General features: G+C 37.5%; 9 protein-coding genes and 1 non-coding gene across 16 annotated transcripts; 4 read left to right on the top strand and 6 right to left on the bottom strand.

Annotated features, from left to right (window-relative positions):
* Window positions 1-421: 421 nt before the first annotated feature.
* LOC128241035 (uncharacterized) lies at window positions 422-2,688 on the bottom strand. The gene is made up of 3 exons (XM_052958020.1): window positions 2,490-2,688; window positions 1,142-1,271; window positions 422-587 (listed from the first exon to the last, which is right to left on the bottom strand). The coding sequence occupies exons 1-3, from the start codon at window positions 2,686-2,688 to the stop codon at window positions 422-424; spliced, it is 495 nt and encodes a 164-aa protein (XP_052813980.1).
* Window positions 2,689-11,609: 8,921 nt separating this feature from the next.
* Window positions 11,610-12,989, top strand: LOC128241034 (uncharacterized transmembrane protein DDB_G0289901-like). The gene has a single exon (XM_052958019.1). It carries the CDS (start codon window positions 11,610-11,612, stop codon window positions 12,987-12,989), a length of 1,380 nt encoding a protein of 459 aa, XP_052813979.1.
* A 19,127-nt stretch (window positions 12,990-32,116) lies between these two features.
* Window positions 32,117-52,366, bottom strand: LOC128240032 (tudor and KH domain-containing protein-like). Of its 2 annotated transcripts, none has more exons than XM_052956520.1 (11): window positions 52,333-52,366; window positions 51,362-51,489; window positions 50,900-51,033; window positions 50,003-50,210; window positions 48,802-48,941; window positions 46,217-46,322; window positions 44,319-44,827; window positions 42,130-42,305; window positions 41,779-41,846; window positions 36,163-36,299; window positions 32,117-33,035 (listed from the first exon to the last, which is right to left on the bottom strand). In XM_052956520.1, exons 2-11 carry the CDS (start codon window positions 51,456-51,458, stop codon window positions 32,967-32,969), a joined length of 1,644 nt encoding a protein of 547 aa, XP_052812480.1. In that variant the 5' UTR covers window positions 51,459-51,489; window positions 52,333-52,366; the 3' UTR covers window positions 32,117-32,966. The 2 variants fall into 2 exon arrangements, with proteins under 2 accessions (XP_052812480.1, XP_052812481.1); XM_052956521.1 differs by lacking the exon at window positions 52,333-52,366 and adding an exon at window positions 52,256-52,309.
* A 6,104-nt stretch (window positions 52,367-58,470) lies between these two features.
* LOC128240888 (bax inhibitor 1-like) lies at window positions 58,471-73,156 on the bottom strand. Of its 2 annotated transcripts, XM_052957873.1 has the most exons (9): window positions 73,058-73,156; window positions 69,612-69,720; window positions 68,502-68,622; window positions 68,175-68,223; window positions 66,413-66,510; window positions 65,140-65,219; window positions 64,812-64,912; window positions 62,446-62,515; window positions 58,471-59,710 (listed from the first exon to the last, which is right to left on the bottom strand). In XM_052957873.1, the coding sequence occupies exons 1-9, from the start codon at window positions 73,108-73,110 to the stop codon at window positions 59,681-59,683; spliced, it is 711 nt and encodes a 236-aa protein (XP_052813833.1). In that variant the 5' UTR covers window positions 73,111-73,156; the 3' UTR covers window positions 58,471-59,680. The 2 variants fall into 2 exon arrangements, with proteins under 2 accessions (XP_052813833.1, XP_052813834.1); XM_052957874.1 differs by lacking the exons at window positions 58,471-59,710; window positions 62,446-62,515; window positions 64,812-64,912; window positions 65,140-65,219 and adding an exon at window positions 65,358-65,554.
* Window positions 73,157-79,618: 6,462 nt separating this feature from the next.
* LOC128240127 (uncharacterized) lies at window positions 79,619-125,227 on the bottom strand. Of its 2 annotated transcripts, none has more exons than XM_052956642.1 (25): window positions 124,994-125,227; window positions 119,902-120,191; window positions 118,187-118,285; window positions 117,947-118,040; window positions 117,339-117,428; window positions 111,699-111,850; window positions 109,899-110,089; window positions 109,362-109,461; window positions 104,905-105,066; window positions 104,509-104,659; window positions 104,276-104,317; window positions 101,002-101,115; window positions 100,566-100,771; window positions 100,142-100,289; window positions 94,724-94,918; window positions 94,443-94,555; window positions 94,228-94,338; window positions 93,763-93,880; window positions 92,942-93,057; window positions 92,435-92,587; window positions 92,096-92,192; window positions 84,958-85,154; window positions 84,563-84,725; window positions 83,481-83,590; window positions 79,619-81,278 (listed from the first exon to the last, which is right to left on the bottom strand). In XM_052956642.1, the coding sequence occupies exons 1-25, from the start codon at window positions 125,094-125,096 to the stop codon at window positions 80,673-80,675; spliced, it is 3,921 nt and encodes a 1,306-aa protein (XP_052812602.1). In that variant the 5' UTR covers window positions 125,097-125,227; the 3' UTR covers window positions 79,619-80,672. The 2 variants fall into 2 exon arrangements, with proteins under 2 accessions (XP_052812602.1, XP_052812603.1); XM_052956643.1 differs by having other exon boundaries at window positions 119,902-120,164.
* A 424-nt stretch (window positions 125,228-125,651) lies between these two features.
* On the top strand, window positions 125,652-146,982 carry LOC128240236 (uncharacterized). Of its 2 annotated transcripts, XM_052956770.1 has the most exons (19): window positions 125,652-126,219; window positions 127,671-127,841; window positions 127,975-128,353; window positions 128,526-128,788; window positions 129,010-129,203; window positions 132,581-132,842; window positions 133,073-133,232; window positions 133,823-133,864; window positions 134,075-134,188; window positions 134,398-134,603; window positions 135,326-135,473; window positions 139,552-139,740; window positions 140,980-141,092; window positions 141,809-142,037; window positions 142,881-143,149; window positions 143,373-143,466; window positions 143,758-143,945; window positions 145,221-145,380; window positions 145,573-146,982. In XM_052956770.1, exons 1-19 carry the CDS (start codon window positions 125,893-125,895, stop codon window positions 146,304-146,306), a joined length of 4,242 nt encoding a protein of 1,413 aa, XP_052812730.1. In that variant the 5' UTR covers window positions 125,652-125,892; the 3' UTR covers window positions 146,307-146,982. The 2 variants fall into 2 exon arrangements, with proteins under 2 accessions (XP_052812730.1, XP_052812731.1); XM_052956771.1 differs by lacking the exon at window positions 145,573-146,982 and having other exon boundaries at window positions 143,758-144,001; window positions 145,221-145,321.
* Window positions 146,983-153,390: 6,408 nt separating this feature from the next.
* Window positions 153,391-161,260, top strand: LOC128240831 (peroxisomal membrane protein 11C-like). 2 transcript variants are annotated; one of them, XR_008262315.1, is made up of 5 exons: window positions 153,391-153,641; window positions 154,635-154,813; window positions 155,335-155,415; window positions 158,410-160,629; window positions 160,677-161,260. XR_008262315.1 is itself a non-coding variant. In XM_052957749.1 (4 exons), exons 1-4 carry the CDS (start codon window positions 153,420-153,422, stop codon window positions 158,645-158,647), a joined length of 720 nt encoding a protein of 239 aa, XP_052813709.1. In that variant the 5' UTR covers window positions 153,391-153,419; the 3' UTR covers window positions 158,648-161,260. The 2 variants fall into 2 exon arrangements, 1 of the variants encoding a protein (XP_052813709.1); XM_052957749.1 differs by having other exon boundaries at window positions 158,410-161,260.
* A 437-nt stretch (window positions 161,261-161,697) lies between these two features.
* Window positions 161,698-196,676, bottom strand: LOC128240830 (MPN domain-containing protein-like). The gene is made up of 16 exons (XM_052957747.1): window positions 196,548-196,676; window positions 183,686-183,808; window positions 182,676-182,755; window positions 182,329-182,475; window positions 181,956-182,045; window positions 177,888-178,174; window positions 177,359-177,402; window positions 176,806-176,965; window positions 176,470-176,566; window positions 176,001-176,073; window positions 175,102-175,178; window positions 173,294-173,462; window positions 172,921-172,991; window positions 171,585-171,674; window positions 167,472-167,564; window positions 161,698-164,455 (listed from the first exon to the last, which is right to left on the bottom strand). Coding segments are annotated over exons 1-16 (1,686 nt in total). The 5' UTR covers window positions 196,549-196,676; the 3' UTR covers window positions 161,698-164,371.
* Window positions 196,677-209,528: 12,852 nt separating this feature from the next.
* Window positions 209,529-280,629, bottom strand: LOC128241884 (la-related protein 4B-like). Of its 2 annotated transcripts, XM_052959007.1 has the most exons (19): window positions 280,474-280,629; window positions 278,410-278,508; window positions 253,150-253,318; window positions 247,448-247,577; window positions 245,708-245,859; window positions 244,109-244,190; window positions 239,961-240,097; window positions 238,061-238,164; window positions 236,103-236,267; window positions 234,243-234,443; window positions 231,894-231,968; window positions 228,165-228,304; window positions 225,399-225,823; window positions 224,874-225,039; window positions 224,048-224,096; window positions 222,168-222,290; window positions 221,284-221,609; window positions 219,812-219,893; window positions 209,529-219,393 (listed from the first exon to the last, which is right to left on the bottom strand). In XM_052959007.1, the coding sequence occupies exons 2-19, from the start codon at window positions 278,464-278,466 to the stop codon at window positions 218,935-218,937; spliced, it is 3,042 nt and encodes a 1,013-aa protein (XP_052814967.1). In that variant the 5' UTR covers window positions 278,467-278,508; window positions 280,474-280,629; the 3' UTR covers window positions 209,529-218,934. The 2 variants fall into 2 exon arrangements, with proteins under 2 accessions (XP_052814967.1, XP_052814965.1); XM_052959005.1 differs by lacking the exons at window positions 278,410-278,508; window positions 280,474-280,629 and adding an exon at window positions 262,166-264,283.
* Window positions 280,630-281,269: 640 nt separating this feature from the next.
* Window positions 281,270-281,410, top strand: LOC128241944 (U4 spliceosomal RNA). The gene has a single exon (XR_008262532.1). It is a non-coding gene; the product is annotated as a U4 spliceosomal RNA (small nuclear RNA).
* The last annotated feature ends 6,948 nt before the right edge of the window (window positions 281,411-288,358 follow it).

Here is a 288,358-nt window from a genome sequence, read left to right as displayed (position 1 = left end):
ATGTTTTTCTAACCCCGTAATTTGAAAGCCAATTGAGTAAAAAGATTAAAACTCAAATATTTAATACAAAAACATATCATATCTATTTTCCTTAATTATAAAGTTACATGTTTTCAACAAGTCATGTCATAATTGAAAAAAATGCGAGTATTGTCAATCAAGTTTTTTTTTGCTTTATACATGTAGTATTAATCGATGCGATTAGGTTGTCATGACATCTTTAACCGTTTTGAACGATTACATTTTAAACTTTTACATGTGACGTAAATAAAAGAACTTGTTTTAAAACAAGACGCAGAATATATTTCAATTTCTTTTACTATGATTTGAATTGCGGAATGACGCAAATCCGCTGCTTATCTGAAACTCTGAAAGCGGATTGACCGTTCCTTTCCATCGGTAGTGACGTATCTAAGTGACGTCACGAGAATATGCAGTAGACGAGGTTGGCGGGGTTGAGATATTCCCCTGTTGAAAGCTTGCATGCGACTACCTTGGGCCATAGCAATGAGCTGGTGAACTTTGTGCACGAGCTAGTGTCTTCCTGGACGCTGAACCGGGTCGTGTTGTCTCCTAGCAAACCGCACCTGTAAGAGAAGAGGAAACGTCTGCTGTGCGTTCAGTAAATGTTTTTACAGCCTACTATACGTTCGCGAGTTGGTTCCCCGCTTGCAGTGTAAGCACTGCGAAGCAACAGGGTTACAAAACAAATCATTTTGCAAATGTTAGTTAAAATGAATGACTGTTAGCCTTATTTATACCCTTAAAAATTTAACCCAGGGCGGTAGTGCATTGTTACACCTGTTCGTATAATTACAACCTAATGAATGTATATACTGGTAGTTGATACTGAGCTAGTTTTCTGACGTGGTTGAACAGATCTTTCTGCACGGGAGATTGACTAGCCCTCAAATCAACGATTCCATTTGAAAGCAATAGAACACCAATAAACGACACCCTTTCCGTTCTTAAAACATTGACATTATTTGAAATAAAAATACGAAAGCGACCGTTGACAAATCCTCATACCTTGGTTTGGTGTAGAAGATAAAAAGTATTTTGGAATTTTTATTGGAGGCCTAACTTAACGCTAGGTATTTAAGTAACAATGGGACAAAGGACGCTCAGACAAAATATCTACCGACACAAATGTAGACCGGATATTTTCGCGTCATGCAGGCTATTGATGTTAGCTGAACGTCCACCCACCGCCTTGCAAGCGCCGTCCACGTTTGCCACATACTGGCCGTCTGACCGCTCGACCGGAAATACTTAAATAAAAAACATCTGTTCAAAGTTATTTACATTACTACATAGTGTTACAATTACTATATATAGCATGTGATGCATATTTATTATATTATGTTTATTCAAATATATGTTTAAAATTCCAGGTGCATTATAATAATATAATAAAAAGACACACAAACACAAGTGGTCAGAAATAATGAACTTTCTCAACGCGTACTTTGACCGGCCCATCTGCGTTCATTTCCCCGAAAATCCAATCAGATACGCAATTATTACTTATATTTACACCAATAGTTCATTGTTTCATTCAAGAGTTGTTAAAGAAATACTTCAGTTCATTTAAGAAACCCTTATATAGCAATTCTTCCTCACCCATTCTGTAAAATAAAACAACCCGACCAAAACAGGAAACAGTTTATCAAATTACGTCACAATAACGCGGGAAAAAAATAATCCTTTCAAAAAAAAATTTAATGTAAAATTGAAACTTCTCATAAATTTACACTTTCTTACCTGTCACCGAATCCGATGACCCAGATTCTATTTTTAACCGATAGTATCTAGACGCGCGGCAGTGGCCAACATGTAATCACATATTCGTGAACTCGTCGAAGTTAGAATTATTGCGTTTCTATGATTTTAATGGCGTAATTACGAAAATAACGCAGCTTTTATGCACTATAACAACCGCACAACATATCATGAATATATGCAGATCGTAGCTCTCTGTAGCTATTCAAGCAGATTATTTATGTAAATAAGGTCGGTGACCGCCAACGTTCTAACAGCGCTGGGGTTAATTCCGCTATGTACGCATTAAAGATGCACTCTTAATCCCAAATAAGGTTTACCGCAATTAATGGTGTTTTAATATTCCAAAAAGGATGAATCAATACAGAAAACATTGTTTTTTATGAAGGATACCGAGTTTAATTTGAAAAAGAAATGAGCATAAAACACGGTATTTCTACCGACAGTAAATCTTTTAGCCATCACCAATCATTTAATATTTTTTCGCTTTCTGCTATTAAATGCACGGTTACAATTTTGTTATCAGTAATGCTACAGCCTAACAATGACAAAAAATACATAAAAAGGTACACCAACTAATAAAAGACAGTTTAAATTGGAACTGAGACCAAACGCTATTATGCAAGCATTACATAAATCAAAACGTTGTTAAACGAACTTGACAACATTTATTTATAAGCATATTCTCACATATATAAAGCGCTTACCCGTCATGACGCTGTTGTTTCTAACCCATACGGAAGTGGATGCCTGGTCGCCACCAGAAACGAGCGTCGTGTTCAAGTCCAAAAAATGACGACACGAGTGATTGACGTCATCGTAACTTATCACGTGAGACTGGTTGCGTCCTTGGAGGCATGTGACCTTGGACCGCGACTTTGATTCTACATACCGACCGTAATTCATGCTGACCGTAACGTTCTTGATTCGGTAATATGACTCCCAGATATAGGATGGCGAAACGTCCGATGGTTTCGTTATTAGCATATCACCTAACATTATCACTATCAACGTTTCAATTTTCATGATGAAATTATATTTTTATTCAATGAAAACCTTAACGCTTAATATAAATATAACATCAACGGTATGATCAGTATAAAACTCTTTAAAATTAAACGAAAACAACGCACTGCGGTATTAATTTTAAGGCAAATGATCTGAAAATGGAAGCAAAACACAAATAACATAAAAATTGTCTTAACATAGAACCATCAGGCATTGTATTTTAGATATCAAAAGAAGCTTTCGCTCCCATCAATACACGTTGCGACACGGACGCTGGATGTCAATGAGATATTAATTAGGAAATGTGATGGTCGGCTGATATCAGTCGCAGGTAAGACGGTTAAGATAAGGCGACGACATGCGTGACTAGTCGCCTGAGAGGATATGTTTTTGCACCGGAAGTGTGCTCAAAACGTTCACTTTTCCCTCATCTCGACAAATATGAAATGTTAAAACTCATATTTTTTATAAAAAACAACAACTTGTAACGGATAGATAACAGATATCGATATGATCAGTTTTGTTAAATGAAACGGTGTTGGTTTCTTTACCGATATGACAAAGGCGTGCAGTAAACATATTACTTAAACGTAAAACGAAATGCGTTCATTAAAACAATAACCCACATCTTGAATCACATGTCACAGACAGAAAGCTATTGACACCATGAAGCTTCTTTTTTTGCTACCTCAAAGCCTGTCGCGTGTCGTGTTGGAATCGATTAAAGCCTGTCGATCCACATTTCAGTACGACAGAATGCAGTTGCAGCACTTTGGTGACATAAAATCCCGTGTTATACACAAGTTCTAACACATCACACCGCCGTAAAGGCCACGAAACACATGTCCGACAGGGCCGAGCATGGACAAATACCGCCCCGTGTACAGGAACAATCGGCCAGCAATATATGAACAAGTCTATATTTGACAATGAGCCCCGATGCGCAATAGCGGAAATATCTCCTAAAGGTATCCCTCCATATTCGCATCGAACTTCGATAAAAAAAAACGAATATAGGGATTGTACTTCTATACTCAGTGTAACTAATATATGCGCTAGGGATACTATGAGAGACTGCCCCAATATACTCAGTGGAACTAATATATGCGCTAGGGATACTATGAGAGACTGCCCCAATATACTCAGTGTAACTAATATATGCGCTAGGGATACTATGAGAGACTGCCCCAATATACTCAGTGGAACTAATATATGCGCTAGGGATACTATGAGAGACTGCCCCAGTATACTCAGTGGAACTAATATATGCGCTAGGGATACTATGAGAGACTGCCCCAATATACTCAGTGGAACTAATATATGCGCTAGGGATACTATGAGAGACTGCCCCAATATACTCAGTGGAACTAATATATGCGCTAGGGATACTATGAGAGACTGCCCCAGTATACTCAGTGGAACTAATATATGCGCTAGGGATACTATGAGAGACTGCCCCAGTATACTCAGTGGAACTAATATATGCGCTAGGGATACTATGAGAGACTGCCCCAATATACTCAGTGGAACTAATATATGCGCTAGGGATACTATGAGAGACTGCCCCAGTATACTCAGTGGAACTAATATATGCGCTAGGGATACTATGAGTATACTCAGTGGAACTAATATATGCGCTAGGGATACTATGAGAGACTGCCCCAGTATACTCAGTGGAACTAATATATGCGCTAGGGATACTATGAGTATACTCAGTGGAACTAATATATGCGCTAGGGATACTATGAGAGACTGCCCCAGTATACTCAGTGGAACTAATATATGCGCTAGGGATACTATGAGAGACTGCCCCAGTATACTCAGTGGAACTAATATATGCGCTAGGGATACTATGAGAGACTGCCCCAGTATACTCAGTGGAACTAATATATGCGCTAGGGATACTATGAGAGACTGCCCCAATATACTCAGTGGAACTAGGGATACTATGAGAGACTGCCCCAATATACTCAGTGGAACTAATATATGCGCTAGGGATACTATGAGAGACTGCCCCAGTATACTCAGTGGAACTAATATATGCGCTAGGGATACTATGAGAGACTGCCCCAGTATACTCAGTGGAACTAATATATGCGCTAGGGATACTATGAGAGACTGCCCCAGTATACTCAGTGGAACTAATATATGCGCTAGGGATACTATGAGAGACTGCCCCAATATACTCAGTGGAACTAATATATGCGCTAGGGATACTATGAGAGACTGCCCCAATATACTCAGTGGAACTAATATATGCGCTAGGGATACTATGAGAGACTGCCCCAATATACTCAGTGGAACTAATATATGCGCTAGGGATACTATGAGAGACTGCCCCAATATACTCAGTGGAACTAATATATGCGCTAGGGATACTATGAGAGACTGCCCCAATTACAAATTCGGTTGATTCATAAAACATAAAAATAAACGAACAATGTAGTTATAAGTCAACATAGAAAACAATTCGAAGTTGTTTTGAATATTGCATCTTATACGACGAATGTGACTCCTTTCTCTCGACGAGTGTGCGGCGTATCGGTTAAATCATTGACGTTACGTTCAAGCAACGGCACGCTTGAATTCCCAAGTAGCGCATTTGACGGCGACGTGTATAAATGCGCGTGTAAAATCCGGCTTCCGGGCCCCGCTTCGTATATATAACACCCAGCGTCTGATACCTTCGCTTTCACGTGAGTTAGGAGTACCATCCCCTTCGAAGGTAAGAGCAAGTTTTGACCGTTCAAAAAATGCAATATGTGTTGATTAGGATAATTTACTATTATATTTTGTATGTGTACTTTGTGCTTGTTAGTCGTAGCAGTAGCAGCAGCAGCAGCAGCAGCAGCTGTAGTAGTAGTAGTAGAAGTAGTAGTAGTAGTAGTAGTAGTGGTGGTGGTGGTGGTGGTGGTGGCGGTGGCGGTGGCAGTGGCAGTAGCAGTAGCAGCAGCAGCAGCAGCAGCAGCAGTAGTAGTAGTAGTAGTAGTAGTAGTAGTAGTAGGCAATAGTTAGATGATAATGATAACACGGCAATACTATGATGATAATGCGACAGTACGATAATGAAAACGCGACAGTACGATGATGATAACGCGACAGTACGATAATGAAAACGCGACAGTACGATGATGATAAAGCGACAGTACGCTAATGAAAACGCGACAATACCATGATTTTAACGCGATAGTACGATGATGATAACGCGACAATACGATAATGAAACGCGACGATACGATAATGAAAACGCGACAGTACGATACTACGATAACGAAAACGCGATATTCAGTTTATTATTTACCTTACTAATTATTCCTATTTTCGGTTTCAATTGGATTTGAATTTACCGCTATCTGTCAAATGTCAAAATATGGAATGGCTTGCGCGTATATGTTACGTATTATTGTGTATTGAAGTCAATGGAGGCTTCTTCAGCGAAAAGTCAGAAGTTACAGAATTCACTTTATTGAGCAGAATAGGAAAAATTGTTTCACAGCAAAATAAACAAATTGCTCATACGAAAACAATTATTTAATGTCACAGCACAAAATAAAAAACAACATAAACGGTAGATTTTTTACGAGTATAAACAAATCGTATTGGAGAAGAACGTTTTAAGATATATTTATCTTTCGTTCTAATCCTTTTCTAGATTGTACATGTGTTTTCTGTTTGTCTTTATGTTATGTTTGTATACGCTAAAGAATAAAATATGTTTAAACTAAATCGTATTTTCGTTAAGAAGTAACGCAGCCATTTTAACAAAAAAAGTAAATGTTCGTTGGTTTTCTGAAACAATCATTAGATGCCGAACTGAGGGAAGTTTGTGAGTCACTCGTTTTTACTATTGATGACGCGAACTCGCCTTCTTTTTTGTAGCTGCTCATGTTCATGATAATGTAACAATTCATGATTTTCGAATTGGCAAACAACTTATTGTCTAGATAGATCGGAAGTGTTCTCTGCTTCGTGTTTATCCTCATGTTTCTTTGAACATCATGTTCCTGAATATTTACATACTACTGGTGGCGCGAGTAAAATTAGGTAATGCTATGTATCTAAAAGTTGACAGGTTGTACCAGTTATTTTTGTCACGCTATTTTTAGCGACGCGAAAGTAGTTCCTGGACGACATACCGTATTAGCATAATACGGAATCAGAAAACGACAGTATGGTGATACGGATTTTTCAATACGACCTGCTGTATCTCCCCACAACACAAGACCACACTCTTGTGTAACATCGTGCCAACGAGAGCGATTAATATAATGTTGCAATGGCGTGATTCACAATTCATAAACAAAACTGACTACTCATGCGGTTTGTTTTCTGTATTTTCAGTTCCCCGCCCGTCCTACCGCTGTACAGCCGCCATGTTGAATCACGTGATCTGCTTTCTATGTGTTGCCCTGCCGTTGTCATTCGCCATGCCACAACCATCTGGTTCGTACTCACTTCTGGCCAAATTTTCCGGAAGTTTGTGACACATAAATCATTCAGGTTTACCAAAACTTATAGTCTAGGACGTAAATATCAACTAATTATACTATTTTGTGTACGGTCTAGAACACAGGCGAGCGATGTCTGGCCTTTAACTATTAATCTTTGGCAAACCTAAAACCATATTTAACACCATGACACATACACCAGAAATGAACAAACAATTTAGGTCTCAACTTTGAAATCTCTCAATGTAATATGTGTAAAGTGATGAAGCTCTTTGTGAAATCGAGGTTGTAAACAAATGATCATTTCAAGAGCAAAACTTGTAATTTCTCACAGGTGCAATAGACATTGATCTCGATGCAAAAATATCATGATCAAAGAAAGTTGTTGGAAACATAAAAAAATGCAAAATATAAATGGTACAGTGTCCCTAGATTAAAGCGTTTTTAGAAATGAAAAGTCATTTGTATGTATAACATTGCGATAAGTTTACATTACCAAATGATACTGGGAATTAAACATAAAGGATATATATGTGGTTAAATTTAGAGAAATAAATGAAAATAAGTATACTTTCTATGCTTAAGCCGTAAGAACATCTTGAAGTTCTAGTATGGTTTTAAAAATATATCATTTATTTTATAATTAATTAAAAATACGATGTACTTAAAATGCTTCTGTAATACGGACCCTGTTGTAATTTTAACATCCGCTCAATGCATTTTACAGTCTGTTTATTCAAACAATTGTATTCTTGCTAATTGATGACAATGCAATCATGTGAATTTTATTTTAAATATCACACATGCTGATGTTTGATAACAAAAAGTACCATTGAACTTTTTATAATTACTTTGAATTTCCTTTTTGTTGATGCTTCTTGGTTTGTGCACTGTGCTGTTTGTAGAGTTGTGTGCTGTTCTATGTTTCTTGTTTGTGAATTTGTGTTCTATGTCTTTGGCGTTGCCCATTGCCACTAAACCGGGTTTATGTTTAAACTTTTTGCTACTGAGCATGTTTCTGTAGCTTTTTGCATATAAATTGTATTCATAATACATCTAAAGTCATTACCTAACCTCATTTTCTTAGGTTTAGTATCCCACTGGTCATTTTCATATATGATATGATAACTGAATACTATTTAAAATACTTAATTTTCATTCATTTTATGTAATACACAAAAAAATATGTCATAACACTATTTTTTAATATTTTGAACATGAACATATCAGGAAATTGACCTTAGTTAAGAAATGCCTATAAATGGTTTATGAATACCAGCTCAGTTTGTATTATCATACCCCATATAAATTGGAAGAGAACAGAATTTCCCAAATTTATTCAAACCTTGCGTCACACTTAACTCAGAATTAAATACTTTATAATTGTAAGTTTTACAGCAACTGCGATTTTTATGTACTATAGTTATCTTGTCGTCTGTCCGTCCATCCGTCCTTTCCCACTGTTTTCGATCAATATCTGAAGAACGCATAGGCCAAGGGTTTTCAAACTGGCAGGTTAGTCATGACCAGAGACCTTTTTAGGTCAATTGTATAAATGGCAATGTCGTCGTAATATTAATATTATCTACAGCTGAAAATCCGTTTCCGATCAATATATGAAGAACGCTTAGGCTTAGGGATCTTCAATCGAGGTAACATAAGTTGAAAGTCGGTTTACATTTAATACCTAAAGAACGCTTTGGCTCAGGGCCCCCGAACTTGGTAGTATACATGGTCATGCCAAAAAGATGAACAACATTAATTATGAGGTCGGTGGATCAAAGGTTAAATTGGTGGTAACCTTAAGCTGAAAATCGGTTTCTGATTAATATATGAAGAATGCTATGATCCGAGGACCTCACAATTTGTTGGCAGGTTAGTCATGAACAGCAGATGAACCCCATTGCTTTTGTGGTTTTAATGGAACCAAAAGACTGAAGGCGGGGCTCCGTAAGCGGCGTAGACTGCTTTATGTTTTAAAAAGTGAAGAAATAGTGACGCTATCTTTGTTTGAAGTCTTCATTGGGAGCAAATTGTTGCCTTCCGACGTAGCGTTTATGACGCAATTTGTCAAGTGGTATACACACACTGATGACGCAATTTGTCACGTGGTATACACACACTGGTATTAAAAACGCATTCCTCAGGTTCTTCAGGTTAATCGTTGTTAACAAAATGATTTCGTTTTAATATGGTTTACTCGTAATATTTAATTTAGCTTACAATAGATACATCGCAGCGGCGTAGCTAGGCCTGAATACAACTTGTAGGCCCGATGGTTCTATGTGAGTTCGGGGACTTTTAAATGTGCATTAAACTCACTTAATAATGTTTGCAATGATTACAATCAAGCAATACACCCTGCACGTTGTTTAAATAAACACCAAACTTTGGTTGAGTTGTTCAAAGTGTTCGAGTAGCTATTGGTTTTTATTGCATTTTTGGGTTATTTAAATTTTGTCATTTTTCAAAAAACTGGTAGGCCCAGGCCTACAAGGCCTATTTGTAGCTACGCCACTGTTGGGATTGTAAAGTACTGGTTAAAGATTACATTTAGTGACGATTTGAAGTATTATAAAATTATATACGAAATTAAAAAAAAGCCTGATGCTTCCACATTGCTTGTTGTGGGTAACATTACTTCAACATGTATTGTGGGTAACATTACTTCAACATGTATTGTGGGTAACATTACTTCAACATGTATTGTGGGTAACATTACTTCAACATGTATTGTGGGTAACATTACTTCAACATGTATTGTCATCATTAGGATTTTATGATGTATGGCTAGCTCTGGGTTTTAATAACGTAAATGTTTTTGTTATAGTTTTTTAAACAACGTTATAGTGATACAAAATACAAAACTGGAATGCCAGAATTGAAAAATCACCACGTAGCACTTTCTAAAATACATTGTTTCCTTTGGCTTTCAGAATGAAAAATGTAACCTATGTAATAATTTATCTGTACCGATGACTTGGATACTTCTTTCATCTCTTAATATGTCTATTGAAACCGGTAGATGCCATCGTCCAAACTGTATCCCTCGTGAAGACAGGAAGTATATAACATGCAATAAATTGGAAGACGAATACCACTTTTTGATGTAATTTAATTTATATACCGACCTCCGTAAAATAATTCCTAAACAATACTGGTCCAGTCCTAGTATGAATAAACTTAAGCAACTATTCGAAAGAACTTATATTAGTTTCTAAACTCAGAAAGTTAAGTACATATTACTAAAACCTTTTAAAATAGGATTTAGATTACAAAGATCACTTTTATTTGTCAGTATATTGTTATATCATGTGATGTTACATTTACAGTTTATGTATTGAAACAAATGCTGTAATTGTAGTGTTACAAAATTAACACATTCTTAAAGCTCGAATCTTAAAGTAATTCATTTGCCCTACTTGCTATGTCATGGTAAATGTTAATTTGTGTATCTTGTTTTCCATATATCCTTGTTCACTGAAAGCTGTAAGCATGTGACCAAGTTTTATTATTATCAAGGCATATAATACAGTGCGTGTGTGTACCACGTGATAAATTACGTCATATATGCTACGTCGGAAGGCAAGATTTTGCTTAGAATGAAAACATAAAACAATGATATCTTTTTTTTTTTTATTACTCCATTTTAAATAGAACGAAGGGCAGTCTATATGCCGCTTAAAGAACCCCGCCTTCGTTTAATTGCCGGAGTTTGATAAGGTGATTAGTTTCATCAAACACTTCCACAAACCTGTTTCCAAAATAATGTTTTGACAGTGCTCAGTCAGACGGCCGTTTTGTGAGAAGGTTTGTCGAAGTCTTTACAGAAACTCTCAATCAAATGCGACTGCGTTGTGTTTCATTTAAAATAGTGAAGAATTAGTGATGTTATCTTAGGTTAAGGTCTTCATTCGAAGCAAATTGTTGCCTTCCGACGTAGCATTTATGACGCAATTTATCACGTGGTATACACACACTGATGACGCAATTTATCACGTGGTATATACACACACACACACACACACACACACTGTAAATTACATGTGATACAACTGCTGATAAACAACAAAGAAACAGTTCAAACAACAAATGACAGTGCTATGTACTCAAACAAATGACATTATGGCAGACTAAAGAAAATATTAGAAATTTATTATGCAACGCGGCCGCATCAAATAAACGCGATGTACATTTGATTCAAATCAATTGCCATAACTCCAGATAACTTATTTGCTTTAACTAATAATCGATCGTTGCTACAATCCTTTGGCTCGGTAATGAGACATGGTGGGTGTTATATGTTCAACTGTGCATGGGTGTTGGCGATCAAAGTAAACGAGTCTTTTATTTCAAGGCGATGGCTCGAAGATGGGCGGTGGAATGTCGCCAGCTGATTGTCCGCCTGGTATGATGGCAGAGATGACCAACATGGGCAAAGGCAGTAATATGATGATGACTGATGTTGCCAATGGCGGAAACATGATGGCAAGTGGTGGCGACACGATGATGGCAGAGATGGCCAACGGTGGTAATATGATGACCAACGGTGGGAATATGATTATGGAAATGGTCAACGCTGGTAAAAGGATGATGGCAGAGATGACCAACGGTGGTAATATGATGGCCAACGCTGGCGGTATGATGGCCAACGGTGGTAACATGATGGCCAACGGTGGTAACATGAAAATGGCAGAGATGGCAAACGGTGGTAACATGATGGCCAACGCTGGTAACATGATGATGGCAGAGATGACCAACGGTGGTAATATGATGGCAAACGGTGGTAACATGATGGCCAACGCTGGTAGCATGATGGCCAAAGGCGGTAACATGATGACCACCGGTGGTAACATGATGGCCAACGGTGGTAATATGATGGGCAACGGTGGTAGCATGATGGGCAACGGTGGTAGCATGAAAATGGCAGAGATGGCCAACGGTGGTAATATGATGGCCAACGGTGGTAATATGATGGCCAACGCTGGTAATATGATAGCTAACGGTGGAAGTATGATGCCCAACGCTGGTAACATGATGCCCGACGCTGGTAATATGATGCCTAACGCTGGTAATATGATGGCCAACGCTGATAGTATGGCTATGATGGCCAACGGTGGTAAAAGGATGATGCCAATGGAAATGGGCAATGGTGGAAACAACAACATGATGATGCCAATGGACATGAACAATGGTGGTGGTGGTAACAACATGATGATGATGCCTATGGAAATGGGCAAAGGCGGTAACAACATGATGATGCCAATGGGAATGGGCAATGGCGGTAACAACATGATGATGCCAATGGACATGGGCAAAGGCGGTAACAACATGATGATGCCAATGGACATGGGCAAAGGCGGTAACAACATGATGATGCCAATGGACATGGGCAAAGGCGGTAACAACATGATGATGCCAATGGAAATGGGCAGTGGTGGTAACAACATGATGATGCCAATGGAAATGGGCAATGGTGGTAACAACATGATGATGTCAATGGACATGGGCAATGGCGGTAACAACATGATGATGATGCCTATGGAAATGGGCAAAGGCGGTAACAACATGATGATGCCAGATGCAAACGGAGGCAACATGATGACCAGTGGTAACATGATGATGATGCCCGATATGGCCAACGGCATCAACGGCGGAGGAAACATGATAGCAAATGGCGGTAGTATGATGGGACCAGATTGTCCACCAGGCCAGCAGATGACTCAAGGAAACAAAGGGAAAATGAATTAATTGAATCTTGTACTTTAATCTTGTGATTTATATTGTTATGCTACATTTTCAGGTTTGAATTTGTTATACGCGATTATCTATTCTTCAGGAGAAATACAATTATTATTATTATTATTATTATTGAGACTTGTTTCGTTTTTATTAAATATCGTATAAAGAAATCTAAAGATGTTCAATAATAGATTGTGTTACCAAATTGCTTCGAAAAATCTTAACTGGTGATTCTGTAATGAGTGGTCATTAACTGCAGCTAACCCCCAGTCAGACTAGTGGAGCTGGTGGATCAAACACCATTGACCCAGAATTAATAATTACCGCATGGTCATTTTTCTATACAGAATAGAATAAAAGCGCTTAAAGCGTTGAAAGGCGTTTGGTCTATTACGTTTTGTAAGTATAATCATGTAATGCCGGATAAAACGGAGTGTGTGAATAGTTCTGCTTGTCCTAGTAATTTCGACTCAGAGTATTGAGCTTGTTGCATATGCATTAACCACTGATATAAGTATGTTTTTTTTTTGTCCAGGAGCGGGATAGGTTGAGGGCAATATTTAGATACTAATCAGGTTATCTAAATACTACTAGATTTTGCTGATATTATCAGCAACAGTATAGCGTACAAACTACAAAGGCATTGTTGATACCGTGGTTGGGTCTATCCCTACACCTATAGCCTATAGGTAACCATCCAAATAAATATATATTTGCCAGTAAGTGATGTAAATGAACACGAAAAAGCGCTATGGATTTTGTTTAGATATCGAATGTTTTATATAATGTATGTGAACAGCATGATACACAATATGGTTATTAAAAGGAAAACGCATAAGCAATAAAAAAAAAACATTATGCACAGGTCATATCATCGGGGAAACATTTCGCTATGTCTTGGGAAACATTTGCTCCCAAGTGTTGTTCATGTCATATAAACGCAGCTTTTGATTTGCTCCCGTGGGTGTTTATTCATATAAACGCCACAACTGTTTTGCTCCGACCCCCTCCCCCGGCCACCCTATCCCCTGAGTATCTCATGCCAAATAAACGAGCTTGAGAGTTTAGTTTCTTAAAACACTTCGACAAACATTTTCACAAAACGGCTGTTTGACGGAGCACTGTCAAAACCAGGGGGTCCAACGTGTTTTGTGTTTGCCGAATTTTAAGTGAGGGAATTGTGTGAAGCTGAATAAAATGGCGGCGTTTGAAGGAATTTCGGTGTTTCAGGAAGGTATTTTTTACTTTATAAGTAAGTTACATCACCTTTCTCGCAATATAAATACACCTACCCGGAGACCACACGTGTAAGCGTCTCTCGGTTTTTTAACTTTTGTTTGTAGAGGCCTATACAAAAAAGTTATTGAATGTATAAGCTGAGCGATTGATTGTTTACAAAGTGAAAATAGAAAATTGCGTGACTTGAAACTGTGTTTTCAGTCCAAGTTTACCATTATTGTACCTATTTTAGCTATTTGTTATTGAATTTTTGCATTATTTATCTTTTCGACGGCTAGTGCACTTACATGGACACTATACGGCCGATTTTTTTTATGTTTAAACACTTTTTATGTTGGGCGACGAAGTTTTATGCAGATTTTGTGTGAAGCATAATCAGAATATGCATGCATTAATAAAAGTGTAATTAAGACACGAGCTGTAACACATGTTTATATTTATAACAAAATCAAATTTAAACGTACCGTGTATTTGTTATGCGAAGTTACTTGTATATAGTATTCTAGCAATTCATCTATATGTACTCGGAAATTCAATTATTACTCGGTATATCAATGTAAGAACTCTTGATGCAACATGAACGTCCCGCGATACGGCAAATACAATGAATGCAATATTTTTTTCAGTCTGATATTATCTTACCAACGGAAATACATTTTAAAACAGTTGAAGTCTACTAATCCCCCACCCCACCAACCCCGGCAGTTGTCTGGCAATGGATTTTGGGCACAACGCTGAATAACAAAATATATGTATGAAATAAAATATGATATAATAATAAAGCACAATGACTTATTTTCACTGAAATGTACTGATATTTATGTTGTCTAACCTTGTCCAAAATAAAGAGTATATAGTATTCTTATTTATGCAGGATAATAGAAAGTTTCTCTTCGTATAAGCCTGTGATTTGAATATGTATTTTTTCTAGATCGTGCTCCCTGCGGACGGATTTACTTTTATAGTTAAAGTCAACTTAAGGGATATGCAAATCAAACGAATTCATCACACAATAATATATTGAAATGTCCACACTTTCATTATTTTAACGCCACCCATATTATGCCTTGACAAATATTAATACGATGTCCGCCGAGAACCCTGCGTCGGCGTGGAATCATTTAAGGCAATCTGACTGTTCGTTAACAGTCAAATAACTATTTCACAAGATTCATATGACATTTTAGCAAGAAAACACATTTAAAAACGTTTGAGTTGACTAAAGAAATGTAATTTCGTCCGCAGAATACACGATCTAGAAAAATACTTATTCCAGTTTTAGGCATAAGCTTTTACGAAGAGTAACCTTCAGAAATCAAGCATCACCGTGTATACAATGAATACATAACTGTTCGTTGCGCTATTGCCTGTTATGGAGCTTTGTCGAAAATAGTGTAAACAATGAAAAATACTTTGTTTGTTGACGTTTTCATTAACCGCATGAAATCATGTCAGCAAGTGACGTGACGTACGTTTCTGCAATTGAATTAATGTCGTGTTAATTGAAGAGATTCATGAATACTGGCTTATGAACACTGCTACACTGCATTTACCTCATCCTGAGAATTTCGCTGTTAATTCACTTAAAACTTAGAAAAACAACAGTAATTGAACTATATTTACTCATTATAGTTTACCTCTTGTTCCACGTTTCGGTCTGTACAAGTCTGCTTCGTAAATGTATTTTACAGATATGGTAAAGTTATAACTAAGGGATATTACTGTTCATTTTTACACTAGATGCAACTAATTATTCCATCTTGACAGGTATAAGACATTTATATATCCGGGTATATTACGATATAATGATACTCAACATTTTATTCTAGACCCTGTAAGACTACCTAAACATTGGTACACGTATTTCAGTGAACATAAGTTATTGACCGCTGTGAAGTGCTTATTCCCTCAACATCGTCGATGAGTTCAAAGTGGCTTTGGGGTCCTCCCACACGAAAAATTTATCTTTGGTCAGTGTAAAATGGTGTATTTTAGAGTATTCAATGTTGCTAAAACAGTACACAAGTGTATCTGGTGAGTAATTTTGCATGATAAATTCGCGGTACGTTCTTAATGGGTAAAAAGTTTATTATAAATATTAATATGTGTTACAGCTCGTGACTTAATAACACTTATTAAAGCACGCTTAATCTGATTCTGCTTCACACAAAAACTGCATAAAACTTCGTCGCCCATCATAAAAGGTGTTTAAACATAAAAAATCGGCCGTATAGTGCCCATGTAATTGCACTAGCCGTCGAAAAGATAAATAATGCAAAAATTCAATAACAAATAGCTAAAATAGGTACAAGAATGGTATACTTGGACTGAAAACACAGTTTCAAGTCACGCATTTTTCCATTTTCACTTTGTAAACAATCAATCGCTCAGCTTATACATTCAATAACTTTTTTGTATAGGCCTTTAGAAACAAAAGTTAAAAAAGGTGAAAATACCTTCCTGAAACACCGAAATTCCTTCCAACGCCGCCATTTTATTCTGCTTCACACAATTCACTTAAAATTCGGCAAACACAAAACACGTTGGACCCCCTGCAAAACATTATTTTGGAAACAACACAGGGTGCATAACCGTTCACAAGCTGGTTACATTCCCGTTTAGTTTCATCACTGTCTCATATAATTTTTCGCGATATGTGCACGACGCAAGATTGCATGCTTTATAGGCTATTTAAACAGTCAGAACTATTTGTTTATCAAAACATATATATTTTTTTATTGTTACATTAAAATCATTCAATAGTTTTAGTATTTATATTTTATCTTTTAAAAATAATTGTTCAATAATTTGCATCATGTGAAAGCTGTGTTTTAGTAACGGAACATACATAATTTAATTGTCTATGTGGACAGCGTACTTTTAAATTATATGTGTTTCGATTCAAAATGATGCAATTATTGAACAATTTGTTTTTTGTCAATTTAATTACCTCTGTGAACATATGTACGGACTGTCCGATAGCTCAGTGGTAGAGCGTTGGCCTCGGTGCGGAATGTCGGGGGACCTTTTGCATCTCGCTCTGTTTCTTCAAGTCTTCAAATGTCTTAATTAGACTGCGAATTTTCACTTATATCCAATGTCACTTATGGTATGTTAACACAATTACGGGATAAGACATTAAGTTGTCAATGGGCACGGACAGACTTTGATAAAATATAATAAATGGTCGGAAAATCTCGGGCAAGTTTGATGGCCATCCGTAACGCGTAAGTCATTCAAGACTTATTGCGCTTGAATTAAAGAAAATACCAAACATTGTGCAAGTCCAATCAATTATTTATTATAAATTTTTTAGACGCATTCGACCAATCGTCACAAAAATGGTAAAAATGTGTGTTTGTTATGACAAGTTCGATAACAAGCCACATATGGGTGTTCTCCGGGTTCTCCGGTCTCCCCACACCACAAGACCACACTCTCGCGCAACATCGTGCCAACGAGAGTGACTTTATATAAGCTATCATAGCTTCCTTCACAATCGTTGTAAAATATACAGTGTTTAAGTAACAAGCCATATCGGTTAATTTACTAAAAAGTTACAGCCCTTTCATTATAGAAATTAGCTAACATTTTTTATATTGCAAACTTTGCCCAGGCCATTACCCATATACTAGCCAATTGAATTGATTTCAACTTTAAACATTTATAGAAGACAATGTCGCCATATTGTTATGAAGTCAACCAATCAAAACCTAACAAAACGCAATCTTCACATGATGCAACTTATTGAACAACTATCTTTAAAGCTGCACTCTCACTCTGCACTTGCTTTAAGCCATTGAACATCAATTTTCGAAGGTTAATATGATAAACAGCGATCTTTTGTCAGCAGTCTTGATCCACTGGTTTTCAGATGTTTACGCAAAAATTAGCCAAAGACAAAAATAAAATTAAAAAATGTTGTCAAAACGGTCAATCTGTTTACCTTGAAAGAATAGAATATATATTTTAAAAGCTATTGAATGATCATTATGTAACAATAAAGACAAATATTCAAATATAATGAGGTTAGTAGAACTGCGTTTTGATCCGAGAGGTTGTATTCGATTCGAGTGTTTTTTTCAGATTCGGATTTCACAAGGCGCAAACAACGCAATGATTCGTTAATGATGTGACGTGTGGAATTATAATGGTTTGATATGAATGGGCAAAATGTGTGGTCTCTAGTGTGTCAACAACGGCTTTTTGTTTGACCTAGATTTTCATTCCAGGCATCCAGCTATTAACCAAGTCAATACATTTATGATACATATTTTGATGAAGTTGCATCGACATCGAACACAATGCGTAAACAACAATTTGACCTATTGACCTCTTTTTAACTATCCAAGACGAGTATTATCCAGTATTTAATGTCATTTTGACAAAGGAAGTTAAATAAAGGTATTGGACAAATGAGGTCACAATTTTCTGTAATTCGACTTTATGACGTGTTTTTTTAACATTTAATACTTCAATACAAAGTAAAGTACTCGATTCAGATTTTTCAACAAATACTATGACCAAGCAAACATCGAGCAATATGCGATAGAGCCAGAATTGCTGCCCCGACAGCGTCAACAAAACATTTATTTCGGCGAAATATGAGCCAACATCAAACTATTCTAATAGCTCACTCGTATTTTCGCGCTTTGGTGAGCTAAACTGATAAATAATTACTAATGCTTTTTAAAAACGAATACAAATATGAGCGGTCAATATAAGCGTGACTCATTTGTTTACTGTGCTTGTATTCGCATGACTCGCGCGTTATCATAGAAAGGGGTGGGAGGAATAAATATGTATAATGGAATAAATATAACAAAGCATGTTTATATGTATATTTTGGGACCTTACATGTTGCGAAACAATTATAATAATAATTCATTAATAATAATAATAATAATAATAATAATAATAATAATAATAATGAATTAAGTTTTTTTCCATACAGCCTGTTAACTGCTATTCTCTACCCAATCAGTGTTCAATCAAAAACATGTATAAGTTCTATTTTTCATTTATTATTTCAGGTTTGTTCTAGAAGTTTCTCAGATGGACAACCAACCATCCAAGGAGAATCACCTCCCGAGTTGGACATGGGCTACACACAAATATCTACGCCAAAACACGCTTGCTGGGGAGGAAAATCCTAGACCCAATAATTGCCAGTCGACTCCAGAATTCAGCTTAAAAGTGCTTCCTCTGATTTGGATTCAAGATTTTACACTGGCTCGCATTTTACTGGCCCGTGTTAGTAGCTTTATTGACAATGCTTACTTTATTTGGTGAAGTGTTTTCCTACAACTTGGGAATATATGACCAAATACTGTCTATAGTGATAACAGTCAGTCATTTCGAAATACCATAAGACCTTTGTCAAATCTGATAAAATATCAAGAGGTCCGGTAAACTTTTAGAGAATATCGAATCCACGTGGCTATGCAAAGTCCTGTCAGAGTAACCGCTTACCGATGTTTTTGCAGGAATCATGTTGCAGGCTTCACCGTTGAATCATATTCCATCATGCGTTGCTCAATACAGTATTCATCGGGGTCATGCATTCAGTGCTCCAGCTTAGCCTAAATAGCAGGGGATGAGCCCTGCTGCTCTTTTCCGGTCCCTGCTGCCTTTTTAATACACCCCAAAGTGCCATTTTGTCTGACAGAGCTTTCTTTTAATAACTACTAAATCTACACCACAGTTTTAAACTATATTTGATATTCATTTGACAAGTCAATTTTCAGAAATAAGTATAAAATAATAAATATACATACTTTTAATACTTCAGTAAAGATAACAGCTAAGGTATTCATAACAAACTATTAGTATTGAAAGGAGTTATAAAACAAACACAATATCATTTGACTATAAGCCCTTTCCCTTTCTGACCAAGCACTCTGTCCTTTTCAAATTCTAAAACAAACACAATATGAAATGACCATAAGCCCTTTCCCCTTCTGTCCTAGCTCTCTGTCCTGTTCAATTTCTGGCTGGAGCACTGGGTATAAAAGCTTACATGGACACTTCTGACAAAAGACGATAACCGAAACTCGTTAATGAATTAGTCGCTGAATAACATCGGACAAATTATGTCGACTGACGTAATACGTAAAAAACTCAGTGCTCTAAGATTGATAACTTATTTTCAGATCGGTATATCCACACATTTACTATAGTGGCCATGTTGTTTGAACCAGGTTCAGCTGGAAACACTGACACTGACTATTAGATTGCGCTAGTTTTGGGTGTATTTATGTAAGTCGCGGAGGACTAATCGAAAGTGTATGAAACAAAACAAAACCAGTGACGGGTTTACATGACTATTCTCTAAAAAAACGCTCTTAGAGTATTGATATAATTTCAATTGAGGTTAACTTCATGGTGCAATCACCTCTTCAATTCTTTGCGTCAACAATATCAGTCTCGACACCTACTTTACGATTCACGCAGTCTCTCAGCACTTCCAGTGCTTTGATACGATCATGGGCCTAACATTTTCCTCAACTGTTAAGTTATTCGAAAATACACATGTAGTCAATAATTCTCGAGTCATTCAAGAAAAGCCTTCATTCGCAGACGAAAATGGGTCCCTTACCAGTAATGTAGGTTAAAGAAGATATCATTTCGGCGTTAACACAATTACGGGATAAGACATTAAGTTGTCAATGGGCACGGGCAGACTTTGATAAAATAAAATTAATGGTCGGAAAATCTCGGGCAAGTTTGATGGCCATCCGTAACGCGTAAGTCATTCAAGACTTATTGCGCTTGAATTAAAGAAAATACCAAACATTGGGCAAGTCCAATCAATTATTTATTATAAATTTTTTAGACGCATTCGACCAATCGTCACAATAATGGTAAAAATGTGTGTTTGTTATGACAAGTTCGATAACAAGCCACAAGTGGGTGTTCTCCGGGTCCTCCGGTCTCCCCACACCACAAGACCACACTCTCGCGCAACATCGTGCCAACGAGAGTGACTTTATATAAGCTATCATAGCTTCCTTCACAATCGTTGTAAAATATACAGTGTTTAAGTAACAAGCCATATATCGGTTAATTTACTAAAGAGTTATAGCCCTTTAATTATAGAAATTAGCTAACATTGTTTATATTGCAAACTTTGCCCAGGCCATTACCCATATACTAGCCAATTGAATTGATTTCAACTTTAAACATTTATAGAAGACAATGTCGCCATATTGTTATGAAATCAACCAATCAAAATCTAACAAAACGCAATCTTCACATGATGCAACTTATTGAACAACTATTTTTAAAGCTGCACTCTCACTCTGCACTCGCTTTAAGCCATTGAACATCAATTTTTGAAGGTTAATATGATAAACAGCGATCTTTTGTCAGCAGTCTTGATCCACTGGTTTTCAGACGTTGACGCAAAAATTAGCTCATCCAAAAACAAAAATAAAATAAAAAAATGTTGTCAAAACGGTCAATCTGTTTACCTTGAAAGAATAGAATATATATTTTAAAAGCTATTGAATGATTATTATGTAACAATAAAGACAAATATTCAAATATAATGAGGTTAGTAGAACTGCGTTTTGATCCGAGAGGTTGTATTCGATTCGAGTGTTTTTTTCAGAGTCGGATTTCACAAGGCGCAAGCAACGCAATGATTCGTTAATGATGTGACGTGTGGAATTATAATGGTTTGATATGAATGGGCAAAATGTGTGGTCTCTAGTGTGTCAACAACGGCTTTTTGTTTGACCTAGATTTTCATCCCAGGCATCCAGCTATTAACCAAGTCAATACATTTATGATACATATTTTGATGAAGTTGCATCGACATCGAACACAATGCGTAAACAACAATTTGACCTATTGACCTCTTTTTAACTATCCAAGACGAGTATTATCCAGTATTTAATGTCATTTTGACAAAGGAAGTTAAATAAAGGTATTGGACAAATGAGGAAACACAATTTTCTGTAATTCGACTTTATGACGTGTTTTTTTAACATTTAATACTTCAATACAAAGTAAAGTACTCGATTCAGATTTTTCAACAAATACTATGACCAAGCAAACATCGAGCAATATGCGATAGAGCCAGAATTGCTGCCCCGACAGCGTCAACAAAACATTTATTTCGGCGAAATATGAGCCAACATCAAACTATTCTAAAAGCTCACTCTTATTTTCGCGCTTTGGTGAGCTAAACTGATAAATAATTACTAATGCTTTTTAAAAACGAATACAAATATGAGCGGTCAATATAAGCGTGACTCATTTGTTTACTGTGCTTGTATTCGCATGACTCGCGCGTTAGCATAGAAAGGGGTGGGAGGAATAAATATGTATAATGGAATAAATATAACAAAGCATGTTTATATGTATATTTTGGGACCTTACATGTTGCGAAACAATTATATAACAATAATAATAATAATAATAATAATAATAATAATAATAATAATAATAATAATAATAATAATAATAATAATGAATTAAGTTTTTCTCCATACAGCCTGTCAACTGCTATTCTCTACCCAATCAGTTTTTAATCAAAAACATGTATAAGTTCTATTTTTCATTTATTATTTCAGGTTTGTTCTAGAAGTTTCTCAGATGGACAACCAACCATCCAAGGAGAATCACCTCCCGAGTTGGACATGGGCTACACACAAATATCTACGCCAAAACACGCTTGCTGGGGAGGAAAATCCTAGACCCAATATTTGCCAGTCGACTCCAGAATTCAGCTTAAAAGTGCTTCCTCTGATTTGGATTCAAGATTTTACACTGGCTCGCATTTTACTGGCCCGTGTTAGTAGCTTTATTGACAATGCTTACTTTATTTGGTGAAGTGTTTTTCTACAACTTGAGAATATATGACCAAATACTGTCTATAGTGATAACAGTCAGTCATTTCGAAATACCATAAGACCTTTGTCAAATCTGATAAAATATCAAGAGGTCCGGTAAACTTTTAGAGAATATCGAATCCACGTGGCTATGCAAAGTCCTGTCAGAGTAACCGCTTACCGATGTTTTTGCAGAATTCATGTTGCAGGCTTCACCGTTGAATCATATTCCATCATGCGTTGCTCAATACAGTATGCATCGGGGTCATGCATTCAGTGCTCCAGCTTAGCCTAAATAGCAGGGGAGGGCCCTGCTGCTCTTTTCCGGTCCCTGCTGCCTTTTTAATACACCCCAAAGTGCAATTTTGTCTGACAGTGCTTTCTTTTGATAACTACTAAATCTACACCACAGTTTTAAACTATATTTGATGTTCATTTGACAAGTCAATTTTCAGAAATAAGTATAAAATAATAAATATACATACTTTTAATACTTCAGTAAAGATAACAGCTAAGGTATTCATAACAAACTATTAGTATTGAAAGGAGTTATAAAACAAACACAATATCATTTGACTATAAGCCCTTTCCCTTTCTGACCAAGCACTCTGTCCTTTTCAAATTCTAAAACAAACACAATATGAAATGACCATAAGCCCTTTCCCCTTCTGTCCTAGCTCTCTGTCCTGTTCAATTTCTGGCTGGAGCACTGGGTATAAAAGCTTACATGGACACTTCTGACAAAAGACGATAACCGAAACTCGTTAATGAATTAGTCGCTGAATAACATCGGACAAATTATGTCGACTGACGTAATACGTAAAAAACTCAGTGCTCTAAGATTGATAACTTATTTTCAGATCGGTATATCCACACATTTACTATAGTGGCCATGTTGTTTGAACCAGGTTCAGCTGGAAACACTGACACTGACTATTAGATTGCGCTAGTTTTGGGTGTATTTATGTAAGTCGCGGAGGACTAATCGAAAGTGTATGAAACAAAACAAAACCAGTGACGGGTTTACATGACTATTCTCTAAAAAAAACGCTCTTAGAGTATTGATATAATTTCAATTGAGGTTAACTTCATGGTGCAATCACCTCTTCAATTCTTTGCGTCAACAATATCAGTCTCGACACCTACTTTACGATTCACGCAGTCTCTCAGCACTTCCAGTGCTTTGATACGATCATGGGCCTAACATTTTCCTCAACTGTTAAGTTATTCGAAAATACACATGTAGTCAATAATTCTCGAGTCATTCAAGAAAAGCCTTCATTCGCAGACGAAAATGGGTCCCTTACCAGTAATGTAGGTTAAAGAAGATATCATTTCGGCGTACTTTAGTATGAACTATTATAAGATATAATTCAGGTTTAATGCAAACAGTTATGACTATTCAAGTTGTGTAATAACCCCTTTTTACCACGTTTGAAAACATACAGCTTTAAATCTCATTTTATAATGGGTAATGGGAAGTATACGATAATCTAATGCTGTTGCCAGAGCTTCTGGTTCGGCAATGGTCAGTCAGGTGTGTCAAGTTTATACGATGAACAGCGCCTATCACAATCTGCTACATATTTGATGTAGTCTGTCAGGGAGATCCAAAGATGTCCGAGACAAATTGTAACAGCGTAGTCGTGTTATCACCTGCACTAGCTCCCCCAAGAAATTGAACGTCTCCTTCCGGCCAGCGACCCGCGGAAGTCTGCACGGGGTCGCCTGGCAACGGTTCGACGCGTAAAACAGGCACCCGCAGAGAATCGGCGATGACGTCACTAGACTGGTTCATTAGAGGCTGGAAGCGAACAAAGCCGACCCTTTCCAGCAATACTCGTTCCCTTGTAACCAACCGGAACTCACCCTCCCCGTGCATCGCTATCCGCTCCCCCGGAACCACGTTCGTGTGGCCAACGCGCTGCACAAGCACCTGTTGCTTACCGGAAGTTTCATTCCCGTCCATATGCATCAAAAATTGTCGACGCTCTCCAAGATCTAGCTCACCTACATTTCGAATCACCAGATCTGGCGCAGTCATGTTCGTTTGACCGACCAATTGATATGTGAAGTTTGTTGGCTGAAGGTTCAGTTCCCCTACTTCCTGTAAAATAAAACCAGAAGTGGCCGCCGCCTTTTGAACGACGTCCGTGAAAGGCAGCTCATGCTGGTCAACGAATAAGTCGAGTTGCGCTGTCCGGTTGCTATTGATAACAAAGGCGCTTCTATTTGTGACCGGGACTCCAGCCGAAAATTCAATAATCCTTCCTGTGACGTCATCGATGGCTCGTGACGTTTTTTGTGAGTCAGGTAGCGGATTATTTTCCATAAAAGGCGGGTTAGTTGGTCTAACATCAAATGGAGGGGGATCCATAAAGCTTGATGGCTGAATCCCATGGATAAAAGTGTCATTGAACACATCACGATTGTGTAATCCCAACACAATCGAAGACAGCGGTTTATTTAATTCATTCTGAATGAAATCATACTCCGCTACGATGTCGTGTCCTTTATGTTCAACTCGAGGTCTTCTTGTTTGTCCGCTTGGTCTGATATGGTGTCCACTTTGTAATCGAGGATCAACATTTTGACCACCTTGGAACTGGGGTCTTATATTTTGTTTACTTGGCGTAAGAGGTCGCAGTCGATTCCATGTAACTATACTAGGACGTGGACCGCGCGTGACTTCATTCTGCCGTTTATTTGTACTACTAGTTGACCTTACAGCTTCGTTGGATTCTATACGAGGTGTATCTACTTGAAACAATACTTGTGCTGTCGTGGTCGTGATAAACGGTACCGTGCTTTGAACTGGCGCACGTTGGATCATTGGTCGGATAAAAGGCGGCTGTGGCTGAAATATCGCCGGATTATGTCGGACAATGGGTTCCTCCGTCGGCGAGTCTCCTTCAATCCAGATAATATTATCACTCGATGGATCGATATTCGGTGGTGTGCCCGTTGGCATAACATTGAACGGGACTGCCAGTGTATCAAGTGTAGTAACATGCATGGGGGGCGTCGTGGTTGCAGGCGGAGGACTAGCTTCCGGTATGAACAGAACGGGAAACGCACGAGAGAGACTGGAGGTTGTTGTATCTTGGCGCGGAGAAAAAACGCTGGATGGATTGATAACGCTCGGTGCTACGTTTCCAAATTGCGAACGAGGCACGTCAAATGCGTGGGAATTAGGCACAAGGCCGCGGGCTACCGCAATGTTCTGGAGAAGACCGGCGATCCCTGCCCGCGAGACACCAAGTGGCTGTCGGAAGAGTGAAAAAAACTCGCGCATCAAAGTAAGCGGCGTGTCCACCGACTGACGAAGTTCTGAAAGTCTGCGAAAAGCGTCCACGTCACCTTGTTGAAGCCGCGTTAACAGGAAGCTCTCTCCAATACTTCGCGGCTCCCCTGCCCGCTGGCGGTCCGTGGTGCCGTGATGGCCACCGCTCATAGCCCGGTCAAGCACGCCGCCATGTAACCCCGGGCCGCCTCTCTGACCGCTGCTTGGAGAACACATGGCAAGTAAGATGAGTACGATGTGCAAAACACGTGCATGTTGGAAGTGATACCGAATCATTCTGAAAGTAGCAATTAAATGTTATAAATAATAATGTGATTGTATTAATTACCACACCAACATCCATTCAGCAGTATTTTAATGGATATTAGACAAGTAGATGCAAAAGACAGAAGAGAGTAACTAAATACTTTTTGACTGACTGTCTTTTTAACTGACTGACTTTTTGACTGACTGACTTTTTGACGGATTGAATGAATTGAATGAATGAATGAATGAATAAAATAACGAACGAACGAACGAACGAACTGGATGGATGGATGAATGGATGGATATGGATGGATGAATGGATGGATGAATATTAGAGATAGATCAAATAAACTATGAATAAAAAAAACTATGATTTACAATGAATCATCGCTTTATTCACTCAGATAATATAGAAAAGAGTCGATTGTGCAAAATCGAACAACGTTGAATACATGTTTTGCGTAAAAGGTAACAAGATCCCTACAAACATGGACATACCTTAAAATAGTAAAGATATCCTTCATTTTCCTTTAAACCACTATACATAACACACATAAATACAACGACAAAGGTGTAAGGCTTTGCGCAGACGAGACACGAAAACACTGTTTTACAAGCTGTTGACCATAAAAGCTCTGTGCATAAACACGTGTTTATCTCAGATGTGGGATGCGTACACCATTACAGTTAACTCATTAAGGAATTTCAACTCACGATGAAAGTCAGAACAATGTCCACATCAGCAAAAGAAACACCAGTGGTCTACATGCCTAGTCCGGCAAATATACAACAGTGGCGTACATGCATGGCCCAGCAAATATACAACAGTGGCGAACATGCATGGCTCAGCAAATATACAACAGTGGCGTACATGCATGGTCCGGCAAATACACAACAATGTCGTACATGCATGGCCCAGCAAATACACAACAGTGGCGTACATGCATGGTCCGGCAAATACACAACAGTGGCGTACATGCATGGTCCGGCAAATACACAACAGTGGCGTACATGCATGGCCCGGCAAATACACAACAGTGGCGTACATGCATGGTCCGGCAAATACACAACAGTGGCGTACATGCATGGTCCGGCAAATACTCAACAGTGGCGTACATGCATGGTCCGGCAAATACACAACAGTGGCGTACATGCATGGTCCGGCAAATACACAACAGTGGCGTACATTCATGGTCCGGCAAATACACAACAGTGGCGTACATTCATGGTCCGGCAAATACATAACAGTGGCGTACATTCATGGTCGGCAAATACACAACAGTGGCGTACATGCATGGTCCGGCAAATACACAACAGTGGCGTACATTCATGGTCCGGCAAATACACAACAATGGCGTACATGCATGGGCCGTCAACTTTACAACAGTGGCGTACATTCATGGTCCGTCAACTTTACAACAGTGGCGTACATTCATGGTCCGGCAAATATACAACAGTGGCGTACATGCATGGTCCGGCAAATATACAACAGTGGCGTACATGCATGGTCCGGCAAATACACAACAGTGGCGTACATGCATGGTCCGGCAAATACACAACAGTGGCGTACATGCATGGTCCGGCAAATATACAACAGTGGCGTACATGCATGGCCCAGCAAATATACAACAATGACGTACATGCATGGCCCAGCAAATATGCAACAATGGCGTACATGCATGGCCCGGCAAATATACAACAATGGCGTACATGCATGGTCCGGCAAATATACAACAGTGGCGTACATGCATGGCCCAGCAAATACACAACAGTGGCGTACATGCATGGTCCGGCAAATACACAACAGTGGCGTACATTCATGGTCCGGCAAATACACAACAGTGGGGTACATGCATGGTCCGGCAAATACACAACAGTGGCGTACATGCATGGTCCGGCAAATACACAACAGTGGCGTACATTCATGGTCCGGCAAATACACAACAGTGGCGTACATGCATGGTCCGGCAAATACACAACAGTGGCGTACATGCATGGTCCGGCAAATACACAACAATGGCGTACATGCATGGTCCGGCAAATACACAACAGTGGCGTACATTTACATGCATGGTCCGGCAAATACACAACAGTGGCGTACATTCATGGTCCGGCAAATACACAACAGTGGCGTACATGCATGGTCCGGCAAATATACAACAGTGGCGTACATGCATGGTCTGGCAAATACACAACAGTGGCGTACATGCATGGGCCGTCAACTTTACAACAGTGGCGTACATGCATGGTCCGGCAAATACACAACAGTGGCGTACATAATGGTTCGGGAGTTATACACCAGTGACGTACATGCAGGTTTCGGCAGTTATACACCTGTGATGTACATGCAGGTTTCGGCAGTTATACACCAGTGGCGTACATGCAGGTTTCGGCAGTTATACACCTGTGGCGTTCATGCAGGTTTCGGCAGTTATACACCAGTGGCGTACATGCAGGTTTCGGCAGTTATACACCAGTGGCGTACATGAAGGTTTCGGAAGTTATACACCAGTGGCGTACATGCAGGTTTCGGCAGTTATACACCAGTGGCGTACATGCAGGTTTCGGCAGTTATACACCAGTGGCGTATATGCAGGTTTCGGCAGTTATACACCTGTGACGTATATTCAGCGTCCGGGAAATATACACCAGTGGCGTAAATGCATGCTGTGGCACCTGTAAAATCTTAAAGCTACTTTTTAAGAATGTTCGTATTTTTCTACAACCGTTGATACACTTACACAATGTACATATACGGCAATAATATAAATGTATTGGTCATTCATCAGAACGTAACACTATTATTTTAACGCCTTTTAAACGAAAGACGCATTTCTTTCTACCAGCACATTTTACACACATACATATAACAAAGAGTCCTTCTCCTTGTTTTCAAATCTTTATTTTCGGGTTCATCCCGAGCAGATAGTAAGGTGGATTGCGAAAACGATCTTACACGAGCGGCTATGGTAGATGCTTTTTCTCTCACCTCAGTTAAACAAAATTAAGTAAAATGTATTTTTTGCTGGAACTCGTTTGTGCGTGGTGAAATTAAATGCGTATGGATATGTGATCATTCGTGGTTGTCATGGATATGCGCGCAGTGATTCGGAGTATGTTTATAATCAAATCGGACTTTAAATAGTTCTGAGGAGAGTGAAGCATTATTTCTTGAAAGGTGCGTGAAAACTTTTTAATGGTGACATTTGAAGTCAGAAATAATTAATTAGCATTCTAAATATTGCCACCTGCCAAGGTTTCTATGATGCTACAGACGACAGTCTTCAACAAGGGAGGTAATAACAATGTGATGACCATCAAACAGGAGTTCCATACGGGTACTTGTTTTATCTTTGCCCATGGGCAATATAAGAATTTCTAGCATGGTTAAATTTTTGGATGTACTTATCTGATGTGGGAGAAAAGAATTTCTAGCATGGTTAAATTTTTGGATCTTCTTATCTGAGGTGGGAGAAAGTCAATTCCTGTTGGATACTGGCTGAGGTGTTTTGATTGGTTCGCGACTGGTTCGCATCCGTTTAAAATCGGTCACTTCGCGGTCGGTTACGGATGCGGACAGGGGGGACGGACTTTTCTTTAGCGGTATTTTGTTTAAACGGATAGGGATGAGCATTTATGTACTTATGGAAAAACGGCGGTAAACACTGCCTAAGCCTAAAAAGGCAATCTTAGTTTAAGGCAACGGTCTCAAAAATGTGTTGTTGTTTGTTATAAGTTCAGTCAAAACTAGCATAACATGTCGAGAACAACAACTATATATATAAAAATCGGACGGATTTTTTTCCCATAAGGGTAGAACAAAGCTCCATGCCATGTAGAGTCGGGATGTCCTAAACGGGTCTTTTTAAGGGTCTGTACTATATCTCTCGGTATGATGTACAGAGCGAAACGATACTAATTACTCCATCGTCGTCCTGTACCTATCTTTATATTATCAGAGATAAGGGATATGTACTATTATTATACCCCCACAACACATGTTTAAAGGGGCAGGGGGTTATATAGGCTTTAGCTTGTCGGTCTGCCGTTCTGCTTTTTACACGGTTTCCGGACTAAAACTTATATATTTATATTTGTAAATCACCAAATACAGGAATGGTCAAGTTTGACTTCGGTTACAATCCTCAACTGCTTGGCGGTATTATGGCTCCTTTTCAAATTAGGTTTTAACGACGCCACCGGACTATCCTTGGGCGTCCGTCCCTATGAGAGCTTTAGTCGCGTTAGGTTGTGGAATATAGTGCACAAACATAATGTAAGCCTGGTTAGAGCAGCTACCAGTCATGCGTTCAGTCAACATGTTTGCGGCGAACAGCTGCTGTTTGGTCCTCTGCTTGCAGTGTATGCTCTGCGTTGCAAAAAAACAAAACAGTTGCATACATTAGGTTTAAACGCTCGCCCTACTGAATGCCCTGCAGGGAACTTTAACTTGAGGCAGCGTGAACTACTGACAGACGGACTCCCCGTTAAACTTCGCTCACGGGGACGGTGATTACATGCAATTTTAGTGTTGAGGCTGGAGAATAGATGGTTGAAAAGGTTGCAAAAACCTTTATACGTTGACTGTCCAAGTAAATAATAAAATCGCGTGTAATATTCTATTTGTAAAGTTCAAATATAACTTTAAAAATAACATGTATAATATATATATATATACACATGTGTGTATTGTAGTTGCTACAAACAAGTAACACAAAAGTAATGAAATAGTGACAATACGTTATAACTGAAACACAGGCACTCGTGTACGGCGCACGGTGAGCGATACTGTTTGAGAAGACATTAGTCATGTAAATGCGTGTATTATAACATTTCTGAATATCTTTTTTTTCGCCATACGTGATATTGCGTGAAATACTAACAATTATGACGTGAAGTTTGAAACGTCACTCATTTGAATTTTTATTGTGCGCGTTTTAACCATACCAGTGTAAGTTGCGTGTAGTGGAAAATGGTGTGCCGAACAGCAATAGAAGGGTGACTGGTGCACTTCAGTTTAAAAAAACGACCTCTCTTGGAAGCGTTTTTGTAACTTTCTGAATTGAGTGAAGCCGGGGACAACTCGTACACATCGTCATGCCAGTTAATATATTAGAATAATACTACCAGTAATGTTATAATCTTCATGTAAGGGAGGTATTGTCTGTTGACTGACATTACAAATGTAAAATGTTTCGGTTTAAGGTACTCGTAGAACGTGTAAAATATGTTTCGAATCGTGACAGTATTTAGGGTTGTAATTTTTATTCAAACAACGTGTCAAATACAGCGATTTAAACGAAAGAATTTTTTAAAACTAAATTTTTCTAACAAAAGAGTATTTACAAATGTACATATGAACATAAACATGTTTAGCATACATATAACAATAGCCTACAAGAGGGCTATTCCATCAAGCCAATTCGGTTGAAAATGATACCTCCCCCCCCCCCCCCCCCCCCGCCACCGGGCTACAGAGTGATACCTCCCCCCCCCCCCCGCCACCGGGCTACAGAGTGATGGTATCTTATGTACATTGAGATACAGTTTGTTTCCAACTGTTTAAAATAAAAGAATATAGCATACGGTATAGCATTTAGGTTAAGACTTGGCCGAGAAACCTAGTTTTGACCCTAAGTTACCCAGTTTCAAACTTATTAAAAATTTCATGAAGGAAAACATTCCGATTAAGTGTCACGATTGGACCAGAAATGTTCCAGAAAGATAAGATTTAAGCGGAATTATTGCCTGTGTTTGTTCCCAAGATGTCTCTAAGATTTGACCTTATGACCTAGTTTTTGACCCCATGTGAACCACTTAACAAGTCTACCAAGATTAAATCACGGGAAACAGTTCGAACCATTCTGACAAATCAATACCATTTTATGGTGCCGAACATGAAGTTAAATAAGTATTGGGACAGACATATAGTATCTAGTATGTTTTTTTTCTTCTAAGAATTGACCTTCAATGTAGTAACGTAGTTTTTGACCCATGTGACCCTCGTGCAGTAAGATTTGTTCAAGGGAAACATTCTGTCCCAATTTTGAACATAATCTGACCAATCACTACCACGATATGGTCCCAGACAAAAAAAACTAAAGATCTGACATAATGACCCAAATTTTTATCACATGATCACGGAGTTTTAGATTACATGTACACAATTTCAATTACCATCCCTATTCGACATCATAATGCAGAAAATACAGCAAATTTAAGCATTTTCTTCACTCTTCTTTGCCTTTCATATGATACTGAGTATGCCTTTATTATAATAAGGGCTATCAATTTAGTGTCACAACACAATGAGATAATCTTCACAGTCTGCTATACTCATTCCCCTACATGCCTAATCAATCATTCCACTGTGCTTGTGTCCCTTATAGCCAGGCCATTCTGTATCAGCTCTTCATTCACTATCACATCCTGAAACAACATAAATACACAAAAAATAAGTAAGCCTCACACCAAGACACCCTCAGCCCTACAGCTTATTATCAAATATAGTCGTCCAACAAGAAAATGAAGTGCAAGTTAAACTGTTCTCAACAATATCAGAGGAAATAACTACTTGCATTTGTAAAAAACAACAACCTTAGACAGTGGTATTATGACTAGCTACCAGGTGGGCAGACAGTGGTACACTTGCATAGCTACCAGGTGGGCAGACAGTGGTACACTTGCATAGCTACCAGGTGGGCAGACAGAGGTACAACTGCATAGCTACCAGGTGGGCAGACAGTGGTACACTTGCATAGCTACCAGGTGGGCAGACAGTGGTACACATGCATAGCTACCAGGTGGGCAGACAGTGGTACACTTGCATAGCTACCAGGTGGGCAGACAGTGGTACACATGCATAGCTATCAGGTGGGCAGACAGTGGTACACATGCATAGCTACCAGGTGGGCAGACAGTGGTACACATGCATAGCTACCAGGTGGGCAGACAGTGGTACACTTGCATAGCTACCAGGTGGGCAGACAGTGGTACACTTGCATAGCTACCAGGTGGGCAGACAGTGGTACACATGCATAGCTACCAGGTGGGCAGACAGTGGTACACATGCATAGCTACCAGGTGGGCAGACAGTGGTACACATGCATAGCTACCAGGTGGGCAGACAGTGGTACACATGCATAGCTACCAGGTGGGCAGACAGTGGTACACATGCATAGCTACCAGGTGGGCAGACAGTGGTACACATGCATAGCTATCAGGTGGGCAGACAGTGGTACACTTGCATAGCTATCAGGTGGGCAGACAGTGGTACAACTGCATAGCTACCAGGTGGGCAGACAGAGGTACAACTGCATAGCTACCAGGTGGGCAGACAGTGGTACACATGCATAGCTACCGGGTGGGCAGACAGTGGTACACATGCATAGCTACCGGGTGGGCAGACAGTGGTACACTTGCATAGCTACCGGGTGGGCAGACAGTGGTACACTTGCATAGCTACCAGGTGGGCAGACAGTGGTACAACTGCATAGCTACCAGGTGGGCAGACAGTGGTAGAACTGACTAGTTACCAGGTGGGCAGACAGTGGTACAACTGCATAGCTACCAGGTGGGCAGACAGTGGTACAACTGCATAGCTACTAGGTGGGCAGACAGTGGTAGAACTGACTAGTTACCAGGTGGAAAGACATAAGCACAACTGCATAGCTACCAGGTGGGCAGACAGTGGTACAACTGACTAGCTACCAGGTGGGCAGACAGTGGTACACTTGCATAGCTACCAGGTGGGCAGACAGTGGTACAACTGCATAGCTACTAGGTGGGCAGACAGTGGTAGAACTGACTAGTTACCAGGTGGAAAGACATAAGCACAACTGCATAGCTACCAGGTGGGCAGACAGTGGTACAACTGACTAGCTACCAGGTGGGCAGACAGAGGTACAACTGCATAGCTACCAGGTGGGCAGACAGAGGTACAACTGACTAGTTACCAGGTGGACAGACAGAGGTACAACTGCATAGCTACCAGGTGGGCAGACAGTGGTACAACTGACCAGTTACCAGGTGGGCAGACAGTGGTACAACTGCATAGCTACCAGGTGGGCAGACAGACGTACAACTGCATAGCTACCAGGTGGGCAGACAGTGGTACAACTGCATAGCTACCAGGTGGGCAGACAGAGGTACAACTGACTAGCTACTAGGTGGGCAGACAGTGGTACAACTGCATAGCTACCAGGTGGGCAGACAGTGGTACACTTGCATAGCTACCAGGTGGGCAGACAGTGGTACAACTGCATAGCTACCAGGTGGGCAGACAGTGGTACAACTGCATAGCTACCAGGTGGACAGACAGTGGTACAAATGCATAGCTACCAGGTGGGCAGACAGTGGTACAACTTCATAGCTACAAGGTGGGCAGACAGAGGTACAACTGACTCGCTACCAGGTGGGCAGACAGAGGTACAACTGCATAGCTACCAGATGGGCAGACAGTGGTACAACTGACTAGCTACCAGGTGGGCAAACAGTGGTACAACTGCATAGCTACCAGGTGGGCTGACAGAGGTACAACTGCATAGCTACCAGGTGGGAAGACAGTGGTACAACTGACTCGCTTCCAGGTGGGCAGACAGAGGTACAACTGCATAGCTACCAGGTGGGCAGACAGGGGTACAACTGCATAGCTACCAGGTGGGCAGACAGGGGTACAACTGCATAGCTACCAGGTGGGCAGACAGTGGTACAACTGCATAGCTACCAGGTGGGCAGACAGAGGTACAACTGCATAGCTACCAGGTGGGCAGACAGAGGTACAACTGCATAGCTACCAGGTGGGCAGACTGGTACAATTGACTCGCTACCAGGTGGGCAGACCGAGGTACAACTGCATAGCTACCACATGGGCAGACAGTGGTACTCCTGCCTAACTACCAGGTGGGTAGACAGTTGTAATATCAATATTGTATCTGATGCACACCCACAAGTTCATTCCTTTACGGGTTGCCAGCCATTGAGTATTCACATAACTGTGTATCATAAATATATTCTATGGCATGTTAATAAGTTATACAATTAACAAAGAAAGGGAAATTCAAATACTGTGAAATCATTATATTTGTGGGCTTAACATTTCGTGGATTTTCGAAAAAAAGGACAATTTAGTGGGTACTTAAATTCCTGGATTTTCTTCTTTTTACCACAAAAAATAGAAACTGGGATCCTAAATTGCCTGCAAAATTACCAAGCGCCGATCTCATGCTATGTGTCATCTACGTCACACAGTTAATTACACTTACTACAGTGGGAAAATATGCCAGTGATCGATTGATTGGTAATTTTAGGGTCATAAATAAAAACGCAACCACATCAATGATATAAAATATATATATATATATATGATTTTGGAATTAAAGGTAAAAAATTTGTAGGGATCTTGAATTTGATAAGGTAACTCACGAAATCCACGAAATTGTCTACAAATAATTATGATTTCACATTATATAAGAACAGATATTCAATTGTTATTATTACAAATAAAAATAAATAAAGACAATGAAACTCTATAGTGCCTAAAGATATACTCATGTACCATGTCCTGGTTGGTGTCAAACAGTGTGACAGAGGGAACATTTCCCACCCATCCATCCAGCCTAGCCAACATCCGCCACCACTGGGCACAGTGGGTCAACTCTTCCAAACGCTCAAATAATTGGTCACCCCAACCATCTGTGAATATACAGAATATAGAGATTACAAATAATGTTCACCCCAACCATCTGTGAATATACAGAATATGAGATTACAAATAATGTTCACCACAACCATCTGTGACTATACAGAATATAGAGATAAGAAATAATGTTTACCCTCTAAACTACAAACTTTGAGCACGGTCATGCAAGATATATTTTAGCAACTTGTAAAAGGTTAAGATATGTGTGTAAAACACATCCTGTTAAGATCATTCTCAACACTTACATTGAAAGATAGTTACATAAATATCTTCTCAAAACAAATTGAAAGATATGAGCAATACAGTTCAAATCATGACACATTAATCATGCTGTCTGTTGTTTTTGATAACATGTGCTTGTTTCAGAGGCCTGTTTCATAAAAAAAGGCTTAGATCTTCCTCTATTTTCAAATTGCAAAAAATATTTGAAGATGGTAAGTTAAGACTTGTTTTAAAAATAATACAAAAAAGAAAATTTAAAAATAACTAGACTAAATACTAAACTAAATACCCCAAATACATAACATGGACGCAGACATGACAAATACCCCAAAACACAGCATGGACACAGGCATGACAAATACCCCAAAACACAGCATGTACACAGGCATGACAAATACCCCAAAACACAGCATGTACACAGGCATGACAAATACCCCAAAACACAGCATGTACACAGGCATGACAAATACCCCAAAACACAGCATGGACACAGGCATGACAAATACCCCAAAACACAGCATGGACACAGGAATAACATGTTTTAATAATGAAATGATAGCCCCATGGCTATAATGATAATCTACAAAGTTAGGCATCATCTTTTTATTAAGACTGGTCATTGGTCAAATGAAGTGGTTATTTAGAAAGCACTGCACTTGAAAATTCATTACAAATTCATGTGAATACCTGTAGAAAATTTGAATGATAAGAAACACAGAGTACAAATTCTGTGGTTTACCGCAATATGCTGGTGGAATAACTGAAAAGGCATATTCATTCCAGGCCATTAGTCACATTAAATTATAGGGCAAGGGAAGACCTTTCTAAACTCAAAAATTATGTGCAAGGAATATTTTCACCATATCTCTTTTCCAACAAACATTTACTGTGAAATGACTCATTGGCTGTCATTTGAGTGATCAGTTTGTAAATGTTCCATTTAATCTTTAAAATGTTTCTGACAACATGGCGCTCATGACATCCCTGATTTTTCCAATCACTAAATAAAACGTTTAAACCTATATCTACCCTCATTTGAATTATGATAAAAATTTATATTCACTCTTAAACCTAATCTACGCGTCTTTGATATCTTGCATCAAAATTTAGCTTGTTAGACTGTGTAAGACAAAAGACCCTCATTGTTGACCCCTGTAGTTGTACCTTTGTTGAGCCCTGTAGTTGTACCTTTGTTGACCACTGTAGTTGTACCTTTGTTGACCCCTGTAGTTGTACCTTTGTTGACCCCTGTAGTTGTACCTTTGTTGACCCCTGTAGTTGTACCTTTGTTGACCCCTGTAGTTGTACCTTTGTTGAGCCCTGGGGTTGTACCTTTGTTGACCCCTGTAGTTGTACCTTTGTTGAGCCCTGGGGTTGTACCTTTGTTGAGCCCTGGGGTTGCACCTTTGTTGAGCCCTGGGGTTGTACCTTTGTTGACCCCTGTAGTTGCACCTTTGTTGAGCCCTGGGGTTGTACCTTTGTTGAGCCCTGGGGTTGTACCTTTGTTGAGCCCTGGGGTTGTACCTTTGTTGAGCCCTGGGGTTGTACCTTTGTTGAGCCCTGGGGTTGTTCCTTTGTTGAGCCCTGTAGTTGTACCTTTGTTGAGCCCTGTAGTTGTACCTTTGTTGAGCCCTGTAGTTGTACCTTTGTTGAGCCCTGTAGTTGTACCTTTGTTGACCCCTGTAGTTGTACCTTTGTTGAGCCCTGTAGTTGTACCTTTGTTGACCCCTGTAGTTGTACCTTTGTTGAGCCCTGTAGTTGTACCTTTGTTGACCCCTGTAGTTGTACCTTTGTTGACCCCTGTAGTTGTACCTTTGTTGACCCCTGTAGTTGTACCTTTGTTGACCCCTGTAGTTGTACCTTTGTTGACCCCTGTAGTTGTACCTTTGTTGACCCCTGTAGTTGTACCTTTGTTGAGCCCCGGGGTTGTACCTTTGTTGACCCCTGTAGTTGTACCTTTGTTGAGCCCCGGGGTTGTACCTTTGTTGAGCCCCGGGGTTGTACCTTTGTTGAGCCCCGGGGTTGTACCTTTGTTGAGCCCCGGGGTTGTACCTTTGTTGAGCCCCGGGGTTGTACCTTTGTTGAGCCCCGGGGTTGTACCTTTGTTGAGCCCTGTAGTTGTACCTTTGTTGAGCCCTGTAGTTGTACCTTTGTTGAGCCCTGTAGTTGTACCTTTGTTGAGCCCTGTAGTTGTACCTTTGTTGACCCCTGTAGTTGTACCTTTGTTGACCCCTGTAGTTGTACCTTTGTTGACCCCTGTAGTTGTACCTTTGTTGAGCCCTGTAGTTGTACCTTTGTTGAGCCCTGTAGTTGTACCTTTGTTGAGCCCTGTAGTTGTACCTTTGTTGAGCCCTGTAGTTGTACCTTTGTTGACCCCTGTAGTTGTACCTTTGTTGACCCCTGTAGTTGTACCTTTGTTGACCCCTGTAGTTGTACCTTTGTTGACCCCTGTAGTTGTACCTTTGTTGACCCCTGTAGTTGTACCTTTGTTGACCCCTGGGGTTGTACCTTTGTTGAGCCCTGGGGTTGTACCTTTGTTGAGCCCTGGGGTTGTACCTTTGTTGAGCCCTGGGGTTGTTGAATTGTTGACACTAGGGGTTGTTCCATTGTTGACACTAGGGGTTGTTCCATTTTTGATCTCACATTTTTGACCCTAGGAGTGGGTCCATTGTTGACCCTAGGAGTGGGTCCATTGTTGACCCTAGGAGTGGGTCCATTGTTGACCCTAGGAGTGGGTCCATTGTTGTTGATCCCAGAGTTGTCCCATTGTTGAACCCTGGGGTTGATTAATTGTTGACCCCAATGGTTGGTCTATTATTGAACCCAGTGGTTAGTTATATTGTTAACCAAGGGGTTGGTCCATTGTTGACCCCAGGGTTGGGTGCATTGTTGACCCCAGTGGTTAGTGCATTGTTGACCCCAGGGGAAGTTCCATTGTTTACTTCAAGGGTGGGTCCATTGTTGACCCCAAGGGGTTGGTCTATTGTTGACAGTAGTGGTGGGCCCATATTTGACAGAAGTGGTGGGCCCATTGTTGACAGAAGGGGTGGGTCCATTGTTGACAGAAGTGGTGGGCCCATTGTTGACAGAAGGGGTGGGCCCATGGTTGACAGAAGTCGTGGGCCCATGGTTGAGAGAAGCCGTGGGTCCATTGTTGACAGAAGTGGTGGGCCCATTGTTGACAGAAGTGGTGGGCCCATTGTTGACAGAAGGGGTGGGCCCATTGTTGACAGAAGGGGTGGGCCCATGGTTGACAGAAGTGATGGGCCCATTGTTGACAGAAGTGGTGGTCCCATGGTTGACAGAAGTGGTGGGCCCATGGTTGACAGAAGTGGTGGGCCCATTGTTGACAGAAGTGGTGGGCCCATTGTTGACAGAAGTGGTGGGCCCATATTTGACAGAAGTGGTGGGCCCATTGTTGACAGAAGTGGTGAGCCCATGGTTGACAGAAGGGGTGGGCCCATGGTTGACAGAAGTGGTGGGCCCATTTTTGACAGAAGTGGTGGGCCCATTGTTGACAGAAGTGGTGGGCCCATGGTTGACAGAAGTGGTGGGCCCATTGTTGACAGAAGTGGTGGGCCCATTGTTGACAGAAGGGGTGGGCCCATTGTTGACAGAAGTGGTGGGCCCATTGTTGACAGGAGGGGTGGGACCATAGTTGACAGAAGTGGTGGGCCCATTGTTGACAGAAGTGGTGGGCCCATGGTTGACAGAAGAGGTGGGCCCATGGTTGACAGAAGTGGTGGGCCCATTGTTGACAGAAGGGGTGGGCCCATATTTGACAGAAGTGGTGGGCCCATGGTTGACAGAAGTGGTGGGCCCATTGTTGACAGAAGTGGTGGGCCCATTGTTGACAGAAGGGGTGGGCCCATTGTTGACAGAAGTGGTGGACCCATGGTTGACAGAAGTGGTTGGCCTATTGTTGACAGAAGTTGTGGGTCCATTGTTGACAGAAGTGGTGGGCCCATTGTTGACAGAAGTGGTTGGCCTATTGTTGACAGAAGTTGTGGGTCCATTGTTGACAGAAGTGGTGGGCCCATTGTTGACAGAAGTCGTGGGTCCATTGTTGACCCAAGTTGTGGGTCCATTGTTGACCCAAGTTGTGGGTCCATTGTTGACCTAAGTGGTTGGTTCATTATTGACCAAAGTGGTGTGTCCTTTGTTGACCCAAGGGGTGGGTCCATTGTTGACCCAAGGGGTGGGTCCATTGTTGACCCAAGGGGTTGGTCCATTATTGACCAAAGTGGTGTGTCCTTTGTTGACCCAAGGGGTGGGTCCATTGTTGACCCAAGGGGTGGGTCCATTGTTGACCCAAGGGGTTGGTCCATTATTGACCAAAGTTGTGGTTCCATTGTTGACCCAAGTGGTGGGCCCATTGTTGACAGAAGTGGTGGGCCCATTGTTGACAGAAGTGGTGGACCCATTGTTGACAGAAGTGGTGGGCCCATTGTTGACAGAAGTGGTGGGCCCATTGTTGACAGAAGTGGTGGGTCCATTGTTGACAGAAGGGGTGGGTCCATTGTTGACAGAAGTGGTGGGCCCATTGTTGACAGAAGTTGTGGGTCCATTGTTGACAGAAGTGGTGGGCCCATTGTTGACAGAAGTCGTGGGTCCATTGTTGACCCAAGTTGTGGGTCCATTGTTGACAGAAGTTGTGGGTCCATTGTTGACAGAAGTGGTTGGCCTATTGTTGACAGAAGTCGTGGGTCCATTGTTGACAGAAGTGGTGGGCCCATTGTTGACAGAAGTCGTGGGTCCATTGTTGACCCAAGTTGTGGGTCCATTGTTGACCCAAGTTGTGGGTCCATTGTTGACCTAAGTGGTTGGTTCATTATTGACCAAAGTGGTGTGTCCTTTGTTGACCCAAGGGGTGGGTCCATTGTTGACCCAAGGGGTGGGTCCATTGTTGACCCAAGGGGTTGGTCCATTATTGACCAAAGTTGTGGGTCCATTGTTGACCCAAGTTGTGGGTCCATTGTTGACCTAAGTGGTTGGTCCATTATTGACCAAAGTGGTGTGTCCTTTGTTGATCCAAGGGGTGGGTCCATTGTTGACCCAAGTGGTGGGTCCATTGTTGACCCCAGAGGTATGAGGTAAGGACCACTAATAAATGCTACAAACCAAATATTTCCTCAACTTATAACTATAATATTTAATGAAACATGTACCAGGTAGTTATCTTAAACTGCTTTAAAATCTGATCAGTTATGACCACTATCTTATACAACCATCTAGCTAAAATACACTTACCACTGGGCGGTTGTACTCCATGGAGTCGACACTCAATAGCCTGTAGAGGGAGCTGGCAGAACTCACCACTGTAAACGGCACTCATAATGATCATACATGCAACCATATTTCACATGAACAATCTAAAGGTCAGCTTGCTTTATACTTTTTGGAATGAATTGTATAATATTTTATGTTTTAGTTTTGAGACTTTTAAAAAGGAAATCTCATTTAAGATAAATACAATAAAATATTTTTTTTATTTTTTAAATGTACTCCTTGAAATGATTTAATTTAATTGCTAACACAAAAATCCAAATTGGGGAGAAACTATATGGTGTTAAGAACTCCCAAGAGGATAGTACTTCTTACCAAAGTGGCTTGACAAGATTTTTATTAACATAGGCACTATCCCCATAGTCAGCGTAGAAAATATCAAGCTCGTTCGCCCCACGTATCTCCATGACACGTGCCCGGTACCACGTTTTGTCATTCTCAAACGGAGCAGCTACTAAGTCTCCAACTGACACATGATCCACTGCACTGTCCTGGACAAGAATAATGGCACATGTAAGAGTAAAACTTAAACACATTTTGTTTCATCATAATTACAACTAGGGGAACGCAGTCATTTCTGGAAAATAATTTAGGTCCTAAGGAGTAAGTCTCTTACTTTTGATATCTTTGATCCTGATTAGGGAAATTTTCTTGATTTTAAGTTAACTTATTCCAAAATATATTTTCAAGTGCCTGTGTAATTTGCTTTACATCCCCAAATACAGCCATTATTGTAAAAGTTTTATATAAAGATGTAATACCAGACCTATACCATGTTTACCATCATATACCAAGTTTACCATCATATACCATGTTTACCATCATATACCAAGTTTACCATCATATACCAAGTTTACCATCATATACCAAGTTTACCATCATATACCATGTTTACCATCATACACCATGTTTACCATCATATACCAAGTTTACCATCATATACCGTATTATATCATGCATAGGACGCACTTTTTTACCCCCAATTCTCGTCTTAAAAAGTGCCTGCGTCCTTTCTATGCTATTAGAATTGCATCTGTTTTTTCCAAGTCCATTTCGGGTCGAAAATATTGGACCGGGGAAGAACGCGGTAATAGTAAGTATCTGTACTGCGTCACCGAAGAGAACAACTGACATATGTAAAATCACGCAAGTTAACACACGCAGAAATATATTGAATGTTTACTTTAAAATGATTTATTGAGAAATAAATTGAAAAAAAAAATACGAGTGTTTACTTTTTTATAAAAGGGACGCTACTCACAAAAACTCGATGTGAGTCAGCATTTTAACTGGATTGAGTTATAACGGCAACGGAAAATCGGGAAAGGAGGTAAATATCAATTAATCGTTGTTCATGATTTTAATGTTTCGATATTTTACAAAACATTTTGTTGTATGTTACTGTTTTAAAAAATTAATGAAGGAATGTGCATAACGCAAAGTAGCATTATTGTCAATATCAAATCTTTTCAAATGTGCGAAGGTGTGAAAAACACCCGCTGTCTGTCATTATAAAAATGGTTGTTTGTTCGCACTTTACCTGACGTGCCTTCCGCTGGCAAGACTAATTACCGACACGCATTAATTATGCATACATGCTTTAATCCGCGCAGCGACAAGCCTTATCAAAACAATCCTCAGTTTTGACAATACAGTTTTGTTGCGATTGCAACGGTTGCAACGGTTGACTGTCATTCAGAAGGCATGTCGGGACTATTGCAACGGTTGCAACGGTTGACTCTCAGTCGGGACTATTACGGCATTTGTATAAGTCTTATAATATGCGTGAATGTTCTCAAAATGTCAAGACATATATCTTTGTTATGTACGCTAAATTACCAAAATACGACGATAATTATCGAAATACACAAGACAGTTATCGAAATATGCCTAATATACAATTTTTTGTTTGTTTTTTACTTCAATATATGTTATAAATACTTTACCAACCTCAATTTTTCGTCTCCGATTTTAACATTTTTCCGCTGCGTCCTATCTTATATATTAAGGGGTTTTACCCGTTTTCTCAACTATTTTTTTGCCTGCGTCCTATCTATGCTAGCGTCCTATACATGATATAATACGGTACCAAGTTTACCATCATATACCATGTTTACCATCATATACCATGTTTACCATCATATACCAAGTTTACCATCATATACCAAGTTTACCATCATATACCAAGTTTACCATCATATACCATGTTTACCATCATATACCAAGTTTACCATCATATACCAAGTTTACCATCATATACCAAGTTTACCATCATATACCAAGTTTACCATCATATACCAAGTTTACCATCATATACCATGTTTACCATCATATACCAAGTTTACCATCATATACCATGTTTACCATCATACCTATACCATGTTTACCATCATATACCATGTTTACCATCATATACCATCATATACCATGTTTACCATCATATACCATGTTTAGAAAGGCTATCATAATATCTCTTTTCTCTAGCTAAAAATAAAGTTCCTTGCCTTGCCAGTATGTTGGTAGAAGTTAGTCATCTGTTCGGACAGTGTGTTCAACTGTACAGCCATCTCACCAATCAGCTGAAGCCACAGGTGGTGGGGATCTGCGACGGCCGACACATAGACCTCAACATAGTCAAGGCCACGCGGGAATTCCACTGTCTCTGCACTTCTTCCTACTTCGAAATCCACTCCCTTTTCCTGTGGGAACCTAGGTCCCAACTGCTGTTGTAGGGGGACACCTGTAGACCTGTCCCCTCCCATTGGTTGACACTTGTCCCCATCCCCAGACTCGGGCTCTGATATGTCCCTATCGCCTCTCCATCTGTCTGGCTGGGAATTCAAAACATCCCCTCCCCCTGACTTTTGTCCCAACAAATCCCTTTGGTCGAGTCCATTATTATTTGATTCTTGATTGTCATTGTTATCACTGTTACGTGTTCCATTCACTTCTTCTCTGTAGTTTTTATGCGCTAATACTTTATCATTTCTCAGTGTGGGCATTTTGTTTTCCTCTGAAAAAATAAATTATACATCAACATTTATGTAAAAATCAAGAGCTGTCACAGTATGTGACGAATGCCCCCGAATGTGACATTGACCTACGAACAAGTCAGTACATGAAAAGTTGATCTTGCCTTTACGTGTCAAATACATATGGCAAGTTATTTTAAATTGCCTCTGAACATAAAAAAATACCACCCATACTTGACAACCTACACTGTTATGTCCTTATATTCAGAATTCCCTTGTGAATAAACACTTAGTGTATCTTTCACCTTAGAGGTAGGGACATGGGTCTTGCACACGACACGTCGTCTTCGTATGTGGAACACATGTAGCAAGTGATTTTAAAATCTGTCCATACAAGGGAAAGTAACAGCCCGGACACGACAACCTATACTCTATGTCCTTATATGCAGCACTCCATTGTGAATAAACACTAAGTGTGACCTTGACCTTTGAGGTAGGGACACGGGTTTTGCACGCGACATGTCGTCTTGGTATGTGGAACACATTTGGCAAGTTATTTTAAAATCTGTCCATACAAGGGAAAGTTACAGCCCGGACACGACAACCTATACTCTGTCCTTATATGCAGCACTCCATTGTGAATAAACACTAAGTGTGACCTTGACTTTAGAGGTAGGGACACGGGTCTTGCAGGCGACACGTCGTCTTGGTATGTGGAACACATGTGGCAAGTTATTTTAAAATCTGTCCATACAAGAGAAAGTTACAGCCCGGACACGAAAACCTATACTCTATGTCCTTATATGCAGCACTCCATTGTGAATAAACACTAAGTGTGACCTTGACCTTTTAGGTAGGGACACGGGTCTTGCACGCGACACGTCGTCTTGGTATGTGGAACACATGTGGCAACTTATTTTAAAAGCTGTCCATACAAGGGAAAGTTACAGCCCGGACACGACAACCTATACTCTATGTCCTTATATGCAGCACTCCATTGTGAATAAACACTAAGTGTGACCTTGACCTTTGAGGTAGGGTCACAAGTCTTGCACCCGACACGTCGTCTTGGTATGTGGAACACATGTGGCAAGTTATTTTAAAATCTGTCCATACAAGGGAAAGTAACAGAGCCGGACGGACGGACGGACGGACGGACGGACGGACGGAGGGACGGACGGACGGTGCGATTTTAATATGCCCACCTTCGGTGGCATAAAAAGTCTCAATGAAATACAGTGATTTTTTTTCATTAACATAATCTACATTAATCAAATTGGGGAAAAAATATGAAATTTTGGAAAAAATGGACATTTTTTTGCAAGGGGAAACAGCCTTTAGAAGGCAGTAAATTGTACACACAAAAAATCACTGAAAAAAATCGGTTTATAATCATGGGCTCTAACTGAATGAGATGCCAGGATATTTACCTGTTCTACCTCTGTGTGTAGGCTGGCGGGTTTCCCTGTTGGCAGCTGAGACCGCAGCCTGTGCCCGGCATTCTTCAACCTCCTGCAGCTTCTCCTGTATTAGTCCCTGCAATGAATACACATCAATTTAGATCATTCTCTTCATCTCTTACAAAGAAAGAGAAAATTAAATTGTAATCAGATCTACATTGTGTATATATATGCATTCATTATTGTCATGCACTGCTAACCTAAACTTTTTTGTAAACATACATTGAAGCTTAACCACACAGATTGCAGCTCCAATTCTTTAACCATGTTGATGTTTGGAGCTTACACAATAGTTGTGATAAACAACTATTTTAACATGATGTTGGTCACTTTACTAGTGTTTGCAAATGAACTAAGTGAACCCATATTTCAGCATATCCCTTCCCATAACCCAAATGTCAGCATATGTCAGCATATCCCCTCCTATAACCCATATGTCAGCATATCCCCTCCCATAACCCATATGTCAGCATATCCCCTCCCATAACCCATATGTCAGCATATCCCCTCCCATAACCCATATGTCAGCATATCCCCTCCCATAACCCATATGTCAGCATAACCCCTCCCATAACCCATATGTCAGCATATCCCCTCCGATAACCCATATGTCAGCATAACCCCTCCCATAACCCATATGTCAGCATAACCCCTCCCATAACCCATATGTCAGCATAACCCCTCCCATAACCCATATGTCAGCATAACCCCTCCCATAACCCATACGTCAGCATATCCCCTCCCAAAACCCATACGTCAGCATACCCCCTCCCATAACCCATACGTCAGCATATCCCCTCCCATAACCCATACGTCAGCATATCCCCTCCCATAACCCATACGTCAGCATATCCCCTCCCATAACCCATATGTCAGCATAACCCCTCCCATAACCCATACGTCAGCATAACCCCTCCGATAACCCATATGTCAGCATAACCCCTCCAATAACCCATATGTCAGCATATCCCCTCCCATAACCCATATGTCAGCATATCCCCTCCCATAACCCATATGTCAGCATATCCCCTCCCATAAGCCATATGTCAGCATATCCCCTCCCATAACCCATATGTCAGCATATCCCCTCCCATAACCCATATGTCAGCATATCCCCTCCCATAACCCATATGTCAGCATATCCCCTCCCATAACCCATATGTCAGCATATCCCCTCCAATAGCCCGTATGTCAGCATATCCCCTCCAATAACCCATATGTCAGCATATCCCCTCCGATAACCCGTATGTCAGCATATCCCCTCCCATAACCATATATCAGCATATCCCCTCCCATAACCCATATGTCAGCATATCCCCTCCCATAACCCATATGTCAGCATAACCCCTCCCATAACCCATATGTCAGCATATCCCCTCCCATAACCCACATGTCAGCATATCCCCTCCCATAACCCATATGTCAGCATATCCCCTCCCATAACCCATATGTCAGCATATCCCCTCCCATAACCCATATGTCAGCATATCCCCTCCCATAACCCATATGTCAGCATATCCCCTCCAATAACCCATATGTCAGCATATCCCCTCCCATAACCCATATGTCAGCATATCCCCTCCAATAGCCCGTATGTCAGCATATCCCCTCCGATAACCCATATGTCAGCATATCCCCTCCGATAACTCGTATGTCAGCATATCCCCTCCCATAACCATATATCAGCATATCCCCTCCCATAACCCATATGTCAGCATATCCCCTCCAATAGCCCGTATGTCAGCATATCCCCTCCAATAACCCATATGTCAGCATATCCCCTCCGATAACCCGTATGTCAGCATATCCCCTCCCATAACCATATATCAGCATATCCCCTCCCATAACCCATATGTCAGCATATCCCCTCCCATAACCCATATGTCAGCATAACCCCTCCCATAACCCATATGTCAGCATATCCCCTCCCATAACCCATATGTCAGCATATCCCCTCCCATAACCCATATGTCAGCATATCCCCTCCCATAACCCATATGTCAGCATATCCCCTCCCATAACCCATATGTCAGCATATCCCCTCCCATAACCCATATGTCAGCATATCCCCTCCCATAACCCATATGTCAGCATATCCCCTCCCATAACCCATATGTCAGCATATCCCCTCCAATAGCCCGTATGTCAGCATATCCCCTCCGATAACCCATATGTCAGCATATCCCCTCCGATAACTCGTATGTCAGCATATCCCCTCCCATAACCATATATCAGCATATCCCCTCCCATAACCCATATGTCAGCATATCCCCTCCCATAACCCATATGTCAGCATATCCCCTCCCATAACCCATATGTCAGCATATCGCCTCCGATAACCCGTATGTCAGTATATCCCCTCCGATAACCCATAATACGTTTGCAATGATGATGTAAGCCAAGTAAGTTGTGATGGATGATTTAAAGCCACTGCTTTCTTTATGTTGACTTTATCAAGTCAAGTGCCATAATATCTACTGATTAAAATTTTTGCACAACACTAAGAGCATACCTCGTTTTTTAGCATAAAAGATCAGCCCATAAGAATTTTATACCTTTGCAATGGTTATCTGTGCATCTGATGCTGTGATGGTTATTTTTCTCGGCTGGTTCCTGTCCTCATCACGAATCCGTTCCACATCAATACGGGCGTGAGAGGAGCGCTGAAGCTGCCGTATACCCTCACCACCACGACCTGTGATGATAAATACAAAATTCTTTCTTCAGTGACTTCATCCTGTATGAATGGACTTTGAACTTTTTCATGAGCTTATAAAGCATTATTACACAAAAAATAATCAATCCTAAAGTTATTTTCTCTGTTATGACAATAAATAGTGTCATACATTGATAATAAACAAAAGTTATGTTAAGATTAAACAGATCATAATCCTCCCTCTGTGTTTTTTATGTCCACTGTTAAGTGTGGGTAGAAATCATTGCAGTGTTTTCAAGAACCTTTGGGTAAACAAGCTTATCTAAAATACACACATTTATTGTAACACTGTGCAGATTATGATTTTGATTTCTGCAGCTACAGCAATTTATTATAAAAACCCCCAAACATTTTGGCAAATACCGCCAAAAGCTGTGCATTTTCATCAACAGCTTAGCTTTAAGGCCATTTATACTGTCAAAAGCTGTGCATTTTTGAGAAAAAAAGCACATGAGCTATGTGATTTATAAAAAAAAAAGCTAAGGTTTTATGAAAATACAACAATGCGCTGGCAGTTTTAATGTAAAGCACAGGAGCTGCATTTTTCAGAAAAAAAGGTAAGCTTTTTTTGCGAAAGAGATTATCTGTTAAAAAAAAGTACAGCTGATTACGGTTTTGGTCGAAAAGTTAAGATTTTTATAATATACTAATACCGCTATGCTTTAAGCTTAGTTTTGGCAAACCTTTTCTGGTGGTGAACATTTCGTTCTTTTAAAATCCCTTTTGTATGACGAAATAACAGCATGGACAAGCTTGAATTTGAGGCATTTTGACCAAAGATAAGTGTGCTCTTGACCTTTGATGTAGTACAGATCCGAGTGTTGTTCGCAACATGCTGTCTTGTCATGTAGAAGATTTGCATTCAGTTACTGCATTCAGTTACTTTAAAATTCCTCCATTCATGGAAAAAATACAGCCAAGACACAGATTGTTCAGACTGCCCACCTTCCCCCACACCAACATCACCCTATGTGATAACCATGGAAAATCTGTTTAAAAGCCAAAGAAATATAAATATTGTGTAAGAGCTGTGTAATTACCTATGATCCTGCCCAGTGTGTACTGTGGCACATAAATAATCTCCTGGGTTGGGACAGGTTGGTCAGCGAGCATCTTCCTCACGAGGCACTCTGCAGCCTGGGCACACATCGCCGTCCCTCGAATCACGAGGATACGGTCCCGGTCCCCCTCCCCACCTGGCCCCGTAAAGTCCTTGAAGTAAAGTTGTGCACCGCTCTCTTCCTGAAGCTATTAATAGAGCAAAAACATTTATTTAAAATTATCATTCAAGCATTAACATAGACAATGAGTTCATACATACAAGTTTAACATGTTTCCAATTTCTCATTCATTGAGCCCTTTAAAAGGCCTTCAGTTCTCATCTTTACCCAGGAAATGGACTTAAGAGCAATTTGTATCAGCTTATAGCTGCTTATTGTAATCACAATCAAGTTAAATAAATTATTTACTGAAGCAAAGGATCGTACATATACACACATGTACAAAATGTAAGAAGCATTTCTGTGAAATTATGTTGAATTGACCAGTGGTTTCTAAAAACAAAATTTTCAAAGTTTTTCCTTTTGGTTGCCATAAACCAGAGTTCTGCATGGAACCACTTTTATTGAAGAAATCTGGAAAGGATCACTCAAAGAACATACCTGGTTTAATTGAAATTGTCCATGTGGGTTAGGATTAAAAGCTTTTTGAAGGAAAATGTTCATGACAAACGACGAAGACAATTGAAGGACAATCACCTTATCACAATAGCTCACAGTGTGCACTTTGTGCTGACAGGTAGGTGAGCTAAAAAACCAGGAGTACACAAACAAACCAGCAAATATACTTGTTGAGACGGTTGTGTTGCTAAATACAACACAATTTGGTCAATGTATAACACTAATTCATTCAAACCTCAAACTCCAAAATGCACCCACCTGTTTAATGTTAGCCCCCCTACGACCAATGATGGAGCCTACAATCCCAGGAGGTATAGAAACCTCAATCACTGTTTGCCTCGATGTCTGGGTTTCTGCTGTCTGTCCACACCCAAGCTCAGCCTCGTCACCATCTACAGGAAAGGGGAGATAATCAGCTCCATTTCAATGTTTGTTCTTTATTTCTATTTTTTTATACAATGCAGTTAAGTGAGAACAAACATTAACCTCAGATTGAATTTATATTTATAAAGCATCAAATTGTTTATTTGAAATGCAACAGTATTTTATTTACTCCTTATATCAGTAAAATATCAAACCCTAGCATATAACGTTTTTCAACTTCTTTACATGTTTTAAATTACAATATCATTTTAATATTGTCACTACTTCTGCTAGTTGGAGGAAAATACAAATCAAATATAATGACAAATAAGTCAGCTAAACAGCTAAACAGTCTACCATTTGAAGTCCTGAGGAGCCAGTAGAGCAGGCAAGCTGATGTAGGCAGAGCAACACCAAGGATGATAAGTCTCCCTGTATGATTTAACTCGAACATCACTGGTGACTAGTCACATACATGCGCCCAGCTGAAATAATACTATAACTTCAGACAATTGTTTTTGGAAATAAATCAGATGTCTCCCTCATGTTTGACCTTGAGAGATATGGAATGATTGAGTTGATACGATGAACATTTTACTCAAGTTTCATGATAATCCTTCAAGTATAAAGGAGACATAAAATCTATGGCTTAAACCTTTGACCTTTAACTGTGATTGACCTCGAAAGACTCAATGCTGTTCAAACAGTTCATGCTGATATTGACCACACCAGACAAAGAAATCCCTGTATCTGACATGCACCGCAAAAGAAAACACCAAAATTATCTGCAAATATTTAAGGCAAAATAGCAAAACAAGCATTTCGGTATGTAATATGAATAAAAACTGAAGAGTGACAATGACAAAACCATCTCTGAAGAAGTCACCCTTATAATGTGTCTTGACCATGCATTGACAATTATATAACCCTAGTGGATTTTTTTATTTCATAGAAAGTTGAAATATCGTCGACAAATCATGTTTAATAGTTGAATTGTGTTTCATGACGTGTTAAGCAGCCCATAAAATGTTGTATTTTTTGTTTTCAGGGTCAAGACTGATTTTACCCAACTGGGACCACAGGCAACTATTAAAAGTAAGCCAGGAGCAGCTATTGCCTAGTATTGGGATCTACATAATACATTCAAGTCTCTGTGCCTTAATGTAGATCAGTATAGAAACAAGAGCTGAAACATAGCGTTTTCTTTGAACTTTGAAAAATTCTCAATATTGTGTGCGAAGCTGTGCTGACTTGTAACAACTGGATAATTATTTATCAGCGATCAATAAGCTTCAGAGTAACTTCCTTTTAAACTACATTCAAATTACATGCAATATGACGCATGAGGTGAGTGACAAATTTATATCTAGGGGAAGTAACTTTGAAAGTGAGGTGATTCTCGATCGCTAGAAGCTTGGATTGTGGCGTCACCATTGTCTGGTTCCCTACTTACTGATATTCCATACTGTCTGGGACCAGTAATCTTACTCCTAAATATAGTACACTACGTCAGACAAAGGCCAATGTCAGAAAAACTTAAATTGAATTGAAAACCCTATCACTTCATATCATTTTGTTTCGGATAGGTTTTCGTATGACTTTCTCTTATCTTAGAGTATATGTTTAACCATATTTATTGAAAAATTGAAATTGATTGCATATTTCACTAGAATGGTGAAGATTCGATATTGAATTATGCTCCAGTCAATTGTAACAACGCCCCCCCCCCCCCAGGTCCGAGATATAGCGGGGACTTTGACTTTCGGTCCAGCTGGTTAAGCCCGGGTAAGATCCACTGGTACGAACTGCTGGTTAAATCCCCGCTAAATGCCCCCGCCCCAGGGACCCTAGGTAAGGCCCATTCCCCGCTTTTTTTGGCGTGAAGACTAAACCACCGCATTCACCCGGCACTCGATCGGGACCACCTGGAAAGTAAAAACACGGCCCATTTTCCCGACTCTCTGTTCGGACCTGGGAGGGCAGTGGTTACAATTTACTGGTGCATTACTGGAAGACTTATTCATAAAGCATGCAATCATGTCCGATTAACTATTTGAATCGTATGTAACATACAAAAGGGGCGTAGCTTCATAAAGGCCATGTAGGCCTCGGCCTACACTTTTTTTTTAAATTCGAAAAAATAAAAATGCCAAATCTGCTGCGAATAGAAACTGAAGGCATTGGGGGTGAGGGGCTAAAATATGAAATGCCGACAAATGCGCCTTAATATATCGGTCTAAAATACATTTTCGCACGACATTAATGTTCCGTATATAATTTATCGAAAGTTGCATACCAGTAGTCTGTGCTTTGACGCCGTACATTAAACATTTCCAATCGGCTTGGTAAAAGTTTGCTGGTGCTCTATTATTTGAAACTGTGAGGAACCTAGTGCCAATTTGGCCGGACATAGTCATACGTAACAGCTGCTATACCGGTGTGTGTAAACCACGTGATAAATGCTGCGTCGGAAGGCAATATTTTGAGTTGAAACAACAACAACAACACTTTAAACAAAAATAACTTCACTATTTCTTCACAATTTTAAATGAAACAAAGCACAGTCTGCGCCGCTTTCGGAGCCCTGCTTTCGGTCTTTTACCAGAGTTTGATTGAAAGTTTAGTTTCTTTAAATACTTCGACAAACTTTTTCACAATACGGCCGTCTGACGGAGCACTATCATGATTTTGGAAACAGGTTTGTTGAAGTATTTGATGAAACTTATGACTTTATCAAATTTCGGTTATAAAAAAACGCGGAGCTCTTTAAGCGACATAGACTGCCCTTTGTGTCATTTAAAATGGTGTTGTAAAAGAAAAGTTATCTTCCATTTAAGTCTTCATTTTAAGCAAAATGCTGCCTTCCGACGTAGCATATATTACGTAATTTTTCACATGGTATACACACACTGTATAAGGAACTTGGCAATCATGCCTCCGTACCAGGTCCATCCCGATTAGATAATGTGTTTATAAATACATGTGGATGAATGATTATTTGATGTACTCGATCGTATGTCCTAGAAACACATTGAAGACTTTTATAACTATTCTAACACGTTAACTCCAAGAGTTGTTTTATCTAGATACAATTGACTTCATTTAAATTAAGACATATATTGTGTTAAATAATGTAAGATATAGCTACATTGTACAAGAAACAATCGAAGCTCAGTAAAATTTACAGGGCTAGGGTAGTACCGATAAAGAATAAGTATAAACTATTTCTACGACTCTGTGTCATAATGGTTGATGATCAGAGAATGGTTCAAGTCCCCATTTGTGCATTTTTTTAGTATTTTATAACAAATAGTTTGTTTTCTATTAAATGATACATGTAAAATTTAGTGTGTTTACTTTTTATCATGGGATTTTGAGCCCAAGGAAAACAACCAAGAGACGTGTTGTACTGTGTTAACTCCTGTTTGTTTAGCGGCACGGACGGGAGGAAAAAAAAACATTTACAGCCGAAATGTCGGATTGGGAGAACATTTCAATGCTCATAAAATAGCATGCCGATGAAACACCCCATCTCGACGCGTCTGCTCGTGCCGAGTGCTATGAGCATATCCAGAAAAAAATTATGTCGATCAACAAAACCGTTGACAACAAAACGTGGTCATCTAGAAGAAAAACAAAACAACTTTTTTCGCAATTTTTCAGGCTTTTGCATTGCAAGTCGCACTGCTTGAATCTAGCGTTGGTCCATAGTTCGAACATTCCCTGTGTCCGAACTGTGATAACAACACTTCATGACATTGGATTCTTGTTAAATTATTCAGCAAAACATCTAGCAGCGTTCCAGGCGAGCTTTCCAGAGACGTCGCAACGAAAGAACCGGCGCACTAAGCTTCGCTCGTTATGTGAGACACGATGGTCCAGTCATCCGGACGCACTCGCAACGTTCCAAAATGCGTTCTCCGAAGTTGTCCACGAACTTGAAACTCTTAATGAAGACGAGGACGAGAAGGTCGGCCAGTACTTGGCCGCTGTTCTGCGTTTTGAATTCATAATCTCACTTGTAGTGGCGCAACAATGATTTGAGGGCTGATCCTGATATGTGGAATGGACTGGACATTAAAGCAACGATTATAAGCTCAGGCTTCGACATTTAACCATCTAACTATTGAATAACAAACATGCTATATATGTATATATACAGAAGGGTATGACCTGACGACCATTGGACTCACGGATCTTAAAGTCGTCATAAGTTACTCTGAAGCTCGTCAGTGTATCATTAAGTCGTCATATCAATGTTTGACTTTTGGTATACATTAAAACATATATATCAATTGTTGTAAATTGGGAGTATAAGTGCATCTTTAATCACCTTGCTTCTAGTCTTTAGATAAACTATCAGATTTTAACAAAATGGATTATTTTCACCCTGCATAAAACGTGTTTTAACAAACATTGATACGTTATTATTGGCAATTGAATAAATACATGACTAGAATACTGAACAGATGGCCCAAGCTCTTTTATAAGTAATGTACTTTACAGGAACAAAGTTTATTGTTTTGAAGTTTCAATATTCTCAAGGCCCATAATTAGCATCGTTGACAGTTTTCCATGTTTACAATTTCACACCCATTTTACCGTAATGAACGACTATTTCTGATAATGTTTGAGTTGTATCGATGTGCTGAGTATGTGATCGACGAGTATTCAAACGCCTGTGACGCGTCATTTCTATTTTTAAAATGAAAATGGAAAGCCGAAATAAAATATCTTTCTTTCGGAACGACGATCGTCTCTTAGACCCTGGAGTAGGATTATTGTGCCAAGCTTGGTCAAACTGGTCACACTCCATGGGTTCCCTCAGACACCTCTTTGCCTGGCCCAGACCATTGATGTTTGGTTTATCGCCTCCTGTAGTAATTTGTAACTACCTAAATCCATAGCAACTAATGACTTCTTTGGAAAACCAGTGATTTCGTTAGCAACCAAGTTCTAATTTATCATCCACTTTCTTACTAGACATCTTATGATTTTCTTAGCTTCCAATGACTTCTTTAGCAACATTTTTCTTCTTTAGCAACATAAACCTCCTTAACAACCAATGACTTCCTTAGCAACCTATAACTTCGTTATCAACCACCTACTCAGTAGGCAATCAATGACCTCTTCAGCAGTCAGTGACTTCCTCCAGAACCATATTCTTACTTAGATACCAATGATCTTCTATGCAATTAATGTCTATTTTAGTAACCACTTACCTCTTTTGCAGCCAGTCTACTTCCTTGGCAACCAATAACTGCCTTAGCAACCAATGACTTCTTTACCAACCACGTACTTGCCCAGAAACTACTAACATACAATGCCTTAGATCTTAGCAACCAATGACCTCCAAGGTAACCACTTACTTCTTTAGCAACCAATTACATCATTAGCAACCACTAACTTTCTTAGAAACCACAAGCATCCATAGCAGCAACTTAAGCCATGGCAACCAATGACTACCTGAGCAACCATGACTTATCCATCAACCTATGACTTCATTAGTTACAAATACTAGCCTTAGTAACTACATTCATTCAAACTAACCGATCACATCCCTATCAACCCCTAACTTTCTAAGCAACCAAGCACTTACTTGTCAACAATGACTTCCTATCAACCATCTTCATTTATAGCAAACCAATGACTTCGTTTAGAAACTTCATTGCCAATAAAAAAAATCAACACAGCATCGAACGTCAGCATTATCAAAGCATTGCCACATTCAGCACTTACAGTGCTTTGATATAATCATGAATGTGTTCTGAGATCTTTACAACTAATGCACTAGCAATAACATACATACTTTATAATGCTCATTGTTTGGGCATATACTACATGTACTTATATATCCAACTTGTAAAACAATTGGTAGATGTCTGTATTACCGGCGTTAAGAAATTCCAAAGAACTATAAAGAGGGTACCCGCAACTCCCCCTTTTCACGAGGCTTTTACTTCAGCCCTTCGGCCATTTACCACTTTCATGTTTGAAGTAGCCCATTCAACGGTGCTCCATTGTGGTGTAAGCCATTGATGTTTTTTTCAATGCTTATCACGCCATTTGTAGTTCTCTTTCTGCACATAGTCCAGACGAATGTAGCGCACTGGTCAGCTGGTTATTTCAGTAGTCTTCCGGATATCATGTCAGGGAAAGTTCCTTTCTAAGGGTTGAGCTATTTCAAGGGTTGAGCTATTTCAAGGATTGAGCTATTTCAAGGATTGAGCTATTTCAAGGATTGAGCTATTTCAAGGGTTGAGCTATTTCAAGGATTGAGCTATTTCAAGGGTAGAGCTATTTCAAGGGTTGAGCTATTTCAAGGATTGAGCTATTTCAAGGGTTGAGCTATTTCAAGGATTGAGCTATTTCAAGGGTTGAGCTATTTCAAGGATTGAGCTATTTCAAGGATTGAGCTATTTCAAGGGTTGAGCTATTTCAAGGGTTGAGCTATTTCAAGGATTGAGCTATTTCAAGGGTTGAGCTATTTCAAGGATTGAGCTATTTCAAGAGCTTTAGTGTTCCAGTTGTATCGTCTTCAATCAAAAGACTAGAGTGGTAAGGTTGTTTATCAAATTTGGTTGATAGAGCATGCGCATACACTTTCAGATTATGATTGGATAAAGGCTTCTCAAGTTATTGATAGGACAAAACCAATTTTATTTAATTTCTATAAAATTTAAGAGCAATAACTTCTGACTTAAGTGATATGGCTGGTACAAGACCATTCAAAGTTACTTCTATAATTAAAGGGCGGTAACTCTGGAGCAATTTGGTTGGTTAAATATTTGTTCCGAGATAATATTCCCATACACATTCTAGCCAAATTTGATGATTATTGGACAAATCCTTCTAAAGTTATTGATAGGACAACATACTGGCCAACACCCACCCACCGGCCCCAGGTGAAACTATAATACATTCCGTTCTTGAACGAGCTTTTATTTAAAGGAATGAGGTATAATAATTAAATATTGTAAAAGGTTGAAGTAAATAGCACTGAAAATGGAACAAAGAGCATTGCAGGCTGATGCAAACTCGGGTTTTCAAGGGGATTTTCCACAAATAATAAAGCCTATAACTTGGTATGGTATGACAAGAATATCTCAGGAGAGTTCTTGAGTATTACTTCACAAAGGCCTTCACCTAAATGGTAGCACATGAATATCTCAGGAGAGTTCTTTAGTATTTACTTTTTTTGAGTAATTAAGATATGAATTGTTACACAAAAATGACAGCCATATCACAAAACTTGGACAATGTCACAGCCTTTTTTTCCTTCACAAAAAGAGGAGCTAAAAAATTCCATTTATCAACATTGAGCTTTCAGAGCATTTCACTGACCAGAAAATCTAATGCGCTTTAGCGATGAATCTAAGTTTGAATCTTCAAAAGAAAACATCCAGGTCTCTATGGAAAGTATATTCTGGTTTATTTATCTCCCCTTGGTAAAAAGAACACATCAGTTTGAAAATAACATAAAAGCTTTATTTAGGATGTAACAACAATAAAAGACAGGAAAACAATTCAACAGCAGGACCATGTGATGGTGTTAGTGCAGATTTTATAGAATAATAAACAATGCAAAAACATTAAATAAACATGCTGTTACTTAGAATTATTTTTTACCACAGATATACAATTAAACAAGACAACAAAATAATGAAGTAAAACATCTTTAAATTGGTACAAACCCTCGCGCATTAAGATGCTGGCCAAAGCATTTCATTTTGGTGATTGTTTTTTATCTGTTATTTGTTTATGAGGAGCGCACAAACAATCATGGTATATTAACCTTTCCAAAAACATCACAACAGTCCCTAAAACATGATATCTCAGTCAGGGTATCCAAGGTACACGCATGTTAATTGCCTGGTGAACCCAAACTATTGCAAACCTTTTTATTTGTACAGACAAATGTTTTATTTGCAAGGAAAACTATGAAAAAGAAAAACAGAATAAAATAGTAAATAAAAAATCTACATTGAATGATTGCAAAACAAGCCATTTCACCTCCATTTTCAGATGAAATAAAAGTACAAAAACACAAACTGTAATTCCTTTATATGAAGTTTATTTTCATTAACTACGCATTCAACTTTAGTATTCTTGCCATGGGCTTGATGTTATGAGAAGTTCAACTGTACATTGAATACCTTTAATCTAAATCTAATATGCTCTACATGGACAGACAAAGTCAGTCTTACCGGGTATTTTTATCTCATATGTTACTTACTTCACAAGAAATTATGCATTAAAGCAATGACTGTGGCATTTTACCTACATTTTGTAGCAAACAAATTTGATTATCTTTGGGATGGGGTAAATAAAGATGTTGATTACAGTTGTTATTAAATTATCAATGATTTACCCTATCCTTTTTTTTTTTAAATTATACAGCAATGAAACTGAGAGATTACACCAATATATATTTTTTCACATGAAAAAATCTTTAATGAGCTGACACCTTTAAAAAAAAATTTATCAAAATTAATTAAAATTTCTTAATTTAACCAACAGAAGGATTTTATTAATAATTCAAATTAAAACTTATAAAGTTCTTGAATAAATTCCCATTTCATTGACAAGGTTTACAGTGCCAGTATAGTTGGCAAAACACTCCAAAACAGTTCTGTACTCCCACCAATCCACACACACCCGGTCCTCCATCTCCTTCTAATCTCTCCTCTTCTTTTTTCCTTCCTCCTGAAGTGTTTTAAATAAAAAATATATAGTATCAAACATTGTACCCTTGAACTATAGTAAAATTTCACTATAGAGTAAGATTTCACTAGAGTAAGATTTCATTATAGAGTAAGATTTCATTATAGAGTAAGATTTCACTATAGAGTAAGATTTCATTATAGAGTAAGATTTCACTATAGAGTAAGCTTTCATTATAGAGTAAGATTTCATTATAGAGTAAGATTTCACATTAGAGTAAGATTTTACTATAGAGTAAGATTTCATTATAGAGTAAGATTTCACTATAGGGCAAGATTTCACTATAGGGCAAGAGTTCACTAGAGTAAGAGTTCACTAGAGTAAGATTTCACTAGAGAGTAAGATTTCATAATAGAGTAAGATTTCACTATAGACCAAGATAAGTGAGATATAAATACTGTAAATGTTAAACTAAACTAGAGCTGTCACAGGAGTGACGAATACCCCCAAATGCCGCCTGGACACAGGAATGGCAAACCATTCCTTTGAAAAGAGGCCATAACTCCAAGGTTACTGCACACTGCATCTTCTTTTATCATGCATGTTTTGTTTTATTTAAATCTGTTGAGTAATTTAGAAGTTACACTGCTGACAAGAAAAACTAGCTGATGCTCTAGCAGATCTCTTCTGGAATAAGACAAAACCGTTTTTCTATTTTTGTAACAGTGCACAAAAACCTTTACTCCACTGGCCCCATTTTCAATCACAAGCATTGTCTTCACAGAGGCTGCCTATACAGCAAGTTTCATCACAATATCTCATGCCCAATTAAAGTTATGAAGCAGAAACCATTTTTCTATTTTTAGTAACAGTGACCTTGACCTTGGCCCCACCAGCCCCAATATCGAACTTGACCTGTATCTTCTGATGTTACACCTGTGTACCAAAAAATGTTCAAATCTGTCAAGCCTTTCATGAGTTATCGTCCAGAAACCATTTTTCTATTTTTAGTAACAGTGACCTTGACCCCACCAGCCCCAATATCGAACTTGATCTGTATCTTCTGATGTTACACCTGTGTACCAAAAAATTGTTCAAATCCGTCTAGCCTTTCATGAGTTATCGTCCAGAAACCGTTTTTCTTTTTTCAGTAACAGTGACCTTGACCTTGGCCCCACCAGCCCCAATATTGAACTTGACCTGTATCTTCTGATGTTACACCTGTGTACCAAAAATTTTTCAAATCTGTCAAGCCTTTCATGAGTTATTGTCCGGAAACCGTTTTTCTATTTTTAGTAACAGTGACCTTGACCTTGGCCCCACCAGCCCCAATATCGAACTTGACCTGTATCTTCTGATGTTACACCTGTGTACCAAAAAATGTTCAAATCTGTCAAGCCTTTCATGAGTTATCGTCCAGAAACCATTTTTCTATTTTTAGTAACAGTGACCTTGACCCCACCAGCCCCAATATCGAACTTGATCTGTATCTTCTGATGTTACACCTGTGTACCAAAAAATTGTTCAAATCCGTCTAGCCTTTCATGAGTTATCGTCCAGAAACCGTTTTTCTTTTTTTAGTAACAGTGACCTTGACCTTGGCCCCACCAGCCCCAATATTGAACTTGACCTGTATCTTCTGATGTTACACCTGTGTACCAAAAAATTTTCAAATCTGTCAAGCCTTTCATGAGTTATTGTCCAGAAACCGTTTTTCTATTTTTAGTAACAGTGACCTTGACCTTGGCCCCACCAGCCCCAATATTGAACTTGACCTGTATCTTCTGATGTTACACCTGTGTACCAAAACTTTTTCAAATCTGTCTAGCCTTTCATGAGTTATCATCCGGAAACCATGAAAACGGACGGACCGACCGACCGACCGACAGACGTTCAAATCCGTTTAGCCTTTCATGAGTTATTGTCCGGAAACCGTTTTTCTTTTTTTAGTAACAGTGACCTTGACCTTGGCCCCACCAGCCCCAATATCGAATTTGACCTGTATCTTCTGATGTTACACCTGTGTACCAAAATTTTTTCAAATTTGTCAAACCTTTCATGAGTTATCGTCCGGAAACCATGAAAAACGACCGACCGACAAGCTCACTAACTTGATCTGTATCTACTGATGTTACACATGTGTACCAAAAATTGTTCAAATCCGTCTAGCCTTTCATGAGTTATCGTCCGGAAACCATTTTTCTTTTTTTAGTAACAGTGACCTTGACCTTGGCCCCACCAGCCCCAATATCGAACTTGACCAGTATCTTCTGATGTTACACCAGTGTACCAAAAATTTTTCAAATCTGTCAAGCCTTTCATGAGTTATCGTCCGGAAACCGTTTTTCTATTTTTAGTAACAGTGACCTTGACCCCACTAGCCCCTATATCGAACTTGACCTGTATCTTCTGATGTTACACCTGTGTACCAAAATTTTTTCCAAATATGTCTAGCCTTTCATGAGTTATCGTCCGGAAACCATGAAAACCGACAGACCGACCGACAGACAGACAGACAGACCGACCGACCGACAAGCTCACTCCTATGTACCCCCTCAAACTTCTTTTGTGGGGGTATAATTAACTTTTTATTTACAGTGCATTCAACTTTAGGTAACATTGAAGATAATGTCACAATAATTGCTCGAAAAGAAGGAAATTTAGAAGATTTATATAGTAGATAAGACATACAATCAGACTATGTCACTCTCTTAGTGTCTAAGAGACTAATAAAAAAGGAAGTGACCAGAGCCTACTAATTATACTAAGATAATCACCTTGCTGGCCAGGATGATCATGAGACGTCTGAAGATGTTGATGAAGTCCAGGAAGAGGTCCACACTCTGCCTGTAAAGGATATACCAATTTTACACATTTTAAAACCCTCTTGTACACCAACCAAACAAACTGCACTGAATGCCTGTGGAGCCTATGTTCTCAAGCAAGTTGCTATATTACTCACTAGCTTCCACATCCACTCTATGTCTTATAAAGTATCTAACGGCCTTTACGACCTTCACTTGTGACTTACTCAAGTTATAAACATTAAGTTGAACAGTCACTCCATTAATTGGAAAACAAGAGGGCCAAGATAGACTATTTAGACGCTTTGAACCAGATTTCTCAAATCAAATTATAAAGGGACATCATTTGCATTACATGCAAAATAATAATCAGACTAGAATTGCATTATATGCAAAATGAAGTAATCTTGCTCGATTAGAAATTGCTGTCAGAGATATTAACTTATGTGTGCTCACATGCAAAACTTATCCAGATTTTTTGATGCAAATTATATATTATAACCCCATAATTTATATTATATTCAAAACAGTGTTACCTAACTTCATTAGTTAAGTAGGCTTGATAGTTTGAAACACATATGTAAAGATTCAATGCAATACATGATGTATTTGCTGAGATATTGACTTGAAGGTGCTTACATGCAAAACATTAACCAAGGTGTGATGCCAATGCCAGGGTGAGTAGTATAGCTCTTCTTATTATTCAAATAGTTGTGCTTAAAATGCATATGTATACTCTTAAGTGCTTTAACATGAACATTGAAAAATAGCCAAATTCATACAGATAGTGTCAGAGGTCCTTTTGAAGGACCTTGGTAAAGTTCTATTTGAATTTAGCTATTGTTAATATGAAAACATGAACATATTTACATTTGAATATTGTGCACTGAAAAATAGGTGGATTTATATAGTAAGTGAGAGTCCAAGGTTCTGAATCTTATTTATTTTATTTCACAACAGGTATTAGCATCATTACTGTTGTGTTTAAGTTCAGACTTAGCCTCTTACAAAGGCAATTAAAAGCTTTACCAGATAAACAGTCATCCGAATTGTGTAAATTAATGTAAATGACTGGGTATAAGACAATAGGGGGTATAAGACGCAGGCAAAAAAATCCTTGAAAAATCTGAGAAAAAATCTTTTAATCTATGTTTTGGATTCGTAGAAAAAATGTCAAAATCGTCTGCCAATTTCGGCCACCATGTTAACAAAATTCTGACAGTAACGTCGAGATTGAAAAGTTAAGTTATGCAAAAACCTTATATTGTACGGGTTTGTTCTGAAAATGTCTACACCTACAGAAAAGAATAAAGAACGTGGAAAAGTGTGAAAAAACTAGAGATTGCTTTTTTGAAAAAGCGCATGTCTCCCCCATTGTGTGGTCGTAGGTGAGAAATAATCAATGATGGACATGAAATTTGTACATCCTCCCTACCAAGTTTGGTGAACCTAGGTCAAACCATTCTCAAGATATTGAGCGGAAATGTTTTTTACATTGGGGGTCGCCGCGACCTTGACCTTTGACCTAGTGACCCCAAAAACTTTAGGGATCTTCTACACCTCATGACCAACCTCCCTACCAAGTTTGGTGAACCTAGGTCAAACCGTTCTCAAGATTTTGAGCAGAAATGTTTTTTATATTGGGGGTCGCCGCGACCTTGACCTTTGACCTAGTGACCCCAAAAACAATAGGGATCCTCTACACCTCACGACCAACCTCCCTACCAAGTTTGGTGATCCTAGGTCATGCGGTTTTCCAGTTATCGATCGGAAACGAAGTGTGACGTACGGACTGACGGACTACCGGACTGACGGACAGGGCAAAAACAATATGTCTCCCCCAGAGAGGGGGAGACATAACAAGACCATTTTCGCATCAGTTTGTAGTATTGGTATGTTAAACAGGTTTAAAGGCAGTGCGAGTTTTTAACACCTTAGCGTACAACAGTTTACTGACAAAAAATATTTTGACAGTGCCCAACTTTGCTTTTTTATAAGCATGTTTAATTATTGTTACATTCATAATAATATTGAATAATTTTAATCATACAATATTTATTTTTTAATTATAAATGTCTTACGATATACCGTATCCTGATCTTCAACTGCCGTTTTAACCCGTATAAACTCGATCGATATGACGCGAGTAACATCCCTTTCTACATAAATCTAAAGAAACTCTCGGCTTGAAATCGACCTCAGAAAAAAAGTTCAAAAGCTTGTTACTGGTTATTAGATGCAGGCATTTTTTAACATGGAAATCTGAGGAAAAAAAGTGTGTCTAATACCGAGTCATTTACAGCAAGTATTAATATTATTCAAGGTTATAAAAACTGTACCAGATATAGTCGTCGTCACCACTGCGTTTTTTCTCAACAATGAGCTGTGTGTCGTAGAGTACGAAGCCACAGAATACCAAAAGGCCTCCATACAAGTTCAGCTGTAAGTGGAAAATGTCAACATAAAAGTTTGTTTGGTGTTAAAAATATACTACATTCTCTGGTGATTCCAAGGGAAAAATAAAATACGATATTGCACTGAAATCAACAAATGTTCTATTTATTTAATGTATTTCTTCAGTTACGGTTTTCATCATACATATTGTGAGTATTGAACCTCACTTAATGATTGAATTTTATATCGTCTTGAAGCAAAACCAGGACTTACATTCCAGATGAGCTGAGAGCGGAAGAAAATGTTCATGAATCCAGCAAGGCACATCCAGGACAAGGCCGATAGCAGGAAACCTGTAATGCCAGAAAATGTTCATGAATCCAGCAAGGCACATCCAGGACAAGGCCGATAGGAGGAAACCTGTAATGCCAGAAAATGTTCATGAATCACCCAAGGCACATCCAGGACAAGGCCGATAGCAGGAAACCTGTAATGCCAGAAAATGTTTATGAATCACCCAAGGCACATCCAGGACAAGGCCGATAGCAAGAAACCTGTAATGCCAGAAAATGTTTATGAATCACCCAAGGCACATCCAGGACAAGGCCGATAGCAGGAAACCTGTAATGCCAGAAAATGTTCATGAAAACAGCAAGGCACATCCAGGACAAGGCCGATAGCAGGAAACCTGTAATGGCAGAAAATGTTCATGAATCACCAAACGCACATCCAGGACAAGGCCGATAGCAGGAAACCTGTAATGCCAGAAAATGTTCATGAATCCAGCAAGGCACATCCAGGACCAGGCCGATAGCAGGAAACCTGTAATGGCAGAAAATGTTCATGAATCACCTAACGCACATCCAGGACAAGGCCGATAGCAGGAAACCTGTAATGCCAGAAAATGTTCATGAATCACCCAAGGCACATCCAGGACCAGGCCGATAGCAGGAAACCTGTAATGCCAGAAAATGTTCATGAATCACCCAAGGCACATCCAGGACCAGGCCCTAAATTCTTGAAACTTCTTAAGTCCCTTATAACAGGATAAAGCTAATCTCACTATTTTTGTTTCCTTATTAATTGTGTAATTTTTTATTTATTTTTTGAGATTTTAAACTTTGAATAGGAACTATGTTTATGTTAATCAAAATAAACGTTTCTTTTTAATTGAAATCAAATTTAAGTATATATTGTGGCTAAGTGGAATAAAGTCCTTTAGCCTGTTAAGCTAAAGATGTTTTGAGAAATTGGGGCCAGGTCAATGATACAATACCCCTGACTTTTTTCTTAAAAACCAAACTATCCTTTTAGCATCATTAGGCTAAGAACACTCTACTTGATTAGTTATAAACCATGTAGCATTCTCCCATAAGTTTTTTGGGATATAAGAGAATATATTTCAAATCTTATAACACTATAAAGTTTTGTTTTGAAAAAATCAAGCTTAAGCAATAAATTTGGCTAAATAAACTAAGATATTTAAACCGTTATGCTTCAAAAATAATTTGAGAATCCAGGATCAGGTCACTTGTGTGTGAGTTACCTCCCATGTAGAGGAAGGTCCTGTTTGTGTTGTAGAGAGCAGCCAGGGAGAAACTGACGAATATCAGACTTGTCCCCATCAGAGCAGTCATCACAATACTGAAATCAAAGATTTAGTTTGCACAGTAACAAACACTTAACCACAACAAGCTGAAATAGGTCTCATAGACTCAAATTGGCAATTTTGGATCCTGTAAAACGATTTCAAAGAATTTTGTATTAACCTAGTTTGAAAGTACCCATGACCCTAAAAACAAGTCATACCATGGTCCCGACCATTGTAGGACCTGTCACATGATGTTGCATCTGCTAATTACATCCCATTAACCCGGTACTATAAAGGTCAATTCTGCTTGTCATGGTTTACATTAAAATATAATCTAAATGTTCCCCCATTCCACCCACCAATATGGCCTCTTTCTGCATATGCAGAACATATCATAAAATCGGTTAAACCTATGTGTGATTCATTTTTGTATATTTTATTTTTTACACCAATTAGTTTTCTTCAGGTCTCGAAAAAAAATTATTTATCAACAAAGTCAGGTAAAACTGATAACACTTTTGCAGCCACTCAAATTTACTATCACATCAATATGATTGTAGGGGTCATCTACTGGAGTTTGGGTCCAAGTAAGAAATAAATGAGTCCAAGCATTCTGAATTTATTGAGCGGATGTTATTAACCTTGAGGTCACTTTGACCTTGATCTACTGACCTCAAAATCAAAAGGGGTCATCTACTTATCAAGACCAACTAGGAAACAAAGTATGAAGTTTCTGGGCAAAAGCTTTCTTTAGTCATTCAGCGGAAACCTTTCTTTATCTCTCAGTTTCTGCAACCTATATCACGACCTCGACCATTGACCTACTTATCCCAAATTCAATAGGGGTCATCAACTAGTTATGACCAACTGGCATACCAAGTATGAAGTGCAAGCATTCTTTAGTTATTCAGTGGAAACCTTTTTTTTTCACTTTAAGGTCACCATGACCTTAACTTTTGACCTACTGATCCCATAATCAAAGGGGGTCATCAACTAGTCATTTACGGCTGGCCTACCATGTATACAGTTTCTGGGTGCAAGCATTCTTTGGTTATCATTGGAAACTGTTTTCTCTCCCTCAAGGTCACTGCCACCTTAACCTTTGACCTACTGGTCCTGAAATCAATAGTTGTCATCAACTAGTCATGACCAACTGGCTTACTAAGTATGAATATAGAGTTCTTTAATTATTGAGTGGAAACCTTTTTTTTTGCAAACATATATTGTTTTTCCCCTGAAGGGTCACCTTGACCTTTGACTTTTTATCTCAAGTCATGACCAACTTGCATCCCAAGTATTAAGTTCCAGGACCCAAAGGATCTTCAGTTATTGAGTGGAAACGGTTTTTAAACTTCAAGGTCACCGCGACATTGACCTTGTGAACTTTCTGACTGACTGATGAACAGGGCAAAAACAGTATGTCGTCACCATTTATTAGAGGAGATATAATAATTTAATAATAAATAGATCACTGATTATCTACAACATATTATCCACTTAACAGTCATTGCATTCAACAATCTGCATGAAAATTAATTCTTGCCCATCATGAGGTCATATTCCCAGTTTCGATTTGACTGTTTACATCCAGTACTTTTATTGGCGGGCAGACAAGAGTAATTGAATTTTCTCGCCGGACTTTGATATTCATTTGTGAATTCGAAGGGGCAAGTGGATTTGATGGTTCTTAATGGTTTCCATGGCTACAATTACAAACCTTGGGTCAATCTTGATCACCATGTCCAGCAATGGGCCAAGGGAAACACCTGCAATATAGCATACAAAACCTCTCTATTAAACTAAAGGTGAAAAACACACTTTCGATTTTCTAAATTTGTTTAATATTAATATTGGATAATATATAAAACAGCCCAAACCAGTAATTTACACTTAAGAAGACTTTTTTTCAAGATAATATAAGGAGTTTTAACATTGAATCTGTTAAAAAAAATCTTACACAAAGTAATTGAATAATGTTTAATGAGAATCTATCAAAAGAAATGTCTAGAAAAGGACCGGGAAGCCCAAAATCATTTCAACATACCCATGAAAAAGGTGAAACCCACAAATATGCCGAGTCTCTTGGCCACATTGGCCTTGCTGTGGTGAGTGGCGGCCAGCCATATCATCATTCCAAGTGCTCCCAGAGTCGTTAACAAACCTCCCTAGGGAACAGAACATTTAAAGGTTACACAAGTAATACATGTACACTAGTATTGTTTCGATGATCGATTATAATCAATAATTTATCTGAAAGGCCTACGTCGTTGACAAATTGATAGTGAAATTTGAACAACTGATTATAGAAACAAGGGACGTAACAGCTACGGACAATTGATATCTCTCTTTGTGTTAATTTTACACATGTATACAATACTAAATGTAAGACAAAAATTAAAGCCTGTGGTCTCATGTTATGTAAAATTAACTTGTAAACACTTCAAGATACATGTAGTCACATTCTGAATAAATAATGTAATATATATACAAAGGAATGTACAAACAATATTGTAAGGGAACATTGGTGCTTCAAACTGGAACATGTACTGTATAGGTGTGCCTTTAATGACCACAAATAATTAAATAATGATTAAATTAATTAATAATCGATCATTGATAAACCGATTATCGATAGTAATTTTTCTGTCCGATTCTCAACACTAATGTACACATTGTTTGTGATTTGAATGCCTGTAAGTTAAGGAAATTGTACAATTTCTACATTGTTTGCTGATTATTTAGGGCCACAAGAAGTTTGTCATCTGACATCAAATCCTTACATTTGATACCGTTCAGTGTCAATGAAATCAGTAATAACAGCATTCAAAATAGGCAAGTTCTGGATTTATAGCAGTGCCCATCAGTAGTTTTGAGTATATGGGCATGAAAAGCACCAATTATGCAAAAATGGTTAAGGGGAGATAAATTAATAAATATGCATGCTAGGATTATTGTTTTTGTGCATTGCACTTCCACTCATTGCACATATCTATATACCAAGTTTTTCAATCCAATCAGTAGTTTTGAAGTTATTCTAAGGACAAGAGTGTGCAGACAGACAGACAAAGTGGGGACTGTATGGTTTCCTTTTAGGGAGCATAAAAAGGAATCAGTTCTGTTAATAGGATACATATTTTTTCAACCGATTACTCACCGATATGAGCCCCATGACCACATGCACGTAGGCACCTGCAGCTGCAGAGAGCATGGAGATGGCCAGTGTGCCATATACTCGCTTCAGGTGCTCCTGCACACCCCTTTCCCTGAATTGGAGTAAGAAAATTATTAAGATTATTAATGATGGTTTGATGAACTTTTATGAGCAGAATAGATTTAATCATTCACAGTGTAGTTGGCTTATCTGCTCTTCTCATACTTTATACTCAACAGGGCTCTCAATATACTGTACTTACATGTACATGTACATAAAGTATCAAAGAGATGTTACATGGTGGCAGCAAACACTGTCTCAAAAAATATTTGGAAAGTAGAATGTGTTGCTGGTTTAAACCATCAGGAGAGACCTGTGACCAAGTGCATAAATCAAAGAGTTGGTTTTTGATTAAGCATACATGTATGCTTTGTCCCACAAACAGTTTTGGGGTACTGTGATAGTGTATAAATGTTACACTCAGCCCTGTTGTTTTAATTTCCTGTGTATTTGTTTATTGGCTCAGGGCCATTTAGGGTCCATTTCTACTATAAAACCTCCAAAACTGCACAGCAGGATACTAAGATCGGAGATCTGATCAGAAGGCATAAGGCAATTAGATTAAGATGATACACAGAGGTCGACTGTTGTGTTCTGTACACTGTTCTAATAATTGGCTTTAATTGACCCAATTACATAACAGAGTCAGATTATGAAAATATATGTCATCTGCTCATTACACAAGAAGCTGTCAAAAACAAAAGCACATGGCAAGACGAAAGGGAAACACATGTCATCACATTTCCAGCAGTCAAAATGACACATTGCTTAAAGCCTTTTGGAAACACTAGAACATATATATTTAAGAATTTAAGAGCTGTCAATACACGTCAAATTGTCCACTTATTTTTTTAACAAGATGAGTATTTATGCCATTATGATTATTCAAATAATTTTAAGGCCATGGTTTTTTCTTCATTTTAGATGCATTTTGTGAGAAAAATGTGTCATTGCACAAAAAGAGACTCCAGTCAAGTACACTTTTCCCTTCACTGAGAAACATTTTAATTTTGAGATATAGACACCCTTTCAAATTTGGAATAAAAACAACACAACATTTTGTGAAAGCCTGGACATGAAGGAATATGCATTTATTTGGGTTATGAGAACCAAATATATCTAGGATAGACAAAGACCCGGTGTGGAAGGTATGGCCCATCACACACACACACATTCACCACTGCATGGCTCTAGAAGCCTGCCATTTTTAAAGCTCTACCCTGCCCTTTTCAAATCCTAGCAAATATTTATTGATGGCCCTGTAAAGCGTGTGTCATAAGTGTAGCCACAATAATGCATGTTTCGGAAACTTTTTTAACATTTTGATATTCATTTTGTTCCCTAACTCCCACAAGTCCACCAATACCAATGTATAAAATATTTTTTTCAATTGGAACCCCACAATATTTAACACTGCATATCAAAATAAAAACACAAAAGTTACAAATAAAATATTTTGAGCCAATACTATCCTCTTATTACACTTTGTTTCATGAAGCAAAAATTCAGATCGATCTGTCGATCTGTCAACAAAGCATTGCCATTTTTGAACTACCTAGCAAGTGCCCATTATCTTTGCACAATACACATGTACTTAAGCGCAGGGATCTGTCATTCTTGGCTAGGAAATCAACAAGTGGGACATGGATGCGCAGAGTCGCCAAAACAAAAATTGTCAAAGGCTCTAAAGCGGCTGTTTATATAGACTGTTATAATTCAGGCATATTATGCAATGCTCATTATTATAGTAGTGTTTAATCTGCTAGGTGTTTTGAGCACCTGCCTACAACAGGCCCCTTTGAATGCCACAAATGTGCCGTACTGGTTTTTATCTTCCCATGTGTCCTGTCTTTTGACAGCTTATTGTGTATTTGTTTAATTATTCAGGGTTCGAATTTAGACTCGCATACTCGCAAAATGCGAGCGACATTTGGAAATTGCGAGTGACTTTTATTCAAGCTCGCAAAATTCTGCGAGTTGCTTTTTCTAGACCACAAAATGTTAAAAGGAAAGTAGAATTAACATGAACTTAATTCCACTATGTAGTCGAGTGTAAACAGCCTATAAGTGGCATGTTTACACTACCGGTATAAAGAAGACAGTACGGAGTAACGCTCTAGTAGGTTTTCAAAAATAGAACAAATACGGAAAAGGCCGAGTTTTATCTCGAATCTTTCCAGGATGCTCCGAGGCGTGCATAATTACAAAGTAAATACGAATGACGTAATCACCTAGCTCAATCATTGGCTAAATTTAGCGCTTTTGCGCACTATATGTAAACCCCATCATCCTTTGAATATATTTCCGCCCAACTGTCAAAATGAATAGACTTCGTTGATCGATATATTTCATGGTCCAAAATATCCACGCTACATTTACTGTTGCTTTTTTTATTTTGAATTTATTATTTTATTGTTTTTAATACTTATAGACTAATGAAATCTGTAGCGTGCTTGTCGAATGGGTATTAAATTACCCGATGGCGTGGGTAAATATACGAAGTGAACAATGTCAAATTATTGGACAGCTTTGTTATCAAAAAGCTGCCAGCATCAGACGAGTCTTTCCATACCCCCCAAATAGAATAAGCCATCAACAAGTTCTAGTAGTCGAGTCACTCAAGATTGATACTTTTTAATATTCATAATATGTCTTAGGTGTTAATTTCTACTTTAATTAGACAATATTATAAGGGAATAAAGCAAATAATAAAATTGCAAGTTGATTTGTCATTTTGCGAGTTGCCTCAAAATGCACTCGCAAAATTTTGCGAGTGCTCCTCAAAGTTAAATTCGAACCCTGTTATTATCATAAGGGTGCTAAACATCTAGGGTCAGAAATGCCTAGGGAAGAAACGTCTTGGGTGTGAAACATCTGGATACCCACATGAACTGCTTACATTAGACTGGACAAGACATACATGTATATTATTCATCCTTGACTACTCCATACGGCCTAGGCAGTGCTACATAACTTACAATAAACCTGAATTAGGTTTATAAAACAGGACTTAAAAAAGAAATCTTTTTCAAAATAGATCACAATTAACTATTTTTGACAAGTAAAATCAAGATTAAATTGAGAAATTTACTGGATTTAGTTTAATGCGATAAGCTACTACATCTTGCTAGGGTACCGTCTTGCTATGCTGCCGAGAAATCGGTTCCTGGCCAACCGACCGTATGATATGTCCAATATAGCCCTAATCAAAATGTTTGCCCAAAGTTCTAGAACTTTTCACGCCTGACATCAACCGAAATCGAAAGTGGGCAAGCTGGAATATTATTGTAAGCCTTCTGATCTTGCAGAAACAATGATTTCCCTTACAAAATCAACATGGTAGTGAATTTTCATAAATAACACTTAATATACATAACCAAATGACTTACAAATGATCAAACTTAAAGATTGCCTCTGAGAAAAACCCGTTTCTTGTCGCCATGTTTGTTTTTAGTTTTTAGCTTAGTATGACGTGTCTTCCGGGTCAGGCTAAAGTCAACTTAAATAATAGGAGATCACGTAGCACTTTTATCACCTGCACAGTTACATCCCTTGGTGAGCTCTTCAAACACATATTTACTTAAAATAGTTTGTACCAAAGCATCTGTAGGGGCTGTAATGTCTGGTGCGTCAAGGTTTCCTGGGTTAATGTTTGGGGTATAAAACATCCTCGATTCGATGAATATAAGCATTGTTTTCAATATGTTAAAACGTTTAAATTTGAGACGACTTTGTGCACCGGATGAAGACTGCGGCAATGGCTAATTTATGATGACGCATGTTTTAGATAAATAGCATGTCCATATTTAAATATCTCGTGAAAACAATGCACGTTCTTACTCGTGGTATGGAGGTTAACGACAAGGGAGATAAAGGGGATATAGGAGAGGAGAAAGATTGGAGGGAAAGAAGATAGGGGTTAAGAGGGGAAGAAAAGGGGGGAGAGATGGAGAAAGAGATGAGAGAAAGGGGAGGAGAGAAAGAGAAGGGAGAAAGAAAGGGGAGAGAAAGGGGAAAAGGAGGGAAGAAAGATTAGAGGGAAATAAGATAGGGATTAAGAGGGGAAGGAAAGAGGGGGAGAAAGAGAGGCGAGAAAGGGGAGGGGAGAAAGACAGGGGAGAGAAAGGGGGATAGGAGGGAAGTAAGAACGATTGGAGGGAAAAAAGATGGGGCATAAAGAAGAGATGGAAAAGGGGGAGGAGGAGAAAAAGAGGAAAGAACGGGGTTGGGGAGATTGAAAGGGAGAATATGAGGGGAGAAAGATTAGAGAAAAGGTGGAGGGAAAGAAGATAAGGAAGATAAAGAGCGGAAAAGGAGGGGAGACAGGCAGGGAAGGGAGATATGAGTTGGGTGGGAAACGAGAGAGAAGAAAGAGAAGGGAGACGAATGTGGTAAAGAAATAGACATAGGTGTGGGAGAGATAGAGGCGAAAGTGTGAAATGACAGGGCAAGAAGAGGGAGGAAGAAGGCAAAGATTAGAAAGTAATAAAGATTTGATAGATCTCGAAACATGTGCGACCACATACACATGTACGATAGTGGCTCAAAGAGCCAGAAGGAAAGATAGAAGAGAGGAGACAGATTTCGTACCATGCACGACCACACGTACGAGCGGTGGCTCTGAGAGCTAGGCTCGAGAACCAGCACCACTAGTTCCCGTACAAATTCATCCAAGATTCGAAACCCTGGAATTTTGTGATAATACAAAACTTGAAGATTCATATTACATTTCCGTGGAAATGTTTTTTTGTATGAATATATGCCGTGGTACGAAAAAAAACTACATGTTATAATAGTATATTTTAAGAGCTCTATTCTGAAATGACAGTTCTTCAAAAATGAGTTAATTGCCTTATTAAAGCAATTTAGTATTATTTTTATGCCTTCCGTTTATTGCTTATTCAGTCTATTTATAGTATTTTTAAAGTGACACTCTTATTCAAAATCAATACATATACATGTATAACAAACAAAGTTTTAAACTACTTACTATATAATGCATATATGGAATTAATTACTGATATAATGTTTATAACCGTGTATTTAATAGCTGAACACGCAAACAAATTAAATGATTGGTGAATGCTAAAAGATTTACTGTGATCTTCTATCCTCTCACAAGGTGGAAATACCGTGTTTTCTACACCTTTTTTTCAAAGGAAGTACAGTATCCTTCATAAGAACCATTGTTTTCGACATTTATCAATCCTTTTTGGTAAATTATAACAATTGTATTAAATATGGTAAATCTTATTTGGGAGTAATAGTGCATCTTTAAATATTCTATAAATAAGTGTATTGTTATAATAACAATGGTATACAGTAACGCCTTTGGTCATCACAATAAAAGGTGCGAAAATATGACCATGAATGAAAATATGATTGTAAGTTGTGTACCGGCAGAAAATGATAAATAAATTGACTCTTGAACTATGAAGAGTTTTGAAACAGTGCCGTATACAAAGCGACATTGAGGCACCAAGCCGCCGCAAACACTATGCGGCCACCGCCGCACACACTATGCGGCAGATACATCACTTCATTTTGGTCGCCGTAACGGTGCTCCGCAAAAAGCACCATTTGAAATACTTAAACACCGTACAAAGATATTTGTTTATTTATTATTGACTGTTTTGGGCAAAGAATTGATACAAACATGAATGAATTGAAATAAAATATAGTGGCCGAGAAACTTAATAATAAATTTGCTAAGCCTAATGCAGAAAAATGCATCATTAAAGGAAAACGAAAAGGGTATTTGTAAAGAATTGTCCTTAGTTCATTTTGGTGCGTAATTGGAAGCTAAAATTGTGAATTTTATTTAACTTCATATCCAGCAGGCTTAATAATATAAACTAGTTGTGTAAAACTCCAGCCATTTGGTATACAATCCTACCATGCAAAAGGTTACCAGGCTCGCTGAGCCTGAATCGGAGGAGTTTTCTGATGATACTGCGGTGGCAACCCTGGAGATGCACGGCTTCCTTGTTACATAACGCAGGTGAATCATGGCTTCCTCGTTAGGCCAGCATTTTATATGAATTGATTTACAAACCCGCTGACTGTATTTTTCCAAAAAGTAGAAAACAATGTTTTTACCGAAATTATTTTTTAATTGTTTCCGCCGATTCTATTAAATTGTTGTGTCTAAAAAAAGCCCTCCGGTATATAGTCAATAACGGCTATGTATTCCCCCCGACTCGGTAAAAAAATTCGAAAGCACCGGGCACCTGTCTACGTCATATCGAACTAGGCCATGTTTGAAAGGGTGTGTTTTTGTGGTAATTTAAAAAATCATTGTCGAATGAGTTTTAAACGTCGTTTAAAAGAAAGATTTATTATTTTCTATATATTCAGAAAGTTCCAATTATTCGAAATTGTTGAATCGGTGTAAAATGTTTCGTACAATTAAAAATTAATGCTTCGCATCCCCACAAAGTTTTGTATTTCCCCATGGTCATTGTTGCAAAGATGGCGATGGCAAGATTATGCCAAGCTTCTTGGTTGTGTGAACTGACATCTACTTTCAGATTTCGTGTTGCTTGAAAACAGAGTTACAAAATTTAATAAGCTGCGTCTTTGCGTAAATACGCAATAAAAATCATAGAAAATGCAATTGTTGTAAACTGATTTCGTCTAATTCGGCGAACGCGTTTCGGTCAATTTATTTCACTCAGTTAAAAATAAATTATGGTTTCCGCAATTGGTCGATCATTTTCCGGACGCTAACCGGAAATAATCGAATACCTCGGGGTTGAATAAAGACGCTTTCTGATGATAAACGTGTAAATACGATGGTATACGAATATAGACAGATGCAGACGGAAACGAACGTGTTCATATGCAAGCTTCCCGCGAATATGCCAAGAAAAAGAAGTTGAAAAAGGTATTACCAACTCAGTCTAACGCATTTACACATTATTTAAGCCCACCATCATCGTCGGAGATAATTGGTGACATACTGGATACATTAAAACAGAATTTGTGTTGTCGTGCGGCATCGCAGGGTCAATCATTGATTTTTTTTACCACTTTAATCGTACATAGTTGTTCTAGTCATTTTCAGTTTAGAGGAAGAGTTAACTGTGTTTTCTTTTGAAATTCTTTTTTATTTTGTAGTGTGAGCTATACGCTATACAATAGCATAAAAAACTCGGTTTCATTCATTTTGTTATAACCAGTTATTGTTTCCAATCACACTAATAAAAGACAATTCCTCACTGTTGTTTATTACCCAAATAAAAACAAACGATGGCATAATACAAACTTGAAATACTAATTTATGATGTGAGATACCATTTTTTGTTCAAAAGTTTCGAGTAATAAATACTGATACATGGGACAACTTATCTGTAACTCTGCAAGTCACAGTTTTAGTGGTTAGAGACTTTATGAACAGTTGATATTATTTTCAACATACATTATTCAATGGGTTGAGCTACTGGCCCCAATTTCTCGAAACTTCTTAAGTCCCTTATAACAGGATTAAGCTAATCTCACTATTTTTGTTGTTCTATAAAATGTGTTATATATATATATATAAAATTCTTCAAGAATTTTTAGAAACTATGTAGGATAAATCTGTATGATTATCAGAATAAACCATTTTTCATTTATCAAAATCCAGTTTCAGTATGTATTTTGGCTAATTGAAATAAGCGACTTAAGGCTGTTAAGCTTAAGAAGTTTCGAGAAATTGGGGCCCGAAGAACTGTTAGAAGTGTTGCATTTGTGAACAAATCAATGACCTTGCACGTGGTTAAGGAACCCCCCTTTAATGATAAGGCAACCACCGTGCGTGTATCGTATGAGGCGAATAAATAGGCTTCAACAATCGGAATCGTTGAAACTCAAGATTCCAGCAGGAGAATGGTTTTGATCCCATACATTACGTTTTTAGGGGTTGTATTGATATGCTTTAGATAAGCCAAAACCATTCTTTTGAGAAAAAAAACGGACCCAAAATCTAGAAAATAATCATGTAAATCAATTAATAAAAATGCTGGCATTCTCGTAGGTGAATCACGGCTTCCTTTCTATCCGAGGTGAATCACGGCTTCTGCGTTATCGTAGATGAATAACGGCTTCCTCGTCTTCCTCGCTATCGTAGGTGAATCACGTCTTCTGCGCTATCTTAGGTGATTCATGGCTTGAAAAAAAATCGTTCGAGTATTCAGCACCAGTGCTGTGGAACTCGATGCCAGATCACTTCAGATCCTATTCAAATTTCAATCAATTTAAAAGTATTATCTCCACTTGGAGTGGAAGGGTCTGCAAGTGCATTGCTTGTAATCCTGGTTAGTTTTGTCAACACAGCACTGAAGGGGTATTGGGGTATACACGAATGTGTTTTTATGTGTTTTTTTTTTATATTAAATTTGTGTTTGCATTTATTTATTTTTTATCCGCTTCAGCTACATGCTTTTATATGTGGCATGTTACCTGGAAATACTGCGTAAGTGATTGAATCATAGTCCTGGTTAGTTTATTCTTCTGTTCCATTACCAATCTATTGTTAGCTTCATATTTGTTCAGTTGCCATGCTTGTTTGTAGTATTAAGCCTTCTGCTACTGTTATTATGCCCCCTTCGAAGAAGAGGGGTATATCGCTTTGCACATGTCGGTCGGTCGGTCCGTCGGTAGACCAAAGCTTATCCGAGTGGTAACTTAACAACTCCTGGTTGCATGGTCACCAAACTTGACATGAATGTTAGGCATGACCAGTAGATGACCCCTATTGATAATCGGGTGAAAGGTCAAGGTCATTGTGACCTTAAATTGTAAAAGGATTTTAAAGCTTGTCCGAGTGATAACTCAACAACGCCTAGACACTGAGGCTGGGCCTGACAAGTAGATGACCTCTATTGATTTTGTGGGTCAACGGGCCAAAGGTAAAGGTCACAATGCCATTGAATGATAAAAGGTTGTCCGATTGATAAATTGACAATGCCTGCACCCATGGCCCCCAAACTTGACATGGAGGCTGGACCTGACCAGTAGATGACCCCTATTGATTTTTTGGGTCATCGGGCCAAAGGTCAAAGTCACAGTGACCTTGAATGATAAAAGGTTGTCTTTGTGTTAATTCGACAATGCCTGTACCTATGGCCCAGGCCCTTAAACTTTACTTTGAGGTTGGGCCTGATCAGTAGATGACCCGTATTGATTTTAGTGGTCATCGGGTCAAAGTTCAAGGTCACAGTGACCTTTAACGCGAAAAAGTTAACAAATCTTCTCCCAGTGATATCTCAACAATGCCTGGACCTATGATCATCAAACTTGACATGGAGGCTGGGCCTGACCAATAGATGACTCTTTTTGATTTTAGGAGTAATCAGATTAAAGGCCAAGGTCACAGTGACCTTGAATGCGAAAATGTTCTTCGAGTGATAACTCGACAATGCCTGCACCTATGGACCCCAAACTCGACTTAGGGCAGATAGCTATGCATGGACCGACGTCGGATTCAGGGACAACCGATGGTTTCACTATCAGCCCGGCGTCTGATTCAGGGACAGGCGATGGCTTTAGTATCAGCCCGACGTCTGATTCAGGGACAGCCGGTGGCTTCAGTATCAGCCCGGCGTCTGATTCAGGTCAGGGACAGCCGAGGGCTTCAGTAACAGCCCGGCGTCTGATTCAGGGACAATCGATGGCTTCAGTATCAGCCCGACGTCTGATTCAGGGACAGCCGATGGCTTCAGTATCAGCCCGGCGTCTGATTCAGGCAGCATTACTTAATCATTAGCCTCCAGTTATTTTACGGGTAACAATTTCCTTAAAGTTTTACTTGTTTGTTTGACGAAAGAGCTGTTAAATGTTCACTCCCTTTCGGCACTGCACTGTATTTAGTGTGTTTAGGGAAATGAGTGATGCTTCTTAGTTTACCTCATCATGTTTGAAAAAAAGAGCATTTCAGCAAATGTCACAAGCAAAGTTGATATGTTCATCCTTTATTACAACTTTGCTTTATATTGTTTTCCTAAAAGCAGTCCTAGGCCACAACCATGATTAATACTATACACATAGTCATATTTAACACGTACATAGCGTTTTGAGTACAGAGCATGTAGGAAGTGGTGTGTTTTCTTTGCCCAGAGCGTTTCATGGTACATTTGTTTTGGGTAAAGTTCCTTTTTTTCGAGGGTGCCGGGACAGTTGGCATCATGTATGTTACTGTGTTAATTAAGACTAAAGCCAAGAAAGCCGCCATTTTCTGAGCCCATGACTAGTCAAACTATATTAAGTGTAATTATTTAGCACAACATGTATTGACTTTACTATTTGCAGCAATTTATGTATTTAGCACAACATGTATTGCCTTTACTATTTGCAGCAATTTATGTATTTAGCACAACATGTATTGCCTTTACTATTTGCAGCAATTTATGTACGGATGCCAATATTTCTGAAGATACACCAGCCAATATTGCAACACCACTTCATTCTGATGTAAAGTTTACTATTCCTTTTACATTTTTAAAACAACAACAAGAAAAAACAACAACAACAATTAATATAATTTGATGATTTAAATTATAATGGCCGTGAATGAATTATTTAAGTTGTCAACAATTTAGGTTTTCAACAGTTATATACCAGTTGTAATGCTTGGTAAAGTCTGGTAGTGTATGGAAATGGTGGCATAAATTTCTAACACATGGTGCGGACCGAGAACACCACGTAACTAACTACACGCAGTTAAGTCAATACATGGTTGTGCTAAATAATTAGAATAAATATATTAAGATCAGTCATACACAATAAATATGCTTAGATATTTATAATGGCAGCCATCTTGTTTGTTGTCTTGGTTACCATGGCAACTTGCCACCCTTATTAGAAATGAAACTCAGAAACTCAGAAACACTATTGACAACGATGCACACACATACCTGTAGGGACTAGAGTTTTAACGGAATCTTTGATGCTCTTTGGGCCTAATGTGGCGAAACGTATATTCGAACATTTGAAAGCATTTACCAGCCACTAACAAAATACAGACTAAGATTTAGCTAAGCACTGTCGTAGTTTGTTCTCGTACTTGAGGGCGAAGAGGCGCACCTCCTCGTACTCGTCTCTATTTCCAGCCTGAATGAACCATGTGCAGCGCGGCATTTGGAAGCATGTGCGGCCTACTCCTTCGCTCAGGAAGCGGTACTGGTAACGCTCGTCCGCGCTAAAGTCCTCTAGCTTCACGACGAAGAAGCGTGTGTGGACGAAGGTCCGTGATGATGTGCGCGCGTCGGCCTTCAGGCCCGTCTTCCGGAGAATGGTGGATATCAGGAGTCGCGTGACACCAAGATGGCCGCAGCGGAGCGCAAAGTCGAGAGGTGTCCATCCGTGGCGATTTCGTGCAATTAAAATAGACTCCATCTCCTTCGGATACTTATCAAACATCATCTTCATGACAGCTGTTCGACCGTTTGCGGCGGTGATGTGGAGGATTGTGTTCTCTTGGTCGTCCATGGCGAGCACGTTCGGGCGGCGCGCGACCAGAAGCTCAAGGGCGGTCTCGCGGCCCCAGCCCGCCGCAACCAGTAACGGCGTGAAGCCCAGCGCGTCCCGTGCGTTCACGTCCGCGTTCTTCTTTAACAACACCTTAATAACCTGCAATGGAGAAATGATATTCACGTCCACGCTTAAATTCACGTAAGAGACAAGAGTTGATACTGACTCTCGGCGAATTTGACGAATGCGTTGCTAATAAACTAGTTTATGCATTTATTATTTGGCATTCTCCTGTTATATCTCCCTTTTTTGATTTTCTTATTTTTTTCTGCGGTATTGTTTTTATATACTTTTTAATCTACCAGGTAATTTAAGTTTGGCGCCTGATGAAGTCATTTCACATGTTCACGCCACGAAAATGCGCCAATGCAAAAATCCATAAAATGATTAGGCGACATACGACAAATAAAAAATGCGCCAAGTGGCGGGGCTTTTATGAGATGCAAAAAATGCTTAATTAAAGACTAAATCAAATATACAATATGTTTTTTTTAATAATAAAGCATCGCCTTTAAAGACACTGTGGATACATTTGTTAACACTCACCAAAAAATATCAGTTATCAGATATGCTCGTTTTCTTGCAGTGAAACAATAATTAAATGATGACAAATGTCTGTATCCAAAACAAACACATTAACAGTGTATGAATACCACGTGATAACTAACGCCATAAATGCTATGTTGGAAAGCAACATTTTGCTTCAAAGGAAACTTAAAACATGGATAACTTTTCTTTACCATTTTAAAAGAAATAAAGGGCAGTCTATGCTGCTTAAAGAGTCCCGCCTTCGTTTTACTACCGGAGTTTGATTAAGTGATTGGTCTCCACAAAGACTTCAAATAAAGGTAACTGCTCATTCTCATTATTTCTAAAAACACATGTCATACTATTTTTATATGTGAACAAAAACATACACAAAACGCATTTATTTGTTCAGTTCTGCTGCAATTGACGTAAAAAGAATTTCTTTTAGCGGGCTTCGTAATTTTTATGTTGTTACTGTTTAATATTTACGTATATCCTGGTAAAAAGTTCAAAACATTTCCAGTGAAGTATGCAAACGAGTGTTTCTTGTATTGTGTCTTTTATCTAATATGAGCAATATCTTGTCTTGATCCTAATTGATCTGTAAGTTGTATGATATCGTAAATATATTTCGTATGCAACTCGGTGTAAGATTATGTAATGATGTTTATACCAAGACAGCTGTTTGATAATTGTAACATCATTTTCAAATTTAAGCCACTCTAGTTTTTCAAACAGGTCATGTGATCAAGTTCTGGTAGGGTGAAAAAGGAGATTTTTTTCAGCATAATTAAAAAATTTCATGCGATTGCTTATTTTTTTTATCCAGACGCTGCAACAATAGTCAAGCATTTGAAGTGTACATGTATATGAATAATAAAACGGTCTTCTCATTTGTTCAACTGAAGTTGAGGCCTTATAGTAGGGCTATGTTTGTATTTATGTTCTTGCAAACATTGCAAAACTTGAAAATTCTGTAACTAAGATAATCCATAACAGTTCCAAGCAATATCTTTACACTGTCGATAAGGGCGTCGTTAACATATATATTAAGAGCATTTATATTTCTTAGCTTTGGTTTTCAGTGGATGTATTACCATATTGTTTGTTTTACACCACTTCGTTACGCCCGTTGGTATGTCTCATGTGACCAATCAAGCGGCTGGATTTCACCTTATTATTTATTCATGAGTACAGATTTTTACAGCTGATTTGCCCAGGGTATCATATAGGTTATGATACGCTGGGGTGCTGAGGATGACTGTTAACATGAAAGTAGGTCAAGTAGATTCAACCTGTTCAGCAATATCTTGAGAAGTTATTTCTCTAATATGAAACGCATTTTTTTTTCTAAACTTAGGTTCTATATATTGGTTTTGTCTTTGAATACTAGAAAGCACTTTAGTTATTTTGCAATATAGAATATTTAGGAATTTTTATTATTGATCTAAAACCTTTATAATAAGCATTTTCTGCAAGAATAAAATATGCTTGTTCTTATTTCTCGATTATACTAGTATTGGTTTTGAAAAATACACACTCCTGACAGCAATAGTGAGTTAAATATTTGTTTTATGACAAGTTAAGTATAACTAGCATTTCATTCCTTTAAAGGATCTGGAAAATTCCAAAAAGTTGGAAGTAAAAGTTAAGTTGAAGTATGTATTTCTTATAAGGAATATCCCAGTCAAAACATCCGCTACAAAGCATCAATTACTGACCTTTTCCTATCAAAGATTGTATGAGGAAGTTTATTGATACACCAGCCCGTACCTCGATGTTGTTCCAGTCTGTAGCATGGTGTAGCGGCGTCTGCTGGGAGCCGTCACGGTCATCCACGCTCGAGCCGCTCGACAACAGAAGCTGAACGTTCTTTAATTTGCCTAAAATTACGAATTAAAATTACCATCGACAACACTGTTTTTAATATTGTTATTGGCAACACAGGGATATGGCCCAAATAATAAAACTTACTATTAAACAAAGTGCTACTGTAGTGTTAAAACTGCACTCTCACAGATAAACCGTTTTGAAAAATGCATAAAACATCAATTTTTGAACTTAGATGTAAAAATCTGCGTTCTATTTTTTTTGTCAGTAGTCTTACTGGTTTCCATGCACTTTCATCAAAATTGGTTTGTTCCAAGACAAAAAAATGTTTTTAGAACGTTCAATATGTGAGAGTGCAGCTTTAATTGCACAATTATTACCGGCCAAATCCCTTATTCAAGTTTGGATTGATAATGGAATCAGTGGTGTATATGCCGTTTTTTTATGACTGAATAGAAAAACGATTTTTCATTTTCCGTTTTAAATATATATAATATAACCATGGATCACAATGAAGATTCATTTAAACCTGTTTTTCGTTTTAGCCGGGTTTTTTTTTTTCATCCGGAATACGGATTATAGAATGGCGAAAAACGGGCGGGCGGGCGAAAACACGTCTAAAGCTAAAGTTCTTTTGCCATGTAATAGAAGTTTCTCAGAATTCTTGTCTACATCCTGTCTTGAACATTTGTGAATATGGGTCATTTCAGTTAAAAAAAATAGGTCACTAGGTAAAATCTTAGGAAATATTTAGTCAATAGATCTGTTTTATCCAACTGTTATAAAACTTAATCAGAATAGTTTTCTACATTGTTGTCTTGAACATTTGTGAATATGGGTACCTTAGGTAAACACTAGGTCCCTAGGTAAAATTTTAGGATATATTTCCCCATGGCTTAAACTGTTATTGGCATCAGTATGTAATACTGCACATTTGAAATTGATTTGTTCTTAAGTAAACCATATCTTTATAAGTGTTATAACGACGACGTCAACGACGATTCAATGCCGTCGGGGATGCGTACCTGACTTGACTGCTTCACAGAGAGCGGTGCTTCCGGCACGGATGGAGTTGGGGGAGGCAGAGTCCTGAAGCAGAAGCGTCACCACCTCATGACTCTCCGCGTGCCGGCCCCGGGATGCCTTAACAACCGCCACGTCCTTTTGCTCGTCACTCCAGTATCGTCTCTACAACAACAAGAACATTAAACAATATCAGTGACAACAATTTTTAGATCGTTACTGCAGACATCCAACGATCTCTGCAGACCGCATCTGCAGCCATATGGCGATAAATACGCTCTTAGTTTTAGGTATACAGTTGGGTCTGAATAAAAGCACACCATACATAATGAATGCTATCTATATTTAGCAATGTTTAACTGTGTTGAATATTTAGACACTTTAGAAGATCACTCACGGAGAGGATGTCCCTGACGATGTTCACAGACACGAGATATTGCTCCTCCTCCATCAGGGCGTCCGGAAGTTCGACTCCGGCGTCCGCCAGCAGCTTGTACACCTCGTAGCTGCCGCGCGTAACCGCAAGACACAAGGCAGCCTGCAGCTCCCCACGACACCACTGCTCCCGACCACTATCATTAGATGTATGCGCACCTTCAAAAGCAGTCAAACGATAATTATATTACGAGATAACAGACCCCAACATCACAAAAATACTTTGATTCTGCTTCAACTTAGAACATTATTTGAAACATACAAATAACAAAAAACGGAAAGAAAATTGATTTCTTGGCCCAATTTCACAAAAAAATCAGCTTAACAGGCTTATGTTGTTTCTTTAATTAGCAAAATTCCACTCAAAAATTTAATCTCGATGGATGGAAAAAGGCATATTGTGATTATCGTTTATATCTAGGCTGTTTCCAGACATTACGGCCAGATGTTTAAATTCTTAGTTATATTTAGCAATAGTCTATTGTGATGTTTAAACAAAAATTCAGGCATATCGAACCCTTACCAAATCGGCCTCATCATGAAGACATTTCTGACCCTGATTTCCGAGACCAATCGGCCATTTATATTTTTAATATTACATGTGAAAAAGTTCAAATATGTTTGTGTCAAAACTTTTATACACAGATATAGAGCAATAGAGACTTCAAAACAATTTGTCTTTGAGCAATGCATCCTTTGCCAGGTAAACTGTATGTGTGAACAACACGTGTGAATTAATAATAATCTTTAACTTCTTAATGTTTTTTTTTCACAAAGAGTTAATAAAGATTTCAGTAATATAAAGAGTGTGTTTTTGGTCATTACTTTTTGGACATATTTCCATTGGAAGATCAATGTTTCAATCGAGGTATATATCTATATGTTAAATCTGGTTTAATGTATTTTATGTATGGCGGATCCGTAAGATAGTAATCCGGTACGGACGTTAATGAAGGCCTATGTGACAGTGCTATACACTGGTGCACGTTAAACCAGGATATAATGCACCAGTCATTTGTACCTCCCCCCCCCCCCAAGGTCCGGGGAATAGCCGGGACTTTGACTTTCGGTCCAGCCAACCCCGGGTAAAATCCCCGGGGACGAACTGATGGTTAAACCCCGGCCAAATGCCCCCGCACCCCAGAGACTCTATATAAGGCCCAATCTCGGCTTAATTTGGCGCTATGACAAAACCACCGCGGTTAAAATATCTCGTGAAAACAATGCACGTTCTTACAAGGCTAATACCGACTCACTCAATAAACTTAATTACTCAAAACTACGATTTAATACCCTTCTCTTAGTGTAAATCTCATCCGATACCTTGTGTTGGTCAACGAAGGGTATTCATCATCGTTTTCCGAGTGCCGATCGCCAGTTTTGGAGATAGATAGGTACATTTAAGAAAATGCTTACTGGTTCATTATGTACACTGGAAACTATTTATTCCTAACAAAAAGATTATAACCGTGTATTTAATAGCAGAAATCGCAAAAATATTAAATGGTTGGTGAATGCTAAAAGATTTACTGTGGTCTACTATAGTCTCATAAGGTAGAAACACCGTGCTCAATGCTACTTTCCTTTAAATTAAACTCGGTATCCTTCATAAGACTCATGTATTTATCCTTTTTGGAATAACTTTCTTTTAAATTAAACTCGGTATCCTTCATAAGACCCATTGTATTTGAGATGTATTCATCCTTTTTGGAAAATCAAAACAAAATTATTAATTGCGGTAAATCAAGACGGTAAAGTTGGAAGGTAGTTGGTAGTTGGTAGTTGGGGATTCGAATAATCAACTACTTACCAGTTGCCAGTTGGGGATTCAAATATTCAACTACCTGCTTGTTGCCAGTTGGGGATTCGACAAACACTGTTTTAATTCACTTTTATTGGTATATTCACCAGTCGGATATTCGACCATTTCCAGTCAATTATTCGCGAATGTTCAACTGCAAACCAGTCAGTAGTTGGGGATTCAGTTTATGTCTTTATGTATGGGTTTAAAGGTCACGTATGGGAAAATTAATCGCCAAATGTTTCTTTATGCATGAACACATATGTTTCTTTGCGACAAACACTGTTTTTATTTACTTTTATTCGTATTTTCGCCAGTCGGATATTCGACCATTTCCAGTCAATTATTCGCGAATGTTCAACTGCAAACCAGTCAGTAGTTGGGGATTCAGTTTATGTCTTTATGTATGGTTTTAAAGGTCACGTATGGGAAAATTAATCGCCAAATGTTTCTTTATGCATGTACACATATGTATCTTTGCGACAAACACTGTTTTAATTTACTTTTATTCGTATATTCGCCAGTCGGATATTCATCCATTTCCAGTCGATTATTCGCGAATGTTCAACTGAAAACCAGTCAGTAGTTGGGGATTCAGATTATGTCTATATATATGGTTTTAAAGGTCACATATGGGAAAATTAATCGCCAAATGTTTCTTTATGCATCTACACATATGTATCTTTGCGACAAACACTGTATAAAATTACCTTTTCTCGTATATTTGCCAGTCGGATATTCGACCATTTCCAGTCGATTATTCGCGAAAGTTCAACTGCAAACCAGTCAGTAGTTGGGGATTCAGTTTTTGTCTTTATGTATGGTTTTAAAGGTCACATATTGGAAAATTAATCCCCAAATGTTTCTTTATGCATGAACACATATGTTTCTTTGCGACAAACACTGTTTTTATTTACTTTTATTCGTATATTCGCCAGTCGGATATTCGACCATTTCCAGTCAATTATTCGCGAATGTTCAACTGCAAACCAGTCAGTAGTTGGGGATTCAGTTTATGTCTTTATGTATGGTTTTAAAGGTCACATATGGGAAAATTAATAGCCAAATGTTTATGTTTGCATGTACACATATGTTTCTTTGCGACAAACACTGTTTTTATTTACTTTTATTCGTATATTCGCCAGTCGGATATTCGACCATTTCCAGTCGATTATTCGCGAATGTTCAACTGCAAACCAGTCAGTAGTTGTGGATTCAGATTATGTCTATATGTATGGTTTTAAAGGTCACATATGGGAAAATTAATCGCCAAATGTTTCTTTATGCATGTACACATATGTATCTTTGCGACAAACACTGTTTTAATTTACTTTTATTCGTATATTCGCCAGTCGGATATTCGTCCATTTCCAGTCGATTATTCGCGAATGTTCAACTGCAAACAAGTCAGTAGTTGGGGATTCAGATTATGTCTATATGTATGGTTTTAAAGGTCACATGTGGGAAAAATAATCGCCAAATGTTTCTTTATGCATCTACACATATGCATCTTTGCGACAAACACTGTATAAAATTACCTTTTCTCGTATATTTGCCAGTCGGATATTCGACCATTTCCAGTCGATTATTCGCGAATGTTCAACTGCAAACCAGTCAGTAGTTGGGGATTCAGATTATATCTATATGTATGGTTTTAAAGGTCACATATGGGAAAACTAATCGCCAAATGTTTCTTTATGCATGTTCACATATGTATCTTTGCAACAAACACTGTTTTAATTTACTTTTATTCGTATATTCGCCAGTCGGATATCCGACCATTTCCAGTCGATTATTCGCGAATGTTCAACTGCAAACCAGTCAGTAGTTGGGGATTCAGATTATGTCTATATGTATGGTTTTAAAGGTCACATTTGGAAAAATTAATCGCCAAATGTTTCTTTATGCATGTACACATATGTATCTTTGCGACAAAAACACTGTTTTAATTTACTTTAATTCGTATTTTCGCCAGTCGGATATTCGTTCATTTCCAGTCGATTATTCGCGAATATTCAACTGCTAACTTGTCAGTAGTTGGGAATTCAGATTATATATATATATATATATATATATATATATATATATATATATATATATATGGTTTTAAAGGTCACATATGAAAAAAATAATCGCCAATATTTCTTTATGCATGTACACATATGTATCTTTGCGAAAAACACTGTTTTAATTTACTTTTATTTGTATATTCGCCAGTCGGATATTCACCCATTTCCAGTCAATTAATCGCGAATGTTCAACTGCAAACCAGTCAGTAGTTGGGGATTCAGATTATGTCTATATATATGGTTTTAAAGGTCACATATGGGAAAATTAATCGCCAAATGTTTCTTTATGCATCTACCATATATATAGACATAATCTGAATCCCCAACTACTGACTGGTTTGCAGTTGAACATTCGCGAATAATCGACTGGAAATGGACGAATATCCGACTGGCAAATATACGAGTTAAAGTGATTTTATACAGTGTTTGTCGCAAAGATACATATGTGTACATGCATAAAGAAACATTTGGCGATTAATTTTCCCATATGTGACCTTTAAAACCATACATATAGACATAAACTGAATCCCCAACTACTGACTGGTTTGCAATTGAACATTCGCGAATAATCGACTGGAAATGGACGAATATCCGACTGGCGAATATACGAATAAAAGTAAATTAAAACAGTGTTTGTCGCAAAGATACATATGTGTACATGCATAAAGAAACATTTGGCGATTAATTTTCCCATATGTGACCTTTAAAACCATATATATAGACATAATCTGAATCCCCAACTACTGACTGGTTTGCAGTTGAACATTCGCGAATAATCGACTGGAAATGGACGAATATCCGACTGGCGAATATACGAATAAAATTGAATTAAAACAGTGCTTGTCGTAAAGAAACATATGTGTCCATGTATACAGAAACATTTGGCGATTAATTTTCCCATATGTGACCTTTAAAACCATACATAAAGACATAAACTGAATCCCCAACTACTGACTGGTTTGCAGTTGAACATTCGCGAATAATCGACTGGAAATGGTCGAATATCCGACTGGCGAATATACCAATAAAAGTGAATTAAACCAGTGTTTATCGAATCCCCAACGGGCAACTAGCAGGTAGTTGAATATTCGAATCCCCAACTGGCAACTGGTAAGTAGTTGATTATTCGAATCCCCAACTACCAACTACCAACTACCTTCCAACTTTACCGTCATCGGTAAATCTTATTTGTGAGTGCAGCTTTAAAGACGTCACAGCGGTAATCCGTTTCAATTCCAATGTGAACGGCCAATATATTGTCGTTGTGTGAGAGGAGGGTATAATTAGTGGAATGAACCCCTGTAAGGCCTTTTTTTCCCCAGATCATATTCTTCCCACCTGGGCAAAATAGAATCCTTTTCTTCTCAGCTGGGAAAAATAAGATCTCATTTGTCACACATTTCGAACATATATATATCACAGCTCCTGGAAATTTGTGATCGAAGCCGGTTTTTTATGTACCTTGAAATCACATCCCTTACAGGTCAAAAATTAGATCATTTTTTAAACAAAAAAAGTAAATTTTACAACTGAGTCTCATGTGTCACAGATTGCTTTTTCCAGTATTGTATATATATATTGTTTATATACATGTATGCGGATATATTCTAGTCAAAAATAATCGTTGATTATGTTGTTGTCGTTTCTGTTGTTGTTGTTGCTATTAGTGATATAAGTAGGAATAGTATTGGTTCTTGTTGGCACCGAAATAGTTGTAGTATGCCTGGTAAAGGTAGATGACATTGTGTTTGTTGTCGTGAGTTGTGTTGGCATAGACAGATTTATTGGAAAAAAGTATTTTCAACGCTTTTTCACGGCTAAATTTCGGGCAAGCAGTGAATACCGCAGTGCTAGAAGAGCTTTGGTTTAAAGATAGTTCTGTTCCGAGCTTGTCTGATATGGTCGAGCATGTACGATAGTGTAACAATCCACCCTCGGGGACACAATCCGACAAAGATAAATATAGAGAAAAATATAGTTTTAAGAATTGGTGGTGGTGATGTTGTTATTGTTGTTGTAAGAATATGTTTTATTGTTTTTCTATAAGGCGTAGTTTTAAGTTGTTGTTGTTGTTGTTGTTGTTGATGATTTTCTTCTTCTTCTTCTTCTTCTTCTTTTTCTTCTTCTTCTTCTTCTTCTTCTTCTTCTTCTTCTTCTTCTTCTTCTTTTATTTCATTATTTTTTTATTATTATTACATTTTTATATCAAATTTATCAAACAGCAATGTCATCGACAAAATCTGTGAAGAATATGATTCTCTTGCTTACCACCATTTTGGTCAATCATATATGTCACAGTTTGAAACAGTAAAGAATAGGGTCATATTTTTCCCAGACCTGTGAAGAAAATGATCTGGGAATATTAAGGTCCAACACACCCTTTTTAACTCTTATTTAATGTTTTTATACTGTTCTTCTAGTTGCGGCGTTTCGTGACCATTCTTGGCTTTTTCGGACGTTTGTTTTCTTGCGAATCGCATGGGCTGTTCGTGAGACGTTTTTGAAACAACTCAAACCAAAAAACAACAACACCTCATTACAATAATGTAAACAGGCTTACTTATCATTTCATCAGAATCATCTAGACTAGTGAACTAGTTTTTCTCTATCTTATACGCAGTACTCTCCCTTGAATGTTTTTTTTCTTCTTTCTGTTTTGGATAGTGTTTTTTAAATTTCAATTATTCAAGGGGCGTTGAGGTTGAAATACTATTTTTTATTCAAAGTAAATATAATTAACAGTCTTTACTGATTTGATATTTTAAGTATTTATGGTTTGCATGGTGGCAGAGATTTCTTTACCATACGGGAAGTAACACTGAGCGGAGTTTGAGGTTTTCGGGCTAAATTTGGTGACTTTTTTATTGAAGGGATGTTATACGAACTATTTATATTTTTTTCCAGAAATGAGTAGGTAATTTGTGTTTTTGTTTTTAAATTATAATGCATAATGATAAGAAAACTTTTATAGAAATATACAGTCGAACCCCGTTGGCTCGAACTCCCAGGGACCGGCGAAAATACCTCGAGCCTCGAAAAATTCCAGCCAAGCGGGAATTTTTATCTCCAGGTTAAAGAAATCGTTCCTTTTAATTCAGTTCGTGCCGACAAGGAATTCGAGCCAAGAGAGTTCGAGCCAAGGGGGTTCGACTATATGCGGTGTTTCTCTTGGCTACACGTTTGGTAACTGTCAGTGTTTGCTAAGTTACATTTTAGCCTATTTAGCTTACCGAGTTTGAGGATGGCGGAGACGAGGGAGAAGTCGGAAACGTCCTGGTCTATTGCGCCGTAGAGCAGACCTACTTTCCGCTTCTGGTCCATTGGGTCCTACAGGGACGGAGGGAGTTAGAGTAGATAGTATCAATTTTCGACCTTCCATAGTATAAAACGATACAAATTACTTTTGACCGGTTCCGAACATAAAGGTGTCCTTGTTTCACGGGAAAGTACTTAACTGATCACTTTCTAACAATGTGTGAATGAGGAGTTACATTGATTATTTTAACAATAGTCAAACCACCTTTTAGAAATTTTGTTAACTTGTGTCCAAAACTGCACCACAAACTTACCGTGGTGTGTTTATCCTGCGCAAGGATGATCTTCCGACTGTCTGGTTGATCCTTGAGATAGTCGAAGAAAAAATCGAGGAATCGAGGGTCCTTCATGGCGCGGTGCTGGGATATCCGCCTAGCCTCACCACCAATTATGTTGTGCACGAACACCTATAACGCGAGGTAACTAAGTGACAAAGAGCATCATGTAGCACGGATCATCAACTATGACTCGGATCATCAACTATGACACGGATCATCAACTGTGACACGGAGCTACAACTGTGACACAGAGCTACACCTGCGGCACGGAGCTACATCTGTTACACTGGGCAACACGTGTTAGGAGAAACACATTGTTACGCGTGGCAGGATAAGTAACACGGAGTAACACTAGTGAACTAACAACGTTTGTGTACTGTATATATGATTTTGCCAAACATAGAAACAGATGAAATGAAATAACGAACTATTGGTGTAAATATAAGTAAGCCCGCAAAACATTACTTAAAACAAAGCATGTACCTTAGCGAGGACGAGGAAGTTTTGTTTGTGTACCCGCATCATGAATATCTCTTCTGGTCGCTCTTCAAGCCCACCGTCCGTCCCAACAAAGTCCATCAGAAACGGCATCGCACAACCTGTAACATGATTGGTAGTCAGTTGCATGCTACTTAACTCCTGATTAATAGTTTGTTAAACCCCTGTAACATACACCTTATGACTATTTGTGGCAATATTTTAATGGGGATTGGCGTAGGTTTTGGGAAGGCAAATTTAAAAAGTGTATTATCTAGTCAACCAGTTACTTACTTAGTTAAATTCACAAACCATAACTAGTTAACCTGCTATACTGGTAGAAGCCAAAAATGCATTCATATAGATAAGTGGTAACACGAATCTTAACTAGTTAACCAGTCCTTGTGTTACTCGCTTAGTTAGATTCGCAAACCATAACTAGATAACTTGCTACTGAAAGAAGCCAAAAATGCATTCATAGATTATCTGTAAAACGGATCTTATCTAGTTTACCAGTTATTATGTTACTTATTCATTTGAATTCGCAAACCACAACTAGTTAATCTGTTAGTGTTGTACAGCTTGAAAAGGTAACAGGTGGAAGTTCTGGCTTTGAAGCCTGTTTTAGTAGTTTGACATTTATCTTACCGAAACATTTTCGCGAATATTACTTAGATAGCTACACAATTGTCGCCTAAATTAAGTGGTTACCACGAAACAATTCTCGAACGTTATCAGGTTATTTTACGACTAATATGCCACCATACGTCAGCAATATATCGAACGAACTTAATATGCGCACGGAAAACTCGCATAAGACTTCCTACCTTCCAGCACTTCCTGTGGATGCCGCTCACCGAAGGACGCGGTAATCGACTCCATGATGCTCTCGTGCGCGAACGTGTAGCAATTTCGGTCCGCGTAGTAGTCCACGAAACTGCTCAACTATTATATGTGGAAACTTCAAATTGAATTTAAGGTACAATATTGTATGTGAAAAACATTAGATACATTTCGCCAACAATAGTTGTTGAAATGAATGTGAGTAAATGCATCAATCGCATGAGGAGAAACTATCACAGCAAAGTAAAGATTGGTTATCAACGATTTCTTTTATTTTCGTTACCCTGAGTTATTCTGGCAGAATAAGACAAATACTATTGAACAGAGATATATAGCATTTGTTAATGTCAAAACAAAAACAGGGAAAATCGTGGCAACAAAGAGTGAAGCAATCCTACATAACTATAAATAGCACCAGTGAAGCAACGCGTCTTCTATGCCATGGTTACCTGGTTCTGCAGAGCCTGGATGATGAAGGTGTTGATTCGGTCGTTCAATGGAATTTTGCACAGGAACGCCAGATCCAGCACGCGCACCCGGAACTTCACATCCGTGAACTCCTGCATGACACACATACAGATACCGGTAATAAAATGTCGGAACAGCAATCCTATGTATATCTTACAAGTACAGCACATCGACCGAAAGCTGTTGTCAGTCTTACCTTTAGTTTATCCACAAATAATATGGCGTCTTTCTGGAACATGAGGAGAACAAGGGCAAGGTAGCCGTACTTATCCCCGTTATACATCTGGTCCAGGGCTTCGAACAGTATCTCTGGAACACAAAATATAGACGTTCGTTAAAATTCGTTAAAGTTCGTTAATCTATCTACTTGCCGCTGCTGGTGCATTACACGTAATACAAAGTAAAGGCAAGCAAGTTTCGAATTGTTACTTCTTAAATAATCTTTATTATTGTTTTTATGATGTGACTGCTACCAACCAATGGGTCGCTCAAAGAACTGCGATCCATTGAGCATAAATTGTTCCCGGCTGACAAAGAGCGCGCAGCATTGCGGGAATCCGAGCCGCGATGAGTGAACGCGCGCAGCCTTGTCAATCTCCGTCTTAGTGACGATAACGTCAGTGTCCACAATGTGGCGCCCCAACATAGACCGCTTTTCCATAAACGTCAGCTCTGAAGGATTTGAAATAAACAATATATAGGAAGTTAATTATAGGGAGACATCATGGTATTAAACGCATACACAATAATGTTACTTCATTTTCGGAGAAATATTTCTTTCATGGTTTTCGGTGAAGTATTAAGTTTTATCGGTAAAATAACAGCAGTGAAACCATCATTCTTGGGTTATTTTCAATTTCATTTTACATCGTTTTATACATACTCTTTGACGACTTTCTTTTAAAATATATGTCAATCGCATAGAATATAGATCTATTCTTACAATTTCACCATATAAGAAATCATTTTGTATCGAGGTTTTAACCTCTAATTAAATTCTTACAGATCGTTGTATGTATTCTTTCTATATTGCTAGCATCGGGAAAATCCCCAATCCTCACAACCATACAATACGATGAGCTTAACAAATTGATTAAATAGATCTTACCCATGTTCCGTTGATATGTTTACAAAACTTTGAAGATACTTTTTTTCAGTTTATAAATGGAGCCATATTTGCCTGATCTAATAGTGTCTTATAACATTCCATAAAAGAGCCCCCAGATGTGAAAACAATTCCTAAATATCACTATTTTGATGCAACGTCTATAACTGATTCACCATATTGAAATTGCAAAATTTGGAAATAACCCGCCTACAAGCGAATCAGACTGATATCTGACAATACCCATGTTTCATGAAACTGTAATAAAATTTGGAAAAATGTTTCTAATTCAATGTTATTCCACATTTGTTATTCTATACCTTGTACCTTCAGTATAATTTTGTTAATATAGTCATACCTTGTTTAATTTAAATACAGTTGCCATTATAAGAAACTTTGGAAAAATGGGTGCTCTCCTAACGCCCATTTTCTATGAAAAGGTAGAATTTGTAATACCGTGTTCTGGTAGAAGGTGAATGGCTTTAGCTTATTATTCAAACGTTGGAAGAAGTGATAAAATCCAAAGATATGGGAAGGTTTGAAAATTAAATTTTAAAGTAAATTTCAAGCAATGAATTAAAAAAAACAGCAATAATAATTCACAAGTATCAGTTGAACGTGGATGATAGGGTGAATATTTATCTTCTTCAACCATTGTATTATGTCATTGCCATCTATCTGTATCCCAAGTTTTATTTAAATCCCTTTAGAACATTCCAAGATATGGCAAACAATCAGCCATTACAGAACAATACCAGGTTAAGGGGAGATAACTACAGGGACAGACTATTATATTTTTGTCTGCTCGACTATTCGAAGAATAAGGAGGTTTAACTACTCGTCCCAGCGTCGGCGTCTGGTTAAAGTTTTAGGGCAGGTTGCACCCTTTATTAAATTTACGTTATACTTCACACATTTGTTTAGGACCTTCACACAATGAAGTAACATAACTCAATAGTATCCTTAATACAAATTATGGCCCATGATTTACTTAGGAACTTAGATTGCGATAATCATCCGATGAACGCAACATCTTCGGATATGCTCGGATCGCGAATCATCATTTTTTTAACAATTCTTTAATGAAATAATGAACTATTGGTGTAAATATAAGAAATGAATTGCGGGATGGATGTCATTATCGGGGATATGAACTCAATGGCGCTGGTCAAAGTACGCGTAGAGTCCTTCGGACTCCACACGCTTTAATCAGCCCAATTGCGTTCATACCCCGATAATGACACCAATCCCGCAATTCATTCCTTAGATGGCGCCTGTTTGACTCATAGTTTAAAACAATGACTGCATCGAATATTGGAAAAGTTTTTTGCATTAAGTACTCTGAATTGTAATCCTTCGGCTGCAGATAGAGTTTGGATCCCTAATCATAGAAGTACTTGGGGTTTACCTATTAGTTTATTACTATTTGTTTTATTATTAATTTTCTACAAGTTAATGCATACTTTGATAAGGTTTAAAACGTTTTTACTTTATTCAGGATTGTTGAGATAAGAGTGAGGTTTGTGCACGTAAACTGGTTTAATCCCCCAGTAAATTTACATTTTACTGACCGTTCCAAGCCGGTACCTACCAATCCCTGATAAACACACCTAGGTTTTTATATAGTATATATGTATTGAATTGTTTGTGAAGTTTTGTGCTGTTGTTCCATGTTTCTGGTTTGTGATTGCTTGTTTTTGTGTTCTATGTCTTTGGTGTGTACCCAGTGCAATTAAACGGAGTTTATGTTTCCTCAAGTTAATGCATACTTTGATAAGATTTCCCATTTACGTTTTTACTTTATTCAGGATTGTTTTGTTTTTTTATTATTAAATATTTTACATTACACAACACAATTAATCACATACATAAGTAATGTATAACATATGGTGTTTATTATGTAATGCTTATTTAAGAAGTGAGGGTGGTATCGATACAGAAAAGAACATACATTTTATATTGTTAAACAAACTGATAAAAAAGAAAAGACAAAAAAAACAGAGATCAATTTTTAACTAGAAAAAAATAAATATTAACAAGTAAATAAAGAATTTATAAACTACGAAAAAGTAGAAAGAAAAAAAAGACTGTACTAGAGGGTGTTGCTTAAATGTAATTTTTCTTTTAATACATGCCATTTTTGCTCGTGGACTGTTAGTTTGTCAGTCATGAATGCAATTTCATGTTCAATTTTGTATCGCAAACCTATGTAGTTTTTGAAAGCTGTAAAAGTTGGAGTAATATCTCTTAGCTCCATGAAGTATATAAAATACTTCAACAACACAATCAAGAAATTAATGAGACGACTAAAATTTGACTTTTGAAAAAATCCAAAACTTATGATTTTAATATTTAGACTAATTGGGATATTTATTGACAAGAATAGGTTATTAAGATTGTTCCACAAATTTTGTACAAGTCTACATTCCCAAAAAAGATGTCCCATTGTCTCTATATGTTCTGAACATAATTGGCATAAGCTGGAGTTTGTGAGCTTGCATTGATATAGGTATCTGTTTGTTGGTAAAAGCCTATAAATGTATTTGTACTGGAAGGTTCTTATTGTTGTATCAATGGTGCATGTTAAAGGCAATGTAAATATTTTATTCCACATATTTGTCTCGAAATCTGTTCCTAGAATTTGAGTCCATTTATCGTCTTTACCATGGTTTGCTTTAAGGGTTTTTATTTGTAATGTTTACATAATTTTATTCGGTTTTTGCTGAGCATTTCGACCTTTTGAACAAGTGAGACTATGCCATGATTTACGACTGATTCTTCTTTTAATTTATGTATCTTTCTCGGTATACTAGCCGTTAGCTGGTAATACTTGAGGAAATCAGAATGGTATAAAGATGTTTTATCTCGCCAAATGTATAGAATTCCTTTGATCTGTAATCAAAGATATGATGGATAAATTTGATACCTTTTTCACACCATTTGTGATAGTATACACTTTGTTCATTTACCTTTATGTCGGAGTTATTCCATAATATTGTTATTCAGGATTGTTGGGATAAGAGTGAGGTTTGTGCACGTAAACTGGTTTAATCCCCCAGTAAATTAACATTTTACTGACCGTTCCAAGGCGGTACCTACCAATCCTTGATAAACATACCTAGTTTAATTTAAATAGTATATGTACAAACAGCACAGTGCATATATGCACTGTGTTGTTTGTGAAGTTTTGTGCTGTTGTTCCATGTTTCTTGTTTGTGATAATTGTGTGTGTGTTCTATGTCTTTGGCGATTACCCTGTGCCATTAAACGGGGTTTATGTTTAAACTTTTGGCTACTGAGCTTGTTTATGTAGTTTTTCATATAAATATAAGGAACTTAGGTTAAAGTTTTAGGGCTAGATTAATATCATCTATACGCTTTAATCAATTGACTAAATACTTCGCACAATTATTGACAACCATCTTAAAATTAGTTTAATAACTCCACTTTAAGCCTAAATACAAAAAAAGATGGCCCTTGATTGACTTTTTAATCAGCTGGCCATTGGGCGAGCGATGTCGAACTAACCTGATTATCGAATACTTGTAGTAAGGTTTGACACATAGTAACCAAACTTTAAATATAGGGAGAGTTTATGGAGACCTTTCATGGGATTGGGGCCCCTAGGATCAAGGTCAAGGTCACTGTTACTATAAATAAAATAAAAAAGGTTTTAAAAAACTTAAGTTAGGGTCGACACATTGCGACCAAACTCGGTAAATATGAAGAGTGTATTGAGACCTTTTATGGGATTGTGATTGGGGCCCGAGAATCATGGCCAAAGTCATGGTCACTGTGGCTAAAAATAGAAAAAAGGTTAGTTCTGAATAACTTAAGCAAAGGTTGTCCTATTGTGACCAAACTTGGTATATAGGAAGAGTTTATAAAGAATTTTCATGAAATTGTGTTTGAGACCAAATGGTAAAGTTAACAGTTAATACAAATAGATAATGGATGACTTCAGTGTGATTGTGTTTGGGGTCAAAGTTAAGGTCACTGTTGCCAACAATAGAAAAATGCACGTACAACTTGTTTAATTTTGAATTTGACTTTTTTATTTCTTTTGACAGGCACGTATCGTTATTGTAATCATTTTTAAGACAAAGCGCTGTCCCTACCACAACTTTTATTATTATATTTTTATTATTTTTATTATTATTATTATTATTAATATTATTATTATTATTATTATTATTATTATTATTATTATTATTAGGGGAAGATTATTAAAAATATATGAAGTGCAAGGTTATGGTTTTACTGCACTACACTTCCTCTCATTGTCTATTTCAAGTTTCATTTTAATCCCTTTAATTCTTTCCAAGATAAGGTCTGGACAAACTCCCATTCTCAAAAAAAAATATCAAGTTGATGGGGACATGTGCAGGGCAGGTTTATGGTTCGTGTGTACCACAATTCCTCTTTTCACCATCTATTTATAATTTAAGGCTCATTTTAATATTTTGAATATATACCAAGATATTGCGCGGACAAGGACCCAGGTGTGTGTGTAAATATATTATATATTTATATCAATATTATGTTACATACTAAATGGAATTCGCAAATCATTACTAGATAACCAGTTGCTGTTAAATAAACCAGAAATGCATTTATTGATAAGTGGTTACACGAATCCTATCTTATTAATCAGTTGTTTTGTTATATTACTTATTTAGCTATGATCAATGGGATTTCTAGTTTTAATCGAACAATGTATCGTATGCAATTTGTTACTATTACATCGGTTTGTTACGAGTACAGGCAGAGTTTCAAAGCATCTTGATTACCTGCCGAGGAGCAGTCTACAATGTTGTCCCTGGCGAAGAGTCTGTACTTGCTGAGGGTGGGCCAGCACTTGTCCAGGATGTGATGGCGGGCGGTGATCACCAGCCGCACCCCTGCCCGCCCCTCACGCGCCTGGCACCGCTCGTACATCTGGGAAGAGGGTTTTGAGCATGTGTGCATTTGGACAACAAACTGCATATTCAATAAAAACTATTTAAATAATTCAGCAGAGTGGGTTTATTTGGTCAAAGGTGGCCTAGACTGTGATTCTTCATTCGGAGCAAAATCTTGTTTTCCAACGTAGCAAATTATTATGACATAATTTATCACGTGGTATATACACACTGAGTTAGTGCCTACAAATCTTAGTGGACTAGTTTACACTTTAACTTATCATATTAACAGTTAATACGACGTCCAATGTACCCAGTCGAATTTGGACTCCCAAGCATTGAGCCGGTCCTCGTCCAAGGAGCCGCTGCCTAACATGTCGTCCACAAGAACGGCTGAAACGGCGCGCGGCTCGACATGCAACCATTGGTCCGGGGCCGCCAGCAGTGCGCACTCGTCTTCGTCAAACTGTGAAACCAGCAGTGCCACCGCCGCAGTCGTCTTACCGTCGCCGATGTTACCTGCACAGAGCATCAGTCGGCTATGTGAGTAAGCATTTATGAAGGACGTTTGACATTTTAATTAGGAATGAGAGGCATCAATATATAAAAACTCAGGTTTAGTAAACTGTGCGTACCTAGCAACGAACTACTTTAGCTGTGTACGTGTGCCACTGTGTACGCGTGTTTCTACGCGAGGTAGCACTGTATTCACGTACCACTATGTGTGTGAATGTATGCTGGAATATTACCTTTAAGGATAACGAATCCGTTCTTCATGAGTTTCTGCTTGGCCAGGGTTACGGCCCGCGTTTTCACGAAAACGCGCAGATTCCGGTGATGCTCAAGGAACCGCCGCGTAATTTCTGTAATAATGATAAATGTCAGGGGAAAACAGAACGCTATTTGTATCGGATTGTTATGAAATTATATTCGTATGTACTTGTTTACATATTTGTTAAAACAATCTAAAGGTAAAAAAATATATTGGATAAACGACATTGAACGTCAGGCTGGCACGCCATTAGGCAGTCAAAAATAATAAAAAATGATCATATCGTGACATAGGAAAAAACATTTAAAACAGACATTGGGTGTTCGAAATTGAAAAAGTGATTGGCATGACATTGGAAATTAAAAAAGTAAAAATGTATGTCACAGTGAAAATTGTGGGAAACCGGTGGTAGGGATGTTCTTGCATTAAATCGTTTGCAATAAAGTTGTTTTTCTAAGAAAAAAATAATAATTTAATATTTTTCTTAAGCATTATCCTTGCATTTTTGATACTAAAGTGTACAAGACAATTTCGTATTCTATTATTTATTTTTTTGAAAAAAACAAGTCGTTCAAACTTTTTTCGTTGTTTATACCATCATCATTTTTCGTCAGTAGCTACAGTTATCTATCAAAAATTACATTAACACTGTTAAATCAAGCATTGTGCTATGGTTTCCTATTGTTTTTTTAGACTATCTGCGCATGCGCGCAGGTAGTCTTAAGACCGCAACTCCAAAGAACTACTTCTATTCATGTCGTTTTAACCCATTTTTTTTGTCTCAATGCGCTCTATGTTTAGTAGCAGAATGACGTCGAAACCATAAAAATAGATTATCCGAGTATGAGTTCTTGCTTGTTCGGCTATTTCCGCACTGTATTTCTGTATTCCGGCGTTTTATTTTTAGCAGAATATAACTATTTATAGATCGTTATATTCATCAGATTAGTGAGGGTCAAAATAATAGATGCTCTGGTAGGAAGGTAACATACTGATATTCACTCTGAGTTCAGACCAAGATGTTTTAGAAATTATTACCGACCGCAAGTGTACCATCGCCTGCAGGGTTTATTATTATCATCTTGTGTGATCATGAAGCACGCTTATTTGTAAGGGTGTATTTCTTATATAACTTTTATGAGATAAGAAACAAAAATGATTGTCTGAAAGTCAAAATAGTTGTATCCCATGTTTCGCGTTGCTAATGCTTCGAATACTATGATTTGCCTGCTATACAAAAACAAAATACTATTCATTCTATGATTTTTAGGCGTATATTTTTCTGAGATGTTCACATTTTTTTGCGTAAAAGCTTCGTTCCGGTGTATTCTTGGCATAGTTTTGGACATTAGCCTTTCAATTTATTCTAACATTCCCTGATACAACAGTGAGTTTATGCATACTTTTGATGAAGCAAAGTAGTTCGGATTTAACGTGTAAAATACCCAAAGAGTGCGAAGCATTCATAACAGCACTAGTATTATTTCTACACAGATACTTACATAAAACATAAATAACATTTATTTATCAATAATACTTGAAAAGACACAATCATATTCCCATTCTTAGAACAGACAATTTCCGATAATCTAGAAATAGTTTCAACTACATTAACTGACTGATTTTCTAAAAATAGTTTCTACATACATTAACTGACCACATGTTTGCCCTCACCGCGGGAAAACGACCATCTGATAAGCTCTGCATTTTCAATCGGATAGGAATTATTGCTAAAGTTATTCGTAAAAAATAAAATCATTTTCCTTAAACAGTTAAAACGTGTATGTTCATAAAACTTGCATAACGTATGATATATAATCAAAGCACTGAAAATCTTTAGAAGCGATTGAAAGGGGCATGCATTGTCAGGGGCGTAGCCAGCGTTACCCACTCACGCATGTGCGTGACATTAATTTGAATTGATATCAGAATAAAAGGAAGAGCAGCCAAAGAAAACGTTGCTTCCCTGTGATAGATAGCTTTCTGAGCCGAAATCAATCACTTGGTAACTACAAAGTCGGCGGCCTCGAACCTATTAATCCCTCAAAATACACCTCAGAGCTCAACATGTTCGTTCCATTTTCCATTGTTTTCCACTGGGTAGACCCCCCGCCGAACCCCCAACCGGCTACAGGGATATTCCCCATCCCACACCCTCTCCCTTTAGTGCGTAACATTCGGTAAAGTCTAGCTACGCCTCTGATTGTATCTTTAAATACATGGGGATACGTCGACTGAAGTGATAAGCTGTGCATCTTAAATGGAATTATTGCTGAAGTTGGTTGTAAAAAAATGATTTTCCTTAAACAAAATGTTCATTAAAGGAAATGATATGTGATGTATTGTATTTTCCTATCGTATGATATCTAATAAAATCAACGAAACATCTTTAGCATGCATTGTCACATTAAATACATGGGGAGGGGGGTTTACGACGATTGAAGTGACATTTACATAAACAAAATGACACAAGACGCCATAAAATAGGTAAAGATGTTGTTGCTTCCTAGCCCAGTGTGGGCAAAAGCGCTCTTGGCCCTCGGCACATTTTTCACTTTTATCAATGTGCCCTTCACCCATTCCCATAGTTCAAATAAAATTTGCAGCTCTAACATATTTGCCCGCAGATAGTCTTTCAGCGCCTCGCGCTTTGATTAATTACGCAAACTACCCGTAGACCAATACCAATCGTGCCAAATTGTTCACAGGGGGCGACAGTGGTCTAGTAGTCGCCGCCTCTCACCCAGAGAGTGTTGGTTATAGCACCACTAGGGGTACTTTCTCATGGCCGCTCGAAAAGGACACCAGTACTGGTCTAACCTTTCAGCTGTTTTACAATCGAGGATTTAGTTTAAACGTTTATGGGCTTCATATGACTTTAAACTCCAAACAAATATCCGACCTCGAGCCTTCTGCGTTGAAAAAAAGTTTTCCTTACGTTTTGGGTTTGGTTTAAACTTCACCTTTGATGCTATATTATGACATATCGGGTTAGTAAGCGTGTGTGCGTGTGCGTGCGTTTATTGATCAATGCTGTGTTGTTGTTGTTTTTTTCAATTTTATTTAATGTCCAAAGCCATGCATTCATTTTTCATTTTTTGTATGTCCAATGTCAAATAACGTGCGAGCAAGACATTCATTTTTTTATTACTTAAATGTCTAATGTCTGGCTTCATTTAATGTAAAATATGTACTGTTGTTTGTCTAACTAACTTATATAAGATATTATTGTCAAATGGTAGATAACTCACGTATTCTCTCACGAGTTGTCTCCCCAGCTTGTTGAGCGGGAGCTACAAATGCAAAACACTAAAATTATAACAATCTATTCCAGTCTGAAAATCTCTTTAGAATTAAAACAACCGTTTTTAACCGTTCTTCAGCGGTTGGTGAAATAACCGAAAAACGTTTTCAGGTTTAAGATTTTGGCACCTAACATAAATTTCATTATACGAAAAAAACCTCCAACCGCTACGGAAGTCACCTATATGTCGATCGCCAGTTTCGTCCGCCCACTGGTTGAGAGCGTCGAGGTACTGGTCGCGCTCCGGAAATCGGACCGCTTCCGTCCGCATCTCATCCAGCACGCGCAAAAGTTCGTCCGCCCGCCTTTCCCCGCATACACGCAACGTTACCTGGTCCCAAAACATTGCTCAAGTTTATGAAATTCCGCAAATTTTAAAATTTCATATTTTTTTATTTCATTCTTTACGAAATAATTGTCGGATACCGCAGACACTATGATTTACATTTACGCTTTGTTTCTTCAACAAAAATATGGAAACGATTTTTTTTAGTTTGTTTTTAATGTTTTGAAGTTCCATATTAAGTCGCAAATGTTTTGTTTCACTGTCTTTCAAAGGTTGTGCATGCATATCACCTGTTTGAGTTCGTGCACTTTCCGGTCAAACTCGTCCTCATACAGGGCAGGGCAGGAGAGGTTGACGAGGAAGTTCCGGATGTCTCGGAGACGCGCGATCTCCCCCGCCTCCGTTAAGTCGTCAGCAGCTGGCTTCCGCTTCCAGAGAAAGTCGTTATGACGCTGTAAGGTGTAACTTTCGAAGTTATATTAAATATTTGACCCAAGCAGTGTGAGTAAAGATACAATTATGTCATCGTCGTTTTTTATATTTATTACTATTGAAGGAACCACTCACATCCCTATTTTGCCTTATCTTGAGGTCACAACTCACATCCCTATTTTGCCTTATCTTGAGGTCACAACTCACATCCCTATTTTGCCTTATCTTGAGGTCACAACTCACATCCCTACGTTTGCCTTATCTTGAGGTCACAACTCACATCCCTATTTTGCCTTATCTTGAGGTCACAACTAACATCCCTAATTTTGACTTATCTTGAGGTCACAACTAACATCCCTACGTTTGCCTTATCTTGAGGTAACAACTAACATCCCTACTTTTGCCTTATCTTGGGGTAACAACTAACATCCCTACTTTTGACTTATCTTGAGGTCACAACTAACATCCCTACTTTTGCCTTATCTTGGGGTCACAACTAACATCCCTACTTTTGACTTATCTTGAGGTCACAACTAACATCCCTACTTTTGCCTTATCTTGGGGTCACAACTAACATCCCTACTTTTGACTTATCTTGAGGTCACAACTAACATCCCTACTTTTGCCTTATCTTGAGGTCACAACTAACATCCCTACTTTTGACTTATCTTGAGGTCACAACTAACATCCCTACTTTTGACTTATCTTGAGGTCACAACTAACATCCCTACTTTTGACTTATCTTGAGGTCACAACTAACATCCCTACTTTTGACTTATCTTGAGTTCACAACTAACATCCCTAATTTTGCCTTATCTTGAGGTCACAACTATCATCCCTACGTTTGCCTTATCTTGAGGTCACAACTAACATCCCTACTTTTGCCTTATCTTGGGGTCACAACTAACATCCCTACTTTTGACTTATCTTGAGGTCACAACTAACATCCCTACTTTTGCCTTATCTTGGGGTCACAACTAACATCCCTACTTTTGACTTATCTTGAGGTCACAACTAACATCCCTACTTTTGCCTTATCTTGGGGTCACAACTAACATCCCTACTTTTGACTTATCTTGGGGTCACAACTAACATCCCTACTTTTGACTTATCTTGGGGTCACAACTAACATCCCTACTTTTGACTTATCTTGGGGTCACAACTAACATCCCTACTTTTGCCTTATCTTGAGGTCACAACTAACATCCCTACTTTTGACTTATCTTGAGGTCACAACTAACATCCCTACTTTTGCCTTATCTTGGGGTCACAACTAACATCCCTACTTTTGACTTATCTTGAGGTCACAACTAACATCCCTACTTTTGACTTATCTTGAGTTAACAACTGACATCCCTACTTTTGACTTATCTTGGGGTCACAACTAACATCCCTACTTTTGACTTATCTTGAGGTCACAACTAACATCCCTACTTTTGACTTATCTTGGGGTCACAACTAACATCCCTACTTTTGACTTATCTTGGGGTCACAACTAACATCCCTACTTTTGACTTATCTTGGGGTCACAACTCACATCCCTACTTTACTTTTGCCTTATCATGAGGTCACAACTAACATCCCTACTTTTGACTTATCTTGAGGTCACAACTAACATCCCTACTTTTGACTTATCTTGAGGTCACAACTAACATCCCTACTTTTGCCTTATCTTGAGGTCACAACTCACATCCCTACTTTTGACTTATCTTGAGGTCACAACTAACATCCCTACTTTTGACTTATCTTGAGGTCACAACTAACATCCCTACTTTTGCCTTATCTTGAGGTTACCACTCACATCCCTATTCACGCCTTATCTTAAGGTAACAACTCACATCCCTATTCACGCCTTATCTTAATGTTACAACTCTCATCCCTATTCTCGCCTTTTCTTGATGTTACAACACACATCCCTATTCACGCCTTATCTTGATGTTACAACTCTCATCCCTATTCTCGCCTTTTCTTGATGTGACAACTCACATCCCTATTCACGCCTTATCTTGATGTTAAAAATTCTCATTCCTATTCACACCTTATCTTGATGTTACAACTCACATCCCTATTTACACCTAATCATGATGCTAAAAATTCTCATTCCTATTCAAGTCTAATCTTGATGTTACAACTCACGTCCCTATTCACGCCTTATCTTGATGTTACATCTCACATTCCAATTCACGCCTTATCTTGATGTTACAATTCACATTCCAATTCACGCCTTATCTTGATGTTACAACTCACATTCCAATTCACGCCTTATCTTGATGTTACAACTCACATTCCAATTCACGCCTTATCTTGATGTTACAACTCGCATCCCTATTCACGCCTTTTCTTGATGTTACAACTCACATCCCTATTCACGCCTTATCTTGATGTTACAACTCACATTCCAATTCACGCCTTATCTTGATGTTACAACTCACATTCCAATTCACGCCTTTTCTTGATGTTACAACTCACATCCTTATTCAAGCCTTATCATGATGTTAAAACCTCTCATTCCAATTCACACCTTATCATGATGATACAACTCACATCCCTATTCTCGCCTTATCTTGATGTTACAACTCACATCCCTATTCTCGCCTTTTCTTGATGTTACAACTCACATCCCTATTCACGCCTTATCTTGATGTTACAAGTCATATTCCTATTCACGCCTTATCTTGATGTTACAAGTCATATTCCTATTCACGCCTTATCTTGATGTTACTAGTCATATTCCTATTCACGCCTTATCTTGGTGTTACAACTCACATCCCTATTCACGCCTTTTCTTGATGTTACAACTCACATCACTATTCACGCCTTATCTTGATGTAACAACTCTCATCCCTATTCACGCCTTATCTTGATGTTACAACTCTCATCCCTATTCACGCCTTATCTTGATGTTACAACTCTCATCCCTATTCTCGCCTTTTCTTGATGTGACAACTCACATCCCTATTCATGCCTTATCTTGATGTTAAAAATTCTCATTCCTATTCACACCTTATCTTGATGTTACAACTCACATCCCTATTTACGCCTAATCATGATGCTAAAAATTCTCATTCCTATTCAAGTCTCATCTTGATGTTACAACTCACGTCCCTATTCACGCCTTATCTTGATGTTACATCTCACATTCCAATTCACGCCTTATCTTGATGTTACAACTCACATTCCAATTCACGCCTTATCTTGATGTTACAACTCACATTCCAATTCACGCCTTATCCTGATGTTACAACTCACATTCCAATTCACGCCTTATCCTGATGTTACAACTCGCATTCCAATTCACGCCTTTTCTTGATGTTACAACTCACATTCCAATTCACGCCTTATCTTGATGTTACAACTCACATTCCAATTCACGCTTTATCTTGATATTACAACTCACATTCCAATTCACGCCTTTTCTTGATGTTACAACTCACATCCTTATTCAAGCCTTATCATGATGTTAAAACCTCTCATTCCAATTCACGCCTTATCATGATGATACAACTCACATCCCTATTCTCGCCTTATCTTGACGTTACAACTCACATCCCTATTCACGCCTTATCTTGATGTTACAAGTCATATTCCTATTCACGCCTTATCTTGATGTTACAAGTCATATTCCTATTCACGCCTTATCTTGATGTTACAAGTCATATTCCTATTCACGCCTTATCTTGGTGTTACAACTCACATCCCTATTCACGCCTTTTCTTGATGTTACAACTCACATCACTATTCACGCCTTATCTTGATGTAAGAACTCTCATCCCTATTCACGCCTTATCTTGATGTTACAACTCTCATCCCTATTCACGCCTTATCTTGATGTTACAACTCACATCCCTATTCACGCCTTTTCTTGATGTAACAACTCGCATCCCTATTCACGCCTTATCTTGATGTAACAACTCGCATCCCTATTTACGCCTTACCTTGATGTAACAACTCGCATCCTTATTCACACCTTACCTTGATGTAACAACTCGCATCCCTATTCACGCCTTATCTTGATGTTACAACTCACATCCCTATTCTAGTCTATTCTCGCATTTCCTTGATGTAGAACACACATTCGTATTTACGCCTTAACTTGAGGTACTAACTCACATCCCTATTCATGCCCCACCTTGAATTAACAACTCACATCCCTATTCACGCCTTATCTTGAGGTAACACCTCACATCCCTATTCACGCCTTATCTTGAGATTACAACTCATTCCCTATTTACGTCTTATCTTGAGGTAACAACTAACATCAATCCCTAATCTCGCCTTGTTTCAGGAACAACACCCATTCCTATTGTCGCCTTACCCTGAGGTTACAGATGTATCTGAGGAGGAAGAAGAGAAGGGCGGAGTCGAATTGCTCAAGACTGGCTTTTGATTCGTCCTCCGGGAACAATACAGCCCACCTGTCAACCAATACAACTTTATTAACCATAGAATATGAGGTATTTAACATTCAGTCCATGTATCCGGTAATAAGTAGACCTTATATTCCCGTTGCAAGTCATTAAATTGCTCAATGTTAATGCACCAGTCTATTGTAACCAAGCCCCCCCCCCCCACCCCCAGGTCCGGGTGTTTACCGGGGATAGCCGGGAAATGGGCCGTGTTTTTACCTTCCAGGGCGGGGATTTTACTCGGGCTGGGCTGGTCCGGAAGTCAAAGTCCCCGCTATGCCCCGGACCTGCGAGCCGTGGTTACAATTGACTGGTATAAACTAAGTCTGTACCTGCGAAAATGATATATAGCATGATTCAATTCTCATTGTTGAAAAAATGTATGTTTTTCCTTTTCTATTGATCGCTAAACAGGCAAAATATTGCCAGAAAACCCTTGCTCTCACCTTTTCTGTAAAAGGCTATTCGTTGGCTGGAGGCCAAGGAGGCGGCGGCGGTTGGTGGCGAGGAACTGCGGTAGGCGGCGGGATGGCTGCTGTGATTCCAGGTAACGGTACAGCACGAGGCGTAAAAGGTCCGACCCCACCCGTGAAACCATCTTACACAGGCGGACGTAGTGGCACTCGCTTTTCGACAACTGAAACAACCACACCACGCGGTTAGAAGACATTAAAAGTTTCCATTGTTTAGATAAATAATGGTACAGTTGCACAAGCACGACTTGGAACTGGCAGATCAAGAATGTTTTTATACCGCTACCAGTGCGTGTATATATACCACGTTATAAATTACGTCATATATGCTACGTCAGAAGGTAACATTTTGCTTAAATGAAGACTAAAAACAAATATAGCTTTTCTTTTACTACACCATGAAACAAAGGACAGTCTACAATGTATGCCGCTTAAAGAGCCCTGCCTTCGTGTCATTGCCGGAGGCTAACAAGGTAATTAGTTTCTTCTAGGGAAGCAAACGAATGGCGAAATTGATATTCGAATATTCGATAATTCTTTCGATCGAATATTAGAATATTCGATTACCAAAATGAATGTTTCAAAAGTTGTAGTAAACTATAAACATTGGCTACACTTATAGCCGGCACAAGCGACGGACGCTGATTTTTCCAAAAAATATCGTCTGAAATCCTTCCTTTCCAGAAAAAAAATCCAACAAAATATTCTGAGCAAACAAAATCCCTAATTTATTTAAATTCAAAACCATTCATATCTGTAAACAATGCCATAATCGTAAATTCCCGGTTGAATGTCGTGATGCACCAACGGATGGTCGTTCTGTAGGACGCGAAGCCTCGCTTAGGGATTAATCTCTACTAAATATAACTATGGAAAATCCAAACCTACTCGGGAATTAGTTCCACAATAAAACTAAAATAACCCTGAATTTTGACTCATAAAGAATGTGGACGAGAATCCATTGTATAACAATGTCATATAACGCTATTCTATACAGTAACATTTCAAAGCACGAAAGTTATATTGAAATATGGAAAACAGTTTAGAGCACATAACTAGCACATGTCATTTATATCATTATAGCGATTTGAGCTTAATTGGCAGCCATGACACCACTTTGGTAGCTGATTATATATATCCTTTATTTGTATGGTCATTAAAATTTTGCCGAAACTCGTTTGATGTTACCTGTCTAATAGCCAGTTTTCGTAAAATTACGGGTACTGCTTCTAGTCCCTGACGATGTGTCCCTTATATGACGCGTGTATGGTGTCATCACGTTCACACCTCTGGCATTAGGGATCAATCGTTGTAAAAACAAGACAAGCGATTAAATGCAACAACACAGGTGAAGGCAAAAACGGTTTAATTTTTTTATCAAACAAAAACCATCGAATATTCGAATACCGATTTTGACATTCGAATATCAAAGGTTCGATCGAATATTCGTTTGCATCCCTAGTTTCTTCAAACACTTTGACAAACCTGTGTCAAAAATAATGATTTGACAGTGCTCCATCAGGCAGCGGTTTTGCGAAAAGGTTTGTCGAAGAGTTTTAAGAAACTAAACTCTAAATCAAACTCTGGTAAAAGACCGAAGGCCGGGCTCTGTAAGCGGCGTACACTGCGTTATTTTTCATTAAAAATGGTGAAAAGATAGTCAAGATATCCTTGTTGAAATTATTCATTTAAAGCAAAAAATTGCCATCCGACATAGCATTTTTGACGTTATTTATCACGTGGTATACACACACTGGCTATGACATCGCACACCTTTGGTTTCTGTGTCTTGCCCTTTTCTTTCCGGGTTCCAGGTGCATCACCGCGTAGTGTTGTCTGTAAAACCGATCGATAAGGCTTGGTTCCCTTGTTCGGGAGCGGTGACTCATGGTCGCCCCGACCAGTCTTCCCCTTATTCTGGGCGTCTGACAATATATTGAAACAGACAAAGTCTTCATACTTTAATTACGGAAAATTGCCGAATACTTGCATTCTACACCAAAATGTTTAAAACATCTTAAATATGAACGTTTGATTTAAAGCTGCACTCTCACAGTCAGATTGTACATTTTGACAACTTTTTTATATTTTGTCTTGGAACGAGCCAATTTTTGCGAAAATCCATGGAACTGGTCAGTTATATAAAACTGCTGACAAAAAATTAGATCGCAGATTTTTATATTTAAGTTAAAAAAACTGATGTTTTAGGCATTTTTCTTAAACCGTTAGTAACGTTAGTAACATTAATATTCGAGCATAAATAATGATAGTCTACGCAAAAAAATGCGCTTTCCAAAACAAAAATAAAAAAAGTTGTAAAAATGGTAAATCTGTGAGAGTGCAGCTTAATTAAGAAGTATACTTTCAGATAGTTTGCTGTTTATTGAACATCGTGACAGAAGTACTGTGCTTTATCATAATCAAGGTCATCAGTTTTAAAGAATTTTCAATTTTTACGTCATTAATCAAATAAAAAAGTTTTTAAAAATTCAAGTCTGTATCTTTTCAAAAGTAAGCAGTTCATTTAACTGTTTAATCGATTAGGTAAATTTCGATGTGTGATAAATTAATCTTACAATTTACGATGCATTACAGTTATGATTAAACATATATTATCAACCGCTCTTAAACAATCCAAATGTTAATGAGGCGTGTTACGGTTACGAACCACCATTGTCCTTTCATCTATAATTCAATGTAAAATAATCATTTTAGACAACATTTAAAGGCATTTCCGGCGAATGCAGACTGCAGCTTTAAAGTGACACTTTTATTCAAAATCAATACATACACATGTATAACAAACATCAATTTTGAACGATATACCTTTAACTACTTACTAAATAATGCATTTATAGAAAACATATATTACTGATAACAAGAATGACAGCGTGTATTTAATAGATGAGAGCGCAAAAATCTTAAATGATTGGTAAGTGCTAAAGGATTTACTGTGATCTACAAAAGTCTCATAAGGTAGAAATAAGGTATTTTTCTTCTGCACCTTTCTTTCAAATAAAACTCGGTAAGAACCTCAACATTTATCCATCCTTTTCAGTATATTAAAACAATACTATTAATTGCGGTAAATGTTAAATGGAAGTAGGAGTGCATCTTTAAGTAACCCTTTCAGCCACTAAAATACGGTTATTAGTACTGCGTTTTGATCCGGGAGGTTGTATTCGACTCGAGTGGAATTTTGCAGATTCGGATTGCAAGCCGAGTGAAATCAAAATCTGCAAAAATCCACGAGAGTCGAATACAACATTCCGGTTCAAAATGCAGTACTAATAACCCTTTTATTATATACATTACTGGTAAGCTCATGGGGTTTAAGCATTTTAAGAGCTTTAAATTGCATTTAATTAGCACATTGTCGTGCAAATCATAACATTTTGTTGTACATGAAGCACAAGATATTAATAGCAAATTGTTATTCTGTTGACAAAATTCATTGTATATGGACTAGTGTATAAATAAAAAAATATTGCAAAAAATGTGACATAAACATCAATATGTTGATTTCAGTCTAATGCCTGCATACAATAAAAGAATACATTTGTGAAATTATGAGATAAATTTAGAATAAATGGAAACTCAAAGAAATATACATTGTCAAACTAGGGCCATAACTTTCCTAATAGAAATTTGTCTACCTACTCTTTACTCCAGCCAACATATTAGAAGCCTTATCAAATGGGGTTTAATCCTATTTATTTGATTTCTGTTAATCTTTTTGACACTTTTTGAACTCTTAGAATGCTGCATTTATAGCAATTACAAATTGCGACAAAACCGAAAGCAAGTCTATTTTTAGCGCGTAAACGTCATTACGAAATTTGCATATCAAGTGACTTTCCGACAACATAAAATTCTACGATTTGCATATTTAAAACTAACACGATAATTACGCAACAACAAGGCTGTTGAGCTAAATATTAAAATTGTTTGCTAATAAGAGACATAACAGTTAAAGGATGTCATTATTTATCCGTGAAAGCAATAAAATTCTGCAATAATTAGCGAGGTGTTGACTGGGCCGTGACTGCTTGCTTTAATTATTGGATTAATTTTTGTTGTCGCAGATGCGCTTGATTTATGACAGTGACAGAATCGATTATCATGCAGGCCGCATGGTCACCACTTACGTCATTTTAAGAAAATATTTTAGAAAAAAATCGTTGTCGCCATAAATTCGCCAAATTTTAAAAGTTGTCGCCACTTTTGCGATTTTGTCGCAAATGGCGACAATGGCGATCGCCAGCGGGAACCCTGCTGGTTCGATCCCTTAAAAGCCACATCTTTTCATAATAAATGACATTATAACGACGCACTATTTTGTTTCATGACGTCATTTCAACATCGCGCAACTATACTTGTTATAACGTGACGTCATAAGAGTGGAATACGGCCGTATTGCACTCGAGTTGAATACGGACTACCGTATTTTGCGATAAGTTTTGCGTGTGGATTTATGATGGGTATATAATAAAAAGGGGGAATCAAGTTATTCGTAAAAAAATATCTCCACTTGAGAAGCAAACTCTACCAATCGGGCAATCCGCCATGACAGTTCTTTCAAAACGACCTTTCAACTTTAGGGCTGCTGTAAATGCTTTAAACTCTACTCTAAATGATGTTTCTGAAATAATGACAATTTTTATTTAAAGTGAATTGGGCATGTGAAATCATGTCTATCTCTCATAACAACATTTTTTATTGAGATTTTTCCACACAACGGAAATATATATGAAGTAATGGTGTCTGTGACGTCATACCGTAAGCGCCTTGTAATTTTGATGTCTCTTTAATGGCATCGTCGGATACCCCCGATACACAATACGCTATGTATGAATTGTAACGGAAGTTGCCGACGATGCTTTAATGGAAATTGAACATAATGTTAAAAAAAATGTTCATCATGGACGTAAGAAATAAAGCTTTTACGAGCGCCTACCAAAACACACAGTGGTAGTATGACTACTTAAAAAACAAAAAGCATCGTTAGAATGGCATTCAATGTTTGTACTTGCAACTTGAACCAACCAAACATACCTAATCCTCATTAATAGGTTAATATAAACCAACACCAACATAATCGCATGTCTTTTAATTTTAACAAATGTATATTTTCTTTTATCCCCAAAAAGTGTTTTGTACCTTATGGTAGTCGCAACGGTTACATGACACCTTATAGGTAGTCGTTAGATAGAAGTTGGCACTCGCAACGATAACGTGAGTCGTTAAAGCTAAGTAAGCACTTGAAACGATAAAATGAGTCGTAAGAGCAAAGATAGCACTCGCAACAATAACATGACTCGTAAGAGGTAAGATAGCACTCGCAACAATAACATGACTCGTAAGAGGTAAGATAGCACTCGCAACAATAACATGACTCGTAAGAGGTAAGATAGCACTCGCAACAATAACATGACTAGTAAGAGGTAAGTAAGCACTCGCAACAATAACATGACTCGCAAGAGGTAAGATAGCACTCGCAACAATAACATGACTCGTAAGAGGTAAGATAGCACTCGCAACAATAACATGAGTCGTAAGAGGTAAGATACCACTCGCAACAATAACATGACTCGTAAGAGGTAAGATAGCAATCGCAGCAATAACATGACTCATTAGAGGTTAGATAGCACTCGCAACAATTACATGACTCGTAAGAGGTAAGATAGCACTCGCGACAATCACATGACTCGTAAGAGGTAAGTAAGCACTCGCAATTATATGACTCGTAAGAGGTAAGATAGCACTCGCAACGATAACATGACTCGTAAGAGGTAAGTAAGCATTCGCAACAATTACATGACACGTTAGAGGTAAGATAGCACTCGCAACAATTACATGACTCGTAAGAGGCTAGATAGCACTCGCAACAATTACATGACTCGTTAGAGTTTTGATAGCACTCGCGACAATTACATGACTCGTAAGAGGTAAGATAGCACTCGCAACGATAACATGACTCGTAAGAGATAAGATAACACTCGCAACAATTACATGACACGTTTGAGGTAAGATAGCACTCGCAACAATTACATGACTCGTTAGAAGTAAGATAGCACTCGCAACGATAACATGACTCGTTAGAGGCTAGATAGCACTCGCAACAATTACATGACTCGTAAGAGGTAAGAGAGCACTCGCAACAATTACGTGAATCGTAAGAGAAAAGATAGCGCTCGCAACAAGTACATGACTCGTAAGAGGTAATATAGCACTCGCAACAATTACATGACACGTTAGAGGCTAGATAGCACTTGAAACGATAACATGAGTCGTTAGAGGTAAGTTAGCACTCGCAACGATAGCATGAGTAGTTAGAGGTAAGTAAGCACTTGAAACGATAAAATGAGTCGTAAGAGCAAAGAATGCACTCGCAACGATAACATGAGTCGTAAGAGCAAAGAATGCACTCGCAACGATAACATGAGTCGTAAGAGCAAAGATAGCACTCGCAACGATAACATGAGTCTTAAGAGCAAAGATAGCACTCGCAATGATAGCATCAGTCGTACGCGCAAAGATAGCACTCGCAACGATAACATCAGTCGTAAAAGGTAAGTAAGCACTCGCAACAATTACATGACACGTTAGAGGTAAGATAGCACTCGAAACGATAACAAGGTCATAAGAGCAAAGATAGCACTCGCAACGATAGCATCAGTCGTAAGAGGTAAGTAAGCACTCGCAACAATTACATGACACGTTAGAGGTAAGATAGCACTCGCAACGATAACATGAGTCGTAAGAGGTAAGATAGCACTCGCAACAATTACATTACACGTTAGAGGTAAGATAGCACTCGAAACGATAACATGACTCGTAAGAGGCTAGATAGCACTCGCAACAATTACATGACACGTTAGAGGTAAGATAGCACTCGCAATAATAACATGACGCGTTAGAGTTAAGATAGCACTCGCAACAATAATATGACACGTTAGAAGTAAGATAGCACTCGCAACAATAAAATGACTCGTTAGAGGCTAGAGAGCACTTGCAACAATTAAATGACTCGTTAGAGGTTAGATAGCACTCGCAACAATTACATGACTCGTAAGTGGTAAGATAGCACTCGCAACAATTACATGACTCGTTTGAGGTAAGATAAGACTCGCAACAAGTACATGACTCGCTAGAGGTAAGATAGCACTCGCAACAATTACATGACTCTTTAGAGGTAAGATAGCACTCGCAACAATAACATGACTTGTTATAGGTTAGATAGCACTCGCAACGATGTTACATGAGACGTAAAATGTAAGTAAGCACTCGCAGCAAAAACATGATTCGTAAAAGGTAAGTTTAAACTCGCAACGATAACATGATTTTTGATCGTCGGACCTGCTAGGATATTCCGACAGTAAATATGAGAATAAGGATGTGATATAACCTCACCCTGGACTCGTGGGGAGGCCTTCGGCTGCTTGTTGTCCCGGAAGAGCGTGGACTGCTGCTTGGCGGCCGGTATCCGCCCGTTCTGTAACACTGGAACATGAAGTTGAGATATGTGCATGTGCTATGCAGCAGATCTACTTAACATGTCCATATTTCTTTCAATTGGTAACGTCCATTTCAAGGTGAGGAAACAGTGCCCTCAATCATGTTCTGACTTTATTCTGTATATTTTCAGTTTGGATTATACAAAGTTTATATCATTTCATGTATAACAATTACAATTTCCTGGTATACTAACAGGCGTCAAAGCCGGGAACTATTCCACTGCGCTTACCGGACAGCCAATTGCGCTTACATGACAGCAAACTGCGCTTACCGGACAACCAACTGCGCTTACCGGACAGCCAACTGCGCTTACCGGACAGCCAACTGCCCTTACCGGACAGCCGACTGCGCTTACAGGATAGCCAACTGCGATTATGAACAACCAACTGCGCTTACCGGACAACCAACTACCCTTACCGGACAACCAACTGCGCTTACCGGACAGCCAACTGCGCTTACCGGAAAACTATCATACTATTTGTACTTGCGGACGATGGGGTTACCTAGACTGATGGAGAGTGGGTCTGGCACAACACGTGGCGTCGTGTTTCGACTCTCTTTGGGTTTTTGCAAGATCGCTCTCGGCACCCGGCCGCCCTGTTACAGACGAACATATAAGCTGTCTGCACATATTCTTTGTTCAGATAAAAAAGAGATAACTTCTTTTATGTATTTCAGTTCTGTCAAAGAAATTAGATTCATTACAACAAACGCACTAAATCATGGAGTTAAAACAAACATACTTTCTCACTCTGTTTCTGTTTCTCATTGCTTCCTCGTGTCCGGTGTGTCAGCCAGCCGCCGTCATCCGCGTTATGCGGGCTACCAGCACGTCCAGATCCCTGGTTGGAAAAAATGACGAGAGAAAAAGAAAACTTCAGTTGCTCAGCTGTTAGTTAGAGCGTAGTCAGTTCAATCTGAATTGTCTTGTTTTACGATTGTTTGGCCACCAGTAATCACATAACGCATTAATATTTTAATTAAGGCAACTTAGCAATACAGTCGAACCGCGTTGGCTCGAACTCCTAGGGAACGGCGAAAGTACCTCGAGTCTCGGAAAATTCGAGCCAAGCGAAAATTCTTACCTTAAGTATAAAAAATGGTTCCCTAACATTTATTTCGAGCGAACGAGAAAATCGAGTCAAACGAGCTCGAGCCAACGGGGATTCGACTGTACCTTATAAACCATAAACCTATCACTCGCGGCACACCATAGACAGGAACACAATGATCTTCTTTTCTAACAACAAACTATAACTACCACATTAATTTTTTTTAAACTATCACCACGCAGCACTTTCTTTAAATCCATTGTTTCCTTTGGCTTTCAGTATTATTTAAAATGTAACGTATGTAATAGTTTAACCATAGCAATGTCTAGGTTACTTCTTTCATCTCATAATCTGTCTATTGAAACAGGTCGATGGCATCGTCCAAACTGTATTCCACGTCAAGACAGAAAGTGTATTACATGCAATAAATTGGAAGACGAATATCACTTTGTGATAGAATGTAATTTATATACTGAACTCCGTAAAAGATACATTGCAAAATATTATTGGTCCAATCCAAGTATGTATAAACTTAAACAACTCTTCGAAAGTACTAATATTACTAAACTCAGAAAGTTATGCACATACGTAGATAAGGCTTTTAAATTTAGAAAAAGTTTACAAATATAAACAACCTTCTTTTTTCCATTTTTTTTCTTCTTGTTGTTTTTACTGTTGTAATATGTTGCCTTACATATCATTTTATGTATTGGTAAATTTGTCCTTTGATTTGTATGTATTAAAGATCGATAATGTTGATTTTGAAATGTGTAAATGTACAATGTGTAAAAAGTTTCACTTTTCTCAGATTTCTATGTTGCACTTTGTTGACACTGTATGTAGTAGTATAGGTATATGAACACCTTCTCCGTATATGATGTCGACTTGCACCTTTAAGTATTACGTTGTCTCTTACCATGTCCTTCGTTAGCTGTAAAATCTATAGTAAAATTTAAACAAGCCTTACGTGCTCCACTTGCTATGTCATTTGTAAATGTTAAATCGTGTATTTTGTTTTTCTCACGGGCCATGTGGCTTATTGAACATGTATTCAAAATAAACCATCTCTCTCTATTATAAGATATTTAATGAAAGGAACGTCTCATGTGTCGCCATTATCGAAAGAAACGGCTAACATTCATGAAATTGAAAAAAGGGTCAATAGATTATCTATATAAGGGGGGTGGGGTCGAAAAAAAAGCCTGTAGATTAGACATTTTTTCCAGTTATTGTTGTCATGCTATTTTAAGCGACGCGAAAGTAGTTCCTATATTACACACAGTTATATCAAAATACGGGATCAGAAAACGACAGTATGGTGATACGCATTTTTCAATACGGATAGCTGTATTTTTGCTATTGAACATTGAAAAGGAAATTAATTGGTACATAATAAAAGTCCGTACGCGTTTGGGTGTATCATTCCCTCGTATTTCGGACCGGACCGTTGTTTCCAGTTCGGCAGACTCTCCCCGATCAATGAGTTGCGCCACTGCGCTTTGGTTCGTCTCTCCTTGTCTCTCCTCTCCCTGGCCATCAATTGCCGGAGGCATCACATCCTCCTCTGACTTCCGGTCGCCTGTATCTATCGGTGACGTCATCCCCGGTGGTTCCCGGTCCATGTCAATCGGTGACTCGGGGCTTTCGTTCACGGAGTTCTGGTCGTTGGCTGTCAGTGGAGTTTCTTTAGGTAATACTGTGTACAACGACGAAATAATTAACTACAGCTTTTAATATCTACATTGACGTGATACATGACGAGTGTCAGCTTCTTTTTAACACTTGTTTTGTTTGCCTTTTAAAAATAACAATACACCTGCCTGTTTCAAATGCGCTGATGATGAGCCGAATATCACAAACTAACAAAGTAATGTTATTTCGCGAACAACATGCATCGCAAAAATGTAGTATCCGGAATTTAAAACAAAATATGTATATCCGGTCATTTTAATTCCGTTTTTAAGTAAAAACAAATATGTGATGATTTCCAGAAAGACTCGCAACATAAAAACATACTTTTGAAGGTGATCGTCATTTAGCTTAAACGCTAAACTATGGCCATTCAGCCCTTTGATATTGTTTAAAAAAGTATTAATATGACATTTTAATACACAAGGGCAGTAATGTCAGGTGCGACCAGGTTTCCTGGTTCATTGTTTGGGGTATAAAACATCCTCGATTCCATGAATATAAACATTGTTTTCAATATGGTGATGCGATTTAAAACGTTCCTGTGAATCTAATAAAGAGCAATTGCTACTTTACGACGACGCGTGTTTTAGATGATATAAAATGTTTTTACTATATACTATTGAATCTATATAATTATAGATAAATTGTAATATATATTTATAGAGGGAAAAGGAATAAGAAGAAGGGGTTGGGAGAGAGAGGTGAGAAAGAACAGGGAGAGAAAGGAAAGAATATAGGGGGAAAGAGGGGAGATAGAGAGGAGAGGGAAAGAAGCAAGGGGGAAAGAGGAGGGGAGATAGAGAGGAGAGGGAAAGAAGTAAGGGGGAAATAGGGGAGGGAAGAAGATGAGGGGGAAAGAGGAGGGAAAGAAGTTAGGGGGAAAGAAGGGAGAAAGGAGAAAGAGAGGAGAGTAAGTGGAGGGCATAAGAACGTTTTGTGGTTTAAGAGGGCGTGAAAGAGAGAGTGTTGGTAAGGAAAAGAAAATATTCGAAAGTAATCAAGATTTGATAGATCTCGAAACATGTGCGACCACATACACATGTACGATAGTAGCTCAAAGAGCCAGAAGGAAAGACAGAAGAGAGGAGACAGATCTCGTACCATGCACGACCACACGTACGAGCGGTGGCTCTTAGAGCCAGGCTCGAGAACCAGCACCGCTAGTTCCCGTACAAATTCACCCAATATTTGAAACCCTGGGATTTTGCAATAATACAAAACTTGAAGGTTTAAATGGCAGATTTATATTACATTTTGTTGAAATGCTATTTGTATAAATTCTTGGAGTGGTACGAAAGAAAACTACATGATATAACATTATATTTTAAGAGCTCTATTCATGAATGACAATTTTTCAAAAATGAGTTAATTGCCTTATTTTAGCAATTTAGTATTATTTTTATGCCTTCCGTTTAGTGCTTATTCAGTCTATTTATATCATTATCAATATTCTATAAATAAGTGTATTATTATGATAACAATGATATATAGTAACACCATTGGCCATCATCAATAAAAGGTGCGAACATCCGGACATGAATGAAAATTTGACTGTAAGTTGTATACCGGTAGAAAATGATTAGATTAACTCTTGAAATATGAAGAGTTCTGAAACAATGCCGTATACAGTGTGACATGGAGGCACCACGCCGCCGCAAACACTATGCGGCAGATATATCACTGCATTAAAGGTCGCGTAACGGTGCCCCCCATAGAGCACCATCTGAAACACTTATGAAGATGTTGACTGTTTTTTATTATTATTGACTGTTTTGGGCAAAAAAAATGATACAAACATGAAGGAAATAAAATCAAATATAGTGGCCGAGAAACTAAACAATAAATGCGCGTAGGCTAATGCAGAAAAAAGCAATATTAAAGGAAAAGGAAATGTTCTAAGTTCATTACGATTCGACATTGGATGCATAAATTGTGAGTTTTATTTCACTTCATACTTAGCAGACTTAATAATATAAACTAGTTGTGTAAAACTTTGGCCTTTCCTGTATACAATCCTACCATGCAAACGGTTACCAGGCTCGCTGAGCCTGAATCGGAGGCTTTCCGTGATGATCTAGCCGTGTAAGACTTCGGTAGCAACCCTGAAGAATCACAGCTTCCTTGTAAACGCATGTAAACCATGGCTTCCTCGTTATCGTAGGTGAATCACGTCCTCATTGTTATTTTATGTGAATCACGGCTACCTCGTTATAGTAGGTGACTCACGGTTTCTTCCTTATTATAGTAGGTGAATCACGGCTTCCGCGTTATCGTAGGTGAATCACGTCTTCCGCGTTATCTAAGGTGAATCACGGCTCCTGCGTTATCGTAGGTGAATCACGTCTTCCGCGTTATCTTAGGTGAATCACGTCTTCCGCGTTATCGTAGGTGAATCACGTCTTCCGCGTTATCTAAGGTGAATCACGGCTCCTGCGTTATCGTAGGTGAATCACGTCTTCCGCGTTATCTAAGGTGAATCACGTCTTCCGCGTTATCGTAGGTGAATCACGTCTTCCGCGTAAGCATAGGTGAATCACGTCTTCCGCGTAAACATAGGTGAATCACGTCTTCCGCGTTATCTAAGGTGAATCACGTCTTCCGCGTAAACATAGGTGAATCACGTCTTCCGCGTTAACATATGTGAATCACGTCTTCCGCGTTATCTTAGGTGAATCTTGGCTTACACGTTATCATAGGTGAATAACGTCTTTTTAAAAAAGAAAGACCCTTCTTCCACTTGTTATAATACACAAACATGGATAAGGAAAAACAATCGACACCTTTTCATCGTTATTAAAGTGTGCCATTGATTAACCAAATTCGGGATGAACCTGCGTTCTTAAAATTACCAGAATGAACTAGTAAGCATTTTTTAAATGTGTTGATCTATCTCCAAAACTGGCGATCGGCACTCGAAAAACAATAAACACGATATCGGATGGCAATTACACGAAAGAACAGTATTAAATCGTAGTTTTGAAGAATAAAGTGCATAGAGTGAGTCGGTAAGCCTAGTTAGAACGTGCATTGTTTACACGTGATATTTAAATACGGACATTCTTTTTATTTTAAGCGTCATCGTAGTTTAGCCATTGCTTTTCATTCGGTGCACAAGGTCGTTTCTAAAAATATCATTTTAACATAAACTGTCCGAATCGAGGGCGAATTTCACCCCATACATTCATGAACGAACCAGGAAAGCTGGACGCACCTGACTTTACTACCCTTGATACAATTCTAAGTATTTTAATTGAAAAGAATATCATATATACTTTTGGTGTTAACTAGGTTTAAACAAATAAAACTTCAGCGCGCAAAGGGCTGGGGCACAATCCAACGATGTCATATCCGAACGGACTTTACGTTCGGATACAATTTCGGGGCGTTTTTCTAAAAAAAAACACACTACAATTAAATGTCATTTTATAGCCTTTTCAATCATAAAAATAGAAAAAATCGCAAAATATTTCACCTCGTGAACATTAAAAGTATGTGTTTGGTGCACACTCGGTGAAATAGAGTGCGACCTTACACTGAAACAAACAATAATCCTCTATATGTCACACATCCGTTACACAGATAATAAGCGATGGCTATATTAAACCGGAGACAAGGTTCACCCATGTGCTGAAAAAATAATCTAAAGAGAAAATTCTTATTTAAGTGACCCATTAAAATTTATGTAATTGAAGATAGTAGCCTAGTGACGTGAAGTCAGCGGTCTAGTGACGTGAAGTCAGCGGCCTAGCGACGTGAAGTCAGCGGCCTAGTGACGTGAAGTTAGCGGTCTAGTGACGTGAAGTCAGTGGCCTAGTGATGTGAAGTCAGCGGTCTAGTGACGTGAAGTCAGCGGTCTAGTGACGTGAAGTCAGCGGCCTAGTGACGTGAAGTCAGCGGCCTAGCGACTTGAAGTCAGCGGCCTAGTGACGTGAAGTCAGCGACCTAGTGACGTGAAGTCAGCGGCCTAGTGACGTGAAGTCAGCGGCCTAGTGACGTGAAGTCAGCGGTCTAGTGACGTGAAGTCAGTGGCCTAGTGACGTGAAGTCAGCGGCCTAGTGACGTGAAGTCAGCGGCCTAGTGACGTGAAGTCAGCGGCTTAGTGACGTGTAGTCAGCGACCTGGCGGCGTGAAGTTAGCGACCTAGTGGCATGAAGATAGCGGCCTGGCGGCCTTTGTTATAATTTTGAAGCCTTTTTTCAAAAACAATTCCCGAACAAAACCACATCAAAATATGTTGATAATCGCTACAGGATGTTTATTTGTTAGTTCGTTATTATTTTCAAAGAAAACTCCTTAAAATGCATTGAAATGTCGCTTGGTTGGCAGGCCGCTTGGCAGCTCAGTCCACGCCACTGACCCTCTACGCTCACGCCGCCGAGCCGCTAAATTCAGGCTGTTTGGCAACTCGACTGCTAAGTTCACGCCTCTAAGCAGCTAAGTTGACGCCATTAGGCTGCTTAAGTTCACCTCTCCAGGCCGCTTAACCGCTAAGTTGAAACTGTGTGCTCCGCTTTAAAAAACGCAAACAAACGTTCATTTATTTTTGTTTTCGAAAAAAAACGCATCCAAAATGCTTTGAAATAGAAACAATTTAAGGCCGTAAGACCGCCAAGTCGAAAGTTTTACGCTGCTAGGCCGCTAACTTCACGCCGCTTAACCGCCAGGCCACTAGGCCGCTATATTCATGCCGCTAGGCAGCCAGGTTTCTAGGCCGCTAACCGCACACCACTAGACCGCTTACGTTACGTACATTTTTACATTAAAGGAAACTATTTTTATATCATTAAAAATCGCATGCCTTTTTACCTGAGCTTTCCGCGTTCTCGAGGAAAGGCGGCTCGGTTTTTGAGTCCCCGGACGCTAACTGCTGGCTCGGAGGCGGCCGGATGTTGTCATGGAAAGACGCCATCGGTAATGTGTATGATTCCAACAGTTTGTAAATAAGGAAGCTCCTTAAATAATGAGCCTTCTCAATTCGGAGCTTAACAACTCATCTAAGATATATTTGAAAAATCAAAAATCCACATACAATTTAATTCAAGTCATACTCCGTATTAAAGAAAACTGAAATGTTTAGAAAGGTTGAAACGCAGTGGTTATATATTAAATAGCGAGTTTAGAAAGTCGGGTTGTTTTGTTTGAAACATAAGCCCCTTGATTGATTGATGATAAGTCAGCTCAATATTAATGAGGACAGTACGATGAAAACATCGTCGTTTAAACAATCATTTTATTATGATTATGTGTCGTGCATTTTGTACAATTAAATTTATATAAATATGTCTTGAATGAATTAAGTGCATCGACATAAAAACAACTTTTTCGATCACGTTTAATAGTTTGTTTTGAATTGCTAGTGTTTCGTGTCGGATTTCATGAAGCTATTGGGCGGAACAATTAACAATCACACAAACAATAGGCTTTAGTATTCAGTCCAGTGTAAAAACACACTTGAAGATTTACACCCAAAAAAGGAACTTGTACTGATTTTTATCAAGAAGATAATGAACTATTTTATGCTCCAAGATAAAGAAACCTTTTGTATTTAAAATTAATTTGTTCTTACAAAATTGTGAAAAAATGTTGTTTATAAGTAAGAAACAAGTAGCAACTGCGAGTGTAGGCGTTTACTAGGTACACATTACTTTCATATACTAGACAATACATGTTGAAAAGGAAATAGTTATTATCTGCATACCAGAAACATGCGTGTTGATGAAACCGCCGGACGCGAGTGGACAACCAAATCGGACAAAACTGTACAAAATGGTATTTTGCCCTCAGCTAGCGGAAATGCTCGCCAGTCTGAAAATAAAACGGCAAATGATGAAGATGAAATTTCGGCACGATCTAAGAATATTGCCGGTGACCGACTGAATGACGCCACTAGCGACAAACACAATCCATCTTTCAATCAAGGAGCAGAAAATAGCAAAACTGTGAGCAATAAATCTACAACACTAGACATATTTTCTGAAGTGAATGACAAAAATGGCTCGGAAAACAGTATCATACTGCCAGATATTAACAAAGTAAGACTGTTTTTATTCTTTAAACAAACATGCTTGTATCATTAATTATGCAAACCATTTCAGAATCCATTTTGAGCTCGACATTTCGAAGAGTAAAGAGGGCTATTCCATCCGCCTCAGCGTCGGTGTGTCGGCGTCCGGTTAAAGTGTTAAGGAATTTTGGAATTTCCACTTATAACTCAAATACCCATAATTCAATTCACTTTATTTATTCAGTTATTCAAAACCATCACACACTTATGTAACATTGCTTCATATCATTCAAATTACAAGTCATGGCTCCTGATTGACTTGAAAACGAAAGTTAAAAAGTTAAATTTTAAGAGCACATTGTGTCCGGTTTAAATTTAAGGGCAAGTTGAGATTTTCACTAAAACAATGTAACTTCAATACCTTTTATTCAATTGACTTAAATCTGCACTCTCACAGATTTACCGTTTTTACAACTTTTTTCTATTTTTAATCTTGGCATGGGCATTTTTTTTGCGAAAATATCTGCAAAACCAGTGATAAAAGACTGATGACAAAAGATCAGATGTTCATTTTTCCGTTCCAAAATTAATGTTTTATGGCTAAAACTGTTACTTACGGTTTAAAACAAAATGCATGAAACATAAATTTATGAACTTAAAAAATAAAAATCTGCACGCTTACTTTTTGTCAGCCGTCTTATATGACTGGTTTACATTTATTTTCGCATAAATTGGCTCGTTCCAAGACAAAAAAAAAGAGAAAAAAAGGTTGTCAAAACGTTCAATCTGTAAGAGTGCAGCTTTAATACTTCACACAGTTGTTTACGGATATCATACAATTAGGTTGCCTAACCCTGTTTTGTCCTAAACACTGTCTACGGCCCTTGATGGACTATGAGAGTTTTGTTTTAGTGCAAGTTGGGGTTTTAATTTAGATATCAATTACTGTTCATTTAATGGACTTTATACTTCATACATTTGTTTACGGCACAGTTGAGTTACTTTTTTGTTTTTACTTATTTATTGTTTTTAAAAGCAAATATTACATCTTAAATGCATTCATTGATTGCCCTTTGTTTCATTTAAAATGGTGTAGGAAAAGAAAAGAAACACAAAATAACCCTGAATTTGCTTAAAAGACGTTCTACTGAAGGCACTTTATGACGTATGCAGTGAATAAAAAATACTTCGCGTCATGACGTCATCGCACGCGCTTTTTGGTGAAATGTACAAAGATGAGTTTCCCTGTGTCAAATTTTCACAAAAAAAAGTAGTTTAAGGCATGCTCGAATAAATATAAATCATGCGTGTCCGGTCCGGATATAAATATCCGACTCTCGGGCAAACTGGCAACTGGCAAACCCTCATGGTTGGATTTTTATAATCGGACCAGAAACAAATAATTGAATAAAAGTTCTTTTCACGCTCAGTCTGTCACTCACCAATCGGGAAATCTATGATTTCTTTTTTCGTGGTCAGTCTGCCAGTTTGGACGGAGCATCCACTGCTTGTCGCACCATGGACGCCGTTTACGAGGGAGCCTCCCCTTCCGGTCGCATCATAAGCACCGATCCGAACGGCGTCTCTACTTCCGGGCGCACCATGGACACTGTCCTCCTGCAGCAGAGGATCGACAGGTACGAACAAAAGGTGAGTGATTGTGGAAAGTAAACACTATTTTCAAGGAAGGAAAGAGGAAATTATGTTTCGTTCTAACATGACATGCAGAAGCGTAAAAAGTTATGTAGTTAGACATCAACATTGATCTAAGTACTGTTGGTAGGACCCAGCGACGTCCGAGGTTGACCCGGGCTCTCTGGCAGAGGAGATGACAATCGCATTGAGCCGGTTGAGCAGCCCTGTAGACGGTCCCTCCAAACCGGTAGCCCTCGATCTGCCACCCCAGAAACTACAACTGCCTGGCGACATAGGGGAACAGAAAACGTCCCCTCCTTCTCTTCCGGTGCAGGTAGGGAAAACTCATCCAAGTCGGCAGATCGTGGTTGCTGATACAGGTAAACAGGAAAAACAGCCTGGACAGGAACCAGCTGATAATCGAGTGAAAGAGGGACAGCGGACGGATAGACGAAAGGCGGTAACTACCCGGAAAGTGAAAATAACCTTGGACAAGAAGAAATCTGCATCTAAACAATACAAAACTGGTTGGTATTGAGGGCTTCTTTTCAACATCGACGGTCCTGTTAAGTACAAACATAAAAATATCTTCTTCTTATACAATATTCATTTTATATAGTGCATGTACATGTATAAACATTTCTGATATATTTTGTATCTGGTAAACACATTATATAATCCGTATATATAACCACGTAGATGACATGAGTTTTCTCGACCTGAGCCCTCGCTCTTACCATGGGGCCTGGAGGACTGTCGGTCGCGGTGGAGGCGGAGACCGCAAAGGTCGGCTGGTTGACAACCATGTGAAGAAGCATGCGCTGTACCACGCGCGGTTCGCGGCCGCCCCAGACCGCCGCCAGGCCTTTTACCACGCGCGGTACTATTACTACTCGTCCAACTTGATCTACTCGAGGTACCGCATCTCCCGGGTCTTCATGAGAAAGGAGAAAGCTGGTCTGGTGGGTAGAGGTCGTGGGTTGAGGTGTTATAGTTTTAACTCCGTAGTGTAAATCTCGCAAAGAGTAATGTGCTTTGCAATATTGCGCGGAAGTGCATAAACTTCAGGTATATTCAATAATAATTGGTCTGTGAGCATATATATATATATATACTAGTATCTATAGATGTGTTTCAAGAGATTTAGCATTACGACAATATAATATAGTATTTTTTAAAATAGCATTTGATGCGGCCGGAAACCAACTACATCCGATTGTGTCTGGCATGCGTGGAAGTCGGCACGGAGCTGCTGAGGGATGCTTTCCGGCGCTTCCTTGGCAGCATGCAGCCCTACCAGACGTTTGAATTCTTCTTGGCCGCAAACCGGAAGAAGATCACCGGCTACGCATCGACTGAGAGAATCATAAGCTCAAGGTTATCCTTACGGCATTACAGTATATCACGCCTCCAACATAAATGAAGCAACGCTATTGGTTCAGGACTGGTCACGCGGTGACCCAATATTTTTCCATATTGAGTCACCAAATTTATATCGTACCAAAATGGCGTCTGTTTTCCGATTCCAATGAATATTCTGATGAATAAATGAAACATTTAAACATCTAAACAGGTCTTCGACGTGATATATACGTTATATCTAACGCTCTCATCCGATATGGTTTCATTTGCCCCGTATATTCCATATCGGGCTCTACTAGCTCCGTAACATATAATATCAGGCCACACCAAATTAATGTTTAGTTCCTCGGATTTTTGCCAAAAAAAATGGAGCGAGCGAGCGAAAAAAAAATGGCAGTTTTCATAAAAACCGAAGCGAGCGAAGAGCGAAAAATATAGTTTTCCTTATATTCAATATAAAGAAAGATTGTTCAAAATAATTGCTCTTTAATGCCATCTTGAACTGAACCTCTAATGGACATTGGGAAAATGTCGGAATACATACTATTTATTCATCCATGTTTAGTACAAACATTATATGGATAAATCTAATTTCTTATATAATTAAAAAGTACTTTAATATGACGACCACTCATAATAATAAATAACCCTGCTTTTAGTAAAAAGTTTGAAACGACTGATATAAATCTACCTGAATCATTTTAACATCATATGCAACTGTATTTAGACATAACTTAGGATTGATTTTGGATTTGTAAAAAAATGATCACTTACACAGGCATCATCAAACATCAGACTCCATATAACATAGACTAAATTTTGTTTTTATTATCACAGGAAATGCAATGACATGTGCTTATTAAAATAAAAAGAACAAGGGTATTTTTCAGAGTACTTTTTTTGTTATTTAGATGTTTTTTTATGCACCAGCCAATTGTATATGCCCCCCCCCCCCAAGTCCGGTATAGCGGGGACTTTGACTTCCGGTCTCTCAAAACCCGGGTAAAATACCCGACCTTCAGGGACACACTGCAGATAAAATCCCTGCCAAATGGCCCCGCAACCCCGGATACCTATGTGAGGCCCATTCCTGACTATTTTCAATATGAAGACAAAACCACATTCACTAGGCACTGCGGGGCCACCTGAAAGGTAAAAACACTGCCTCCGCTGTCCCCGGTATACCACCGGAACGAGGGCGAGGGGTGGGCGGGGCAGTGGTTAGAATTGACTAGTTCTGGCTTCCATAACTTTAATGTTGATATATATATTTTTGATGTTTACAACACATTAAAGTTATGGCGTAACCCCCATAGTAAAGTCAACCAGAATCAATTGAGTGTGATGATGCAATGCAATCACATGACCATGATGACGTCGATGGATTCTATTTATAGCATCGGATTCACATTGTTCATTTAGTTGAATCCAATTGCAGTAAGGCTGTAAATACCTTTTGATAAGTAAAAACTATTTATTTTTTCCAAATTTGTTATTAGTTATTTATTAATTAATCGAAATAGAAAAAATAACAGAAAACTAAACATTAGGCCACATGGGTATTTTCTGAAAATCTTGGTGTCACGTGATTAAATTTGAACACAACTATGACCTAGATAAGGAATGCTTGTAATAGGATTTATTAAAATGCTAAATCAACTATCTTTAAAGCGTTTTTTGGTTTTGAAAATGAGTTTGTGAACTACATTTACTTCATTAACCTAAGGAAACAGCTATTTTGTCTGTACAATGCATACAAGTAAAATAACAGCGTGACATAAAAATGTCACGAATTCTGGTAGGGTTTGGATACGGCGTTCTCTTCAGCGAACACATCCAAAAAGGTAATATATAACGTGTTCGCTGAAGTTCTTTAGCTAACAATTGACAAGTGCATTACAATCCCGCATTATGCTGCAAATAAAAACAAAATATAAGGTGATAAACTTAGGCTTACTTATGTTGAGGTATATCCAGACCACTATTTATATCGCTGTTTGTGAAAAGATATTTGTTCAAAACTGTTGTTTTGTCAGAATTTGATCGAAAATGAGCTTGATACATCAATTTGGACCAAACAATGACTCATGTTCCAGTTAAGCTGACCTGTCATCTTCAGCATCGTCGTAACGAGGTAAAATTTTGGTCCCCTGTATTATGACTTGAATAAAATTGTACTAAGTTGATCATTCCGATTTCAAAACAATTTCAAAACGAGTCACTAATTACGCAGTATAATCGCTACCAGTCTCAGATACACATGCTGTATTGCTTTAATTAATGATCCTTTAGTGCATGAGACGATCAACAATGACTTCAAGCATGCTCAAAACATATTTATTGTAAAAAATAAGATTTAATTTCCAAACTTCGAGCCACATTGTTTATACCGGAAGCCGCCATTTTGATTGAATTTATTGAAACTCATGCTCATTCGGAACTCCTCGGCCATTTTATCGAAAACAACCTCGGATGTATTTGGACGGTTTACATACTCGTTTACATACTCAAAAAGTGGTACGTTTAAGTCCGCTGCAAGTAGATCGCGTAGTAATTTTATTTAGCAGTTAAACTTTGTGACATTACTCTTGGGATTCTTAAATATGTTTGCAATAATACAATTCAATGGCAATCAATTTAAACTTAGATCAATAAATACAACTCTAAAACACTATATTTAATTAATGATATAATTCAAAATTTTACGAACTACTTCAACTGATGTACCTGCATACATCCGAGGTTGTTTTTGAAAAAAAATGGCCGAGGAGTTCCGAATGACTTATGCTAAACCGATCGATATACAGTATGAAAACTCTACGCATCGGTAACTTCCCTTTACAAAACACGAAAACTAGCGTAGAAAAATTATACTTGATTATTTTTAACCTTTTAATAAATGATTACTTCAAAAAAATAGGAGCGGTAAATCCGCGGAACGAAATATCAATTTGGTGTGGCCTTAGTATAGAAAAAATACTATTTGTACCGATTAGCAATACACATGTTGGCTTGTTAACATCCGATATAAAAGCAAGACTCTCTGAAAAAATGTTTTCCTTTCCAACAACCAATGTCAGGGGCGTAGCTAGCTCTCTATTCATGTGATTCATAAGTGTGCTAAGAGTGTTCGGGGGCATGACACCCCGGAAAATTTCAAAACAATGGTGCAATCTGGTGCATTCTGGGCGTTCTGATGTGCTTTATTTAGCTAGAACTGGAAAATGGACAGTTTTGGGATCATGATGTCAAGCATGCATACTGCAACTTTGGCTGATTTTTTGGATTTATTTAGCCAGATTCATATGGATTCAGCCGCGAACTCGCGTGTAGGTAGCTACGCGCCTGATTCTTGTCTAAATCACATTTCACTTGAACTGATTTGATTACAGATGGAAGACCATTTATCCAGAAACAGGGGTGGAAGTTCAGCTGGAGCAGCTTGATCACGTGTTACTTTTCTGGTTATTACGTCACATGTGTAGGTACCGGCGAGTGAATGACGTCATCTGGCGATGGAAGGCAGCAAAGAGTGACACTAGCGAGGTTGCAGATGTCACCAGGATTCGCGACCTCCGCAACTTTCTTCTTGACATAAAAGAACGGACACTATTTGAAGACGAGTATAAAAGAAAAATTGATGATTTCAAGAAAGTAAGTGTTTTAATTAATGTTTGCCGAACTTGAAGCACCAGAATAATTATGATAATATACGTACTATTTATAGAATTATAGATCTACGGAAAATATTGTTTCAAGATTTTGAATTTGTATCTACTTATTACGGTCTAGATTATAAGCACTTAACTGTTTGTTAACCTATGAAATTGCGCGATCATGATGTTACTTGAATCATCGTCACTGATTGCGATATAAACCTTCAGGTAACCAAACGACTGGCCAGTGAGAGTTCAATCAAGGAACGCCTCGATCGCTTAGATGCTTTACAGAAGAAAGAACCGGAAGTCAGTGACACAGAAAAGCTTGTTCTGTTGTTGAAGGGTTGGGCATCGGAACTTGGCGATAGAAACATCGGCAAGATAGGCAAGAATAATTCATTATTTTAAATAATTTAAAATGCCTTTTACACAGAGCCTATTAAATGTGTTAAGCTCCAAAGCGTTTTATACGCCCGTTTTAAAACGGGACTAATTATAGCTTTACCCGCGGCGTACGGACGGATGGATGGGTTATCGCCCGTTAATTATAGAAAATTCCTCATTTTGGTCTTACCCGATCAATAACTTGTAAAGCCTGTGTCCGATCATCACTAAATTTGCCCATAACGTGTATTTGCATATTGTCTCGGACAATCTTGATAACCAGCCGTATCGCTTAAGTCACTCAAGAGTATTTACCCTTTAATCATCACTAGATTTGGCCCGAATGTGTATAATATCTTTTTCTTGCTACATGTACATAACCAGCCATGTTGCCTACGTCACTCAAGAGTCATGGCCTTGAATGTCAAACAACTGTCTTTACAGTGTCCGCTCTCTAAATCGACATAATGAATACAGTAAAGATATTTTAGTATGATTACCTTTGTCGCTTCCCGAATGTTGTTTGTAGACAGTTATAATTCATTTAAACGTATTTTTATGATGACCCTAGTTTACATCTATATTTGTCAGCACCTCTGAAGCAAGCTTGGGATGTCGTCAATGAGACAAAAGGTACATTGTTTCGACATCCTTTATTTTTCTTAAGTAGTTCATCACAACATTTCAAATTAAAACGCTATTAAAAAGGAAGCTCATATTTGTAAGGGCAATCTGGAAAACACAGATACATTGATATCTTATTTCGTCAAGTTTAAAACTTAAACAACATGAACAAATTGTGTAAAACTCCGGCAATTCCAATTTACCTTCATATCCCTGAAGAGTTCACCCGGCGGTTCATGTCGCGGCATCGGAAGCCAAAACTGTTCGTGAAGTTCCGGTCGTATGAGGCAGTGGCGGAAACAATTGAGAAGCACGGAGTCGTAGTTATTGTGGGTAAGTCACGGCGGTAGGGGATTACGGGCGGCTATGCATTCCGGGGAATGATTTCAACACTGGAAAAATAGACTATTTATTGACAGCGTTATGATGTTTTGAGACAGTTATTATTCATTCACATGTAATTTGACACTGAACATTGAACACAATTTAAAAAAATTAAAATCACCTATGTAAAACATATTTACTGGTTCTACTATTGACAGGCAACTCAGGGGAGGGTAAGACGACCGCGGCTGTAGCGCTGCTAGCAAGTCGATGGGACGCGGACGAGGCTGTGGTTTTGACGGACCCTTCGAAGTTGGGTTTCCTGGATACGCGCACTGCCGCCTCACTGTTCGTGGACGATATGTTTGGCAGCATGTACTTACTGGAGCAAGATCTGCGGTCCTGGGAACCTAAGTTTGAACAGGTGGCGACCATGTCAGGCTCTTGTCACAGGAAACATGTTGTTATCAATATATATGTCAATCTTAGCAGTCCTTTGACTAAGTTGCTAAAAAAATCATACATTGTATATTTTAAAAAATCATACATTGTATATGTATTTCTTAAAACACAAATTTTAGTATATGTAAAACGTGATAGGGTCAGTAACATTTAGTTTAAGTCAGTATTTAACTGTGTTCCAGTCTGTTTGCCAATACTGATTAAGCTGTACATGTTTACTTATAATGTTTTTAGATGGATTCAAAGCATTTGTAAGAACTTTTAAATGAATAATTACATCAAAGATTTATAATTGGCTTTATTATGTACCAACCCGTGGTTACGTAAAGGCGTCACAAAGTCTGCAGTGGTATTTGGGTGTTGTTGTGTGGGTCGGTCACATTCACGATATCAAAAAATATACTTTTCCCACCAAAATAAGCCTCAGAATTTCAATCCTAAGCCCACCTCTGTCCCCAACAAATTAAATGAAACAATTTAATACCGAAAGTAATAAAATAATTACAACTACTAGAACGGCAATTTAATTGCAGTTTTAGGATATGCTGGGTCAATTCACAAAGCCATTCTTAAGGCCCTGACCCATTTCACAAAACACAAATATGTGTGATAAAACACTAGTCAGCTAGTTTAGGTTAGGACGTTATACTATCACTATGTAAAAGAAAAGTTTCTTTCTTGCAGATGTGGAGCTGCGCCAGTCAAGCACGTGCAGGCAAGCGGGCGTATATCGTGATCACCATGCGAAAACACGTGTATGATCAATGCGTACAGACGCTTGCCAAATACAAACTGTTCCACAAGGACCACATCGTGGAATTCAACTCTAAAGGTGATGTAAAGAGACTTATTGACTTTTACTTTATTTTACTCCATGGTATCGATATTGCAGAAAACATCCAATTATAGAGTAAAAAAATATTTTGGCGAACCCAATCCGATAAAGTAAAGAAAAAAACGACGCCTTCACCACTAGATCACCTGCAGGACTTATACATCCCGTGAATCAATCAATCAATCAATCAATCAATCAGTCTTCAATCAATCAATCAGTCAATCAATCAGTCGCAACATCAAAGCCGAAATAAAGAGACCAAAAGAACTATAGCGCTAATGAAAATTGTGTTCTTCAAAGACGATAGTTGAGAAAATATGTCAACATTTGCTGAAGGGTTCCAGATTTTGGTATCTTAGTTTTAACACTCATAATAATTGGCCACACTTTAATTAGTTATATACAAAAAAGTTCATTTTATAAAAAAAAATCATAATCGAGTAGCTTTAGAGCTGCACTCTCACAAATATACCGTTTTTACAAACTTTTTTTTATTTTTTATCTTGGAACGACCCAATTTTTGCGAAAATCCATGAAAACCTGTGATATAAGACTGCTGACAAAAAATTAGATCACAGAGTTTTATATTTTAGTTCAAAAATTGATGTGTTATGTATTTTTCTTAAACCGTTAGTAACGGTTTAAGCCAGAAAACATTAATTTTCGAACGGAAATATGAAAATCTACGATCTGATCTTTTGTTGGCAATATTAAATCATTGGTTTGCAGATATTTACGCAAAAAATTGATCTTTCCAAGACAAAAAATAAAAAAGAAAGAAGTAAAAACGGTATATCTGTGAGAGTGCAGCTTTAAACACAATAACTGTTAATAGAAATAGCAATGCTACTAAATAAATCCCTTTTATAACAGACAGACAGACAGAAATGTTTATTGTCGTAAACATGTTATGTAACAGTTTCTTGACAAAATATAGAAAATATAAACACACATATAAATATTCAGTATGGTCAGAACGATTCATGGCCTAAATACAAAGAAAAGAGAATACGTGATATAAGTGAGTTAAATTAAAGAGCAAACAAAAATAATAAAAAATAAGGTATCAAAAAAGGGAAACAAGATACATATCAAAATCAAATTGTGGGGTATATATTAAATACAGTAATAAAGTATTATGGGAGGCTATTCACAAATGTCATAATACTTGAAAGATCTAAACGGTGTTATTAATTAAGGAATTTCTTAACATAAATGCTTGATATATAAATTTACTTAAGCTGCTTAGTATGCTTACGTTTTTCGATAACATTAGTTCGATAAACTTGTACATACTTGGGTTTCTAATATAATATCTTTTAATCATTTTTTTCTGAAGTCATTATATACCGGACATATTATGATGAAATGATATTCATCTTCTAAATCATTAGAGTTACACACAGTACAATAACGTTGGGCTCTATCTGTTCTATTTCGGCCATATCGGCCGGTTTCTATATACAGTTTATGAGATGACAATCTTAGCTTAGACAAAGACATTCTTCGTTTCTTTGGTAAATACTCTAGGTAAAGTTCAATTTCAAAATGTTCCTTAATTAGTTTATATGTGCATAAAGTACTACTATTGTTTATCCCTTCATACCATGATTGCTTAAACACATCGAACATTCTATTTTTAAACATAATATGAAAGTTTTTCAAATTAACTGAGTTTGGATTTAACCACACATATGAGAAACCATACATATCTAACAAAGATTTTACCTTATTGGCCCAATTGTTACGATAATCAAGGTTCCCTAACATGTCATTATATAATTCTTTTGTGATAATGTTGTCGGTAGAAATAGTTGTACACCAAAATTTTATAATCCTAGCATATCTATTGACGTATAGAGGGTATCTACCTATTTCACCGTAAACGGCCATGTTGCATGAACTCGTTTTAACACCTAGAATGTATTTACAAAATTTAAAATGAATTCGCTCGATCTCTTTCGATTTTGAAAATCCCCATATCTCAGAACCATGATTCAACGTGGCCCCAACAAAGGCGTCAAACAATTGACAAAGGACGCTAGGCTTAAAATTGTAATGCTTTGTATTATTCATAAGTACATAAAGAGCCTTAATACCTTTCCCTGCTATGGATTCTTGGTTTAAAACAAAGGACCCGGTGTAGTTAAAAACTGTTCCAAGGTAATTAAAATCATCAACTGTTTCAAGATAATTATTATCATATGTCCATTTTTCATTTTCACGTAGATTGCCCCTTTTCCGAAATACCATTATCTTTGTTTTTCCTATGTTAACTTCTAGTCCCCATTTCAAACAATAAACATGCAACAAATTTAAGCTATTTTGTAATTCATCAACAGTATTGCCAAAAATTACCATATCGTCGGCAAATAACATTAGTATAACAGTGATATCATCTAAGGTAAGTCCGCTTACAGGATTATCTTCTAAAAATAGCTCAAGATCATCGACGAAAAGTGCAAAAAAAATTAAACATGATTTCACATTCGCATACATATTCCTGACTATTCTAAGCATTTTCCCATCAACTCCTGCTCTTAAAAAGCTTTAGCCAAAGGCTATGTAAACTGACACTATCAAAAGCACGTTTCATGTCAATAAAAGAGCAGTACAACCTTTTCTTATCATGTAGCAGTTTTTGTACAATTGCATTTAATATAAAAATCGCATCTGTAGTAGACCGACCCCTACGAAATCCAAATTGAGAATCGCTCAGTATATTATTATTTTCTGCCCGGTCAGTTACTCTTTTATTTAATATTCCGGTAAAAACCTTTGCAAAACAGCTTACTAATGTAATCCCACGGTAATTACTTGGGTTGCTTGAGTCGTTCGTTTTGTATACAGGAACAATAATACCTTTAGACCACTCCAATGGAAAGTGACACGAATTAAGAATAGCATTAAATAAATCAACTAGGTGTGACGACAGAATATCGAATGCCTCGATAAAATACTCATTTAATAATTGGTCATTACCAAATGCTTTACCCCTCTGGAGTGATTTAACTACTTTTTTTTATTTCTTCAGAAGTAATAGGATTATCTAGTTCCTCGAACCTACAATGAATATTTTCAAAAAAAATGCTAAAAAAGCTTGCTTCATGGTTTTTAGCTGAAGGTATATCATTTTGCAATGATGAAAAGTAATTGTAGAAATCATCCATAGAAACATTGTTATTTGAATTAGGTTTTTTTCTTTTTAAATAGTTTCCAAAATTAACGTGGCTTAGAATGCCTCAACCTTTCAATTTCCTTAATTTTACTGTTTTCGTAGACTCTTCGTTTACGCTTAACTAAGCGCTTGTAGGCTATCTTATATTCAATCATAATTGATCTGTTATTATCATTCTTATCACAATTATAGACATATAAAGCATTTTTGAACAACAATTTGGCCTCTCGGCACGCTTGGTCGAACCACTCGGACTTTTTAAAATGACTATTTCGTGGACGATTTGAGTTATCAACACGGCTATTTTTACGAAATAACAAACGTAACCTGAGATCGCTTGTTAAAGGGACACGCTCATGTTTTTGTAAATACATGTATACATGTTTTTGAATGGCGAAATAAAGTGTGAAAAACTATTGGAAATATTTAAACTGAGATACTGACGGCTGGAAACCATCAACAAATGTTGATAAATGCTCAAATATTGTATTTGGAGTCCGCGATTTTGAATAGACTTATTAACGTGATTCAAGAAAAGGCTTTATGGTTAAATTATTTTGAAATTTTGTATGAGGCTTTGTGGGCTATCAGTTTTCAAATATTTCCCCTTGACTGTAGTGTAAGTTCGCACCCAACTAAGACCAAGATATATCTTTTTATACTGAATGTGTATTTTTTGGCATGTTCGGTATTAAAGAGTAAACTAGTTATTATTTAAGGTTTTAGATGCATAACCGGAAATAAAGTTGGGGGAAACATGAGCGAGTCCGTTAAAGCTACTCTTAACATGTTCGTAAATGTATTACCAATATTATCTATGACTTGCTTCCGTTTTTTCATCTAGCATGCACTATCTTATGGTTGTCGTATGTCGTTTTCAAAATACCATCCAAACAGATCTAACTTCCGCGGACATGCGGCAGATGCTTTCCTACCACATCCTGGTTGACAGCCAGGTCCGTGCCGAGATCTACCGGAACGCGCACCTCCACACGGGCTCCCTTGGATTCCCCCAGTGTTGCGCCCTCTACGTCTCGCAGCGCCGCCTACATGACATGTGGGCACACTTCTTTGAGCATCCAATAGGTACCCTTGACCTGAGCTAATTGATCGTGTATGAATAATAAAAAACAGCTTGCAACAACCATATCTACATACTAGTAAACGAACCACTTAAACAATTACAAACATGATAATGTACTTTTTGACAGTTTGAAAATTTAAATTTACACTCAACACATACACTATGCGAAGAGAAGTCTAAACACGCAATACAAATTACATTTGTAATGAAATTATATAATATATATGTATACATGTATATATAATGCAGCTAATAAAATAAGGTAAAACTTTCTAATTCAAAACATAGCACAGCTCGAAATTGAAATAATGTAATGTAATAATACATAGTTTAAACGATTTAGTGCATACCAGGTATTTCTGTAAATATGAGGTAATAATGATTTCCTTTCCTTAGTAAATGAGGTTATGGAAATTACGTTTCGATTGCAAATGTTCATTTACGATGATTTCTGATCAGTGTAAGCCAAACACGTTTTTCAATAGGTAAATGTTTGATACATAATACAGGAGGCGTTTCACTGACATTCTTTATATTCGTATACAGTGTATGTATACTACATGATGAATTCCGTCATAAATGCTACGCCGGAAGGCAATATTTTGCTTCGAATGAAGACTTTAAACAAAGATAACTTTCCTATTTATTCACGATTTTAAATGAAACATAGCGCAGTCTATGCCGCTTACTGAGCCCCACCTATGGTCTTTTACCAGAGTTTGATATAGAGTGTAGTTTCTTAAAACACTTCGACAAACTTTTTCACACTACGGCCGTCTGACGGAGCACTGTCAAAACATTATTTTGGAAACAGGTTTGTCTAAGTGTTTGATAAAACTAATCACCTGATTAAACTTCGGTAATAATACGAAGGCGGCGCTCTGTAAGCGGCATAGACTGCCCTTTGTTTTATTTGAAATGGTGTATTTAAAAAAGTTATCTTTGATTTAAGTCTTTATTTTAAGCAAAATGTTGCCGTCCGACGTAGCATATATGACGTAATTTATAACGTGATATACACCCACTGTGCTGTCTTACAGACGAGTACTGGTCCTATCGGCGCAGCTGGGGCTCTCTCTAAAACGTCCTCCCTGTCACAACGGAGCTAGTCTGTGAGCCCGTTCAAGTTTGATATCAATTAACTGCATTTTATCACTTAGAATTGTACATATGTCTCCCATGTCTTTTAACGTGCCGTGCTCTAGTTCACACGCCCACATACATATTGTTATTTATTCCAGACGTTCTAGAAGGCGACTTGGAAACGTTACACCGGTCAGACATCCACGCATACTTCGCCCTAGTCGTGATGATGTTTCAACCGGGAGCCAGGCTTTACGCCAAAAAACTCAGGGTTAGTACTAAGAGGAGCGTGTATCGAGCTATATCTTTGAGTGACTATGGAACGCCGCAACCGACTTATTTGACGTGGCAGTCAACGTGCAGTGGTAACAGCATTACAATAATTTTATTATGATGCTTTCACCTAGGTATGTCATGGGTGACTCTTTAATTCATACATATGACGACCCTTCTCATACATGTAAATTGAATGGTGTTATATGTGACATAATCGCCATTTCAAGTGTTGAAGGCAGCATTACGTGTTTTAGCTCCACCCTGTTTTGTGATACAACAAACAAACGTAAAACACTCGTATTATACAATGGCAACAGTACACTTAGTTTTTTTAGATAGTTGCATGATAGTTTGTGTTTTATATTCTCCAACATAGAAGTCTATCAGTGGAAATATAAAGAACTAGAGGATATCCGTCGAGTTCAATGTAATGTCTAATGTTATTTCAAGAATGGAAGTAGAAGTCATTTTGAAATAAAAAACGATGATGAATGAAATCGTTTTTTATGAAACAGAGGAAAAGCTATGAACCAGTCAGAATGATCCCTAGAACTTTATAATTTGAAGTACACTTCCTCGTGCAGAACACCTCCATGTACATGAATGGTATCGAATGAATAAAGAACACATGTAAAGCGTTCGGTTTATAAAATTTCAGGACATTTATGTTTAATTTATGGCTGACATGAAGCATAAAATTCTGTTTTTAAGGATCTCCAAGATGAGACGTTCCTTCAGCAGCTTCAGTCTCTGGCAGAAGTGTGTAAGGTGCCCATCACTGAGAAACTTCCGGAACAGCTACTGACGTCACTCTCAGGCCAGCTCACACCTTACGTCTACTGGGAGAAGAACATAGACTGCTATACGTTTTCGCACGAGAGCGTCATGGAACTTATGATGTCATCATTTGTGAAACGGCACCCACAGCATGTACTAGAAAGTATGACTTTATATTATGCAATATTAACCTGAGAAATATTTTATGATATGTATAAAGACAGACGTTATTGACCGAGGCGAAATGATATAAAAAGTACAGACGCAAGTCAAACTGATTTTGTCTTGACGCTGTCTTATGCACAAATTATGTTATATATTCATTTAAAAAACGTTATATCTTATTATTTTAACTTGCGCCCCTCCACCATAACCTAAATTGAATTTGCTTAAAGTGGTGACATTGTGTGCGTGTGTGTGTGTGTGGGGGGGGGGGGGCATTTTGGACGAATTTTATATACCATATACGAAACTGGTTTAAATTTATTTGATTCATTTGAATCCCCTTTTTTCTTAAAGGGGGCTGTCATTGTATAAAGTAGAATTATATACTAATAAAATCTAAACGTACCAGTTTCTTCGGCGTTTTGTATTTTATTTATTTTTTTGTTAAGATTGAGTGTTGAGGATCGACCTTTGCTTTGGTTTTTGAATGTCCAATGTCGTTCCAGCACGACCATTGTTTTTGAATGTTCAATGTCCGAGGTTGTGCCAGCACGATATTTATTTTCGATTATCCAAAGGTTACCTATCTTCACACAGAACATTTTATTACTGAAAGAATGCAAGTCAAATACGAAATATCAATATACAAAGTAAGGCTGGAATAAGGTAAATTTATTAAAGACTTTCTCATAGTAAATACAACATGACTTTTTGAAGAAGTTAAAAACGAAATTATTTCATATCCATTGAATTTGCATGAATAATATCTATTGAATTTTCATGAATATTTAAAAGATGGTTAAAAGATAAGAGCATCGAAGAATGACATCGAACATTTCAGCGTGTGAGCTCCAGTTTCTGTTGGACTACGTGTTTACTGAGGAGAACCTTCTGAAGTCTCGAAACCAGGTGTTTGCCATGCGTATATCACCTGACCACTTCTGGCTGCTCTCCCAATCTATCGACCACTATATCAACTACGGTCATGTGGTTGCCATGGCAACACACCGCGTGCTGCGTGACCCGGGCTTCCGGGAGTTCTTTTTCACGTATCTGGAGAAGCGCGGGGAGTCCGAGCACATCGTATTGGCGGAGGATAGCAGCGTCAAGGTTCGTGTGTGTCGAATTGTCTTGACCTCGTATATTATGCAGAGTAAAACTTGCTCTTAGAAAATTACAATAAAAAGATTGATGATACGCTACTTCGTTGGTTGATGATGTTTCACTGACTTGTGTTATCAACGTTATATAAACATTGTCACGGAACGCTACTTCCTCCCCACTTTGTACTACATTACTGTTCTGGGTTACTTCAATCTATTTGTGCTAACAGGAAGGTGTCAGTCGGCGGCCTGTGGGTCTGATGTTCTCATCTATAAATCAGGACAAGCCCAATGTCGGCCTGGTCCGGGCTCTCTGGAAAACAGGTATGTGGAATGTTCTGATGTTCAAGGTAGGGCGGTTTATTGAGGTGACGGTGTAAAAATTAAAAAAAGATATTGAAAGATGAAAAATAGTTCTATTTCCTTTCTTCATGTTCAAGTACCGAAAATGTGTCATGTGCAATTAACTTCATCTGACTAAACTGTAAGAAATGAACAATAAACATTTAGTTACATGATTATGTTATTATGTTTATAACAATAAAATGCATACATGTATACACGTGTGTGCTTTCATTTGTCCATGATTATTATACAGCAACTGTTTGTTCGAAGGTTTATACCAGAAGCACTCGAGTCCATGGGTTGCGGGTGAACTGCGGTCCTCGCTACTGATGGCGGTCCGGCGCGGTAGTCTAGAGGTGCTCCGACTGCTGGCAGATGGTGGAATCGAAATTCCGCCTTGCCTAATGGCAGAGAGCGATTACTTGGGACGCATAGACATTGTCAAAGAGCTGCTCAAAGTTTGTTGATCGCCATTATTTACATGAATATCTTGCACAGCGGATAGGCATTCCCGGTAAATTTAGCTCTGTTGGCACCCCATCCAGTCGATTCACGCAACAACGCCCCAGTTCTTATTCCTTTTATTTTATGGTTTATAAAAGGTGCATTATGACTTCAATAACGCGCAGTTAAATAAGATATTAGTATACAAGACATCTAATTAATCAAATCACTGAAAGTGCTGAGAGTGGGCGAATGGTAAAGTAGGTGTCGAGACTGATTTTGATGACGCAAAGAATTGAAGAGGTGATTGAATTGAAATTACATGTACGTTACGTCAATACTGAACATAACTGATGTGTTAGAAATGTTGACGTCTGCTTTGTGCAAGAAGATTAGGTTTACCGGTAATTTAAAAAATGTCTGATAGTGTATTATATCGTTACGAAAAATATTAAAATGACGATTTATCTGTGAATTCTGCAAACGTTAAGTGATATTCACATACAAACTGTCAATTGATGTTACAAGTAGTAAGCTGTAAATGATGCATGATACAAAGGCAATAATACAGTATGGAAGAAGTTGTTGCAACATGTATTGTCTTACAAATAAGCTATACACCATCCACTGCAACCTTCCTATCCATCATAATACACTCCTCCATCTGCTTAACGTAGATTGTCAGTGTCACACGCATCTCACAATCACATCTCTACTGATTTACCTCATTTAGTCAGTCTCGACTATACAGTTCCTCCAGTCACTAAGCGTTTTCAATGCACTGATTTCTGGATAACAATCGCAAATATGTAGAAAGCAAGGGGTCGGCACTGGCGACATCCATTACGGAACATGTTATTTTTGACAACATTTCAGGCGCGATTTATCGCCTACCTTAAATAATTCAGTCGGCCATACTTACAGAATCACAAGGTCCTGTTCATCAGCAATTTAATAATTTGAAGTTTGAAGTTGAACACAATGATATTGTTTTTGCATTTTAATTATGACTCATCTATTCAGTATGATATACTAGTTATGAAACTGCCACTGCAAAGTTACACACAGGTTTCAAAGTAGTAGGCGAAAGGAGTTTTTGAGTATAATTATGTAAACCGTCCAAATACATCTATGTAATAACATTTATAATGGTCGATGATAAATTATGTTACATATTGTTTTTTTATGGATACGTTTTTATCATTTGTTAGTGTAAAACATTTATAAATGTATAGGTATTAAAACAACAATAGAAGTGTGTAACTGTTGACGAACCGTAAACCTTTCAGCGTGAGAAATGGAGCCAGGAGCAGCTAGACGTGGCGCTTGTACGGGCGGCTCGTGTTCAGAGTGCAGGGGTGGATGTGGTTAAGCTGCTACTAGGTGCCGGGGCATCTCCCACGTCCATTCGGGCCTCCAGCACCGCCCTTTGTGAAGCCGCCAAGGCCGGTACGTGGATGAAAATTATGTTGACGACAACAACGACGATGTTAAATGTACAGTTGTTATGATTGAAAATGTTTTGGTTTTACTCGTCAACTGATTGTGACAGAGAGTATTTATATCAATCAGACAGTCTGATGTATTTAGACCACTAACCTAGAACTTCGTATAAAATGCACGTTTATTTATACTCTGCAGATAACGTAAAGACAGTGCAACACTTATTATCGTGCGGGGAGCCCGGGTGTGGCTCCAGTGTGACAGAGCGCGACCTTGCGGAGGGAACACCGCTTCATCACGCATGCGACGCCGGCCATATGGACGTCATCCAGATACTCCTGAAAAGGGACGCTAGCGTAAATGCTCCGGATGAACAGGGGATGACGCCCTTTCTCGTGGCCGTTGGCTGGGGGAGGGAGGAGGTATTACAGACATTGCTAACGAAAAAGGTGAATCCGTTACATGTGGACGACCACAAGAATAACATGCTACATATATGTGGCGCTACGGGTCACGATGTTGTTATGAAAATATTAGTGAAAAACTTTCCTGACGTGATACAGAAACTGGCGATAGCTCGGAACGTCTATGGCTGGACGCCCCTTGATTTCAGCTTCCGGTTGGGCCACCTTCAGGTCACGAAAATACTCGTGGCGCAAGTGCTAAAGGTGTCCACACCGCGAAGCCTTGCAAGCCTCTCAGACTCAAAGACGTTTGTGCACACGCGGTTCAGTATCGCTCGCCGTGAGGAATTCGATTTCCTGGAACCAAGTACTTGTCGTTTCGTGTGGGCGTCCGGGCAGAACGCGGTGTACCGGGTACCGCGGTGCAGGTGGCACATTGAGGCAGCGGTGCCAGAGGAGTACGAGGAGACCCGGAAATTTGTGGCAAAACACGAGGAGAAACTCAGATGGTGCCTTGCCAAAACATAAGGCACATACAGGGATACTTGTTTATTTGATTTAAAAAAAACAACAACATTCATTTCCATTTAGTGATTGTAACGTGATCTGAAAGAAATGCTTACTGTAAATTATAGCGGTATATTATTACTGCTGTCATCGAAATCTTCATTTACTATTCCCGGTTACATTTACAGATGACGTCAACAGGAATTAGTTTGTGTATGTTAACATCCGAAATCAAAATAAAATGTTAATAACATTAAGTGTTTTTTCTGCGTTGTTTAACTTAGTCTTTTTGCATGATCAGCATGCGCTAATGATTTTTGAGGTGGAATTTTTAATGAATATAAAATGAATAAGCGGTATCATGAACAACAAACTTGAAAAAGAATTAACTGATTTTCGATTTCAAATTCTAGTGATTTGCAATTTCAAATACTAGTACGTGGTATTCGATTGAAAAACATTATATATCCGAAAAAGGTCGATGATCAAACCTTTCGAATACTGCAGTCAAGCATTTAAACTGCTCAGTTTTAACCATAATCACTGAAATTGATGGACGCTAGATACCAGTCTTTATAAAAAATATTTATAGCTACGTGGTCACAAATTCCCGATAAAATATTTCTTAAATGTTGTTGTTGTTGTTGTTGTTGTTGTTGTTGTTTAAACTCACTGATTTATAAAGCATTAAAATATTGTTTGTTAGTCCGTCGTTGTTGGGTATCGTTGGTGATGGGTGGTCTCGAACCATCGTTTGTTGCGTTCACACCTCTCGTTCGACATAGATGCCGACTCATGATAAATCCCAATAAACTCGTAGACTGACTTGAAAAATGCTATATCATAATTACAAATACACATGTACATATAGTATAACTGTATTTGCTTCGTTGTTGCTTTATTCCGTATTCAACAATTAACTTAAAGGCTTTTAAAATAATCGAAATCTTCATTTACTATTCAGCCCCGGTTACATGTACATATGGCGCTAACAGGACTATACTTATACCAATCCATCATCATTGACGTCGCGTTTCCCAGTTTGGGATAAGTCTCAATATTGTACCATGGAGGGATTCTTGATCAAAATGGACCAGCAACAATATTATTGTAAAATAAAACTATAAAATATGTTTCATAAAAAACAACTTTTTTTAATTTATAAGCAAACAATTGTATAAACTGATAAAAGAAAAAGGAAACATCAAGATACCAAACAATATTTATTTTTTACCGTTATAACAAACCTATGGGCACATTTAATGGGAGTTAATAAAGTTGGCCTAAAACTCGAAGGTTACGGTTTTTTTTATCCCTTGGTTTACGAACCTTAGGACTCGATTCAAGCTCAGAAAAAACGTTTCGAAATATGTTTTTCTTATTTAAGATAATCTGATTTTTAATAAATGGGTAAACCAGATAGGTTAATGTCGATTCATCACATATAACACTATCAATAATATCATGTAGAAACTGTACGTAACCCAACAATTACATAGGCTTACACGATAACCCGTCAGCCAATCTAATTGCAGGAATTTCACTTTAGATACTTCCGGTTTGAGTTTACCCACAAGAACTTGTTGTGAAACAGGTCGGAGGAACTACCGTAAAACAGAAACACCGGGGGGAAAATAATATTAATAAGTAACTGTATAAACAATTGAGTATGTGAAGGGGGTTGGTGCGACTGGGGTTCATACTATATTGTGTTGGATGGGTATATAACATATACCAACATAGTAACATTCTTACACAGTGGTATGTGCTGATATTGTCAGAACAGTGGCCGGGTAGGGGTTTGGGGGTTATCTGTTGGTAGGAATTGACCTAACAATGGGAAAAAACATGCAAATCTGAGCATTTGAGGAAATGCCATTTATATTTAATAATGATTTGCTTAAATAATTACAAATATGTTTAGATTGTTAAAACATTAAACATTTACTAGGCTGAAAATTCGCGGCATAATGAATGCAGTGTGAAGTCTAAATTTGACAGAGTCAGGATTTCTTTATAAAATCGTTTAGAACAATCAGACTTATAGTTAAACAAATTGAAGAACAATGGTAGTTTTTCTACTCAACGTTTAGGCTACAGTAGTGAAAAAGTATTAAAATGATTTGCAATCGTACGTGGTTCAAAACAATTTTCATCATCAATGTTCAAAACGATATTTGGAGAAAATTTACTTTTATTACTATATCCAAGATTTTTTAAATCTGACCATAGCTTTTTTAGATCATTTTTATTTTCTTCCAGCTTGTTTGACATACATGTATATTCTGATTTCGACTTAATGACTTCTTTCTGAACAAGGTTTCTATAACAAGGATATTTTTCTTACTCCCTCTGTTTGCATTTTTTGAACTTAATAGACTGATAAACTAACAGAAATATTTCTTTAAAAGATAGCTATGAATCTTCTACATTTTTGGCAATAAACATGTTTGACCAATCGCAAAGTTTAGATTTGTGAATAAAATTATCTACATTGTAATGTTTCAAAGATCTTATAATAACATTCTTATGCATATATAAACGTTTTTTTCCGTGTTTTACGCGTACAAAATACAGGCAAATGATCACTGAGACCTATCGGAAGAGTACCAGACTGAATAATCTTGTCTTGATGGCTACATAAAATGTGATCTAACACAGAAGAGGAGGACTCCGAGATTTTGGTAGGGTCATTCAATATGATCTGTATTAAATTACAGATATTTAGAACTTGTTCAAACCTTTTACAAAGAGCTGATTTATTTTTAAACAAGACGCCAATGCGGCAACGCCGCATTAAAGCCGGGTTTTTATTTGACGATGCAATTTTGCAAACCGAGGATTTGAGCTAGTGACCTTGTATTTTTAACCAAAAAGACCCATTTTTATACTGTATATGTATGTAAAGTATCCAAATGTCATGAAAATTGAAAAAAAAAATCAATATCCTGCAGAAAAAACTGTAATTTATGCTTAAATTATATTATACTTTAATGTGACTATGATATCCTGGAAAATAAAAATGTAAAAGTTTCTTGAAAATATATTATGCTTAAATGTGACTAAGATATCCTGGAGAGAAAAAAAATGTAAAAGTTTCATAAAAAGTTTCATTATTTTTAAAAAAAAAATTATGACATCAGGAAAATATTTCCTGAGGTCTGATCTAGTGACCTAGTTTTTGATCTGAGGTGACCCGTATTCACAAATGTTTAAGACAACAAGTAGACAAATATTCTGAGCAAGTTTCATAAAGATTTGACAAAAAAATAATGATTTTTTAAGACCGTGGAATTCTTTCTCCTAAGGCAGTAACTCTTTAGCTGAAAATAGAATTACAATTCCTGTATACTGCACTCCCTCTCATTATGATCTATCACTGTATGAAGTTTTATTAAATTCCATCCAATAGTTTTCAAGTTATGCTCTGGACAAGAAAAAGTAACAAAGGGCACTAACTATGTAATTAGCTGTAATAGAATTGCGGTTCATGTACACTGCACTCCCTCTCATTATGATATATCACTGTATGAAGTTTTATTAAATCCCATCCAATAGTTTTAAAGTTATGCTCCGGACAAGAAATAAGTAACAAAGGGCAGTAACTCTGTAATAAGCTGAAATAGAGTTATGGTTCTTGTGCACTTCACTTCATCTTATTGTGCTTTACCATTGTATGTAGTTTTAATAAATTCCATCTAGTAGTTTGCAAGTTAATGTCTGGAGAAAAAAAATTGACAGCAAAAAAAACAAATAAAGGGCAATAGCTCAGTAATTAGTTTAGGTAGAGTTATGGTTCTTGAACAATGCACTTCTTCTCACTGTGCTTTACCATTGTATGAAGTTCCAATGAATTCCATCCAGTACTTTTCAAGTGATACTCCGGACAAAAAAATAATAACAAGGGGCATTAACTCAGTAATAAGCAAGATTAGAGTTATGGTTATTGTACACTGCACTTCCTCTCACTGTGCTTTACCATTGTATGAAGTTCCAATGAATGCCATCCAGTACTTTTCAAGTTATTCTCCGGTCAAAAAAGTATCAAGGGGCAACAACTCAGTAATAAGCAAGAATAGAGTTATGGTTATTGTACACTGCACTTCCTTTCATTATGCTCTACCATTGTATGAAGTTTGATTACCATTCGATAAAAACTCTTGATTTTATTACATAAAATGAAAACTTTAACGCAAAATTGTTAACGCCCGCCCACCCGCCCGGTTTTCGCCATTCTATAACCCGTAATTTTTCGATGAAAAATCCGGCTAAAAACAACAACAAATGTTAAACTCACCGAGGATGTACCATTTTGTGTCATATCAATAATATCAATAAAATCTGTTTGTTTAGGTGGTCTATAACATGACCCTATTAAAATAGGTATGATTTTTGGTAATAATTTTACTAATAAAATATCAGCCCAAACGGGTTCAACATTGTCCTTTTCTAGGTCCCGATTTTCGGTGAACGCCAGAATTTCATGAACGTATAAGCATACTCCACCACTTTGTCTGTTCCGGTCCTTTCTGATCACATTGTATCCTTAAATATGTATTTCCTAGTCCATAACTGAATTGTCCAGCAAGGTCTACGGCTGCAATCTATACTTTGACATTAAAAGTCTCACTTCTGGAAACTTTGGTAATAGAGATCGTATGTTGTATTGAATAAAATAAAGTCCTTTAAATTACGTTCAAATCAGTTAAAATTACGACACGATTCTGTAAAAATCTCTCGATTGTCATGTAAATCTGGTTGAATTCTATCATTAAGAACATTGTTTAAGTCATCACAAAGATCAGAAGGTAATAATATAAAAGTACATATCTGACAACGAAATAGAAAGATCCATTGAATTTGCATACGTTTTAGAAGTAAGAATCACCAATATAACCAGAGCATCTAATATGTGAAGCAAAAAAAAAAAAAAAAAAAAAAATACCGACAACATCAGAGATCTCTATCAGATAATCATCCCTTTAATAAGCAATAGATAGTATTGTCATCTGATAAAATATCACCTAATCCGGTATCGGAAAGTGATTTCTCACACCTCCCATAAGTAGATCCAATAATTTAACCATGCTATAAATTCTTATCTTGCCCACGGGCGAAGATAAAATGCCCGTTTGGAACTCTTTTTTAATGGTCGCCACATTGTTATTACCTCCCTGGTTGAAGACTGTCGTCTGTAGCATCATGGAAACCTAGTCTTGTTGCAATATTTAGAATGCTAATTAATTATTGCTCGCTTCAAATGTCACAATAAAACAGTTTTCACGCAGCTTTCCAGAAATAATGCTTCACTCAGATTAGAACTATTTAAAGACCGATTTGACTATTAACATAATCTGAATCACTGCGCGCATATCCATGACAACCACAAATAATCGCATATCCATACGCAATTATTTTCACTAAGCACAAAAGAGTTCCAGCAAAAAAAATACATTTTCACTTAATTTTGTTTAACTGAGGTGGGAGAAAAGGCATCTACCATAGCCGCTCGTGTAAGATAAGTTCATCCGACCCGAATGTTGGGTGGTTTGCGGAAACGAGGTTTACCGAGTTTCCGCAAAACACCTTGCGCGAGGGTCGGGACGAACCTATCTTACACTCTCGGCCATGGAAGATACTTATTAGCCTGGATTAAATGGCCTTACCATTTCATTATCGGGCCTGGCACAAGCTGGAAATGGCTGCCCCCTGTGTATTCTTTATCTTATAGGGAAAACATATTTTGTTGACCGTCTCTTTAAAACTCTGTAGGTATTTCACTCTTATAATGATGTATTGAAAACAATCATAAGGTAGTGTTGGTTAGCTTTGGTTTGTTTGGAAATCGGATGTTTACGTAGTTGTATAGTTTTCGGATACTGAAATCTTGTAATACAAAAAACACATCAATTATTCAAATATCGATATGTCAGTGTGTTCATAGTGTAATAGAATACATAGTTTAATTATTAATTGTTGGTATGCTGTGTTTGATAGTGTTATCTTTTAAAATGCATTCAACAAAAATGAATCAATTAATTTAATGCTTGGCACCTGTTAAGTTATACTGTCCATATAGTATCATTTATATATGCAAGTATTACCAGTCTTACTTTCGCAGCTAACCAAATACTTCTAGTGGGAATGTTAGAAAGGCACAGGTTCGTTTTAATCTTTATTGTACCGTTTCAGTTATAATAATCATGTAGTTCCAATAAACGTAATCCATATAATATAAGAGAGAAACGTTTTGAAAATAGAAGAGAGTAACAATACTTGTTAATAATTAAAAATACTTTGATCTGCAAAACAAATTATTTTAGAAATATAAGTATATATATTTGTAAATGACAGTTTATTGTTAACAGGACGTTCCTGCAAAAATGCATTCAAGAGACTGGACATCCCTTTTCCAGGAGGAATAATACAATCATTGGAACAAGGAACTCAGACTGGCATATTTGATATTTAAACAATGTCGATACCATATATGTAATGGACACCAGTGAATGGGCTACACAATAAGTGAACTGATGTATCAAGTAAATAAGCCCTATATATATTATGCTCAAAACTATGACGGTGGTCTATGTTAATCACTTAAACAAGGGACAGCATGAATGGAAAGGTCATTTATGTTATTAGGCGATACCGGTAAGACCAGCTAATGATAACCCTTACACTTAACCCAATGCAGAAGGTATTGGCGGTTTGGCGTTAAAGCTGCACTCTCAAAGATTTACTGTTTTTTACAACTTCTTTATTTTTTGTCTTGGAATGAGCAAATATTTGCGTAAACATCTGCAAACCAGTGATAAAAGACTGCTGACAAAAAAAGATCAGATCGCAGATTTTCATATTTCCGTTAAAAAAATAATGTTTTATGTCTAAAAACGTTACTGACGGTTTAAGAAAAATGCATAAAACATCATTTTTTAACTTAAATATAAAAATCTGCTCTTATTTGGAGAGTACGGTGGGAACCAGACAAGATACTTATTACATTGTACCGGACGATACCGGATACCGCGTTTTAGCACTACCCGACCTTTTTATGAAGTTATTTCCCTTATTAACTACTACAACTTCTTAATGTAAGGGATATTACTGAAATGAAAACGAAAGTAAGCAGAGATGGATACCGCTGTCAGACTGGTTGGCAGTTACACTTCTCGTGATAAATTTATCAGGCTTTGTCAGTACATCTTGAAATTTTTGGCTGGTCAACAGAAGACTAACGCTGGGATTAGGCTTGGTGTTATTTCATCGGAGCTAGGGGCTTGTCGTACCGTGTTGAGATTGTTTGACGATGTGCCTATGTTTGCGTACTCCCTTTCTTACGGGTTAGGTAGAAAGGTATGAAAGAAAATTACATTTTCTTCAAAGCTTATAATATTTTAGCTTATAATAAATAAATGGTTAACATACTTCATGTACTATAAAAGACTTCTTTTGGACAGGTAAAGATTATACATTAAAAGGTCAGTATTTAGCACGAGTCTTTTTACTAGCCTAAACACTTGAGTTCTGAAAGAGAAACACAGAGGCTCTAAAATGATCATTTAAGTGACGACCATAATGTATACTGTTATATTAAAATCAGGGAAACTGTACGTAACAAGCCCTTGCCAATGGATCAACAAACAAATTGTTGCTCGTCTACTTATTACTTAACTTACACGTACATCACTACATGTACAACTAACAGATGGAAAGTGATGGTAAAGATTATAAAATAGAAATTTGTAGATAAATTGACATTGTTTCACATATACATTAATTGATAAACATAAGTTGTTGAAGAACAGCTAGAAAACTCCTAACACAGGCGTAGCTCCATTTATAATAAGCCTCTGTAGGCCCAGGCCTGCCCATCAGTTATGGAAAAGGTGCTAATAGTAGACTTAGATATGGAAACACTTCTTAGGGCAATAAAATATTTAAAAAAAACGTGAGACCATACTTTCGACCCCTCGACAGGACCTGAAAACATAAAATAAGTCTAGCTATGCCCTGACAGGGTGACACAAATGTTCAGCAATACAGGACAAACAAGACAACGTGATGAATGGAATATGTAAAACAAATAGTTACAACTTAGATTAGCTTGCAGCTTGGTCAGTTCAGCTTTGAAAGCATATATATATATTTTTTTGTAAATTCATTAGGGGTGAAAGTGGTCTAGTGGTATGGGGTAATTCAGTGTCCATCTCTCACCAAAGAGGTTGTGCCGGGGTTCGATCAGCACAAGGAAGCTGACTTGAGAGTTCTTCATTTCACCTGTCTTTACAATCGAGGAGTAAAAATAAATTAGTATAAACCAAATACATTAATATCTTCTTCTTTCAGGAAAAAAACACATGGCTTCGTTGTTTACAGCTACTCGGCAACCTGGCAAACCAGGTGTACTACCCGTTGGAGCATATAGCTTGGTTAGCGGACAGAAAGATCCTGGAAAGGAACTCTGGACCATGGGGACTAGCCTGCCTTGTAGCATGGGCAGTGTCCCTTTTAACTGAGATTTTCAAGTGAGTGCATCAATGAGAGGAAATCTTGTACTTAATCAAAGAATAACTCAAAGTGTATTTCTTTTAAAAAACAAGTTATACATTAAAACATGCTACCTTTAAACACACGCGAAAGTTGAAATTCTTAATGATATAGCCTAGTAATTAATGAGTGCCTTTCTCCAATTTCATAAGCTGAAAATATAGGTTGTATTCAAATAAGTTTTATAACAGTCCTAGCGGGAAGGAGGGCTTTTAGTGCAAACAATTTAAAACATTTTCAAAGCTGGGAACATGCTAAAGATACTGATAACATTTTAATGGTTTAAATAAAAATATAAGTTTGAAGAACATGTAATGATACTCTTATGATGTAATATTCAAGCTTCAATCAATACTGCTTCCACAATTTATTTCATAGTCCAATTGAATATATTTAATTTTAGAATATGTTTATTCAAACAAAAACAAAGCACATACACAAATTCTTTTATATTTTGTTTAAAATCCTTGATGTTGAAAAGTATATACATGATTTGTAGGTCAATATTACAAATACGGCTGATCAGACGTGCACAGATCCAACTGCTTAAAGAGAGGGAGCTGGAAGCACAGGAAGAGAGGTTCGTCAGTAATCAATCCATTACCACCATTTTCTGGCTGTGTTCGTCAGTAATTAATCCATTACCACCATTGTCTGGCTGCGCTCGTCAGTAATTAATCCATTACCACCATTGTCTGGCTGCGCTCGTCAGTAATCAATCCATTACCACCATTGTCTGGCTGCGCTCGTCAGTAATCAATCCATTACCACCATTGTCTGGCTGCGCTCGTCAGTAATCAATCCATTACCACCATTGTCTGGCTGCGCTCGTCAGTAATCAGTCCATTACCACCATTGTCTGACTGCGCTCGTCAGTAATCAGTCCATTACCACCATTGTCTGGCTGCGCTCGTCAGTAATCAGTCCATTACCACCATTGTCTGGCTGCGCTCGTCAGTAATCAATCCATTACCACCATTGTCTGGCTGCGCTCGTCAGTAATCAGTCCATTACCACCATTGTCTGGCTGCGCTCGTCAGTAATCAATCCATTACCACCATTGTCTGGCTGTGTTGATCAGTAATCAATCCATTACCACCATTGTCTGGCTGCGCTCGTCAGTAATTAATCCATTACCACCATTGTCTGGCTGCGCTCGTCAGTAATCAATCCATTACCACCATTGTCTGGCTGCGCTCGTCAGTAATCAATCCATTACCACCATTGTCTGGCTGCGCTCGTCAGTAATCAATCCATTACCACCATTGTCTGGCTGTGCTCCAATCCATTACCACCATTGTCTGGCTGTGCTCCAATCCATTACTGCCATTGTCTGACTGTGCTCCAATCCATTACTGCCATTGTCTGGCTGTGCTCGTCAGTAATTAATCCATTACCACCATTGTCTGGCTGTGCTCGTCAGTAATTAATCCATTACCACCATTGCCTGGCTGTGCTCGTCAGTAATTAATCCATTACCACCATTGCCTGGCTGTGCTCGTCAGTAATTAATCCATTACCACCATTGTCTGGCTGTGCTCGTCAGTAATTAATCCATTACCACCATTGCCTGGCTGTGCTCGTCAGTAATTAATCCATTACCACCATTGTCTGGCTGTGCTCGTCATTAATTAATCCATTACCACCATTGCCTGGCTGTGCTCGTCAGTAATTAATCCATTACCACCATTGCCTGGCTGTGCTCGTCAGTAATTAATCCATTACCACCATTGTCTGGCTGTGCTCGTCAGTAATTAATCCATTACCACCATTGCCTGGCTGTGCTCGTCAGTAATTAATCCATTACCACCATTGCCTGGCTGTGCTCGTCAGTAATTAATCCATTACCACCATTGCCTGGCTGTGCTCGTCAGTAATTAATCCATTACCACCATTGTCTGGCTGTGCTCGTCAGTAATTAATCCATTACCACCATTGTCTGGCTGTGCTCGTCAGTAATTAATCCATTACCACCATTGTCTGGCTGTGCTCGTCAGTAATTAATCCATTACCACCATTGTCTGGCTGCGCTCGTCAGTAATTAATCCATTACCACCATTGTCTGGCTGTGCTCGTCAGTAATCAATCCATTACCACCATTGTCTGGCTGTGCTCCAATCCATTACCACCATTGTCTGGCTGTGCTCCAATCCATTACTGCCATTGTCTGACTGTGCTCCAATCCATTACTGCCATTGTCTGACTGTGCTCCAATCCATTACTGCCATTGTCTGGCTGTGCTCCAATCCATTACTGCCATTGTCTGACTGTGCTCCAATCCATTACTGCCATTGTCTGACTGTGCTCCAATCCATTACTGCCATTGTCTGGCTGTGCTCCAATCCATTACTGCCATTGTCTGGCTGTGCTCCAATCCATTACTGCCATTGTCTGGCTGTGCTCCAATCCATTACTGCCATTGTCTGACTGTGCTCCAATCCATTACTGCCATTGTCTGACTGTGTCTGTCAGTAATCAAAAAGATAGATAAATTTGCACATTTATGATTTGATACAGCACTTGACAAAAGACTTAACAGTAAAATGTTACCCAAATCATAAATTCAGATGCTGTTGTTGTCTTGCATAGCCTTACTGATAGCAAAACTCATGTCCTCCATATATATTACAGCTGATCTACTTACCACAGATTCTCAGCCCTTAACAACCAGAAAGTCATTGATTCATTTCAAATCCAGACTAGTCACAGTCACAACAGAAATATGATTTAAGAGATATTACAAAATATTTCGCCTCCAATCACTAATTCGTGTCAGACGGCTGTCAATCTCTTGCAATGTTTCTACTGGTTTCATAGTCCCTATCAATCCCTTATAGACTGATGCATGAACACAAAGATGTACAAAGTATTGGCTGACAACACCAGTAGATGACGTTCTATATGTCAATTGGGCTACTAGCTAACACATAAATAAGTAGTATTTTTCTTCAAATATCTCCGGTGAGCCAGTCAGGGCCATCATCTTTTTTTATCTGATCTAGGGGCGCACAACCATCATTAAAGACAGAGTTATGGACCTTTATTTACTTGTGTTGTGTCTCATGTACGGCACTTTTCCAGTATGTCGAATAACAAGCAAGATGAATAAATTATCACAAAGGCTATGAAAACAAATATGTCTATAACATGTATTGGAAAACAACTCTAGTTCTTTGATGTTACAGACACCATCCATGTTTAAAGTTCACAGCCCAAATTGTAGATAAGTAGTTGCAGAACATCTGTAACACAACACTGAACAACCACTCCTTAATATCCCCTTGTAATTGCATCCTTAGCGTGAATCACAATCCCCGTATCGTTGAGTGGCAAATGGTCTAAAAGACTGGATTTATTACACAGTGTACCATAAATAGCATCAATATGTTTGTTTTGCTTCAATGCAAAGTTAAATATGCATAAACGAGTCATTGCCCTCAGCTCATCTTAGGTTGGTGTTATATTATACTGATTATTATCTAAAAAAGTTAATTGCATGCATGCTTTTTCCACTCCAAACCAGTTATTTAACACCAAATTCAGTTGTATGTGATATTTATTTGATTTATTTCAGAGAAACAGCTGAGATGTCAACTAGTCTTAAAGGTCAAATCAAAGTACTGAAGTCACAGGAGCGGGAGTTGTATCTGGCAGTTATAGAACACTTAACAGACCTTGTCAATGCCATCAACTGGCTGCCACCAGGATTCTTGTGGTCTGGCAAGTTTTCTGCTAGATTCACAGGTGCCATGGGAACAATTTCGTCAGCTATAAAGTTGTACAGGTTTCATAAAAGGACTGATAGCTCCTGAATGTAGCATTATTCATAGTTTGAAACAAAAGCAGATCATGAGATGTATGTTTGTTATAAAATGTAAGAAGTTGTCTGGTACTCATAACCGAGCTTTTTAAATGTAATGTAAACTTTTAAATCATTGGTAGGCGTTTCATACTTCATTCACATTGAAACACCAAATTATGTTTTACTGTGAATGATAGAATTATCCTGAGCAATAGTTTGTGTTACATACATGTATTGTGATTATTTTGTGCCATTATAATTGTGGTCTGCCACTGGATCAGCCTTTGTTTTTGTTTTCTTTTAATTTACATTATCTGTCACAAGTACAATGTTAGTTCAATGTGTTTTAATTATCTCAATTATATCAAGTTATTTTCAGAGCACTACTAAATGAATGTGGAAAGAGCCATTTTTAACGAAAACCTGGTTATTATAATGATGTGTGTCATTGGGCTAATATCTTCAAATGGTGATGTACAGGCTCTCTGTTTGACTAATATTCCCCAATAATGATGTACGGGCTCTCTGTTAGGCTAATATTCCCCAATAATGATGTACGGGCGCTGTTAGGCTAATTTTCCCCAATAATGATGTACAGGCGCTCTGTTTGGCTAATATTACCCAATAATGATGTACGGGCTCTCTGTTAGGCTAATATTCCCCAATAATGTTGTACGGGCTCTCTGTTAGGCTAATTTTCCCCAATAATGATGTATGGGCTCTTTGTTAGGCTAATATTCCCCAATAATGATGTACGGGCGCTCTGTTAGGCTAATATTACCCAATAATGATGTACGGGCGCTCTGTTTGGCTAATTTTCCCCAATAATGATGTACGGGCTCTCTGTTAGGCTAATTTTCCCCAATAATGATGTATGGGCTCTCTGTTAGGCTAATATTCCCCAATAATGATGTACGGGCGCTCTGTTAGGCTAATATTACCCAATAATGATGTACGGGCGCTCTGTTTGGCTAATTTTCCCCAATAATGATGTACGGGCTCTCTGTTAGGCTAATTTTCCCCAATAATGATGTACGGGCGCTGTTAGGCTAATTTTCCCCAATAATGATGTACAGGCGCTCTGTTAGGCTAATATTCCCCAATAATGATGTACGGGCGCTGTTAGGCTAATTTTCCCCAATAATGATGTACGGGCTCTCTGTTAGGCTAATTTTCCCCAATAATGATGTACGGGCTCTCTGTTAGGCTAATATTCCCCAATAATGATGTACGGGCGCTGTTAGGCTAATTTTCCCCAATAATGATGTACAGGCGCTCTGTTTGGCTAATATTCCCCAATAATGATGTACGGGCTCTCTGTTAAGCTAATTTTCCCCAATAATGATGTACAGGCGCTCTGTTTGGCTAATATTACCCAATAATGATGTACAGGCGCTCTGTTTGGCTAATATTCCCCAATAATGATGAACGGGCTCTCTGTTAGGCTAATTTTCCCCAATAATGATGTACGGGCTCTCTGTTTGGCTACTATTCCCCAATAATGATGTACGGGCTCTCTGTTAAGCTAATTTTCCCCAATAATGATGTACGGGCGCTCTGTTTGGCTAATATTACCCAATAATGATGAACGGGCTCTCTGTTAGGCTAATATTCCCCAATAATGTTGTACGGGCTCTCTGTTAGGCTAATATTCCCCAATTGATGTACGGGCGCTGTTAGGCTAATATTCCCCAATAATGATGTACGGGCGCTGTTAGGCTAATTTTCCCCAATAATGTTGCACGGGCTCTCTGTTAAGCTAATTTTCCCCAATAATGATGTACGGGCGCTCTGTTTGGCTAATATTTCCCAATAATGATGAACCTCTGTTAGGCTAATTTTCCCCAATAATGATGTACGGGCTCTCTGTTTGGCTAATATTCCCCATAATGTTGTACGGGCTCTCTGTTAAGCTAATTTTCCCCAATAATGATGTACGGGCGCTCTGTTTGGCTAATATTACCCAATAATGATGTACTGGCTCTCTGTTTAGTGTTAGGCTAATATTCCCCAATAATGATGAACGGGCTCTCTGTTAGGCTAATTTTCCCCAATAATGATGTACGGGCTTCTGTTTGGCTAATATTCCCCAATAATGATGTACTGGCTCTCTGTTAGGCTAATACTCCCCAATAATGATGTACGGGCTCTCTTTTATGCTAATATTTCAAAGAAGTGATGCACGGGCTGTCTGTTAAGCTACCATTTTCCAGTGGTGATGTACAGGCTCTCTTTAAAGTTTCTGTTCAATTAGGTTTCTATTCCCCAATAGTGATGTATTGGCTCTCTTTAAAACATCTGTTCTGTTAGGTTTCTATTCCCCAATAATGATGTATTGGCCCTCTTTAAAGTTTATGTGCTGTTAGGCCTCAATTCCCTAATAGTGATGTACTGGACATCTGTCCTAATTTTCATATATCGTTTAAAACTGATTTAATTTGATTACGCACAATGAACTGACTAAAAATATATGTACATGTAGTGAAATGTTGATTTTCTTTGATACAATTACACTTTATTAAGTCAGGTCTCCAGAAAGTTTTGTTATTGAAATATATGCTTTATATGTTGTTGAAGTGGAATGAATTGTTATAAAATGTTTATTAAAAGAAATAAAAGATGATATACAGTGTTTATTGTTATGACAACATTTTAATCAAAGCATTACTATCTGAAACAGAAATGCTTGTTCAAGTGTTACAAAATAGTTTGAAATAAATTTTAGCCCCACTCATTATTAAAACTTTCGATAATTTACAAGCACACAAAGATAAAGACTAGAATTGCTTGTCACTGCGAAACTTGTAATGCCAAGTGGACTATAGAACTTAACAGATGAACAAGTCTGTGTTTTGCAGATTCAAAACCAATCTTACAAGTACTTGCATTGATATATGTCCTCATACATTTTGAGCAAACTATACCAAGCACTTGACAATGAATCTTTCCTGTTAAGTTTCAAAAACAGCTGAGTGGTTGAGAAAACATTTAAAAGCAAAAGTTAACAATGGTGATGGGAAACAGGACCGCCAAAATAGCTCACCTTTGGCAAATCTTAAAATGTATGAAACACATATTAGATTTATATTTTTATTATACAATAGGTTTTCATCATACAGATACAATTTTAAGAATTAGATAGTTACACATTCCATGTAATAATCATTATTAGTTAACATGTACCATGTTACACACATAACAATAATAAAAAGTAGCAATCAAAAATGTATTTATTATTGTACCACCTTTAAAACACAGCAAACACATGTTTATAAATATACATAATGACAGTGTGTATTATGATACAATGACAGCAAAGAGAACATACCAATACATTGTAGTGAATACTATAAGAAAAAATGTATTTGTGAACTGCTAAGAAAATATTTTACATAATTATCACAAATCTCCTTAATATAAAAATAGAGATTTCCAACAAATCATATTGTTGAAAATATTTCTGGGTAATGGAGCATTTCTCTTTTTAGTCGAACAATTCAAACGAATTGGACCTTACTGTCCAAGATCATATGATCAGCAGGGACCTGACACACTGTCCAAGATCATGTGATCAGCAGGGACCTGACACACTGTCCAAGATCATATGATCAGCAGGGACCTGACACACTGTCCAAGATCATGTGAACAGCAGGGACCTGACACACTGTCCAAGATCATGTGACCAGCAGGGACCTGACACACTGTCCCAAGATCATGTGATCAGCAGGGACCTGACACACTGTCCAAGATCATGTGATCAGCAGGGACCTGACACACTGTCCAAGATCATGTGATCAGCAGGGACCTTACACACTGTCCAAGATCATGTGATCAGCAGGGACCTTACACACTGTCCAAGTTCATGTGATCAGCAGGGACCTTACACACTGTCCAAGTCCATGTGACCAGCAGGGACCTTACACACTGTCCAAGTCCATGTGACCAGCAGGGACCTTACACACTGTCCAATTCCATGTGACCAGCAGGGACCTTACACACTGTCCAAGTCCATGTGACCAGCAGGGACCTGACACACTGTCCAAATCCATGTGACCAGCAGGGACCTTACACACTGTCCAAGTCATTGTGATCAGCAGGGACCTTACACACTGTCCAAGTCCGTGTGATCAGCAGGGACCTTACACACTGTCCAAGTCCATGTGACCAGCAGGGACCTTACACACTGTCCAAGATCATGTGACCAGCAGGGACCTTACACACTGTCCAAGATCACGTGACCAGCAGGGACCTTACACACTGTCCAAGATCACGTGACCAGCAGGGACCTTACAAACTGCCCAAGTCCATGTGACCAGCAGGGACCTTACACACTGTCCAAGTCCATGTGACCAGCAGGGACCTTACACACTGTCCAAGTCCATGTGATCAGCAGGGACCTTACACACTGTCCAAGATCATGTGACCAGCAGGGACATTACACACTGTCCAAGATCATGTGACCAGCAGGGACCTTACACACTGTCCAAGATCACGTGACCAGCAGGGACCTTACACACTGTCCCAAGTCCATGGTCCTTACACACTGTCCAAGTCCATTTGACCAGCATGGACCTTACACTACTGTCCAAGTTCATGGTCCTTACACACTGTCCAAGTCCATGTGACCAGCAGGGACCTTACACACTGTCCAAGTCCATGTGACCAGCAGGGACCTGACACACTGTCCAAGTTTATGTGATCAGCAGGGACCTTACACACTGTCCAAGTCCATGTGATCAGCAGGAACCTTACACTACTGTCCAAGATCATGTGATCAGCAGGGACCTTACACTACTGTCCAAGTCCATGTGATCAGCAGGGACCTGACACACTGTCCAAGTTTATGTGACCAGCAGGGACCTTACACACTGTCCAAGATCATGTGACCAGCAGGGACCTTACACACTGTCCAAGTCCATGTGACCAGCAGGGACCTTACACACTGTCCAAGTCCATGAGATCAGCAGGGACCTTACACACTGTCCAAGTCCATGTGATCAGCAGGGACCGTACACACTGTCCAAGTCCATATGACCAGCAGGGACCTTACACACTGTCCAAGTCCATGTGATCAGCAGGGACCTTACACTACTGTCCAAGTCCATGTGACCAGCAGGGACCTTACACATTGTCCAAGTCCATATGACCAGCAGGGACCTTACACACTGTCCAAGTCCATGTAATCAGCAGGGACCTTACACACTGTCCAAGTTAATATGATCAGCAGGGACCTTACACACTATCCAAGTCCATGTGATCAGCAGGGACCTTACACTACTGTCCAAGTCCATGTGACCAGCAGGGACCTTACACACTGTCCAAGTCCATATGACCAGCAGGGACCTTACACACTGTCCAAGTCCATATGACCTGCAGGGACCTTACACTACTGTCCAAGTCCATATGACCAGCAGGGACCTTACACACTGTCCAAGTTCATATGACCAGCAGGGACCTTACACACTGTCCAAGTCCATATGACCAGCAGGGACCTTACACTACTGTCCAAGTTAACATGATCAGTAGGGACCTTACACTACTGTCCAAGTCCATGTGATCAGCAGGGACCTTACACACTGTCCAAGTCCATGTGACCAGCAGGGACCTTACACACTGTCCAAGTCCATGTGACCAGCAGGGACCTTACACTACTGTCCAAGTTAACATGATCAGTAGGGACCTTACACACTGTCCAGGTTCATTCCACCAGGGAAAATCTTACACACTTTTAAGTTCACACGATCAGCAGGTGGTGGATGTAGTCAAGCAGTGAGTTGGTCTCCCCCTGATCCTCCGGAAGTTTGTTCAGAAGTGACGTCTGCAAACACAACAAACATTGGAAGCCCTAATACATCGTTTCATTTAGGATTGGTATCTAAATATGTTTGATTAATATTATGTTTTCCACTGACAATTTCTTTTACCATCAAAACAAAGTTTATATACTCTATAAAATTTAACCTAAACAAGAGTTTTCACAGAAATGTGACATTACCCCCAAAAGGACTAGTTGGGCAGATAGTAATAAGTGATTTGGCCGATTTGACAGATTATGAGCCTTTAGTATACAGTCGAAACTCGTTGGCTCGATATCTCATGGCTCGATATCCTCGTTGGCTCGAACCAAAATAAAAGGACCGATTTTTATTTACTTTTTGTTTATATAAATTTCGATCGGATGGCTCGATATCTTGAGGGTCGATATTTCTCCACGCTCGAAGTCGTTTTTGCGGTCCCAAACAAGAATTTCACACATTGATTTGTTTGCTTGGGTCGATGTCATTTTCGCGGGTTCAGTTAAGAATCTCACACCTTGATTTGTTTGATTGGCTTCATTTAGCGCAAGGCGCTAATCGATTAAAATTGCGAATTTAAATGGTTTAACAGTTTGAATAAACATGCCATCACTTTTAAGTTCTGTCTCTAATTGTTATCCATCCCTAAATTACTATGCATTTTGAAATAACTTTTAAGCTATGTTTGTGTAACCCACTGTTTACAATTGCTTGTTTTCACATAAAGGTATTTTTATTATAAATAAAAAATAAAATGATATTTTTTAATAATCGAATAAGTCATATTACAAAATTTAGGGTGCCTAACTACGCCCAATAAATACTCTTCCTTCTCTTGCGGAGATAGCGTAGCCAATAACAAACGAGGTAAATAAGACTTTATGTAACAAATGAAAAAAATAACATTCTGTAAGCAATCCCGCTTGGCTCGATATTCTCGAGGCTCAAAGTACTTTGGCCGGTCCCTAGAATATCAAGCCATCGAGTTTCGACTGTATAACATATTTTCATGACGACCTTCCCATGCAGTTTGAAAATTTTGATCGCTAACATTTTTAAAGAGCAAAGTATGAACCTGAAGATGATAAGTCACTGCAAAATGGAATGGATATTAACTCATGACTGTTGTACTTCTATATCAGATAACTGGCATAATGGAACATGTATGTGAACACTTTACATGTTTGAGAGGTTTTTGTCTGCCAGGATTCAATTTTTTAATGAAAAAGAAATTTTGGCATCCTTTTTCGGTATGAGTCAACCACTGGTAGTGTTCAAACTGCATACCAAGTATGAGGCTCCTAGGCTCAAATGTTCAACTGCATACCAAGTATGAGGCTCCTAGACGCAAGTGTTCAACAGTTATTGACTGTAACCTTAACCCACTGACCTTAAAATCAATAGTGTTCATTTGGTCATGACCAACAATCAAAGTTTGAGGTCACTTGGAGATTATAAGTATCTAGCATGTGTTTTTGGTACGGATAGAAAAATCTGACCCGAGGGCACGTGCGTAAGCCAGTAACGAGGCTTGCCGAGTTACCGCCCACGCAGTGTGCCCGAGGGTCGGATTTTCCGATCCGGTAGGGAAAAACATGATTGATTAATTTTCTTGCATATCTAAATTTGTCAACTTGTGGAAAAAATGACGTTGAAAACAAACTTTTGTACAATTACACCAAAAAGTGTGTGCGACGATGTTTACTGACGTCATAGAGCGGAGTAGTTTTGAATAACTAAAAATAGCGTTTTTTATGATCATTTGTTTTCACTTTTAATTAAAAGTCTTGCAAACAAATATATCTGATAGCGCTTTATTGAAATGGCATAATATATTTTTCATAAACCAAACAGGAATATGAAATAAGAAGTGGCGCAATGTTGCGCGTGACTTATCTTACATGGGGGGTGTAAGATGAGTTTTTCCAGCACCGGTCACATGACCGGAAACACACGTCCGGTATGCAAGTAAATGATTGGAACAGATTTTTAACTCAAGGTCATCACAACCTTGACCTCTGACCCACTGATCTCAAAATCATTAGGGGTCATTTGCTTGTCATAACCAACCTGTCTACCAAGTTTGTGGTTCCTGAAAAACAGCATTCTTCATTTATTGATCAGAAACAGATTTTACGCTCAATGTCACCATGACCTTCACCTTAAATCCACTGACCTCAAGATCAATAGTCTTCTGCTGGTTATGGCCAACCTGTCAACCAAGTTTGAAGTCCCTGGGCCCCAGCTTTCTTCAGTTATTGTTTGGAAAAGGATTATCAGCTGTATGTCACATCGACCATGACCTTTGACCAACTGAGCTCAAAATAAATAGGGTTCATCTGCTTGTCATTAGCAACCGGGCTATCAAGTTTGAGTTTCCTTGACTGAAGCTTGCAAGTTATTGATCGGAAACCGTGGGAACTGACAGATGATCCAATAACTAAATGTCACCCTTTTGGGAATGTCGCTATAAACATGGTTACAAATTTCATGTAATTCTCTGAAAGTTATGACTAAGTGAAAGTATTTGCATGACATTTTTAAACTTTCAAGGGGCACAAAATAACAATTATACAAATCAGAGCTATGGGAAACCTATAAATCTTATTTCAATATCCTGAATTTATAATGACCAATGTTTTTGCATGACATTTTCAAACTATCAAGGGGAATAAATTAAGTTAATAAAGTTTGGCGCTACACAAGTAAATATTATCACTAGTAACTATTTTTAAAGTGAAAGGTTTTTGCAGTTTTTTTCTCCTTATAAATTGCATTAACTTGACAAATAAAGTGAAAGGTTTTTGCAGTTTTTTTTCCATTATAAATTGCCATAACTTGACAAATATAAAGTCAGAATAATGTGCATTGCTTTAGATGTTGTGTATCATCTGGCAGCAAGTGTACAAGGTTTCATTTGAATATATTGAACAGTTTTGAGGTTATGGCAAATGCTAATGCGTGTACACAAGTAAGTTAACCCAAGGGTGCCTAGTAACTTTAGTAAATGGAGGAAGTTATCCCCAGAGTGCCAAATACCTTTAGTTTCTCGAGGAAGTTAACCCCAGGGTGCCATGTATGTTGAAAGGAGATCCAATCAGGTGCCCTGCGGTAAAACTCCACCACTCTGTGCTGCAATGACAACATGGTGTCAATAAGATGAAGGTTACATTTTTTAATGATTATGAAGCAAGTAGTATGCATGTTACACTACCATGAATACTAGAACATGGCATTATGTACCCATGGAATCTGCAGTATAGACAGTCAGTAGTTCATATTAAAACTTTTATTACACTTCCTAAGATGGATGCATATTCCACTACATTTATATTTCGATAAATGCAATATCTGCAGAAAACCTTGATCTTATTAAAACAAACATTAGTAATTGGTCAAATGACATTTTATTGCCGTAAAAAAGGTATAAAACAATGATAAAAACACGTGACATCCTTGATGATGATGCTGTTCAAACAGCTGAATTTGTATTACTTTCAATTTGAGGGGTGAAAGTGAAAAGGTTTTATCTTCTTCTTTATCTTATGTCACTTAGAACCTTTTCGCATTCACCCCTTGATTATTTTATTCATTAATTTTTTATTGTTTGGTAAGCATTATTTTCAGTGTCCATATACAGGCGCGTCGCCAGGCATACTCCCATACTCCCGGGAGTACTTCGATTTTGAAAAATGAAAATTCTAAATGGCCTAAATCCGGTGTAAAACTTGAACTCTAAGGGGGTACAGGCGAATTTGAAACCAATCTAGCTCGGCATTATAAAAGTTAAATGTTAAATGTCATACATATCGGTAGTACCTGTACATAGTATCCTTTACTACGATGTTCCAAGCACACTTTAAACATGAAATCTTAAACACGGTAAACATCTTAGCTTTACTTTTACGTATTATAACTATGATCAATCATAGTTACCTCCCGTCTTTATTATGTCAAGTCAAGTTTTAAACAGCGCGAATTTTAAACAAACAAAAATGGCGTCTCCGACAACCTTTTGCCCACAAAAAAAGCAGATCATTTCTTAGCAATAATGAAGGGCGAAAAAAGAAATACTATGTAGCATGTCATCCCAATACAATGTGGTCGTTGAAAAGAACAGAAAGATCCTTGTTAGTATAACAGAAGCGATAGTGTTCTGTGGGAAACAGAACATTGCCTTGAGGGGGCATGAAGGCGATAAGGGAAATTTTCAGGCCCTATTGAGCTTTCAGGCCAAGCAGGATCCCATATTAAAAGAGCATCTAGAACACGGAGATCCAAGATCTATGTACCTTAGCCCCGATATACAAAATGAGCTTATTTCCATTTGTGGAAAACAAATCGCAGACAGTATCGTGTCAAAGTGCAACAGCGCACCCTGCTTCGGGTTTATGGCTGACGAGGCAACTGATGCCAGTACTATGGAACAGATGGCCATGTGCCTTAGATACTTCGACGGAGCTGATTTACACAAAGATTTTTTGGGGTTCGCTGAGTGCGAATCAACTACAAGCGAGACGTTGGCCAATGCCTTCTTAGCAGATCTTGAACTGGCGGGTGTTGACGTAAACAAAATGCGTGGCCAGGGATATGATGGCGCTGCCAATATGTCCGGTATCCGAAGAGGCGTACAGGCAAGGATCCAACAGCGTATTCCTGGTGCTGTGTACACCCACTGCAAAGCCCACTGCCTATTATCCACGCATCAAAATAAATATATGCAAGGAACATGATGGCTACCGTACAACAAATAGCGTTTGCTTTTAACTACTCCGCTAAACGCCTCCTACGCTTCCAGGAAAACCTTGACAACGATGAAGTTGACCGTGTCGAGATGGGTAAGCGCACTGAACTGCGATCTCTGTGCGAGACCCGCTGGGTAGCTAGGGCGGATGCTTTGCACACTTTCCTATGCTCATTTGGGTAATCGTGAGTAAACATACTTAAATTATACAATGCCTAAATGCTCTAAATCAATATTCTTCAAAGTGTTTATTGTATTTTTTTCCTAATTATGTGATATTTCTTAGTCTGTTATCTTATCACTTTTTTATTAAAAATAATGTACGTCTGAATAGAAGGCTTTCGATGTTCATATTGTTCGCTCACAAACCATTCTCGAAACATTGATTTTATTGTGTCATGAATTTCCAGAGTTGTTGTAAGTTCCTTGGACAAACTCGCTAGCGACTATGGTGACAGCAAAGCCGCGGGATACAGTCGCTCTATCAGAACCTCGAGTTCATCACTACCCTAGTGGCTGTCGAACATGCGTTGTCAGGGTTCGTACCCCTGTCGAAACTCTTCCAGAAGAAGACGTGTGATTTACTGGAGGCAACAGAAGAAGCACGTGTTGTTGTCGCTATGTTAGAGGTTTGTTATTTAATTCATTTTCCTAACGGCTAGTTGTGGGAGGAATTCATTTCGTTATGACAGAAAAGTTATAGAATAGTGTTAATCACGCCTCGGTTAACCGACAAAATCATATGTAAGTCAATATGTACCAGTGTACTTGATCTTACTTTGGGTGGGACTATAGTTATACTTTTCATCGGCGTAAATGGCCATGTATATTTTTTTTCCTAGACCCGTCACTCATTAACAGTGCACTAATTTCATAGCGTGTATATATGTTTACAGAAACAATTCATACTTGTGTGTGTACATATGAATTGAACATATTTGCAGTCGTGTGTTATTAAATGTTTTTCCCATCTTTTGACTTACAAAAAGAAAGATGGACGTTGCCGTGCGCTTTACTAATGCGTTGTTTAATGTTACGTCACTATCAAATATCATTTCAGTCTGAACGCAACGATCCAACAGTATGGGTCAACCTGTACGAAAAGGCTATGTCACTAGCAAGAGACATTGGGGTGGAGCTGTCCATTCCTCGATGCCCGGGGTGACAGGCAAACAGGCCTAACGCACCAGCGGCAGCACCCACAGAATACTGGAAGGTCAACATGTTCCTTCCTTTCATTGACCACCTAGTTATTGAGTTAACAACCCGCCTGCTTAAACCGCATGGGAGATTTACTGCACAATATCTTATGCCGACGAAATCATCCTTTTTTGATAAAATAAAATATGTGATATTAATGAAAATACTTGGAATTGCGTAATGTTATACATGTATAGTTAAATAACACATCAATTATATATATTATTGTTCCGTAAAAAACAAAGTGTGTGTACCAAAACTTTTTTCTTTAAAGCAATTGCTTATTTTATTGTTTAATTATAAAAAAGTGGGTCATGTTTGTTTTGTTATAGGCTACTGAACTGACATCTGCCAGGGCCGCAGAGATTTTTGCAGAGTACAGTCCAGACTTAAGAGTGTGACGAGGAGACGTTTGTCCGGGAGTGTAAAAGATGGATTGCTAAATGGACCACAACATCCCCAGCTGAGTATCCAGACCTGGAAACATCTTTGCGAGTGGCCACTGAGGCATCATATCCAAACATAAGACTGCATGATGGTGTTGATGTGCATGCCCATTTCCACAGCTACGGCAGAGCGGTCCTTCGCCACGATGAGGAGAGTCAAGACGTACCTCCGCAACACGATGCCCACCAAGAGGCTTTCAGGGCTTGGGCTTCTTAACATTTATCAAGAGCGAGATATCAACGCTGAGCATGTAGTGGATGTTTTTGCACGTAGAAAAGACCGTCGGCTGGCGTTAGTGTTCAAAGTTTAAACGTGTGTTGTTGTGTAAAACTGTTTCAGAATGGGAAAAAAATCCATAAGTTAAACTATGTATACATTTGTGTATTATTTGCTTGTGATGTTTTCCATGTTTAAATCAAATTATATGTGATATTTGTCCTTAATGCAACTTGTTCATCTGTGTATCCTATATATTCAGAGGGAGGCATCTCCACCAAGTATAAATATGTTTTGAATATTTATTGCTCGATCTTGCAGTTTTCCTTTTTTGCTTCAGTTATTATTAACTTAAAACTTGCATTTCAAGTTACCAGATATGCGTCAAATGCCACCAAATCGCACGAGTAAACAAAACAAATCAGGGGGAGGACCCCCGAACCCCCCCGCTAAAAATGGGAGTACTTCAAATCGGGTTCCAGCTCCGCCCCTGATATATGCTTAATGATAACAATGATACATTTGATGAGATATTTGATAGGTACCATTTCCTTTAACGCTTCTTCACTGACTGAGTGATTCTGCTTCACTGTGTACTTCAACTTCATAGGAACACCAATATCAGATTTGCTATTCTGCAAGGTAAAACATTTAATGCAATAAAAACACGAACAAATACAATGAAATGCAACAGTTACTTTTTTAACAAGAATACAATAAAAACAGGCTTTCAAGCGACCAATAACAAAAAAAGTAGAGATAATAGTAGGAGGATTTTTTTGAAAGAGGGGTGAAATAGGGATATTAAGACCAAAAAGTTGGTATAGTAGGGCTCTCTACTTGACTTTTTGGATGCAAATAAATGACAACTAAACCTATTCATCAATTGTGATGTACCTGTAGTTATCTTTGCTTAGGAACCAGTGCCTCAAGAGGATTCAACCAATCAGTGTCTCTGACTTGTCAACATTCACCACTCATTCTCATCATAGAACCCCTCTTGCAGCACTGGAGACCTACTGCATCAAGCTAATCCTACGAAAATACTAGAAATAGCTTCTTATTGAATCAAGACTAAGATTATTTCAATTAATGCATTTAGTTAAAACTAAAAAGTAGGGATAGTAGGACTTTATCAAGAAACAAGAAAAGTACTATCCTAACAAAAAAGTAGGGAAAGAAGCGTCCGCTTGAAAGCCTGTAGAAATAATTTTAAGACATATGAGTGAAAAAATCAAAACAAAGAACAATCAACATCTTGTAGCAAACAAGTGAATACAAAAACTCACCTGGTTTTTCTTAGTCTTCAAGGGGCAATGATTCCATAGAAATAGAATAATTAAGCATATAATTGTCATTGTGAAAAATTGTATACCAGTCTTGTATATACATCTTTGCTATCTTTTTTCCTTAAATAAAAGCCAACATAACACATTTTGCACAATGCAAACGCTAACAACAAGTGCCAACCACAATGACAAGGCTATGACACTATTATGACAAGGCTATGACACTATCAAAGTTAGTTGACTTCTGTGATAAAACAAATGAGCTCAAAATTGTCACTGATAATTATCATCCTGCATAATACACAAGAGCACCACAGAGCAAAAGAAAATGCTTGTCTGTTTCTTTAAGGCAAAAGGGGGCATAACTCGACAAATATTACAGCCAGAGTTGAGGTTCATTTGCTTAATGTCGCTGGCAAATTGTGTACCAATTTTATTTTAATATCTTAAATGGTTTTTCAGTTATTACCAAATTTTTTACCAACAACAACGCAGCTGACAACAACACCAAGTCTATGACTTTGACTCTTTTTAGGTTGAGATTGTTTTATTCAATGAGATAACAAAGTAGAGATTGCATGAAAAGGCAAACCTCTGTAGGCGGCATGGTCATGTACATCTGTAATGACGAAGCCGTTGTTAGCGACTTATTATAATACGGGGCTGAAACAGATAATGGCATACCTACAATTAAATAAATAAAATGACAAATATATACATACTGCGTTTAATTAAAGATACTTTATGACATAGCCTTTAGAAGTGGGGGATTTTTTTGTAATTAAAGGGTAAACAATCTATGTTTGGAAATATAGAGCTTCTGAAACTGTTTGAAAAAATACCATGTTGAATACATGTATCTACTTTTCCCTACAATAAATCACAGAAAGCAGGTTAGTTTAAAATACAGGATCATTATAAGTATTGTACTTTCTGGTGATATAATGAAAAAGAGCAACACTTACAGTTAATAATGCCGACACAAGGGTAATAGTTTGACTTGTTGCCCCTCATTTTCAGCTGGTAGCCCATCTGACACTCCACGTCCCTTACAGATGGCTCAGGCTGGCAGTAAGGGTGGGAGTGGTACCAGCCAACCAATGACATACCTTGGTGCTTCATGGTTGACCGAATCTAAAATTCAAAAAGATGTGTAAAAATGATATTCAGGGGTAAAGGTGGGTTGAAAATGGTAAACCAAAGATATGCCAGTGATGTCTATTCACAGGCAGGTAACTCTTAAGACAAGATGGCTTTGGGGCAAGACAGGTGCTAGTACAACACATAGTGGTGGTAATGTTTTTCATGTTATAGAGTGATACATCTTTACTGTGGGAGAAGTTTGTTCCACTGTCTCCATCATATTAAAGGCGCACAATAAAGGTTGATGCAAAAAATTTATTTTTATCATTTGATAATTTCATTTGTTTTGATCAATAAAACCATAACGTAATAATGCATTAAAATTATTTATTTTTTCATTTTGCATTAAATTATATTGTGCGCCTTTAAACAGCACACAACTTTAAGATGAGATTGTCTTAACCCAGAACAAGCCATCTGCATCAAATTGGTAATGTGTACCAAGTAAATCAAGTAAATTGTGAGATAAGTTCTACAAACTTTCATCAACACATATTCCTGACACAAGGTTTACTGCATTAAGAGATATGACACATATTCCTGGCACGAGGTTTACTGCACTTAGAGTTCTGACACGTATTCCTGGCACGAGGTTTACTGCACTAAGAGTTCTGACACATATTCCTGGCACGAGGTTTACTGCACTAAGAGTTCTGACACATATTCCTGGCACGAGGTTTACTGCACTAAGAGTTCTGACACGTATTCCTGGCACGAGGTTTACTGCACTATGAGTTCTGACACGTATTCCTGGCACGAGGTTTACTGCACTAAGAGTTCTGACACGTATTCCTGGCACGAGGTTTACTGCACTAAGAGTTCTGACACGTATTCCTGGCACTAGGTTTACTGCACTAAGAGTTTTGACACGTATTCCTGGCACGAGGTTTACTGCACTAAGAGTTCTGACACATATTCCTGGCACGAGGTTTACTGCACTAAGAGTTCTGACACGTATTCCTGGCACGAGGTTTACTGCACTAAGAGTTCTGACACGTATTCCTGGCACGAGGTTTACTGCACTAAGAGTTCTGACACGTATTCCTGGCACGAGGTTTACTGCACTAAGAGTTCTGACACGTATTCCTGGCACGAGGTTTACTGCATTAAGAGTTCTGACACGTATTCCTGGCACGAGGTTTACTGCATTAAGAGTTCTGACACGTATTCCTGGCACGAGGTTTACTGCATTAAGAGTTCTGACACGTATTCCTAGCACGAGGTTTACTGCATTAAGAGTTCTGACACGTATTCCTGGCACGAGGTTTACTGCATTAAGAGTTCTGACACGTATTCCTGGCACAAGGTTTACTGCATTAAGAGATCTAACACGTATTCCTGGCACAAGGTTTACTACATTAAGAGTTCTAACACGTATTCCTGACACAAGGTTTACTACATTAAGAGTTCTTACACGTATTCCTGACACAAGGTTTACTACATTATGAGTTATGACATGTATTTCTCACACGAGGTTTCCTGCATTAAGAGTTCTGACACATATTCCTGACACAAGGTTTACTACATTTAGAGTTCTTAGACGTATTCATGAAGTTTACTACATTTTGAGTTATGACATGAATTCCAGGCAGTTTTTATTTTCTTAAGTGAATATGTGTGTGTGTCATACCTCTTCCTCGACTAATGGGGCATTCTGGGCATCACTGAGTCGACATCGGCATGGAAATGCCTGCTGGATACTTAAATCTGCCAAAACAATGCAAACATGCTAATCACGAGTTACAAATTAAAAACTGTAAGTTGGTAAATCACAGCTAGATATTGTAAGTTTGTAACAAATCTAGGAAAACTATGGAATAATTTGTTCAACACAAAGGTACAGTAAAACCTGTCTTTCCTACCACCTTTTACCAGCCCTACCGCCATGTACGACCATTCTAAATTCCTCCAGAGCATTTTAACTTAATTATGGGACCACCTGTCAAACGTGACTTACAGTTCCTATAATTTAGCCCTAATGCATAGTTGTTAAGTGACCCTTTATGACATTTATGGAGTACATCAGCCAACTGGAATGATGTACTCGGTATGTATCAGTAATTGAGTGAATGTTTATAGCACCTATTGTGATTATCCGTTGTGTACAGTGGATAATAAAGGGTCTGCTGACATAGAGTCTTAACTTTAGATGAGAGAATGATAGTACCAGATAAACTTGACAGAAGTGTTTCATGTCAATGTTTGGTTTCTATAGACAGGTGTTACTGTATTAAGGTCTCTAAAGACAGGTGTTACTGTATTAAGGTCTCTAAAGACAGGTGTTACTGTATAAAGGTCTCTAAAGACAGGTGTTACTGTATTAAGGTCTCTAAAGACAGGTGTTACTGTATCAATTATGCTCTCTCGTTTTTATCAACTTTGTCAATGTTTAATGTACTTACAGTCATTAACTTGATAGTAAATGAGTATCTTCAAATCAATAAACAATTTATGTGACTCTGTGGTTTCTTGTTGAATGTTCCTATCAAGCACTTGCCAACATAATGATATAAGAGTGGAGCAACTTACGTTGGGAAGTCTGGTCCCATTTTCCACCCAGGTAACCCACTACCTCACTAGTAGTTAAATGACAGTGAAAATCCTGCAAACATATATAAGCCATTAAATATGATTTGGATATTTTGCACTTCCGTAATGTACTAAATTACAGCTCGGTAGATTTTATCCCATGATAGATAAGTAAAGGCTGGATTCATTGAACAACAAGCAGAATGAGTTCTGTAAAGCTCTTAAATAGGTAAAAATAGGTAATCTTCACAAAAACAAACTTGGAATATTAAGAATAGGAATAAGCTGTGTCGTTGAAGTTGTTTCTCTCTCAAAATGAGAACATAAAATTTGCCATCCACAACATTGTTTCAATGTCATATTTTGCATTTCCGTCCGTCCAATTCTATGAGAGCTAATGGTAAAATTTGAGTGAAATGGACTTTTGTAAGCAGAGTTCTCAAAAACAGTAATATGATACATAACTTACAATAAGAAGCAGCGAATTGGTTGACATCGAGACGGTGTATGGCTGGACATTTCCAGATGAAGCAAAAAATTCACATGCAACCAGCTGGTTCATATCCCTACAACACAAAATATAGGTAAAAAAATATTAGTTATATATACACAGTGACCACAAAACGACCAAAAGTGGATGTTAAAGCTTGTCTTTTTCTCCACTGACCATTACTGGACCAACACTTCACCAAAAGGAAAGGTAAAAACATTACACATGTCATGTGAAGTTTTCATTGGGTACATGAGAACCAGATGAAAAGTCAATGTATTAAGATCACACCAGCAAAAAATGACTATAACCTACATATTAGCCTTTTTATGTGGCAGGGATGAGTGTCTGATGGGTGTTTTATCCCTGGATCCCATCTCTGCACTCCCACTGAGGCAAGGCAACGTCTCAGTTTTGACGACTGACGAGGTGGATTTATATCCCAGAGGGTCAGGTTTTAATGACAGATTCAGTGCTGAAAACAACAACATGAAACAAACTGCAGAATGGATAAGAAGTAAATGTATCTTTTAAATAGCAAAGTAGTGAGTGTATAGTAAAGAAAATTCTACAATTCTCAGGTGTGGCAGCTATGGAATTAACTATTCACTGTTCATTTCAGTTCTTCCATGTTTTAAATCAATGCATTGTCAAGAGTCATAACATGTAAGAATGGAGGCCAATATGATTTTTTTACTAACCAATAAACGCAATAGAACTATTATTGCATCATTGAAGTATATGATATTTATCATACAACTACAAACTTTACTTGTCTATTTTTCAAATATTAGATAATTAGCATACAACTTCAAAGCTTCGGTTCTAGTATTGTCAACTGAAGACCTTGAAAATCATCTACATGTACCTTCTTCTTGCTCGCCCATGAAGCAGAATGATGCAACGTCAGATCTAAAATTCAACATGTGGATTAGTTGACAAAGGGGGAAATGTTAAGACCCACTAGTTTATTAAGCAGAGGATTTGAACAAAGCTGTACCTTGCAACATTCAACATTATCCACAAAAACTGACATGCATTTTTTGCCCTAAGAACAGTATTTTTTTTAATTATGTGAGTCAGGTCAGATGATATATATGTATTATCTAGCAAATACTTTGAGTTCTGAAAATATAACTGAGACAATTTCACCATAATCCTATAAACCAGAGTGATCAACTTGTCTTGTTTGCATCACATGTGGGATAAAAGGCAGTCTTTTATCACCGGTTTGCATGCATTGTCGCATAAATTGGCTCGTTCCAAGACAAAAAATAAATCAAAGTTGTCAAAACTTTCAATCTGTGAGAGTGCAGGTTTAACAGCTTAACTAGTAAACAACTGGACTAGCCGAAAACATTTTACCCATTAGGATATTTTTTTTAGTCTAAACTTACATATTTCTTGTTGCACTTTCTACTGATGGAGTCTCTGACTTCCTTGGTTTCACTGTTAGGTCAAGCACACAACTGTTATCTGTAATCAAGTCTGCCTCCTGTTGAACTGGCTCCCTGTCTGACATGACCGAGATCTGTGCTAGGCTTGCATAGCTGCTGGGGTGAGAAATGTTCCCCATAACATCAGTCACATGACTCTTAATATCAGACACACGGTGACACTTTATATCATCCGGTGATTTCAGATGAGAATCAGAGGTGTCACTCAGAATACTGCTGGCTGGAGACTGAAAATGAAAAGTTTTTCAAATATTAGGGTTGTCTGTAAAGTTTGTGGACAATTAAAATATATTAAATGTTATCATAAAAAAAAACACTTAATTATTATCATAATATATTGGGACAAATAACGATGTTTATGTTTAATATCAGGGAGTTTTAAACAAGTTAAACAAGCAACTTTGTTGAATTGATAGTCCTGTCTGAAAAGGCAAAGTAGTTCTTCCAAGTGAACAATGCAATATGGCTGGAGATTGATGGACTGTAATAATGATTGGATGTGAGATATGAAATATGAGTTTGTTTGCAATTGTTGTTTAACCTAGTAATCTAGTTTTGACCCAAAGAAACCCAGTTTCAAATGAATTGTATCAGAAATATTGCTAAAATATAGCCTCTAGAGTGATACAAGGTTTTTCTAAAATTTGACCTAGTGGCCTAGTGTTTGCCGCCATGTGACCTAGTTTCAAACCTATCCAAGATTTCATTGAAGCAAATATTCTGAACAAGTTTCATGAAGACTGAAGTGGATATATTTTGGTTTCTGTTTTTATTGTCCAAATGAACATTCACTGTAGTGTTACCTGTGAAACCGGGTATGTTTTGTTTGCATGTACTGTAGTGTTACCTGTGAGCCGGGTATGTTTTGTTTGCATGTACTGTAGTGTTACCTGTGAGCCGGGCATGTTTTGTTTGCATGTACTGTAGTGTTACCTGTGAGCCGGGCATGTTTTGTTTGCATGTACTGTAGTGTTACCTGTGAGTTGGGTATGTTTTGTTTGCATCTACTGTAGTGTTACCTGTGAGCCGGGTATGTTTTGTTTGCATGTACTGTAGTGTTACCTGTGAGTTGGGTATGTTTTGTTTGCATCTACTGTAGTGTTACCTGTGAAGCCGGGTATGTTTTGTTTGCATGTACTGTAGTGTTACCTGTGAGCCGGGTATGTTTTGTTTGCATGTACTGTAGTGTTACCTGTGAAGCCGGGTATGTTTTGTTTGCATGTACTGTAGTGTTACCTGTGAAGCCGGGTATGTTTTGTTTGCATGTACTGTAGTGTTGCCTGTGAAGCCGGGTATGTTTTGTTTGCATGTACTGTAGTGTTACCTGTGAAGCCGGGTATGTTTTGTTTGCATGTACTGTAGTGTTACCTGTGAAGCCGGGTATGTTTTGTTTGCATGTACTGTAGTGTTACCTGTGAAACCGGGTATGTTTTGTTTGCATGTACTGTAGTGTTACCTGTGAGTTGGGTATGTTTTGTTTGCATCTACTGTAGTGTTACCTGTGAGCCGGGTATGTTTTGTTTGCATGTACTGTAGTGTTACCTGTGAGCCGGGTATGTTTTGTTTGCATGTACTGTAGTGTTACCTGTGAAGCCGGGTATGTTTTGTTTGCATGTACTGTAGTGTTACCTGTGAGCCGGGTATGTTTTGTTTGCATGTACTGTAGTGTTACCTGTGAGCCGGGTATGTCTTGTTTGCATGTACTGTAGTGTTACCTGTGAGCCGGGTATGTTTTGTTTGCATGTACTGTAGTGTTACCTGTGAGCCGGGTATGTTTTGTTTGCATGTACTGTAGTGTTACCTGTGAAACCGGGTATGTTTTGTTTGCATGTACTGTAGTGTTACCTGTGAGCCGGGTATGTTTTGTTTGCATGTACTGTAGTGTTACCTGTGAGCCGGGTATGTTTTGTTTGCATGTACTGTAGTGTTACCTGTGAGCCGGGTATGTTTTGTTTGCATGTACTGTAGTGTTACCTGTGAGCCGGGTATGTTTTGTTTGCATGTACTGTAGTGTTACCTGTGAGCCGGGTATGTTTTGTTTGCATGTACTGTAGTGTTACCTGTGAGCCGGGTATGTTTTGTTTGCATGTACTGTAGTGTTACCTGTGAGTTGGGTATGTTTTGTTTGCATCTACTGTAGTGTTACCTGTGAGCCGAATATGTTTTGTTTGCATGTACTGTAGTGTTACCTGTGAGTTGGGTATGTTTTGTTTGCATCTACTGTAGTGTTACCTGTGAGCCGGGTATGTTTTGTTTGCATGTACTGTAGTGTTACCTGTGAGCCGGGTATGTTTTGTTTGCATGTACTGTATTGTTACCTGTGAAACCGGGTATGTTTTGTTTGCATGTACTGTAGTGTTACCTGTGAGCCGGGCATGTTTTGTTTGCATGTACTGTAGTGTTACCTGTGAAGCCGGGTATGTTTTGTTTGCATGTACTGTAGTGTTACCTGTGAAGCCGGGTATGTTTTGTTTGCATGTACTATAGTGTTACCTGTGAGCCGGGTATGTTTTGTTTGCATGTACTGTAGTGTTACCTGTGAAACCGGGTATGTTTTGTTTGCATGTACTGTAGTGTTACCTGTGAAACCGGGTATGTTTTGTTTGCATGTACTGTAGTGTTACCTGTGAGCCGGGTATGTTTTGTTTGCATGTACTGTAGTGTTACCTGTGAGCCGGGTATGTTTTGTTTGCATGTACTGTAGTGTTACCTGTGAAACTGGGTATGTTTTGTTTGCATGTACTGTAGTGTTACCAGTGAGCCGGGTATGTTTTGTTTGCATGTACTGTAGTGTTACCTGTGAGCCGGGCATGTTTTGTTTGCATGTACTGTAGTGTTACCTGTGAAGCCGGGTATGTTTTGTTTGCATGTACTATAGTGTTACCTGTGAAACCGGGTATGTTTTGTTTGCATGTACTGTAGTGTTACCTGTGAAACCGGGTATGTTTTGTTTGCATGTACTGTAGTGTTACCTGTGAGCCGGGTATGTTTTGTTTGCATGTACTGTAGTGTTACCTGTGAGCCGGGTATGTTTTGTTTGCATGTAATGTAGTGTTAAATGTGAGCCGGGCATGTTTTGTTTGCATGTACTGTAGTGTTACCTGTGAGCCGGGTATGTTTTGTTTGCATGTACTGTAGTGTTACCTGTGAGCCGGGCATGTTTTGTTTGCATGTACTGTAGTGTTACCTGTGAGCCGGGTATGTTTTGTTTGCATGTACTGTATTGTTACCTGTGAAACCGGGTATGTTTTGTTTGCATGTACTGTAGTGTTACCTGTGAGCCGGGCATGTTTTGTTTGCATGTACTGTAGTGTTACCTGTGAGCCGGGTATGTTTTGTTTGCATGTACTGTAGTGTTACCTGTGAAGCCGGGTATGTTTTGTTTGCATGTACTGTAGTGTTACCTGTGAGCCGGGTATGTTTTGTTTGCATGTACTGTAGTGTTACCTGTGAGCCGGGTATGTTTTGTTTGCATGTACTGTAGTGTTACCTGTGAAGCCGGGTATGTTTTGTTTGCATGTACTGTAGTGTTACCTGTGAGCCGGGTATGTTTTGTTTGCATGAACTGTAGTGTTACCTGTGAGCCGGGCATGTTTTGTTTGCATGTACTGTAGTGTTACCTGTGAAACCGGGTATGTTTTGTTTGCATGTACTGTAGTGTTACCTGTGAGCCGGGTATGTTTTGTTTGCATGTACTGTAGTGTTACCTGTGAGCCGGGTATGTTTTGTTTGCATGTACTGTAGTGTTACCTGTGAGCCGGGCATGTTTTGTTTGCATGTACTGTAGTGTTACCTGTGAGCCGGGCATGTTTTGTTTGCATGTACTGTAGTGTTACCTGTGAGTTGGGTATGTTTTGTTTGCATGTACTGTAGTGTTACCTGTGAGCCGGGTATGTTTTGTTTGCATGTACTGTAGTGTTACCTGTGAGCCGGGTATGTTTTGTTTGCATGTACTGTAGTGTTACCTGTGAGCCGGGTATGTTTTGTTTGCATCTACTGTAGTGTTACCTGTGAGCCGGGTATGTTGGGTTTGCGAGGCTTTTGTTGTCGGAACCAGCTGGTTTTCCATGAGTCCAGTTTCCTGCCCTTGTACTTCACCTGAGCCAACAAGTAGACACATCATGGATAATTGGGTGAAATACTTTTTTTTAGAATGAACATCTATGGATTTATGTGCAATTGTAGTACAATCAATAATGTGACGATTTGCTTTTCTACCTGGTAAGTCTGATTGTCACTTAAATGTAGTTTTAAAGACTCAAGACACTCAATGCACTTTAACATTACATATAAAGTATTATGTGAGGATCAGGGCTTCCATCTTAAAATATATATTAATCAGGGTGTATGATACCTGTATCCATATTTCACTAGAACTTACAGATGCCCATCCACAACCAGACTTCTTGGCCGGATTGACAAGCTTCTTACAGAAGATTGCCCATGAGCTAGGTGAGCCGAACACTTCCCCCGTCTCACACGACTTGATCTTCCCGTTAGGTAGCAGGTCTGCAGTAAACTTCTGGCCCTAAACATCATAACATTGTCAGCTATGTTTAAGACTGGTTGCATGCACTTTATCACAAAGAGAAGCCCTATTCCCTATTCTCACCTATACCAACAGGATTTTTATTTCAACCCCTCTTTTCTTTAGTTTACCACAATTTACAAAACAGATGTGGAAGTTCTTCACAACAGGAGGTGACTTTAATATGACTTGTGAGTTACCAGATATTCAAGGGAGAGAACCCCTTCTCCAGCCTGTATCATTCCGTCAGCCATCAACATCTGAATGGTCACTCCTCGACCTGCAAACACCACAAGGTAAAAAACACTGCAGCTTGTAGTACAAGAACGCAAGAACAAGTTTTTAAGACTCTCATAAGAAAAAAACTCGGGTATAAAAACAACAATGACAGGTGACACAATAATGATACTTTAGGTAATAATTATCCACTTCAATATGAATATATTTCACAACAAATATTTTATCACCCTTATAATAAATCATGTAGGTGAAACAATATTCATGAATTTTTTACATATGTGTCATAAAGTCACAAAATTTAAGTTATTTCCATATTAAAACAAAAAAAAACAAATTTTAAGATTTTACCATGGCTGTGAAGTTATTTGGGGATTACATCATACAAGAAATACCGTATAACTCTCTGGAAATGGGTTAAAACTTCCAAAATTGATTCCTTGGAAGTTGAAGAAGTTCCATAATTTTGAAAAAAAACTTCCAAAAGTGAAAGCAAAATACCAAACCCTGGTATCAATATCACTTTTTAAGTCACATTTTCAATCAGTCTTGAAGTAAAATGAATTATTATAAAATAAATCAGGATTTTTTTTGGTATTCAGGAGAACTTAAACTTCCAAATTTCAGAGTAAACTTCCAATATGATGGACAGGAAGTTCATACTTCCAGTTTCAAATTCTTAATGGAAGCCCTTATTACAGTTATGGTTCCTGTACACTACACTTCGCCCATCATGTTCTATCATTGTATGAAATACATTTTTTGGTTGTATAATCAAATTCCATCAAGTAGTTTTTTAGTTATGCTCCGGACAAGAAAAATTGCAACTGACTGACCGACTGACCACAGGGTGACTTCAATATACCCCCTTTAAACTTTGTTTGTCGGGGGTGTTATGATGAAAGGACTTTGGCTTGCTGAACCAAATTTTAATTTTGATGACTGGCAGAAAGCTTGCGAAACTGTGGCATACCTGTGATGGCATGCCTGGCCCTCTTCTCTGGAGTGGACTGTTCCATTTGGAGCTCCTCCCCCTCTTCCACATCTTCTATTAACTCTTCGGAGTCCTCCAGACATGCCTCTTCACTCACACTCACTGAATTTAATGACAGTATAAATCAACATTGCTTATACGGGTACACCATTGGACATGACGTCAAAAGTTAACACCCACAAAAATCTTATTTGTGATTGAAGATATTTTCATGCGGATTATGTAACACTGTAACTGCATTTTTAATTGTCTATCAAACAATCAGCACAAAAATGCAGTTTTCAATGTATTTCAAATAATGCGATCTTTAGGGTCACTTCACAGTATAACTACCATAGATAGCTGCTATAACTACCATAGATAGCTGCTATAACTACCATAGATAGCTGCTATAACTACCACAGATAGCTGCTATAACTACCATAGATAGCTGCTATAACTACCATAGATAGCAGCTAAAACTACCATAGATAGCAGTTATAACTACCATAGATAGCAGCTGTAACTACCATAGATAGCTGCCATAGATAGCTGCTATAACTACCATAGATAGCTGCTATAACTACCATAGATAGCTGCTATAACTACCATAGATAGCTGCTATAACTACCATAGATAGCTGCTATAACTACCATAGATAGCTGCTATAACTACCATAGATAGCTGCTATAACTACCATAGATAGCTGCTATAACTACCATAGATAGCTGCTATAACTACCATGGATAGCAGCTATAACTACCATAGATAGCTGCTAAAACTACCATAGATAGCTGCTAAAACTACCATAGATAGCTGCTAAAACTACCATAGATAGCTGCTAAAACTACCATAGATAGCTGCTAAAACTACCATAGATAGCTGCTAAAACTACCATAGATAGCTGCTAAAACTACCATAGATAGCTGCTAAAACTACCATAGATAGCTGCTAAAACTACCATAGATAGCAGCTATAACTACCATAGATAGCTGCTAAAACTACCATAGATAGCAGCTTTAACTACCATAGATAGCTGCTATAACTACCATAGATAGCAGCTTTAACTACCATAGATAGCTGCTATAACTACCAAAGATAGCTGCTATAACTACCATAGATAGCTGCTAAAACTACCATAGATAGCTGCTATAACTACCATAGATAGCAGCTAAAACTACCATAGATAGCTGCTATAACTACCATAGATAGCTACTATAACTACCATAGATAGCTGCTAAAACTTCCATAGATAGCTGCTATAACTACCATAGATAGCAGCTAAAACTACCATAGATAGCTGCTATAACTACCATAGATAGCTGCTATAACTACCATATATAGCTGCTATAACTTCCATAGATAGCTGCTATAACTACCATAGATAGCTGCTATAACTACCATAGATAGCTGCTATAACTACCATAGATAGCTGCTATAACTACCATAGATAGCTGTTATAACTACCATAGATAGCAGCTATAACTACCATAGATAGCAGCTATAACTACCATAGATAGCTGCTATAACTACCATAGATAGCTGCTATAACTACCATAGATAGCAGCTATAACTACCATAGATAGCTGCTATAACTACCATAGATAGCAGCTAAAACTACCATAGATAGCTGCTATAACTACCATAGATAGCAGCTAAAACTACCATAGATAGCTGCTATAACTACCATAGATAGCAGCTAAAACTACCATAGATAGCTGCTATAACTACCATAGATAGCAGCTGTAACTACCATAGATAGCTGCTATAACTACCATAGATAGCTGCTATAACTACCATAGATAGCTGCTATAACTACCATAGATAGCAGCTAAAACTACCATAGATAGCAGCTATAACTACCATAGATAGCAGCTAAAACTACCATAGATAGCAGCTATAACTACCATAGATAGCAGCTGTAACTACCATAGATAGCTGCTATAACTACCATAGATAGCAGCTGTAACTACCATAGATAGCAGCTGTAACTACCATAGATAGCTGCTATAACTACCATAGATAGCAGCTGTAACTCCCATAGATAGCTGCTATAACTACCATATATACTATAACTACCATATATAGCTGCTATAACTACCATAGATAGCTGCTATAACTACCATAGATAGCTGCTATAACTACCATAGATAGCAGCTAAAACTACCATAGAAAGCAGCTATAACTACCATAGATAGCAGCTGTAAGTACCATAGATAGCTGCTATAACTACCATAGAAAGCAACTACCATAGATAGCTGCTATAACTACCATAGATAGCAGCTATAACTACCATAGATAGCTGCTATAACTACCATAGATAGCTGCTAAAACTACCATAGATAGCAGCTATAACTACCATAGATAGCTGCTATAACTACCATAGATAGCAGCTTTAACTACCATAGATAGCTGCTATAACTACCATAGATAGCAGCTTTAACTACCATAGATAGCTGCTATAACTACCATAGATAGCTGCTATAACTACCATAGATAGCTGCTAAAACTACCATAGATAGCTGCTATAACTACCATAGATAGCAGCTAAAACTACCATAGATAGCTGCTATAACTACCATAGATAGCTACTAAAACTACCATAGATAGCTGCTAAAACTTCCATAGATAGCTGCTATAACTACCATAGATAGCAGCTAAAACTACCACAGATAGCTGCTATAACTACCATAGATAGCAGCTATAACTACCATATATAGCTGCTATAACTTCCATAGATAGCTGCTATAACTACCATAGATAGCTGCTATAACTACCATAGATAGCTGCTATAACTACCATAGATAGCTGCTATAACTACCATAGATAGCTGTTATAACTACCATAGATAGCAGCTATAACTACCATAGATAGCAGCTATAACTACCATAGATAGCTGCTATAACTACCATAGATAGCTGCTATAACTACCATAGATAGCAGCTATAACTACCATAGATAGCTGCTATAACTACCATAGATAGCAGCTAAAACTACCATAGATAGCTGCTATAACTACCATAGATAGCAGCTAAAACTACCATAGATAGCTGCTATAACTACCATAGATAGCAGCTAAAACTACCATAGATAGCTGCTATAACTACCATAGATAGCAGCTGTAACTACCATAGATAGCTGCTATAACTACCATAGATAGCTGCTATAACTACCATAGATAGCTGCTATAACTACCATAGATAGCAGCTATAACTACCATAGATAGCAGCTAAAACTACCATAGATAGCAGCTATAACTACCATAGATAGCAGCTGTAACTACCATAGATAGCTGCTATAACTACCATAGATAGCAGCTGTAACTACCATAGATAGCAGCTGTAACTACCACAGATAGCTGCTATAACTACCATAGATAGCAGCTGTAACTACCATAGATAGCAGCTATAACTACCATAGATAGCTGCTATAACTACCATATATACTATAACTACCATATATAACTGCTATAACTACCATAGATAGCTGCTATAACTACCATAGATAGCTGCTATAACTACCATAGATAGCAGCTAAAACTACCATAGAAAGCAGCTATAACTACCATAGATAGCAGCTGTAATTACCATAGATAGCTGCTATAACTACCATAGAAAGCAGCTGTAACTACCATAGATAGCAGCTATAACTACCATAGATAGCAGCTATAACTACCATAGATAGCTGCTATAACTACCATATATAGCTGCTATAACTTCCATAGATAGCTGCTATAACTACCATAGATAGCAGCTAAAACTACCATAGATAGCTGCTATAACTACCATAGATAGCTGCTATAACTACCATATATAGCTGCTATAACTTCCATAGATAGCTGCTATAACTACCATAGATAGCTGCTATAACTACCATAGATAGCTGCTATAACTACCATAGATAGCTGCTATAACTACCATAGATAGCTGCTATAACTACCATAGATAGCTGCTATAACTACCATAGATAGCTGTTATAACTACCATAGATAGCAGCTATAACTACCATAGATAGCTGCTATAACTACCATAGATAGCAGCTATAACTACCATAGATAGCTGCTATAACTACCATAGATAGCAGCTAAAACTACCATAGATAGCTGCTATAACTACCATAGATAGCTGCTATAACTACCATAGATAGCTGCTATAACTACCATAGATAGCTGCTATAACTACCATAGATAGCTGTTATAACTACCATAGATAGCAGCTATAACTACCATAGATAGCTGCTATAACTACCATAGATAGCAGCTATAACTACCATAGATAGCTGCTATAACTACCATAGATAGCAGCTAAAACTACCATAGATAGCTGCTATAACTACCATAGATAGCAGCTAAAACTACCATAGATAGCTGCTATAACTACCATAGATAGCAGCTAAAACTACCATAGATAGCTGCTATAACTACCATAGATAGCAGCTGTAACTACCATAGATAGCTGCTATAACTACCATAGATAGCTGCTATAACTACCATAGATAGCTGCTATAACTACCATAGATAGCAGCTATAACTACCATAGATAGCAGCTAAAACTACCATAGATAGCAGCTATAACTACCATAGATAGCAGCTGTAACTACCATAGATAGCTGCTATAACTACCATAGATAGCAGCTGTAACTACCATAGATAGCTGCTGTAACTACCATAGATAGCAGCTGTAACTACCATAGATAGCAGCTATAACTACCATAGATAGCTGCTATAACTACCATATATACTATAACTACCATATATAGCTGCTATAACTACCATAGATAGCTGCTATAACTACCATAGATAGCTGCTATAACTACCATAGATAGCTGCTATAACTACCATAGATAGCTGCTATAACTACCATAGATAGCAGCTATAACTACCATAGATAGCTGCTAAAACTACCATAGATAGCTGCTAAAACTACCATAGATAGCTGCTAAAACTACCATAGATAGCTGCTAAAACTACCATAGATAGCTGCTAAAACTACCATAGATAGCTGCTAAAACTACCATAGATAGCTGCTAAAACTACCATAGATAGCTGCTAAAACTACCATAGATAGCTGCTAAAACTACCATAGATAGCAGCTATAACTACCATAGATAGCTGCTAAAACTACCATAGATAGCAGCTTTAACTACCATAGATAGCTGCTATAACTACCATAGATAGCAGCTTTAACTACCATAGATAGCTGCTATAACTACCAAAGATAGCTGCTATAACTACCATAGATAGCTGCTAAAACTACCATAGATAGCTGCTATAACTACCATAGATAGCAGCTAAAACTACCATAGATAGCTGCTATAACTACCATAGATAGCTACTATAACTACCATAGATAGCTGCTAAAACTTCCATAGATAGCTGCTATAACTACCATAGATAGCAGCTAAAACTACCATAGATAGCTGCTATAACTACCATAGATAGCTGCTATAACTACCATATATAGCTGCTATAACTTCCATAGATAGCTGCTATAACTACCATAGATAGCTGCTATAACTACCATAGATAGCTGCTATAACTACCATAGATAGCTGCTATAACTACCATAGATAGCTGTTATAACTACCATAGATAGCAGCTATAACTACCATAGATAGCAGCTATAACTACCATAGATAGCTGCTATAACTACCATAGATAGCTGCTATAACTACCATAGATAGCAGCTATAACTACCATAGATAGCTGCTATAACTACCATAGATAGCAGCTAAAACTACCATAGATAGCTGCTATAACTACCATAGATAGCAGCTAAAACTACCATAGATAGCTGCTATAACTACCATAGATAGCAGCTAAAACTACCATAGATAGCTGCTATAACTACCATAGATAGCAGCTGTAACTACCATAGATAGCTGCTATAACTACCATAGATAGCTGCTATAACTACCATAGATAGCTGCTATAACTACCATAGATAGCAGCTAAAACTACCATAGATAGCAGCTATAACTACCATAGATAGCAGCTAAAACTACCATAGATAGCAGCTATAACTACCATAGATAGCAGCTGTAACTACCATAGATAGCTGCTATAACTACCATAGATAGCAGCTGTAACTACCATAGATAGCAGCTGTAACTACCATAGATAGCTGCTATAACTACCATAGATAGCAGCTGTAACTCCCATAGATAGCTGCTATAACTACCATATATACTATAACTACCATATATAGCTGCTATAACTACCATAGATAGCTGCTATAACTACCATAGATAGCTGCTATAACTACCATAGATAGCAGCTAAAACTACCATAGAAAGCAGCTATAACTACCATAGATAGCAGCTGTAAGTACCATAGATAGCTGCTATAACTACCATAGAAAGCAACTACCATAGATAGCTGCTATAACTACCATAGATAGCAGCTATAACTACCATAGATAGCTGCTATAACTACCATAGATAGCTGCTAAAACTACCATAGATAGCAGCTATAACTACCATAGATAGCTGCTATAACTACCATAGATAGCAGCTTTAACTACCATAGATAGCTGCTATAACTACCATAGATAGCAGCTTTAACTACCATAGATAGCTGCTATAACTACCATAGATAGCTGCTATAACTACCATAGATAGCTGCTAAAACTACCATAGATAGCTGCTATAACTACCATAGATAGCAGCTAAAACTACCATAGATAGCTGCTATAACTACCATAGATAGCTACTAAAACTACCATAGATAGCTGCTAAAACTTCCATAGATAGCTGCTATAACTACCATAGATAGCAGCTAAAACTACCACAGATAGCTGCTATAACTACCATAGATAGCAGCTATAACTACCATATATAGCTGCTATAACTTCCATAGATAGCTGCTATAACTACCATAGATAGCTGCTATAACTACCATAGATAGCTGCTATAACTACCATAGATAGCTGCTATAACTACCATAGATAGCTGTTATAACTACCATAGATAGCAGCTATAACTACCATAGATAGCAGCTATAACTACCATAGATAGCTGCTATAACTACCATAGATAGCTGCTATAACTACCATAGATAGCAGCTATAACTACCATAGATAGCTGCTATAACTACCATAGATAGCAGCTAAAACTACCATAGATAGCTGCTATAACTACCATAGATAGCAGCTAAAACTACCATAGATAGCTGCTATAACTACCATAGATAGCAGCTAAAACTACCATAGATAGCTGCTATAACTACCATAGATAGCAGCTGTAACTACCATAGATAGCTGCTATAACTACCATAGATAGCTGCTATAACTACCATAGATAGCTGCTATAACTACCATAGATAGCAGCTATAACTACCATAGATAGCAGCTAAAACTACCATAGATAGCAGCTATAACTACCATAGATAGCAGCTGTAACTACCATAGATAGCTGCTATAACTACCATAGATAGCAGCTGTAACTACCATAGATAGCAGCTGTAACTACCACAGATAGCTGCTATAACTACCATAGATAGCAGCTGTAACTACCATAGATAGCAGCTATAACTACCATAGATAGCTGCTATAACTACCATATATACTATAACTACCATATATAACTGCTATAACTACCATAGATAGCTGCTATAACTACCATAGATAGCTGCTATAACTACCATAGATAGCAGCTAAAACTACCATAGAAAGCAGCTATAACTACCATAGATAGCAGCTGTAATTACCATAGATAGCTGCTATAACTACCATAGAAAGCAGCTGTAACTACCATAGATAGCAGCTATAACTACCATAGATAGCAGCTATAACTACCATAGATAGCTGCTATAACTACCATATATAGCTGCTATAACTTCCATAGATAGCTGCTATAACTACCATAGATAGCAGCTAAAACTACCATAGATAGCTGCTATAACTACCATAGATAGCTGCTATAACTACCATATATAGCTGCTATAACTTCCATAGATAGCTGCTATAACTACCATAGATAGCTGCTATAACTACCATAGATAGCTGCTATAACTACCATAGATAGCTGCTATAACTACCATAGATAGCTGCTATAACTACCATAGATAGCTGCTATAACTACCATAGATAGCTGTTATAACTACCATAGATAGCAGCTATAACTACCATAGATAGCTGCTATAACTACCATAGATAGCAGCTATAACTACCATAGATAGCTGCTATAACTACCATAGATAGCAGCTAAAACTACCATAGATAGCTGCTATAACTACCATAGATAGCTGCTATAACTACCATAGATAGCTGCTATAACTACCATAGATAGCTGCTATAACTACCATAGATAGCTGTTATAACTACCATAGATAGCAGCTATAACTACCATAGATAGCTGCTATAACTACCATAGATAGCAGCTATAACTACCATAGATAGCTGCTATAACTACCATAGATAGCAGCTAAAACTACCATAGATAGCTGCTATAACTACCATAGATAGCAGCTAAAACTACCATAGATAGCTGCTATAACTACCATAGATAGCAGCTAAAACTACCATAGATAGCTGCTATAACTACCATAGATAGCAGCTGTAACTACCATAGATAGCTGCTATAACTACCATAGATAGCTGCTATAACTACCATAGATAGCTGCTATAACTACCATAGATAGCAGCTATAACTACCATAGATAGCAGCTAAAACTACCATAGATAGCAGCTATAACTACCATAGATAGCAGCTGTAACTACCATAGATAGCTGCTATAACTACCATAGATAGCAGCTGTAACTACCATAGATAGCTGCTGTAACTACCATAGATAGCAGCTGTAACTACCATAGATAGCAGCTATAACTACCATAGATAGCTGCTATAACTACCATATATACTATAACTACCATATATAGCTGCTATAACTACCATAGATAGCTGCTATAACTACCATAGATAGCTGCTATAACTACCATAGATAGCAGCTAAAACTACCATAGATAGCAGCTGTAACTACCATAGATAGCTGCTATAACTACCATAGAAAGCAGCTGTAACTACCATAGATAGCAGCTATAACTACCATAGATAGCTGCTATAACTACCATAGATAGCTGCTATAACTACCATAGATAGCTGCTATAACTACCATAGATAGCTGCTATAACTACCATAGATAGCAGCTAAAACTACCACAGATAGCTGCTATAACTACCATAGATAGCTGCTGTAACTACCATAGATAGCTGCTATAACTACCATAGAAAGCAGCTGTAACTACCATAGATAGCAGCTATAACTACCATAGATAGCTGCTATAACTACCATAGATATCTGCTATAACTACCATAGATAGCTGCTATAACTACCATATATACTATAACTACCATATATAACTGCTATAACTACCATAGATAGCTGCTATAACTACCATAGATAGCTGTTATAACTACCATAGATAGCAGCTATAACTACCATAGATAGCAGCTATAACTACCATAGATAGCTGCTATAACTACCATAGATAGCTGCTATAACTACCATATATAGCTGCTATAACTTCCATAGATAGCTGCTATAACTACCATAGATAGCTGCTATAACTACCATAGATAGCTGCTATAACTACCATAGATAGCTGCTATAACTACCATAGATAGCTGCTATAACTACCATAGATAGCTGCTATAACTACCATAGATAGCTGCTAAAACTACCATAGATAGCAGCTAAAACTAACATAAAATAACAGCTTAAACTAACATAGATAGCAGCTTTCCACTATATTTGGAAAGCATATTTGTCACAAATTCCTGCGTTGAAACCAGAGCACATATGCACCTACGCTTTACATTGTAGCTCCCATTTTTTAATGAAAATAGTTTTATTTTGTTTTATCATTGAAATGAGCTTGAAATGAGCTTTATTTATGTGCTTTGTTTTCAAAGTGCTATTTTGTAATTAGTATGAATGTTGTGTTTTGTTATTTAACAACATCATTTTTTTCATGATTACATAAATCTATTAAGGAATACAGAACAGTTTGAACAGTAGGGAAATTGTAAAGGATAAGTGCAGAAGGTAAGGAAAATATGGTGTATAGATTCTCTTCTTTACTGGATATAAGGTAGAGAAATAATATGTTCTATGACTGTTGAGAGGTGTATTGAATGTATCAAGGTATAAAATGAAAAAATGCAATACTGCTTGGCTTAAATGTTCTGGTTTAGATCCTGCCAGGTTTGAGCCAACAGGATGTTACTGTATTTAACTTGTTTTGATATTTTATCAATTAAATGAGTATGAAGGGTACATGCAGTGTTTATTACATGTTGCTGCCATATAAATGGTAACATTTTCATTGTTTTCAAATATATAAACTTTGACATTTTCATGACAAGAAAATAGGGTTTGGTATAATTAATAAATTTATGACAATAGGGTTATTTACTGACATAATCAAAGGTATCAAACCTAATATGTTTTTCACCATTTCATTAACTACAGTTAAATTTACATACATTGTAAAACAAGTAATCAGGGGTTGACACTAATACAGGCCCACGGTCCCGTGGCATGTAAAAATTGGGAAGGGACAGTGAATAAGCAAAGTTTACTGTTCCTTAGGGACAGTGGATTTTCCAGCCAAATTTGACCTACTGTGTCTCGAAAAAGCTTGAATTATAAAAATAAACATAATTATTTATAAACAACAGTTACTGATCTATTTCTGGAATCCCTCGACATCAGGATTTTTCGTTTCTTTTCGCCCCAGTCAATATTTCATATGGGGAATAACGAGGAACGGATATTTAAGTATCTGTTTTAATCAAGGTTTTAAAATTTGTGGCAATTTACAACACAAAATACCCCGGAAATCTATGGGGGGTTTTATTGCTTTTTAAAATGATAAAATTAACAGTTTCTTAAACTAAGGTTAAAAACTCACAAATTAAAGTTCAGTGGAATGATTTGTATCGTAGTCCGTTGGTCCATATAAACAGAATACATCGGCAATTTTTCGTAGAATTTCAATCGAGCAACTCCGTGTTTGTTGTTATTATAATCAGTTTTCGCGAACAATAAATTTCGAAACGATTAGTTAATGTGTGGCGTCATATTCCTGGTGTGTGTCTGAGCCAGTTGCCAAAAAATCTAAATCTGCCGCTGAAAATTTGAGCAGCAAGCTGTCTATGAAAAATCGGAGTCAAAAAGGTCTTTTCAGCAGTCCTGGAAAAGTGAGTTTTCGTGGTTAAATTACGATGATGAGAAGCGTCAAATGACTTGCACTATTTGCATCAAATATGAGTCTGAGGGCACCTATGTTACAGGGTGAAGGAATATGAAACGCCAAAGCATCCAGGACCATGCCTCAAGCAAGTCCCATCAAAGTGATACTCTAGGGTAATGATGAAGATCTGGAGGAAGACTTAGCTCGGTAGGACCTGATCTCTTTGAAAAACAGATCTTATAAACTGTTAATGAATTTAATGGAATAAATGTGAAAACAGTCATACAGTATTTTAAGTCTTTCTTTTTGGTATATTAGCTACACTATACCACAAACACACTTTAGTATAAGGGCCTGTAGATTTTCAGAAGGGCCTGTACATTTCAAAAGTTGGTGTTCCTTCGGGACAGTTGTCCAAAAAAGTTAGTGTCAACCCCTGGTAATCTTGACTTCCTGTTGGTGTCCATGTGTGCTAGACCTTTTGATTCTACATCACAGAGTTAGAACAGAGTTTTAAAAACTATTTTCTGTTGAATATTTTGATATACATAAATGTGTCCTGTCTTTGTGTAGGTAACGGTCCGCTGTAGGTGCGTTCAAAAAAAAATTCCGTATAAAATGGTATGTTCATAGTACATATGGTTGGTTATATGCAAATTAGCAAAGCCCGGGCTCTGTGTGGATAGAGAATTTAGTGTATATAAAGACCAGCGGACCCCTTCAGTGTCGAGCATGCTTTTCCCTGAAGGGATCTGTTGGTGTTTGTTTCATTACGCCAGAAAGCTCGGCTATCTGGTGTTTGTTTGACGGTGCACGTTACAAATGGTGGCAGCGGTAGGATATTGACAACTGCCGGAACGGAGTTGCCTTACCCATGTGATTCCTAGACCAAGACTCGAGACGAGTCTTCTCGGAGGGGAAAGTAATGTAACGGTCTGCTGTAGGCGGCGGAGGTGCGTTCATAATAATATTCCATATAAAACGGAAGTATGTTCATAGTACATATGGTTGGTTATATGCAAATTAGCAAAGCCCGGGCTCTGTGTGGATAGAGAATTTAGTGTATATAAAGATCAGCGGACCCCTTCAGGGTGGAGCATGCTTTTCCCTGAAGGGATCTGTTGGTGTTCCAATGGCTCGCACGTTACATGTATATAAAGTTGATCGATCCGAATATCAATGTATTTTAATAAAAATCCAGTTTTTATGACGTCAGTGGCCCATATCATGTTTTTGGCTGGTCAGGACCTCGACAAAAATATAATATTGGCGGCTGACATCATATAATATGACTGTACCCAGCACAGGCAGGAATAATGGGCAGCTGTTGGGCTCTGCATCATACATTCATTTTTGGCATGCTCTTGTACTTTATTTTCATTTCTAGAGGGCAACAGACTCATAAATAATTATGTAAATTTGACTCAAGTTTTTATTCTATTTTATAGGGACGAGTTTTAAAAATAACAATAAGTGCTTGGAGCACGGCTAAGAGTATATTTAATTTACTTAACGCTATCCCTCTACTGTAGACTCTACTGGTCTATATTAAGTTAATAATTAACACTCATTTCAGTTGGCGCAAACTACGAATATTTATAAATAGGATATTTTATTAAAAGGAGATTTCAACACGAACATAAACATGTGAATCACAAATCTTTTCCTTACTGGTCAAATTAATTGATGTTATTTGGTCGAAAAATAATTATCTTTGTCTGCTTCTCCATATCATTAGACGCTTTGTTTACGTTCTTTAACGGTCTTTAAGGGCGATACTATATCCCCGCTATATCCCGGTCTCTCCCCGTATTTCCCGGTCTTATCCGGTCTCCAAGTTCCCGATTAAAATAAAGGATGTATTCGGAAAACGGATTGTTTTGCCGATGTTCGGTAAACAAAATCGACAATCTATTCGCTCGTTATATGTTACAAAACGAAAATTAATATATTAAGTTCATGTCTTAATTTCTGCTATTGGTCATAGATGTATTAAAATGAATGATGCGATGACAATGAATTTTGCTTGTTAGTCGCATCTTTTATGCTCATGATTTTTTCAAAAGATAAGATATGAAGTTAGAGGTAAGCAAGTGTAAGTAGTAACTGAAAATTGTAAACCTCAAGCCGATGTTCTAGTACATTCTCAGTATAGTGTGGAAACATATGAGATGACCGGGTTCGAAATAAGGATTGATAAATAGGTGTCAAATACCAAAGCGGGACCATAATTTTACTTTATAATAGTGATTTTTTCGGACTAGCGATTTCGGATTAACGATTAAAAATTTAGTTAGACAAAGAAGGAATAAAATCGGGACCGAAAAATAATTTCGAAATAGCGATCATTTCGGTTGAACGGTGTTCGGAATAGCGGTGTTCAACTGTATTTTAAAATATATTCAAAGGTAGCCCAAGCTTTGTTCTGTCTTGCTTGTTTTTGAAAGGATTAAAGCGTGTGTATTTGAAGTTGCACCATTCTTTTCGGAAGAAAATCAAAAGTTTTATCCATTCCTGAAAGAAGATGAAAAGTCGCGATCTATAGCTATAGTCTTCTCTGGTATCCCAAAGACACTCAACATTGAGACATTATGTTCTTGTGAAATGGCAGTGCGATCATTTTTTTAAAAGTTAATCATAAATGAAGTATATTTTTGATTATTTAAGTATTATATCAATATGTTCGTTATGGCAATTATCATCTTGCAATTGTATTATCATTAGTGCATGTTTTATTATTATTATTATTATTATTATTATTATTATTATTATTATTATTATTATTATTATAAACATATTTCGACAAATCTCATTCTGCATGGGCGTGACGACGACATCAATTATGATTCAAAACACGCACAGGCCTGTTCTACTGTATTATCCAGTAATCCAGCCTTTCGTTTTGTATCAAAAACATGTTTTCAACAGATAAACGGTTACACAGATAATCTTCTGTATATCCTTGTTTAATTCGTTAATCGATTTGTTTAAATAATCTCCAATCGTACCATGTTTTATATTAATAAAACATTGAATCTTTAACAAAATGACATAATTATTGTGATGTTGGTATTCCTTTGGTCCACTGCACCACGAAACTGTAGATCCATGTTTAGTTTCGATATCACTGCTAGAATTTCGTCATGGACTTTTATAATGTTAGTTCTATACATCAACATGGGAACAAACGGTATTGTGTTTTGCTTACTTTTTTCTTTAATGCATTACATTTCTTTTCTTTCTTTCTTTTATTACGCTCAACACATTATACATGTGAATAGAGGTAGACATTATATTATAATATAATATAATTATAATATCAAAAACAACAATTAATGAACCAGGTTTTTGGGGTCAGATGTTAAAGCATGATATATTTGAATTTGAAAAGATACACTTAACCATAATTCGTTATAGCCGAACTACTCATCTTAAAAATACTAGGTTATATTGCCAGGTGGGTTTCGCAATGTTTTAAACACAAAATATATGAATTTGCTTGTGAGTATTAGCGTTTCACAATCATTCTCACTCATTATCCTTTGGAAAGATATTATATTGACATCATTTCTATGAATAGCTGATACATATTTTCTTCTTTCATTTGCAAAGTGGGTGCATTCCAGAATGTAATGAAATTCATCGCCAATGTCATTTAAGTTACATAAAGTACATTTTCGGTCTTTTCTTTGAATACCATGACAGCGACCCGTCTCAACGGGCAAATAATTTTTGCAAAGTCTGAAATTTATGAGCGGCTGGATAAACATTTCTGGAATTAAACCATAAAAATCTTCAAACTTATGATCCGAAGACTTAGGAGACTCATTTACAGTACTATTCCAAGATTGCTTGCATTGATCATTTAGCGAGATTTAACAAATATTCCTTTGTATCGTCAAAGTACTGGTTTTGCCATATAAAACTAAGTTCACATTCATCAAAAATATTCTTAACATTATCTAGCCACATATAATGCCTATTATTTCTAATTGACTCATTATAAAGTAGTTTATACAATATCGACGATAAAGTGTAGTTATTGTGAGTAAGTTTATACCAAAATCCTATAATCCGTTTCTTAATAACAATACTGAGTGGGAATCTACCTAATTCGCCATACAGCATAACATGCGGTGTGTTTTCTTTTCTTTACTTTTAAAATAATTATGCTTCATACAATCAGTTTGATTTTTTTCAATTGTGCTAAGGTCTTCAAATCCCCACACTTCACAACCATATAACAAAATTGGTGCAACAGTATTATCAAACAATTTCAATTGGCAATCAATTGTTAAATCTAAATTTCTTATTTTAACATACAGACTAAATAAAGCTTTTCTCGCTTGATCAACAACATGTTTTTTTGGCATTTGCAAATTTTCTATTCTTTGAAAATATTACACCAAGGTATTTAAAAGTTTCTACAACTTCAAACCTTAGACCTAACACTGTAATATTTCTATCCCTTCCAGCTCTATCACCAACTACTAATATCTATATAGTATAACTAATATCTATAACTAATAATATTTTGTCTGACTGCTACGTTTTCTTTGTTTTGTCTGACTAATACATTTTCTTTATTTTTGCTGACTGCTACGTTTTCTTTAGTTTATCTGACTGCTATATTGTTTTTGTTTTGTCTGACTGCTACGTTTTCATTATTTTGTCTGACTTCTACATTTTCATTATTTTGTCTGACTAATACATTTTCTTTATTTTGCCTGACTTCTACGTTTTCTTTATTTTGTCTGACTTCTACGTTTTCTTTATTTTGTCTGACTTCTACGTTTTCTTTATTTTGTCTGACTTCTACGTTTTCTTTGTTTTGTCTGACTGCTACGTTTTCTTTAGTTTATCTGACTGCTATATTGTTTTTATTTTGTCTGACTAATACATTTTCGTTATTTTGTCTGACTAATATATAAACTTTATTTTTGCTGACTTTTACATCTTCTTTATTTTGACTAATGACGTCGTTGTAACTCACGGGGAAAATTTGCCCTTTAAGTATATGGTCATTGAAATATTTTTAATAAGCAGTCAAAAGTTCGTGTAAGAAAAATGCATAAATCACATTGATCAAAAGGTTTACATACTCAAAAAGTGGTACGTCTAAGTCCGCTGCAAGTAGATCGCGTAGTAATTTTATTTTGCAGTTAAACTGCAGACTTTACACTTGGGAATCTTAATTGTGTTTGCAATAATACACTTCAATGGCAATCAATTTAAACTTAGATCAATAAATACAACTCTAAAACACTGCATTTAATCAATGATATAATTCAAAAATTTACGAACTACTTCAACTGATGTACATCCTGTACATCCGAGGTTGTTTTCGATAAAAATGGCCGAGGAGTTCCGAATATGCATGGGCGAAAGCCTCGGGTGGCGGCGGAGGATTCTCCTCCTGGCGGATTGTCCACCCAAATATGTATTTCGGGAAATGTTTTTATACACATGCTATATATTGAGTTTCATGTTTCATGTTACGATATTTCGTAAAAACGGGGTCATTAAATAAATGCCCTACATTCATTCAAAGCTTGTGTTAAGTTTTCCCTTCATCCATACGAGTTCGACCTTCTAAAAGAACTTAATTGCTCCTTCCATTCAATTATTGTAAGATTGTCACAAAATAAGGATCAAATAAGTATGTTAAGTTCATAATTAAATAGTTCAATTTTTATCCTGACTGAAACGAATTATCTAAATGCGACAGAAAAGTTAAATCAGATATTTAAACAAAAAATCATAAAACGTCATAGTTTAAAAAAAATCATTGTCGACGAACTACGACTTGATATAGATATAGAATACAAAAGTATGCATTAATAACATTTTTTAAATTATGTCGAATATTTACTGAAAAAAAACACCTGCCCAAATCGAAAAACCTCAAGGGAGCAACATCAGGTGGGTTGTGGCGTTTATATTTACATTTTTGCTATTAAGAGTAAACCTCGCCATATAAACAGGGTGCATGATCCTGATTGAATGAAGGCCAGGGAGCTTCAATCGGCGAATTCACTATTACTATTTTGCCTTCTAATCAACCTCAAACTAAGTTCATGTATTTTGCTTTGTCAACTAGTGGATGGGATTGGCGGCCGGTCGTCGGGTTCCTCCCAAACATTCATGGTCATTGGATACAGGACTGCCAGATACGGGTCCTACTATAAGAACATGTAAGTGATATTCTGGAACGCCAGTTACGGGTTTACTACATCAACACGTAAGTGATATACACCCCTCACACCGTTATGGGTCTTCCTTCACCAACATATATGTGATATACACGACCGCCTATTACGTATGTGTCATGCTGTGTATTGTACTAAATGTACATGGTAGTACATGTATGTCTCTTTTACTGCAAGTATGCGTATTGTACTGCATGTATGCGTCTTGTACTGCATGTATTTGTATTGTATTGCATGTATGTGTTTTGTACTGCATGTACATTTTGTATTTGTATTGTACTGCATGTATGCGTCTTGTACTGCATGTATTTGTATTGTATTGCATGTATGTGTCTTGTACTGCATGTATGTGTCTTGTACTGTATGTATGTGTCGTGTACTGCATGTATGTGTCGTGTACTGCATATATGTGTGAATGACCCTACATGTATGTGTCTTGTACTGCATGTATGTGTCTTGAACTGCATGTATATGAACGTGTATACATGTGTATGCTACTGCATGTATGTGTATGATACTGCATGAATGTTTATGGTACTGCGTGTATGTGTATGGCACTGCATGAACGTGTATGATACTGCATGAATGTTTATGGTACTGCGTGTATGTTTATGGTACTGCGTGTATGTTTATGGTACTGTTTTATGTGTATGGTACTGCATGTATGTGTATGGTACTGAATGTATGTGTATGGTACTGCATGTATGTGTATGGTACTGTTTTATGTGTATGGTACTGCATATACATGGTACTGTATGTATGTGTATGGTACTGCATGTATGTGTATGGTATTGTATGTATTTGTTGGGTACTGATTTATGTGTATGGTACTGCATACACATGGTACTGAATGTATGTGTATGGTACCGCATGTATGTGTATGGTACTGTTTTATGTGTATGGTACTGCATACACATGGTACTGCATGTATGTGTATGGTACTGCATGTATGTGTATGCTACTGCATGTATGTGTATGGTACTGTATGTATGTGTATGGTCCTGCATGTATGTGAATGGTCCTGCATGTATGTGTAAAGTACTGCATACACATGTTACTGCATGTATGTGTATGGAACTGCATGTATGTGTATGGTACTGTTTTATGTGTAAAGTACTGCATACACATGTTACTGCATGTATGTGTATGGTACTGCATGTATGTGTATGGTACTGAATGTATGTGTATGGTACTGTTTTATGTGTATGGTACTGCATACACATGGCACTGCATGTATGAGTATGGTACTGTATGTATGTGTATGGTCCTACATGTATGGGTATGGTACTGTTTTATGTGTATGGTACTGCATACACATGTTACTGCATGTATGTGTATGGAACTGCATGTATGTGTATGGTACTGCATGTATGTGTAAGGATTCTACATCAATCTGTATGGTACTGCATTTATGTGTATGGTACTGCATGTACGTGTATGGTACTGCATGTATGTGTAAGGATCCTACATGTATGTGTATTGTACTGCATGTATGTGTATGGTACTGCATGTATGTGTATGGTACTGCATGTATGTGTATGGTACTGCATGTATGTGAATGGTACTGCATACACATGGCACTGCATGTATGTGTATGGTACTGCATGTATGTGTATGGTACTGCATGTATGTGTATGGTACTGCATGTATGTGTATGGTACTGTTTTATGTGTAAAGTACTGCATACACATGTTACTGCATGTATGTGTATGGTATTGCATGTATGTGTATGGTCCTGTATGTATGTGTATGGTACTGTTTTATGTGTTTGGTACTGCATACACATGGTATTGCATGTATGTGTATGGTACTGCATGTATGTGTATGGTCCTGCATGTATGTGTATGGTACTGTTTTATGTGTATGGTACTGCATACACATGGTATTGCATGTATGTGTATGGTACTGCATGTATGTGTATGGTCCTGCATGTATGTGTATGGTCCTGCATGTATGCGTATGGTACTGCATGTATGTGTATGGTACTGTTTTAAGTGTATGGTACTGCATACACATGGTACTGCATGTATGTGTATGGTACTGCATGTATGTGTATGGTACTGCATGTATGTGTATGGTACTGCATGCATGTGTATGGTACTGCATGTATGTGTATGGTCCTGCATGTATGTGTATGGACCTGCATGTATGTGTATGGTACTGCATGTATGTGTATGGTCCTGCATGTATGTGTATGGTACTGTATGTATGTGTATGGTACTGCATACGCATGGTACTGCATGTATGTGTATGGTACTGCATGTATGTGTATGGTACTGCATGTATGTGTATGGTACTGCATGTATGTGTATGGTACTGCATGTATGTGTATGGTACTGCATGTATGTGTATGGCACTGCATGAATGTGTATGGTACTGCATGTATGTGTATGGTACTGCATGTATGTGTATGGTACTGCATGTATGTGCATGGTACTGCATGTATGTGTATGGTACTGCATGTATGTGTATGGTACTGCATACACATGGTATTGCATGTATGTGTATGGTACTGCATGTATGTGTATGGTCCTGCATGTATGTGAATGGTACTGTTTTAAGTGTATGGTACTGCATACACATGGTACTGCATGTATGTGTATGGTACTGCATGTATGTGTATGGTACTGCATGTATGTGTATGGTCCTGTTTTATGTGTATGGTACAGCATGTATGTGTATGGTACTGCATGCATGTGTATGGTACTGCATGTATGTGTAAGGATCCTACATTTATGTTTATGGTACTGCATGTATGTGCATGGTACTGCATGTATGTGCATGGTCCTGCATGTGTGTGTATGGTACTGCATGTATGTGTATGGTACTGCATGTATGTGTATGGTACTGCATGTATGTGTATGGTACTGCATGTATGTGTATGGTACTGCATGTATGTGTATGGTTCTACATGTGTGTGCATGGTACTGCATGTATGTGTATGGTTCTACATGTGTGTGCATGGTACTGCATGTATGTGTATGGTTCTACATGTGTGTGAATGATACTGCATGTATATGTATGGTTCTACATGTATGTGTATGGTACTGCATGTATGTGTATGGTACTGCATGTATGTGTATGGTACTGCATGTATGTGTATGGTTCTACATGTGTGTGCATGGTACTGCATGTATGTGTATGGTTCTACATGTGTGTGCATGGTACTGCATGTATGTGTATGGTTCTACATGTGTGTGTATGATACTGCATGTATGTGTATGGTTCTACATGTATGTGTATGGTTCTACATGTATGTGTATGGTACTGCATGTATTTTTATGGTACTGCATGTATGTGTATGGTTCTACATGTGTGTGCATGGTACTGCATGTATGTGTATGGTTCTACATGTGTGTGCATGGTACTGCATGTATGTGTATGGTTCTACATGTGTGTGTATGGTACTGCATGTATGTGTATGGTTCTACATGTATGTGTATGGTTCTACATGTATGTGTATGGTACTGCATGTATGTTTATGGTTCTACATGTGTGTGTATGATACTGCATGTATGTGTATGGTTCTACATGTGTGTGCATGGTTCTGCATGTATGTGTATGGTTCTACATGTGTGTGTATGATACTGCATGTATGTGTATGGTTCTACATGTGTGTGTATGGTACTGCATGTATGTGTATGGTTCTACATGTGTGTGTATGATACTGCATGTATGTTTATGGTTCTACATGTGTGTGCATGGTACTGCATGTATGTGTATGGTTCTACATGTGTGTGTATGATACTGCATGTATGTGTATGGTTCTACATGTATGTGTATGGTTCTACATGTGTGTGTATGGTACTGCATGTATGTGTATGGTTCTACATGTGTGTGTATGATACTGCATGTATGTGTATGGTTCTACATGTATGTGTATGGTTCTACATGTGTGTGTATGATACTGCATGCATGATTCCATGCCTACTGTAATGTTACACGTGATTTGTTTTGTCCTTCACTTGTGCGAAATGCCCTACATGATGTATAGCCATACATTCCTACTTTATAACCATACATTTATGCCTTATTTTAGTGAGATGTTTGATTGTTTGGGTGTATGTTTCAGGTTTTACTACAACTCCCGTCCTCGGTCCACTGCCCGCTACACACGGGTGTACAAGACTGTCCCAAACCTCTATCCAGAACTGTACAACTACATGTTTACATGGTTCAAGACGGAAGCATTCATACAATACAATTCCACAGTACATGGCTGTATGTAGCGTTTTATCATTTTGTATTAAAAATATTGAATGGAGAGTTACCGACCTTTTTAAGATTATTTTGAAACTAGATTATAAACTTCGAAAAGAACTCCGGTTACACAGTGTGCATCATTGATCATACACAATGTTACAGATGGACAGCAGGAATATTCTTGAGACTGTAAATGCCGCTATAATCATGAGATAAACAATACTGTACTTCCGTTTCAGCAATATCTGTTTGTGAGAACTATGAAGCCGGAGACAACGGCACGTTTCTTGGTGTGTTTTCATGTCCGCTGCCCTTTGTTCCTGCTACGCATGCGTATTGTTGCGGAGAAAAAAATGCCGAGTACTGCTGCAAGTTTCTGGACCAGTATGTAACACAATATTTTGCGCAAGAAAATTGCTTATTGCAATATCATTTGCTTGCCAAACTTGCTTCAAACTTGATGTGTGATAACAGTTCCACGAACAACCAATTAACACGCTTCTTACACAGTCATGTTTATTTTACAGGCCAAAAAATGCATTGGCTACCGCACTCATGGTTCTATTTGGGGTTGTCATCCTGGTGTTCATCATAACTATCATCATCATCTTGCTGCAAAGTCATTGGAAGAAAAGTAAGTAAAGATTCGATTTTTTTTGTAAACTGTTTGCTTTAATATCGATATGACTCATATGAGTAGCTATCATTAATTGCAATGCAATGAAAACATGTGTCAGGTGCAGCTTTGTCAGCAATACTGCCGTTCTCATTCATCAGTGATTTGATGATGATAAATCCGGTACACAGAGAATCATCACACTGGTGTACGAGAGTGTTATTCATCGCAATTAGACAGAAATCAGCTGTTCGATAACATGTTGTTATTATTTGTAATAGTTATTTTGTTAATTTCAGAAGAAGAACTTGCAAAAATGAAATTAATCCGGCGTATAGGAGTAATGAAAAGACTTGGACTGAAACCATATAATCAGAGTCACAAATCACTGTGGGAAAATTTCGATGATGTTCATTCTGAATCGACGTTCAAAGAAAAAGATGTGTACCTTACTTCTGATGACGAGAGAGACGATAACAATGACGTCCCCAGCAGGGTCGTCACAAGTAATGACACAATCATCATAGGTCATTCTAAAGCGATTTTCGAGGACCAATATCCTTCACCAAAATTTACACGGCCCTTTAAAAATGGCGACCATATTCATGTAGTGGACACAGAAACGGAAACCTGTACGCCAGCTCCACTGCCTCCAATAAGAAAGACAGAGGTGGCAACGGTTAGAAGCAGTGGTTTCCCTGCGAGTTCAGAACCCCCGAGAGACAGCAGAAGGAGAACAGACAGACGAGCACAACATTTGACTGTTTTGGAAGACAACAATAGATACGAGTTACGAGACCTGAGACCATCAGGCAGAGTCAAGTTTAATGTGTACTTAACGTAAGCTGTTAATTACGAATACGTTCGTGATGAAATAAATTATGATAAAGTGATTCCTTGATTCGTTTCTTGGACTTAAAACATGGTTGGATATATTACTTTAAAATGGTGCTGGTTAAAAAGTAAAAGACCCTAAAAGTGGGAAATGAGTAAAGCACTCGGGATGCACGGAGTACAAATTAAGAGTGAAACTTACCTGAAATTTGTAAGTTTATTCAACACATCAGTAATAAAATTAGTGTGATGAAATATGGTGGCAATATGGAATGCAATAAAACGTGTTACTTCAATTGTATAGGTTCTTTTTAATATCTGCAAATTGTTGATAGAGGAATTGCAACGTAAGCACAAATGTGCACGTCCTGCTCGGTGTCAAGGACAAATGGTCCTAACTGAGTAAATGATCAGTGATTTAACATACTTATGCTGTATTTCGAAATGGGATATAGCTTAATGAGTAACCGGTTAAATTATGTTTCTTCTTGTGAATGCATTTCCAACACCTCCTGTGCAGTTTGTTCAAAAACATAAATATAAATACTTTAATATATAGGTAAACGCAGATTTGCTTAACTCATTGGGAACTCTTCGGCCATTTTCCATCGAAAACAACCTCGGATGTATGCCGGTACATCAGTAGTAGTTCGTATAATAATAGTAGAAGTTAATTGTAGTGTTTTAACGAGTATTTTGTATTTTTAAGTGAAAAATGCTTGCCAGTGAAGTGTACCATTAGGTAAATAAAAAGGTTCCCTAGAGTAAAGTAATAAAGTTAAACTGCTAAATTGAAATTACTACGCGATCTATTTGTAGTGTAGTTAAATGTAAAGATTTCTGACATTGTAAACCGTCCATAAACATCCGAGGTTGTTTTACGAGTGAAAATGGCCGAGGAGTTCCGAATCAGAGTTTGCTTAACTTTGACTTTTGATGTTGATTGTGTGGCTCTATACTCAAAAAACGTTTTGTTTTGTTCAATAATCTCGACAGGCTGCATCTACAAAGGTTTATGTCTGATTTAACTATTTTGTTTTCAAGTTTGGCTACTTGCAATTTCGTTGAGACTATTTCGCTATAAGAGTGGAGCGCTAAACTTTCAAATCACATTACACTAAAAGCACTCCTATTTCAGCTAATACTTCGGAAGTTATTAACTTAAAGAAACACATCATTGGTCTTCTTTTTTAAAAAAAACGAAAGTAATACGCACAGTTTAAACGATTTCAGGCAGTCTGATAATTTGTTTTTAAAGTCGCAGATTTCTTAATTTATTGCCCTGAAATAAGTAATATCGCTCATGTTTTTTTTGTAAAATGCACTCAGTTTGTGTATGACGAAATAATTAAAGTGTGGCAGATCATTAGTAGTGTTAAAACGATGATACCAAAAGCTGGAACCCTTCAGTATATGTTGATATATGCTCAAATGATTACAGTTTTGTCATTACGTGATTGGTTGATTGACATTATCACATGATGTTACCAGTGTATTGTTAAAGCTGCATTCTCACATATTAAACGTTTTGACAAATATAAAAATATATTTTGTACTCTGTGAAGAGTTTTGAAGTTAACTTTTGCCATGTTTTGCATGTCTGATCACAGACTTTGTTTGTGACACTCTTATTCAATATCGATACAAACACATATAATACAAACATATATTTTGAGTGATAAACCTTAAACTACTTACTAAACAATGCACTTTTGGAAAATATTGATTACTAATAACAAGATTATGACCGTGTATTTACTAGCTGAAAACTCAAAAATATTACATGATTGGTGAATGCGGAGATTTACTCTGATCTACTATTATTTCATATGGTAGAAATACCGTGTTTTCTGCACCTTTCTGTATTATACACGAATGGTGGCGGTCGCTTATAGAAGGCTTAAACTAAGCCTTTAATGTTTGGCATGACAATCCCCTGCTAATTGCACTGATGTCACAATAGGGGCCAATTTCCTGTTAATTGGCTAAGGGGTATTTAGGGCCTAAAACTGCACAACAGGATATTCAGATCAGAGATCTGATAAGACAATTTGGCAATTAGATTAAGATCAATACCCAGAGGTTATGTACAATACACGGTTTGGAGTGGGGCAATGATAGAAGGATTAAACTAGGATTTTAACGTGTACAACATCAAGTAGGTAGTCAGTGCAAGTTTATTCCCAGATATTGCGGATGACTAGAAAGCATGTGATTGAAAAAGATTTAACGCGGCACTATCAGTTATGACGTCACGACCCTTTGACGTCTGCTCCATGGCCTAAAGGGTGTGCTTTAATTTTGGTACTCGCGGTTGAATCCCAGCCAAACTTGCAAATTTACATAATTGAACATTGTTCTTTCGTATGTGTGTCTAAATGAAATTAATTCTCGAAGAAAATTCAAATTATTCTATTATAGTGTCTGGTTTCTGTATAAAAACACATTTTCCGGGCTTTAAAAAGGATTATCAAAGCTGGCGAGTCTGACATTGTTTCGATTTTAAAATATTTTTGTTCTACATCTTTCTGGTGTCCCATTTTTTATTTATACAAAAAACTAGGTCAGCATAACACTCCTGTTTACATCTGGGCAAACAATCTTGGGAAAAAATGCACAATAATGTGTTTTTGTGTGCTTCACGGAACCTTCACAAACATGAGACTGATTAACACACAAACCACCAGGATAAAACACCTTATGCCAGAGAAATTATTTAAATTGAATAAATGATCTAGGCAAGTGGTAGATGCTTATAAATGCTCTACCAATATAATAACAAATCATGAAAATGAAGATGGGATTTTATTGTCATAATCAGTCACATAATTATAATAAATTATCTCTAGTAAGAAGAAAGAACAACAACTTGACACCATGGCAATGAAAGTTTCTTATTATAATAGAACAAAAAGGGGTTCTAACAACATCTTGGAAAATAGCAGGGGGTATTTTCATGTATGAGGGATTCATGTCAAAAGCGTAAAGGGGCTTAAAACCCTTTTGAAATTGCTTCCATAGTCATTTACATGCATATTCATTTCAAGTTACTTCCTGTTTTTGATGCAATTGTCCAATCCAAAAACAAATTTACAATTGTACAACAAATTTACAATTGTACAATAGTCTGAAGTTAATCCTGAACTGTAGAACCCCTAAACAAAGAATTGTAAAAACAACCAGTTAAACAATGATTTATCCTGTCACAATAAACTGAATGCAATATCGTTAATACAGCTTGATTTAAAAAATAATAATATTCGTTCTAATTACTGAATAATTCTGGCTGTTCAAGGCTGTTTATGGAAAATATCAAAAGCAAACAACATCTGTTGTTTTTCTTTTTTTGTAATATCTGCACAAAAAACATCATTTTATATTGACCTAAATGTTCTTATATTATTAGTATCCTAGTTTAGCCAGTTTTAATGATAAATTACACCCAGTTTCCCCAAAAACATTATGAATTTTTTTTCAGCCTCTCTGGTCTGCTGTCTATAAACACATACAGTATATACAATTAAACAAAAATAAAAGAATAATTCGAAACAACAATAAGTGAAACTAAATTTCAACTGCTTAACAAAGGAAAGGTGCCTTAACTGTTAAGTCTATATTCTACATTGAACAGACAATCAACAAATACCACTACTGTACAACTATTGTCTTATATCAGTAATATCCATAGTATTTTCAGAATTATGAGTTGTTAAAATGTTCAAGCCAATTATTAAAAAAATACTATAATATCAGTTTAAGTCATGCTTAAAAACAGAATTAGAAATATTTAAATATTTGAAATTGTAACAGAAATTAGAAAAAAGAGGCATCTCAGAAAAAAAATGTTAGTTTCAAGACTGGTATTGAATAATCCTTCCAAATATAGTATGTTAGCCTCAAGACTGGTATTGAATCCCTCCAAACAAAGTATGTTAGCCTCAAGACTGGTATTGAATCCCTCCAAACATAGTATGTTAGCCTCAAGACTGGTATTGAATCCCTCCAAACAAAGTATGTTAGCCTCAAGACTGGTATTGAATCCCTCCAAACATAGTATGTTAGCCTCAAGACTGGTATTGAATCCCTCCAAACATAGTATGTTAGCCTCAAGACTGGTATTGATTCCCTCCAAACAAAGTATGTTAGCCTCAAGACTGGTATTGATTCCCTCCAAACATAGTATGTTAGCCTCAAGACTGGTATTGAATCCCTCCAAACATAGTATGTTAGCCTCAAGACTGGTATTGAATCCCTCCAAACATAGTATGTTAGCCTCAAGACTGGTATTGATTCCCTCCAAACATAGTATGTTAGCCTCAAGACTGGTATTGAATCCCTCCAAACATAGTATGTTAGCCTCAAGACTGGTATTGAATCCCTCCAAACATAGTATACTAGTCTCAAGACTGGTATTGATTCCCTCCAAACATAGTATACTAGTCTCAAGACTGGTATTGATTCCCTCCAAACATAGTATACTAGTCTCAAGACTGGTATTGATTCCCTCCAAACATAGTATACTAGTCTCAAGACTGGTATTGATTCCCTCCAAACATAGTATGTTAGCCTCAAGACTGGTATTGAATCCCTCCAAACATAGTATACTAGCCTCAAGACTGGTATTGAATCCCTCCAAACATAGTATACTAGCCTCAAGACTGGTATTGAATCCCTCCAAACATAGTATACTAGCCTCAAGACTGGTATTGAATCCCTCCAAACATAGTATACTAGTCTCAAGACTGGTATTGAATCCCTCCAAACATAGTATACTAGTCTCAAGACTGGTATTGAATCCCTCCAAACATAGTATACTAGTCTCAAGACTGGTATTGAATCCCTCCAAACATAGTATGCTAGTCTCAAGACTGGTATTGAATCCCTCCAAACATAGTATGCTAGTCTCAAGACTGGTATTGAATCCCTCCAAACATAGTATGCTAGTCTCAAGACTGGTATTGAATCCCTCCAAACATAGTATGTTATTCTCAAGACTGGTATTGAATCCCTCCAAACATAGTTCAACATACAGGTTACTAAATGCACTGGAAAATGGTAGTAGATTACCCACTCTCAAAACAAAACGCTAACAATTAAATATAACTTAATGGCAAACAGTAGCATCTGATATAATTAAGTGTAAAGGCAAACAGAATAGTAAATCATTTATATTGAATACAATCTCGGACAAGTTCCTTCATAAAATAAGTATATAACAATTATGACAATAAAGTCGAGATAAATAAACCGTTTCCTTTACAACTTCCAAAAAGTTTGATTTTTTTTAACATTCTGAATATCAGAGAGAAAATTAAGGTTTAAATGTATGTAAGCATATGAATTGGTACATGTATATATAAAATATGAAGTCTGTCAAACCCATAAATATGCTTTCAAATACCTGGTGTCAAAATGATTGTTTTCTGCTGAATTGCTGGGTTTTTTTTAAATGCCATTGCCATCATAACATAAAGTACCTCTTTCTTAATTTTTAGCAAATATCAGGTCATGTAAGCAAACTATCGAGATCAAAGGATCACTTTCTCTTAGAAACATATTTTCTCTTACAAACATATAATTATCAGTGTCAATCACTGCACTGTAAGGAAATGGCAACTTTTTAATGAAAAGAGAACATAAATTTTCATAAATAGTATGAACATTTAAAGTACGACATACCCATTTCCACATTATAAACAATGATTCATGTAACACAGATTATATAAAACAAAAGCACTCACACAGTCATACAGAAATGCCATGTCCAGATAGTTTATATTTTTCCATATTTGTTTTTGCGTCTTTTTTTCATATGTTAATAATAATTTTAACACATGTCAATGTCAGTAAGCAGTACATATGTTAATACTAATGTTAACACATGTCAATGTTAATAAGCATTACAGAAATATATCATCCACAAGACAATGATTAGAAATAAAACTCTTACTCCATATTATGATCGAGCAATTTTATAAAGCACATTTTAATAAATTATTGCACTTAGTACAAAGCAAACCTAGCAAATGAACAAGAGCTGGCAAAGAGACAGCGCGCTCGACTATTTGGCTGCTTTTAAGATAGGTATTACAAAGTTTTAGTGAAACATGCATGGATCAATGTAAAATAAGATTAATTGCAAAACCTTATTCAGAACTTCTAAGTCAAATAATGAAGGGAAAAATTTGTATTATATGCAAGAGTGATCATACTTGATTGTTTAAAGTTTCAATACAATACATCAAGTAAATGCTGAGTTATTGACTTACACGTGCTTACATGCAAAACCTTAACTATAATTGCTAAGTCGAATAATAAAGGGGCAAAATTTATATTATATGCAAGATAGAGTTATCTTGCTTGATTAATTAAGACAGTTGAATGGTTGGGAGCACATGTATAAAGTTCCAATGCAATACATGATTTATTTGCTGAGATATTGAATCAAGTGTGGTTACATGCAAAACCTTAACCAGAATTTCTAAGTCGAATAATTAAGGGCCATCATTTGCAAAACAGTTATTTATCTTGGTTTTTCAAGAAGGTTGGGTGGTCTCAATGCAATACATCAAGTAGTTGCTGAGATATTAACCTATGTGTGCTTACATGCAAAACCTTGATCAGAATTTCTATGTTGAATAACAAAGGGCAATTATTTGCATTATATTCAAGACAGAGTTATCTAACTTGTTTATTAAGTAAGTTGGATAGTTGGGAACACTTGTCTAAAGTTTCAATGCAACACATGGTGTATTAATTGAGATATTGACTTTAATGTGGTAAACTTAACCAGAAATTTAAAGTCAAATAATATAGGACCATTATTTGCACTTAATGCTAAACAGAGTTATCTTACTTAATTATTTAAGAAGGTAGGATGGTTGAGTACCATTGTATAAAGTCTCAATGCAATACATCAAGTAGTTGGTGAGATATTAACCTATTTGTGCTTACATGCAAAACCTTTACCAGAATTTCTAAGTCAAATAATAAAGGCCCATAATTTGCATTATATTCAATTATATTCATTTGAGTGTTATCTTAATTAATGAAGTAGGTTGAATAGTTGGGAATACATATCTTAAGTTTCAATGCAATACATGATGCATTTGCTGAGATAATAACCTAAAGGTGCTTACATGGAAAACCTTAACCAAGGTGTGACGCGACCTTTGGGTGAGTAGTAAAGCTCTCCTTATCCGAGTCGAGCTAAAAATATTATATCCCTTTAATCTATGCTTAACCCTCTTGAATCAAATAATTTTGGATAATCACTTCTTAATCATGTGGCATTCTAGTTTCAATTTTATGAGTTTCACTTTGTAGAGAACAAAAAAGGATTCAATAAAACGCTTCCTTTTATTAAGTCAGTTTGATCAACTATTTGTTACCAGTTAGTTTACCTTTACCGCTGTTTTCTGTCTTCATAGTATGATTTGGGGTTTTATTACATGTACATGATTCTACAAAAAACCATTTCATTTAAAACACTTTTAGATTCTGCTTTATTTCATTCATATATCAAAAGCCTTTATTATAAATACTGATAGTGATTATATTGAGAACACATGAGAGTGACTGAAACTTATCTTGTATGAAAACCGCAACTTTTTACATGTATGTCCAATTTTTATACATGTATGTCCAATTTTTTTACATGTATGTCCAATTTTTATACATGTATGTCCATTTTTTTTTACATGTATGTCCAATTTTTATACATGTATGTCCAATTTTTTTTTACATGTATGTCCAATTTTTATACATGAATGTCCAATTTTTATACTGAACTACATCATGACCAACCCATCCAAATACAATTTTATGAAACTAATGGTAAAAGTAAACTGTAATGCTCAAACTATTGTTCTGGTACCATAAACAATGTCAACATAAATGTGTATTTGTTGTTCTGGTAACCTTGACAATGTCAACATGAACACATATGTATTGTTCTGGTAACCTTGACAATGTCAACCTGAACACATATGTATTGTTCTGGTAACCTTGACAATGTCAACATGAACATATATATATTGTTCTGGTAACCTTGACAATGTCAACATGAACACATATATTGTTCTGGTAACCTTGAAAATGTCAATGTAATTTCTCTTATTCCTAAAGAAATCCAAAAAATGAAGTTGTTGACAGTAATTGTGAATATTAATTTAGTATTTGATAAATACATATATACTTTTGGTACTTGTTTGATGTGTATTTGACACAATGTACTTTTCAAACTGCATCGTAAAGACTATTACATCATGATCTCAGCATGTAGTTGCCTAGTGAGGTTTTCTGTCTCACACTCCATCATTCAATACTGCTGTTTGGTCAGAGACACAGTATAGTTGCCTAGTGAGGTTTTCTGTCTCACACTCCATCATTCAATACTGCTGTTTGGTCAGAGACACAGTATAGTTGCCTAGTGAGGTTTTCTGTCTCACACTCCATCATTCAATACTGCTGTTCTGTCAGAGACACAGTATAGTTGCCTAGTGAGGTTTTCTGTCTCACACTCCATCATTCAATACTGCTGTTTGGTCAGAGACACAGTATAGTTGCCTAGTGAGGTTTTCTGTCTCACACTCCATCATTCAATACTGCTGTTCTGTCAGAGACACAGTATAGTTGCCATTAAAGAGCCATTATTTAGGTGTCGGTGAGGGGGAAACTCGGCCAGGGGGAAACTTTCAGCCCAGGTTTTCAATCTAAACCAATCACAACCTATATTCATGGCTGAATACTTGAATCATTCAAATCGTAATAACAATCAACTTCGTAAATCAATATCTTTAATGTGACATTTTAATTTTTAATGTTCTTAGATGGCATAAAAGAAATACAATACACTTTCTTTTACAGATAACATGTACTTATCTGATTTCCAAAATATCTTCTTTGAAAAAATAATGTGATCAATTTATATAAACAAATAATATTAAAATATGTGTCCCATAGTGGACAGTAATTCACATGATTAAAGGGTGTATTCATTATAGGAAAAACTGAACAGACAATGAAGCAAAAATACATATAAAGTTTGTATGACTAACACCACACTCACACACTAACAAAAGTGCAAACAAGTGAAACATTAATACATTGGTAAAGATTTTATACATGAACAGTCCATAACAGAAAATTGATTGAAAAATTCACGAACAAAATCTACAACTTTCTAAATATACACATAGCAAAATATTCAACATTCTTACGATCACTTTGAGTATGAACAATTAACAGAAACCATTATAGCAAGAAAGTGAATATTAGTTTAATTAATTAGACACCACATTCATTCACAAACAAAATCTGGCACTTTTTGTTTTATCATCAATAGTATGTATATTTTAAATTCAAAAGCAAGATTGATAACCAATGGTTTATAAAGTTAAAGTCTATTACCCATGTAACAAAACCCAGTCATTTGTGTGATTGATACTAAGCCTATCTCAGACTGGCAGACCTTATGTTTATCAAGATGATAATATACCACATCAACAATTCCCAATCATTGTGTGTCTACTGGAGTTCTACATTGCCAAGCAGGACAAACATCCCAACCAATTAATTAACTCCACCCATTTACAGCATGCAATATTTAAACCCTGTTCTTGTGATATTGTGTAGTCAGAAAGAAATTGTATTTCCAGAAACATCAAACTCTTTATGCAGGGTTGAAGAAACATTAAGTATATAGTAAAACTGCTTGCGTGAATCACATGGTATGTGCTCAATATGGGATAACCTGCACCTATGAGTTCTGGATATATATTTTGTTTTTGGTACTATGTTCATTTTTTTATATGGACACAATCTCTTCAATAATTATAGCATGTCAAACATAAATGTAAATCAGTTTAATGTTATGATTGAATGATGATCACATTTATTATGTTTGAACTACACCATGTCATGTAGAGTATGGCATAATAATGGTTCTAGTGCTCTACTAGATAACTAGATATCAGAAACGCACACCGAACTAATTGATATGAATATCAAAAAGCTGCCAACATCTATAGAGGACAAACCAACTTTAGATCCTTTAAACCGATATCAAAAGCTGTCAATGTCGGTAGAGGGAAAACCAGCCTAGACTCTTGAACCGATATCAATAGCTGCCAATGTCGGTTGAGGGAAAACCAGCCTGGACTCTTGAACCGATATCAATAGCTGCCAATATCGGTAGAGTGAAAACCAGCCGAGACTCTTGAACCGATATCAAAAGCTGTCAATGTCGGTAGAGGGAAAACCAGCCTAGACTCTTGAACCGATATCAATAGCTGCCAATGTTGGTTGAGGGAAAACCAGTCTAGATCTGTTGAACCAATATCAAAAGCTGCCAACATCAGAACAAAGAAAACCATGCTCAACCCATAAACCGGTATCAAAAGCTGTCAACATCGCTCGAGGGAAAACCATTATCAAACCATTAACGATATCAAAAATTTCCAACATCGCTCTAGGAAAAACCATGCTCGACCCTTGAACGATATCAAAAACTGCCAACATCTATCGAGGGAAAACCAGCTCTCATTTCTTGTACCAAGGTAATGTGACATCAATTCACAAAATATTATCACTTCAGTTTTAAACCATATTTCGAACTGCATTACTATTGAAAGACTTTGTGCATTGAAAATTGCAGAATTTGAAATAGTCACTCACACCAAATGACCAAGTAGAAAGTATCTCAGAGGTTTTGCCAAACTTTTATACCTAGTGTTTGAACTAACATGTGATTGAATAACAGTTGCATATGTGCCATTAAGAATGAAAAAAAAAAAAACTAACAAGATGAAGTGCTTGTATAGAAAAAGATACTTAGAACAATGCTTATGGTTTTAACATAATAAAAATGAGCAAGATAATGAAAGTATTCTTGAATAGTCAAAATAAAGTAGGAGAAAAAAATAATTCCGACACATGAACATATACATTAATGAAACATCACAGTATACATCTTCATTCAGCATTTATAAATATCAGTCATTGATTATTGATATTTACCAAGGCAAGAATAATATTAAAGAAATTGACTCACAAGTTGGACAAAAAATTACGTATATAGAAGGATCTTTTGAAAAACACTAGAAAATAATGTAGCCAGTTTTTTAATCTTTTAAAATTAAATAATAAATAGGTTTTTCATATTTCTCCAAAGCTACCATCTTAACCAACATATCAAAATGAAAATATGTTAGGTTTATGGATTTCAAATTTTCTTGCCAGGATTTTGATTGTAAATCCAAGTTTTCATTTTATTCACATGATGTTACAAAGTGGGTTTTTATTACACATTTTTCCCCCAATCTGTGAGCCATAACTTCTGCGTGACTTTCTTGAATACTAGAGACCATTATGGCATATCTGTGCAACAACTCGAATTAACAACTCAAAGAGCTCCACATCTTCTGATGTAAATGACAGAACTTGCTAAAATCTTACATCATCTTAATTTAAAGCAACTAAACAAGTGTATTTTGTACTTTAAAAATCCACAAATAATTGAAACATATCTGTTTTAAAATGGAATTGGCAAGAGATGTCTGCTAATCAACATTCTAGCCGGAGAAGTAATGGGATATCTCTTTCTGTGTAAAAGGCCATTTTATCATCACAAGATTTAACAATACATAACATTCAACAATAAATGGCAGCCAATACTGATCAACATTACCAAAAGCACTGGAGAAAATATTTTGATATAATATAAGTTTTAAACAACACCAAGAAAAGAAAAGAAAAAAATATTCAGTAAAAGTCATCTGTTTACAATATTAACACTGATAGTAAGAAAATAGAATAAAATGCAATTTAATTGCAAACAAAACAGCCTTCCAATCTTAAAAGATTAAAGAAAATGTTTGCACAAAGAACCAACACCTCAATAATGACACCAACTGTACATTTCCTCATTATTCCCATGACTGTGTTAACTTCATATCTGATATCATACAGCATTCCACAACATCCAAATCTACCTCACAAATCCATCTCATTCAAATAAGCCAATACCAACAAAAGAAATGCATTGAGTCTTAACAGCCAACAATATCACCTATGCGGCTTATTTTTGCAGCAAATTGATAATCCACAACAGTCCATATTTCAGATAACTTTCAAACGATCAATGACCACTTGTCAATCATTCGAGAAAGTAGACAATAGCTCCAACCACTGCCGATCACTTAGCAATAGCAGTCTTGAGCCCATCTCTCTCTCGAGGGGGTGGAGCATCCCTTCTGTCAAAGCGACGCCCACTATCTCGATTCTCATATCTACGTTCCCGATTTTCTTTCAATCTCCGATTAGCTCTCTGTTCCTTGGGGTCGTCTTGGTGATAATTCTCTTTCTTTAAGTCATGATCACGCCTAGAATCTGGGTCACACCCATTTGAGTCTTTTCTTGCAAACTCCTTGCCTGAACTTTGACTGTTTTTCACAAGGGTGTTAGCCTGAACTGGAGTTTGACCCTGCTCTTTAAGCGCCCGGCTCGACGCAGGAAGTGACGACGATTCCACCGTATCCTCGGCTTCAGAGTCATCGTCAGCAAGTGAGTTTGCAGAGACTTCAGCGGCTTTTGCTTTTTGCACCATTTGAGCATAGGAGAGTTTGACAGAGTTGCTGGACATGTCCTTATCAATCTGAAATACCATGGCAAAATGTTGAGATCACACTAATTTATTTTATCTTAGCTTAAACATTATATTTTTTACAACGATTGTGAAGAAAGCTATGATAGCTTATACTAAGTCACTCTCGTTGGCGGCACAATGTTGCACGAGAGTGTGGTCTTGTGTTGTTGGGGAAACCGGAGTACCCGGAGAAAACCCACTTGTCAAGCTTGGTGACCACTAACGAAACTCACATGCGCCCAGGCCGGGAATCGAACCCGGGTCGCCTTGGTGAAGAGCAAGTGCGTTAACCACTGCGCTAACCAGACAACCATATTTTATCTTGATTGGGAAAACTGATCAAGATCTTAGTGGAATCACATGTTTATCACTTTATATTAATTTTGACTGAAACGGAATTCAAAGAGAGCAACTCTTGTTCACTTACAGAGTTAGAGTGAGAGAGAGGTCTTTCCTGACTGGTTTTGCACTCTGCCACTGACTGTACGGGAGGTATTGACTTAGATGACCTGAAATGTAACATATACATGTATATCATGTATAACTCATAAGAAGGCCAAGTTGTTAGCTCCAGCTACCTGGAAAACTCAGAATGTATTGGGTTTCTCTCTCTCTCAACAAATAATTCACAAAACATCCTTAAAATGAAGCTCAGGTAGAATTATTGATTTATTTTCATAACTACAAATATAATTATAACCTTTAAGTCATTCAAATCAAATTTCAACAAGTCACAATTCTTACACTTACACTTGGCCTAAGCCATGATAACAAACCTTCCTATGTAAAACTCAAGATTGGGGAGCCTCGCAAACTTTTGACATCATTGTGTAAGCAAGGCTAGTGGTATGGCAGCAATACTTCTCTTAATACTAACCTGGAATGATAGCAAACTTCTCTCTCCTACACACACCTAGAAAGGGAACAATGCTGTTCCTACACTCACCCAGAAAGAATTGCAGTAATTGTGCTCCCACACTCACCTAGAATAGCAGCAATACATCCCCTCACTCACTAGAATGGCAGCAATACTTCTACACTTACCTAAAGTGGCAGCAATACATCTCCTAAACTCACCTAGAATAGCAGCAATACATCTCCTACACTCACCCAGAATGGCAGCAATACTTCTCCTACACTCACCTAGAATGACAGAAATACATCCCCTACACTCACCTAGAATGGCAGCAATACATCCCCTACACTCGACTAGAATGGCAGCAATACTTCTCCTACACTCACCTAGAATGGCAGCAATACTTCTCCTACACTCACCTAGAATGGCAGATATACATCTCCTACACTCACCTAGAATGGCAGCAATACTTCTCCTACACTCACCTAGAATGGCAGCAATACATCTCCTACACTCACCTAGAATGGCAGCAATACATCCCCTACACTCACCTAGAATGGCAGCAATACATCCCCTACACTCACCTAGAATGGCAGCAATACTTCCCCTACACTCACCTAGAATGGCAGCAATACATCCCCTACACTCACCTAGAATGGCAGCAATACATCTCCTACACTCACCTAGAATGGCAGCAATACATCCCCTACACTCACCTAGAATGGCAGCAATACATCCCCTACACTCACCTAGAATGGCAGCAATACTTCTCCTGCACTCACCTAGAATGGCAGCAATACATCTCCTACACTCACCTAGAATGGCAGCAATACTTCTCCTACACTCACCTAGAATGGCAGCAATACTTCTCCTACACTCACCTAGAATGGCAGCAATACATCTACTCTCACCTAGAATGGCAGCAATACATCTCCTACTCTCACCTAGAATGGCAGCAATACTTCTCCTGCACCCACCTAGAATGGCAGCAATACATCTCCTACACTCACCTAGAATGGCAGCAATACATCCCCTACACTCACCTGGTTTGTGAGACAGATGCTGGTTGAGCAACTGAAGGATCAGTTGTAGCTGTTACCCTTGATGACATTGTCACCGCTGCTGATGATGCTACTGAAATTGCAGACTGCGAAGGAGCACTTTGCAAACTGGCGACAGACTGTGTAAAACTGCTTTCCTTAGAAGCGTTAACTGGTTTTGTGTTGGTTGAAGACGTTAGGGCAGTATTGGGGCCACTGGGCAAAACAGGACTCGATGATTTGGGCATCTCCTTCACCTGTGTTTTGGCAGTGCCCTTGACAACATCGGACAACTTGCTCTCAAACACTTCCTCTGAGGCAGTGTTGCTCTGAAAATCAGGAGTAAACTCGTCACAATTAGTGAATGAATTACATAGGTTAATGTTTCAAAAATACTGAACATTAAGCCAATTACAGATTAACTGCTTGATTTTCATCCATATCTCTTAAAATCCAGCCTGTCAGCAGATAGACAGACACAATAGCCAACTGTCATCATATCATACATACATTACAACTAAAAAATGGCAACAATCCAGTTATTTTTTATAAACCTGCCATCATATAAAACATACAACTTAAAATGGCAAACAATCACAATTATTTTTTTTTACCCAATCCTGTATATCACTTTCTAATATCAAACTCTTCATCTGCACTCCTGTTCAAACAAGCTTGTACGGCCTATATTCATAAACATCTTCAGATATTTACTAATGTAAGTCAAGTAACTAATATTTGAACAGTAAATATCTATCTGGTTTTACAAACAATTAGCTGTCAGACTTGATTCATTTTTTGTTTGTTTTTAATATCTTTATTTAACAATAAAGGTGAATAAGGAAATGACAAGGTGTTTCCTGAGTAAGGGGACCATCTGTGCTTACCTCAGCCCCAGGCAGGGGCGGGAAACTGGTTGGTTCATAGTCAAACTTGTTCGGAGGCAGGCTCCGACTAGAGAAAGCTGGGGGACCTCCTTCCTTTGTCGACGTCTGGGAGGAATTTGACCGCTGTAATACACCATTTCATCAATAGGAAATTTCAATATTATAGATAGTCTCCAAGTTTTGCAACCTATACCTCAGATCTTAAGAAAGCATGCATGCCGTATTTCTGGAAGGCTTCCCAAGGGATTTTGCTCAGAAAATCTAGACTAAGGATTTTTCATTGATCATCATTTAAAATGAAAAGCATCTTATTAAATACATATGAATAAGAAATGTATTGTACAAAGCAATCTAATCTACAATCCCAAACACACACACACACACGCACACACACACACACATACAAATTTCCAAAGATGTTCACCAGTACTAGGGGAAAGGGGGATTTTCCCCTCGACAGGGGATATGGCGTGTATGTGGATGTAATATCAAATATAAAGTGGTATATTATATATATTCAAGAATTCTGCAGAATTTCAGCTGTCACAGTGGTCGAAATTAACACAAGCCCGCAAGCCTGCACTGGTAAAATGTCTTACAGACTTGTTTATCCAAAAGTCTCATTTCAATGATTGCTGTGACCGGCTAAGAGCCAATGTTCTTCAAAACATATTATACATTTTAATTTAAAAGGAGCAAAACTCTGTTCAAGAGTTAGAACTTTGACAAGAAATAAACTGACTGTATTTGAAATGGAAACTAGAAGCGCTAAATGCGACGGAACCAGGTTTTTGTTATGGGCAATCAGAAATTATAGCCAATTAATTTGTTGTATGAGCAAGTTCAATCTGCAGCTTCATATAAGCTATATTCACACTAAGATTCATCACTATCCATCAATTCTAACTAAGTTGTTGGCAGAAAAACATTTTTCTATTTTTAGGAACAGTGACCTTGACCCCACCTCCCAAGCTAGCTCTTCACATAAGCTACCTTCGCTCTTAAGTTTCATCAATATCTATCAATGCTAACTAAAGTTATTGGGCAGAAACCATTTTTCTATTTTAAGTAACAGTGACCTTGACCATTTTTCTATTTTAAGTAATAGTGACCTTGACCTTAGCCCCTCCCCACTCAAAAGCAATCCCAAGCTAGCTCTTCACATAGCAACTTACACACCAAGTTTCGTCAATATCTATCAATGCTAACTAAAATTATTGGGCAGAAACCATTTTTCTATTTTTAGTAACAGTGACCTTAGCCCCAACCCCCTCAAAAGTAATCCCAAGCTAGCTCTTCCCATAAGCTACCTACACACCAAGTTTCATCATTATCTATCAATGCTAACTAAAGTTATTGAACAGAAACCAATGTTTGACGCCCGCCCGCCTGCCCAACGACAACCTCATTCTAATAACCCGGTTTTCGTTGAAAACCTGGTTAAAAACTCTGGTGTTACTGGGGTTTTTCAACTGACAATTGAGACATTGTGATGACCATCACTGTCACCTAGTTTCATCATGATAGGATAATAAAAACTTAAGTAATTCTCAGCATGTAAATTGGGCATAACTGGGTTGTTTCTGAGGCAATTCAGCTGAGGAATAAACTTAACCTGAATGTAACGATCACAAACACTCGCAGCAAGTTTAATCATAATTGGATTAACTATACTAGGCATTGTGATTTATTGTGATTTATTTACTTTACTTTTTGTATATTAAAATTTCTAAATCGTTGACTGACTTAGCAGTTTTGGACTTTTTTTTTCTTCTAAAAATGAGCCATTTTCTGTTACTGAAATCAGTCTGGCAAAGTAAAAATCGGTCCAGACAGGCAAATTGTTGGTTTTTAGAAGCCCTGGTTAGTAATTTACTTACATTTGGTCTAGCACCATCATCCTCCCTTTTTCGCCTTCGATAACTCTTACTGCAAATAATTTAAGTAGATCAATAAAGTTGCCCAAATATAGGCCTAAAAAAGTGTGTTTTAAAATGTTGTTTAAATTCTTTAAAGCTTTACACAGAAGATGACACCATTCTCCAACGTTGCCAATAACATTCTTATATTAAAGCCTAATAAAAGAGAATATTGTGTGATGGATGGACAGTGTTCCCCCTCAATCTATACACACAGAACAAGTGACAAAAGTACTGAATACCCTCATAATAATGAGTTACTGCCCCTACACCATATTTTTGGCAAAAGTTGAAAAGGGACTATAACTCTATCAAAAATTGTTAGTTTCTAATCAAAGTTGAAATATTCTATGTTGTTAAACATGAGTACCAAAATATTATTTCAATTCATCAACCCATTATTGAGTTATCATCCAGACACAATAAAAATACTACAGATAGACTGGCCCACCTGTATGCCCAAACCATGAAAAAATCCAAACACTGGTAGACACTCACCAAAGGTGAATTTGACCTGTATTTTTATTAAACTTGTTAGAAATAATAAAACTTATGTAAATTCATTGTTGGGATTTTTTTGCCAAATTTTAAGGTAAAAAGGGACACTTGTGCTGTGGTGAGCTAAAAATTGGTAATTTGTAACCAAAGCCAAACTAGACCTATATCTTACGATGTTCAACATGTGTAAATCTATATCCATCAACCCTGTCATGAAATGTCCTCCATACAGGGTTTAAAACCAATGGACTGAGGTAGCTCTCTTTTATTTCTAAAATAATCCCCATACCCCGCATATCCATCATTATTTCTCAGGTCAGACTGCAGCCGGCCATTCCTGGGACCTCCAGCAACACTACTACTGGTGTTGTTGTTGCTGTCTAAATGCTGTTGTTGCTGCTGCTGATGATGGGGACTGGACTGCTGGTGGTGTTGGTGATGAGACATCATTCCACCTGATATGATAGAACACTGGTATCAATATAAGGGCTAAAAGCAGGCCATGAAATACCTGGGGTTTTAGTCAGGAAGAGGGACATTGAGCTAAAGGAGAAAAGTGCACATTACATTAGGCTGAAAAACGCTTATATATTATGAAATTGACAGAAATATTAGGGGAATGTGTTTAATTGAAGTAGTATTACATATCAACTACCAAGTATGTAAAGTATGCATGTATTTATAATCACATGACAAGTTTTAATAAAAAACTAGGGATGGCAACAAGTAGTAAAATTGGTACTCATTATTATTTGTATTTGTCCTTTTTATTTTATTCATTCCATAAATATGTTCTATAAATCTAGGTTTGTACCTGAATGAGGTCCAGCAGCGTTGTGCATATGGCTGTTACTATGGTTACCATGCGAATGTGAAGGCCCCCCATGATGTGGATGACCGCCTTCTCCCCTGCGACCCCCAAAAGACGGGGGACCATGGTTTGAGATCGAGTGTAGGTTTTTGTGGTGGTGTGGGTGCGGAGGTGGCAGGTGGTTGCCATGGTTTGGATGATTGCCATGGTTACCATGCCCGCCGCCAGGTTGGTTGTGTTGGTTGTGTTGATTGTGGGGCATGCCACTGTGGATGTGGCCTTGCGGTGGACCATGCGAGTGAGCACTGTTGTTGTTGGCAGCATTCTGCTGTCGCTCATGTTGGTGTTGAAGACGGGGCGGGAGCGAGTCATTCGAGTTGATCCTCTCACGACCCATGGACTGGTTCCCACTTGAAGACTTTTGATTTCTGAAAAGGGAAGGAGTTTAATCAGCTATAATCAAACTATTACAGCAATTTCAAGACTCAGCTATGACTATTTAAAGGTTGATTAAAGTGGTAATCAATACTTTCATAATACCGTTAATCACTGTGTATAGGGAACCTAGCATAAATATGATGCAGGCAAAAAAATACAAGAAAAGCCCATGAAAATATGTTCATATGACATATACCATACATGGGACACAGTAAAGAATGTCAAAATCAGCAGCCAGTATTGTGGGTCTTGAACCCAACACATCATCTTTATGTACCAAACAATTGTGCCAATTCATTTAAATAATCCCTAGCTGCAAGATCGATTTACAGCTCGGACATGACCAACAGCAGCATTCCATAATGATAAACCAGTCAGTGTGACCTTGACCTTTGCAGTAAAGACTTTAGTCTTGCAAGTGACACATTGTCTTAAAGTAACTGAACACACATGCCAAGAAATTTTTAAAATCCCTCAGTGCATGACAAAGTTTCAGCCTAGATGCTAAAGAACAGATGGATGGGTCATTTTAATATGCCCTTCTTTGGGGGCATAAAAAAAACTATAATATACATGTATGGAAAAATGCAGGAAGCACAAATATTTTATCACATGTGGAAAGAAATAAAAAAAACCCGAAACCGTTCAATTCTTTCCAAGGATAGTGCCTAAATGGAGCAGGTGAAACTTTGTAGGAAGATGAGGTAAGTGCCAAAATGGAGCAGGTGGACCCTTGTAGGAAGATGAGGTTAAGTGCCAAAACGGAGCAGTTGGACCCTTGTAGGAAGATGAGGTAAGTGCCAAAATGGAGCAGGTGGACCCTTGTAGGAAGATGAGGTTAAGTGCCAAAACGGAGCAGTTGGACCCTTGTAGGAAGATGAGGTAAGTGCCAAAATGGAGCAGTTGGACCCTTGTAGGAAGATGAGGTAAGTGCCAAAATGGAGCAGGTGGAACCTTGTAGGTAGATGAGGTAAGTTCCAAAATGGAGCAGGTGGAACCTTGTAGGAAGATGAGGTAAGTGCCAAAATGGAGCAGTTGGAACCTTGTTGGTAGATGAGGAAAGTGCCAAAATGGAGCAGGTGGAACCTTGTAGGTAGATGAGGAAAGTGCCAAAATGGAGCAGTTGAACCCTTGTACGAAGATGAGGTAAGTGCCAAAATGGAGCAGGTGGACCCTTGTAGGAAGATGAGGTAAGTGCCTAAATGGAGCAGGTGGAACCTTGTAGGAAGATGAGGTAAGTGCCTAAATGGAGCAGTTGGAACCTTGTAGGTAGATGAGGAAAGTGCCAAAATGGAGCAGTTGGAACCTTGTAGGTAGATGAGGAAAGTGCCAAAATGGAGCAGTTGGAACCTTGTAGGTAGATGAGGAAAGTGCCAAAATGGAGCAGTTGGAACCTTGTAGGTAGATGAGGAAAGTGCCAAAATGGAGCAGTTGGAACCTTGTAGGTAGATGAGGAAAGTGCCAAAATGGAGCAGTTGGAACCTTGTAGGTAGATGAGGTAAGTGCCAAAATGGAGCAGTTGGAACCTTGTAGGTAGATGAGGAAAGTGCCAAAATGGAGCAGTTGGAACCTTGTAGGTAGATGAGGTAAGTGCCAAAATGGAGCAGTTGGAACCTTATAGGTGGATGAGGAAAGTGCCAAAATGGAGCAGTTGGAACCTTGTTGGTAGATGAGGAAAGTGCCAAAATGGAGCAGTTGGAACCTTGTTGGTAGATGAGGAAAGTGCCAAAATGGAGCAGTTGGAACCTTGTAGGTAGATGAGGAAAGTGCCAAAATGGAGCAGTTGGAACCTTGTTGGTAGATGAGGAAAGTGCCAAAATGGAGCAGTTGGAACCTTGTAGGTAGATGAAGTAAGTGCCTATATGGAGCAGTTGGAACCTTGTTGGTAGATGAGGAAAGTGTCAAAATGGAGCAGTTGGAACCTTGTTGGTAGATGAGGAAAGTGCCAAAATGGAGCAGTTGGAACCTTGTAGGTAGATGAGGAAAGTGCCAAAATGGAGCAGTTGGAACATTGTTGGTAGATGAGGAAAGTGCCCAAATGGAGCAGTTGGAACCTTGTAGGTAGATGAGGAAAGTGCCAAAATGGAACAGTTGGAACCTTGTAGGTAGATGAAGTAAGTGCCTATATGGAGCAGTTGGAACCTTGTTGGAAGATGAGGTAAGTGCCTAAATGGAGCAGGAGGAACCTTGTAAGAGATGCGGTAAGTGCCAAAATGGAGCAGTTGGAACTTTTTAGGTAGATAAGGTAAGTGCCAAATGGAGCAGTGGGAACTTTGAGTAACAGTTTGTAAGGAAAAATAGCTGAAAATTGCACCTAATGTTATTATATACCTGTTGCTACCCCTGTTGTTGTTGCTGCTACTGCTGCTCGTGTTGTTGTTGCTAACAGTGTTTGAGTGATAGAGGTTTCTGTTGGGCACTTGGTTATTCATCTTCACGCCGGTTGCTTGGTAACCATTCATCGCCAGCACCTATTAAGAGAATGTCCCTCGTTTTTAACAAGAATATTAATATTTTCCAATTCTGTTGCAATTCATTCCATTAACATACATGATTTCAATAACATTCATGTTGGTATGAACACACCTCTGAAACTACAAATCACACGCTGATGATTGGTCAAAGGATGTTTTGTTGCAATAAGATGAGTGTGACGTTGATGAATTAAGTGTCAACATTGATGCCACAGCTGTACAAACAACCAATTTCATACAATGTTTTAATGGCATTTAGCAAGACTTTAAAGCATCTAGTTTGATTGCATAAACCATAATTTTAAAATTCCAATGCACATGTGTCCTTTCACAGGTTGAAATGAATTTTAAGAGAGTTTTCTGTTATTTTAATATACAATACCAGAGTTTTAGATAAGAGCAATTATGCTACTAAAATAACAGAAAATGCACTTAAAGTTGATCTTGTCTTTACATATCAAATACATATGGCAAGCTATTTTAAATTGCCTCTGAAGATAAAAAATACCACCCATATTTAACTAGAGCTGTCACAGGAGTGACAAATACCCCCAAATGCCGCCTGGACACAGGAATGGCAAACCATTCCTTTGAAAAGAGGCCATTACTCCAAGGTTACTGCACACTGCATCTTCTTTTATCATGCATGTATTGTTTTATTTAAATCTGTTGGGTAATTTAGAAGTTACACTGCTGACAAGAAAAACTAGCCTTTCATGAGTTATCGTCCGGAAACCGTTTTTCTATTTTTAGTAACAGTGTCCTTGACCTTGGCCCCACCAGCCCCAATATCGAACTTGACCTGTATCTTCTGATGTTACACCTGTGTACCAAAAAAATTTCAAATCTGTCTAGCCATTCATGAGTTATCGTCCGGAAACCGTTTTTCTATTTTTAGTAACAGTGACCTTGACCTTGGCCCCACCAGCCCCAATATCGAACTTGACCTGTATCTTCTGATGTTACACCTGTGTACCAAAAATTGTTCAAATCTGTCAAGCCTTTCATGATTTATCATCCGGAAACCGTTTTTCTATCATTAGTAACAGTGACCTTGACCTTGGCCCCACCAGCCCCAATATCGAACTTGACCTATATCTTCTGATGTTACACCTGTGTACCAAACTGTATCTTCTGATGTTACACCTGTGTACCAAAAAGTGTTCAAATCTGTCTAGCCTATCATGAGTTATCGTCCGGAAACCGTTTTTTCTATTTTTTAGTTACAGTGACCTTGACCTTGGCCCCACCAGCCCCAATATTGAACTTGACATGTATCTTCTGATGTTACACCTGTGTACCAAAAATTGTTCAAATCTGTCTAGCCTTTCATGAGTTATCGCCTGGAAACCGTTTTTCTATTTTTAGTAACAGTGACCTTGACCTTGGCCCCACCAGCCCCAATATCGAACTTGACCTGTATCTTCTGATGTTACAACTGTGTACCAAAAATTGTCCAAATCTGTCAAGCCTTTCATGAGTTATCATCCGGAAACCGTTTTTCTATTTTTATTAACAGTGATCTTGACCTTGGCCCCACCAGCCGCAATATCGAACTTGACCTGTATCTTCTGATGTTACACCTGTGTACACATATGGCAAGTTGTTTTAAAATCTGTCCATACAAGGGAAAGTTACAGCCCGGACACAACAACCTATACTCTATGTCCTTATATGCAGCATTCCATTGTGAATAAACACTAAGTGTGACCTTGTCCTTAGAGGTAGGAAACACGGGTCTTGCACGCGACACGTCGTCTTGATATATGGAACACATGTGGCAAGTTATTTTAAAATCTGTCCATACAAGAGAAAGTTACAGCCCAGACATGACAACCTATACTCTATGTCCTCATATGCAGCACTCAATTGTGTATAAACACCTAAGTGTGACCTTGACCTTAGAGGTACGGACACGGGTCTTGCACGCGACACGTCGTCTTGGTATGTGTAACACATGTGGCAAGTTGTTTTAAAATCGGTCCATACAAGGGAAAGTTACAGCCCGGACACGACAACCTATACTCTATGTCCTTATATGCAGCACTCCATTGTGAATAAACACTAAGTGTGACCTTGTCCTTAGAGGTAGGGACACGGGTCTTGCACGCGACACGTCGTCTTGGTATGTGGAACACATGTGGCAAGTTGTTTTAAAATCTGTCCATACAAGGGAAAGTTACAGCCCGGACACGACAACCTATACTCTATGTCCTTATATGCAGCATTCCATTGTGAATAAACACTAAGTGTGACATTGACCTTAGAGGTAGGGACACGGGTCTTGCACGTGACACGTCGTCTTAGTATGTGGAACACTTGTGGCAAGTTGTTTTAAAATCTGTCCATTCAAGGGAAAGTTACAGCCCGGACACGACAACCTATACTCTTATGTCCTTATATGCAGCACTCAGTTGTGTATAAACACCTAAGTGTGACCTTGACCTTAGAGGCAGGGACACGGGTCTTGCATGCGACACGTCGTCTTGGTATGTGGAACACATGTGGCAAGTTGTTTTAAAATCGGTCCATACAAGGGAAAGTTACAGCCCGGACGCGACAACCTGTACTCTATGTCCTTATATGCAGCATTCCATTGTGAATAAACACTAGGTGTGACCTTGACCTTAGAGGTAGGAACACGGGTCTTGCACGCGACACGTTGTCTTGGTATGTGGAATACATGTGGCAAGTTAATTTAAAATCTGTCCATACAAGGGAAAGTTACAGCCCGGACACGAGTTATTGAGCCGGACACACGGACGGACGGAAGGACGGACGGTGCGATTTTAATATGCCCACCATCGGGGGCATAAAAATTCATCATATTACAACTCCACACCAGGTTATAACCATAGAAATATTAAAGTTTGAAATGTTCTCCTTTCTCTAATGATTATTAAATGTCTGAAAAACTATATATATTTGGTTGAATAAACTGAGGTTTTACTTGAGCCAGAATAAAACTATTAGCAGAAACATGTATTAACAAGAGGCCCATGAGGGCCTATGCTTGACTGGCATGGGTCTTGTGGTAATTTTCAATCCAGAGCATGTATGGGTAATAGGCAACATATTTCATTTGGAACGTTCTGTGTTTGGGTTAGCAATATTACACACCATGTATCTTAGCTCTAGGCCTTTTTGTTTCAGACTTGAAGTTTTTTCTCCTTTATATCTTTATGTAACAAAGGGCGGGATCAATTTTGATCCCGGGAGCATGATTTGAACAATCTTGGTAGAGGACTGACAATGTCACACACTAAATATATAAGCTTGATATTTGTTCTAAAAACTGTACACATGGTCCAAGTTTCATAGCTGTAGTAAATATGATATTTGTTTTCAAAATTGAACACATGGTCAAAATTTCCGAAAATAATAGTCCCCGAAAATAATAGTTCCCATAAAACATTTTAACAACTTGAATTGCCTTAATACATGCACTTGGCAGATCAAAGGGCAGCACAGCATTGCAGTGCTAAAAACGCCTAGTGGAAACACTATCTAACAACTGTATAAGCAACTGTAAATTGATCAAATGGAGAACTAAAACTCCCTATCCACACATTGTTTATAAACGTACCATACTCGGGTCAAGCATAGTTGGACTAGGCCAGTTCTGTAGAATATTGGGGGGAGGAGGGTAGAATGGCATTGCCTGCAAATACAAATGTAAATCAACATTTTACAACTATCTTACTAACTAACACATTGAGCTTACAAAAAGTAGTCTTCATTTACCAAACATGGGTAAGATATTAATTCAATAATGTAACACAAGACATATTTCAAATCAGCATTAAAATCCTCATATCTCAGAATACACTGACATGTACTAAAATCTGCTACAAATATCTGCCAAAAACAACTAACTACTGAAACAGTTAGCAGACATTGAGATAATTACCAAATAATGCGTTTCAGCTTGATAATATTAATGTTTAACAAGAGATGTTTGTCAAACATTATGCCCCCCCCTGAGCGCCATGTTTTCAGGATTATATGGACAATTGAATGAAATATGCATGGACCGAAATGACAGCTGATTTGTTGCCATTAAGGCAGTTTTAAGATTATGACCATTAAAGTGTGAGGATAGATTGTGTTATGACCATGACCTTTGACTCTATGATCTCAAAATCCAGAGTCATCAGCTGGTCACCAGAAACCTAAATGTCAAGTTCGAGGGCCATGGGTGCAGGCATTGTCAAGTTATCACACAGACAAGTTTTTTTCGTTCAAGGTCACTGTGACCTTGACATTTGACCCAATGACCCCTTAAATCATAAGGGGTCATCTACAAGTCAGATGCAACTCCAAGTCAAGTTTGAAGGCCATGGGTTCAGGCATTGTTGAGTTATCACTCAGACAACCTTTTACCATTCAAGATCACTGTGACCTTGACCTTTGGCTCTATGAATCCTAAAATCAATAAGGGTGATCTACTGGTCAGGCTTAACATCTATGTCAAGTTTAATGATCATAGGTTCAGGCATTGTTGAGATATCAGTGGGAGAAGATTTGTTAACTTTTTTGCGTTAAAGGTTACTGTGACATTGACCTTGGCCTGATGACCCCCAAAGTCCATAGGGGTCATCTGCTGGGCAGGCCCAACCTTCATGTCAAGTTTGATGACCATAGGTCCAGGAATTGTCGAGTTCGCTTTCAAGGTCACTGTGACCTTGACCTTTTACCCCTAAAATCAATAGTGGTAATCTACTGGTCAGGCCCAACCTCCATGTCAAGTTTGAGGGCCATGGGTGCAGGCATTGTTGAGTTATCACTCGGACAACCTTTTATCATTCAAGGTCACTGTGACCTTGACCTTTGGCCCAATGACCCCTAAAATCAATAGGGACCATCTTCTGGCCAGGCCCAACCTCTAAGTCAAGTTTGAGGGCCATGGGTGCAGGCATTGTCGAGTTATCACTCGGATAACCTTTTACCATTCCAGGTCACTGTGACCTTAACCTTTAGCCCAATGACCCCTAAAAACCATAGGAGTCATCTCCTGGTCAGGCCAATTCTCCAGGTCAAGTTTGAGGGCCATGGGTGCAGGCATTGTCGAGTTATCACTCGGACAACCTTTTACCATTCAAGGTGACTGTGACCTTGACCTTTGGCCAGATGACCCCCAAAAACAAAAGGGGTCATGTACTGGTCAGGCCCAATTCCAAGTCAAGTTTGGGGGCCATGGGTGCAGGCATTGCCAAGTTATCACACAGAAAACCTTTAACCATTTAAGGTGACTGTTACCTTGACCTTTGGCCCGATGACCCCCAAAAACAATAGGGGTCTTCTACTGGTCAGGCCCAACCTCCAATTCAATTATGAGGGCCATGGGTGCAGGCATTGTCGAATTATCACTCGGACAACCTTTTACCATTCAAGGTCACTGTGAACTTGACCTTTGACCCGATGAGCCCCAAAAACAATAGGGGTCAGCTACTGGTCAGGCCCAACCTCCAAGTCAAGTTTGAGGGCCATGGATGCAGGCATTGTCAAGTTATCACTCGGACGACCTTTTACCATTCAAGGTCACTGTGACCTTGACCTTTGGCCTGATGACCCCCCAAAACAATAGGGGTCATCTACTGGTCAGGCCCAACCTCCATGTCAAGTTTGATGGCCATGGGTGCAGGCATTGTTGAGTTATCACTCGGACAAGCTTTAAAATTATTTTACCATTAAAGGTCACTGTGACCTTGACCTTTGACCCGATGACCCCCAAAATCAATAGGGGTCATCTACTGGTCAGGCCCAACCTTCATGTGAAGTTTGATGACCATACGTCCAGGAATTGTTGAGTTATCACTCGGACAAGCTTTGGTCTACCGACGGACGGACGGACCGACCGACCGACATGCCTGTGCAAAGCAATATACCCCTCTTCTTCGAAGGGAGGCATAATAATATTTTCATATACACATACCTGCTGACCATTGAGATATTGTGAAACATTTGGCATGAGAGTGAAGGGTGGCGTGGTTGTAAACTGAGGACTGGTGGCAGAGGATGTCACCTGCTGCTCTGTAGGGAGGGGTGACACCACTGGCTGGGGCTGGAACCGCTTGTTGATGTACCCATTCTGAGGACGGTACGTCCGAATCAATGGCTTAGCCTTGATACGCGCCTAAAATATAAATAAAAAACACTGCAGTGATTTCATGAGAAAGACAATCATTGTGGTCTGGCTTACACACTTTTCATAAGTCTCCTCTTTTATTACTCCTTCGTATATATAGATAACCATAAGACCAGTGACAGCTTCACTTTGATTTTGCTCAATTAGATTTAAACAATTTTGCAGAGCTAGTTTTAGGCATCTATTTTTAGCACGTTAGGTCAATTGACATTCCATTTTCAGACCGCAACATATTTCTAACCTGGATTTTATAGCACACAGTTTAACATTGAATGAGATGTGTCAAACTGTTATAATTTTTAAACACTGAACAACCAGACAACCTTACAAGCTCAAACATGATGACTTAGAGCTATGAGTCCAAAGACCGTCATGCTAGCCCTGATGTACATATAGCATTGTTCCTCACCCGATATTATGTTTATATCCAATGTATGATCACTGAAATATGCTGCTGAAATGTCATTATAAAACAAGAGATGTTTGTCAAACATTATGCCACCCCCCCCCCATCCCCCCCCCCCCACACCCGAGCGCCATGTTGTCAGGATTATATGGACAATTGAATGAAATAATGACAGCTGATTTGTCACTGACATTGGATGCCATTGAGGCAGTTTCACGATTATGACCATTTAAAGTGTGAGGATAGAGTGTGTTATGACCATGACCTTTGACCTCAAAATCCATAAGAGTCATCAGCTGGTCACCAAAAATCTAAATGTCAAGATTGAGGGCCATGGGTGCAGGCATTGACAAGATATCACACAGAAAAGCTTTTTTCCGGTCAAGGTCACTGTGACCTTGACCCGATGACCCCTAAAATCATAAGGGGTCATCTACAGGTCAGACACAACTCCAAGTCAGGTTTGAGGGCCATGGGTGCAGGCATTGTCGAGTTATCACTCGAAACATTTTCTAATTCAAGGTCACTGTGAACTTGACCTTTGACCCAATGACTCCTAAAATCAATAAGGGTCATCTCCTGGTCAGGCCCAACTTCCATGTCAAGTTTGATTATCATAGGTTTAGGCATTGTTGAGATATCACTGGGAGAAGATTTGTTAACATTTTTGCGTTAAAGGTTATTGTGACCTTGACCTTGGCCCGATGACCCCCTAAGTCAAGAGGGATCAACTTGTGGTCAGGCCCAACCTCCATGTCATGAGTGCAGGCATTGTTGAGTTATCACATGGACAAACTTTTACCATTCAAGGTCACTGTGACCTTGACCTATGGCCCAATGACCCCCCAAAGCAATAGGGGTCATCTACTGGTCAGGCCCAACCTCCAAGTTTGAGGGCCATGGGTGCAGGCAATGTCAGTTATCACATGGACAACCTTTTACCATTCTAGGCCACTGTGACCTTGACCTTTGGCCCAATGACCCCCAAAACAATAGGGGTCATCTAGATAAATATAAATGCAGTCTTATTCTCTTAAAATTCTTCAAGCCAAGAATCTTAAAGGGGGCTTCGCTTTGTTTAAAATAAACAATGGCAAATTCATAATTTTACACATTTTGTCGCAAATTCAAATATCTAACAGCCCTAGCCATTCACAATAAGATGGGACAAATATTACTGGTGACTTAATCAAACTTCTTCCCTCGAAAACCAAACAATATAAACCCATGTTTCTCTATACCATGATTGGTTTTCCGAGGAATGTCTGCACCTCCTCTCTCAGGAACTGATAGGCCCGTTGAGCATCTGCGTCCGAGTCAAACGTCACATACCAGTTACTGTTGTGCGCAAACTCGCAACTCACAAACCTTGGGCAGTTCTCACCCGAAAACAGATTCTGCACATCCTGAAATGCAGTAAACAGAATCTGCACATCCCGAAATACAGTAAACATCTGCATATCCTGAAATACATTAAACATCTGTACATCCTGAAATATAGTAAATATCTGCACATCCTGAAATACAAAAGACATCTGCACATCCTATAATACTTCAAATATCTGTACATCCTGAAATACAGTAAACATCTGCACATCCTGAAATACAATACACATCTGCACCTCCTAAAATACTTCAAATATCTGTACATCCTGAAATACAGTAAACATCTGCACATCATGAAATACAGCAAACATCTGCACATCATGAAATACAGCAAACATCTGCACATTCTGAAATACAGCAAACATCTGCACATCCTGAAATACAGCAAACATCTGCACATCCTGAAATACAGCAAACGTCTACTCATCCTGAAATACAGGAAACAACTGCACATCCTGAAATACAGTAAACATCTGCAATACTGCAAAACATCTGCAAATCTGAAAGTGACATAGAAAGTAACAAGAGATGTCGTAGGACAACGCACTTGACTTTACACCTTTATCTAATAAATGAATACAATAATGATGTACTATGTTCCTGTGAAGAGCAATAAAAAAATAAATGAAAAAGAAAGCAATAAATGCCCCTATGCAACGAAACCAGGCTCTCAATAATTAACAGAAGAACTTAAGCCTTTGCTTTGAGATTCAGTTTCAACAGTTACTTTTCTCTATTTTTAGTGACCTTGAGCCTCGGGGCCCCAAATGTAATCCCATGGAAGTCTTCCATAAACTCTTCCTACACTTCCTTATCAATGTTGGTCACAAAATGTCAACCTCAACTTATGTTATTCAGTACCAAACGGTGAACAATTTTTAGTAACATTGATCTTGACCCTTAGAGCCCCAGATGCAATCCCATGAAAGGTCTCCATAAACTCTTCCTATATACCAAGTTTGATAGCAATTTATCAACCCTAACCAGATATTTTGAACCACAATTATTGGGAGTAATGCTGTTCTTAAGGTCATACGTCTGTATAAATTTGCACTTTTTCAATACCCCTCAAATGCCTATACAGAAAAGGACTGCTTATCATTAAGTTGGCTATTGACTGGGAGGTGTAATCTGGCCACTTGCCTATGTGCTAAATGGATAAAGCGTTACTAACGTTTTAGCCATAAAATATACCTTTTAGAACGAAAATATGAAATGCTGCGATCTGATCTTTTGTCATCAGTCTGATTAACGCAAATATTGGACATAAACTAAAACTGTATAATTGCGCGATAATATGCTGTTATCTATTGCAGAAATGCTCCTCTATCAATCCCCGCATGATTGCACCAAAATGTGCCACCATTGTTTTTTTTAAAGGTCATTTATTTACCTTATTTTCTTGGCATTATTGCATTTAAAAAAACAACAACACTTGCCATGAAGGTTCACCATGATGAGATGGCATGTCAGGCACAAAACCCAGGTCTGTACCTCAAAGGTCGTCACATTTAGAGATCAAAGCATACTCACCTTACAGATTGAAATGTGCAATACTTGACCATGCACAGCATCAACTGCTAATCTAAACAGTTTGACAACTGCATAAAACAGTTTGTAATAAAGTAAATAAAAAATGTTCAAGTGTCAAAATAAATATTGAAATCCATTATTTTGGCAAAGTTACAGTCTACAGCTCTTGCATTTTCTAGCAGCTTGTATTAGTAGAGACATGTACAGATTTTCATTCAATGAATTGTTTTAAAGAATAATTACTTGTCAGTCAGTGTAAGCTGAATGATGGCAACTTTACCTCAATGGGTGTAGACTCTGGTATTTCCCTCAGTATGACAATACAGCGGTTGTGGTTAGGGCGAACCTTCTCCCCTTTATCATCTACCTGGACAAACGTAGAACCTGGAAGACACATAATCCACATAGTAGCAAATATACAAACACTCATTCCATAATATTTACATTCCCCTCGTATTGTATTAAGGAAACTCCATGTTCAGATGGAGTAATGACGTCATTGTTTATTTTAAATCAATTGCATCTGATTGGATTAGCGCCAGTCTTTTAACCAATGGCAGAACTTTCTTGGGGCTAAAATTGGGCCCAGTTCCACTCCTGAATAAGTATATATTTTCCACTGCCCCGGTAAAACCCCTTATTTTTTTATCCTTTTTGAGTAGTGTAGCAATAAAGCGCAATTCATGGACATAACCACAGGCTTGTTGAAAAAAGGTTTGTAGGTAGGGTCGGGAAACTCAAACCAAATGTGTTTTTTTTTAGTCCTAACCAAATCATATAAGAAAATTAAGCAAAGGAAGATGATCAAATGATCAAAATACAGGGTTGTTGTTGTTTTCATTTAAGTAAGTTGCATCCATTATAATCACTATGCACATGTTCATATTGGATTTATGTTTTACCTTCTTTCAATAAGGCTACATAGGCATTTCTATATTGATATAAAATTTCATTCCATTAAAGCATTCAAAACATCTCCATTTATTTTTAAATAAGTTACAAAGGGACAAAGAGCCATAAATATGACAATATAAAAAATTATAGTCATAGAAGTAGTCAAGAGGAGGAGCCTATTGTTATTGTGAGTAAGTGTATGTAATGTAGTTGATACCTTCAATAGTTGAAAAGTTATTAATAAACAAGTGGGCAAACTGTCACAAAATACGCCCGTCCTAATTTTAGGCCTCCCATGATTGGTTTTAAGTGGTTGTGCTTTAAGCCAAATTTAGAGAGTGAACACTTGTCAAGACAATTTTTGTCAATTCAAGGGTCATAACTCTTGGAGTGACTGGGGTGACATGGTTATCGAACCTGACCTAGATATTCTGCCCAACACATTTTTACCAAATTTGCTTATGACTGGAAATAAGGCTTCTAATGTATTTCATTGGACAAGACAGATTTTAGGTAATTTATATAATTAAAGGTAGACTTCTCTTTATCGTTGTTTAATGTTCAGTACACAAGTAGAGCTTTCTCCTCATTGTTTAAGGTCATGTTTCTAAAAACAGACAATCTTTCTAAAAGAAAGCTACAAGAGCAAGGGAGACAATATAGCAAGTTTTTTTCTGCCCTTGCTTCAAGAGTCAACTTAACATAACAATAGATTTTAACAAAATGTTTTTTCTGATTATTATAGTATAAACAATATATCAAGGGTCTATGCCTAATGGTTGGTTTTAAACAAGATTTACCAAGATTTCTCTATACAAGTACTTAAGAAACTTGTGATCCCGGGGTCGGGGCTAGTTTTGACTAAAGGGGCACAATTTAAACAAACTTGGTCAAAAACCACTAGACAATATAACACACCAAATATCTAGGCTCTAGGCCTTTTAAGTAAGAAGAATTTTGAAGTTTTTTCTTTCGTTTGCCATGCCATGGCAACCCGAGTTCTGCATGGAATTCCTTTCTTTGAACAATTTTGAAAGGGCACCACCCAAGGATCATCCTCCAAGGAAGTTTCAGCAAAATTGATCAGGCGGTTTAGGAGGAGATAATGTTAATAAGCAATTGCAACCGATCATAATAGCACACCATGAGCACTTTGTGCTCAGGTGAGCTGAAAACATGTCAAAAATGTGGACGGACGGGCAGATTGACTATTTGGGTGATTACTATTGGGCACCCGCAAGTTTTTCTGCAAGGCCCTAATAAATGAGATAAACATGATGGCATACCGCGTAAGATCTCTACAATAAGTTGTAGGTCGTTAGAGAGTTTCTGCACCTGGTCTAGGCTAGCAACAGTTGCTATGGGAACATATTGGTCTGCATCCATCTGTGACTGTAGATAGGAGTCGTTTGAGAGATTCTCCCTGAAAATATGGAAAAAAAAGATTTGACTGTTTGAATCTTGGTTTGTTACGGCCTCTAAAACTTGCCGAAATGTGGAATTGAGATGCAAGGTAAAAGTAGATTAAAATAATAATTTTGAAAGTACAGAATATATATATATAATAAAATATTATATAGTGAATTTTCAACTTTTCAAAAATAAACCAAAATGTTATAAATTTTGAATGTTTGCCTTTTTATTCAAATGTATCCATCATACACTTAATGTGACTTTCAGACACCTGTGATTATTATGGTATCATTGGAAAGGGTTTTACAAGTGGACAGAATAAGTTTAAATTTTTCCATGTTTTTTTATTGGAAAATTGCTTTTTTTGGCTTTTTACGGATTTGTCAATAATATAGAGATATGAGGAAGATTGGACAATTTTGGTACTGTAATGTATTTTCATTTAAAGCACATAAACTTAAAGAGAAATGTACCGTAAATGACTGGGTATAAGACGAAAGGGGGTATTAGACGCAGGGAAAAAAATCTGTGAAAAGTCCAAGAAAAAACGTTTAATCTATGTTTTTGGTTAAAAGACGCATAGAAAAAATGTCAAAATCGTCCGGCATTTTCAGCCACCATGTTTGTTGACAGTGACAAAAAAAAAAAAAATTCGTGAAAATGGCGATGGTTATCTTTAAAACCATACAACCATACTGTCGATAATGAAAAGTTATGTTCTGCAAAAAATATTTTAACAGTGCCCAACTTTGCTTTTTTATATGTAAGTTTGATTATTGTTTAATTCAATTTATTATTCAAAATAATATTGCATACCGTAATTCACAAGAGTTCGGACACCATAAATTAATTATTTTTTTCGCTCTCCGAATACATAGAAAATTATCATTTTTACATTTTATTTACATGTTTGTTTAACCTGCCTTTTTTCTTCATGTTTGCTTTTTACCACTTATTAATTTATCCGTAGTAATCAATGGTCATAAACTTATTTATTACGCCTATAAGTGTAAATCATTCATCAAGTTAATTAAAACACAATTTTATACATGCACTGAACTGAAATAACACATTCGATCGGCTTCAGATCAAAGAGTCACACTGAGTGACGTCACATAACTTACAGTTATACCCACGAGGATCTCGTGGAGAGCATGGACATTGCTATGCAGGATTAATGTATAACTGTACGATTATTGCTTCATATAGTCTATAAGTGTGTACAAGTTTGAAAGCTTATTGGCAGATCGTTTTAAAAACATGCCATGTCGATGTTTTCTTAATCCCTTGATTGCCCTTGTTGTTTGTTTAATCCTCAAATAAATATATCACACTTCCTTTTCAACAGGCAATAAATCGTTTAGGATGGGTAGTAACTAATTAAATTGTCACAGTGGTGTATAGGGTTAGGTAATCTAGCCAGGCATTGTAAAGATAAAAATCAATAATCTTCGTCTGTGAAACTTGGTAACTATGAAAGTTATGATTGATGTCCTTTGGGTGTCCGAAAATTAGGTACGCAAAATAAATTATTTTGGGAAATAATTATGGGTGTTCAAATATTTAGAGTGTCCGAACTCTTAGGTGAATTACGGTAACTTTAATCGAAAAATATTTTTGTTGAAATTATAAACGTCTTACGATATACCGTATCCCGATCTTCAACTGCCGTTTTAACCCGTATATACTCGATCAATATGACGCGAGTAACATCCCTTTCTACATAAATCTAAACAAACTCTCGACTTGAAATTGACCTCAGAAAAAAAGTTAAAAAAATGGTTACTGGGTATTATACGCAGGCATTTTTTTTGCATCAAAATCTGAGGGAAAAAAGTGCGTCTAATACCCAGTCATTTACGGTACTAGCAATGTATAACTAGACGCCAAATGGTGACATGTCAAGCACGTTAAATAGAGCCTTTTACACAGTCATGATGCTCTTCCATGCAATAGCTACAAAATTTACCACTTGAAATTATTTAAAACCATTTTATGAAACTTTGGGCAATTCCATAAAGCAAGTTTGGATATTTGGGCAATTAGCCTAATTTCAGCCACTATTATACAAGTTGAAGAAGCCCTTCATTTTTTGCTATTAAAATGATGGGTATAACACGTATTATTGTAAAAAATGGAAAATTCCCCCCGTCTACCTTAAACTGATAGGAATTGGTGTTCAAATTGTTTTCACAAAACAACATCAAACCACAAAAAATATCATGCTAAACTGACTGATCTCCACACTGTAAGCAAGATCAGATAAATCAGTTTCATGTCCCACTTAGAAATGAAATGGTTTTTCAATATTTTTATGTAATGCAGATCTCTTATACAATTACAGTGCATGAGGAAATTTAAAACTATTGGTTAATAATATCAATGAATAATAAATGAATGGAACATGTCACAAAATGTTAAAATAAAGGATCGGTCATATCATACATTGATTATAAAATATTCAATGACATTTTCATGCAACAAAATATAGGAAGTTTTAGCGCAAAGCAATTAAAACATGTTATTATTATTGAATGTAATTTGAAGCTTGGATACATAAACTGGAACATGATATAAACTGAAACATGATATGCTTACAATATAAAATAGTCATGGTTAATTTCATTTATCTTGAGAATATATGGCCAAATTCAACAGAAAATTCCATTTATTTCAGCATTACTTTACCAACATCTAATGAATGTGAAACGAGACAAGATTTTCCAAGATATTCATATAAATCCTGTCAAAACATTTCATTTATTCCCCAAAAGCGTTTCATGAGAGTGTATTTTCTACAGCATGAGGGTGGATTCATCTCTCATTTCTAATGAATTATTCAATGCTATATCATTGTTACCCTGCTTACTGCACATTGATTGAATAAGGTTCACCAATGTTTAACATCCGTATATTGTGTCCCACATTGGTTGAATAAGATTAACCAACGGTTAACCTTTGTACATTATGCCCCACATTGGTTGGATACGATTAACCAATGGGTAACATCCCTATATTGTGTCCCACATTGGTTGAATAAGATTAACCAACGGTTAACCTTTGTACATTATGCCCCACATTGGTTGGATACGATTAACCAATGGGTAACATCCGTAAATTGAGTCCCACATTGGTTGAATAAGATTAACCAACGGTTAACCTTTGTACATTATGCCCCACATTGGTTGGATACGATTAACCAATGGGTAACATCCGTACATTATGTCTAACATTGGTTGGATACCATTAACCAATGGGTAACCTTTGTACATTATGCCCCACATTGGTTGGATAAGATCAACCAATGGTTAACCTTTGTACATTATGCCCCACATTGGTTGAATAAGATCAACCAACAGTTAACCTTTGTACATTATGCCCCACATTGGTTGGATACAATTAACCAATGGGTAACATCCGTACATTATGCCCCACATTGGTTGAATAAGATCAACCAACAGTTAACCTTTGTACATTATGCCCCACATTTGTTGGATACAATTAACCAATGGGTAACATCCGTACATTATGCCCCACATTGGTTGAATAAGATCAACCAACGGTTAACCTTTGTACATTATGCCCCACATTGGTTGGATACGATTAACCAATGGGTAACATCCGTACATTATGTCCAACATTGGTTGGATACCATTAACCAATGGGTAACATCTGTACATTATGCCCCACATTGGTTGGATAAGATCAACCAATGGTTAACATCCGTACATTATGCCCTACATTGGTTGGATAAGATTAACCAACAGTAACTTTCTTTACATAATATTCCATATTTAAAGGGGCTCTCAATTAACTGTTAGCAGTCAAGTTTAAGTGACTGTTTTTCATAAAGGAACCTTTATTAAACTCAATATGGTTAATTAGCTTACATGCTTCATAGCAAGGCATCTTGTTTCGTATTTTAAGAAATATTGAAATAAAAGTGATTTAAGCTTCTCGCAAAGTACCTCTCCAGTGGGTACACAAGGCCATCAGTCTATTTAGAAATCTGTGCCATTACCTGGAGAAGAGTGACTCGAGCTGGTTTTTGAGGACCATTCGAACCTGGTCCTCCGGAATGCCCCCATCATGGGCTTCTCCATCTGAAGTAAACAAAGGTCAATTTTTGTTTTGGGATAAATCAAAGAGTTTCTTCGCTGATTTTATATTTGAACAAATTGGTTGAGGGATATCATAGGATGCTACATAAACTTCAAAGGTCTGGGCAATGTTGTTTAAGAAAAGAAAATTTTCAAAAGATCGCTATATATAGTATATATATTATTAATGTTGTTGCATTTTTTAAACAAATTTGGTGGAGGGCAACTTTATGATGCTACTTCCTAAATATCAAGGGTCTGGGCCTAGCGATTACAGACAAGAAGATTTTCAAAGTTTTCTAAATAAGTCTATAGGAAACTTGTGACCCTCTGAACGGAAACAGATTTGATGCCAGGGGCACGATTTGGACAAAGTAGATAAAAGACCACTATATGACAATACATTAAAGAAATCAAGGGTCTGGGCCTGGCAATTTAAGACTAGAAAAGATTTCCCTATATAAGACTATAGAAAAATTGTGAACCCTAGGGCATGGCTAGTTTTGTCCCCAATTTCATAATATTTACAAACTTGGTGAAGGACCACTACACAATATAGCACACCAAATATCAAAGCTCTAGGCTTTTCTCTTTTGCTTGAAATGGCAACCAGAGTTCTGCATGGAACTCATTTCTTTGAACAATTCTAAAAGAGCACCATCAAAGGTACATGCATGTTTTGGAGGAGATGTCCGGATGGATGGAGGGTGGACAGTGGGCAATGTGAAAAACTCACTTTGAGCACTACGTGAGCTAATAAAAAGAACAAGGGGGAAATAACTCTGAAATAAAGCAAGGTGCACAACTTTACATGGTATCTATCTATATTCAAGTTTCAATCTATTCCTTCAGGTGGCTTTTGAGTTCTGACCCAGTATACAGTATATGTCTCCCTTTCAGTCAAAGGGGAGACATATCTAAAAATATATCCGGGTAAAAAGGGAAAAATTGTTTTTTTTATTTTATTTAATACCCCACCCCCTCTACCACAGCTGGACCTTACCCCACCCCCTCTACCACAGCTGGACCTTACCCCACCCCCTCTACCACAGCTGGACCTTACCCCACCCCCTCTACCACAGCTGGACCTTACCCCACCCCCTCTACCACAGCTGGACCTAACCCCACCCCCTCTACCACAACTGGACCTTACCCCACCCCCTCTACCACAGCTGGACCTTACCCCACCCCCTCTACCACAGCTGGACCTTACCCCACCCCCTCTTCCACAGCTGGACCTTACCCCACCCCCTCTACCACAGCTGGACCTTACCCCACCCCCTCTACCACAGCTGGACCTTAACCCACCCCCTCTACCACAGCTGGACCTTACCCCACCCCCTCTACCACAGCTGGACCTTACCCCACCCCCTCTACCACAGCTGGACCTTACCCCACCCCCTCTACCACAGCTGGACCTTACCTATCATAATGCCATTCTCTGCATGGAGACTTGAAACCCTGCATGGGAACCCAAAAAGCCATGCACCCCCACCCCCTATGCCACAGCTGGACCTCACCTGTTATACTACCATTCTCTGCAGTGTACTGTACACCCTGCATGGGGACACTAGAGCTGTCTCCCACTCCTTCCACCAGAGGTCCTTCCCCAGGCCCCTCTACAAGAGCTGGACCAAGCTCATCCAGCTTCATGGCAAGGCTAGCATTGTCTCTGTAATACAATAATGTTCCAACTGGTTAACTTAACTCTTATCTTTGAATATAACTCTTTTCAAAACAGTTGCCAATCTTTGTTTTGTCCAAAGTCTAAAATTTACAAAACTCAGCTTCTCATCAGCAATCCATAGCTATATATGAATTTTGGCTTGCCAACATACTTATCAGAGGTCAAACAAGCTTGCCTAAATCATCCAAACAAAAGATCACAAACTATACAGGAACATAGTTACCCTAATTTACCCCTTATCTTATAAAAACAAAATCAAGCAGCTCTCAAATTCAAATATCAGGTAATTGCATTACAATTATTACACATTAAATTGCTGTACAGTTATAACAGATTTTCCATTAGACACATTTTTTCCAGATGCTAATCCTGTTGTGTTTTTTGGGGTATTTTTTACCATAATGCTTCCCCTAAATTGTGACTCTCCCCAATGCATTACTTCTATTGTGTCTCTCCCCATCAGGTTTCAACCCCCTTGTGTCTCTCCCCATCAGGTTTCAACTCCCTTGTGTCACTCCCCATCAGGTTTCAACTCCCTTGTGTCTCTCCCCATCAGGTTTCAACTCCCTTGTGTCTCTCCCCATCAGGTTTATATCCCATTTTGTCTCTCCCCATCAGGTTTATATCCCATTTTGTCTCTCCTCATCAGGTTTCTACCCCCTTAAATCTCTCCCCATCAGGTTTCAACACCCTTGTGTCTCTCCCCATCAGGTTTCAATTCCCTTGTGTCTCTGCCCATCAGGTTTCTATCCCATTTTGTCTCTCCCCATCAGGTTTCTATCCCATTTTGTCTCTCCCCATCAGGTTTCTACCCCCTTAAATCTCTCCCCATCAGGTTTCAACACCCTTGTGTCACTCCCCATCAGGTTTCAACCCCCTTGTCTCTCCCAATCAGGTTTCAACACGCTTGTGTCACTCCCCATCAGGTTTCAACCCCCTTGTGTCTCTCCCCATCAGGTTTCTATCCCATTTTGTCTCTCCCCATCAGGTTTCTATCCCATTTTTCCCCCCATCAGGTTTCTACCCCCTTAAATCTCTCCCCATCAGGTTTCAACACCCTTGTGTCACTCCCCATCAGGTTTCAAACCCCTTGTGTCTCTCCTCATCGGGTTTCAACACCCTAACTAGTGTCTCTTCCCATCAGATTTCTACCCCATTTTGTCTCTCCCCACTAGACTGCTCCCCATTGTGATTCGACTCACTAGACTCTCACATTGTGCTTTTCACCACTCGCCTTCTACCCATTATGTCTCTCCCCACTAGACATCTGCTTGTGTCTCCCCCCATTGCATTTCTTTCCACTAGATCTCTCAACATTGTGTTGTTCCCCATCGTGTTTCTACCTCTTCACTTCTCCCCATGATGTTTCGACCCACTAGACTTCTCTTCATTGTGTTTCTACCCATTAGACTCCCCTGCCATTGTATTTCTACTGATTAGACTTCTCCCCATTGTGCCTCTCCCCATAATGTTTGTACCAATTACATTTCTCCTCATTATTAGCAGTTCCATATGGATCTATTTTGATAACTGAATACAATGTGTTGAATGTACAGTTAGCCATAAAACTTACGTAAATGCTTGATTGTCTGTGAATGGAGAGAACTCTGCTTGGAAGGGCGATTCAGCAACATCAGGGGAGAAGACTGTGTTGCCTGACTTGTCAAGGCTCATATCCCCGTTGGCGAAGGAGTAGTCTGACACTGGAAATGGAGACATAACAATTTTAATATATTATCTCAATTTATATTTATATTCTTTACAGTATTAAATAGAGAAACAAGACGCCAATGCGGCAACACTACATTTAAGCTTGATTTTTTTTTACTGGCGAAGCAATTTTGTAAACATAAGATTTGAGTAAGTGATATATCTTTTAACCAAGAAAAACATATTCATAAATATCAGTGGTATGTTTATACAAATAACTTGGATCAAATTTCATGAAGATCAACAGGAACAATTTCTTTTGTGTGAGGAAAATTGCAGGGTCCGAATTTAGACTTGCATACTCGCAAAATGCGACCGACATCTACAAATTGCGAGTGACTTTTATTCCAGCTCCCAAAATTCTGCGAGTGGCTTTTTCTAGACCACAAAATGTTAAAAGGAAAGTAGAATAAACATGAACTTAATTCCGCTACATAGTCGAGTGTAAACAGCCTATAAGTGGCATGTTTACACTACCAGTATAAAGAAGACATTACGGAGTCACGCTCTAGTAAGTTTTCAAAAATAAAACAAATACGGAAAAGGCCGAGTTTTATCTCGAATCTTTCCGGGATACTCCGAGGCGTGCATTATACAAAGTGAATACGAATGACGTAATCACCTAGCTCAATCATTGGCTAAATTTAGCGCTTTCACGCACTAGATGTAAACCACATCATCCTTTGAATATATTTTCGCCCAACTGTCAAAATGAATAGACTTCGTCGATTGATATATTTCATGGTCCAAAGTCTCCACGCTACATTTACTGTTGCTTTTTTTATTTCAAATATATAATGTTATTGATTTTAATACTTACAGACTTAATGAAATCTGTAGCGTGCTAGTCGAATGGGTATTAAATTACCCGATGCCGAGGGTAAATATACAAAGTGAACAATGTCAAATTATTGGACAGCTTTGTTATCAAACAACTGCCAGCATCAGATGAGTCTTTCCTTACCCCCCCCCCCCCCCCCCCCCCCCCATAGAATAAGCCATCAACAAGTTCTAGTAGTCGAGTCACTCTTGATTGATCATTTTTAATATTCATAATATGTCTTAGGTGTAAATTTCTACTTTAATTAGTCAATATTATAAGGGAATAAAGCAAATAATAAAATTGCAAGTTGATTTTTCATTTTGCGAGTTGCCTCAAAATGCACTCGCAAAATTTTGCGAGTGCTCCTCAAAGTTAAATTCGAACCCTGAATTGAACAATTTGTAAATACATCAGCATTTCCTTAAAGGTAAGTCCCAGAGACCTTGTTTTTGACCCCAGCTGAAACACTTCAACATATAAGAATTTATGAACAAAAATATTTTTGAAATGTTATTTAAAATTTACATCTGTAACAGTGAAAACTGTTTTCAAACATTTCAACTAATGACTTAGCTTTTTTCCTAAGATGACCTAGTTTTTTACCTGAGATGACCCATATTAGACTATTGACTTTATGACATGGAATAAAAACTTAAATGCAGATTTGTTAACACCTGCATGGCCCCATGCCCAACCGCCAGTTTTCTGCCATACTTTTACCCATAATTTTTATTAAAAAATCTGGCTCAAAATGACGTTAAATATGATCACACTGCCTTACTTTATTTCATTTTGTCTTTTAAATAAAGAGAAAGGGTTTTCTATATTTATGAATTTTCTCATCATATTTTGGTCAAACAATAAATACTTTATTTGGTCAAACAAAAAAAATATGGCAATGTTAATTCTACTCTAAATTCATTATTTAGAAATATCAGAGACTAGTTTGTTTATTTCTCAGTTTTAGAATTACCCTGAGATTATGAAGTGATTTTCATAGTAAGCAAAGTTCTGATATATAACACTTATAATGTCATTATCGCCTCTCACCTGAGAGGTTGTGAGTTAGCCTCCCACCCCCCTCCACCAAATGGCCTAGGTCACTTCCTCAAAGATCAAAACAGAATCTAACCATGGAAATGGACTCAGAGTATTTCAGGTCAGATTTCAGGGTTCGAATTTAGACTCGCTTACCCGCAAATTGCGAGCGGCATTTGCAAATTGCGAGTGACTTTTATTCAAGCTCGCAAAATTTTGCGAGTGGCTTTTTCTAGACCACAAAATTTTAAAAGGCTACCAGTTAAAGAGACGACAATATGGAGTCACGCTCTAGTAAGTTTTCAAAAATAGAACAAATACGGAAAAGGACGAGTTTTATCTCGAATCTTTCCGGGGATGCTCCGAGGCGTGCATAATACAAATGAGTTGACATGACGTAATCACCTAGCTTAATCATTGGCTAAATTTAGCGCTTTTGCTCACTAAATGTAAACCCCATTAACCTTTGAATATATCAGCTCAATTGAGGGACCAAACTGCTTTGTTTAAAGTGTCATTTTTGACAAGAAATGTATTGCATTTCACTATTTCTGGCAAATTTTCACAATTTAATGCATTTATCTTGTCGGGTTGATCAAAATATGCTTTTTCCTGGTTTTCACAACTTTTGCCTATTTTTTTTAAAAAATTGAGTCGTCTGCAATCTTACAAGCACTGAAAATGTCCAAATTTGGTGAAAATTTGACTGCGAGAACTTGAAATGTGTGCAAAGATGTGTAGAACTGCCCCATTTGATGCTTAAAATGCCATTTGAGTCCAGGTTCAGTTGAAAAACCTCAAAGAATGGCATTTTGGGCCAAAACGCCTTTGAAAATACAGACGCACAGGCACTTGGGTGACAGGCAGTGAAACTGGAAAACCTGACACAGACTATCAGATTGAGCTAGTTTTGGGTGTATTTATGTATGAAGGACTAATCGAAAGTGTTTTTCATAAAAAATGCAGGGATGGGTTTAGTTATAGGTATGATATCACCATTGCGTCATATGTACTTCCGTTGTGTGAAAAATTCTCAATAAAAAAATAATGTTTTTATGACTGATAGACATGTTTTCACATGCTCAATAGTCAATACACTGTAAATCAAAAAAATCATTATTCCTGAAACTTTTACACCTTAAGTATTTATTTTTGTTTGATTTTTCATTTAGAACAGAGATTTTAGCATAAACTGCTGCCCTATAGTTGAAAGGTCATTTTGGAAGAACTGTCATGGCAGACTGTGCAATTTTTAGAGTTCGTTTTTCAAGTGGAGAGATTTTTCTTAGGAATAACTTGACCCCCCTTTTTTTATTGGCTTAAAAGGTAATTTAAAGCTTGTACTTTAAGAATATATATGTTTTTCATAGTCTGCATTCGCTGGAAATGCCTTTAAATGTTGTCTAAAAATAATCATGTCACATTGAATAATAGAGGAAATGACAATGGTGGTGTGTAACCTCAACTGTCAAAGTGAATAGACTTCCGATATATTTTATAGTCCAAAGCATCTATGCTACATTTACTGCTGCTTTTGTTTATTCTTAATTTATACTGTTATTGTTTTTAATACTAGTAGACTTAATCAGTTAATGAAATCTGTAGCGAATGGGAATTACCCGATGGTGAGGGTAAATATACCCCCCTCAAAGTGAACAATGTCAATTTATTGGACAGCTTTATCATAATGCGGCCAGCATCTGATAAGTCATCTGTACTTCCCCTCCCCCCCCCCCCCCCCAAAAAAAAAAAGAATAAGCCAACTACAATTTATAGTAGTCGAGTCACTCTAGATGGATCCTTTTAATATTCATAATATGTCTTAGTTGTGTTTATAATGAAAATAATAAAATTACAAGTTGATTTTTCATTTTGCGAGTTGCCTCAAAAAGCACTTGCAAAATTTTGCGAGTGCTCCTCAAAGTTAAATTCGAACCCTGGATTTAAAACTGAACTGAACTATCACATTTTTTTCTCATTTGAAGTAAAAGTTACCATTCTTTTTGAAAGAAATTTTTTATTTCCCAGGACATTTTCTTCATAAATTCAGTGATACTGCACTCAATCACTCCAATCATAAATCAATTACAAAGTTACATGACCTTGTGGTATTTCAAGTTTGTCATTTGAGGTTATTATTGTTCAATCTTAGTTCAATAATGTACAGAAAAAAGCACACAGAACATGCAAATATAATCATTCATGATGCCCAGAATAAAAATTACCATTGATTTCTTTCCTAATATTCCAAGATAAACTGTTCAATTCCAAATAGTTAACTCCCACACAAACTTTATGAAACTTGGAATTTCAAAATGTTGAGATCCTACTGCTGGGCAGGGGATTCGGGCAGAACATTATTCAACAACAATTTAAAACTAAAAGAAAAAGTGTAAAAGAAAAAGTGTATATATACTATCATTTAAAGATAAAGGATTTCAACATTATCTCTAATTCATAAATTCTAATCTCGTAAATCCACTAACTATTATCAGGTCTGAAGTATCTGAATAAGCCACAAGCTACATGATAAAGTTAGTATTATAAATATCCACAGATTAGGGATAAATTAGTAAGATGGGATTTATATGTATACTTTCTAATCTTCTAGATTGGAGAAAAAGGCTTCAATATATCTAACTTATTTAATTGGTCAAAACTAAGGTTGGGTTACTCATCTTCAGTTTATGTTTGTAGATAAGTGTTTTAATGAAAGCATTTGTTAAAAGAATCTTGAAAGATCACTCAGTGAATGCATGCTGACAAATTAAATGCATGAAAGGAATAATGTTGTCAATAAAATCACCAAATAATCTTGTATACATTTCATCTTAGCCCAAGTCCATCTGATAAAGATGGAACAATACATGATTCAACTCTAACAGGCATGTGACTTGCCCAGCAGTTATCTTGTTCACATGATACTAACATGATAAAGGTCAATCTATTTAGTTATTTAAAGTGAATGTTACCAAGCTTGGCTCACTTATTTTAGTGCACTATTGTCAGTAACAGCTTGGTAAAAGACAGCGGCAACCTAAAAGACTAACAAACTGCAATGTGGTTGGCCATCACTTATTATAACACACTGTGATAGTCAAATAAAACTTGTTATATATGCATATTCACAATTATGACATAGCTCATTATATGTGCGTGCAACACCCATCACTCTGAATGATATATTTGTGAAATAAAGTCCCTTCATGAGCGGATGAAGACAGACATACATTTGCATTGGTTTTAAGTGTGCTTGTTTTATAATGCTGTCACAAACATTCTGGTTTATCCGTCACAAAAGGATGAACATTGCTTCCACCCCTTCACTTACAGTTATAACTTATAGTTCCTAAATTAGAGATGAAGTGATTTCTCCAGTACTTTCCGGTAGCAAACCCATTTATACATTATTGGTAAATACAAACAGATCACATTTCATGTAATATCAAGAACGGTAAATAACCAACTAACATTCATGTCCAATATAATATATGAAACAAAACAACGATTTCAATGAATCATACAAGATCAACAGCACGCGGAGGGCCCAAATGTTCAGCTATATTAATGAAATGTCATTAATTTTGTTAAATCATATTAAGAAGTTTTACATTTTACCAGAAAACATCATGATTAAAATAATGCTGCTTTAAATGATATTTTAAAAAGCGTGTTGAACTCCTCATCTTTATTTCACTACATACCACTTTCTGCTGAGTTCCCAATGCCAATCCCACTGTCATTGTGGCCGTCCCCTTGCTCATTGTCAGCAGGCTGTCTGTCTGACAGGTGTCCGGGGGCCGTTGGGGTAGACGACTTCTGCAGACTAAACACTGTCGCATTCGGATTCAGGCCCTGCAGCTTTGGGGTGACCTGCAATAATGAATAGTGTTCTACAGTCATATATACTGGGATATAGTTTTGGGTTGATGTTATTTTTCTTTATTAGTCTTAACAGTTTTGGACTCTGCTACAATATGTGTCACCTTGTGATGACCTGCACAAAGTTGCAAAATGCATGCACTAATCATTTCTTGTTGATATAAAATCCTGTACTGGTTGTGAACTGTCTCAGACAGACTGGTCCATTTTTGGGTGAGAGGGACATCTATGGCCTTAAACTGAAAATATTTCAATTACTTGAAATAATAACAGATTGGCATGCATATATTATGTAGAAATGGGGAGGAAAATATAAACACCACTTTAGTAGGACTACAACAATACATTTCTTCAAATTGAAAATATCTGGCTACAGGGAAAGACTACAAATCTGGAAAATAATGTTAATATTTAAATCTGAAAAAGAACATGTTAAAATAATCCATCGCTCACCTAAGATAAATCTTTGTCTAATTGCCAGTAGCATATAATCTGATTTAATATGCAAGGAACAAGATGTTTCCTGTTTGATTATTTGTACAATTTTAATCTGGAACTATTTTTTCATACTTAAGGCCACACCAAATTGATATTACGTTCCGCGGATTTACCGCTCCTATTTTTTTGAAAATGTAAAAAAAATATTTTTATTTTTTTGTGCGCCCGCACCTCCATTTTGATCACCAAGCAGTTTTTTTTCAGGTAATAATTTATTAAAAGGCTAAAAATAATCAAGTATAATTTTTCTACGCTAGTTTTCGAGTTTTTGTAAAGGGAAGTTACCGATGCGTAGTGTTTTTATACTGTATCTCGATCGGTTTAGCATGGGTTTCAATAAATTCAATCAAAATGGCGGCTTCCGGTATAAACGATGTGGCTCGAAGTTTGGAAATTCAATCTTATTTTTGACAATAAATATGTTCTGAGCATGCTTGAAGTCATTATTGATCGTCTCATGCACTAAAGGATCATTAATTAAAGCAATCATTATGCAATAAAGCATGTGTATCTGAGTCTGGTAGCGATTATATTGCGTAATGAGTGACTCGTTTTGAATGGAAATCGGAATGATCAACTTTGTACTATTTTATTCAAGTCATAATACAAGGGACCAAAATTTTACCTCGTTACGACGATGCTGAAGATATGTCGACATGGAACATGAGTCATTGTTTGGTCCAAATTGATGTATCAAGCTCATTTTTGATCAAATTCTGACAAAACAACAGTTTTGAACAAGTATCTTTTCACAAATAGCGATATAAACACTGGTCTAGATATACCTCAACATAAGTAAGCCTAAGTTTATCACCTTATATTTTGTTTTTATTTGCAGCATAATCCGGAATTGTAATGCACTTGTCAATTGTAACCACTGCCCCGCCCACCCCTCGCCCTTGTTCCAGGGGTATACCGGGGACAGCAGAGGCAATGGGCTGTGTTTTTACCTTTCAGGTGGCCCCGCAGTGCCTAGTGAATGTGGTTTTGTCAGCACAGTGTGTCCCTGCAGGTCGGGTATTTTACCCGGGTTTAGGGAGACCGGAAGTCAAAGTCCCCGCCATTCTGGACTTGGGTGGGGGGGGGGGGGCATATACAATTGGCTGGTGCATAAAAATATCTAAATAACCAAAAAAAAGTACTCTAAAAAAATATTTTTGTTTTAATAAGCACATGTCATTGCATTTCCTGTGATAATATAAACAAAATTTAGTCTATGTTATATGGAGTCTGATGTTTGACGATGCCTGTGTAAGTGATCATTTTTTGCAAATCCAAAATCAATCCTAATTTATGTCTAAATACAGTTGCATATGATGTTAAACTGATTCAGGTAGATTTATATAAGTCGTTTCAAACTTTTTACTAAAAGCAGGGTTATTTATTATTATGAATGATCGTCATATTAAAGTACGTTTTAATCATATAAGAAATAAGATTTATCCAAATAATGTTTGTACTAAACACGGATGAATAAATAGTGTGTATTCCGACATTTTCCCAATGTCCTTTAGAGGTTCAGTTCAAGAAGGCATTAAAATGGGTTTAAGGGCTATTATTTTGAACAATCTTTCTTATTTATATTGAATATAAGGAAAAATATATTTTCGCTCTGCGCTCGCTTCGGTTTTAATGAAAACTGACAAAAAATTTTTTTTATTTTTTTTCGCTCGCTCCCTCCAATTTTTTTTGGCAATAATCTGAGGAACTAAACATTAATTTGGTGTGGCCTAAAGGATGATACATTATTCTTTAATATGCGAAGTAGTGGTTCAACACTGGTTTCATGCCACAGGAATCTTTTCAAAATGGATCTCTAAAATTACAATATATATATATATACTTATATAGGAGTGCATTTCAGCCACTGATCATGTAGACAATCCTAACCACTCCCCAAATTTAAATCAAAATGCAGGAAATATTTTTGTTCCTAGTAATATTTAGTTTATGCCAGTAACTTCCTTACTCTCCACTCAAAGACACTGTATCAATACTGAAATTCATAAATTCATATTTATAACCTAACATTGAACCCATACAAAATTCAAAACCAAAATTTCAACTATTTCTTCTTCATCAAAATTATCCTTAAATCAAAGTGTCAATAATCATTATTAATCAACCCCTATAAAGCATATAACACTATGAACTGCAAGCTTTAAGTGCTGTGAAGCCATCCCCATTGAATAGGTCAATATTTTCAAGTCATAGGTGGCTTGCATTAAATAATTGCAGTGAGTGGATATGTGTGCCTGAGCCAAAGATAGCTTCTTAATGTTTCCAAGATGAACAGGAGTATACATATAAGTAATTTCTCAGCTTCTCAACCATTTTAACATTGCCTTATTAAGGGACGATAATGTCAATCTGAACTGTAAATTTAGCTCTTTCATGTTCTAATCTGAACTCCAAACTATGACAATTTCTCTTCATCACTTAATTTCTAGATGTTCTAATTGTGTGCTCTACATGGTCGTAGTGTCAGTTCTATAATCAATTGAATAGGGCTGGCAAATCTTCATCCTCATCCCAGATCAATACCCCACCCACTCACAATTCATATTCCTAGATAGACTCCAGTTTCTTCTACAATCGATTTCTGACCACAGCAACATTCATTATTGTCAGATACCTACTCATACCAGTGGAGTTATACTAGTATAAAGAATTACCTTCCATTACCTATTTCTTAAATTTTTACTAAAACGATGTCCATAATATACAAGTGAATTTGACATACTCATTCCCGCTATTGATGAGTAGGTATAGCTGTACATACTCATTCCCGTTAAGGTACATACTCATTCCCGTAAAGGTATGGCTGTACATACTCATTCCCGCTATTAATGTGTAGGTATAGCTTTTACATACTCATTCCCGCTATTGATGAGTAGGTATAGCTGTACATACTCATTCCCGCTAAGGTATAGCTGTACATACTCATTCCCGTTAAGGTATAGCTGTACATACTCATTCCCGTAAAGGTATGGCTGTACATACTCATTCCCGCTATTGATGTGTAGGTATAGCTTGTACATACTCATTCCCGCTATTGATGAGTAGGTATAGCTTGTACATACTCATTCCCGCTATTGATGAGTAGGTATAGCTGTACATACTCATTCCCGTTAAGGTATGGCTGTACATACTCATTCCCGCTATTAATGTGTAGGTATAGCTTTTACATACTCATTCCCGCTATTGATGAGTAGGTATAGCTGTACATACTCATTCCCGCTATTGATGAGTAGGTTAGCTGTACATACTCATTCCCACTATTGATGAGTAGGTATAGCTGTACATACTCATTCCCGCTATTGATGAGTAGGTTAGCTGTACATACTCATTCCCGCTATTGATGAGTAGGTATAGCTGTACATACTCATTCCCGCTATTGATGAGTAGGTATAGCTGTACATACTCATTCCCGCTAAGGTATAGCTGTACATACTCATTCCCGTAAAGGTATAGCTGTACATACTCATTCCCGCTATTGATGAGTAGGTATTGCTTGCACATACTCATTCCCGCTATTGATGAGTAGGTATAGCTGTACATACTCATTCCCGCTATTGATGAGTAGGTATAGCTGTACATACTCATTCCCGCTATTGATGAGTAGGTATAGCTTGCACATACTCATTCCCGCTATTGATGAGTAGGTATAGCTTGCACATACTCATTTCCGCTATTGATGAGTAGGTATGGCTTGCACATACTCATTCCCGCTATTGATACTCATTCCCGCTATCGATGAGTAGGTATGGCTTGTACATACTCATTCCCGCTATTGATGAGTAGGTATGGCTTGTACATACTCATTCCCGCTATTGATGAGTAGGTATGGCTTGTACATACTCATTTCCGCTATTGATGAGTAGGTATAGCTGTACATACTCATTCCTGCTATTGATGAGTAGGTATAGCTGTACATACTCATTCCCGCTATTGATGAGTAGGTATAGCTGTACATACTCATTCCTGCTAATGATGAGTAGGTATAGCTGTACATACTCATTCCCGCTATTGATGAGTAGGTATTGCTTGTACATACTCATTTCCGCTATTGATGAGTAGGTATGGCTTGTACATACTCATTTCCGCTATTGATGAGTAGGTATAGCTGTACATACTCATTCCCGCTATTGATGAGTAGGTATGGCTTGTACATACTCATTCCCGCTATTGATGAGTAGGTATAGCTGTACATACTCATTCCCGCTATTGATGAGTAGGTATAGCTTGTACATACTCATTTCCGCTATTGATGAGTAGGTATAGCTGTACATACTCATTCCCGCTATTGATGAGTAGGTAAGGCTTGTACATACTCATTCCCGCTATTGATGAGTAGGTATGGCTTGTACATACTCATTCCCGCTATTGATGAGTAGGTATAGCTTGTACATACTCATTCCCGCTATTGATGAGTAGGTATAGCTTGTACATACTCATTCCCGCTATTGATGAGTAGGTATAGCTGCACATACTCATTCCCGCTATTGATGAGTAGGTATAGCTGCACATACTCATTACCGCTATTGATGAGTAGGTATAGCTGTACATACTCATTCCCGCTATTGATGAGTAGGTATAGCTGTACATACTCATTCCCGTTAAGGTATAGCTGTACATACTCATTCCCGCTATTAATGAGTAGGTATAGCTGCACATACTCATTCCCGCTATTGATGAGTAGGTATAGCTGTACATACTCATTCCCGTTAAGGTATAGCTGTACATACTCATTCCCGTAAAGGTATGGCTGTACATACTCATTCCCGCTATTGATGTGTAGGTATAGCTTGCACATACTCATTCCCGCTATTGATGAGTAGGTATAGCTTGCACATACTCATTCCCGTTAAGGTATAGCTGTACATACTCATTCCCGTAAAGGTATGGCTGCACATACTCATTCCCGTAAAGGTATGGCTGCACATACTCATTCCCGTAAAGGTATGGCTGCACATACTCATTCCTGTTAAGGTATAGCTGTACATACTCATTCCCGTAAAGGTATGGCTGCACATACTCATTCCCGCTATTGATGAGTAGGTATGGCTTGTACATACTCATTCCCGTTATTGATAAGTAGGTATGGCTTGTACATACCCATTCCCGCTATTGATGAGTAGGTATGGCTTGTACATACTCATTCCCGCTATTGATGAGTAGGTATGGCTTGCACATACTCATTCCTGCTATTGATGAGTATGTATAGCTTGTACTTATTCATTCCCGTTATCAGGGGTCGACACTAACCATTTTTCCAAGGGATCCCGAAGGGACACCAACATTTGAAATCACGTGTCCCTTCATGAAATTAGGAGTCCCTTCCATTTTTTACATTTATTTCATTACTTAACCTGTTTTAATATTAAATTTAACATGCAAATACAGTGCCTTTTACTTTTCAGTTTGTAATTCAAGTAAACACCATATTATACATGTTTTCAACAGCATGAAATGACAAGTTAGTAGCACAATGTCAGACATATGAACCTCTGGCAATGGCAGAGAGAAAGATTTGGGTCTCCAAGTCAGTAGATTGGGTTCAAAAGCGGTAGAATGTCTAAGTCTCTTTTGTTTTCAGTCAAAAACACAGATGGATACAATGTAAACAAAAACTTGATGTTGTTACTATTTTTAGATTTTCGGAAAATACGCATAAAATACACCATGGTTCAGGGTCTTGTCATATGTCAGTGCTTTTTATTGAGAAACAGTAGGAATATTACATCTGGCTTGTGAAAAGTTTATATTTAGTAGAGCTGCTCATCAATCGATCAATCAGCGTGCCCAACAGGTGTAGTGCATACTGTAAGAGCAGATGACCAAAAATGTTTATGCATTGATTGCATTTTATAAAACTAAAGTTGGGAATTTTATTTCTATATTGTTTTGATCGAAGCATATTTACAACAAAGAATTTTGAATAGTAGGATTCCAGTATTTGTGCCGTAAATATTACTGTATCAACTCGAAGGTCGCATCATTTAAGCATCAAAGTCAGTAGTGTTGGTTTCTTTTTGGGGCGGTTCTGACACATAAGCAAAATAATTCAACATAATTATTAAACCGATAATAAAAGTATGTCACCTCTGACCTTGTTGATTATATAAACAACAAAACGGAAGCGTTAACCCGCATGCGCACTGGAAATGACCTGTTTATTTATAGATTCATGACGTAACTATAGTCAAAAAGTCAGCCATACTTTCGCTTTAGTGTGTTGGACGTATCAATAATAATATCATTTTCACATGCACTTTTTTAAGAAATTTAGGGGACCCAAATTTATGTAATAAATAAATGAAACGCTATTTATTTATTAATATTTAGCTTTTATCAGTCAAAATTTAAGTGTCCCGACGGAATACCGGACTTCAAAGTTCAGGTGTCCCTCCCGAAAAATTGGTGTCCTCGGGATCCCGGGACCCCGTTAGTGTCGAACACTGCGTTATTGATAAGTAGGTATGGCTTGCATATTCTCATTCCCATTATTGATGAGTAGGTATGGCTTTTATAAAAATCAATAAATAGAAAAAAAAAAGTTGTTTCATGCTTTTAATTTGGCCTTTTCATTGCGTTTTATATATTCATAAGTGCTAAAATATAATTGGCGTGTAAAACTAGGATCATATTTGAGTGTCTAGATGATCAAGACTACACTCAATAATAAATCAAATTCAGAATTACAATGAACGAAAATTATTTATAAATTTGTTAAGTTGTTTACTCTACGAAATAAAATTTAAACTGACCCTTTCCCATACTGAAATATTGTTGTTTACCTCATTAATATGCATAATTCCTGAATTAAAATATCCACCAATCAATTGTGATAATCATTGCAAGCAATATGCCCATTCAGGAATCATTGCTCGTAACGTTCGTTACCTTTTCCCTCATCAATGTCCATTGTATAGTGAAAATTCTCTAATTGGTAAACAATACAATTATGTAGGCGATGTACCGCTATCAAAACATCGCTTATTGACATCAGTATTAGTTTCAAATTAGGGCCCTTTGTTGACAGTTTACAACACCTGTCAATTAACTTATTAGGGTCAAATGTGTACACAGCAAGGATTAGAGGGGTCGTAAATTGTCTTCTTGTTAAATGCTCCAGATCTGTTACTTACGTCTGTAAATCATGTATTTGGTGAAATTCATAAAAAAAAATAAAAAAATTCGAGTACTTGAGTAGTGATTTGGTACTCGGGTACTCGGATGATCGATTGAGTACTAGAGTACTTGGGTACTCGTTGCCATCCCTACTAATTATAATTGTTATCGTGTTAAAGCTGCACTCTCACAGATATACCATTTTTACAATTTTTTGCGTAAATATCTGCAAACTAATATTAAAAGATTGCTGACAAAAGATCAGATCAATATTTGCATATTTCCGTTCAAAATTAATGTTTTATGGCTTAAACCGTTACTAACGGTAAGAAAAATGCATAAAACAATACTTTTTTAACTTAAATATAAAAATCTGCGATGTAATTTTTTTTCAGCAGCCTTATATAACTGGTTTCCATGGATGTTCACAAAAATTGGCTCGTTCAAAGATTATTTTTTTTAAAAGTTGTCAGAACGTTTAATCTGTGAGAGTGCAGCTTTAAAAGCATACCATGCAATTTCAAGGTACAGCCATAAAATATAATTCATAGGTGTAAGCATCAATCGGAGATGTTTATCATTCGTTTGGATATAATTATATACATATTAAGTTACACAATCGGTTTTCTCAATAAGAACAGGCTACTACATTGCTCCAATGCATGTAGTGGGTGAAATATCATTGCTTTGTCAGTTTGTGGTATTTTGCTCATGTTCAACACAGGTAGAACAGTTATAACTTATTTCTTATTTATTACTGGGAAAAGGCATTCGATAAAAAAAATCTGACACTGATCGTATAATACACTCTTTTTTTTTTGAATCGTTCAAGAAAAATAATAGTAAGCTCCTCAAAGGCTTGTTTAATCAACACTTGTTGAACTCATTGAATAAAATTGTATATAATCAGTTTTCTCCACTAAAACAGACAGTTCAAACGACAGTTTGGCTGGTTCAAATTAGGAAAATTACGTGAATATAAAGAAGATAAAGTAGTAGCTGGTCGGTTACTTCAGCTCTTTGAGACAGTTCATCCGAAAAATTTTACAACCCTGCATTAAATGTCGACTCCTGACAGACCCTACATATATATATTTAACATATATAACAATTATGCCTTTCATTATGTAGAAACTATTTAGTTTACCACCTCGGACTGATACTGCCACCTATGGCATAAACTCATATTGTTTGCCATGTCCTCACCTGTTGGAGTGTGTAGTCCTTCTCATATCCTTGTCTCGTCTGCTTCACACAGACCACAATCGAGTTGGCCGAGTAATAGAACACATCACCAGGGAATAGGTTCTCATGAGAGAACTGCTCATAGTCTGAACATGTGCAGTATCCGCAATATTCACACGTAAAATCCCTATCTGAAGTCATGTGACCACAATATTCCCCGGGATTAGTTTCATAGTTAAGTATGGAAATACCAGTGGAATCACCGCCATATACAGTCATACTTTGAAATGCACCATTTTCATTTTGTATTGCACCATTCAAAACAGAATTATTATTGGTTACAGAATTGTTATACGCATTATATGCAGAAGTATAGCATAATTTATTTGGATGAGGATATCGTGAATGTATCTGAAAACCCTTTCCCTCATATTCGGAATGGAATTGTACAGGAGGTAAATGTTTACTACCATCATAAGCACTACAGTCTTCCCCACTGACATCACTTGTATCGCTATACAATCCAGTGCTTGTCCCAAAGCTAACTCCAGAGTCAACAAACGAGTTCCACATATTTGGACTTGGGTCAAGACTACTACTTGTGTCTTGTTCACTAGCCCATGAACTTATGCTATATTGGCTACAGTTTGAATCACTACTGATGCCAGTGGTATAACTAGTGTCCACTTGCAGTGCAGTTCTGTAGTCAGATTTGTTCATACTATGCAACCTGGTGTCAATTTGTGACTGAACAGTGTCTGACACTTCTTTATCCTCTATGGAAGTCCATACCTCAACCTCTTTATCTTTCTGTTCACCTTTACCCAAATCTGAATCTTCAGGAATGTCTGTTTTGCTCAACTTATTGCTGTCTTTGGAAGCCTCAGAACTATCTTTGGTGTTGTCTTTCATACCATCATTAACATGTCTTGTATTGACACTCTCTTTATAACATGGTATAACCTTTCCTCCCTCAGCAGCAGTTTTGTCTACAACCTCTTTAACATCCAAATTCTTTTCAGCAGTTTTACTCAGTTCAGCTTTAGTGTTACCAGTAGAATCAGCAGTATTTTTCTCAGCTCTCATCTTCTTTATTACTGTTTTATCCTTAAAAGTAGTATTTATTTGATTCCTTAAATTACTCTTGTTATCCTTAGTTTCTGTAGCCCCTCTACATTCTTTTCTTCTTTCAACACTTTGATTTGCAGTGACATCTTTAATTGAATCCATGCCATTTACACATTTGTTTCCAGCCATATCATAGATACCATCAGTTTTTTTCCCTCTTTCCACTTTCCTATGCCTTCCTTTCACTACAGTTTTCCCTACTGTGTTAACTTCCCTGGCATTATCAGTCCCTCCAGCATGACTGTTGCCCACCATTTTTGGTATCCTGTAGATCTCATTCTCTTCGGCAGATCTGTCGATCTGCTCCTCCCCCACATCATGATCTGCTTCATACTCCTCCACCTCTTCGTACCAGCTCTTACTTAAACTCATCTCACCATCATTTGCTTCTTCTTTTTTTTCTTCTTCTTCATTCTTTGCATCATCCGGGTTCACGTAGTCAAAATAGTCAATGACTGGAACACCTTTTGTGACCTGTGTGTCAGATCTCGTCGGCGGAAATAACCTCGCGCCATGATAGCTGGCGACACCGATTTGCGTGTGCAATTTCAACGTTTCGTAATTGGACTCCACTTTGGCAAACTTTCGTAAACAGTTATCTTCATAAACTACCACTCTTTCTAAATGGACTGTTTCCCAATCCTGAACTTTTGGTCTGAAGTTGTTCTCTTAATGTTTTCTTTTGGTATTCTAATTCCTTTTGAGAGGTAGTTTTATTTTATTTTCATTATTCAACAATCACAACACTTTGCAAACATATCATTCAGTATGTCATGACTTTTACTCAATCTAATTATCTATCCATTCAATTCTAACTTTCCTTCAATCAATGATTTACAGTCAAAATATTCTTCAGATGTCTTCCCACCAGAAAAAAGCAAGAATCAGAATTAACTTTTCGTGTGGAAAATTTTCTTATCTAAATGTAGATAATAATTCACCACAAAAAGAAATACCAAGGTTCACACTCAGTTTTTTTTTATTCTTCTGCTATAGATTTTTCTATACTTAATTGAAACAACTATGGACTTTCACTGACAATTTGCCATGTATTGAAATCTATTTGAATTTCATAATATGGACAAACTATTAACATGATATTCCGAAACATACAAATTAGATCACAGCAACACAATCATTCTGTGAGATTAACTTATTACACACCTAAATGCACAATGAACATAATCAAGTCTCCTTAAATCTCAAAAAGGACAAAATTAAACCAGACAAATTATATCCTGAATAAAACAATTCTTACTTAAATATCCTGTTTGAAGGTAATTTTACTAAGACGGAATTACACAAAACATTGTTCACTGATTGGCTAACAAGATTATTTGCATCCTTACACAACGATAAACCATATTGGGACGATAATTCCACTAAAATAGCATTTAATAGGTGACCAGCTTTCACTTTTGCCTAAGTGTTACTTTAAATAGCATCATAATTATACCCAAATAGGACCACATTAATGATTGCTCAACTGATAATAAAATTCATTGATTTCTGGCATAACTTACATCTTTTATCTGAACTGTCATGTATTTTTTGAAAAGGAATAACCAGAGCTATTTACAAAGCTAGATGCTTATATTTGTATATATATCATGCCACAACTCAGTAAGGAATTATAACCAATTAATGCCCATTTAACCATAGCTCACACCTATTTACAATGTACCAGTAAGCTTATGAAAATGGGCATTGAGTATCCATGACACATCCATATTTACAATAATATTCCCTGTGCATACAATTTAAGTTAGATTGAGAATTATGTTTTTGAAAATCATCATGCTATGCACTGCAGTAGAATCATCATGCTATGCACTGCAGTAGAATCATCATGCTATGCACGGCAGTAGAATCATCATGCTATGCACGGCAGTAGAATCATCATGCTATGCACTGCAGTAGAATCATCATGCTATGCACTGCAGTAGAATCATCATGCTATGCACGGCAGTAGAATCATCATGCTATGCACTGCAGTAGAATCATCATGCTATGCACGGCAGTAGAATCATCATGCTATGCACTGCAGTAGAATCATCATGCTATGCACTGCAGTAGAATCATCATGCTATGCACGGCAGTAGAATCATCATGCTATGCACTGCAGTAGAATCATCATGCTATGCACTGCAGTAGAATCATCATGCTATGCACGGCAGTAGAATCATCATGCTATGCACTGCAGTAGAATCATTACTTCCAGTCAGAATGAAAAGCTTTGAAATTAAGGGTCAGGCTTCTTTATGTAATACAGTTGAAACTAAACCAAGAATCGCATAAAATGTAAATGTTCCTCAGTCTTCATTGATAAAGTGAAAAGGTTTGCAAATATCAAAGTTGTCAATAACAGTGACTTAATAATTCTTTGAAAAAAATGTAGTAAAATAATTTCATTAGGCCCCCCAAAAAATACCTGTGTTTCAAGTAACCCAATCAACCCTATTTTTTCCTCACCGACTAATAATATTTTAGACATAAAAGTAAAAAAAAAAAATATTAATTCTATCGTATTTTTTTTTTTTTTTTTTTAAATAAATTGTCATTATTTTCGTTTTTTGTCTTTCTAGGTCCCTGGAGAATAAACTTTCATTCCTTATTGTGTATTACCGAGATGCTATGTCAACAGGAAAACAAAATGGCGGAGGGCGGCGAACCCTGTCCGATATCTTCAAATTGGCGAACGCATGTTTACGGTCCAAACACGTGGTTAGTCACAAGAGACATATTTTGCTGTCTTTAAAATGAAAATATTTAGGATTATAGCTCGCGGTGTTATTTATTCATGTCCAAAATAAAACTTACTTTTTTACGATTAGGCTTTGCGTATATCATGCAGGCTTCTTAGGATTAGGCTTTGCGAATTCATGCAGGCTAACTGCCAGGTTCCAATACACATTTCATTAATCGTTACACTAATCCACAATTATCAATGGTTATTTATTTCGCCTTCAGTGTTCTCAATAAGAACCGGCTGCCGGCCAAAATGGACAGTTTAAATGGCAAAAGGGCCGGTTCAAATTTGGAAAACTAAATGAATTTTCAGTAGAATAAGTAGAAGCTGGTCGTTTACTTTACTATTTGAGACGGTTCAATCAAAACTTATTGAGAACCCTGCGCCTTATTTTAATAAGTCCCATCAACTGATATCCAAACAAAAACGATTTGTTGGAATGTGTCGGCTGCAGATCAAACGGTACAATCTGTGACGTCAGAGCACGAGCGGTGATAATATCAAAGGCGCGTGGCTATGGTTTGTATTTAATTCGGTCAGTCGGATACCGTATGATTGTTGGATTTCGCCCAAGCCGGTAAAAAAATACCATACGATCGAAAAAATAATAATCAATAATCATCGTCTGGGAATCTTATAACAATGACCGAAATGTTTGAATTCACTATAAATATGAATGAAACTTTGATTGTACGAAAATAAGATATGTAAAAAAAAATCCATATCCGTGTTTACTTGTTCTATTTTTAACCTACCTCCACCTGAAGGCCTAGTTTAAGGAGCTCACAGTCGACAAGAAAATCGGCGATTTTCTTCAAGCAAATTAACAAATTTAGTTGATAATTGACTGTTTGGGTAGAACATTATCACAGATTTGTAAAAATTGAAGTGCTGGATTTGTTCTAAAACCGATCGCGACTTATAAACAAGTATTGTATACAAAAAACACCAGATTTCATGGGCAAAATACGGTAGTCGAAGGTAGGGAAATGATTTCAGACAGTAAACAATGCTGTTTTTCTCTGACTTTTTGTAAATTATGAAACGCTTAGATATAAAATAATCTGATTCAACAGAAAATTGCATGATATCATGCAAACTGTAAAAAAATAAAAAATCCCGACCGACCGACCCTATTTTTTCCACCATGTTACTGGAAACACTGGTATTTTTTTTTTTTGGCCTTATCAGTTATTGCTTAAATGCCACTTTTACAGAATTTCACCTGTGTCTATTCTTTAATGATGTTCATTGCTTATTTGTAGCCATTGTTACTACAAAGGATCAACAGATGAATGAAAGTTACTTTCCCATGATAAACTATATGTTGTTTTAAGCATACATTTTCTTTTCTATCTATTTGCCGAGCATAGCTGGAAACATATCCCAATTAACAAAAACACTTTTATCCAAGACCATTCATTGACCAAATATTGACAGAAAGTTTAAATGTCACTTGGCCTATTTTTGCAAACATTTTCCAGAATCAATCTGTCTAGAAATATCAATAGCTATGCAATTATATTAGTTAAGAACCTAGAACCCATCCTTTGTGATTCAGTATCCAGTTTATTATGAATCATTGTATACAATCAAGGCTTTCATTGGGAATAAACTTTCTAATAATATTATGACTGCATTGCTCAAAGAATTTCAACAGTGCACAATAACCAAATAATTATTCAAACAGAATTACAATCATACCAAGGAAGGTAATGCAAATATCTGAGTGCATTATTACAATTTAAATAAATGTTAAGAAAGAAGTCACAACAAACTAGTCTAACATACATGCCATATTTCTGAGAGGCTTCCCAGGGGATTTTGGTCTGAATTCCAGGGGATTTTGATATTACACCAGGGGATTTTTACACGATGAAAATTTGCGCAATATCTGCATTTATAATATAAGAATAAAAACAGAAATACACTCAAATTACAATAATTTTTGGACTAAGTCATCAAGGTCCTTCATGGAATTTCACACTCATAATATTATGAATGCTTTCCACTGTCAACCTAAAGCAAGTTTTGAAAAAAAAATAATATGGCATGTATGGTCTAAATTAGTTATAATCCCTGTAATCTTACAGGAATTTATAAACCAACAACTCTGATTCAGTTTTGCCCTTACTGCATGTAAACACATGTGACCAATTCTATCGACTACTGTGGATATTTATAAAAGTCAGGTTAAGCATAATGGGTATTGAATTTCTGTTTGAAATATCCCCAAACAAAATTACAAAGGGTTTACCTTTGAGAAACATGCCTAAATGGGATTTGTATTTAAGTATGCAACAAACCCCTTCATTGTGCTAAAACATTCAAGTCAAGTTTCTAAGAAATCTTGTAATACTTGAATAAGAGGTACAGTCCTAGAGCTACAGTCCTATCAAGAGTACTCATTTTAATTTTTTACCCTGACCTTTCACGTACAGACCTGGGTCTTGTGCGGGACACATCACCTCATCATAGTTAACCATCCACCACAGCCCAACAAGGATCATTTTAACTTTTGATCTCTAAGCATGACCTTGACCTTGAGTTTCTGACCTGACTCTTGTGCGCAACATGCCACCTCATGATTGTGACCCTTGACAATAAAAACTATAACAGATCTGTTTTACGTTTGTACCAAATGAAGGGACTAAATAAAAACATTTTGTTATGATTTACCACCAGTTCATTGAACATTGCTTGTGTATTGATGTGTATCATCAACGACAAATGTCGATACAGTATCGATTTGTCTTATCCGTATACACCAACCAGCTTTGTTGGTTTGCATTTTTCCCCATGAAGTCATATTTGTCTTAATCATACATACAAACATTTCTTATTCTGTTCAAAATTGACAACATGTTGACTTAAAGCAGAACACTTACTCTGTGACATCAGACTTATCTTATAAGCATTTCAGTAAAATCCTTTAAGATTTATAATAACAAAATACATTAATAAATTTTAAATCAGATCCTTAAAATCCTGATATATGAATAAATAATACAGCATGTCTGCATAACCCTATCACAGCTAAATTACAACTGCCTTGAACACAGTAGCGACAAACCAGAAACAATCTGGGATTAATATCCATATTTTATACCCTATGAAGCCAATAAGCACATTTTTCCAGAAAATGACCACTACATTTTGATTTTTAACTATGAAACCTAGTAACAATTAACATCTATCTCCATGAATAGCCTTTGAATAGTCATCAGAGCTGATACCAGTGAGCAGTGTTAACTGAAATACAAGTAATGTAAGTACTTCTTAATAAGACCATATGGTGCAAAGTATAGACAAATCTACAGCAGTTATCCAATGTTTACACGTCACATCTTCATGTTTGTGGACAAATCACATAATTTTCATCACAGAAAACTTAGTAAATGCTTTAATAATCAAGTTAATCCTGCTAACATGTTGTATATACGTTTCACATGTGTTAATTTCCGATGTAAAGTGTACCATATGTTACATGCTCAGCTCTTGTCCTGCAGACCTATCACACCCAATACAGAAAGCCGCCTCACAGATTTTTCAAGCAAGCTTAAAGCCACCGAGCCAGGCAGCAGCACAAGGAGACAGAGACAAATTCTCCAATGCCTGATTTTCTCCAAGTTGCAGTATGGACCAAGTATCAATAGCCGGGAACCACAAAGAAAATCAATTTTCCCTGAGTTTCCATAGACAGTGTCCCCTGTAATATCAGCATTGTCACCAGCATCATGACAGAAATGTTCTGGCCATAAGCAGGAGTATTCCCATTACTAGGCCATTCTTGGCTTCATGTCTTGTAGGTAATAAAACAGACATATTCTTCAAAGTGAGGAAGGGGAATACAATATTTTTCTTGGAAGAAATGCATACTTTTAATTTGTAGGGTGTAGCTTATGTATTTCAAATCAAAATATATTTCTTCCAAGAGAGCAAAGGGAGAGTAGAAAATGTTCCCATAACTCATGAAGCTAAAACTCCTGTATCAATGCGTCTGATTGAGCAAGGAAGAAACTCCAAGAATGGTAGTTATCATAAAAATCAACAACAACTCAGTTTCCATGAGATATCAAACCAGGCTTGTAGGAAGATTATTGCCATAGACAGGAGGGTAGGGTTGTCCCCTCCCACTGTTACAGTTTTCAAAGATTGGTTATAACAGACTCAATCAAACTCAATTTATCAATATAAAACATAAGACAATGCCATCAATCATGTAAATGACAAAGACAGATCACAATAGCTTTAGAGAGCTTATAAAAACAAGCTGGTACAGATACAGCATGCTCAACTATTCCGCCTTTTTTAATTAAGAAGTGGAAAAACTGAGTTATCTTACTTGGTTAATCAGGTAGGTTGAATAATCAAGTACCATTGAATAAATTTCAATGCAATACATCAAGTAGTTGCTGATGTATTTACCTATGTGTGCTAACATGCAAAACCTTAACCAGAATTTCTCAGTTGAATAATAAAGGGACATAACTTGCATGCAAAATGTATATTCAAAATACTTTTGTATGCAAAATAGAGTCATCTTACTTGGTTATTCAAGTAGACTAAATGTTCAAATGCCATTCAATACAGTTTCAATGCAAATACATCAAGAAGTTCCTGTGGTATTGACCTTTGTGTGCTTACATGCAAAACCTAAACCAGAATTTCTAAGTCATTAAAAAAGGGCCATAATTTGCATTTTATTCAAAATACTGTCACCTAACATCATGAACTAAGTAGGTTGGATAGGGATCACATATTTAAAGTTTCAATGCAAGACAGAGTTAGATAATTTTCTCCTTTTTTTAACATTTTTTTTAAAAGCTTTATTATTTATATGTATCACTATAATCTATCTTTTTTCCGTGGGGTGGGGCTAAATTTCCTATCTGGTAGCCCGAATGGGCTATTGGATTCAAATCTGAATTTGTACACTGTTACTGGTAAATAAATGGTGGCTGATGCAATGTATATACTGGCAAATAAATGGTGGCTGAGGCAATGTATATATAAAGAGAAAACCATTGCCCCATAAGGTCAAATCAAATACACTTTGTTGGAAGTTTTGAATCACACGTAGAAAACTTAGTTGATTATTTCATGCAAATAAATATATGATTGTGTAAGTTGTTATTTATTCAAACATATTTCCAAAATCTGTAATGCTGAACTTTCTTTCCCTTAAGTAAGGCTATTTATGAAATATCTTTTAATCAGAATATTTACGTTTCGACGATTTCTATAATATTGACCACTCATGTCATAACAGTCCATATTTCTAACAGAAACATGAAGTGTTAAATGACTCACAAATGCTACCACAAAAACCTTTTCATACCTTCTTTTGGACATCATGTTGGCATGGAAACCTTGCCAACTGTAGCTGCTAAGATTGATTGACGTAATTTATATGATAACATTAGCTCACATAGGCTTATCTTTCAGAGATTTTCCCCTCTTCTGTGTGATCTGACATTTACCACAGGTTATTTCTGTTAATAAACAAGAGATGTTTATAAAACATGAATGCTCCCATAGTCACTTTGCCATCAATATGAACAACATTCCTACCAAGTTTGAGAATAGTAGGTGTATTTATCGACCAGTTGATGAGCTAAAGTTACTAGTACAACATGTATGCATCCTACAACAGTAGTGAATTGGTAAAATGGATGATATAAAGTTATGAATATGGGCAATGCATGACATACAGATAAACAGACAGCTGCTGAAAGGTCAGCCCTATTTTCATGTATCTTCTAAAGGGAACCTGGTCAAATAGCCCCCAAGTCAAATAGCCCCCAAGTTAAAATTTGGGCAAATAGCCCCCACACTTTTGGTCAAATAGCCCCCACTGCGAAAAATTTGGTCAAAACGCCCCCATTTTGGTCAAATAGCCCCCACTATTTTTTTTATTTGAAATTAAATTTGAAGGCAACTTGTAATATTTGTAAAATATTTTAATGTAATTTATGAGTTTATGAATGTGGTGCTGGATGACAAGATTTATAATAGACTATTATAGGGTCATCTGCTGGTCATGACTAACCTCCCTACCAAGTTTGAGGACCTTCGGCCAAAGCATATTCTAGATATCAATCAGAGAAATATTTATGTTAAAGGTCACTGCAATAATAACTGATTATTATGCCAGTGTGAGGTGGTTTGAAATAAACAATTATACTATGAAATCAAGAGATTTGCTGAAAGAATTTTAATATTTTTTAATAATAGATGATGCCAAAACAATTCCTGTGACTATGGTGTTTTATAGGGTTTCAGGAAGATTTTTAAACGGACAGGGTACTGAAGAATAGGGAGGGGGTGCAAGGAAGAAAATAATTTGAACATCATGAATATCACAGAATATGTTAGGAATTGTAATAAAAACAAAAGTATTCAATTCTATCAGAGCAGAAGGGTGCACATGCTGGTCTCAATGAGGACAGAAAGATGCTACCGAAAAAAGGACAGGGTGCAGCACCCTTCCATAACTCTAATGCCAAAACCGTAGATAACCATAAACATGAAACAGGGACATAAACCGTAGATAACCATAAACATGAAACAGGGACATAAACCGTAGATAACCATAAACATGAAACAGGGACGTAAACCGTAGATAACCATAAACATGAAACAGGCATGAAACAGGGACATAAACCGTAGATAACCATAAACATGAAACAGGGACGTAAACCGTAGATAACCATAAACATGAAACAGGGACATAAACCGTAGATAACCATAAACATGAAACAGGGACGTAAACCGTAGATAACCATAAACATGAAACAGGGACATAAACTGTAGATAACCATAAACATGAACATAAACCGTAGATAACCATAAACATGAAACAGGCACATAAACCTTAGATAACCATAAACATGAAACAGGGACATAAACCATAGATAATCAAAAAATGAAACAGGGACATAAACCGTAGATAACCATAAAAATGAAACAGGGACATAAACCGTAGATAATCAAAAAATGAAACAGGGACATAAACCGTAGATAACCATAAAAATGAAACAGGGACATAAACCGTAGATAATCAAACAAGAGCACCGCGAAACGGAGCATTATACGCCCGAAGAAGATTCGGCTCGAGGTCTTTAATAAACATTTAGGTTATGCTAGTATACTGCTTACTAGGTGTGAAGTGTTTACAACAAAGGCTTAAACTTCCAATATTGAAACAGAATTGTCAACGCCCCCCCAGTGAAATTAGCCTTTGAGGTACGGACCTGGAAAGCATGCTTGACAAATCCTTTTAATGTAGAGATGATTTGAAAAATTGCTTTAGTAGTAACCCAGTTATGGCCTGGACATGGAATTGGTAACGTCCCCCCCATGGTGATTCTAGTGTTTGAGGTATGGACCTGGAAATTGCGCGCGACACATCCTTTTAATGTTATGATGCTTTGTATAAAGTTATTTGAAAATGACTTTATTAGTGACCAAGTTGTGGCCCGGACACGGATTTGCTAACGCACCCCCATGGTGATTCAAGTCTTTGAGGTATGGACCTGGAAATTGCGCGCGACACATCCTTTTAATGTAGTGATGATTTGTATAAAGTTATTTGAAAATCGCTTTATTAGTTACCAAGTTATGGCCCGGACACGGAATTGTTAACGCCCCCCAGTGAAATTAGCCTTTGAGGTACGGACCTGGAAAGCATGCTTGACAAATCCTTTTAATGTAGAGATGATTTGTATAAAGTTATTTGAAAATTGCTTTAGTAGTAACCCAGTTATGGCCTGGACATGGAATTGCTAACGTCCCCCCCCATGGTGATTCTAGTGTTTGAGGTATGGACCTGGAAATTGCGCGCGACACATCCTTTTAATGTAATGATGCTTTGTATACAGTTATTTGAAAATGACTTTATTAGTGACCAAGTTGTGGCCCGGACACGGATTTGCTAACGCACCCCCATGGTGATTCTAGTCTTTGAGGTATGGACCTGGAAATTGCGCGCGACACATCCTTTTAATGTAGTGATGATTTGTATAAAGTTATTTGAAAATCGCTTTATTAGTTACCAAGTTATGGCCCGGACACGGAATTGCTAACCTAACGGACGGACAGACGATGGAGGCCATAACATAATACGACCCTTCGGGCGTATAATAAAAATGAAACAGGGACATAAACCGTAGATAACCATAAAAATGAAACAGGGACATAGTTTCCTTGCAACAGTAATTACATCTAGAACAAACAAAAAGGTCTTTGTGTAAAACCATTGGACCACAGATAAATTTGGTAAATATTCTGAAGAAATATTAACTTTTAATAAATGAATCTTGGTCCTCATGCCAAGGAAAGATTAGGTTCACAGGGCTTTTTCTATAGAACCCATGGGTCTGACTGTGGGAAAAAATTTTTTTTTTCAAAATGTTACGTAACTGAACTTGCACTGAAAACGCTTTCATTTCACACGGGGCGCAAAAGGGGGATTTATTCCCAGTTTTGTTATTCTATTTACAAATGACATCAGTGTCATAACACGAGGTGCTACGAGACTTCGACAAGATTTGTTAAAAACTAGAAATGTGTCCATAGGACACGGATGCCCCCACTTCGATTTTTTGTCACAGAAAATAAGCCATAATGATTATTCAGGATAATCTGCACAAGGGCAAATCCTTTTCAAAAATTAGATCGGATAAGATATTTTTTAAGTATTGTTGGGAAATAAAGGGCCCTAACTCCTAAATGATTAAAGCGATTTCCATGGCTATCGAACTTGATCAAGGTATTATGGTCACAAACATGTGTTAAAAGTTTGGTGAGGATTGGACAAACAGTTTTCAAGAATTAGATCGGAAACAATCTTCGGGACGTATTTTTCAAGTCTTTTTTTGCAAATAAAGGGCCGTAACTCCTAAATGACAAAAGCGATTTCCATGGCTATCGAACTTGATCAAGATATTATGGTCACAATCATGTATGTAAAGTTTGGTGAGGATTGGACACATACTTTTCAAGAATTAGATTGGAAACATATATTTTTGAAGTATTTTTGGCAAAAAAGGGCCGTAACTCCTAAATGACTACAGCGATTTCCATGACTATCAAACTTGATCAAGATATTATGGTCATAAACATGTGTTTAAAGTTTGGTGAGGATTGGACAAACGATTTTCAAGAATTAGATCGGAAACAATCTTCGGGACGTACGTACGTACAGACAGACAGACGTACGTACGGACAAGGGCAACCCTATATGCCGCCACTTTGTGGGGGCATAAAAAGGATGACTGTCAAAACAAACATGTGTGAGTATTTTCATCACATTACTTCATCTAATGAGTGATAAAAAGGTTGTTTTATGAGACAAACTATTACACCATTCCAATAGAATTGGTGTTCTAGAGGAAAAAAGTGCATTTTAGGACAATTCTCACCCATTGACATACTCATGAAATCATCTGAGTTTGTGTTGTTGTTGAAGAAAGTTGGACAGCCCATTTTCCCTGTTGTGTCTTATTTACGTATCAAATGCCTAGAAATAACACTTCGTTTCTTGAGATGGTTTATGCTATTTTTGTTGAATTATTTTGGCTCAAATACTTGCTTTATTTCACAAATAATCCATCATTTCATTATCAAGATTGTTAATCCGAACAAAATAATAACCAGATCATACAGCATGCCATTGCATTATAATATGTAACCGTAAGTCCATTACCTTCAGGATTGCTACAACTCGGCCATCTCCTGCAAGCTTCAAGATTATATAATAATATCATTGGGCTGTGGTGTTCAATTGTAATACCACGTGCACCAGTTGGCTGAATGGTTTCAGGCATTATTTTATCAATGCTTGTTTTGCCTAGTCTTGTCTCATGAATTTTCTGATCATATCTGCTGCCATCCTTTACTGATACAGTGATTGTCTTTACAAAAGTTGAATTATAGCACATAATGAGTGTAAAAATGTTACGCTCAAGGCTAAATAAAAATGAATCAACTTTAAACTGCTTTACATCCCAATGCTTCAACTATGTGTTTTCTTTGTTGTTCTTTTTTTACAAGGAAATAGCATTTGATATTACAAAAAGGTCAAACTTGTTATTTTTCTACAGCTTTTCTTTTCTTTTTTTGCCCTATGCTTTAAAAAAGTTATTTTGCAGACTGATTACGTGTCCTATAATATAATCTATAAATGGAAAGTAAAGGCAATTTACTAAACAAGATGCGCCCACACACAGCTGGAACAGAAAGCTCTTGTGTTATTGATCTAAGGGAAATGTCTAAGGGAGACAAATGAAGAAAATAAGTGAATTGTTACTTATATTCCATTTAGAGTTATACTTCCCGAGTCTTTAAACAGGCTGGAGTTCATAACATACATCAGGGCTTCCATTCAGAATTTGAAATTGGCACATCATATAAGAGCTGTTATTTTTCTTCATGTTTGTCTTCTGTTTGCAGTCAAACAGAATCTATTATGTTCCTGAAAGTCATACAACTGGCTGTGGATGAACAAAGTAGACCTATTGCAGATGAAATAATTTATGTGGAAAAAAACAATAATTTTAAGATCTTCACGTATTTGACCAGATGATTACATTGTCACCTTTCGGTTGCATCAATCAGATATTATATGTTATGTTTGTACTCCATTTAAATAATAATTATTCCAGGTGCATTGACCTAAACGCTCACTACAACTCGGCGATCTCCCACAAACTTCAGGATATATTTGGATAATGGTCGAGATGTTCCAATTTCATTACGTTGTGCACTGATTGGCTAACGGGTTTTCCTGAATAAACAATAATTTCTTGGGCCTATGAAATATGATTCGTGCCTATGGATTTGTTAAGGTTATAGGCCCGAAAGGCCTAAGCTTATTTTTTTTATTTTTCAGACTGCACATTCTATACCCTTTAGAGCGTGTGACCCACTCTATGGACAACTGGATGTAAACAAATTTGACCGCATTTAAAATAAGTAATTAAATAAGTAATTTTAATACTTAAATTTTCCAAGTTTCTTTTTGTAAACAATATCCGGAATGAAGGAAAGTTAAGCATTATGAGTATTAACGTTCCGATGGAAAAAGAGCAGAATAAAATTAGGTGTATATTCAGTTACCAATCACAGGTGTAATTTCTAAGACTGATCACTCATATCTTGTCACGTACAGGGTTGACGTACGGACTAAGACTGATCACTCATATCTTGCCACGTACAGGGTTGACGTACGGACTAAGACTGATCACTCATATCTTGCCACGTACAGGGTTGACGTACGGACTAATACTGATCACTCATATCTTGCCAGGTACAGGGTTGACGTACGGACTAAGACTGATCACTCATATCTTGCCAGGTACAGGGTTGACGTACGGACTAAGACTGATCACTCATATCTTGCCACGTACAGGGTTGACTTACGGACTAAGACTGATCACTCATATCTTGCCATATACATAGGTAATGGTAAGATATTTAACACATTCATTAGGTACCTCTCCCATGGAACCAACTAAATTATAGATGCAGGTCCTCACAATCCTTGCCATAGGTACTATTATGTAGAGAAGGCACCTACATAAACTTGCAATGAAAAGACATCTAACACATATATATTATGTTATTGATAAATTAGTGTAAAGACATCTTCTTGCATACCGGACGTGTGTTTCCGGTTATGTGACTGGTGCCGGAAAAACTCATCTTACACCCCCCATGTAAGATGAGTCACGCGCAACAACACCCCACTTCTTATTTCTTTTATTGTATGGTTTATGAAAAGCATATTATGCAATTTCAATAAAGCGGAATCAAAAATATGAAATAAATACTCGTAAAGCGCGATTTTTTAAATGAACTATTAGACGTTGATAGTGATTTAAAATTACTGCACTTTATGACGTCAGTACACAACGTCCCACACGCTTTTTGGTGGAATGTACAAAAGTGCGTTTTCTACATCAATTTTTCCACAAATCCATAATTTTAAGTATGCAAGAAAAAATAACAATCAATTTTTCCAGTCTGGTTCAAAAATCCAACCCTCGGGCACGCTGCGTGACCGGGAACTCGGCAAGCCTGGTTACCGGCTTGCACACGTGCCCTCAGGTCAGATTTTTCTATCCGTACCGGAAACACATGATAGATACTTAAACTTAAACAAAAAGTTATCAGACATCAGAGGATTAAGAAAATATAAGTCTGTGTTGAGAAATCTGTAAAAATGTTATCAATTGGAACATGTTCCGAAAATCGTAAATATACGAGAGAGCAAGTGCCATAAACACAGACAGATGTGTCCAATCACACAGATTTCAGGGATTTAGTTGACCAGGACACAGAATTTCCAAGATCACATTATTGAAGTACAATTACAGTCACTTACCGGTGTATTGTTCAGTTCCAACTCAGCTTCCCCGAAATTAGCCCGGTCAGACGTCATGAGGGTCGCTGAGTTGTTTCTGTCGTACAGCCTCAGGGCCACCTGAAATAAAAAAAGAGTTTTACACAGTGTGTTCAAAGCATAATTGTTTCCCCCATACTAGACTCCTTCTTTAAAGAAAAAATTTGGTTACCAACGTATTAAGCTTATTGAATAGACTCATTTATTTAAAATAATGTTTTTTTCTGACCATTCAATGGCGGTACCTAACAATCCTTGATAAACACCCCCAGTTTTTATATATATGTAGTGTGTTGTTGTTCCCACAGGCGTCTGAATCATTGTTTGTCACTAAAATGCTGAGTAAAATCATTTTGGGTACATATAAACAACACATCTGAAGATAAGGCGTCTGAATCATTGTTTGTCACTAAAATGCTGAGTAAAATCATTTTGGGTACATATAAACAACACATCTGAAGATATTTAGTGCCTTTGATATACAAGAGAGGAACAAGGAATGTAACTTAAACATACCGGATTTTAAGGTAGAGACCAGTTTTATTCAAATTTCTTAATCAACATATAAGCAATCCATTTTTAAATAGGTGACATGAAAAGAGGAGTCGATTCCCTTTAAAATGGAATATGATATGTTGGTATAACTATATTGCCTTTAGACAAACATTTTTTAACAAAATGTCCCATTCTCATCTTTTTTTGTAGTCAGAAAATGCACAGCAAATTCCAATCTTCAGTGTTCCCGTGTAAACAGCAAACACACAGAAATATTTAAGTGGTTTTATGCTTCTGTGTATTGATAATACAATTCCATTCCAAAATATCACAATATGACTAAAATGTCAGGAAAATGGCCGCATCAAACAGAATTTTGAAGTGCCCAAAAATGATTCAACTCCAGTAACTGATTATCAATACTACAATTGTTTTTTTTTAAATACCGGTACTTATATAGATAGTGCCTGAATTGTAGTTTTATTCATGTACAGTATTAAACTCTTTATATGCATATATGTTATGTCTATGATTGAAGTTATTAAGTGTTGTTGAATAAAAAAATAGTTAATTTTCTTGCTCATTGCTTTTTGTGAAAGATAATTTCTGAACACTTTCTAATATTTTTTATTTCTTCAATGGTTGATTATAACCAAATACAACCAAGTGTTGCCAATTTCAGGCCTAACCAATCAATTTTCGATTATAATCGATCATCGAAACATCACTACTGTGTTTGACTGAGCAGCTATAAGTTTGAGGCAAGAAGTAGTATTTCGAAATATAAGAAATTAACCACTTTAGTCCAACTGGTTCAAAGAAAACCAAATGGAAAGTGGAATCAAGTTTAGTACATATGGACTTTTTGAGAATTAGAAGTATCAAAGTGAATATGAAATATGCATTGTCCTTGAAAAATATACCAAATTCATCAATAAAATAATTCATGTCGAGTTATTATGACATTTGTGACTGATAAGGAAATAAACATATGTAAAAATAATCAATGCTTACTTTATAAATGTGTTTTTCATGCCAGAGACACACAAAATATGTTTCAAATAAGGATATTTGTCAAATCATAGACATTACTTTTTTGTCATGGGGGCAGCCATTTTGTAATGGCGGATACACTCCTTCCGTTTTTGTCGAAATCACAAACATGTGTCAATAAAACTTAAAAATGTTTTCATTTTACCTTGTATTCAATAGAGTAATTCATATTTATTTATAAATAATAGAATCGTCAAGAAAAACAGCAAAAGAAACACCGCATCCTGCCATACACATATGCAGAGGTCATAACACAGGGAAACGTGTTTGTTTTCAGAAAACAACTTGTAAACAAACATGACAACCACAAAGAAAGTAATCAAACAAACCAACGCACCAAAGAAATGGCAAATGTAGTGATTCCTTTGCTAGATAATGTGTCAATGTTATGAATATATTCTGGTATGTCGCTTCAATTTGATATTGATGCAATCCACAATATGGTGGCTATATCCACTGAGTCGATAATACGGATGCATATTTTGTGTTTACACCCACCTTTGGATGAATTCCACGAAGAGGGATAATATTTTAGATAGATAAAATATTCATCTACGTTATTAAATCCAAATAATGTTGCTTTTTGTCAAGAAAAGCTCTAAAAAAGAAATAATGATCACAAATCGTGACCGTGTTACTATTTTTGCCCCGACACCAGTCACATGGTCCGCCTATTTCCAACATGGCAACCGACATGTATATTTGTTTCGGATGTGCAATTTTAAATCTAAAAGGAGGAATTGTTATATTTTCTAGGGATTAGCCAATTCAGTTTCGCATAGTTTGCCATATAATGTAAATATGGACTATGTTTTGAGCATAGTTTTTTGCTAAATCGCTGATAAATTTTTTATGTCCTTGATTGGCGCGTAAGCCTATCGCACTGCGTAAAGAGGCCCGCATAGGGGAGAATAATGAACAGGTTGTAATTACATTCAAAGTAGGTTAAATTATTTAATAAATATCAAAGATTTTGAACGTGTTTACTATTTATAAATGTTCACGATGGTGAAATAAATGTTAATCATATGAAAATATTTATACGCACAGGAAGTGTACCCCTTTGAATCCCTCACGTATACACTGTCAGTGAACAACTTCCGGAGAGTTACCTCCCTTGTCAAAAACTAAAGGGAGGCAATAAACATGATATATTTATTATTTTATACGGAGTAGAATAATGACAAATGTATCTTACACCAATCTACTGTAGTAAAAATTAAAAAAGAACAATATTATTCAAATTCATTGAAATAAACATATTGCATAAATTCAACCGTGTTCAATTATAATTAGCTTTGCGCAGTGGCGGTACCATAGCCAATGAGGTTTATCCGAGGCGTGGTTATTGCTAGTTGAAAACTATACCCAATACCCCGCGCCGACGCCCTGAAATATGGGCGGCGAGCGCAATTTATGAACGTCCTTACGGGGACTGAACATTTATGAGCATTTTAGGATACACACCACCAATTGTATTCCCTATATAATTCAATGTAAAACTATGATAATTAGACAACATTTAAAAGCATTTCGAGCGAATGCAGGCTATGATAACCACATATATTCTTAAAGTACAAGCTTTAAATTACCTTTTAAGCCAATAAAAGGGGGGGGGGGGTGGCAAGTTATTCCTAAGAAAAATCACTCCACTTGAAAAACAAACTCTAAAAATTGCACCGTCCACCATGACAGATCTTCCAAAATGACCTTTCAACTATAGGGCAGCGGTTTATGCTTTAATATCTACTCTAAATGATAAATCAAGCAAGAATAGATACTTAAGGTATAAAAGTTTCAGGAATAATTATAGTTTTGATTTACAGTGTATTGAGCACGTGAAAACATGTCTATCAATCATAAGAACATTTTTTTTTATTGAGAATTTTCCACACAACGGAAGTACATATGACGTAATGGTGACGTCATTCCTATAAAGGTTGAAACACACTATTACGAAACACATCTCATCCATTTTTAATTCTCTTTTTAAACCATTTCTCTAATAAATAGAAGAATGAGGAGATAGTTAAATAACGTTAAAGTTCTGATGCAAAAAAATGTTCTCCACGACTTCACTGTCCAAGAATTCTAATGAGATCGCCGTTTTTTTAAATATTTGAAAGACATCACAATTACAAACATTTCTGACAAAACAACAACTCATTATCTAATCATCAGTCAGAATTTATTAAGTCTCACGAATGCTGCACTGCACTTCCTTGGTGGGTTGGCTTAAAGATACTGATACGGCAAATACGTTGGAGCTATATACACACTGTACTTTAACAAAGAGTTTGGTCTTGTTGACCACGATGTGCTATTGCACAAACTTCATCACTTCTCAGATTCAACAATATAACTGTCCATAGAACTTATGGAAACTTACTTATTTCATCGGCATCAGCTGCTATACATTGGTGACTAAGTTTGATTTACATATGTTAATGTATTTGACACAACAGTGAATTAAAAAATAAATCAATAAATCGAATATGGAAAAATATATATGAAATTCAATGTCTTGAAAACACTGACGCATGTTAAATATTAACATATGAAACAATATAACAGCTCATAATTATTTCCTGACACAATTTGGTTGGTGTTGTATAGTTTCGGCCAAAGTTACTGAATCTAGCTGAAATAACGTCTTCAAAATTCACTGAGAGCAGCTGGAATATCGTTACAGCAACCTAGAATGAAAATTCGTCTGTATTCATGTAATTAATAATATGGGATGGTTAACTTTTGAACACCGCTCTATCATGATGTCACTGGCGTACCCAACAGGAACACTTATCAATTGCACATTTCTTTCCTTGTACATGTAAAGCATGTTGTTGTTGTTTTTGTTGTTTTGTAAAAAAAATAGCGGGGTGGCCATAACGATAATCTACAAACTTATTCACTGTGTTTTCATTTATACTGGTCGCTGTTCAGACCCATCGGTTATTCATTGTCAAGGGTATGCACTGCGCTTGAAAAATCGCTATAAATTCACGTCAGAAAATTTAACGGTAAGAAACACAGGGTACAAGTCAGTAGTTTACCGTATTGCTAAGTGGGTTCATTCCCAATTTGTGTATTCCACGTCACAAATTACGTCGGGATTAAGGCAATATTTTGTTTAAAATGAAGACTTAAAACAAAGATGACTTTTCTTTACTTCACCATTTTAAATGAAATAAAGGGCAGTCTATGCCGCGTAAAGAGCCCCGCCTTCGTTTTATTACCGAAGTTTAATAAGGTGATTAATTTCATCAAACACTTCGACAAACCTGTTTCAAAAATAATGTTTTGACAGTGCTCCGTCAGACGGCCGTATTGTGAAAAGGTTTGTCGAAGTGTTTTAAGAAACTAAACTCTCAATCATACTCTGGTAAAAGATCAAAGGTGGGGCTCAGTAAGCGGCGAAGACTGCGCTATGTTTCATTTAAAGTGGTGAAGAAATAGTGAAGTTATCTTTGTTTAAAGTCTTCATTTGAAGAAAAATGTTGCCTTCCGACCCTTCGGAACTCCTCGGCCATTTTTATCGAAAACAACCTCGGATGTATGCCGGTATATCAGTAGAAGTAGTTCGTAAAATTTTGAATTATATCATTAATTAAATGTAGTGTTTTAGAGTTGTATTTATTGATCTAAGATTAAATTGATTGCCAGTGAAGTGAATTATAGCAAAAAAGATTTAAGATTCCCACGAGTAAACTCATAAAGTCTAACTGCTTAATAAAATTACTACGCGATCTACATGTAGCGGACTTAAACGTGCCACTTTTTGAGTTTGTAAACCGTCCAAATACATCCGAGGTTGTTTTCGATAAAAATGGCCGAGGAGCTCCGAATGGCCTTCCGACGTAGCATTTATGACGCAATTATCACGTGGTATACACACACTGATTCCCGTTGATTACGCACATTAACTATAGTGCAATGGAAGACCTGTATACATACATTAATTATTTCCTGTAAAGATAATTATGTCAATTCATTCTCATTAGTGTTTCCAACTTCATTGCAGTACATTTCTTACTCTTGATATGAAATGTATTTTATGACATACTGCGTGACTTACGGCGCATGAGTAATATAACCCCATGCAATAATTTTCGTATAAAACTAGTGTAATAACTATGCAAATAAGGTAACCGCATCACAGAAAAATGTATTCATACGCGCTGTTAAAAAATGTAAACAAACAGTAGAAACGCTGCTTCAAAAGAAATCATGTCGGTGTCTACAAACTCAATTACACGATGAAACGAATGGTGAAAAAGGCTGGGTTTAATCCAAACAAACACCTCCCTGATCACACCGCCAGAAAATACCTCGTTTAGAAATTAAATGACAACAATGTTCCTGCGAACCAGATCATGCAAAAATCGGTACACAAGAACATCGCATCTATAAAGAACTACATTGTATAGCCACATAAATTCAAATCAACATAGTGAAATGTCCAGCATCCTGTACTCCTGAGCCTCGTTTTAATCGTTTTTTATATGAACTCGTTTAATAAATTCGATACATAATAATCACTCATTTGAGATCCTCTATATATTTTGATGTGTTCGTATGCATGTGTTTATAATTATACAGTATATTTATAATGACGAGAAACTATGTAAGTCAATGTATGCTGTGCTATGTTCTGTATATCAACTCAAAAGAGGCGGCGCATCTAGCTATCAACCTTTCGTTGGTGGAATATATATGCCACATGCATGTATCTCCTAAAATTGTCATGCAGATATTTACTGCGAAATGAATACTTTGCTGCCGTTGGGATGCATGTTTTATTTAACCTTTAACTTGTTTCTGACAATATGGCGCTCTCTTGGTATGATTTGTTACATAGCTACTCATGCCATCCCTGCTGATTTCGATCACTTATTAAAATGTTTACCAAATCGGCACCTGCTTCAACAAGGGTTAATCTGGGAGCAAAAATCCATTTCAGGGTTCCTTGTGCGGTCAAGTTGCTCGCTGCCACCAATATTTCTTTAGAAAAATCACTAGTCCTTTATATAAAGAGCTTCACAAACATGAAGGAATTTACACAATATAATATTCTCCTAAATGAAACATATTGAAAAAGAGGCATATCTGAAACTAAGGCGGCGCTGTTTCATACCCCTGCCGGGCACTGCAGGCAGTATTACATTACTGATTCTGCTGGCAAAGCTCACCACCGGTAGTATAACATATTTACCACGCATAACTGCCGTATCGGCTGTGCCCACTGCCAGCAGTGCCCATTGTCCGCAGTACACAGCTGCCGGCAGCTCACTTAAAACTCTGCATTTATTCAATTTCAGAACACACAGAGCAGCCAGCTGGCTAAGTCTGATTCATTAAATTCAAATATGAATATTATTAAACAACCCCAACAAATTACATTGTAAATCAAAGTGCTGAAAGCACTGATGGACTAGGGTTTCATTCAGGGGAATGTTAACAACCATGGCATGTTCTAAGCATTGAAAATATCGGCTCACATCACAAGGGGTCACTGTTTAATGGGCTAGTTTATACTTTAGACTAAAACTGCTTGCAAGCTGCAAAAGAAATTTGAAAAATCTAGTTAAGTGTATTTAGAGTGAGGGAGGGGGTGGGGGGAGGGGGGGGGGGGGGCTAAAGTGTTAAATCAGATAAAGTCATAGTCCTTTTGAATTTCTCAAAGTCGTTAAATCAGACTTGTACAAATTAATTTACGTGGTTGGCACACATACTCCCTTAATTTGATCCAATCCTTTTATACCAAAGGACTGTTATTTGCAGTTTCAGAGAAGATTTTCAATGATGTAATTATATACTATATAGAAAACCTGTCACCTCTTTTTCAGGGGAGCTTTAAACCATAGGGCCATACTTTGAACAATCTCTGTAAAAGACATCTACATTGTACACCTATGTCAGACTGCATACACAGTGCTAATATAAGGAAGTAGTTTTTTTATTTAAAAAGTGAAGAATTATTTTGTCCCTCTTAATTTGTGCTTGGTATTCAATTCATATAACATGTTACCATGATAACTTAGTGCTGTTGATAAATATTAGGCACCGCCTTCTGTCTAATGCTATTCATATTACTGCTGCAGACTTTTTTACATAGCAAAGCAAGTTGAGTAGACTAAGATGAATATCGTTTTTAAAGTATGAAATATTGAAATGTCTTTTAAATACTTTGACCATCAAATTTCATAACAAGGTGTCAGCACTTCATCACACTGCTAGTGAGAATGGAATACCAAACATAATTTTATTCTTTATTTTATACCCATCATCAATCTACATGCAATACATATCACAAAATACTTTAACCCATATTCCGCCTCCAGTGCAATACGGCCATATACCACTCTTGTGACGTCACGTCATAACAAGTATGTTGCGCAATATTAAATTGACGTCATTAAACCAGTGAGTGCATCCTTAAAATGAAATTTATTATGCAAAGATGTGGCTTCTAAGTGATCCAATCAGTAATGTATATAATAAAAGGGTTACTGCGTTTTGATCCGGATATGGCGGAATGTCATATTTGATTCTGGTAGTTTTTTGTAGATTTTAATTTTACTCGGCTTGTGCCTTGTGAAATACGAACCTGCAAAAATCTACTTGAGTCGAATACAACCTCCTGGATCAAAACGCAGTACTTATAACCCTATTATATACAAAACCTGATACCCCGTGGACAGAGCATCCTTAACCCACAGGGCCATTGTAACTTTGAACAATCATTGTAAAAGACAACTACATACATGTACAGGATGCTTAAGGAAGTAGTTTGGCAAAATTAAGAACTATTTTCTCCGTCTTAATTTGTATGCATTAGATAACTCAATAAATGCAGCAGTTGGCCATTCTTGTATTGTCCTCTTACACTGTCCTGATAGCTCCCTATCTCAATAGATGCAAAAGGTTGTAGGTTCATGATTTTCCTGGTCCAATATGTCATACAGAAATAAGATGTTGAATGTAGAATCAAGAAGCTTTCTTTTCAGGCACTCCAAATTGAATAGTACTGTAACATTTGGAGTGCCAAGAATTTGTTGGATTCCTAGGCAACAGGTATCAGGTGTTGCAGTACATTTGGCAAATACTTTTCACCCGTCCTTGTAAATCTAAAAAAGCTTTCATTTTGCAAAAGTAGTTCATATAACTATATTAAAGTTGCTAAATCAGAGTTTGAATAATTCTGAAAACTAGATGTGCCTTTAATTGCAGCAATTTGAACTCCAACTCATAATGTCAATTAAGCTGGTTATGCAATACTGCAGTTCCTTGGTGTGGGTATTGCTTTATTTACTTGAATAAACAAACAGTTCTTGCGTTGGAAAGTACAATGTATTAACATGCATTTTTCTTGCCCTGACTCCATCCAAGCCTTAAATCTTAGATCAACATGTACTTGGGGCTATGTGCAATGAGAACTATAACTTATGTTCAATTTAGTGCCACTTCTGATATTTCATTCCACATACAAAAACACTAACATGTTCTTTAAAACCAATACCCTATGTTATGATAAAACCATTGCCAAGTTGGTAATTTGAAAAGACAAGAAATTATATCTGGTCAGGGTTTGACATAATCTTTCTAGACAGCTGGACTTGTTTTGCAGTTACTTTGAAAATCTTCAAAAGCTAAACTGAACAAGACTGGAGCAAAAAAAACTCACAATACCAAAAAGGGTTTTAAAGACTTACGAGATCATCCTCAAACTTAAGTCAACATAATAATTAATGTTTTACATAAATATTGCAATGAATAAAACATATTGCAGTAAGTGCCAATAACATAGCAATCAAGTATGATCACTATAGGCCTAAACATGAGATTTCAACATTTTCCTGATAAACAATAAATAATTTTACTTAACAATTTTCTCATTTTTTATACAAGCTGAAAAAATGGTCTCTTTTTCAATACTTCACATATTTCATGGCTTTCATCATTCAAACTAACATTTCGCTTGTTATTTCAATATTCAATGATTGTGTAAACATTCATAAATGATGGTTAAAATTAACATTCATGGAAATCATGACTACCAAAAGCCCCTGACTGACCAATCAGTATCCAATTTTGGCAGGGCTTATTGGTGGTTCATTGAACTCAACCATGACCTCCCACAATCTGCACTGATCAACAGTAGTTAATGAATTGTTTCAATTGTTCTTATTTTCATAAACTTAGAAAACAACTGCAGTGAATAAAATTTATTCCTCATCACTGAGAGAAAGTTTAGAAAAATGAACGAAGCCGAGTTACATCCAGGGGCGTAGCTTCTTTTAGGCACTGTAGGCACGTGCCTACACATTTTTCTCAAAAATGAAAAGATAAAAGTTTTAAAAATGCAATAAAAATTGAAGGGTGA

Source organism: Mya arenaria, chromosome 7 (assembly GCF_026914265.1).
Source record: "Mya arenaria isolate MELC-2E11 chromosome 7, ASM2691426v1".
Lineage (NCBI taxonomy): Eukaryota > Metazoa > Mollusca > Bivalvia > Myida > Myidae > Mya > Mya arenaria.
The sequence above is the reverse complement of the archived record's forward strand: the minus strand, read 5'-3'. Positions and strand labels throughout refer to the sequence as shown.

Coding starts and splice junctions, on each gene's coding strand:
- LOC128241884 (XM_052959005.1), bottom strand. CDS start 263,644: ATGAGTTTAAGTAAGAGCTGGTACGAAGAGGTGGAGGAGTATGAAGCA. Junction 247,578..253,149: donor TGGGAACTCAGCAGAAAGTG/GTATGTAGTGAA, acceptor CTCCATTTCCAG/TGTCAGACTACTCCTTCGCC. Junction 228,305..231,893: donor CTATGCTTGACCCGAGTATG/GTACGTTTATAA, acceptor TTCTCTTAATAG/GTGCTGGCGATGAATGGTTA.
- LOC128240032 (XM_052956520.1), bottom strand. CDS start 51,458: ATGTTCGAGTTAAATCATACAGGGAGACTTATCATCCTTGGTGTTGCT. Junction 48,942..50,002: donor CACACTGGGCAGGATCATAG/GTAATTACACAG, acceptor TTATCATCACAG/GTCGTGGTGGTGAGGGTATA. Junction 46,323..48,801: donor CACAGATAACCATTGCAAAG/GTATAAAATTCT, acceptor TATTCATTGCAG/GGACTAATACAGGAGAAGCT.
- LOC128240888 (XM_052957873.1), bottom strand. CDS start 73,110: ATGGCGACAAGAAACGGGTTTTTCTCAGAGGCAATCTTTAAGTTTGAT. Junction 66,511..68,174: donor GTGATCAAGATTGACCCAAG/GTTTGTAATTGT, acceptor CTTTGATTTCAG/TATTGTGATGACTGCTCTGA. Junction 64,913..65,139: donor GCTCTCAGCTCATCTGGAAT/GTAAGTCCTGGT, acceptor TTCCACTTACAG/CTGAACTTGTATGGAGGCCT.
- LOC128240236 (XM_052956770.1), top strand. CDS start 125,893: ATGCGTGTTGATGAAACCGCCGGACGCGAGTGGACAACCAAATCGGAC. Junction 132,843..133,072: donor AAATTGATGATTTCAAGAAA/GTAAGTGTTTTA, acceptor ATAAACCTTCAG/GTAACCAAACGACTGGCCAG. Junction 133,865..134,074: donor TGTCGTCAATGAGACAAAAG/GTACATTGTTTC, acceptor ATATCCCTGAAG/AGTTCACCCGGCGGTTCATG.
- LOC128240127 (XM_052956642.1), bottom strand. CDS start 125,096: ATGGCGTCTTTCCATGACAACATCCGGCCGCCTCCGAGCCAGCAGTTA. Junction 117,429..117,946: donor CCCACTCTCCATCAGTCTAG/GTAACCCCATCG, acceptor TTCATGTTCCAG/TGTTACAGAACGGGCGGATA. Junction 85,155..92,095: donor CTCCGCCATCCTCAAACTCG/GTAAGCTAAATA, acceptor CTGCTTTTGAAG/GTGCGCATACATCTAATGAT.
- LOC128241035 (XM_052958020.1), bottom strand. CDS start 2,688: ATGAATTACGGTCGGTATGTAGAATCAAAGTCGCGGTCCAAGGTCACA. Junction 1,272..2,489: donor AAACAACAGCGTCATGACGG/GTAAGCGCTTTA, acceptor TTTTTATTTAAG/TATTTCCGGTCGAGCGGTCA. Junction 588..1,141: donor TCCGGTCTACATTTGTGTCG/GTAGATATTTTG, acceptor CTTCTCTTACAG/GTGCGGTTTGCTAGGAGACA.
- LOC128241034 (XM_052958019.1), top strand. CDS start 11,610: ATGGGCGGTGGAATGTCGCCAGCTGATTGTCCGCCTGGTATGATGGCA.
- LOC128240831 (XM_052957749.1), top strand. CDS start 153,420: ATGGATACCGCTGTCAGACTGGTTGGCAGTTACACTTCTCGTGATAAA. Junction 153,642..154,634: donor CTTACGGGTTAGGTAGAAAG/GTATGAAAGAAA, acceptor TTCTTCTTTCAG/GAAAAAAACACATGGCTTCG. Junction 154,814..155,334: donor CTTTTAACTGAGATTTTCAA/GTGAGTGCATCA, acceptor CATGATTTGTAG/GTCAATATTACAAATACGGC.
- LOC128240830 (XM_052957747.1), bottom strand. Junction 182,476..182,675: donor TTCTCTCCCTTGAATATCTG/GTAACTCACAAG, acceptor TATGATGTTTAG/GGCCAGAAGTTTACTGCAGA. Junction 176,074..176,469: donor CCAATTCGCTGCTTCTTATT/GTAAGTTATGTA, acceptor ATATGTTTGCAG/GATTTTCACTGTCATTTAAC.